Source organism: Gigantopelta aegis, chromosome 1 (assembly GCF_016097555.1).
Source record: "Gigantopelta aegis isolate Gae_Host chromosome 1, Gae_host_genome, whole genome shotgun sequence".
NCBI classification, from domain to species: Eukaryota; Metazoa; Mollusca; class Gastropoda; order Neomphalida; family Peltospiridae; genus Gigantopelta; species Gigantopelta aegis.
Window position 1 is genome coordinate 26,531,698 of NC_054699.1, and position 288,358 is coordinate 26,820,055.

General features: G+C 38.0%; 10 protein-coding genes across 17 annotated transcripts in view; 5 read left to right on the plus strand and 5 right to left on the minus strand.

Annotated features, from left to right (window-relative positions):
* The window catches only part of LOC121372422 (putative ankyrin repeat protein RF_0381), a 19,342-nt gene extending 16,649 nt beyond the window's left edge, over positions 1 to 2,693 (plus strand). The window contains exons 3-4 of the mRNA XM_041498762.1: positions 237 to 1,271; positions 1,345 to 2,693. Of these exons, the coding sequence (XP_041354696.1) occupies positions 237 to 1,271; positions 1,345 to 2,693 (2,384 nt within the window). The remainder of the gene's footprint in view (positions 1 to 236; positions 1,272 to 1,344) is intronic.
* Positions 2,694 to 2,742: 49 nt separating this feature from the next.
* Positions 2,743 to 3,642, plus strand: LOC121372501 (putative ankyrin repeat protein RF_0381). Its single transcript, XM_041498892.1, has one exon. It carries the CDS (start codon positions 2,743 to 2,745, stop codon positions 3,640 to 3,642), a length of 900 nt encoding a protein of 299 aa, XP_041354826.1.
* Positions 3,643 to 3,696: 54 nt separating this feature from the next.
* LOC121372571 (myotrophin-like) lies at positions 3,697 to 4,146 on the plus strand. The gene has a single exon (XM_041499009.1). It carries the CDS (start codon positions 3,697 to 3,699, stop codon positions 4,144 to 4,146), a length of 450 nt encoding a protein of 149 aa, XP_041354943.1.
* A 16,176-nt stretch (positions 4,147 to 20,322) lies between these two features.
* Positions 20,323 to 32,539, minus strand: LOC121367520. Its single transcript, XM_041491750.1, has 6 exons — positions 32,340 to 32,539; positions 31,877 to 31,925; positions 30,469 to 30,650; positions 23,777 to 23,937; positions 21,300 to 21,492; positions 20,323 to 20,492 (listed from the first exon to the last, which is right to left on the minus strand). The coding sequence occupies exons 1-6, from the start codon at positions 32,524 to 32,526 to the stop codon at positions 20,383 to 20,385; spliced, it is 882 nt and encodes a 293-aa protein (XP_041347684.1). The 5' UTR covers positions 32,527 to 32,539; the 3' UTR covers positions 20,323 to 20,382.
* A 9,471-nt stretch (positions 32,540 to 42,010) lies between these two features.
* On the minus strand, positions 42,011 to 60,523 carry LOC121367530. The gene is made up of 15 exons (XM_041491762.1): positions 60,054 to 60,523; positions 59,142 to 59,181; positions 58,397 to 58,548; positions 56,754 to 56,805; positions 55,980 to 56,131; positions 54,628 to 54,679; positions 54,207 to 54,358; positions 51,110 to 51,161; positions 48,273 to 48,424; positions 46,747 to 46,798; positions 45,594 to 45,736; positions 45,247 to 45,283; positions 44,722 to 44,900; positions 42,841 to 42,992; positions 42,011 to 42,127 (listed from the first exon to the last, which is right to left on the minus strand). Exons 1-15 carry the CDS (start codon positions 60,241 to 60,243, stop codon positions 42,062 to 42,064), a joined length of 1,623 nt encoding a protein of 540 aa, XP_041347696.1. The 5' UTR covers positions 60,244 to 60,523; the 3' UTR covers positions 42,011 to 42,061.
* A 3,134-nt stretch (positions 60,524 to 63,657) lies between these two features.
* LOC121367538 lies at positions 63,658 to 71,881 on the minus strand. 2 transcript variants are annotated; one of them, XM_041491774.1, is made up of 5 exons: positions 71,831 to 71,881; positions 69,049 to 69,268; positions 66,278 to 66,326; positions 65,172 to 65,272; positions 63,658 to 63,789 (listed from the first exon to the last, which is right to left on the minus strand). In XM_041491774.1, exons 2-5 carry the CDS (start codon positions 69,254 to 69,256, stop codon positions 63,695 to 63,697), a joined length of 453 nt encoding a protein of 150 aa, XP_041347708.1. In that variant the 5' UTR covers positions 69,257 to 69,268; positions 71,831 to 71,881; the 3' UTR covers positions 63,658 to 63,694. The 2 variants fall into 2 exon arrangements, with proteins under 2 accessions (XP_041347708.1, XP_041347718.1); XM_041491784.1 differs by lacking the exon at positions 71,831 to 71,881 and adding an exon at positions 70,633 to 70,737.
* A 17,601-nt stretch (positions 71,882 to 89,482) lies between these two features.
* On the minus strand, positions 89,483 to 105,089 carry LOC121373045 (pleckstrin homology domain-containing family B member 2-like). 3 transcript variants are annotated; one of them, XM_041499498.1, is made up of 7 exons: positions 105,014 to 105,089; positions 103,461 to 103,622; positions 100,478 to 100,555; positions 98,898 to 99,043; positions 97,799 to 97,905; positions 92,984 to 93,153; positions 89,483 to 89,735 (listed from the first exon to the last, which is right to left on the minus strand). In XM_041499498.1, the coding sequence occupies exons 3-7, from the start codon at positions 100,521 to 100,523 to the stop codon at positions 89,608 to 89,610; spliced, it is 597 nt and encodes a 198-aa protein (XP_041355432.1). In that variant the 5' UTR covers positions 100,524 to 100,555; positions 103,461 to 103,622; positions 105,014 to 105,089; the 3' UTR covers positions 89,483 to 89,607. The 3 variants fall into 3 exon arrangements, with proteins under 3 accessions (XP_041355432.1, XP_041355424.1, XP_041355439.1); XM_041499490.1 differs by lacking the exon at positions 103,461 to 103,622 and having other exon boundaries at positions 105,014 to 105,081; XM_041499505.1 differs by lacking the exon at positions 105,014 to 105,089 and having other exon boundaries at positions 103,341 to 103,465.
* Positions 105,090 to 106,373: 1,284 nt separating this feature from the next.
* LOC121367545 (extensin-3-like) lies at positions 106,374 to 114,000 on the plus strand. The gene is made up of 4 exons (XM_041491798.1): positions 106,374 to 106,496; positions 110,091 to 110,314; positions 111,929 to 112,099; positions 113,221 to 114,000. Exons 1-4 carry the CDS (start codon positions 106,481 to 106,483, stop codon positions 113,266 to 113,268), a joined length of 459 nt encoding a protein of 152 aa, XP_041347732.1. The 5' UTR covers positions 106,374 to 106,480; the 3' UTR covers positions 113,269 to 114,000.
* Positions 114,001 to 117,739: 3,739 nt separating this feature from the next.
* Positions 117,740 to 220,499, plus strand: LOC121373069 (rho guanine nucleotide exchange factor 7-like). 5 transcript variants are annotated; one of them, XM_041499530.1, is made up of 19 exons: positions 117,740 to 117,868; positions 134,094 to 134,776; positions 150,826 to 150,949; positions 152,547 to 152,623; positions 153,289 to 153,383; positions 155,610 to 155,705; positions 157,974 to 158,096; positions 162,798 to 162,936; positions 164,197 to 164,256; positions 165,240 to 165,320; positions 166,399 to 166,548; positions 167,061 to 167,139; positions 168,369 to 168,496; positions 169,968 to 170,199; positions 175,638 to 175,730; positions 184,033 to 184,068; positions 210,450 to 210,522; positions 212,808 to 212,862; positions 216,580 to 220,499. In XM_041499530.1, the coding sequence occupies exons 2-19, from the start codon at positions 134,711 to 134,713 to the stop codon at positions 216,703 to 216,705; spliced, it is 1,833 nt and encodes a 610-aa protein (XP_041355464.1). In that variant the 5' UTR covers positions 117,740 to 117,868; positions 134,094 to 134,710; the 3' UTR covers positions 216,706 to 220,499. The 5 variants fall into 5 exon arrangements, 4 of the variants coding, with proteins under 4 accessions (XP_041355464.1, XP_041355470.1, XP_041355450.1 ...); XM_041499536.1 differs by lacking the exon at positions 117,740 to 117,868 and adding an exon at positions 117,894 to 118,027; XR_005958028.1 differs by lacking the exons at positions 117,740 to 117,868; positions 216,580 to 220,499 and adding an exon at positions 117,914 to 118,027 and having other exon boundaries at positions 184,033 to 184,143; positions 212,808 to 212,860.
* A 19,469-nt stretch (positions 220,500 to 239,968) lies between these two features.
* Positions 239,969 to 241,494, minus strand: LOC121372648 (FMRFamide receptor-like). Its single transcript, XM_041499128.1, has 2 exons — positions 240,473 to 241,494; positions 239,969 to 240,032 (listed from the first exon to the last, which is right to left on the minus strand). Exons 1-2 carry the CDS (start codon positions 241,492 to 241,494, stop codon positions 239,969 to 239,971), a joined length of 1,086 nt encoding a protein of 361 aa, XP_041355062.1.
* Positions 241,495 to 288,358: the final 46,864 nt, after the last annotated feature.

Below are 288,358 nucleotides of genomic sequence, written 5' to 3' on the forward strand. Positions count from 1 at the left end.
ATCTGATATATTGATTGTGTTTTCTAGGTAACCAAAATTGGCCGAAGTTTACTAAATGCCCTCTTGGATTCGTCTCGAGAGAGAGAGAGAAGGTGGCACACGTTGACAATATACGTTAAATAGTTGAATGTAGCTTAATTGATCGTGTGGTCACTATTTTATTTGTGACAATAAATTAATTCCACAAACATCAGTATTAGTCAGGTGTATTGGTAAACTATGTATTTTTCATACAGATCTGTCGTCTCTTAGATTGAATTCCTTCAAAGCCAAAGACTTTGTCCAGATTGAAGGATATCAGGAAATAGAGAAAAAGCTGAGTGAGGTTGGTGTTATATCTTTGATCGGAAGTCCAGGATCAGGAAAAACAACTCTCGGGTGGATTCTCATGAAGAACATCTGTGAAAAGGAGAAACGACAGCCGTTAATGTTAACAAAGCCTTCAGAGATTGACCATATTCCAGTTCCTGAAGATTGGGGGAACAAAAATATCAAAGACACTTATGTAGTAATGATTGATGACATGTTTGGAAAGGCAAATCTTGATAAGAGTGAGAAAGAATCATGGGAAAAACAATTTCCAAAAATTAGGTCACTAGTGACTTATGGAATAGTCAAAGTACTAATTACACTGAGAACCCAGATACATTCACAATGTGAAAAAAGCTCCACAATGAAAGAATATCGGGCTTTTCTAAATTTTATGCATTTGTCCTTAACTAAATCTGACAAACTAAATATTCTTGAACACCATCTTAAGACAAACAAGAAAATAATCATGGATGAAAATGATAAGATTATGGCTGTAAAACAGACATTTGAAGAGTTGGGCTTTGCTCAGTGTTGTGTGTTTTGGGTAGCATCTACAGATGCTCAGAAGCGAGGAGCAGAATTTTTCAAAAAGCCAATTGAATACCTGAAGGCACTGAATATTTTATTATATCACGGGTTAGACATCAACGCTGTCAATTCAAACAAGCAGACTGCACTCCATTTTGCAGCTATATGCGTTCAGTGTGATATATTTAGAAGATTAGTTGATAAAGGAGCTGTATTAGATCTTACAGATGACAAACTAAATACTCCACTTCACTATGCTACAGAATACAAGTCATGGGAAATGGTAACTTACCTTGTTGACAAAGGGGCACAGGTAAATATACAAAATGAAAGTGGGGACACTGCTCTTCACTATGCTGCAGAACACCAGTCACTGGAATTGGTAACTTACCTTGTTGAACAAGGAGCACAGGTAAATATACAAAATGAAAGTGGGGACACTCCTCTTCACTATGCTGCAACACACCATGTCACTGGAAATGGTAACTTACCTTGTTGAACAAGGAGCACAGGTAAATATACAAAATAAAAGTGGGGACACACCTCTTCACTATGCTGCAAAACTCAAGTCACCGAGAATGGTAACTTACCTCGTTGAACAAGGAGCACAGGTAAATATACAAAATAAAAGTGGGGACACACCTCTTCACTATGCTGCAAAACACGGGTCACTGGAATTGGTAACTTACCTTGTTGAAAAAGGAGCAAAGGTAAATATACAAAATAAAAGTGTGGACACTCCTCTCCAATCTGCTGCAAAACACAACTCACTGGAAGTGGTATCTTACCTTGTTGAGAAAGGAGCACAGGTAAATATAGAAAATAAAAGTGGGGACACTCCTCTTAACTCTGCTGCAAACAAACGGTCACTGAAAGTGGTATCTTACCTCCTTGAACAAGGAGCACAGGTAAATATACAAAATAAAAGTGGGGACACTCCTCTTCACTCTGCTGCAAAACACGGGTCACTGGAAATGGTATCTTACCTTGTTGAAAAAGGAGAACAGGTAAATATACAAAATAAAAGTGAGAACACTCCTCTTCACTATGCTGCAAAACACATGTCACTGGAATTGGTAACTTACCTTGTTGAAAAAGGAGCACAGGTAAATATACAAAATAAAAGTGGGGACACTCCTCTTCACTCTGCTGCAAAATACCACTCACTGGAAGTGGTATCTTACCTTGTTGAGAAAGGAGCTCAGGTAAATATACAAAATAAAAGTGGGGACACTCCTCTTCACTCTGCTGCAGAACAACAGTCACTGGAAGTGGTATCTTACCTTGTTGAAAAAGGAGCACAGGTAAATATACAAAATAAAAGTGGGGACACTCCTCTTCACTATGCTGCAAAATACCAGTCACTGGAAGTGGTAACTTACCTTGTTGAAAAAGGAGCACAGGTAAATATACAAAATAAAAGTGGGAACACTCCTCTTCACTGTGCTGCAAAACACTGGTCACTGAGTATGGTAACTTACCTCGTTGAAAAAGGAGCACAGGTAAATATACAAAATAAAAGTGGGGACACTCCTCTTCACTATGCTGCAAAACTTATAACATTTCCTAAAAAACACTGGTCACTGGAAGTGGTAACTTACCTTGTTGAACAAGGAGCACAGGTAAATATACAAAATAAAAGTGGGGACACTCCTCTTCACTATGCTGCAAAACACCAGTCACTGGAAGTGGTAACTTACCTTGTTGAAAAAGGAGCACAGGTAAATATACAAAATAAAAGTGGGGACACTCCTCTTCACTATGCTGCAAAACACCTTGTCAACAAGGAAATGGTAACTTACACTCCTCTTCACTTGAAAACAAGGAGCACAGGTAAATATAGCACAAAATAAAAGTGGGGACACTCCTCTTCACTATGCTGCAAAACACCGGTCACTGGAAATGGTAACTTACCTTGTTGAAAAAGGAGCACAGGTAAATATACAAAATAAAAGTGGGGACACTCCTCTTCACTATGCTGCAGAACACCAGTCACTGGAAGTGGTAACTTACCTTGTTGAAAAAGGAGCACAGGTAAATATACAAACTAAAAGTGGGGACACTCCTCTTCACTATGCTGCAAAACTTATAATATTTCCTGAAAAACACCGGTCACTGGAAGTGGTAACTTACCTTGTTGAACAAGGAGCACAGGTAAATATACAAAATGAAAGTGGGGACACTCCTCTTCACTCTGCTGCAAAACACCAGTCACTGGAAGTGGTAACTTACCTTGTTGAAAAAGGAGCACAGGTAAATATACAAAATGAAAGTGGGGACACTCCTCTTCACTATGCTGCACAACATACGGGTTACTGGAAATTGGTAACTTACCTTGTTGAAAAAGGAGCACAGGTAAATATACAAAATAAAAGTGGGGACACTCCTCTTCACTATGCTGCAAAACACAAGTCACTGGAAGTGGTAACTTACCTTGTTGAAAAAGGAGCACAGGTAAATATACAAAATAAAAGTGGGGACACTCCTCTTCACCATGCTGCAGTTCTCTGTTCAATGAGAATATTAAATTACATGGTTGAAAATGGAGCGGTAGTTGATTGTGAAAACAATAAAAAGTGCACACCATTGATTTTAGCATGCGCGTGTACAAAGACTGATAATGTGATTTGTTTACTGGAAAAAGGTGCAGACCCTAATCTTGGAAATATCACAGCAATGCACGCAGCGGCAGCATCTCACTCGACAGATGTCCTACAGGTTCTTCTTGACATAGGTTCAGATGTGAATATTCTTACTGAGTCTGGCAATAGTCCACTCCATATGCAGTGCGATGGGGTTTGAAAGATGTAATTAACAAATATTTTGTTAAATAGTTATAAAACATACATTAATTATATGTTGTGTGATAACCTGTGTGACAAGTCAGATAAGCGAGATCTTCTAAAGAGTATAGATGGAGATGAAGATATAAGAAAGGTATATGGTTTCCATGCAGGAGACTGGTTACTTGACCACGGCTGCTGTATTGATGCTAGAAACCAGGCAGGACAAACAGCATTACATGTTTGTGTTCAGTGTGATGAGCTTAAAAACCTCAAGTTTCTGTTGAACAGAGGTGCTGATATGTCATGTGTAGACAATGAAGGTAACTCTGTGCTGCATTATGCTGTGGAGAGGTTTCAGGCTGAGGCTGTGGACACATTGTTAGAGTCGGGTGCTGTGGATAGTAAAAATAATGATGGAATCACTGCTTTTGATCTGGCTTTCAGTAAAATGAATCTTTATCTTGATGAAGACAATATGAGCAAATGTTGCGAGATAATTAATCTTTTGTCTGATCATTGAAAGTCAGTATGTAGAAGATTGAAGTTAACCTGTGTGACAAACAGAACTGTCCTTATCAACTCTTTCTGATGTGTATGTACAGGGGTAGCAACCGATAACTGGCATACTGCAGTGTGCCTGGGCATAATAGCAATCTAGCAGACATTTCCTATAGCTGGGGCAGGATTTAGCTCAGTCGATTGAGTGCTCGCTTAAGGTGCTTGCATCGCAGGATCGAACCACTTCAGTGGATCCATTAAACTGATTGGGCTTTTTTTTTTGTTCTAACCAGTGCACCACACTTGTACTAAGGCCAGGTATGTGCACCACAATTGGTCAAAAAAAGATCCCTTGTTGCATTAGGAAAAATGTAGTGGGTTTCGTCTGTTGACTACGTCAGAATTCCCAAATGTTTGAAATCCAATAGCTGATGATTAATTAATCAATGTGATCTAGTGATGTCGTTAAACAAAACAAACTTTCTGTAGCTGGAAATTTTATTGTATGTTTTGACATGGTTAAACAAAACAAACTTTCTGTAGCTGGAAATTTTCCAAACGTATAGCAGGCATTCCCGTGTATACTCTGCCCAATCTGATTAAAATTAGCTCCACTGGTTAATTACTATTACCAGTAGAGCTAATTTTAATCAGATTGTACTCTGCCATGACAAAATGTTTTTAGTACATGGATTTATATTCATAATGAAATTATAACAAAACCCAATTATGTGACATTGCATACAATGTATCTGTATACTGTTCTATGTTTTGTGATTATATAATGTAATCTGTAGAAAGTAAAGGTTTGGCGTTTGGGTGGGGGAGGTATGTACATGTAAATAGTTGTGTAATATATGTGTAGCTAGTGCACTGTGATGGAGGTATGTACATGTAAATAGTTGTGTAATATATGTGTAGCTAGTGCACTGTGATGGAGGTATGTACATGTAAATAGTTGTGTAATATATGTGTAGCTAGTGCACTGTGATGGAGGTATGTACATGTAAATAGTTGTGTAATATATGTGTAGCTAGGGCACTGTGAGGGAGGTGTGTACATGTAAATAGTTGTGTAATATATGTGTAGCTAGTACACTGTGCATCTCTCTGAGTTCGTTCACAGTTTTATGAAATTCCTGTTGTAAGTACTAGAAGATGTGTACAACAGCATTCTTTCACAAGATGCACAACTCTAGAAGATGTGTATAACTAGTTATTTGACAACTTTTACTAGTATTAAATTTGCCTGTAAGTACTAGATGTGTATTAACAACATGTATCTAATTTAGTGAATGTATTATTTTAATGGCTAATATAATTTGTAAAGCCTGCATGAGTAGCAAATTTTAGCTTTGACCCTTTTGTTATATGCATTTAGCATAACATTTGCACATAATATTTTATTCTACTTTTTCGTAATTTGTCTATGTATGTGTGTGTGTAAATATTGTATATTTTTAATAACATTTATCGTCTGTGTCTTTGCTTTACTGAAAATATTGTTTCATAATTCTTATTTGTGCAAAAATTGGGCAATCTGTACTAATGAACTACTGCAAAACATTGATGGAACCAGTTGTTTGAGAATGGCGTCATTTGAGTTTACGAATGAAGTATTTAATGACGTGTCTCTTAGTGAACTCAAGTTATTACTATCTGGCTTCAACACTGATTTGTTGGAAACAATGTTATTTTGGACACTTATTGATTAATTGATTGATTGACTTATGTTAATAACAGTGTACTTTGTACAAGACATTGCCTGTCACTCAAAGTCCAGGAAATTCATGTTTTTACGTAATTAAGCCACAATTAATTCCCTATTAATTCTCGAATATATATACAGACCTGTCTGTTACTGTGGGTACTGAAACTTATCTATTAATACTGGAACATAGCACTGTGAACCCAGAGACAACATTGTGACAATTCTAGAAGTCATAACAATTGCATAATTATATATTATATAATTGTTCTAAATAGTGAAACAAATAATATACATAGTAAAACAGGTTTGTGACAATACATAGTTGTGTCGAGTCTGAAATATATTACTGTATATAATGAATTAAATTTGTGATGTACTGTACGTCGTGAAATACAATTCCGAAAATTCTCGAATGTAGTGCTGTATTTGGTGAAAGAAATTTATGACTCTTTATATACTGTAGTATTGTACATGTGCATAGTGAAAACAATGTTTGAAATCTGGAATATAATATTGTACATATTTATAAACATTTATATAACAATTGTGGAATATAGAATTGTAAATCATGAAAACAAATATTGCATTTTATTATTGTACATATTGAAAACAATTATTTGTTACCAATCTGGAATAGTTTACCTTATGCTGAGAAACAGAAATAGAACAATTCTATAAAATATTCTTGTACAGTGAAACTAATTACTGTGGCATTTTATAAATTGGTAATGAATAGTGACCTGTATTTATTACTGTGCATTTTATAAATATGGTAATGAATAATGATGTGTATTTATTACTGTGCATTTCATAGATATGGATGATAATGAATAGTGACCTGTATGTATTACTGTGTATTTCATGAATATGGTAATGAATAATGACGTGTATTTATTGCTGTGCATTTCATGAATATGGTAATGAATAGTGACATGTATTTATTACTGTGCATTTCATGAATATGGTAATGAATAATGACATGTATTTATTGCTGTGCATTTCATGAATATGGTAATGAATAGTGACATGTATTTGTGATGATTCTAGAACACATTACTGTGCATAATGAAAGTACCCAGTAATCGACTTCAAGTTTAGAATACTGGTATATATTACTTAATTATTAATAATTGACATGGCTTTGTATTTGACATATGTCTTATAATATCTGTTACATGTATTATGATGTGTTGTGAATATAATGTACCATCGTGTTGTTATCTGTGTGAATTTATAACTGATTATGTGCTAATATTTTAAAACAATTTGCACAGTATTTGTTTCTAACTGTTACAGTATAACTGTGTGACTATTGTGTGTTTTTAAAGTTACATTGAGATAGACATGCGACTACAGTATTTGTTTCTAACTGTTAGAGATAACTGTGTGACTATTGTGTGTTTTTAAAGTTACATTGAGATAGACATGCGACTACAGTATTTGTTTCTAACTGTTACAGATAACTGTGACTATTGTAGGTTTAGAAAGATACATTCAAACAGACGTAATGTGTTTCTCTTACAAAACATTTAGTAAAACAAATATGTATCTTCAAAAATATTTGGTTGAAATTCGTCTTAATTAATGTATTATAACAAATATCTTTTTAAAATTAAAATACAGGAAATGAACTCATACCGTAAATGCTTTAATAGAAGCCTGCCTTACATAAAGGCCACCTCCTGCTGTTGTAGCTATGTGAGGTTATTGAGCACGTTACACTCGCCACTTCTGTAGCATGACGTCAAAAGTGTAGGACTGTAACCACATGGTGAGAACAATAGAAAACGATGAGTGTTCATTTCACTGTGAGTTAAAATGATTCCACTTGTAAATACAATTTTGGACGCTACATTGGACGATGAACTTACGTCAAGGCCATGTTAGAAAAGATTGCATGCAAAAAAAATAAAATAGAAGCCTGCCTTGAAGAGAGTCCGGGTCTCAGAGCGTCACTAAATTAATAGATCTTAGGCTTCTATTCAAGGATTTACGGTATGCACAATATTATATATTCAACACAGTTACTCTAAACAGAGAAATTCACATATGTATTGATGTATGAATATTTATATATTGTATGTATGCATATATGTATACAGTAAAATGCATGTATGTATGTATTATTATACGTACATAAATTATACAAACATACATTCATTCTTTCATTCAGGATTGTACTTAATGGGGGCAGGGGACCGAATCGTAATTTAAAATGCAAATTTTTCCACTTGAAGGCTACTGTATAATAATTTTTAGGATTACTACTTTACCCACATTCCTATGTACCCCCCCCCCCACCCCGCCCCACACACACACACACCACCACCACACGTTAATTAGCCCTGAACATAGGTTATAACAATGTGTACTTTTTAAAGAAAACAACATGTACATGTATTTACATTTATTTCATTTTAATAATGACAAAATTAATTGTAATTATATTTATATATATATATATATATATATATATATATATATATATGTGCGTGTGTATGTATGTGTGTGTCTATGTGTGTCTGTGTGTGTGTGTGTGTGTGTGTGTGTGTGTGTGTGTGTGTGTGTGTGTGTGCATTTGTATGTGCATGTGTATGTATATGTATGTATGTGTGTGTGTGTGTATATATATATATATATATATATATATATATATATATATATATATATATATCTTTATATTGCATTTTAAATATAAATAATGAATAACATTCCTATTTGAATTGTATTTTAAATAAACGTGAAAACGGGCCATTCAACAATTACGAGATGCAAAATATTAACATTTTTATCCCCTCCCTCATAATGTATTTTGTTGTGTTTTTTAACGAAGACCACACCCACTCTAAATGACGCAATAGTCTTGTCAACACCTTTTACTAGTACCATGACGTCATTTGACCAACAGTATTTCGTTTTTATTTGTATTATTTCTTTGGTATTATTAACTACATAAAAATAACAAAAATTAAAATAAACATGCATAGAAAAAACTAATAATAATAATAATAATTAAAAAAAACATCTAATAAATATTTTAGGCATAATTTATTTAATTTATTAATAAAAATGACAGTAAGCCTTGACAAAGCCCTCATCCTCTCCCACATAACGGGCTTAACACGTCCAATGCAGCCCTCGCCCCCTGGAACATAACACAATGGCTGAACGGTTCTGTACAATATTTTAAATGTTATACTTGACTATTATATTTACAAATGACAAAGAAAACCAAAGGTATAAATGGTTTGTTTAGGACTTTGCATGCATATTACATGGAAATGCTGTCTTGTAATATCAGCACAATACAATACAAAATGCTTTATTGCCGTGCTTACATATGATGTATACATATAATTATTATATACATATAAACACAGTCTGGTGACCCAGCAATAATAAAGCTAATGATAAGAATAATGAATGACTAAATATATACATTAAACAATCATATATATATATGAAAAGAAAGAGACAGAGCTCGAAGCCTTTTCTAGGATTCGAACGAACGAACTACCATGCATTAACCAATATATTAGTTAAACCAAAAATATAGCGCTAACACAAGTTCGCCTCAGAATGTGAAATATATCTATCATTATTCTGTATTTTGAGCTGTCTGGAAGGGGAAACGACTCTCATGCATATAGCCAACATACACAGTGATCTGACGTTATGCTGACAGAAACCGGCCTTCATGGTTTCGTGGATAAGCCATCCGACATAAGGCTGTTCAGGTATTGGGTTTGCCTCCCGTTACCGGCTCCCTCTCAGAGCGAGTTTAGAAATGGATGGTCTATGATTTGTTGCAAATAATCTACTTATTTAGAATATTCTGATATATAGCTTAGAATGGTCATTGCTACCATCCCAATGAAACTACTATACTGTAGTCAAGGTTGTAATCAGGTTTCTAAACGTGTTTAAACCTCGTCTTCTAAAGCACGTTAAAACGTGCACCCTACGGAGTACATTGCAGATAGGTAGGGAGAACGCGTAGGGTACTAAGCTGAGTGCATTTTGAATATATATTCTCTCCCAACACAAACACATATGACATCTGCTTGATTTATTTCAGTTAAAAGGTAACTTTATAATAACTTGACGTTAAAGGCAGACTCAAAATTGTTTTATCAAGTTAGGAGTCAAATATCAGATGACATTATGTATGTTTTAATTTCCAGTAAAAGCTATTTCAGTTTGACAAATAAATATAGTAAAATCATGCATTAAAACTGCTTCTTAGGTAAACGAAGAAAGTGCCCGGAGTTAACTGTTGTGAACAGTATTAGTGATATAGCTCGTATGATTTTCTCTTAAAATAACGTGGACCTAGCAACATTCTGAATGGTGTATTGGCGGACGTTCTTCCATGGGCACGTAAAACGACTTCCTCTCCTTATACAGCGGATTAATAACTACATTGACAAATTACAAACATAATAATAATAATACATATATATATACATTACATTACATATACATATATTTATATATTTACATAATATACACCCCAACAAGTCATAGACAGTTCGATGATGATCTGCAATGAACAATTCACGAAGGGGGGGGGGGGGGGCTGAGGGGGGGGGGGGGGGGGGGACACAAAAGTGGAGAAGAATGATAAAGCGGAGGCATGAATAGAACAATTGTGTCGAACTTTGGCTGGCGTGGTCACCCTCGGTCGGTTTGACCTTGACCTGTCACGAGTGAATCATGTGTTCAATATGAACGACAAAATTGTTATTCACGATCAAAACTGTATCCCTGCACAATGCAGAGTCGAATGGGTATTTGGCAAAACAGGGGTCGATTCCACGAATCTCTATCTAGTGCCTCATCTATAAGAGGACAGTCACTCCCGATATCCTCTACAGCACACTACATCCTTCCTGCACCACCAAAGAGAGGACTGCCACTCCCAGACCAGTTTACTAAATCGAAACTAACACAGGACAGAGCTCACTCGAATATATATATATATATATATATATATATATATATATATATATATATATAGCTGTGATGACCTGCACTCATGAACAACCATCAAAACAGTCATGATATCAGGTCTGCCTCAGCAAATCCTTATATGTTGTGCAACAACACTCGGTTTCGCATTTGCTTCCCATACGTTTTACAACAGCCGATGATTAATAAATCAATTTGCTCTAGTGATGTCGTTAAACAAAACAAACAAAGGTGTCCACTAGCGTTATGACGTTGTTCGTATGCACGTGTGGACACTGTGACGTCAACGGCAGTGGAAAACAATGTCAGTCTTAGGCACGTGTGGACACTGTAACGTCAAACACAGTGGAAAACACTGTCAGTCTTAGGCACGTGTGGACACTGTAATGTCAAACACAGTGGGAAACACTGTCAGTCTTAGGCACATGTGGACACTGTAACGTCAAACACAGAGTTAATCACTGTCAGTCTTAGGCACGTGTGGAGACGGTAACGTCAAACACAGTGGAAAACAATGTCTGTCTGAAGCATGTGTGGACGCAGTAACGTCAAACACAGTGGACAACACTGATGCCGATGCTGTCCTTCATGTCCCTATGTAATGACGTCACAGCGTGCAAATTGTGACAGCATTTGGCTGCACATGCGACTTACAATTTGCCGGTTTCACGATAAAGATTGAGGGCTGCTTTTTAGCATTAGTAGGGATTAGTAGGGATTTCAAAGCAGGACATTGGGTTTTCTATGTGTTGACTGAAATATGTTCCTATTTGTCATACATATATTCAAGTAGCTGGTGGTGCCACATAATGTGTGTGTGTGTGTGTGTGGGGGGGGGGGGGGGTTGTCCAATGGAACAATCTATGATGTCCAAACAAAGTCAGTATTATAAAGGTCGAGTATGTCTAGGTCACATTGACATAAAAAAAATAAAAACCTTTAATTATTGTAGGCCCTTAAAAGTTGCTAGTTAATCATTCTTGCTTAGGTGTCAATACTCCACGATTGCGGAGTTGAAAACATTAACATTTAAAAATATCACATTACCAAAAGTGTGATATCACATGCTATTCCCGTCGACCCTTCATATATATATATATATATATATATATATATATATATATATATATATATATATATATATATATATATATATATACATACAAGTACAGAACACATGTACTAATTTCCACTGATATTTATCAAAATAGTGAACAATAATAGTGCATATACGCCCATCTCCAACTCTAACCACAATCGTTATTGCGATGTACTCTACGCTGTACTTGGATGCACTGTACTTGTTTCATCTCCTGTCACCATAGCTACCTTTTGTCCAGAATCGAAAACATATTTCTCTTGAGTTCTCTGTATTTTTGAGATGCTGCGCATGTGTCTGAATGGAACGATCATGAACATACTGCTGAGACACAGACTTAACCCGCCGACAAGAAATGTCCAGACATAGGTACGGGTCTGGTCGTACATCAGACCTGAAACAGAAGATATACGGTAATCTGGACGGTTATCTAGACGTAGGTACGGATCTGGTCGCACATCAGACCTGAAAGAGAAGATATACGGTAATCTGGACGGTTATCTAGACGTAGGTACAGGTTTGGACGGTTATCTAGACGTAGGTACAGGTCTGGTCGCACATCAGACCTGAAACAGAAGATATGCGGTAATCTGGACGGTTATCTAGAGGTAGGTACGGGTCTGGTCGCACATCAGACCTGACACAGAAGATATACGGTAATCTGGACGGTTATCTAGAGGTAGGTACGGGTCTGGTCGTACATCAGACCTGAAACAGAAGATAAACGGTAATGTGGATGGTTATCTAGATGTAGGTACGGGTCTGATTATATATTGGACCTGAAATAGAAGGTATACGGTAATCTAGACAGTAATCTAAACGTAGGTGTGGGTCTTTCATATATCAGACCTGAAATAGAAGAAATACAGCAATCTAGACGTAGATATGGGTCTCGTCGTATATAAGACCTTAAATAGAAGATATACGACAATCTGGACGTAGGTATGGGTCTGGTCGTATATCAGACCTGAAATAGAAGATATACGGTAATTTAGACGTAGGTATGGGTCTGGTTGTATATCAGACCTGAAATAGAAGGTATACGGTACTATAGGTTTGTTCGTATATGAGACTTCATAAACTAGATATACAGTAATTTAGACGAGACGATAATCTAGACGTAGGTCTGTTCGTATATCAGACCTGCTACACAATATATACGGTAATAGACAGCGCGTAGATTTACCAGACGTATACTTCTGCCAGTCTTGTCGTATTTATAAGAAGTAGATATACGGTAATCTAGAAATAGGCGTGCATCGAGTCGTATATGAGGTCTGAAAAACAAGGCATACAGTACCGGCCTCGGTGGTGTCATAGTCAGATATGAAACAGAACATATACGGTATTCTACAACGTAGTGTTAACTGACGAAATGTAGGGAAATTTACCGTCCGTTATTAACAGATGTTAAGAATTTCAGGACGAACTACCAACTCTTACCCCTGTAGTTCTGGCCCTGTTAATTTATTTTTATGGCCTATATTACGGTTGAAGCACGCTATTCTGTGACCATCCCTCAACTAACATGGTCGGGATGTTTGTTGAGGACCAGGTTAATCATCAGTGGTTATTGGAGTGGTTACCGGCCTTGGTGGTGTCATCAGACATAAGGCTGGTAGGTACTGGGTTGGCAGCCCGGTACCGGTTCCCACCCAGAGCGAGTTTACACTGTGGTTTTACATAATTATATATAAATCATTATTTCATATATTTACCATGTGTGACACCGATGTGAATTTTTGTGCTGGGGTGTCAAAAATTCATTCATTCATTCATTCATTAACTGGGTAGGTGTAAGACCACTACACCCTCTTCTTTCTCACTAACCACTAACAATTAACCCACTGTCCTGGACAGACAGCCCGCATAGCTGAGGTGTGTGCCCAGGATAGCGTACTTGAAACTAAATTGGATATAAGCAAAAAAATAAGTTGAAATGAAAATGAAGTCTGGGTAGCGGGAATACGCCTTCTTCTGCAGTAGTTAAAGCGCTCGCAGTAGGATCGATCCCCGTCAGTGGACCCTCTCGTTCCAGCCAGTGTACCACGACTGGTATATCAAAGACTGTGGTATGTGCTATCTTGTCTGTGGGATAGTGCATATAAAAGATCCCTTGCTACTAATGGAAAAATTGAGCGGGTTTTCTCTGTAAGACTATATGTCTGAATTACCAAATGTTTGACATCCAATAACCGATGATTAATACATCGATGTGCTCTAGTGGTGTCGTTAAACAAAACAAACAATCAAATCTTCTCCACGGAGTTATATATGCGCATACAGGCAGTGTTCTAGCTAGCAATAAATAGAAGAGCGCTGCGCCCTGCCCCCGTTTTGTGCCGCCTGCCGTTTTTGTTTCTGCACTGCCTCTGATTATCGCCATCCTGCCCTAATTCGTTGTCAAACAATTCATTGTATAATGCATGTATTTGAACTTTTTCTGACAAAAGCTTTTAGAAATTCTTATGTAGAAATAGGAATACTTAAATGATGACCATGATGACTGAGTGATAAACTGCATGTGACCTGTTGTCAATCGTATTACTTGGAAAATGTTTTGGGCAGTTTACTGTGACCAAACAAGCATCATTGCAAGGTCCTTTTGGGAAAATGTATCTACTTATGTAAACCGTGGACAGGCAGGTAGTATGTTGGAGTGCAAGCCAGGCAGTTAATAGTAACACCTTGGACTAAATATTACATAACTGTGAATTTCCAGGTGTCATCAGCTCGTTTGTGCCAATTCCAAATGTAAATAATAGAAAGACAACTCATCAGCTCCAGTATAAATAACTACAACTGAAAATCAATCACTCCAACTGCAAATGTACTTTCATTTTTCCAGTACAAACTATTGTTAACAAAATACTTGTTTATATGAAATTTACCTGATTAGTTTGATTGCAGTTCTCCAAAACCTCAAGGAAAGATATGTATAAAGAAACATTTCTGACCTTAAAACATGCATAATTAATGTATTTTGTAGTCATATGTCTCAAAAATATGCCTAATTACAAAACAAATCATAAATATGCAACAATTATTATTGTACGTAAGGTAGTAAGATTGGGTTGCCATCATGTTTTGACAGCAATTTTTATTCATTTATTGAAATAATATTCCTTTTTTTTCTCTAAAGATTTACTCATTTGCCATTTTGACAGTTGCTGATTCATTTAAATACCAGACTTTATGCATAGAAAGAGAATTAGCCATATTTTACAGTTTCAGGGTTCATTTTTATAAATGACGGTCATCTTGGACGCCATCTCGAATTGTGGAGTTATGCAAGGTTAGCCAAGGTGGCAAACACAGGATTTTAAAACTACAGATCACGACGAACATTTTAGTAAATAATAATTAATGTTATACTACGTAGACCACCCCATTGAAAGATAGCACCAGATACTTGCTCCACTATTAGAAGAAATCAAAGATTCAATAGCATTCAAATTTATTATTTTTACTGGCTCACTTTCGTGTCTTCAATCTTTACATAATATGAAGCTGGAACATCCGTTAATTGGGATGGTGATACGAAAGTGTGTCTTTTTATCCATTGCCAATAAAGATGTTGTATTTTGTTGGGTGCCCAGCCATATTGGTATCAGGGGTAATGAAAAGGCAGATTCTGCTGTCAAGTCTGCTTTGGATTTGCCTCATGTCAGGGTTGGTGTACCGCATACTGATTTTAAATATATTATTAACAAATTTATCTTTTCGACTTAGCAACATGATTGGGACGGAGTGGTAGCGAACAAGCTTCATTCTATCAAGCCGGTCTTGGGAGATTGGCAGTCCTCCTATAGACAGTGCAGGTAGGATTAAATAGTCTTGTGCCGTGCTCGCATCGGTCATACATATTTGACCCATTCATTTATCTTAAAGAAAGATCCTCCACCTCAGTGTGAGCACTGTCGGTGTACTCTGACAGTACGCCACATTTTGGTGGAGTGTACGCATTTGTCAGCAACTCGAAAAGATTTATTTGGACAAAGAAATGTGATGGAATCATTTCGATTCCATCCAGAACTTTTATTGCAGTTTTTACGTGATACGGATTTTTATTCTAAATTTTAATTTTATATATCTGTGATATTTGTATTTTTTGCACAGTTCTTTACACTGTGTTTTTATTTGACTCTTGAATTTTTATATTCATGTTGATCAACAAATTTGTTTTGAATTACCAGTTTGACACCCAATAGCCGATGTATTTTCCGTGCTGGGGTGTCGTTAAACATTAATTAATTGATTCATTTTTTGTTTAATGCGTTATACATTTGGGCTATTACACGCCCATAGGAACAATATCTGGAGTGGGGGAGGGTGCAAAATCTCTATTATTAGGAACAGTCTTTGGAGGAGGGGAGAAGCCATATTTATATAGAGTAGAAGAAAACAACATATATTTTCGTACTGCAGGCTGCTACAGACATATTTGCAAAAAAAAAAAAATAATAATAATAATAATTAAAGTTTAAACAAGAACTTATAGTAATAATATTATAATTATTATATATGTGTGTGTAATTTAACGGTATATACTTTTATTTTTAAAATTTTAAAAATAAATAAATAAGATGTAGTAGCAGACGTATGGCAAAATAAATTATTATTTTTATTTCATTGTCAGGGTTGACCACCCTGTTACAAGAAGAGTAGCGCAGACATCAACACATACATATGAAATATGAAGATCAATCACAATATCTATGCATACTAACCAAATGACTTCAATTAACTATTACAAAATACTTCCCGAATTCTAAATGCTTCACAAATAAATTTACTTAAATTCCACTTCTGTGTATGACATTCTGTATTTAATAAAATTATAATTTTTAATCTACTGGGATAACACCTGTATTTTGGAGACAGATATTTTATTCTTAAATCCCTATATAATGGACATATAAAAAAAAATGGAATCCATCTTCCAATATGTCATCACAATAGTGACACTCTTTGAGCAAGTCATGTCTGTATCTATTTCTATGAGAGTTAATAATTGTATAGCCTAATCTAAATCGTGTGAGTGCATTTTTAAAATGATGTATATTCCAATCCAAATGTTTTTCTAAAAGTATAGTTGATTTAAAAGATCTATATATTTCATATCTATCACTACTATTTATATCTGTTAACAATACTTGTAAATATACGTCTGTTAGTCTGAGTTTTGAACGGGGTCGATCGTCAACATTTTGGGTACCTGTTCCATAGTCTGCTAATCACCGACTTCGAAACATTGAAAGTGTTGGCCACTTCACGCTGACTTCTGCCCGTTTGCAGCATGCCAATAGCCCGTAGACGCTCATCGCGTTGCAGAAATTGACAGAAATAATGTTCCACAGTGATTAAACAACCTTCCTGGAAAATGCCAAATCGAGAATGACACCCCTCGCAGGTGTACGTGGCAACTGCGTGATGCACGTGCAAACTATGGAATGTGTTTCGGTTTGTTGATAAACAGACCTGAACGTTCTTTACTAGGATGCCTGCGGTCAAAACGTATGTTCGGTCTAATAGTTGATATTAACATTAATATTGCAGGTTACCCTACTTTTTCTGAAGAATATATAATGGAAATATATAATATTGTTTGCATAATTAGTTAGATAAAAGTTGAGCACAGAATTATAGTCATTTCGTACCATGCTGCCTATAGTCATTTCATACCCAAATTCAAATCATTTATTTTATATATGGATCATATAAAATAGCATGGCATACATTGGACAACATAATAAGAACATATAATGGTTAAATCAGATATATAGTAATAGTAATGATAGCAATGATTATATGCATGTCTATTAAGTATACAATATGCACACGTATATCTGAGTAACTAGTGTGTATATGTGTTAATTCTTGTTGGTCTTGTAGTAGAGGGTCTGGTAAGTTCATATTGTCTATGTCCGAACATTTCAAAACAGAATTGGTCAACAATTGGAGTTACTTGTTCAGGGCTGTCAAGAAGGAAAACACATTTCTCCAGTTCAGACAGAAATGTGAACTCAGAACATATTTGTCCGATGTCACTTTATAATATAGTATTTTTCTTAAATGTATATTTATTGGACATTTAGTTAAAAAATGAATCTCATCTTCTGGTTCTTGTTGGCATAGTTTAGTAAGCGCTTGTCTAAAATGGGTATTTTTAATATATTTCAAGTAATTTGCCAGTTCATATTTGTTTTAATATGTTTAAATATTTGCAACTTTTCAGAATTCTGTAGCTTAATTTTAAAGTGTTCGTAATATCTGTCATCAAGGAATTTGCTTACATGTGTAGTTAGAGTTTGGTTTTGAATGAAATTTAGCGTTAGTTAATAGAAATTGGTCAATGTTGTTACTATCAAGCATATCTTGTAAATAATCATGCCAGCCTATTTTGTGTTGTGTTTGTAGCTCTTTGCTGCAGGATACTGCATCATACAATATAGATCTTGATTCTTCTACATTTTCGAGGTACATGAAGTATTTACACATATTTGTATGTATGTTAATTATAAGTGGGTAGCGCCCCAGTTCTGCCGGCAATGTTAACACTGTTTCGTGAGACTTGAAGATTAAGTTTACAGAATTTTATATGTAATTTTTCAATTTGTATTGGTTGTGTTTCTTCAGTTTGCCATGCAGTTCCGTGCCCCATACTTCCGAGTTATAAAGTAAATAGGTTTAATTGGTGTATCTGGTTATACGAAAAATGAGCAATGAAAGGAACCATTTTCTGCAGTTAATACTTTGAGGTAGGGGATGTAGTACTGATATTTATAGGTCATAATTTGGTCGATATATTGCATGTAGTGTTTTAAAACACAAACGTTAACATGGTCGCCTATGAGATTTTGATTGGTATAGTCCATCCAACATGACCGCGGTTATATTATCCACGTATGTTATCTTCATCACCATTGGTCAGTTTTGAACTCTGAGATCTGTTAGCAGTGTAAATGTGCGTATTTGTTTGAACTACAGTGGCGTACGCCGGTCGATGCTCCCTCACCTAATCGGTCAGCCAAACAAGTGACCTTGGCAAATTCCAATAAGGCAGCACCAGTAAAACACAATCTAATTAAAATTAGCTCCACTGGTTAATAACTATTACCCTGTGGATCTAACAGCACCCCGTTGGAGCTTATGTCCAGTTGATCTTTCATTCGACCAATCAAAACCTAATTCTTTAGATTTATAGTCATCCAATTATGGCAAACATCTCAAACTTCAAAATGGCAGCCATATGTGTAGTGCCCTGAATTGTAATAAAAACTGCCCTGAATTGTAATATATGCCTTGAATTGTAATAAAAACTGCCCTGAATTGTAATACTGACTTGAATTGTAAGAAAACTGCTCTGAATTGTAATAAACTAGCTGACTTGAATTGTAACAAAGAATTGCCCTGATTTGTAATAACCAGTGCTGCCCTGAATTGTATTAAGACACTGACTTGAATTGTAATAACACAAAAATGGAAAGGAACGTGTGCTTGAACGACACCGCACCGCATATATTCAATTTGAGGCTGTTGAGTTTATTGTATTTACGACAATCATTACTGCCACATAGGCTTCTCCTTTCGACTATCAGCAAATGGGTTTGTTACTCGCACTCACAAATAGCGTGTATAACATTTGATATACCAGCTGTGGAACAAAATAGCGGAATGGACCACTTGAGAATTAACCTCAGCTGTTTTATGGGTTATATCTAGCCTAATCGAGGTTCTTTTGGGTCATGTGATCGAGCCTCCTCGGTGGACTCATTAGGTTTTTCTCGTCCCAACCAGTAACCATGCTTGTTATATGTTAAATACCATGCTAGTTGATATTATGTCTGTGCATATAAAGATTATTTACTCTTTTCCGGTAGAAATATCTAATGTAGTGGGAGCAGATTTCTTCCTTCACTATCTAGATCAAGTGTCACAACCATTGTAGACGCCAAACAGCCGTAATTTAAAATGTGCCCAGGTGTTGTAAAAAAATACAATTCCAGAATATTTTATTTAACGACGCACTCATCACATTTTATTTACGGTTATATGGTGTCGGACGTATGGATAAGGACACACAGATATTGAGAGAGGAAACTCGATGTCGCCACTTCAAGAGTTACTCTTTTCGATTAGCAGCATGGGATCTTTTATATGCACCATTCCAGAGACAGGATAGCACATGCCACGGCCTTTGATGTACCAGTTGTGTTGCACTGGCTGAAGCGAGAAATAGCCCAATGGGCCCATCGACAGGGATCGATCCCAAACCGACTGCGCATCAAGCGAGCGCTTTACCACTGGGCTACGTTCCGCCCGAACAGGAGGAGAACTGGGCGAGTGGACGGTGAAGAGTAAATCTAGCTGTAACTGGCTTCTCCAAGACTGGATACAAATTACAGACAGGTGTTGTTATTTTCTGAGTGATTTATTGGTACATATTATATCTACACTACACGCGTGGTTCGCTGTCTATTTGCCGGAGACGGCCTGGGCGACGTGTTGCAAGATGGTGCCGCCAGCACTTGCCAGGGTTTCCTTGGCCGTCTGGATCGGCTCCTTCATGTTGGCAACAGTTTGTTCTGGAATAACAAAGAGATGATGATGATTCAGTCATTATTATTGTTTACGTTATTTCCAGTATATATCGGATCAGTTTTCAATAAATGAATGAATGTTTAATGACACCTCAATACGAAAATATTAATACACATTTGGGCGTCAGACAAGGTAAGTGTATTATATATGTGAATATGATTGTATTAAGCATGTGTGAACACAATTCGGATGTTGATCGTGGATGCATGTGCAGGTCAAAAGTTAGTGGATGAGATATGAATTAACTGATGGATGGATGGACGGACGGACAGAAAAATGGATGTGTGGCTGGGTGGGTTGATGGATGGATGGGTGGGGTGTTTTTTTGGTGTGGCTGTTTTTATTTTAGGATGGATGAATGGGTGGGTGGGTGAGTGGGTGGATGATGGATGGATGTACAGATAGATGAATAGGTGGGTTGATGGACTGACGGACGGGCGGACGGATGGATATGTAGTAAAGTTGATATAGTACTCCTACTGGCAGTAGCTTATGAGGGCTTCCCTAGATTAGCTGAGTTGCAAAAGTGCTTGTGCTTCACACTCGGAAAGATCCGTGGTTCAAATCCCCTCGGTGGAAGTTGATTTGTATGTTACAAACGCCTAGCGATACCCGCAACACGACAAAGGCGTCAACTACCGGCCTTGTTGGTGTAGAGGTTGAGCCGTCGGAGACGTAAGGCTGGGTTTGAATCCCGGTAAGAACTCGCACCCTGATCTGATTTTAACGACGCGGATGGGTGGGGAGCACATACTCTGACAAGTTTTTCATGCCTATGTCTATATACTTACGCAGAATGTCGGTGGAGGCGGCCTTAAGAGCGGACAGGGCGTTGACTCCGTGCTGTAGGAGCTGGCTGCCGACCCCCTTCAGGGTGTTGAGATGTTCGGACAGTTTGCCGGCCAGCTGCGTGAAGGATTCCTTTCCGGCGGCTAGGATGCCCGTAGCGGCGTTCTTGATCAGGGATCCAGCGGTGGTGGCAAGCTGGGGGCGAAACAAAGGGGTTTTGTCATCAAGGCCCGTGCTTATAAAAACGTTTATAGAGTCCAGACTCAATCTTTAATGACGTCACACGCATACAATTTGTATGGCGTTGCCATGACATTTACTGTCTCAGGCCTTAACAGAGTCTTGAATCTAGACTATACAAAGTGCTGTAGGCCTAAGCAGCAGGCTTGAACATAATACACTGTACAAAAATATAAAAATGGGAAAACATTAAAAATATAGTTTTTATATATTTCCGTTACAATCAGCTGAAGTTATTTTAATCAAATGTTCGTGACTAGTTGGATTGTTTTTTTACCCTGACGATTCACTAGGATCTGGTTCTAGAAGGTAAATTTAAAAAAAAAAAAAAAAAGTAAATTTGTTTTTCTTTAACGGCCACTAGAGCACATTGATTTTTAATCTTATAATCGGCTTTGTGTAAACATTTAAAAGAGAAAACCCGCTGTCGCCACATAGGCTACTTTTTTACGACAGGCAGCAGGGATCTTTTATTTGTTTTGTTAGCACAGGGACATTCCTGAGTTTGCTGCACTTTTTAAGATGTTATCGACTAACAGAGACTTTTTAACGATTGTAATTACATATCAAATATATATTTCTGCATAACATATTAGTGGCTATATATTAAACGTGTTTCTGATCGTTCTAACATTTGTACTAGCTTAAATTTCATCTTATTTCCTAACATATTGTTTTTTCGTACGTACAAAATTATTTGAAGACAAATATTAAGATGACCAGAAACACATTGAATATACAGACACTGATATTCTAAACAAGAAAATATATTTAATATGTAAGTTTAATCGTAGAAATATTTTATTAGTCAGAAACATCTTACAATGCAGTAAACTCAGGAATGTCCCTTTAAAGGTGGAGTTTTAAATGTAATTTGTTTTTGTGTTGTTGTAGTTGTTGTTGTTTTGATTTAGAATATTAGGAGCCTTTAAGATTCTATGGAAACCAGGATAACCAATAGCGCGCTGGGGGTTTCATAATGTGTTTTAGTCAACTAAGAAAGAACCTTTAAGATTCTATAGACATTAGAACCACCAAACAACATATCCTAAGTACAGAAATAAATATTCTACGCAAGATATTGTTTAAGTTTCAAACAACGGTGCCATACAGTGTTTGTAGAGATAGTGTTCCTTTAAATTACAAGATGTCACTCACGTTCTTGACGGTGTTTGTAGAAGATAGTGTGTCTTTAAATTACAAGATGTCGCTTACGTTCTTGACGGTGTTTGTAGAGGATAGTGAGCCTTTAAATTAAAAGATTTCACTTACGTCCTTGACGGTGTTTGTAGAAGATAGTGTGTCTTTTAATTACAAGATGTCACTTACGTTCTTGACGGTGTTTGTAGAGGATAGTGAGCCTTTAAATTAAAATATTTCACTTACGTCCTTGACGGTGTTTGTAGAAGATAGTGTGCCTTTAAATTACAAGATGTCGCTTACGTACTTGACGGTGTTTGTAGAAGATAGTGTGTCTTTAAATTACAAGATGTCGCTTACGTACTTGACGGTGTTTGTAGAAGATAGTATGCCTTTAAATTACAAGATGTCGCTTACGTTCTAAACGGTGTTTGTAGAAGATAGTGTGCCTTTAAATTACAAGATGTCGCTTACGTTCTTAACGGTGTTTGTAGAGGATAGTGTGTCTTTAAATTACAAGATGTCGCTTACGTTCTTGGCAGTGTTTGTAGAGGATAGTGTGCCTTAAATTACAAGATGTCACTCACGTTCGTGACAGTGTTTGTAGAGGATAGTGTGCCTTTATATTATAAGACGTCGCTTACCTTCTTGACAGTGTTTGTAGAAGATAGTTTGTCTTTTAATTACAAGATGTCACTTACGTTCTTGGCGGTGTTTGTAGAGGATAGTGAGCCTTTAAATTAAAAGATTTCACTTACGTCCCTGGCGGTGTTTGTAGAAGTTAGTATGCCTTTAAATTACAAGATGTCGCTTACGTTCTTACGGTGTTTGTAGAAGATAGTGTGCCTTTAAATTACAAGATGTCGCTTACATTCTTGACGGCGTTTGTAGACGATAGTGTGCCTTTAAATTACAAGATGTCGCTTACGTTCTTGACGGCGTTTGTAGACGATAGTGTGTCTTTAAATTACAAGATGTCGCTTACGTCCTTGACGGTGTTTGTAGAAGATAGTGTGTCTTTAAATTACAAGATGTCGCTTACGTTCTTGACGGCGTTTGTAGACGATAGTGTGTCTTTAAATTACAAGATGTCGCTTACGTTCTTGATGGCATCAATGTGAGGCTGGAAGAAGTTCTTGATGGAGGTAGCGAAGCCGCCGAGTATGTCGGTGAAGGCGTTTCTCTTGTGCGAGGACAGCGCTCCCTCGATGGAACTCACTACGTGCCCAAGGATTCCATCGACAAGAAGGTTGTGGGACCCTGTTGAAAGACACAAGAAAGAACACCACACATTAAAAGACGAAAGAAAGAACATCACACATTAAAAGACGAAAGAAAGAACATCACAAATTAAAGGCCGAAAGAAAGAATATCACATATTAAGATAAAAACAAATATATTACCAATTAGGAGACGAAAGAAAGAATATAATAAATTAAAAGACGAAAGAAAGAACATCACAAATTAAAAGTCGAAAGAAAGAATATCACAAATTAAAGGTCGAAAGAAAGAATATAACTCTTTTTTTTCTTTTTCTTTTTTTTCTTTTTTTTTTTTACAAGTTTTATTGCTAGCCCTTTGTTTACAATTAGAACAACACATGCCAAGGGTAAAACATGGGTTGTGTACATAAAAATAATAAAACAACATAATATAATACTTTAGGGTACTGGCTTTCAAAACCCACCTCACCCCACCCACACTCCCTCTCCATCCCCGCCTCCCTCTCCATCCCCGCCTCTCTCTCTCTCTCTCTCTCTCTCTCTCTCTCTCTCTCTCTCTCTCTCTCTCTCTCTCTCTCTCTCTCTCTCTACATATCTAATCAATGTAGCTATCCATTTATCTTTCTCTCACCACACTTTCATCCTTTTTCATTCCATGAACGACGTACATAAATATTTAAAATACGCACATAATATATATATATATTATATATATATATATATATTATGTGCGTATATATATATATATATATATATATATATATATATATATATATATATTATGTGCGTATTTTAAATATTTATGTACGTCGTTCATAGAATATTTATATTTAGCAGTTATTTAGTTCCTTTCTGAAGATAAGTAAAGATTGAAACATGTAAAAGGATAATTATTTCTTTAAATTGTTTTTAAAATACATATATACTGTACACTTGTTTTCTTTGTATCATTTATATATATATATATATATATATATATATATATATATATATATATATATATATATATATATATATATATATACACACATATACATATACACACATACACACACATACATATACGTATGTATGTATCTACATTATTAATGCGTGGACCGCTGGGAACAAGACGATGTACAAGGAAAGTTACAAACATTAGGTCTGTTCAAAGAGAGAATAATACACTGGCCACTTGGTGAAGAATTTATTAAGATTGTTCTTGCTAAGATAAATACATTTTTCTACTTTATATCTTTGTTTAGCTTCGTTTTGGAAGTGTATAATATTTAATTGGACCCTTTGCACTTTACATTTATATATAAAATATTTAGCTAATAATAGTAGCAGGTCAAAAACATTATCTGTTTTAATATTATCTTTACATCTAAATATCACTAGCTCAAGAGAAACCTTTAAAATACATACATGCTTACATGAGTTTGATAACCAATTTAAATAATCATTCCAAAAGTTCTGAACAATTTTACATTCCCAAAATAAATGCACTATAGATTATTTTCCTTCATGACAAAACGTACACGTTTCACTGTGTATTAATTTTAATTTATATGCGAAACTATTAGTAGTTAATATTCTATGAAGTATTCTATATTGGAACCATCTAAGTTTTATTTCTTGCGTGGTTACAAATGGTTTTAAATAAATAGTGTGCCAATTAAGCTCTGAAATAAAATAGTTTTGCCATTTTGATATTGCAGAATTTGGCTTTTCAGAAGTTACAAGTGTGTAATAATATAGTTTCGAGCCATTTCTGATAGAACAAAGTTTTCTTTGAACAGGAATATTTGTTTTTATTATATTCAGTTTCGTCTTCCTAAGGTAAGCCTTAAGTGAGTTAATAACTCCTTGATACTCTAAAAAAGATGCATTTAATTTGTATAAATTATTAAATGCGGTTAAAGTTAAAAAGTTGCCGTACTCATCAACAAGATCACAGATTTGAGATACACTTTTCCCAAGCCATTTCGTTTTTAAAAAAGATTTACTGTTAATTTTTATATTGGAATTATAAAAAATTGGCTCTGATAAAAAGTCTTCAAAAGATGAAACATTAATTAATAACGAGAAGTCACGGAATACGATACAGTCTTTCCAAAATAGATTTTTACATGTTTTAAGTACAATTGGGGGAAATCATTACCAAATAGAGATATGTTACGGAGTTGTGGAAAACATGCAAAAAGAATAGGTTTCCATTTTGGATCTTTGGTTTCCAATTTTCGTAGCCATGTAATTTTCAAAGCTTTAGCATAGTTAAATATATCTATCATTCCGAGACCTCCCTCATTAACAGGTTTACACAAAGTTATTCTTTTTATCCTGTCTGGCTTTTTATTCCATATAAATTTAAATAACATCGTGTGCAATTCTTTCTGAAATGTTTCCGATGGATTTGGTAATGTTAGAAGTAGATAACTAAGCTTAGATATTAACAGAGATTTTATTATAGCTATTCTTCTAAGTGGTGTTAATAGCCTTCTCATTCATGTATTTATAAAAAAAAAAATTTCAAATAGTTTAGAATTATAATTAAGTTTGGTCTTTTCATTCAAGTCGGTACTAAAAATAATTCCAAGTGCTTTAAATGAAGGAGGATTCCATTTTAGATTAAGATTTTGTAAATATCGTATTGGACTATTCCTAAGAGAGCCATTACAGATTATCTCTGATTTATCATAATGAATATTGAGTCCTGATAATTCGGAAAAAATATTCAAGGTATTTATTGCTTCTTCAAAGGACGTTCTACTACCATCAAGTATAAAATCAGTATCATCGGCATACTGTGAAATTAGGTATTCTTTATTGTTTATTGAGATGCCTTTAATTTTCTTATTTTTACGTATAAGTCCTGCAAGAATTTCTACACAGAGAAGAAATGTATAAGAAGATAATGGATCACCTTGCCTACAGCCTCTATATATATTAAATGATGAAGACACATTTCCATTAAATATAACACTTGATTTTATATTTTGGTAAAAAACAGAAATCCAGCGTTTAATATCTGTTCCAAATCCGAAAAAGTCAAGGGTTTTGTGTATATATGACCATGAAATGGAGTCGAATGCTTTTTCGAAATCTACTCGTAGAAATATTCCTGGAATATTATGCGATTCAGTATAATACAAAATATCATACAATATCCTTATATTGTCACCAATATAACGACCCGGCATGAAACCAGTTTGGTCTTCGTTAATAAGAAAATGAAGTACTTCTTTAATTCGTTCGGATATACACGCAGATGCTAATTTATAGACAACATTTAAAAGTGATATCGGTCGCCAGTTGCTAAGAAAACGTTTCGGTTTATCACTTTTAGGTATACAAGTTATTATTCCCAGTTTCTGAGTAACAGATAATTTACCACTGATAAAAGCATAATTAAGGGATCTGAGAACAAAATAGCCTATGTCTTTCCAAAAACATTTGAAGAATTCTGCAGAAAAGCCGTCTGATCCTGGACTTTTGTTATTTTTTGTGCACTTAAATGCATTTGATAATTCCTCATAGGTTAATAAACCTTCTACAGAATCAGCCTGTTCTTTACTTAATTTGTTTAAATCTTGATCTGAAAGTAAATAATTTAGATTGGCGTCACTTATACTTTCTTTAGGAGAATAAAGCTTTTGATAAAATTATTTTGTTTCGTTCATAATTTCTTTTTTATCTGTAATAATAGAACCATCGTTTTTTTCAATAACTGTTATGGATTTACTAATAAAATTTCTATTTTCTAAGTTACAAAAGTAATTAGTAATGCGTTCACCCTCTTCAATCCATCTAGCTCTCGATCTGATGTATACACCTTCCATTGTTTTTTGACGCAAATTTTCTAAATCTTTTCGTTTTGAATTAATGTTTTCAAAGTCTAAATGATCGCTTTTTTCTAAGGATTCTATTTCTTCAATTAATTTTTCTTCCCGTTTATTATTTTCTTTTTTAAAATAAGATGAGTAGGAAATCGTCTTGCCTCGTATCTCCATAAGTAAAACTTCTAAAAATAATTGATCATTAATTTGAAAATCAATTTCCGTTAGGGGAATATTATCGATTGCTTCCAGATTGTAGACTAGTACAGCATACTGTCTTTTAACACTAGCAATTATGTTTTTTTATTATTGTTAAGTAATATTTATTTTTTAAAAGTGAGTTATTAAATTTCCAATAGGTATTATGGTTTATATTTTCAGTTAATTCGAACTTAAGACTTAGCATAGAATGATCGGTTCTATATCCATAATGTATACTAGAGTTTATTACAGAAGAATATAGTGAATTTGATATTAAGAAAAAATCTAATCGGGCCTGTTTCAATGGTGTGTTCCTCCTCCATGTATATTTACGAAGTTCGGGGTTATAGTCTCTCCAGATATCAACAATATCTAGCTCACTAATCATCTCTAATACTGCTTCACGTGCATTTGGGTTATTAATATTTACGTAGTTGAGTGTATCTATGTGTGGGTTTAAAACCAGATTCCAGTCACTCCCGAGTAGATAATATGTATTATTAAGCAATTTCACTTGTAAAATTTGCTTGTAAAAATCCTATCTGTATTTGCACCATATAGGTTTACCAAAGTTAAACGTAGATTGCAAATTGTTATATCTACAATGAGTAAATTTCCATTGTCATCTCTAAATATTGAATGTATTTTATATTCAAAATTATTATTTAACAATATTGCAACTCCGCGAGATTGGCTATTATTACAATTACAAATGCATTCAAACCCCGACTCTGCACGAATAAACAGTTCTTTTTCTTTTGTAAAATGGGTGTCTTGAAGAAAGTAAACTGAGAACCGTTTTGACCGTAAATAATTAAAGACATCTTTTCTCTTTTTAACTCCCGCAAGTCCCCAGCAGTTAATTGAACAAACTGTAAACGATCTATCCATACTTAAGTATGCACACAGAATATAATAAAATACATAGCTTATATATGACAGTATACATCATTCTGCGTACATCACAATACAGTTGATCATTCCAACACAAGTACGTCAAACACAAACGGATTATAAATACATGTACATACTTCAAAAGAACAAACATCCTTAAAACGGCATTTACACAAAAACGTTCACTCTCAAAACCTAATATATAGAGGTGCGAGATTCTGACCCCAAGCCACCGGAGTTACATAATTATTTCTAGTACAGGTTCGATCAAGATCCAAACGTAACATATTAAGACAAAACAAATATATTACCAATTAGGAGACGAAAGAAAGAATATCATAAATTAAAAGACTAAAGAAAGAACATCACAAATTAGAAGACGAAAGAAAGAATATTACAAATTGGAAGATGGAAGAAAGAATATTACAAATTACAAGACGAAAGAAAATTTAAAGGAGAAAAAAAGAATATCACAAATTAAAAGACGAAAGAAAAATATCACAAATTAGAAGATAAAAGAAAGAATATTACAAATTAAAAGACAAACGAAAGAATATTACAAATTAAAAGACGAAAGAAAGAATATATCACAAATTACTGTACACATCACAGACACACAAATACAGGTAGGCCGACCATGGACAGATCGGGGATTTTATAAAGAGGGAAACACAACATTCTAAAAAAATCACAGTTTGAGTTCAAGTTGCAGAATGTAAATAAGCCGAGTTCCTAAAGGGATCAAGATATTTCGGGAGTATCCCGGGGCATACCAGTGGCGGATCCAGAAAATTCATTGGGGGAGTGGGGGGGGGGGCAATGACATGAGGCGGAATGCCAATGGCACTTTGGGGGAGGTTTGGATGGGATTGTAAAAAAATGAAAATTAATATATAATAAAATTATAACTGTCACAAAATTGGAGGGGGGGGGGGGGGGGTGAGTGGGCAGTCCCCTCTGCATACTTCGCAGAACATTTTGAAATAAACACGCTCAGATATGTGTTTTCAAGGTAATTTTCTCTTTTAAAAAGGATCATTCAAATGGGCAGGTAAGGAGGAGATCACGAGACCCAGGTGACTCCCCTCTAGATCCGCCAAATGCAAACAGAAAGCTAGTTATGTTGCGTCCACGATGGTAACCATCTACAACGATCGTAAAGTTCTAGATCACTTCAAAAGACATGAGTAGAATGCACAGTTTCTATTTTAGTTTTAGGCTCTGGACCTGACTTCTAACTTGGTATTCCAAATTTCGCCCACCTCAAACTTCACCGAACCCCCCGAACCCAGGACTCAGGGTGGACGGTGCCTGAAACTCTAGTGGTATATGGGCATGTTAGTAGAGTTCCACCTCACTCAAAAGAAACGTCCAGACGTCTTACCTCACCGTGGTGCAGGGGTGTAACATTTTCTTTGAGAATGGCCAATACAGCACAAATTGAAATTTTGAGTAAAAGTCAGTATCTATCTGTGACATTTGTATTTTTGCACAGTTCATTACACTGTTTTTATTTAAATCTTGAATTTGTATATTGATGTTGATCATCACCTTATTTGTTTGCATTACCATAGTTTGACACCCAATAGCCGATGTATTTTTCGTGCTGGGGTGTCGTTAAACATTCATCCATTCATTCATTCATTCATTCTTACCAACAAGCTGGTCGATCTTCTCCACTACTGCTTCCGGTGAGATGTCGAAGTGGCTGACCTTGTCGATGACGTTTGTCAGGCCAGTGGTCAGCTTGTTCAAGATGCTAGAGAAGAGTGAGTGACCACGGTCCAGGATACCATGCACGGTGGACTCAACAGCCGGGATCATGTGGAAGAGGGCGCTGAAAAACAAAGATAATGTTTTTAGTATATCAGATATTGATTTCGTCTGTACCTAGTAAACATTTTGAGATTATAGACCTGATCAGTTCTTTGGAGTGGGGCGGCACGTAGCTCAGTGGTACAGCGCTCACTTGATACGCGGTCGATCTGGGATCGATTCCCGTTGGTGGGCCCATTGGGCTATTTCTCGTTCCTGCCAGTGCACCACGACTGGTATATCAAAGGCCGTGGTACGTACTACCCTGTCTGTGGGATAGTGCATATAAAAGATCTCTTGCTGTTAATCGAAAACAGTAGCCCATGAAGTGGTGACCGCGGGTTTCCTCTCTCAATATATGTGTGGTCCTTAACCATATTTTCCTACGCCATATAACCGTAAACAAAATGTGTTGAATGCGTCGTTAAATAAAACATTTTCTTATTTCGTTTCTTTTCCTTTCATTTCCAGTTCTTTGGAGCCTAAGTTTTTCTTATAACGTTTCATTTAATTCCCATTCTCTTCATGTTTTCTTGAAAACATGAAAACACACTCAAACCATTTTCAAATATAATTAATCTAATCAAAAGCACGAAGTTTGGTTATTTTAATGTTAAATAAATTTCTGTATGTTTTAAATGGAAGTCGTTTCTACTGTCAATTCTTAAAAACATAACAAATGAATGAATGAATGAATGAATGAATGTTTAACGACACCCCAGCACAAAAATACATATCGGCTATTGGGTGTCACAAATGGTAAGTATATGGAAATATAAAAAAAAAAAAAAAAAAAAAAAAAAAAAAAAAAAAAAAAAAAAAAACCACAACAACAACAACAACATAAGAAAAGCATCACTTTATAGCGTGTATCAAAACAATGTTCATTTTTCTCCACAGACGTAAATTATATAATTTCTAAAAAAATAGAATTCCGTGCCTAAAACGTGAAAGGATACAGACACGTAAATACAGTTTAAGTAAGCGCAGCAGTCCTATATGTGGCAAACTGCACATAAACGAACCCTTGCTGTTTATCGTAGTAGTGTAACAGCCAACAGCAAGATTTGTCCTCCAATTCTATAAATCGTAACACAATTAATATATACTTAGTACAATCTCCTGGAGGTCCTTTAAATAAAACATTTTTCCTTTCTTCTGTTCCATGGATTTACATAATACAGTTGGCATTAGTTGATTAATTAATGCGTCATTATACAAATATTTGTTTCATTTAATTGATCTAACCTGAGATCTCTCTGCTTCTGGACCGCACTTCCTACGTTCAGTAGAAGAGCTGAAAGGAAAAATTCAAATATGAATTAACTTATTATTATTTATTTTATATTTTAATTATTATTATTATTATTTATTTTAATTATTATTATTTTTAATTTGGATTTATTATATATATATATATATATATATATATATATATATATATATATATATATATATATATGAATATTAACGCGTTATTTATTTATTTATTTATTTATTTATTTTATCAAATGTTCAAGCACGCTTGTTGTGGATACAATGTCTGACTCAGGCCAGGCATTCTACCTAAAGCAAGATATGGGGTGGGGTAATTGCAAATTACAATACAAAAAATAATTAGAAGTAAAAAAAAAAATAATAGAATTCTGGAAATTTTAAATAATGCCAAATATATAATTTATAAGCGTCAAGCCAAAACATTTAAAGAAACCTTGTAACGTCTGTCCCAGCAGGTTCTTGCCAGTGTTGACGGCGTTCTTCAAAACGGAAGCGACGGTGGTGTCAAGGATGCCTACAATTGGTTTAAGAGCGTTGCCAATCGAGTGGAGGAAGTCCCCGAAACTGGCGTTAGCTCCGCCCATCAGGGCCACACACAGAAGAATTACGGCGAGCTTCATGATGCTGCGATGACTGGAAGAATATGATCACAGTATATTAGATTAGATTGTGAAATTTGGGTGGAGCAAGCTTTAGCTTTCAAGGGCAAAATATATAAATTTCGTATGATTAAAGCTGCTGTTAGCCTAGCCCGAGTACTCGTGATGGTAAGAGAGCTAGACGGACACTTGGACAGTTGTTAAAACTCTGTAAGAGAGTGTTAAAGGGACAGACCCTAGTTTTTAAACACTAAGGCATATTTTTCACATAGATTCTAGTTTCAACCCGTAGAAATGGACACTAAGTTTGGTTAATTTACAAACCTGTAACAAATTTGGATACAACAGAGTGAAACAAGAGTCTGTGACGTTGAAATACCATTAAAAATAGAAAAAATGCGACTTCATAATCGTTACTTCTCAGACGCACGTGCGTTTTTTTAAATATGAAAATATGCATTTTGTGGTATTAGAAACACCAAGATGACCAGAACCACTTCGGTTGTACGAAAATGGATACTCTAAACAATAAAATACCAGTAAAGTTTGATTTCAGTGTTTAAAATCTAGGGTATGTCCCTTTAATAATTCGATTCTCGTCATACTCCTACGACCGATTAGCTTTTAATCTGAGATCACCCATCGTGGAGGAATTTTACAACGCTACTGGCGAGCTGGCCAACTCAGTCGTGGCATTTGACTGTCTTAGCCTAGCAAATGAAATTACATGAAACTCCGAAACCGTTAATCATGTTCAAACATGTGATTGCTCTCCCCATTTTCGCTTATTTTAAGAAGTGTGATTTACCAAAATGCATTAAGATTCTATCCCACAATCCACACACACACACACACACACACACACACACACACACACACACACACACAATCCCTCTCTTGAGCAGTTTAAGGTGTACGGTGTTTCGCTGTCACAACAACGGAAACACACAAATAGTAAGAGCAAATACTGTTTGCAAACAAACAAAAAATCGTCATCCATAATATCAGGAAGCTAACCATGTTATTGACCTTCAACCTCAAAGGCTGTCTGTTGAGGACAGTGGGTTAGTTGTTAGTTGGTTAGTGGTTAGTGAGCTCTTACACCTACCCATTTAGCCCTTAAGAACTCGCTCTGGGTTGGAGCCGGTACCGGGCTGCGAACCCTGTACCTACCAGCCTGTAGTCCGATAGCTTAACCACTGCGCCACTGAGGCCTGTTCTTTAACATATTCCAACTGACTACTTACCTTCAGTAAGCTGAGTAAAGGATGAGCCAAGAACTGGAAGTTTTATATAGCAGCACCAGAACTTTATCTGGAGGTCCGTATCACGCAATGGTTGAGAAAAAACACGTGCTTATCAGCCAACAAACTTACTCTTGCAGGAGTGTCCTTTTTAGAAAAGCCTAGGTTAGCATCATGCTTTTCACACTAAACATCACACATATTGAATGCCTACTTTTGATTCGTTTTGAGCAATATTTGTTTTTCTTACAGAGCCCGGTGTGGTTAGATCAGATTCTGAATTTGGGTTTTGGTTTACCGTAGTTTTGTACGTTACTTTTTAATAATAAAAATATTTTTTTGAAATGTATTTTATTAAATTAATTTGGAAAAATAGTTAGATATTCAATGTCTCATTTAAAAACAAAATCCCAGTGCTTAAAGGAACATTCCTGAGTTTGCTGCAATGTTTAAGATGTTATCGACTAACAGAGACTTTTTAACGGTTGTAATTACATATCAAATATATTTTCCTGTATAAAATATTAGAAATATCGTAGAAATATTTTTATTTTTCGGGAAAATCTTACAATGCAGTAAACTCGGGAATGTCCCTTTAAGACTAATAAACCATTGTGATAATCGATTATGAAGTCCATAATCGATTATCGTGATAAATGTTCACTGTTATTATTCCTTCAGTTTCATTGATGACGCTGATGTAAAAATCCCTTCAGGGTTTTGGTAGTTTTGCATATCGAAAACATATACTGAATTGATATTAAAGGGACGTTCCTGAGTTTACTGCACTGTAAGATGTTTCCGACTAATAAAATATTTCTACGATTAAACTTGCATATTACATATATTTTAGAATATCAGTGTCTGTATATTCAATATGCTTCTGGTCGTCTTAATATTTTTAAGAAGCCCAAATTGGATTTTGTCTTCAAATAATTTCGTATGCACGAAAAAAATATTAGTTTAGGAAATAAAATGAAATTTAACCTAGTACTAATATTAGAACGATCAGAAACACGTTTAACATACAGCCACTAATATTTTATGCAGAAAATATATTTGATATGTAATTGCAATCGTTAAAAAGTCTCTCTTAGTCGACAACATCTTAAAAATTGCAGCAAACTCAGGAATGTCCCTTTAAGAAGGTGAAAGTATCAAAATGTGTTTGCCTATCCCACTGGACACAACATTTGGTGCACAGTCCTGCTAATTTAAGACCTTGGGTTCATTTATATTCCATCCGATTTTCATACCAAACCCGCTACATTGTTCTAAGCGATTTTTTATATCCACTTTCCCATAGAGAGGACAGCACATAAAAAAACATGACCTTTAATATGTCAGTCGTGGGGCAGTGGGTGGAACGGGAAGAAAAACTAATGGGTCCGCCGAGGAGGTTCGATGCTGCGGCCCAAGCACCTCAGGCGAGGTAAATCCCGCATTTTTGTAGAATTAAAAGTTGATTTATTGGCTCAAACCGATTACAATACAACTGATAAAAATTACTTGACAAGACTTAGTTTCATAAAGTGTTGTTCTATGAGCCAGTGCACCACAACTGGTATATCAAAGGCCGTGGTATGTACTACGCTGTCTATGGGATGGTGCATATAAAAGATCCCTTGCTGCTAATCGAAAATAGTAGCCCATGAAGTGGCGACAGCGGGTTTCCTCTCTCCTTATCTGTGTGGTCCATAACCATATGTTTGACGCCATATAACCGTAAATAAAATGTGTTGAGTGCGTCGTTAAATAAAACATTTCTTTCTTTCTTTGTTGTTCTATGTGGCTAGTACATTTCTACAATTTGATACGAATGAGTAAGTACGAGTACTAGTTGTACCAGGAACTTGGAGCATGTGCGGTATGTCACTAAAATAACTACGTATGGGGAGCCGATGGTGCTTCTTTAAAATGGCAAGTTGGAAAGCAAAGGTACACCTCGGGACATATTTCGAAAGAGAGAGACAGTATACACACATACACACATACACACATACACACACACACACACACACACACACAGAGAGAGAGAGAGAGAGAGAGAGAGAGAGAGAGAGAGAGAGAGAGAGAGAGAGAGAGAGAGAGAGAGAGAGAGAGAGAGAGAGAGAGAGAGGAGAGAGAGAGAGAGAGAGAGAGAGAGAGACAGAGAGAGAGAGAGAGACAGAGACAGAGAGAGACCGAGACAGAGAGAGAGAGAGACGAGACAGACAGAGACAGACAGAGAAAAGAGAGAGACAGAGACAAAAACAGACAGAAAGATAGAGAGAGACAGAGAGAAAGTACTCTAAGGTTTATTTTGTATGCACCCCCCCCCCCCTCCCCCATACAACTGCCTGTGATGTACCAGTGGTAGCACACTGGTTGGGATGGGGAAAACCTAAGGCCTATAGCATCCCGGGCAGACGAGCGCTCTACAACCGAACTACATTCCCTCCCGCTGTTAAACTATTAACTTAGCTTACATATGGTCTTCTTTAAAAATAATTTTCTATGGTCTTTAAATTTATTAACAAAGTTTTGATATCTTTTCAATCATTATTACACTCAACAGTATAGCATAACATGCATGCGTTTGTCGATTTTATTGATATAAACTATAGTTTTCAAAGATATAAAAAAAATGTTTTCTCTATCTAAGTGGAACGTGAGTTTTTCTAGGTGAGAAAGCGCGAACATCACGATCTAATTATAGCACAAAGGTCATTAAGTACTTACCATTATTTTACCTATAAATGTTGACAAGCATGATTCAATGGGTTATTCACACATACAAACACGTACACACGCACGCATACAAACGCGTTTTATTTTATTTATTTATTTATTTATTTATTTATTTATTTTTATTTATTTATTTATTTTATTTTTTCATTTCATTTATTTTTTATCTGCAATTAATATGATTAAAAGCATTAAATTAATTAATTAATTAATTCATTAATATATGGATGGATGGATGGTTGGATAGATAGATAGATAGATAGATAGATAGATAGATAGATAGATGGGTGAATGGATGGATGGATGGATGGATGGATCGATGGATAGCTGTGCATCATTCCAGACAGGAGAGCACATACGAGGGTCTTTGATATACCAATTGAGTGCATTGGCTAGAACGAGAAATATACCAATGGGCCCACTGATGGGGATCGATCCTAAACCGACCACACATCAGGCGAGCGCTGTACCACTGGGTTACGTCCCGCCCACTTTGTAGGTTTAAAAAAGAGCCATGCTGATCTTACTGAGCTATTAATCATCGGCTATTCCGACACAGAGGAAACCCACTACATTTTTCCATTAGCGGCAGGGGTGTAAAAATATATACGCACTTTCCCACAAACAAGACAGCACATACCACGGCATTTGATATACCAGTCGTGGGGCACTGGCTGGGACGGGGGAAATCCAGTAAGACAATAAGGGGATTCGATTGGATTCAAGCACCTCAGCGAGCGCTCTATCGACTGATGTAGACCCCCCCCCCCCTCCCCCGGACACACACACACACACACACACACACACACACACCGCCGCCGCCAATACTCCCACAGGACAAAATATGTATATTGTTCTTTTTTCGTTGTTGGGTTTTTTTCAGAGAGAGAGAGAGAGAGAGAGAGAGAGAGAGAGAGAGAGAGAGAGAGAGAGAGAGAGAGAGGGGGAGGGGGCAGACAGAGAGAGAGAGGAGAGACAGACAGACAGACAAACAGAGAGATAGAGACACACACAGACAGACAGAGAGAGAGAGAGAGAGAGAGAGAGAGAGAGAGAGAGAGAGAGAGAGAGAGAGAGAGAGAGAGAGAGAGAGATTAATATAGGTTTGTCAGCATCTCCACGAAATTATTTGAAGACAAAATCCAGTTGGGGCTTCTTACAAATATTAAGACGACCAGAAACACATTGAATACACAGACACTGATATTCTAAACAAGAAAATATATTTAATATGTCAGTTTAATCGTAGAAATATTTTATTAGTTGGAAACATCTTACAATGCAACAAACTCAGGAATGTCCCTTTAAAATGAGCTAGTCACCTACGATATTGAGAAGTAGCCATCAATGTTACTAATAAATAAATAAATAAATAAATAAATACTCACTAATAAAGAAATCAAAGTGCATTATTGTTTATCTGCTAAACGCAGAACATTTTCAGGGAACTTGAATTTTGGACTGGACGCGCACGTCCAACACCCTCGAGGGCAGTTCGTAGAATTAAAATTAATGCTATAAACTGACTTGAACTGAATTAACGTCACGATCATTAAAATGTCTTGTGCAGTCTTACTGATTGATAAGCATTAGTGTAGCCATGGGAAAGCATGGGGATCATGGTTCTGTCTAGTCACATCTCCACCCTCCCCCAGTGAGTGTGGCCCTTCAATACAATACCCTGACTACGCACCCCACCTCTGACATCATCGGTATTGATAAACAAACATGTATGCATGTGTGTGTGTGTGTGTGTGTGTGTGTGTGTGTGTGTGTGTGTGTGTGTATATATATATATATATATTACATTTAAAACAAATATGCTTATAAATGTCAAACGGCGATCTGTTGGTACATTTCTGATTTTAAATTATATTCTGAAGAATGTACGTACTATCGCTTTGCCATCAATAATAATATTAAAACGTTAAAGCATTGTTGACGTCACGTTTTTATGGTAACGTTTCCGGCCATTTTCTTAAATGCCGAAATACCATTTAAATGCGCACCTCCACCCCACCCCCGTTCTATCCGCGCCGGAAAGGGAATATAGGTAGCAGTAATAATCCATTGTCAGTCAGGAAGGATGATGTAAAATACACAAGGAGCATACAAAATATTTAGGCATTAAAGGGACATTCCTGAGTTTGCTACGCTTTTCAAGATGTTATCGACTAACAGACGTTTTAACGACTGTAATTACATATCAAATATATTTTTCTGCATAAAGTATTAGTGGCTATATATTAAATGTGTTTGTGATCGTCTAATATTTGTACTAGGTTAAATTTCATTTTATTTTCTAAAATATTATTTTTCGTACGTACGAAATTATTTGAAGACAAAATCCAGTTTGGGCTTCCAACAAATATTAAGACGACCAGAAACACGTTGAATATACAGACACTGATATTCTAAACAAGAAAATATATTCAATATGTAAGTTTAAGCGTAGAAATATTTTATTAGTCGGAAACATCAAACTCAGGAATGTCCCTTTAAAATACCAGCAATGTTTTTCAAATGATTGTTTTGGGTGGTCAAATTCATAATGTAGTTTCAGATATTAAAGGGACACACCCTAGTTACGTTTATTTGTTAACCATTACGGCGTTGTTTTTCGCTATTAAACCCCATTTTTCACAAATAAAATTGCACTTTCCTTACATTTTATTATTTAGAATACACATTTCCATTCACCTGAAGTGCTTTTTGGTAATCCTGATGTTTGTAAAACCACGAAATGAATTTTTTGCATTTTTTCACAAAACGTGTTGTCGAGAAAAAACCGTTAAGCAAGCGAGGTCCAATCTATTTTTAGAGGGGATATTTCATTTCATGTCACAGACGTTTGGTATGTCACGTGACCGTTATCATTTTGGTTTCGTTTTTGTTTTCTCGTGCACGGTTCGCGCAAATAAACATCCGATTTGTTGTTGTTCATTTGTGCGATTATTCTTCACAGTTCATGAACATTTTCAGTAACAATAAAGTTAGACACAAGTAAGTGTCTCAATACAAAACGTTACAAACCCTTAAACAAATAATTTTGCTAAGTCTTACGATATCTGGAGAGGGATATAGAGGCACTGATTTGGAGGTCCGTTTCAGATTTGTTTCCCTATTCCGTTTCATAATGTTACAAATTCCGTTTTTTTTTTCCGTTTCAGTATTAAACAAATTCTGTTTTTGTTTCAACACACCCACAACACACACACACACACCACACACGCACACACACAACACACACACACACACCACACACACACAACACACACACACCACACACACACACACACACCCGCGCAATTAATTGCTGGTGTAAAATAAATATGCAAATAAACAGAAGTAAAAAACATGTCACTAGTTTGTATTTTAGAAAATTTTTGGGGTTTAAATTTAAACACGAATACGCCACGACACAGACTTCGGACATTTTCGGTTTTCTTTATCGGGAAAATAATTACAAACGATCACACTATAAACCACTTCCCTTGTATAATTTATTTTTTGAACAAAGCCTGGCATACAATATGCAATTACTGCATTCCTTTGTGAGATCGGAAATATGGCAATGCCGCAAATGTTAAAAATTAATAAGCAAACATAACATATCTTTCACTTGAGTAAATATCGGACAATTTTAGCTCACAATGTTCGTTTTTTCCCGGTAAATCGCCGGGAATAAGCGAAGAAAACACGACTTGTAAAACGTCTAGATACTCTACATTTGGCGTAACATACAAAGGTACTAGTGTCGTAGCGTAGCACAGGCAGATGTCGGTGTCCATAGTTTCTAGTTCGAAAAATAATTTTTAATTAATCAAATGCGCTATTTAAAGTTAAATAATGTTTTGGAAAAAAATCGGGAATTCCGTTTCAGATAGGTATTTCCGCGATTCCGTCCGCGATTCCGGAAAATCAGTGCCTCTAGGGATAAGACCAGGACAGAACAGTTGGAACATGTCCAGGAGACGTGAAACGAACTCACCCCAAAGTCTGTGAAATTTGTCGTGACGTAGGCATTGTTGTGCTTCAAGCGACATCTACCGGTGACATCAGAATACTAACTTTCAAAATTATTTCAAGCAATTGGGACATGGGGATTCCCATGGTATTTATCGATATAAAATCTGCTTTTTCACTCCATTTGATAAAAACATGATCTAAGTGTGTTACAGGTTTGTAGATTAACCAAATAATAATTTATTTTCGCTGGATGGAACTAGGGTGTGCGGCTTTAACCTGTATTTCACCGCAGTAGAAGAGATACCTATGTTATATTTATCGTCTTTTCACATTGTGGAATATGTCTTTTGAGAGTTCATGACCTCAAATCAGGTGATTGACTGTTACATAACGTTACATATGGAGATGAGGTATTTAAAAAATGCCATACTTTGCGAAGGTTGCGTTACGTAACTGTTAAAGGGCCCCTTATTCCGATATTTGGTATAGAGTGTGAGAGAGAGGAAAATCCATTGTTGTCAATTAGTTTTCACCCGACCCAACCAGTGGCCCACAATTGATCAATCATAAGTAGTGGAGTGTATTGTTCTAACTTTATGAAGGCACACACACACACACACACACACACACCACACACACACACACACACCACACACACACACACACACACACACACACAGACACACACACACACACACACACACACACTAGTCTCTGTTATTTAGTATAAGCGAATTCATGGGCGTATGGGGACTCTTTGATTTAGGGGGGCTGGAGGGGTTGATTTGTCCGATATTTTACCCGGATTAAAACTGCCCGAATTTTCCCCACTGTTTTCCCACTGTTTTGCCCGAATTGGGGGGGCAGGGGGGGGGGGGGGGGCGATTAAACTGACATATTAAATATATTTTCTTGTTTAGAATATCAGTGTCTGTGTATTCAATGTGTTTCTGGTCGTCTTAATATTTGTAAGAAGCCCCAACTGGATTTTGTCTTCAAATAATTTCGTGGAGATGCTGACAAACCTATATTAATCAATCTCTCTCTCTCTCTCTCTCTCTCTCTCTCTCTCTCTCTCTCTCTCTCTCTCTCTCTCTCTCTCTCTCTCTCTGTCTCTCTCTCTCTCTCTGTCTGTGTGTGTCTCTATCTCTCTGTTTGTCTCTCTGTGTGTCTCTGTCTCTGCCTGCGTGTCTTTCTGTGTGTCTCTTTTTTCCCTCTCTCTCTCTCGCTCTCTGTCTCTCTTTCTCTGTCTGTCTGTGTGTCTCTCTCTCTCTCTCTCTCTGTAATCTCTCTCTGTCTGTATGTTTCTCTCTGTGTCTCTGCCTCTCTCTCTCCTCTCTCTCTGCCTCTCTCTCTCTCTCTCTCTCTCTCTCTCTCTCTCTCTCTCTCTCTCTCTCTCTCTTTCTGTTCCTCTTTCATCCTCTGTCTGTTTCTATTTTTGTCTGTCTGTCTGTCTTTCTCACCTTCACTCACTCTCGCTCTGTCTTTGTTCTTTGCGTCAGCCATAACAGTTGCTCCAGTGTGTATATTTCAGAGAACGAAACACAAAACAAGAACTACTGTTATATTTTCTAACATGTTTATTATTTATGGCGCATATTAAAAACAAGGGTACGTCATGTTTGGTGTTGGATTCGTGCCAGGAATCTAGTTTTTATCGACTGTCCTTCGTCTGTTACCATCTGCAATTATAACAATAGTTTAATTACCCACAGTGCTAATCGAAATTATACCCAACTATTTTTAGCTTCATACGAATAATTAAAATCTGTTAGCAATTTAACAATCTATTACAATGAAAAAACAGCAAACATTATAAATGTCAAAATAGTTTATTAAGATAACCAAATCCAAACACATAAAATTTGTTACAGACTTTTAAAACACTCATTACATCAGATTACATTTATTTTAAAAAAAAAAAAAAAAAAAATTAAACCCATTTGATCACAGTAGCCAGATGTATGTGAATATTTGAAATCTATATTTGATTATTTCGATATCTAGGAGAGATTGAGAGAGAGGGGGAGACAGTAACAGATAGAAAGACAGACAGACAGACAGACAGAGGAGAGACATACAGACAGACAGACAGTGAGAGAGACAGAGCGAGAGAGAGGTCAGAAATTGTGTGTGTGTGAGAGAGAGAGAGAGAGAGAGAGAGAGAGAGAGAGAGAGAGAGAGGGGGGGGGGCAGAGAGACAGCGTGAGACAGAAACAGACAGACAGACAGAGAGAGAGGGAGGGAGGGAGGGAGGGAGGGAGGGAGAGAGACAAACAGAGATCACATTGTTGTCATATACCACTGAAAAAGCAGCAAACTATTTAGTCTGTTTTGGTACACATGTCATTACATACCACAGCCTTTGGTGTACCTGCCATTGAGGAATACGAACCTTTTGTAAACGGTCGAAAACGTTTCCAAATTGTATTCCAACTTTGTGAAGTACTTCGACAAATAGGTCGGGCGTCTTGCCTGGAGTCAGAAGTTCCCTCAAGTCTTTCTTCAAGTATTTCACCACGAGGTCACCAGTTATGTGATGCTGAGCTGTCAACAAAAAACAACAACAAATACAATGTTTGTTTAGTTTAACAACACCTATAGAGCACTTAGATTAAAGGAACATTCCTGAGTTTGCTGCATTGTAAGATGTTTCCGACAAATAAAATATTTCTACGATTAAACTTACATAGTAAATATATGTTCTTGTTTAGAATATCAATGTCTGTATATTCAATGTGTTTCTGGTCGTCTTAATATTTGTAACACGCCCAATCTGGATTTTGTCTTCAATAATTTCGTATGTACGAAAAAAAAATGTTTTAGGAAATAAAATGAAATTCAACCTAATACAAATATTAGAATGATCAGAAACATGTTTAATATACAGACACTAATATTTTATGCAGAAAAATATATTTAACAAAGTCTCTGTTAGTCGATAACATCTTAAAAATAGCAGCAAACACAGGAATGTCTCTTTAAGTAATCATCGCCTATTGTATGTCAAACATTTGGTAATTCGGACACATAGCTTTCAAAGGAAAAACCATTAAAGGCAAGACATCTTTTCCAATAGAGAGGACAGTACATATAGCACTATCTATGATATACCAGTCGTGTGGCACTGGTTTAGACGAAAACAAACAACGATAAGGTACGCCGATGAGGTTTGATTCTACGAACCCAAACACTTCAGGCTTAGCCCTATGTCCGATGCCAGATAACCGTAATCAAAATATGTTGAGTGCGTCTGTGTGTGTGCGTATGTATGCGCGCGCATGTGTGTGTGTGTGTGCGTGCGTGTGTGTGTGTGCGTGCGTTTGTGTCTGTGTGTGTGTGTGTGTATGTGTGTGTGTCTCTATGTGTGTGGTTTGACATCCAATAACCGATGTATTTTTCGTGCTGGGGTGTCGTTAAACATTCATGTGTCTGTGTGCGTGTACATGTGCGTGTGCGTGCGTGCGCGTGCGTGAGTGTGTGTGTGTGTGTGTGTGTGTGTGGTGTGTGTGTGTGTGTGTGTGTGTGTGATAACTGGTTCCTGTCTTAAGATATCGGCTTTATCCTGCGACTGTCAGAATGGCGAAGGACACTTTGAGCCTATCCCGAGTGGCATTCGCCGTTCGACCTGAGCAAGATAAAGCCGACATTAAGGCAGTAACCAGTCATTTGTATTTATTCTGCAATCCACAGTAGTATGTCCACACGTGTTGAATGCCTTGCCGCCTACGATATCCATACACCAAAACAAAATATTTCTTAAATAACAACAATTTATTTCTTATTTTTAAATTGTCTGCAAAAGTTTTAAGAAACTAAAATAATCAACTGACAATAATATAATAAGTCACTTTGAACAATATAACATCTTTTAATGATTATAACTAATAAAAGTAGTTCCGTCCTAAAAAGGTATATTTTTCGTCAGTGACCGAAAATATGGAAATTTATCTAGTCATCCTTGACAATACATATAGTGACTACAGGATAAACTGTATATATAATAATTCGTTTCGAACACTCTCCGAAGTGGTCAAACTAAGCCCACTGCTAAAAGCTGATGAGGAAATGGCGGGTGTGTGGCACGGATAGCCACAAGAGACAAGCACTTGTCAGGGTTGGAGAGACAAGGACTGGGATATGGAGGTGGACAGCGAAATAATTTGAAAGACAGGAGGAGATGCCAGATCGGAAAAAAGTGAGATGAAAGTCAAACGAGAGAAAGGAAAGGGTGAAGTGGGATTTTTTTTAAAGTGTTTAAATGTGTCATACTTACCAACGACAGCATCAACGTTGTGTACGGCGATCTCTGGGTGAATAATCCTCCTGGATACTTTGATGGACAAGCGCTGCAGTTCCTTGAAGCCTTGGTCGAAGATCTCAAGGAGCTGGTTAATCCGCGTATCCAGGACGCTGTTCAGTTTGGCGGCAAACTCCCCAATCTTTTCAACCGTACTTGAAACAGCAAAAGAAAACATTATTATGACCCCATTTATCCTACCTGTTGGATGGTGTATTTAATAGATTCGTTTGTACCAATGGAAAAAAATGTAGCGGGTTTCTTCTCTAAGACTATATGACAACCCACACTGCTTACTTACCAATCCACTTCAATTCACTTCACATTCCACTTCAACTCATCACTTCGCCATCCATCCATCTCACACCCAGCTCACTTTGGTTCATGTTATTTAAGTTTAACATGGACACTTTAGCAAGCGATATAATTGATCTATCTCATGTAATCGTAGAGCGTAATGACAGCATTCGGGATTATAATTTTAACATGGGATTAACTTACCCTTCATCTATATGTTCCATGACACTCTTAACCAAATCTACAAAAAACAAAACATTTAATGAACAACGAATACTCTGACTCTCTCTGTTTCTCCCTCTGTCTCTCCATCTCTCTCTCTCTCTCTCTCTCTCTCTCTCTCTCTCTCTCTCTCTCTCTCTCTCTCTCTCTCTCTCTCTCCTCTCTCTCTCCTGTCTGTCTGTCTTCATCTTTATATACTTGTTGCATCATGCATGTGCGTTTGTGAATGTGCGTATGTGTGGTGATGATCATTATTATATAACTACCACTATTATTATTAAAACTATCTGTTCGTAATTCTCGTTTCAGGTTGCATATAAAGAACTCACCGGATATGATCTGTTTTACAGAACTTTGCACTTCCTTCTCTGTCTGGCCAGCAAGACTGTGTTCCACTTGAGGTACATAGGGCCTGAGTTGCGACACGGTCTTCTCGAAACCATCTTTTACAGCTTGAACAAGTCCTTCACGTCTGAATATCACAAACACACAATTCCATACAAGTGGTGTAGCGAGGAGGCAATGCCCCCCCCCCCCAACATCAAACTTTTTTGTTACTGTATTAAATTTTATAAAATCATACATACATACATACATGCATATATAGAGGATATTCCACTCGTGTCTTGTGATATCATAATTTATCAGCACGAGTTGATAAAAGTATGAAATTTTATACTTTTATCAACGAGTGCTGATAAATTATGATATCACAACACACGAGAGGGGTATTCTTTTTATCAACCATTATCATTCATTTCATCTGCGACAATTGTAAACAATGTTAGTAATGTGGGTTGAATGTCACTATGTTTGGCAGCAGTAGACTCGTTAACTAGCAGCCCCAATTTAAATACAAAAAGGTAACTTTTTAGTTTGTGTTTGTTTGCTTGTTCTGACCCTGATGTCGCTTGTTGATGCTAAACATCAACATTTAAATAAACACAATGTCATGTATTTACCTCCACCACAATCCCCACCCAACATCAAACTCATAACATAAGGCATCCCTGATTTCTAAATGTGAATTAAGCAAAACAAAGAATAGGTACAGTGTGTATGTGTGTGTGTTTGTGCGCCCATGTGTGTGTGTGTGTGTGTGTGTGTGTGTGTGTGTGTGTGTGTGTATTTTAGGTATAGGTGTGTGCATGTGTTTGTCTGTTTATGTTTGTGTGTATGTGTGTGTATATGTGTGTTTGTGTATGTGTGTATGTGTATGTGTGTGTATGTGTGTGTATGTGTGCGTGTATATGTTTGTATAGGTGTGTGTGTGTGTGTGTCTGTGTGTGTGTGTGTGTGTGTGTGTGTGTGTATGTGTGTGTGTGTATGTGTGTGTGTAGGGGTGTCTATGTACACATGCATATTTTATATGTGTACATAAGTATATATATAAAAATACAAAAGTAAAAATTTATAAAAAATAAAAACTTAATGTTTGTCAAGTAAATTGTAGGAAATATTATATAATGATTATAAACATACTCAATGTTACGACGGCCATGGAACAGTTTTGAAAAAGCATTCGACAAAACAGCTGAAAATTAAAAAAAAAAAAAAAAATTATTTCATTAGATAATTATTTGAGAATGTAGATTAGACTTAGTCTAAAAGTTCAAATTCAAGTCTTTGCTGGTACCTTATCTTAGATGTTATCTTTTGGGAAAATTAAAAAGAAAGATCGTTTTCTGCTATTCAAATTTATTTATTTATTTATTTATTGAAGTATTATTTATTTATTTAGTTTATTTATTTGGTTATTTCTTTATTTTGTGTATTTATAAATTAATTGTTTTCTGTGTTTCTTTTCCATTAAAAAGGATGACACTGAATAGTAATTTGGGTATTACTTTTTGTAATGTTAGCCGTAATAAAATTAAGTACAGTTTACTTGAATTATTATCTATCTGTTTTCTGTTTCTTTTTGTTAGTAAAATGAAAACAAATTAAGAAGACCATTTATGAACCAGTGAATGAATGGACAAAATAAACCAATCAATCAATCAATAAGAAAAAAAATACTAATAATAAAAAAAAAAAAATAATTTTATAAATAATTTAATAAATAATTTAATAAATTAATAAACATAACAAATAAATACATTTAATTAATAAGTTAATTAAATAAGTAAATAAATTTAATAAGTCAACAATATAAAATAAATAGATAAATTTAATTATAAAAATAATAATAATAAATAAATAAAATAAATGAACAAATTAATTAAGTAAGTAAGCAAGTAAGTAAGTAAGTAAGTAAGTAAAAATCATTTAGTGTATATCTATTTATAGTCTTTGTCACACTGACCCGTGAGACTCTGTGAGAAAGCCGACGCCCACAATGTCTTCGTCTGGTTCTGTCTATCTATCTATTTATATATTTATTATTCTTTCATTCCCCACTATCTGTGTGACACTGACCCGTGAGACTCTGTGAGAAAGCCGACGCCCACAATGTCTTCGTCTGGTTCTGTCTATCTATCTATTTATCTATTTATTATTCTTTCATTCCCCACTATATGTGTAACACTGACCCGTGAGACTCTGTGAGAGAGCTGACGCCCCCAGTGTCTTCGTCTGGTTCTGTCTATCTATCTATTTATATATTTATTATTCTTTCATTCCCCACTATCTGTGTGACACTGACCCGTGAGACTTTGTGAGAGAGCCGACGCCCCCAATGTCTTCGTCTGGTTCTGTCTATCTATCTATTTATATATTTATTATTCTTTCATTCCCCACTATCTGTGTAACACTGACCCGTGAGACTCTGTGAGAGAGCCGACGCCCCCAATGTCTTCGTCTGGTTCTGTCTATCTATCTATTTATATATTTATTATTCTTTCATTCCCCACTATCTGTGTGACACTGACCCGTGAGACTCTATGAGAGAGCTGACGCCCCCAGTGTCTTCGTCTGGTTCTGTCTATCTATCTGTTTATATATTTATCTATCTATCTGGGTTTATATTTTATTATTCGTTCATTCCCCACTATCTGTGAGACACTGACCCGTGAGACTCTGTGAGAGAGCTGACGCCCCCAGTGTCTTCGTCTGGTTCAGCAGGTTGTGACCGATTTGATGCAGATACGGTTTCAGTTGCTCTTTGGTCTTCTGGAAACCAGCTTTCAGGGGAGCAAGCAGATCGTCGAAGAAATTCCGTCTGATAAAAATAACAACAAACTATGTGAACTAGATGATGTATTTCCCATTGCTATTACTGTTTTAATTTGAGACTGAATCATTAGATGATGTATTTCCCATTGCTATTACTGTTTTAATTTGAGACTGAATCATTAGATGATGTATTTCCCATTGCTATTACTGTTTTAATTTGAGACTGAATCATTAGATGATGTATTTCCCATTGCTATTACTGTTTTAATTTGAGACTGAATCATTAGATGATGGGTCGGGACGTAGCCCAGTGGCAAAGCGCCCGTTTGATGCGCGGTCGATCTGGGATCGATCCCCGTCAGTGAGCCCATTGGGCTATTTCTCGCTCCAGCCAGTGCACGACGACTGGTACATCAAAGGCCGTGGTATGTGCTATCCTGTATATGGGATGGTGCATATAAAAGATCCCTTGCTGCCAATCGAAAAGAGTAGCCCATGAAGTGGCGACAGCGGGTTTCCTCTCTCAATATATGTGTGGTCCTTAACCATATGTTTGACGCCATATAACCGTAAATAAAATGTGATGAGTGCGTCGTTAAATAAAACATTTCTTTCTTTCTTTCATTAGGTGATGAACAGTTATATATTATATTATAAATAAACTTCTTCTTTTTCTTTCATTCAGTTAACAAAATGTTAAAGTTGTATGTCATTTCCTCATTGTTTAACTAGTTGCAGTACCTTTTATTTTCCAATGCATTGCCAAATAGGAACACGATATATAATCTGAACGACAAAACCGTATCTCAATATTAAAATCGTATCTCTACAAAAGGCAGAGGCAAAAGGATATTACGCAAATTCGTGATTGCTTCCATGATGCACTATCAAATATTGACAAGTTATTTATCGTTGTTTGGCAGGACTTTTGTGATTTATTGTGAAAAAGGTAACAATCAAAGAATATATAAAGATGTTTAGATTCAAATTGTCTGTTGTATAGAAAATATTTTAAAATGTATATTTAAATGAAAATTTAATAGATATATTTATTAGTCCTTACAGTCATTACGACTGTTTTGTAAATAATATAATTTGATGTTTGAATCAAAATAACAGGCCGAACTTATATTTTGAGGTTGTTAAAACAAAAATATTGTTTTGAACATGATTTGTCGGGTGTATAGGGGTCTAGTGGCATTATTTGTGGGGTGGGGGGGGGGGGGGGGGGGGGGGGGGGGGTTGGTATGTTTTCTGTGTATCATTTGTATGTAATTGTGACAGAACATGCTCTTATCTTTTCGCCTGTGGCGATGTTAATTGTTTTAGAGGGCCGTGTGCAGCTTGGTTACGTAATACCCCCGCGCGACGGTGGTAGAGCTGCGTCCCAATACACACCATGTGGCCAGTAGTTACGTAATAACTCCGGTAGTGCGGTTTATGACCGGGGTATTGCTGGCGAACTGGCGACAGTAAGTCTGGCCATCTAAGAAAATATACCGACTCTGGCAGTTGTGGAAATATCACATGATAGGTGAGGTACCGCGTTGTGCCCCCAGGCGATATTCGCTGTCTCTGATATTTTTGAATAAATAGATAGGATTTTAGATATATCGGGGAGAAAGATTGGAAGGCTCCCGGGGAACGTAGTCCGACTGGACTGGTAAATATATTTTTCTGCTCTGTTGTATAACCTTGATGTGATTGATGTGACTTTAAATATTTTAATACTGTATTATACCAATATTATTTTGACAATGTCTCCGGTAATCTGACGAAGTAAATTGTAGGCTTCACTGTTCTAAAATATTAAAGCTTAGCCAGTCATCCTAGAGGACCTAGGTAAACTGTAGGTTATTGTCTTTATTGTGATAGGTACCAGTATTAATTCTGTATTATAAGGTTACTGAATGAGTAGTTAAGGGTTAATTAAAAATTAACCAGTTAGGAATAGAGTTGTAATTCCCTTATTAATTAAGTTCCCCTGGCAGCGTTTCTCAATTACCACACGTGTGTGCGTTGTATCACGGTGAAGTGATTAGAATATTGTGTAAACTAGACACCTAGTGATTAACTAATTAAGTGATTAGCTCTGGGTTGTTATTATATTGTTGTTGTTAATTAACTACTGCGGCAAGTACATTTGTCAGCGTAGTGTTAATACAGATTTCAAAGTGTATTGTGTTTTGTTGTGTTTTCTAGTGAACTAAACGTGCTATATTATATATATTTATATAAGATCTTATCTCTGATTATACCTAGAGCCGAGCCACTCGGGTATTAGACTGCCCGATACACAGAGATCTCATAGATATACAGTTAGGAGAGATATTTGGATAATCGTGTTTCATTCAGTTACGGGTATTATAGGATCCCCGTGACAGTAATTGATTTGTTTATTAAGGTAATAAACCTGAACTATAAGACAGTATCCATGATCAAAACCGTATCTGTAATAAAGGCTCGACAGTTTACAACCAAATAATAATGTCAAATGAATAATTAATTTTCTATTTACGTTTTCAATATACTCTTATTATAAATTATTTATAGAGAATTTTGGATCAAAGAAACCAACATCATCATTGTATTGAGAGAAAACATTTGTAAACTGTAAATAAATATTGTATATTAGAAACAGAATTCAAAACATAAAACATAAACATATTAATGGATTGTTATATAGAATTACACAAAAATATATTTTTTTTTTAATTATTTTAAAACTTACTTAATGTTACGACGACCATGGAACAGATTGGAGAAAGCTTTAGACAACACAGCTGGAAAAAAAGAATAAAAAACATTTTATATCTAAACGATTTATTAGTAGTATTTATTTCATGATGTAGACATTGTCTAAGGGAATGTTTGAAAGTAAAACAAAAACCACCTGATAATTATTACATCAAATTTCATACTTTAAAGGGACATCCCTGAGTTTGCTGCATTGTAAGATGTTTCCGACCAATACAATATTTCTACGATTAAACTTATATATTAAATATATTTTCTTGTTTAGAATATCAGTGTCTGTATATTCACAGACCTTCGTTTTTGAAAAACCCAGGAGTACTAAAAATCGCACTCCTCAAAATGCTTACAAGGGGGGTGGAAATCACACTCCTCAAAATGCAGAGGAGGGAAAAATCGCGCCCCTCAAAATAATCAGAATTAGAGGCAAGAGACCGAGAGGAATTGCACCCATGAACATGATTAAGTTTGAGGAGTAATGATTTCTAAATTAAATATCTTAAGAGTTAATGTTTTGTGTTTTCAAAATAAATATCCTAATTTAACTAATATCAGTGTTCGAGATTAACAGTATCCCGATATCCCGGGGATACCAGAATTTAATTTTGGATACCAGACTTCAAGAACCCAGTATCCCACCGGGATGCCATATAATACTAAATTCTCAGGTGGGATACCAGATTTTGAAATGTTAGTATCCAACTGGGATACTGGCCAAAAGTTTTAATCTCGAACACTGAATATGATGGCTGTTTTCAAAGATGAAGGAATGGGCCATTGAAATCTTACACAAGAAAAAGAAACACCATGAACACATTTGTCGATTTCTTGTGTATTATATGCATACAATAATTTTATTCTTCATCGAAGAATGATATAATTTCTCCATGGACACAAACCTGTGAAGTGAATGTGAATTGACATTGTAACAACTATGGTATTGCTATTAAGAATTCTAACTGTAAAATGTCTAATAAAACTCTCACAAAAAATAATGTCAGTAGGCCTATTTGTAAATCATTTAAACTAAACAGAAATTCAAAGTGTAACAATCACATGGCACAGGGTTATCACATTGATCATGATATCATAATATACATGTTATGTACCTGCAAATTCTCTATTTAAAAATAAATAATGTCATAACAGAGAAAATGTCAACATCTATTGTTTTGTACCCAAATATATCTTACTACAATTTTTATAAATATATATTTTTACAAACAGGATTAAATTTCATTATCGGTGTACTGTAGTTAACACGTCATTTATTATACTACTAACTCAAATCATAGCAACCCATAAAAAACAAAAAACAAAAACAACAACAACAACACAAAAAAACAAAAACAAAAACCAACAAAACCACCCTAATGTAAATTTAATTTTTAAAAATACATGCTTTACACTTGGTAAATTCGAATTACTGAGTTGAAATTAAATCGGTGTATGTTTGTTTCAGGTGCCTGTCAACCGATCACATGTACCAAAAATCCGACTCTACCAAGGTCAATGTCCTTGGCTTTAAATCATGTGGGCGTATCGTAAAACAGAAAGTAGAAATGTCTGCGAGTACGTCGCTATGCTATTAACGAAAACAAAACCTGCTTTACTAAATTAGTTTTTTGTTGGTGTACGCGTTTACTGTGATATCAACATGTATAAACATTGTACACATAGAATTATTGGACTACGCACCTAATTTTGTTTTCTGTACGTGACCAAAACGACGACAGTGTAAAATAAATGTCGCGATCATTACCTGCATTGTACGAAATTAAACAAAACAAAACCGACGAGATCTTAATAATAAGTGAACTCCTAGCTGATTGGCTCAATGTAAAGATAAACAACCAATCGTGTTTCAATTTATAAAAAGTATTCTAGGAAGTTCATTGTGAACAGAATGGAAAGGTTTGTGGCGTTGTGGATTGGATTCAATAAACAATTAAAATGGCAGAGTTAAAACAAAATACAAGTGTGATTTGTTCAATTTAGGGGCGCGTTATTTCACGCTCGTCAGATTGAGTTGACGGGGGGTTTACGGGCGAGATAGCGCCCGCGCCCGTCAAAAACGAAGGTCTGAATTATTCAATGTGTTTCTGATCGTCTTAATATTTGTAAAAAGCCCAAACTGGATTTTGTCTTCAAAAATAATTTCGTACGTACGAACAAATATATTTTAGGAAATAAAATTAAATTTAACCTAGTACAAATATTAGAACGATCAGAGACATGTTTAATATACAGCCACTAATATTTTATGCAGAAAAATATATTTGATATGTAATTACAATCGTTAAAAAAAGTCTCTGTTAGTCGATAACATCTTTAAAATGGCAGCAAATTCAGGAATGTCCCTTTAATGTTGTTCCTTCTTGCTTTGCTTTTTTTTTTTTTTTTTTTTTTTTTTTTTTTTTTTTTTTTTTTTGTTTCTTGTTTGTTTGTTTTTTGTGGGGGGTTTTCAGTTTGTATTGTTTTGTTTTGTTTATTTTTTGTTTGGTTTGGGTTGCTGGTTTTGTTTGGGGGGGGGGTTTTTTTCTTGTTGTTTTTTTTAGTTGTTGTTGGGGATTTGGGGTGTTTGCTTTTGTTTGTGTTGTTGTTTGTTGTTGTTGTTGCTGATGGTTTTTGGGGGTTGATTTGGGGGGAGGGTGTATTTTTTTGGAGGTTTCGTTCTCGTTTACTTAATTAATCAATCAATGTCTGTTTATCAATTTATCAATCTATCTATGTATCAATCCATCTTTCCTTCCATTCATTTATCTACCCATCTATCCATCCAGTCGTTTTTCTGTCTGTCTGTCTGTCTGTCTGTCTGACTGTCTGTCTATCTATCTATCTGTCTGTCTGTCTATCTGTCTGTCTAGCTATCTATCTATCTGTTGTACTTCGTTTGGTTACTCTTTCATTCCCCACTGTTTATGTGACACTGACCCGTGAGACTCTGTGAGAGAGCCGACGCCCCCAATGTCTTCGTCTGGTTCTGTCTATCTATCTATTTATATATTTATCTATCTATCTGGGTTTATATTTTTTATTATTCGTTCATTCCCCACTATATGTGTGACACTGACCCGTGAGACTCTGTGAGAGAGCTGACGCCCCCAATGTCTTCGTCTGGTTCAGCAGGTTGTGACCGATTTGATGCAGATACGGTTTCAGTTGCTCTTTGGTCTTCTGGAAACCAGCTTTCAGGGGAGCAAGCAGATCGTCGAAGAAATTCCGTCTGTTAAAAATAACAACAAACTATGTGAACTAAATAATGTATTTTTCTTTGCTATTATTGTTTTAATGTGTGACTGAATTATTAGAAGATGGATGGATGGACGGACGGACGGGCGGACGGACGGACGGGTGGATAATCAGTCGATTAGTATATCCATCGTATGTTTGCAAAATATATACGGATTGTATCTCTTATACAGTGTATAAAACATAATAATTAGTTTGTCAAGTAAAATTACAGAAATATTTTAAACAAATTCTAAAATATACTTAATGCTTCGACGACCATGGAACAGATTCGAGAAAGCTTTCGACAACACGGCTGAAAATAGAGAAAGATAAAAAGAAGTTTGTTTTGATTAACGACACCACTAGAGCACATTAATTTAATGGATGTCAAATATTTGGTAAGTTTGGCATATAGTGTTAGAGAGGAAACCCGCTATTTTTTTCATTAGTAGAAAGGGATCTTTTATATGCACCATCCCACAGACAGGATAGCACATACCACGGTCTTTGACATACCAGTCCTGGTGTAGTGGTTGGATAGCCATAATAGCCATAAAGAGAAAATAATAACCATATTATAAACACAATAAAGTTTTATTATTAGTCCACTAACAAAGGAAATAAAGGAAATGGTTTATTTAACGACGCACTCAACACATTTTATTTACGGTTATATGGCGTCGGACATATGGTTAAGGACCACACAGATATTGAGGGAAGAAACCCGCTGTCGCCACTTCATGGACTACTCTTTTCGATTAGCAGCAAGGGATCTTTTATATGCACCATCCCATAGACAGGATAGCACATACCACGGCCTTTGATTAACCAGTCGTTGTGCACTGGCTGTAGCGAGAAATAGCCCAATGCGGCCCACTGACGGGGATCGATCCCAAACCGACCGCGCATCAAGCGGGCGCTTTTCCACTTGGCTACGTCTCGCCCCCATGTCCACTAACGGTCCCGGTCCAACCGGAGGTGACTATATGTGTTGTCTTTGTTTTTCTGTTCATATAGTTTTCAGGACGTTTTTTGCCCCACAATGCCTCACTATATTGATTTAAATTTTGTATAGCTTTGTCAGGTACTATTAAAAAAACACTATTTACGACCTATTTCAGACGTTTACCCAATTTTTAGATCATAGATAGATGCCGTTTTCTTCAAAAACCAGGTTTTACGTGAATGTTAAACGTCCTTTTCAACTGAAAAATATTTACGACGTTTACACAATTTATAGGTTATAGTTGGAAATTGTGTTTCAGTGGACTGTTTGACTTTGATGTCTAGATCATAATCATAGAACAGATAACTAGATGTCTTTAAATCGATTTTTAAAGTATACTGGATATTGCCGAGATATACCACAGTTCTCTCAAATAGGACTGCAAGATAGGTGTTGTTTTTTGGTGGATTTGTGGTGTCTTCGTCTGGTTCTGTCCATCCATCAATTTATATATTTATTATTCTTTCATTCCCCACTATCTGTGTCACACTGACCCGTGAGACTCTGTGAGAAAGCCGACGCCCCCAATGTCTTCGTCTGGTTCTGTCTATCTATCTATTTATATATTTATTATTCTTTCATTCCCCACTAGCTGTGTAACACTGACCCGTGAGACTCTGTGAGAGAGCCGACGCCCCCAGTGTCTTCGTCTGGTTCAGCAGGTTGTGACCGACTTGGTGCAGATACGGTTTCAGTTGCTCTTTGGTCTTCTGGAAACCAGCTTTCAGGGGAGCAAGCAGATCGTCGAAGAAATTCCGTCTGATTAAATAAACAGCACATTGTTATTTATAATATACCTTTTTATGTCAGCAATAACATAGAAATAGGTAGACAGGCAGAGAGACAGACACAGAAATATACTCAGAAAGACACGAACGGACGGACAAGTGCATGAGATGGATGGGTGGGTGGATGGATGGATGGATGGATGGATGGATGCTCGGATGGATGGATGTATAGATAGATAGAGAGATAGATAGATAGATAGATAGATAGATACACAGATGATGGATGGATGGAGGGAGAGAATGAGGGAGAGAGGTAGTGATGGGCGATGAACGAATGAATTAATTAATGGACGGGTGGATGATGGATGGAGGAAGGGAGAGAGCGAGAGGGGAGTAGGGATGGACGATGGATAAATGAATGAATGAATTGTTCATTCATTCGTTCATTATCGATTGATTGGTCAATCGATCAATCAATAGATCGATTAATCTATCGATAATCAACTGATCGATCGATCGATGGTCAATCGATTTGTCTATCCATCGTATGTTTGCAAAATATATATGCATAGCATCTCTTAAATAGTACAACAAATATAATTAGTTGATCAAGTAAAATTACTGAAATATTTTAAACAAATTCTAAAACATACTTAATGCTTCGACGACCATGGAACAGATTCGAGAAAGCTTTCGACAAAACAGCTGAAAATACGGAGAGAAAACACAAACTATTAACGCAATGAATGAATTATTTAAAATGTTAACAAAATCTACTCATTGATTCCCACATTCTGTCTAACATCTTTATAATCATAATATCTGTTTTGCGTTTTCAATGTGTGTCAGTATATAATCATAATAGTATAGATATAATACTGAATTCACCATGTACAACATACATTTGTCAAATTTGCGGATAGGACATATAGACAGGAAATATGAATCCTCATGGGCACCAGCCATGCTCCATTACTCGCCGATTTGTTTCGCCATGCATATGAATCAGAATTTCATTATTTGCAATAAAAATGTCATATTTTGTTTGGTACACAGCCTATGTTGGCATTACGAGCAATGAAAAGGCAGATTCAGCTGACAAGTGTATACTGTCAGTGTGCCACATTTTGTTGCAGAGTAATCACCTGAAGATGACGAGAAAAGATAGAAACACAGCTCAGTTTGGAGAAACATCTGAAGGTATCGAATCAGTTTCCTACCTCGATCTATGCATAGAGGTTCAAAGTGACACTGATCTCCAAACTAAGTTGTTTAATAAAAGTGATGTCTTCAACTTTTTAATAGTCAGTTTTCCCTTTATGTCGAGCAATATACCTTCTGCTCCAGCTTCTGATGTCTACATATCACAAGATGCGTTAGGGCTTGTTCATTGTATGCAAATTTCAAACAAGGGCATATCATTCTGGCATAGAAGTTGTTACATCAGGGTTATGATGTCCCAGGTCTCCTGAGGGCATTTAAAACGCGTTATTGTAGACATTTGGAGGCTATATCTATTAAATACGATGCATCACTGAACAAAAATGATGGCTGATACTATTCCATATTTTGAACTTGTGTATTCGTGTTCATCTCTTTTGCTAAACTCTACACATTTTCATCGTTTTAGATAGAGTGACGGACTTGACAGCTGTGGTGACAGTAATCATGACCGGTGCCACCGGTAGGGCAGGATATATTCACTTTTCGCGAACACCTGATATCATCACTGTTTTGACCGTGATTCATGAGTACATGGCATCACATATATAGTTAATGCAATGAGCTCTACTCTGTGCTAGTTTTGATTTAGTAAACTAGTTTGGCAGTGGCAGTCCTCTTTTAGCCGTACAGTATGGGTGCATTGTCCCGCAAAGAATCTCCTTGGGAGTGGCTGTCATCCTGTAGATGAAGCACTAGACAGAGATTCACAGAATCAAACACTACTCTGCCAAATGACCATTCGGCTCTGCATTGAGCGGAGATACGAATTTGACCATGGATAACGATTTTGTCATACATTTCTTTTCAACCTAAACATAATATTATTTACGACGTTTGTAAAATTTATATGTTATAAGTAGAAAATTTAAATCGTTTTCGTTAGTGTTACTTTCAGTGGCTGTGATGTTTAGGGTGAATAACTTCCAGTGATACCACAGCCTACACGGTGTTCTCTCAAATGGAAATGTAAGAATTGTTGGGGGGGGGTTTATTAATTAATTAATTTATTTATTTATTATTTATTTTCACTTTCACTTTCACTTTCACTCCCCACTATCTGTGAGACACTGACCCGTGAGACTCTGTGAGAGAGCTGACGCGCCCAGTGTCTTCGTCTGGTTCAGCAGGTTGTGACCGATTTGGTGTAGATACGGTTTCAGCTGCTCTTTGGTCTTCTGGAAACCAGCTTTCAGAGGAGCAAGCAGATCGTCGAAGAAATTCCGTCTGATTAAACAAAAACGAATCAAACTGATAATTAATGTATTTTGCTTTTCTACTTTTGCAGAATAGCATAATGCTTCAAACAATTTAGAAAGGTTTCTGCTGGGTTTTTTCATATTTTTTTAACTAGATCCATTCTTTTTGTTATTCTAGAATTTTTTTTTAGACATGTTTAAATACTGTTTTTATCAAAATACTTTTATTTAATATTATTATTGTTGTTGTTATGATTATGTACAGATGTATGTATGTGTGCGTGCGTGTGCGTGTGAGTATGCGCGCGCGCTCGCTCGCGCGTTTGTGAGAGAGAGAAAGACAGACAGACAGACAGACAGACAGACCGACAAACAGACCGAGACAAAGTGTGTGTGTGTGTGTGTGTGTGTGTGTGTGTGTGTTGTGTGTGTGTGTGTGTGTGTGTGCGTGTGTGTGTGTGTATTTATGTGTGTATATAATTTACCGTAAAATTAACTTTATTATATCTTGTAAACAAAAAATGTTTTAAATGTCTTAAAAATAAAAATTCAAGATGAACTGATTGGCAGTGAAGAATCCATTTAAAACATTTGTCGTTTATTACGTCGGTTTTTACATACTTTTTGTTATGAAGCAGACTTGTCAAGTCACTCAAAGCGGCTGAAAAGGGAAAGGAATGACTTTGGCATTAAAGGCGCAGACCCTAGTTTCAGCCCGTTAAAATGGACACCAAGCTTAGGTAATCTACACACGTGCAACACACATTTGCATATGGTTATAACAGAGATAAGCTAAAGTCTGTGATGTTTAAACGGACAAAAACCATCAAAAATAACTTGAGTTTGTCTCATTAACCATTACTTCTTAGACGAACGTGCGTTTTTTAAAACTACATGTCGGGTAGGTCGCTTTAATATTTCATAGCAGAATAGCATTTTACGACACATTATTAATATTACTACAGCCACTCCCCAAACCCAAAGTATTAAGAGAAACAAAGTGGAGCCTGTCATAAATATTTTTTTATATAACCGAATTTTCTTCTTTTTTTTTTCTTTTTTTTTTTTGCAACACCGCTAGCTCAGCACAAAATTGCGGTATTTTGTTTTACAGGTACCCCAAACATGTTTCAAACACAATGGTACTTGACATACATTGTGCATACATTTATTTAAAACTTTTGTTTTACCACAAACACTATCACATTTATCACCAATGGCAGGGCTGGTAGTATTTACAGCGTTATCAAAAGCTGAGAGAGCACCTCGAACTTTAACCCAACCGAATGTTATATAGGCTGCGTTCAGTTAGACCGAGCGAAATAAAAACGTCCGGCTGACTGATTTGTGCGCTTCACGGTAAACCAAATGGCCATGTTGGGAACCAATCAAATAGTTCTGAAACGTTAGCGAAACGTTTGCTGGCTGAACTTGGGGCAGGTATACCACGGCCTACATGTGTGTATATATATACATTGCAGTATTGAACTGCGCATGTCTGTGTTGTAGCAATGCAATCGTGAGTTTACTCACCCTGTGACGCTGCGCTGGTTGCAGTTTCCTTGACTTCGTCCACCAGTCCGTGTATGACCGGCTTTAGTTCCTGCTCTATCTCATGGAGCAGGTCTTTGAATGGTTCCAGGAACTCATGAAGAGGAGCATGTCTGGCAGGGGCGGCGTACACCACAGACAAACACAGGCATGTGATTATGAGACTCTTCATGGTACTGAAATCATATTAGTAATCTTTATTCAAACCTATTGGAACATGGATCGTGGGAGGCGGGAGGGGGGGGGGGGGGGCTGTGTCCTCGCCTCCTATCCCTACTTGAGGCACAAAACATTTACTTTTTTATCCTAAATAAAATAATGGGTTTTTCGTTGGGTTTTTTTTTTTTTTTTGTTAGTTAGTTAGTTTATTTTTGTTTTTGTTCGTGGGTTATTGGGGTTTTTTTTTTATTCATCATAATGTTTTTACTACCAAGTTATAGTTGAAATTTTTACAGGTTTTTTTTCCATTTTGTTTCTTTTATTATTACCAAAAAAAAAAGACAGAAAAAGATAAATAATAACTTAGTATTATGTTGTAATAACAATCATTTACATAAATTATTGTTTCGCTTTATCTGTCTTTTTTATCAGTAATTTTTAGAATAGCGATGGAAGAAAATAAATAACCAATTTGAGTGAGTCAGTGAATAAGTGAATCAGTAAAGAAAAAAAAAGAAAGAAAGAAAGAAAAGAAAAGAAATTTAATGCGGTAAATAAATAAATAAATTTAGTAATAAAGAAAGAAAGAAAGAAAGAATGAAAGAAAGACATATAATAAGTAAATTTAATAAAATAAGAACAGATTTAATAAGTAAATTTAATAAATAAATAAATAAATAAATAAAATAAATAAATAAATAAATAAATAAATAAATAAAATCTAGCTTACCTGTGTACGTCGACGAAATCTGGTTTCCACCCAGGTGAAAAACAGAACGAATCTTCATAAAGATAAACTCGTGACGCACCTATTCCATGAGAACTAGCAGGCTTGCCAACTTCTGTTTCTGACAGTTATATTCTTGTTTTCATTTGAAATCCTAAATATAACAGAAAGGCTGTATTTGGTGGGTTGACATGGAAGTCTTGTTTTTTATTTTACTGAATTCGCTGTTCTTTCTTTAAGGCAGTCGCTTTGAAACCCGGCCTCTAATCAAAAAGAAAGAAATGTTTTATTTAACGACGCACTCAACACATTTTATTTACGGTTATATGGCGCCAGACATATGGTTAAAGACCACACAGATTTTTTTTAGAGGAAACCCGCTGTCGCCACATAGGCTACTCTTTTACGACAGGCAGCAAGGGATCTTTTATTTGCGCTTCCCACAGGCAGGATAGCACAAACCATGGCCTTTGTTGAACCAGTTATGGATCACTGGTTGGTGCAAGTGGTTTACACCTACCCATTGAGCCTTGCGGAGCACTCACTCAGGGTTTGGAGTCGGTATCTCGATTAAAAAGCCTGTAGACCGATGGCCTGCCACGACGCCACCGAGGCCGGTGACATATGGTTAAGGACCACACAGATAATGAGAGAGAAAACTCGTTGTCGCCACTTCATGGGCTACTCTTTTCGATTAGCAGCAAGGGATCTTTTATATGCACCATCCCACAGACATGGTAGTACATACCACGGCCTTTGATATACCAGTCGTGGTGCACTGGCTGGAACGAGAAATAGTCCAATGGGCTCACCGACGGGGATCGTTCCCAGACCGACCGTGCTACGTCCCGCCCCCGGTCTCTAATCAAGGCAGGCCTCAATTGAATGGTTTATGGTAGTCTAAAACTTGCTCTATACATAAAGCTGAGATGGGTTTTGGGGGAGGGTCGAACCTCCCCGCTCTTCAAGCAAATTTTCTTCCTTTTTATATACATTTTGGGGGGAGTATATCTCGACCCACTCCCCTCTATAAAACTCGCTTGTCGGTGTCTAGACCCCTCCCTCGCTAAAATTCCTGCACAAATTTACTGTATACTAATTATTTTGACTGGATCCCGTCCACTAGTTACTTTATGGCATCAGCATTGCAGTTTATCTGAGGAGTAAAAAAAATCTAATTAACCAAGCATCATGGGAGCAGATATGATCTTGCAGACCTTCCCTTTGATTATTTTGTGCAGAGATACGAATTGGTATACGGAAATCTATGTTCCACTCCACCCTACACTCACGCACCCACCCCTGTTTTTACATAAAATTGGATCTCTGGGGTTTTTTAATGTTTCTTTATGAGTGTCTTAAGCCTAGGGGAGGTGTTACTGTTATATGTGTCATAGAATTAAACACACTGATTTTAATAATTAGGCAGTGTAGAATATTTTCAGCTATTACTTTCTCTCTGCTCTCTTTCTTTCTTTCCTTTTTTCTTTCTTTCTGTCTATCTCTTTCTCTCTATCTGTCTCTGTTTCTGTCTTTGTCTGTCTGTCTCTTATACCCCCCTCTCTCTCTCTCTCTCTCTCTCTCTCTCTCTCTCTCTCTCTCTCTCTCTCTCTCTCTCTCTCTCTCTCTCTCTCAGCACACCCATCTCTCTCTCTCTCTAATCACTCTCTCTCACTCTCTCTCTCTCTCTCTCTCTCTCTCTCTCTCTAGGAGGACTAAGAGAGATCGTTTTGTGGAATCGGACCCTGGGCTAAGATCGTTTTGTGGAATCGGACCCTGGACATACAGCCCAAATAGCTGAGGTGTCTGCCCAGGACAGAGTGCTTGAACCTTAATTGGATATAAGCACAGACATAAGTTCATTGGGATATTTTTTCCTTCCAGCCAGTGCACCACGACTGGTATATCAAAGACCGTGGTGTGTGCTATCCAATCTGTGGGATGGTGCATATAAAATATCCCTTGCTACAATTGGAAAAATGTAGCCGATGGTTAATAAATCAATGTGCTCTAGTGGTGTCTGTTGTTAAGAACAAAACAAGTTATCTGCTCTCCAAGGTCAAGGTCAGACTATCGGTTGTACTCACTCCCACTTGTAAAGTTGCTCTCATCGTTTTTTTTTCTTTCAGGGTATTCTTTTATCAGGTACGTTTTGTTTAACGACACCACTAGAGCACACTGATTAATTCGTCATCGGCTATTGGTTTTCAAACATTTGGTAATGTTGACACATCGTTATCAGAGAAAACCCGCTACATTGTTTTATTAGCAGCAAGGTATCTTTTATATGCAACATCCTACATATAAGACAGCACATGCCACGGCCTTTGATACAGTAATTTGAACTGTACACTGTACACCACAGACAAACACAGGCATGTGATTAAAAGACACTTCATGGCATTAAAATCATATTGGCCCCCGCCCCCCCCCCCTCCCCCCCCCTCCCACGACCCACGTTTCAATAGGCTCGAGTAAAGATTACCAATATGATTTGACAGTGCACTGATTTGAACAAGAAAGAGCCCAATCAGCCCACAGACGAGGATCGATCCTAGACTGACCGTGCATCAGGTGAACGCTTTACCATTGGGCTACATCACGACGCTAATGAGGATGTCTGAACCGCATTATGGATATAGACACGTAAATACAGTTTCGCAGTTAGAAACAAAAATTAACAAGGACAAATGAACACCATAGTTTAAGATGTTTTAATATTAAGAGTTTTCATATTTCACAAATGTAGAATATGTTTGATCTCTGTCTGCACCGCCCCGTGCACTTTGCCGAGAAGATCATCCAGTCTTTGAACGGCAGACCCGACGTGTCCTGCAACGGAAAAGGGGTTATACTTTGTTTAACGACGCCCCCAGCACATTGATTATTGATCAGCTAAGTTGATATTGTTGTTTGGTTTGTTTTGTTTTCTTTGTTTTTGGTGGTGGTGGCGGCGGCAGCGGTGGTGGTGGGTTGTTGTTGTTGTTTTTTTGTTTTTTCTGTCTCTGTGTTGTTGTTTTTTCTTGTTATTGTTGGGTTTTTTAGGGGGTGTGTCTTCTCTCTCTCTCTCGCTCTCTCTCTCTCTCTCTCTCTCTCTCTCTCTCTCTCTCTCTCTCTCTCTCTCTCTCTCTCTCTCTCTCTCTCTCTCTTATATATATTATATATTCTTCTTTCTTTCTCATTTTTTTTTTTGGGGGGGGGGGGTGGGGGTGGGGGGTATTCTCTCTTTTCGGGGAGTCGGGGCACGTCTTCTTCATTTAAAATTCAAAATAATCTAACAGACTTTTATTCATTTATTTTACTTTTTGTTTAACTATCATTCATTTCATTTCAACATATTTTCGTGCTTATGTCCAGTAATGTATTAAGGTTCAAGCACGCCGTCCTGGACACAACTATATGTTGTGCTTCAAGTAGGGATAGGAGGGGAGAACACAGCCCTCGCCCCCCTCCCACGACCCACGTTCCAATAGGCTTGAGTAAAGATTACCAATATGATTTTAATGCCATGAAGTGTCTTCTAATCACATGCCTGTGTTTGTCTGTGGTGTACACCGCCCCCTTTTCAGGACAGTTGTTAATTGTTAGAAGTTAGTGAGAGAGAAGATGGTGTAGTGGTCTTACATCTACCCCCTGAGTCGTTAAAACTAGCTCTGGGTGGGAGCAGGTACCGGGCTGCGAACCCTGTACCCACCAGCCAGTAGTCCGATGGCTAAACCATGACACCACTGAGACCGGTGTTTAACTATCAAACCAATTTCATTCATAACCCCTTCTGGTGATGGTCATGACAACGACGACGACGACGACGGCGATGTTAATTATGACGATGTTGATGGGGATGACAGCGATGATGTTAATGATGATTGTGATAACGATGATGATGAAGATGATGATGATAATAAATTGACTATGATTATGATAACGACGACGATGATGATGATTATAGTGATGATGATGATGATGATGATGATGGTGGTGGCGATGATGATGATGATGATGTTGCTGCTGCTGCTGCTGATGATGATTATTATTATTATGGTGGTGATGATGATGATGATGGTGACGACGACGACGATGATGATGATGATGGTGACGATGATGATAATAATGATGATGATGATGATGATGGTGGTGGTGATGATGATGATGATGATGATGATGTGATTGTGATGATAGTCGTGGTGGTCACGGTTATAATGTTGTTTTTTTACCTCCAGCTGCTACGTTGTTGAACTCGTGTTCTAGCAGTTCTTCAAACTGATGGATCTTGCTGGTGATGTGTTCCACGTTGGACATCAAGGTATGAAGAAGACTGCAATTTAATTACAGCAAGACTATAACCTAGTGAAAATACCTGGTCCTCTAAAATTGACCATCGTATGGTACTTCTGATTAAAACTTGTAGTTTCGTTCTTAGAATGCTCATCTCTGTAGTAAGCCTACTGTCCATAGATATTCATATATGGTTGAGGACCACAGAGGTAATTAGAGAGGAAACCCGCTGCCGCTAGCCTTTTGCCATTAGCAGCAAGAGATATTTTTAATGGACTATTCCAAAGAGAGAATAGCACATACCACGGCCTTTTTACATCAGTTGTAGAGCACTGGCTAGAACGAGAAATAGCTCAATAATTATTGGCCCATCGACGGGAATCGTTCCTAGACCGACCGCGCATCAGACTACGACCCGCTCCTATACGTGGGTTACGCAAAGTGCTTATTAGATTCTATTAGGTTTGTTACGATGTGTGGAATTCAGAACTCTACTAGCAATAAAAATTAGTATTTTCTCATTTCCAGAAAAACCAACTGTGGAGAAATGATATATGGATCATTTTAGAATTATAGAGATTGGGGTAGTACAAGCTAGAGTCGCCCTCATCTCCATCGATCCCAGTTGGTGGACCCATTGGGATATTTCTCGTTCCAGCCAGTGCTCCACAACTGGTGTAACAAAGGCCGTGGTATGTACTATTCTGTCTGTAGGATGGTGTATATAAAAGATCCCTTGCTGCTAATCGAAAAAGGTAGCTCATGAAGTGGTCTGTCCTGGACCAAGCCACTTGCTATCCAGAGACTTGGCCCGCGACAGACATGCCTGAAACCTTAGTGGTATATGGGCATGTTAAAAATACTCGCACACACACACATGAAGTGGCGACAGCGGGTTTCCTCTCTCAATATCTGTGTTGTCTGACGCTATATAACCGTAAATAAAATGGGTTGAGTGAGTCGTTAAATAAAACATTTCCTTCCTTCCCTCATCATCATCAATACTAATAAATAAACTAGGATAGTAAATTGTAGCGATTCTTACCTGAGATCCCGCTTTCCGAAAAGGAGCTTAACTGGTGCTGAAACCAGCGCTGAAAATAAATTAAAACAATGAATCGGAATCCAAACACTACTGTCGGTGTTTACTGTATAACTAATTCTATAGCATAATACGTAAGACGATTTTAGCAATTTCTCATTGTTCTAACCGCTCCTCATCTTTTTATTTGTACTGCCGACTTCTTTCTTGGCACTTACCTGATGCCGCATTTTGTAAGGATCTTTTTGCGCTCAATTTATTTCAAGTTATGTTTATTCTTATATCCAATTAAGGTTCAAGCACTCTGTCTTGGGCAGACACCTCAGCATTCTGGACTGTCTGTCCAGGACAGTGGGTTAGTTGTTAGTGGTTAGTGAAAACTCACTCTGGGTGGGAGCCAATACCGGGCTGCGAACCCTGTACCTACCAGCCGTATGTCCGATGGCTTGACCACGACACCACCGACGCCCGTATCGGAATCCAAACACTGTTGTCGGCGTTTACTATATAACTAATCTATAATACACTACGTAAGACGATTTTAACAGTTTCTCATCGTTCTGACCACTTCTCATCTTTTTATTTATACTGCCGACTTCCTTCTCTGTACTTATCTGATGCTGCATTTCGTAAAGATTTTTTTTTTCTTTCTTTTCTTTTACGCTCAAGTCACGGCGGCCGTGTATATAGCCTCGGCTAATGAGGACCGGTTATCATATAATACATGCCGGTCATAGTTTGGGGAAAAGCCCAGTGTAAGTTATCCACACCCACATCTAAACGTTTCCGTGTGTAGCACACGTTAAACCTAGTAATATATATTACATGTTCAGTGCAATCAAAGTATGTGATGTTTTTCAGATCACATACTTTAAGAATTTAATAACTTTGCAAATTAGATGTAAATTAATCGAGGTCACGGCACTAGGTTTATTGACATTTAAGCAAAAGTACTAGGGTGACACTCCATAATTGACGTATGCATTCATAGTCATCAAATAAAAACATTTCAATAGCAATGTTACACTGAAAACTGTAATTTCAATCCAACAAGACATAGCGCCTAAAAACACTTTCTATATTGTGTAACTTAGTTATGCATACTTTCAGACCCTCTGGCTGAATTTCTGTGTGTTTTGGTACTTATGTATGTTATTGTACTTTCACAGTTTTATCACAATGTATTAATTGTTCCATGTAAACATGTCCTCATATGCCGTAGACTACGACCTGAGTGTAAATAAAGTTCAGTTCAGACAGCCACATATTCTTACATCATTTGAATATTTAGTAATGGCGGACTGGAATTAAAGTTGACATAAAGAGAGAGACACACACGCGCGTGCGTGTGTATGTGTGTGTGTGTGTGTGTGTGTGTGTGTGTGTGTGTGTGTGTGTGTGTGTGAATCAGATACTCAAGATGGGATGGTGTGTAAAATGTTTTTTTAGTAAGTCTACCACACTTCACTGTATTTTTTTGTTATTCATTTAACAGCTAAAAATCACCAATAGCTATTCCAAACACGATACCGATGTTGCTAAGCGTGGCTGGACTTTTTGCCGACAGATTGTCAAGTTTAGGGTTAAGCTATGGGTCAAGGATTAGGGTTAGATTTAGGATCAGCGTTAACTTAGAGCCATGGTTAGTGTCAGGATTATGTTTAGCGCAAGGGTTACAGATAAGGCTAAGGTTAAGGCTTATGGTCAGAATTAGAGTTAGGGTTAGGCTTAGTGTTAGGGTTAGGTTAGGTTAGGTTAGAGTTAGGCTTAGCGTTAGATTTAGGATTGGATTTAGGATCAGAGTTAAGGTTAGTGTCGGGGATAGACTTAGTTAAGATCTAAGGTCAGGGCTAGGATTATTTAGGGTGAGTGTTAAGGTTACAGTTAGTGTTGTGGCCAGGATTAGAGTTAGCGTTGAGGTCAGAGTGGTTAGTGTTAGTGTTACGGTTAAGGTTTGTTTATGGTTAGGATTAGGGTTATGTTTGCGGATAGTTGTAGTTTCGTTCTTAGAATGCTCATCTCTGTAGTAAGCCTACTGTCCGTAGATATTCATATATGGTTAATAACCACAGATGTCATTAGAGAGGAAACCTGCTGTCGCCAGTTCATGGAAAGGAAGGAAGGAAATGTTTTATTTAACGATGCACTCAACACATTTTATTTACGGTTGTATGGCGTCGTACTGATGGTTAAGCCTCACATATATTGAGAGAGGAAACCCGCTGTCGCCACTTCATGGGCTACTCTTTTCGATTAGCAGCAAGGGATGTTTTATATGCACATACCACGGCCTTTGATATACCAGTCGTGGTGCACTGGCTAGAGAAACAGTTCGGATGTAAAAAATACCAAACTTATTTCATCAAACTTCATTCTGGTCTGTTATTAAAAAGTTTGTTTTTGTTCAACGACATTACTAGAACACATTGCTTTATTAAACAATTGGCTATTGGATGTCAGCCATTTGGTAATATTGAAATATAAAGTCTTAGAGAGGAAACCCGCTTCATTTTTCCATTGGTAGCAAGGGATTTTTTATATGCGCCATCCCACAGACAGGAAGGCACATACCACGGCCTTTGATATACCAGTCGTGGTACAACTGGCTGGAATGAAAATAGTCCAATGGGCCCACTGACGGGGATCGATCCCAGACCGACCGTGCATTAGGCGAGAGTTTTACCACTGGGCTACGTCCGGCCCCCGCCCCCAATTCCCACCGCCACCACCACCCCACCCCCTCCACCCGCATTCTGGTCAGTGACATGACTTACCAGTGATCTCCTGACCTACGCCCTTGAGGACGGTGGACGTGGTGTCTTTAAGAAGCTGTTTGCCGAGCATCAGACTGTAAGGTAGCACCTGTGTAACGGTCTGCAACACTCCTTTGTTGAACGCCGTTATCGGGGACAGTAGGTCATGTAGAAGGCCGGCGTGGGCGCTCACGATGAGACACGCTGCTACTATAATGGCAGTCTTCATTCTTCTTTATACCTGATGACAAAACAGTTAAGTTTGTTTTGTTTAACGACACCACTAGAGCACATTGATGTATTAATAATTGGCTATTGGCTGTCAAATATATAGTAATTTCAACAGTCACTGAGAGGAAAACCCGCTACATTTGGTTTCCATTAGTAGCAATGGATCTTTTTATATGAACCATCCCTCAGCCAGGACAGCACATAACACGGCCTTTGATTGATATACCAGTCGTGGAGCACTGGCTGAAACGAGAAATAGCCCAATAGGCACCTTTAAAACGTCGACCCGGGCCCTGTTCCATGAAGCTATCGTAGTTCTAAGATCACCTTAAGTGCACAACTACCTAATGCACATAAGGTGATCTTAGAGCTAAGATCGCTTCGTGCAACGTGGCCCAAGACCGTACTTAGCGGTGGGGGAAGGTCGGCAGGGCAGTTATCCCTCTCCCGAGAAGTTTGTAAAGTACCTTTTTATTTTAGAAATTTCCTTTTTGTCTCTCCAAGAGAAGACCTATATAATATATTAATATGCCATGGGGTGGCTTTTGTTTGCTCGTTTTAGGGGGTTTGTTTTTTCTTCTTAATGTTCCTCCGGGTATTTCTAGGATATGTATGCCATTTTCAGTAACCAATATTAGTCTTGAAAGCTAGTCACCCCCTTTCGTCATTGGAAATTTACTAACACAAAACACAACTACTGTATTAAGAAACTTGACTTTTTTCTCTATCAACGAATATTTTCATCTACAAGTATCTTGATGTAACAACCAGTGCATCACGACTAGTATATCAAAGGTCAATATATGTGCTGTCCTGTTTGTTGGAAAGTGCGTATAAATGATTCCTTGCTACTAATGGATAAGTGTAGCGGCTGGGTTTTTTCCTAAGACGATGTTTCAAAAATTACCAAATGTTTGACTTCCAATAGCCGATGATTAATAAATCAATGTGTTCCAGTGGTCTTTAAAGGGACAATCCTGAGTTTGCTGCAATTTTTAAGACGTCATCGACTAACAGAGACTTTTTAACGATTGTAATTACATATCAAATATATTTGTCTGCATAAAATATTAGTGGCTGTATATTAAACGTGTTTCTGGTCGTTCTAATATTTGTACTAGGTTAAATTTAATTTAATTTCCTAAATGTTTTGTTTTATTTGTTTGTACGTACGGAATTATTTGAAGACAAAATCCAGTTTGGGCTTTATACAAATATTAAGACGACCAGCAACATATTAAATATACAGACACTGATATTCTAAACAAGAAAATGTATTTAATATGTAAGTTTAATCGTAGAAATATTTTATTAGTCGGAAACATCTTACAATGCAGCAAACTCAGGAATGTCCCTTTAAGAGAAACATCTTACAATGCAGCAAACTCAGGAATGTCCCTTTAAACAAAGCAAACTTTATCTTGCTGTAACATAAATCCTAATTAGTGTGGCTCCAGCTACTGCTTCATAACAGATGTAGGCCTATCAAAGACCGCGTAAAATTCCTGTTTGTGGAATGAAGCATATATAAAAAATGGTTTGCTGCTAATCGAAAACGAGCAGGTGTCAACTCTCATTATCAGTGTGGCCGTAACCGTATGTCAGAAACCATAATTGTTTTAAAATAATAAAATAAAATACAACGAATCCTACATTATCAACTTGATACTTGATACTTTTAATTCACAATATTGTATGAAAGTATTAAAAGCCCTAAAGAATAGTCTTATCTGCATCTTTTAATTCATACCGGCCTCGGTGGCGTCGTGGTTAGGCCATCGGTCTACAGGCTGGTAGGTACTGGGTTCGGATCCCAGTCGAGGCATGGGATTTTTAATCCAGATAGCGTCTCCAAACCCTGGGTGAGTGCTCCGCAAGGCTCAATGGGTAGGTGTAAACCACTTGCACCAACCAGTGATTCATAACTGGTTCAACAAAGGCCATGGTTTGTGCTATCCTGCCTGCCTGCAAGATCCCTTGCCGCAAATTGGAAAGAGTAGCTCATGTAGTGGCAACAGCGGGTTTCCTATTAAAAATCTGTGTGGTCCTTAACCATATGTCTGACGCCATATAACCGTAAATAAAATGTGTTGAGTGCGTCGTTAAATAAAATATTTCTTTCTTTCTTTTAATTCATAATCTAGTGGTAAAGCGCTCGCTTGATGCGGGGTCGGTTTGGGATCGATCCCCGTCAGTGGGCTCATTTGGGCTATTTGTCGCTCCAGCCAGTGCACCACGACTGGTACATTAAAGGCGGTGGTATGTGCTATTCTGTCTATGGGATAGTGCATATAAAAGATCCCTTGCTGCTAATCGACAAGAGTAGCCCATGAAGTGGCGACAGCAGGACGGTCTCCTCCCTCAATATCTGTGTGGTCCTTAACCATATGTCCGACGCCATATAAGCGTAAATAAAATGCGTTGAATGCGTCGATAAATAAAACATTTCCTCCCTTCCTTCATAATCTAATTATTTCACGAAGATACTAAAAGATCCGTGATATTTGTTTTCATTATCTAATTATTGCATGAAAGTCATGAAGACCCTAGAATTACGTTACCAGTACCTTACCTTGCAGGAATCTCCTATTTGCCAGGACAAACTGAGTTCTTAGTAGGTCACAAGTATTATGTAACCTTAACAGATATGTTAATCGTGTAGCCATGCAGGTGTTAATCTAACATACTCGTGTGTATCAGGATCTACCTTAGTCTGTTAAGCGTTAGTAGGAGGTGCTTGGGTTGAAGGATCAAATCCCCACAGTGGACCCATTAGTTATCTAATTGACTTTTTTCCCAACCCGTGTCCCACGACTGGTATATCAAAGGCCGCAAATATGTTTCCCTGTCTGTAGGAAAGTACATGCAAAATATCCTTTGCTACTAATGGGAAAATCCCTGAAGATCACGTATCACAACTGGCAACTGTTTGACATCCCATAGCCGATAACTAATTAATTAATTAATTAACGTGCTATGCCGATATAGTGGTTTGGTTTAACAAAACAAACAAACTTGTTTCCATATTTGGTAGGTTGGCGTTTTCTTGATAAAAAAAAACAATATTTTGCACGAATCGTAGAAAATAATAAAAAATCAACTTTGCGATATCGCAGTTCAACACAAAAATACTTTTAAGAAGAAAGCGATGTTTTTTTAATAGAGCTTAAGCGAGATTTGGAAATTCGGCCCCAGTGTTGATATCGCGAGCCTAATTCACAAAGCTGTCATAAGCAGCATCGCATTGTTCTTGCAAGTATTTTTGTACTGCAATTCGAGATAGTAAAACTGCATACGTTTAGTGAATTATGCCCCTTGGCCTTCAAAGTTGCATATGTTTAGTGAATTATGCCCCTTGGCCTTGGGGTAGATGTTTGTCCAGGTGTAGACTGTATGGAACTACTTGAATAGAGGGTTGTAACAAACCCTAGCTGCTCAAGAGTAATTTATTGGGGGGGGGGAGGTAAAATGTGTTTTGTTTGATAATACCACTAGAGCACATTCATTAATTTATCATCAGCTATTGGATGTAAAACATTTGGCAATTTTAACAATTAGTGATCAGAGGAAACCCGCAAGGGATCTTTCATATGCATTTCCCACAGAGGGGACAGCACATGCCATGGTATTTGATATACCATTCGTGGAGCACTGGTTGGGACTGGCATAAACCTAGTCACAGAATGGGTTCTCCGAGAGATTCATGAGTGCATGTCATCACAGCAGTTACTGTCTAAATATCCACCGGGTTGTGTCTTTTGCAGGTTGAAATATATATCACTGATTGCGTTTGATTCTGTATTTTGTGAATGTGTGTATATACATGTTTGATTGTGTTTGATTCTGTGTTTTGTGAATGTTTGTATATACATGCTTGATTGTGTTTGATTCTGTTTTGTGAATGTGTGTATATACAGGCTTCTTTGTGTTTGATTCTGTTTTCGTGAATGTGTGTATATACATGCTTCTTTGTGTTTGATTCTGTTTGTGTGAATGTGTGTATATACAGGCTTTTTTGTGTTTGATGCTGTGTTTTGTGAATGTGAGTATATACAAGCTTCTTTGTGTTTGATGCTGTGTTTTGTGAATGTGTGTATATACAGGCTTCTTTGTGTTTGATGCTGTGTTTTGTGAATGTGTGTATATTCAGACTTCTTTGTGTTTGATGCTGTGTTTTGTGAATGTGTGTATATACATGTTTCTTTTTTTTCTTTGATTCTGTGTTTTGTGAATGTGTGAATATATATGCTTGATTGTGTTTGATTCTGTGTTTTTGTCAATGTGTGTATATACATGCCTCTTTGTGTTTGATTCTGTTTTTGTGAATGTGTGTATATACAGGCTTTTTTGTGTTTGATGCTGTGTTTTGTGAATGTGTGTATATACATGCTTCTTTGTGTTTGATGCTGTGTTTTGTGAATGTATGTATATACAGGCTTCTTTGTGTTTGATTTAGTTTTTGTGAATGTGTGTATATACATGTTTCTTTGTGTTTGATTCTGTTTTTGTGAATGTGTGTATATACAGGCTTTTTTGTGTTTGATGCTGTGTTTTGTGAATGTGTGTATATACATGCTTCTTTGTGTTTGATGCTGTGTTTTGTGAATGTATGTATATACAGGCTTCTTTGTGTTTGATTCTGTTTTTGTGAATGTGTGTATATACATGCTTCTTTGTGTTTGATTCTGTTTTTGTGAATGTGTGTATATACAGGCTTTTTTGTGTTTGATGCTGTGTTTTGTGAATGTGTGTATATACATGCTTCTTTGTGTTTGATGCTGTGTTTTGTGAATGTGTGTATATACAGGCTTCTTTGTGTTTGATGCTGTGTTTTGTGAATGTGTGTATATACAGGCTTCTTTGTGTTTGATGCTGTGTTTTGTGAATGTATGTATATACAGGCTTCTTTGTGTTTGATGCTGTGTTTTGTGAATGTATGTATATACAGACTTCTTTGTGTTTGATGCTGTGTTTTGTGAATGTGTGTATATACATGTTTCTTTTCTTTTTCTTTGATTCTGTGTTTTGTGAATGTGTGAATATATATGCTTGATTGTGTTTGATTCTGTGTTTTTGTGAATGTGTGTATATACATGCCTCTTTGTGTTTGATTCTGTTTTGTGAATGTATGTATATACATGTTTCTTTCTTTTTTTTGATTTTGTGTTTTGTGAATGTGTGAATATATATGCTTGATTGTGTTTGATTCTGTGTTTTTGTGAATGTGTGCATATACATGTTTCTTTGTGTTGATTCTGTTTTTGTGTTTTGTGAATGTGTGTATATACATGTTTGATTGTGTCTGATTGTGTCTTTTGTGAATATGTGTATATACATGTTTGATTTTGTTTGATTCTGTTTTGTGAATGTGTGTATATATACATGTTTGATTGTGTTTGATTCTGTTTTGTGAATGTATGTGTATATACATGTTTGATTGTGTTTGATTCTGTGTTTTGTGAATGTATGTGTAAACATGCTTCTTTGTGTTTGATTCTGTTTTGTGAATATGTGTATATATACATGCTTGATTGTGTTTGATTCTGTTTTGCGAATGTGTGCATGTATACATGCTTGATTGTGCTTGATTCTGTGTTTTGTGAATGTGTGTATATACATGCTTGATTGTGTTTGATTCTGTTTTGTGAATGTGTATATATACATGCTTGATTGTGCTTGATTCTGTTTTGTGAATGTGTGTAAATACATGCTTGATTCTGTTTGATTCTGTGTTTTGTGAATGTGTATATATACATGCTTCTTTGTGTTTGATTCCTGGGATTTTGCGCGCGTATTATTATGTTTCATGCGGTTGGTGTGTATACACTAAATCGGAATGACAAAACCGTAATACATCACCAGGACCGTATATCTGTACAATGCAGAGATGCATAGGTATTTGGCAAAATAGTGGTCAGTTCAATGAAACGCTATCTAGTGCCTCGTCTGCAGGAGGACAGCCACTCCCCAGGAAATCCTTTACTGCAGATTTCACCCCTCTTGCCTCGCCACAAAGAAGACTGCCACACCCAGACTAGTTTTTCTAAATCAAAACTGGCACCAGACAAAGCTCATTAGAATAAGTACAACTGTGATTACACGCACTCATGAATTACTGTCAAACCAGTGATGGTATCAGGTGTTCGCGAAAAGCACTGGTGCCACCTATCATGAGTGCTGCCACCTATCCTGAGTTCTGCCACCTATCCTGAGTTCTGCCACCTAAAAAGGTGTTCGCGAAAAGCACTGGTGCCACCTATCATGAGTGCTGCCACCTATCCTGAGTTCTGCCACCTAAAAACAAACAAAAAACTCGCCATAAATGGCACACCAGATTTAAACTTGTTTTATTACCACAGTTCACAACTTCAGAACCTGCACTAGTGTCTACACTAAGATCTACACCAGTGTCTGCACTAAAATCTACAAGAGGAGGAAACCAGACTAGAGAATGCGCTCAATCTCCTTCCCCACCGCCTGGTACACCTTGTCTAGCAGAGCGTCCAGTCTCTGAACGGCTGACTCTACACGTCCTGCAAAAAGGAAAGGAATGTTTATTTTACTACACACAGAACATGTTTCGTTTATCAGTAACTAATATTAGGTCTTTGATATGAAAGTAAAGTTTGTTTTATTTAACGACGCCACTAGAGCACATTGATTTTTGTATCTTATCATCAGCTATTGGACGTCAAACATATGGTCATTCTGACACTGGGTTTTTTTTTTAAAGAGGAAACCCGCTGTCACCACATAGGCTACTCTTTTACAACAGGTAGCAAGGGATCTTTTATTTGCGCTTCCCACAGACAGGATAGCACAAACCATGGCGTTTGTTGAACCAGTTATGGATCACTGGTCGGTGCAAGTGGTTTATATCTACCCACTGAGCCTTGATGAGCACTCACTCAGGGTTTGGAGTCGCTATCTGGATTAAAAATCCAATGCCTCGACTGGGATCCGAACCCAGTACTTACCAGCCTGAAGACCGATGGCCTAACCACGACCCCACCGAGGCCGGTTGTCCTTGATATGATAGATATAAGATTTGTGAACTAATATTTAAAGGTTTTATTGTCTAAAACAACGATACTATAAACCCTAGGACGACCAGAGAGATATTAGATTTGCCAAAATGCAATCTGATACAAATTAGCTCTACTGGTAATTAACCAGTGGAGCTAATTTTAATTAGATTGGCCAAAATGGATCATCTAAGCCAGATGTTTGAAGTAATATAATATGTAATTTATGGGTAAAACACTGCCTGATAATTACACTAATATAGTCTGTCAGTATATCTCTTTGTCTGTCTATCTGTCTGTCTGTGCTTCTGTCTGTCTATCTCCGTCTCTGTCTCTCTCTCTCTCTCTCTCTCTCTCTCTCTCTCTCTCTCTCTCTCTCTCTCTCTCTCTCTCTCTCTCTCTCTCTCTCTCTCTCTCTCTCTCTCTCTCTCTCTCTCTTCTTTATTCTGGTTGTTGTGCATAATGACTTGCTCAGACCTAGCTTTCAAAGGGGAAATCGATGATGATGAAGATGATGATGATGATGATGACGATGACGATGATGATGATGATGGTTATAATCGTGGTGGTGACCGTGATAATGATGATGATGCTTATGACGACAATGACGACGAAGATGATAATCATGGTTATGGTTATGACGACGACGACATCGATGATGATGATGATGGTGATAGTGATGATAATGGTTATAATGATGGTGATGATGATGATGATGGTGATGGTGATTGTGGTGGTGGTGGTGGTGGTGGTAGTGGTGATGGTGATCGTGATGATGGTGATCGTGATGGTGGTGATGATGATAATCGTGATGGTCATGATGATGATGGTGATTGTGGTGGTGGTGATTGTGGTGGTGGTGGTGGTGGTGGTGATGGTGATCGTGATGGTGGTGATGATGATGATCGTGATAATGATGATGATGATGGTGGTGATGATCGTGATGATGATGATGATGATGATGATGATGATGATGTGTTACCTCCAGCTCCTACGCTGTTGAACTCGTGTTCTAGAAGTTCTTCAAACTGGTGGATCTTGCTGGTCACGTGTCCTGCCTCGGACATCAATTTATGAAAAACACTGCGAAAAGTATAATTAGACTATACAACCACACAAATATTATAGGAGGCAGGTGATGAGAGTGGGAGGGAAGAATAAAGAAGGAAAGAGAGTAGGGGAAATTTGAGAAGCAGAGATGCACGGAAGGGAGGGGATAAAAGGAATAAATCAGCGTATGTGACTTACTTAAACCTAATTCGGGAATATTGCGCCCAATAGATATGCATAAAGTAGATTAGGTATGTTCAAAACCAGTCTCGGTGATGCACTGATTAAGCCAGGAGAGTTAAGGCTGGTAGGTACTGGGTTCAGATCCTGGTACCTGTCCCACCCAGAGATAGCTTTAACTATTCATAGGGATGGGGGAGGCGAGGGACGCAGGTATAAGACAAGTACTCTGACTTCTCTCTCGTGCATTACTAAATATCCATTAATGTATTGTCCTTAGTTGGGGGGGGGGGTGAGGTGCGTAGGTCAGCGCATTTTGAATTTAATAGGATAAAATCATGGAAGTCGAGTTAAAATGAAAATATGTTTAGGTATACTTACTTCAGATCCCGTTTTCCAAACAGCTTCGAAAACTGTTGTGCAAGCAGATCTGAAGATAACAATACAATAAATGTTACTAGTTTGTGACGACAACCCCTGAGAATAATTACACTGAGTTTTAAAACTATGAAATGAAATGTGTAGGAGAAGATACATTTTTAAATTTTCAATGTTACATTTTCATTTTAAAATGTTTTAGCTTAACAAAAATTTACAAATTAAAAATGTTCACAATACTGTAACTATCTATTAATATGCGGCAACGGCGCACAGAATCATAGTGCTACGTTTCATGACTACCCAATCAAAACTCTAGAAGATAAACTTTCAAATTTTCAGTTTAAAAATGTAATACATGTAATTATAATAAAAATTTAAAAATTCTAATTTTTGGAAATATATCTCTATTAGTTTGTGAAAAGTCTAGAAGATGGCCTTCAAAGGAAAAGTTGACGGACGGGCGGAAGTTGAGTCTGATCGTCTGGGTCTGGGTTTGAGTCTAGTGACTATGGTATACAAAATAGAATTACAAAAACAATTAATCCCACTGCCCCCTTTCCTTTCTCTCCTTTGAATTCCGTCTCATTTCTTCCCGATCTGACAACTCCTCCTATCTTTCAACTTCTTTCGCTGTCCACCTCCCCATCCCAGTCCTTGTCTCTCCAACCGCGACAGGTGCTTGTATCTATCTTTGCCACACACCTACCATTCCCCATCAGCTTACAAAATAGATTTATAGCGAATGTACTATTAACATCTGCTTCCAGATTTGTACTTCGCGCCAGTACAGGGGCGGTGTGTTTTGTAATACTGGAGTTCCTTTTTTTTTCTTTTTTTTTTGACTGGTAGTGGTACCATACTTGACAAACCCAGATTTAGACCCAGACTCAACTCCGGTGTGTTTTAGGCCTATGGTATTGCATCAAACATGATATTCAGGGACGGATCCAGGATTTTGTAAAGAGGTAAATTTGAGTTTGTCGAAAAAAACAAAAGAGTAACAGGTTCGGAGCCATGTTCCCAGGAAACTTTTGAAATAAAGATCCTCTGACACGCCTGGATTATTATTTTAAAAGAACAAACCAAGTCATCAAAAAGAGGCATGTCAAACGGGCACGAGGGGGTGGGGTGGGGGCAGGACTCCTGTGACCCCTCTCTCAGTCCAACAATGATTTTAGTCTCAGAAATGCCTTACTAGTGAGGCCTTTGCTTAATCCAGTGAGAGCGGTGGTGGCGGTGTCTTTCAGAAGCTGTTTGCCCACTTGCTGTGAGTAGGGCAACACCTGTTTGAGGGTTGTGGACAATCCTTGTCCCAGCGCCTTTAGTGGCGCGAATAAGTCGTCAAGGAAACTAGCACTGGTGCCAGCGATGAGGCATACTGTTAGAATACCTCAAAAGAAAATTCAAAAAAATTGTCCGTTATACACACACACAAAACAAACACACATTATAAAAAATATAAAAAAAAAAGAAAAAAGTATACATAGGACACACCACTCTCAAGACCACACAACGAATAATATATACAAGTAAGGTTTATATATATACGAATAGAAAATCCTATATGTTGCTGGCACCTATATCTAAAGTAGCAAGGGGGTAGATAAAGATTTTAAAAAGAAAAAGTCAGAAGTCTCCTTTAAAAGTCATATATCCCTCTTTAATTCAAATTTTCGCCTCTTCAGGCTTCATCAGGGAAAGCGTTAACTCTGTTTTTGCTAGTGGTTTTATGTGCGTATTTTTATTTTTGTCGACAGATTTCCCTGATGAAGCCTGAACAGGCGAAAATTTGAATTAAAGAGGGATATATGACTTTTAAAGGAGGCTTCTGACTTTTTCTTTATATAAAATATATTATCTCAAACCCCCTTGCTACTTTAGAGGAGAGGTGCCAGCAACATAGAAGGATTTTCTATTCGTATATATATAAACCTTCACTTATGCCTGCAATAAAAATGTATTATTCGTTGTACCTGGACCTCTTCGAGAGTGGCTGTCCTCCTATAAACAAGACACTGGATAGTTTGTTTTGTAGCGCATTGATTAATTAATCATCGGCTATTGGATGTCAGACATTTGGTAATTTTTACTCGTAGTAATCAGAGGAAACTCGTTACATTGTTCCTAATGCAGCAAGGTATCTTTTATATGCACTTTTCCACAGACAGGAAACTAGGCCTACATACCACGTTGTGGTGCACTGGTTGCAACGAGAAAAAAAAATCAGCTGAATGGATCCACCGAGACACTGGATAGAGATTCATGGAATCAACCACTATTTTACTAAAGGATATCGTCGGGAGCAATCTTATTAAAATTAGCTCTACTGGTCTACCAGTAAATCTCTACAGCGTTGTGTGGACTCCCATGTCCAGGTGACATTTCATCTATAAATAACAATTTAAATATCGACCAGGTCAGGTCAGGTCATAGAATTTAACATGCACATTCAGAACAAGCTGTTGTAGCGCACGCCTGTCGTGGGCGCAAGTGCTTGCGTAGCAAGCTCTTCCGTCCAAGACAGGAAGGAGGGGGGGGGGGGGGGGGGGGGGGTTCTCTTCTCGCTTACGACTTGGCACATGGAGCACCGAAGACCGGCTGTGGCTGCCCGAGGTAGAGGCGGAAGAGGTGTCGGTAATAATTTAAGCCAAAAAGTTGAAGTAATTTGTTACGTTAAGTCCGAAATATTGCTGGTGATTGAACGCTAATTTAGACGGTTCGGCCGAAAATTTAAAGGATGTCGGATTGTTTACATTTAATCCTAAACCTACCGACTTATACGAACCTAGGTTGTTGAGGTAGCCCTGAAAAGGGCTGTCAGGGTAGCGGTTTGGCGTCGAAGTTTGGAAACGTTTTGAAGACGATGCCGTATAGCTCGAGGACGCTCAGGTAGTGGCTGTCGAAGACCCTGCACAATGCCTTGTGGACAATCCGGTTGGGTGCTTTCGGTTGATGAACACTTGTCTGAATTGTCCGTTGTGAAGTGTGGTGACCATATGGCGAAAGTCACCATGCTCTCCGTTCTTGAACCCGCGGATGTCGCATGTATCCCTTTCCTCGTCGTATGGCAGCCCGAAAGGCGGGTCAGTGAGGGCCGTACCTGGTAACTGGTCGTATTGGATGTGGTTTGCGAACATCAGGTACTTATCGGTCGAGGTGCTGTCTGGCGGGGCTGTGGAACTGTCGATTTTAGCTGGTCTCCTCTTCTCCATGGGGGAGAGTGTGGCCGGCTGTTTCGGAGTGACCGCGGGTTCAAACCCAGACAACGGTGCCGTAAGATTGGCCCTTAAAAGGGCCGGCGGGTGGGGGTTTTGAACCTCTGTCTCGAGAGTGTCAGGGCTGGCCGGCGGGTCCACTTCAATGCGATGCGGGCTGGCTGGTCTGCGTTGGGGTGGGGACGGCATCGTCGACGTCGGCGGCGGCGAAGGGACCGCTACCGGTGGAGTAGCTACCGGTGGAGTAGCCACCGGCTTTGCCCCCCCCCCCCCCCCCCCCCCCCCCCCCGTGCCGTTTCTGTCGTTCCTGTCGTCCTCCTCCTCTGTCTTCTCTTCGTCCGGGTCGGTTGTTGTGCGTGGCCAACGTAAACTAGTGTTATGTAGGCCCTCCCTCCCTTCTGTGACAGTTTGTATTCTGTCAGCACGCCCAAACTCTGGATCATCGACCCCAGCAGTGAGGGGAGATCGACAGAGCAGGGCGCGACTTCGAGCTGTTTAGCGGCAAAGGTCATCTTCGGCTGAGAGCTGGAGCGGGAATGATTGTAAATATCGACCATGTCATGTCATGTCATAGGGTTTTACGTGCACATTCAGAACAAGCTGTTGTAGCGCACGCCTGTCGTGGGCACAAGAGCCGGCCTTGGCCGGCTCCTCCGTCCATGACAGGAAAGGTGGGGGGAGGGGAGAGGAGGGACCGCCTGCCCTGGCAGGTGCAAAGGAGCACCAGCAGCCCGATTAAATCGGTAGCAGGCGGGTGGGGGTAGTGGTGGTGCTATGGAATTTGAATGGAGTAGTTAAATGCCAAAGAGAAAAGGGTGCGCAATTTTGATCGAGGGAATTTGGCGCAACTTTGAACGGTCGTTTGAAAGGTAAATGGCCGAGCTAATATAGGTTTTGATATTAGTGAATCGAGAGTAGCTCGTTAATTTTAGACCTCTACGATGCTGTGGTGTCTCCCTAGGTTGCCCATAGGGCCCTTATAAAGGGCCTGACCGCTTCTGGTCGAGGCATCACCAAGTACCAAGTTATTACCAGCAGCAAGTATTGGGGGTTTGGGTGGGGGAGGCCGATATCGACCAATTACACTTCGCCTTTTATAGCGTTATTCGGGAGCCTTTAAATTCTAAAAATATCGGGCGAGACTATTTATGCAACAGGCGAACTTGTTGGTCTATTTCAACATTAAAAAACAGGGGGGAAAAGAGCAGTAATAAATTCTGGATTGTATACTAGTATAATCAGATTTTATGGCTATACCATCACTGGTGTTGTTTTTTTAGTGGGTTTTTTTTTTGTCGTCTTAAAAACAATTTTATATAAAATTTTATATTGAAATTAGTTTCCGGCATATTTCGTAATTCACCCGAATCATTTCGTATACCCTCGGCATAATCCCGAATGTTTTCAAATTCTTTTCAAATCACTGGCATGATTTTGCAAGTAAGGTTTTGATTGGTCGAATGAACGGTCAACTGGACATAAGCTCCAACGGGGTGCTGTTTGATCCACAGGTAATTTTAATTTGATTGCGTCGGCAGTGTCTGTCCTCCTACAGACGAGGCACAAGATAGAGATCCATAGAATCAACCACTATTTTGCCAAATACCCATTCGACTCTGCAATGTGCAGAGGTATGACCCTGATCATGTATTACGGTTTTGTCGTTCAGAGTAGTATAGTTATCAGTTTTTGTGAAAGATTATGTTCGTCTATTACAATTCTGTTCACCGTTAATGTCGCAGACCTTAGTTTCAACCCGTGAAAATGGACACGAAATTTTGTTATTCTACATATTTGAATAACATTTGGACAAAGCTGCAATAGAGGTAAACAAGAATGTGACGTTGAAACGGGAAAATACCTTCTAAACAGACTAAATCTTGGTTCTTTATTCGTTACTTCTCAGAGGTACATGTTTTTTTAGAATAATTTTTTTAATGTATTTCGGGATATTACAAACACCAGCATGTACGAAAATTAATATTCTAAACAATAAAATGCAAATAACGTCCAATTTAAACGACCAAAAATGACTCTGATGGTAAAAATACGTACTAGTGTTTAAAAAATCGTCTGAAAATGTTCTTTCTACGTCCGAATATTGTTACATACCCTGTATAGGTATATCAAAGGCCGTGGTATGTGTTATTCTGTCTGTGGGATGGTGCATATAAAAGATACCGAAATAGTGCAACAAATGGCCACACAAACCAAAAATGTATAACCTACCGTACTAACTAAATCCAGTTTGAAGTACTTGCATCATTATTAACAAAATAAATCTTCCAACGACAACATAGAGCATTTGCCCGCCATTTTAAATATGTTACATAGAGGACTTAATAGCATGGACTTAATGTGCACCCTGCACTAATTACTCGTGAGTTCTTTGTTTTGGCAAATCCAGTGTCTTTTTGGTCGTCCTAATGTTTTTAGTATATCTCAATGAGCATGTTATATCAAACAGAAAAAGGTATGCACTTTGTAAATAAGAATTAGGGTCTTTACAGTGATTTAAAGGTGGCGTGTAACCTAAACCTTTCTTCAGATAACTTACCTCGCGGTGATATCTGGTTTTGTCTCTACAAACTGAAAGCCTGGAAACAGGGAGTACGAGTCAGTGATATAAAAGAAGGAAAAAGGTGTGTAAATCGTGTATTATACACAGGTGTTAATCTTCAGACAGGCGTGCCGCAACAGCAGGCCTAAGTTCATTAGCGTACCGGACTAAAATCTGGGGGGTGGCGATGGGAGTGGTCGAGGTTCGCCTCCACAGTTTCTTAATATTTCCGGGAAATGGGTGGGTATTCTAACTGCGAGGTCTAGACACTGGCGACCGAGGTTTTTAGGGGAGGGGAGGGGGTGGCGATTCATGCTGTCCAGGAAAATATACCGACGGAAAAAACAAACGCAAGTTTTTTTTTCGGAGGTAAATATTTCAAATGTTTTATTGATGATTATTTCATTATTTGGATTTTTAGGTTATGTTTTTGTTACTGAATAAATGTTGACAAGGTTTTTTTTGTGTTATTGCATTTCCTGATCCAAATCAATAGCGTGCGTGCCCATCTCGGGCTGCAGTCGCTGCTCTAACTCGCCCTAACATTGACCAAATCAAGTTTTTTTTATGATCTTTTGTGGGATGTTAATCAACTCATGAAGAAGGGCCTGCGTGAGCTGAACGAGGTTGTTCCTAACCCTCCTGTCCAGCTCGTCCCACAAATGCTCGATCGGGTTTAAATCTGGACTGTAGGGTGGCCCATCGAGCACTGGGACATTATTTTGGTTGAGAAAGTTAAGACAAACCCTCGCAACGTGCAGCCTCGCATTATCCTGCTGCAACGTAAGGTTACGCGCATGGATAAGTGGTAGACGCGAGGCCTGATGACCTGATTCCGATATCTTACGGCTGTCAGATTGCTCTGGATGACCACGAGGTGTTTTCACGCCATGAGAAATTGCCCCCATCCCCAAAACCATAACAGAACCTCGCCCAAATCTGTCCTTTTCCATTACACACGCGTCTGAATATCGCTCACCTCGACGTCGATAAACACGTTGTCGTCAATCTGACATGTAAAGTGAATAACACACGTCTCCAATGGGCCAAGTGAAACCGATTTGGTGCAAGTGCACGCAGTCATTGCAATTGATGTTGACTCGCCAGCTTTTAAGTCGCGGACCAACGTAGGGACACCGTGGCCGTAAAGTGAAGTCCCGCAACCGATTCCTAACCGTTCGTGGACACCATGGGCGCTTATGACCGGCGTCGTGGTTAGGCCACCGGTCTACAGGCTGGTAGGTACTGGGTTCGGATCCCAGTCGAGGCATGGAATTTTCAATCCAGATACCGACTCCAAACCCTGAGTGAGTGCTCCGCAAGGCTCAATGGGTAGGTGTAAATCACTTGCACCGACCAGTGATCCATAACTGGTTCAACAAAGGTCATGGTTTGTGCTATCCTGCCTGTGGGAAGCGCAAATAAAATATCCATTGCTGTCTGTCGTAAAAGAGTAGCCTATGTGGCGACAGCGGGTTTCCTCTAAAAAAAAAAAAAAACAGTGTCAGAATGACCATATGTTTGACGTCCAATAGCCGATGATAAGATAAAAAAAATCAATGTGCTCTAGTGGCGTCGTTAAATAAAACAAACTTTACTTTACCATGGGTGCTTATAACCTGACTGGCCGTCGCTGTAGCCGTCTGAAATCGGTTACGGAGGTGTGTAAGACGTATGCCTCTGTAATTTTCCTGTGGCACTGAGACGCCCAACTAAACGGTGGGCGGGACGTAGCTCAATGGTAAAGCGTTCGCTTGATGCGCGGTCGGACCAGGATCGATCCCCATCGGTGGACCCATTGGGCCATTTCTCGTTTCAACCAGTGCTTCACAGCTGGTATAACAAAGGCTGTAGTATATACTCTCCTGTCTGTGGGATAGTGCATAAAAAAGATCCCTTGCTGCTAATCGAAGAGAGTAGCCCATGAAGAGGCGACAGCGGGTTATCTCTCTCAATATCTGTGTAGTCCTTAACCATGTCTGACGCCATATAACCGTAAATAAAATGTGTTGAGTGCGTAGTTAAATAAAACATTTCCTTCCTTCTCAACTAAACGAGCTATCGTAAACTCATGTACCCTAAATTGCTAGCGTGTTGAAATGAAATATTGTGCACTCGATGTGTACCTTTCGAAACTCCGATTCGGTATGGTGTTCAAGTCCATAGCATGTGGCCGTCGCCTGGATGCACGCGTTCTTGACAAATCGGTATTGCATACCCGCCTGTAATCACGTCCAGTTTTAGGATTGTTCCACTGTTAAACTAATCACAAGTGGAGGAGGGCAGATTCTATTGCTTACAATGTTATATTGTCTTGGTGTATCGCTGGCAAGTAGGCATACGAATATCTTCGTTAAAAAGATCTTCTCTTCTCTCTTCAAGAATTTTCATATACTTACCATCTGTGACACCCAATAGCCGATGTGTATTTTTGTGCTTGGGTGTCGTTAAACATTCATTCATTCATTCATTCATTCTCTTCAAGAGCCAAATCAGTGGCGGATCCAGAAAATCCATTTGGGGAAGGGGGGGGGGAGTGAAATGAGGTGGAATGCCAAGGGAACTTTGGGGGAGGTTTGGAGGGGTGTCGTAAAAAAAAAGAAAATTAATATATAATAAAATTATAACTATGGCAAAATTTAGGGGAGGGGAGGGGCGGGCCCCTGCCCCCTCTCCTAGATCCGCCTCTGCAAATACTTTTAAGACTGAACAATATTCATGTCGCTCTAGTGACAAGGATCATGACTGTGTAATGTCAATGTTAAGAATTAAAACAGATTTCCTCCAGTGCCTGATGAGACCCGTAGGAACTGGTGAGGCCGGAAGACTTGTGACCACCACCCCCCACCCCCACCCCCACGTAAGGACGAAAATGTATGGGGGGGTCCTACTCCTAATAAAAATTTGGCTTGTGTCCTCCTCTACTAGAGACTGCTCTCCCCGATTATTGTTTGCCAGAAAATTTATTAATATTCCATTGGTGTCAGGTTTCTTCTCCGATGCTTAAAGCAGTGCTTGAAATACTGCCGTCCTGACAGGTTTTCACCGCGGGCCAGGAGATCGTTATTTTGGCAGTTATTTTGCTTTTATACTTTATGATCAGGTTTGGCTCAGATCATGTCCCTGATTTGTTCTCCCCCCTAACGCCACTGGCGGAATACACATTTGGTAAATTGATGCCACCTGAAACAAAAGGGAATATGCATACACAGTTAGATGTGGTGTAACAGAACAACAGAACTATGTAGTTGAGTTTTGTAATAATATCTATTAGACGTAACTCAGTTTTTACCTTATTGTCAGTTATAACTCTGATATTCACAACCCACAATTTTTATAAGTCTATATAAATCATATCAATTTGAAAAAACAAATAACAAAAAGAAAGAATAAAATAAAATAAAAGTGTTATAACTAATATATAACAAAAAGTGATAACAATTTTTATAACTAAATTTAATTACAGCAAACACATTTGTTTAAAGGGTGGAACAGCATAAACAATCAAATACTCCTGGCAAATTATACTCAACAAAATTAATTAAGGACCAATAAATTGTGGTTTATTACGGTAGCAAATTTTGATCTCATGTTTTTCTAAAAAAAAATGTCCAAAATATCTATCAGCCATTAGTTAAATTTAGTGAGAATATATAACAAATGGAAATTGGTTTTGAAACAGAAAACAAAAGCGAACAAATGACTAGTACAATAGTAGCAGATCTAGCCAAGACTGACAACCAGCTTCCATGGTGTAGTGGTTAAGCCATCAGACACAAAGCTGGTAGGTACTGGGTTCACATCATGGTACCAGCTCCCACCCTCAGCGAGTTTAATGACTCAATAGGTAGGTGTAAAGACACTACATCGACTTTTGAGTTCTCTGTCACGCAACCCTCTGTTCTGGACAGACAGCCCAGACAGATGAGGTGTGTGCCCAAAACAATGTACTTGAACCTTAATTGGTTAGAAGCATGAAAATAAGTATAAATGAATGAATGAATGAAACTGAAAACTGAGGCCTGCCCAGAGCAGGATTTAAGGGATCATAGGGGTGGGTGGGCAGGCCTTGATCGTAATTGTTTTCAGTGGTAGCCCAACGGTCTACCAACTTATAAAATTGGGTAGCCCTCAGTAAAAATTGGTAACCCCATAATTTTAATAATTTTAAATTTAAAAAACATAATAATAAAAAATCTAAATTAAACATGTTTAAGGTGGGGGTTTTACGTGTTTAAACGTCTTGTTGATTGTGGAGTAACTGGATGCACAAAACAATTAACCCCCTGTTGTCGTGGACAGAGAGTTCAAATAAGCTGAGGTGTGTGACCAGGATAGCATGCTTGAACCTCAACCTTAACCGAAAATAAAATGAAATTCCAACATTAATCATGTGATTAAAAACCCCAAAGAAACTAGTCGAATCCGCTTAATCGCATAGCCCCGCAACTAATCTTTGTGCCTATATGTCTCAATGGTGTATAAATGAACTAATATTAATCCCTGGGTATCATAAATTTAATTTAATTTTTATAATAATAATCACTGGCATAGGAAGAGACACAAACTAATGAATTCAAAGTGAAAATGTATTAATAATTTGTTTTAAAAGTAAATTAATATTCATGATTCTTATGTTGTCCAGTATACACGTAGTAGTTACTGTAGTTCAAACATAACAATGACAAGACAAAAGTAAATAGACAAATTTCACAAAGATCATTATATATATATATATATATATATATATATATATATATATATATATATATATATATCAAATAATTTTATAAATTTAATTGTTTGGGAAACATACAACAGTGAATATACAAAAAATGTAATTATTCCCAATAGTTTCATTGATCGTTCAACATAAACCTACATACACATAGTCAATTTAAAATTCAAACACATAATAGTCTACTTTAAATCACAAATTACATTTCGAGTATTCAGTTAAAAAAAAAACATAAAAAATTAGCAATGACAACAATAACAATCATAAAAAAGGGAGGAAAGAACCACAGAAGAAAAAAAGAGAAGCATCTGAAACCAAATTCTGCATCTAGTGACTCGTTTACATAACGATCTTAGCGTTAAGATCACCTTAAGGGTACAAGGTAGTTATGCACTTAAGGTAATCTTAGCACTAAGATCCCTTGGTAAAATGGGGGCCTGGGTGGAAAAAGCTTCAACTTCAGTTCAATAATCATAAGCATTATCACGACTCGCAGGGTTTCTGCCAGAGTAAAATGGCTATGACACCATACCCAAATTGTTTTGCAGATTTTTTTGTTGTAAATTAACCTTTTCACAAAATGAATTGCTCTTATCATTACTGTATGATTTATTTAACCTGGGGGAGGTCCCCCATACACCACTGTTGACTGTGGTTGCATTCAATTCCATAGCACCATAATTAAAAATATCTTTCTGGCATAAACAATGAGGAGCCATTCACAACGTAGCTAAGAAATGAAATCTGGGATTTGTTCCCTCCTCCCTCCCTTAAGTACACCTTTTGTACATGTGGTGACTATCTCCCCCTCCCCACCATGGGTGTTGTTTTACACTATAAAGTACATCAGATACAATTAACAATTTGGCATAGGTATTCTGATCCCATGACTAGTGGATTTTATACAAATTCTAGAAGCCCTGCTTTATGGATGGCCCTCATCATCATCGTCATCATCAATCATCAATCATCATCATCATCATCATCAATCATTATCATCATTATCATCATCATCCCTATTAACTGGTGCATTGCTGTAATGGTTCTTGCAATACAATGAATAGTATATATCATAATCCATTTATTTATTTATTTATTTATCCTCTCTTGATTTTTTAAAAAGACAGCCTGATTAACAATTACAAAGACAATAACATTAATGTATCACAAGTTGTGAAGACTTGGCCCTGAAGACTGTGTCTACCACATAAACATGTATGGCCACATCATCGCTGTGCCGATGGCGGCTCCAGCCACAAAGCCTGTCCCCATCCCATATCTCGGTCGGTCATTCACGTACACAACGTTCGGGTTTCCTCCGTTCACCACTGAAAAACAGTAAAGTTTGTTTTATTTAACGACTGGTATATCAAAAGGTTGTTGTATGTGCTATCCTGTCTGTGGGATGGTCCATATAAAAGATGACAGAACCCTTCCTGCATTAGAAAAAAGGTAGCAGGCTTCCGCTGATGACTAGGCATCAAAATTACCAAATGTTTGACATCCAAATAGCTGCTGATTCATTAATCAATGTGCCCTAGTGGTGTCGTTAAACAAAACAAATATTTTTTTAACTGTAAGACTATTTCTTGGTTAAGTATGTAATACATAAATCAGCCTCCACTGAGAAGATTCGAACCATGGACCGACCAACAGTGTAAGAGACTCACAGACTTGCAGTTTAAAGTAGAACCCAGGAGCATGTGTACAGGACGGGCAATCAGGCAATCCACCCATGCCCGGACCCACTGTTCAGTGTACTAGGATAACTACCGCACCCCTGTTCAGTGTACTAGGATAACTACCTCACCCCTGTTCAGTGTACTAGGATAACTGCTGCACCCCTGTTCAGTGTACTAGGATAACTACCGCACCCACTGTTCAGTGTACTAGGATAACTACCGCACCCACTGTTAGTGTACTAGGATAACTACTGCACCCCTGTTCAGTGTACTAGGATAACTACCGCACCCACTGTTAGTGTACTAGGATAACTACCACACCCACTGTTCAGTGTACTAGGATAACTACCACACCCACTGTTCAGTGTACTAGGATAACTACCACACCCACTGTTAGTGTACTAGGATAACTACCGCACCCCTGTTCAGTGTACTAGGATAACTACCGCACCCACTGTTCAGTGTACTAGGATAACTACCGCACCCCTGTTCAGTGTACTAGGATAACTACCGGACCCACTGTTCAGTGTACTAGGATAACTACCGCACCCCTGTTCAGTGTACTAGGATAACTACCGCACCCCTGTTCAGTGTACTAGGATAACTACCGCACCCACTGTTCAGTGTACTAGGATAACTACCGCACCCACTGTTCAGTGTACTAGGATAACTACCGCACCCCTGTTCAATGTACTAGGATAACTACCGCACTCCTGTTCAGTGTACTAGGATAACTACCGCACCCACTGTTCAGTGTACTAGGATATCTACCGCACCCCTGTTCAGTGTACTAGGATAACTACCGCACCCCTGTTCAGTGTACTAGGATAACTACCACACACCCTGTTCAGTGTACTAGGATAACTACCGCACCCCTGTTCAGTGTACTAGGATAACTACCGCACCCCTGTTCAATGTACTAGGATAACTACCGCACCCACTGTTCAGTGTACTAGGATAACTACCGCACCCCTGTTCAGTGTACTAGGATAACTACCACACACCCTGTTCAGTGTACTAGGATAACTACCGCACCCCTGTTCAGTGTACTAGGATAACTACCGCACCCACTGTTCAGTGTACTAGGATAACTACCGCACCCCTGTTCAATGTACTAGGATAACTACCGCACTCCTGTTCAGTGTACTAGGATAACTACCGCACCCACTGTTCAGTGTACTAGGATAACTACCGCACCCCTGTTCAGTGTACTAGGATAACTACCGCACCCCTGTTCAGTGTACTAGGATAACTACCACACACCCTGTTCAGTGTACTAGGATAACTACCGCACCCCTGTTCAGTGTACTAGGATAACTACCGCACCCCTGTTCAGTGTACTAGGATAACTACCGCACCCACTGTTCAGTGTACTAGGATAACTACCACACCCACTGTTAGTGTACTAGGATAACTACCGCGTCCCTGTTCAGTGTACTAGGATAACTACCGCACCCACTGTTAGTGTACTAGGATAACTACCGCACCCACTGTTCAGTGTACTAGGATAACTACCGCACCCACTGTTCAGTGTACTAGGATAACTACCGCACCCACTGTTCAGTGTACTAGGATAACTACCGCACCCACTGTTAGTGTACTAGGATAACTACCGCACCCCTGTTCAGTGTACTAGGATAACTACCGCCACCCACTGTTCAGTGTACTAGGATAACTACCACACCCACTGTTAGTGTACTAGGATAACTACCGCGTCCCTGTTCAGTGTACTAGGATAACTACCGCACCCCTGTTCAGTGTACTAGGATAACTACCGCACCCACTGTTCAGTGTACTAGGATAACTACCGCACCCACTGTTCAGTGTACTAGGATAACTACCGCACCCACTGTTAGTGTACTAGGATAACTACCACACCCACTGTTAGTGTACTAGGATAACTACCGCACCCACTGTTCAGTGTACTAGGATAATTACCGCACCCCTGTTCAGTGTACTAGGATAACTACCGCACAAACTGTTCAGTGTACTAGGATAACTACCGCACCCCTGTTCAGTGTACTAGGATAACTACCACACACCCTGTTCAGTGTACTAGGATAACTACCGCACCCCTGTTCAGTGTACTAGGATAACTACCGCACCCACTGTTCAGTGTACTAGGATAACTACCGCACCCACTGTTCAGTGTACTAGGATAACTACTGCACCCCTGTTCAGTGTACTAGGATAACTACCACACCCACTGTTAGTGTACTAGGATAACTACCGCACCCACTGTTAGTGTACTAGGATAACTACTGCACCCCTGTTCAGTGTACTAGGATAACTACCGCACCCACTGTTAGTGTACTAGGATAACTACCGCACCACTGTTCAGTGTACTAGGATAACTACTGCACCCCTGTTTAGTGTACTAGGATAACTCAGGACACTCGGAATGTCCAGAGGTTTGTTTTACACCACTAGAGCACACTGATTCATTAACATCGGATACTGGATGTCAAACATTTGGTAATTTTTTACACAAAGTCTTAGAAGAAATTTGCTACTTTTTTCCATTAGTAGCAAGGGATGTTTTATATGCATTTTCCCCACACAGACAGAACAGCACATACCACATTTGACACTGGCTGGAAAAAGGGCAGGAAAACCCCAATCAGAGAATGGGTCCATTGACGTGGTTCGATCCTACAAGACAAGCACCTCAGGCCGACTGAGCTGGATCCCACCACACCCACTCCTTTAAGCAAGAAAATCTAATTTAAAACAAATTATAAATTAAAAAAAGTACTTTAAAAGAGGGAGCCTTTAAAAAAACATTTAACCCCTTCAATCCTATGAACATCTTTTTTTGCAAGACAACTTCAACATACAGGTTTAATGGAAGAACATTAGGGGTGAATGGGTTAACGTTGTTTGTCTTCACTCACCATATGGTGGATACCCTGTGTTTGTGTAAATAACCTGCTGTCCAGGATATGACATCACCTGACCCGGATAACCATACGGACCTGTGTACACAGTCTGTACATTACGCACCACCGGTTGTTGCGGGCCGGTGGCCATCACTCTTGCTTCCTCTAGAGCAATCTGCCACGCCCTGTAACACAATACAGTAGAATATACACAATATACAATACAATACAATATAATATACTATACAATATACAATATAATATACAACACAATATATAATACAATATACTACACAATATACAACACACTACCAAGGAACATTTTATTTTCAAAATCTAGATTAGTGATATATCTAGCACTGGCGTAGGAAGCGGGGGGGGGGGGGGGGGGGTGCAAGGGGGTCATGTGCCCCCCCACTTTTCAGATATTTTGCTTTATATTTGCTTTATAATAGTGTAAAAGTGTGTAAATATAAAAGTGCCCCCCCCCCCCGCCCCCACACACACACACTTTTTGGCACCTTCCTATGCCACTGTCTAGTCAGCTGGAAATTGATTAGCAGTTACTGTTTAATGTTTTCAAATTGTGTAGCAATCCCTGAAAATTACAATAAACAATGCAATACACACAGATTTATTTGTTTACTTATTTTCACCTAATTATTACCTAGTAAAACGAGTTTGGGGATATGTGATTAAGGTCTCACTATACAGATCACTTCAGGGTGAGAGTTTATTGATCACAGTCCAATATAGTTCCTAATTGTGACACAAGTTATGGTTCACATATTCACTTCTAGGAAATGGTGAAGAATTAAAACAATGTGTATGTTTAATGGTAAGTCATCTGGCTGTATTTTGTCCATGTAATTTTGTAATATTGTGCATTGACCTTTTGGGACATGGGAGTATAGCGTAAGAGACAGCCAGAGTGGATTGGTTAATGAACCACCTGTTCGGACCAGTACTACAGCCAGATGCAGTCATATAGCAAAAAAATGAAAAGTGAAAATAAATGCTTATATAATGTATGTTCGCAATGGTGTATGTTGTTAGTGCCAATGAGAACCCATTCTATTGACAATCTTCGTTTGAAGTTGGGCAATTTAACATGTATTTCAATGGCAGATGACATCTGTGTAGTGAGACCTAAGACAATCGGGCATTAAAATAAGTCACGAACAGTTGTTCAGGATTCCAGGCGGTTACCACATGTCAAGAACAATTCTGAATGGTACTCTGTTCTCCATAAGGGCAGGGTTTATAGCTCAGTCAGTTAAGTGCTCGCTTGAGGTGCTTGCGTCGCAGGATCAAACCACCTCGGTGGATTCATTCAGCTGTTTGGGGTTTTTCCTGTCCCAACCTGTGCACCACAAATGAATAAAGGCTGTGGTATGTGCTTTCCTGTCTGTGCAGAGGTGCATATAAAAGACTAACTAAGCTAAATTCCACCGAACGTGAGAAAATTAATATATGGGTGATATTTTATGGGTTATGTGGGGGGTAAATATAATGAATATGATGAATATCTTACTAAGACAATTTAGGCCTTTAAGAGTTACTGCTGCTTTAGTATTACTCCTGTCTCAAGTTGGGACCCTGATCATATCAGGAAGGAAGGAAATGTTTTATTTAACAATGCACTCAACACATTTTATTTACGGTTATATGGCATCGGGGAAATGGTTAAGGATCACACAGATACTGAGGGAGAAAACCCGCTGTTGCCACTTTATGGGCTACTCTTTTTGATTAGCAGCAAGGGTTCTTTTATATGCACCATCCCACAGACAGGATAGTACATACCATGGCCTTTGTTACACCAGTTGTGGAGCACTGGCTGGTAACGAGAAATAGTGATCATATCGGAGACCGGACTCAGGATAGGCATGTTCGAAACCCTAGTGGTATATGAGCACATAAAAACAGTTACTTCAGTATTACCTTCAAGAAATGTGTTGATCGTTGAGTTTATAGTTGCTACATGTACTGTATTTCCTACACACACTATACATACTTCATGTCATCTGGGTCCATGCTTACAAAACATTTATTTAGAGTCAAGACTCAATCTCTTATGACATGACATGAAAGCAATTTGTATGGCGTTGCCATGACGTTAAAAGTCTCAAGCTTTATCAGGGTCTTCAAGAAATCAACAATGTGTTGCACTAACTTAAAGGTAGAGTAAACTCAAACAAGAGATTTATGTGTTGGAAAGATGCATACCCGGACCACCAACACATACTGACACTTTAACAAATGAAAAACGCCTAATTTTAGAGTTACTTAAAAAACATGATTATTCCTGCTAACTGGGGGCAGCCATTTTGTTTCGTTTTTGTGACGTTCAGTGGTATAGCTTGGGGCGAAGTGACGTCAGCTCCGTCCATCTGCTCTATGCACAGTGTAAACAAACGCTCTAATTTACGACAAGGTGCTTCGCTTTCATCAACCTGACTTGTAAAACAACATAAATGACTTGATAGTATAATAAACTATATCACTAAATATATTTCAATTTGCATCAATAGAACGAAATGGAGTTATAGTATTTTTTTATTTTTTTTTAAATCCAAAGAAAAAAAAAGCATATTATTAAGCCTATTGGTATGCTACGTTCGAGCAAAAACGACCACTCACGATACCCAAGTGATAATTTTCTTTTCTTTGTGACTACGTAATTGGTCAGTTTTGTGATTTTAGATGGGAAAGTCTACTTAATCAAGGGTTTTACTGAATTACTTACAATAATAAAGCGAGACGGCTGATCGATTATGATTAGAGGGGTGTCTGTGTGGTTAACACACAATACCCTGTGATCTTAATAAAAGAGGCACGTCTTTTTAGTGTGTCTAGACACAGTGTCTGGGAGCCGTCTAAATATACACCTGCCAATCAGGAACTACAGGTACAGGCCACGGAAAGAAACATCCAATTAACTAAGAAAACACTCTGATTATTATTTCAGAACGTGGGTTAATTTATGTACAAACCATAATACAGTTATTTCAACACTTTGACAATGGGAGTTTATTTTGTATTAAATATAATATATAATTTTTGCTGGCTTACTGGGATGACTATTATTACAGAATATTGCGATGCATCCGCAAAAATCAGGTATGTTTTGTTTCTTCAGTTCAAAGACTAATTCCTGACATGACACGTTAGGTATTACGTGACCACCAGCTCGCCAGAGGGCGTATTCACTGGGATGGTACAAAATGGCTGCATCCGCTATATATAATAGCCATCACGTTTAACCGTTTTATTAATTAACTATACGATTATACTTGTTGATATTAAGCAATAATGTGCATTATATATCGTTGAATACGCATACCAGGTCAAATGCCTTGATTGTCCCCTCCTTTAACAAATACTGATCTTTGTGCACATATATTTCATGAGTTCAGTTTTAATAATATGCGTTGCTGGTTGTGTTTATAGCTGCTACATGTTCTGTATTTCCTAGACACACTGTACATACTTCATGAGTTCGTGGTCCATATTTACAAAACTATTAGAGTCTTGAGTTTTATAATTACTGGACCAACTTTGTATTATTAGAAACTTCAAGAAACCAACAATATGTTGCTGACTGATTTAAGTTGCTATAAATACTGTATTTCCTTCATATATATTTCACGAGTTCAGCTTTAATATTACTTGAAGAAACCAACTATGTGTTGCTGGTTGAGTTTATAGTTGCTACATGCTATAAAATACCTTATTTTCGAGGGGTGTAATTTTCGCGCTAAAGAAAAATTTATATGTTCGTGGATTTTTTTTTGATTTTTTTTTTACACCACTATTATTTATTAATAATCCGGTTTCCACAGTCAATGCATAAGTAATATTAACCCTCTATACCTTGTCATATGGGCTTAATTAGTCCTGAATAGTTCATCAACTAAGACTTGGTCGAAGCGGCTGAGGATGAACACAGAGTTCATAGTGTGAATGTTGACATCAAAATGAGCATTGTTAAAAATCCATTCATGCCCAGTGCGTTATCGAAGTGTGTGAGATTGTCTCCAAGAAGAAGGATCCAATTCAAAGTGGTTTTCACAAAGCGGGCATTCTCAAAGATTAACAATGACAATATATTCAATGTTTATTCCATGTACGTATATCGTTCATCAATTATTGTAATACGTACATTGTTTTGTGTTTTTGTAATAAATTTAAATATTTAAATTGATTTCTTTTCATCCGTGTTCATTTGCATGTTGTTGAATACTAGCAGTTGCAAGTTGTCATTATCGAGTCATCTACAACAATTAATTGGTCACAATCTGTTGGCTTTAATTTTTCACGGGATCCTAAAATTTGCGCTAAATGTCTTTGCGCGAAAATTAAATTCCCACAAAAATAAAGTATATTACAGTATATGTATTTCCTAGACACACACCGGCCTCAGTGGCGTCATGGTTAAGCCATCGGTCTACAGGCTGGTAGGTACTGGGTTCGGATCCCAGTCGAGGCACGGGATTTTTAATCCAGATACCGACTCCAAACCCTGATTGAGTGCTCCGCAAGGCTCAATTGGTAGGTGTAAACCACTTGCACCGACCAGTGATCCATAACTGGTTCAACAAAGGCCATGGTTTGTGCTATCCTGCCTGTGGGAAGCGCAAATAAAAGATCCCTTGCTGCCTGTCATAAAGAAGAGTAGCCTATGTGGCGACAGCGGGTTTCCTCTAAAAACAGTGTCAGAATGACCATATGTTTGACGTCCAATAGCCGATGATAAGATTAAAAATCACTGTGCTCTAGTGGCGTCGTTAAATAAAACAAACTTTTTCCTAGACACACTGTACATACTTCATATCATCTGGGTTCTCTGCACCCAGAAAAACAGTCTCGCCTTCCCTCATATCCAGACCCAGGAGACAGCCCTTCGTGAGGCCTTCTGGGGGATTCACGTCACACTGAAAATACACACCAAGTCACAGTTTATAATCAATGTGTTATCTCATATTGAGGCCTTCTGGGGCATTCACGTCACACTGAAAATACACACCAAGTCACAGTTTATAATCAATGTGTTATCTCATATTGAGGTCTTCTGGGGGATTCACGTCACACTGAAAATACACACCAAGTCACAGTTTATAATCATTGTGTTATCTCATATTGAGGCCTTCTGGGGGATTCACGTCACACTGAAAATACACACCAAGTCACAGTTTATAATCAATGTGTTATCTCATATTGAGGTCTTCTGGGGGATTCATGTCACACTGAAAATACACATCAAGTCACAATTTATAATCAATGTGTTATCTCATATTGGGTTCCAGCCAGTGCACCACATCTAGCATATCAAAAGTCATGGTATGTGCTATACTGATTGTGGGATGATGCATATGAAAGATCTCCTACTACTAATGGAAAAATTCAGCATGTTTGACATCAAGTACATGTAGCTGATGATTAATGAACCAATGTGCTCTATTCATGTCATTAAACAAAACAAACTTTAAACTTTTCTTCACATAGGTGGCTGCTTCATGCAGATGGCCATTACAGCAGGTTAGACGTTCAGGGATGTGAGAGGGGCTGGAACAAAAAAGCTTACTGCGGCCAGGGTCCAGGGGCCGTTCAAGGGCCCCTGAAGGAAAATTATTGTTTGCAACCCCTGGAACTGCCAAAAATTGCATTCACTGCTAACAAATCTAAACTGGTTATAATTTACAATATAAGGCACACATCATAAACTTGAAACCATGAAAACATGCAAACCGTGTGTGGTCAACAGTAACGAACATTGTTTTTGTTATTTTAGATGAAATGGAAAAGCACATTTATGCATAGCTCTCACATCCCTGGACTTTATCTTAGTTTTGTTTAGTGTGTAGAATTGTATTTATATGCTGGAGGAGGATGATGATTAAACAGAAATATAAACATCTTAGCATACCTCACTTGCAGGTTTGATCCTCGCTACCTGCGCCCTGACGACGATTCTGCCTTCAGCACGTGGCACATCCTGGCTCTCAAAATACAGCAGATCTCCGTCGGCGCGGAGAACAAACCAGAACTTCTTCCAGCGGTGTAAAACCGTACCTGTAATCAGAACACAAATACCTTAATTGTTAATTTCATGGAATATTTGTCAGCATTGTTAATTTCATGGAACGTCTACATCTGCCTGCATTGTTAATTTCATGACCAAATATTGTTAATTTCAACATCTATCTATAGTGTTAATTTCATTATCTATCTGTATTGTTAATTTCAACATCTACCTGTATGGTTCATTTCAACATCTACCTGTATGGTTCATTTAAACATTTACATGTATTGTTAATTTCAACATTTACCTGTATTGTTACTTTTAACATCTACCTGTATTGTTAATTTCAAATATATCTGTATTGTTAATATCAACATCTACCTGTATGGTTAATTTCAAAATCTACCTGTATGGTTAATTTCAACATCTACCTGTATTGTTAATTTCAATATATATCTGTATTGTTAATTTCAACATCTACCTGTATGGTTAATTTCAAAATCTACCTGTATTGTCAATTTCAACATGTATATGTACTGTTAATTTCAACATCTACCTGTATTGTTAATTTCAACATTTACCTGTATTGTTAATTTCAACATTTACCTGTATTGTTAATTTCAACATCTGCATGTACCTGCAATCTCAAGTATCTGCATTAATACATTCAACCTACCTTTAGGTGGACAGTGCTCAGTAGAAATTAGAAGATCAGGAAGAAATGAAAAGGGGGCAGTGGGAATTAACATTTTTGTTTTTTTAACTGTGTGGAAAGTTATATTACTTCAATTATCACTTTTTAAAGACTGTCAAAATACATGTACATGCAGGCCTAAAGTCTCCTGAAATGGTGCTAGGCGAGAAGTCACATGAAGTTACAAATAAAATGTATCACAACTTTGATTGCCAAGCAATCAATTTGCTGCACTCCTAAAACTTTCCAGGTGAGTATGTATGGTAGCAGGAATGATCATTCACCTTACCTGGTGAAGGAAGGAAGTATTTTATTTAACGACGCACTCAACACATTTTATTTATGGTTATATGGTGTCAGACATATGGTTAAGGACCACACAGATACTGAGAAAGGAAACCTGTTGTCGCCACTTCATGGGCTACTCTTTTTGATTAGCAGCAAAGGATCTTTTATATATACACCATCCCACAGACAGAGTAGTACATACCACAGCCTTTGATATACCAGTCGTGGTGCACTGGCTGAAACGAGAAATAGCCCAATGGGCCAACCGACAGGAATCGATCCCAGACCGACCTCACGTCGAGTGGGTGCTTTACCACTGGGCTCTTCCCTGGTGAAGACTGTTGTGTGTCATGTTTGACTATTAAATCACTAATAAAAACAATGATTAAAGGGTCACATAAACTGATTTCAAATGTAGTAAACTCCCCTTGACCATACACTCACTAACAGATCTGTGTGTTCAGCTCTATAATACCCGGTATATTACGATTTATAAACTTACTCCGTCTGTGCAGCCAACCAGCTTTAGCTATATGTTGTGTTTCCATTGATGACAGCTAGACAAGATCTGGCACGGTGTCTAAAATATACAATATTTAAGATGCATGTGTACACATGTATGAAAGGAATGTAGGACAGGGCTTAACGAAGGCACCGACGGCAACTGCTGTCATTGAGATATAAAATTGCCATAGGTCGGGAGCATCACCGACGGCACAAAAGTGCCGTGGGTAAAGCTCCTCAATCATAGCAAAATGTTTACACCTGGTGTACATTACCTGCCAGTATATAAAATTAGTACATTTAAAATATTTCTACACAGGGGCCTACACCAAAATAACCTTTCAAGCGTATTTATTTGCTGCAAAAGTCTTCTTTTTTTCAAATGCCGTGGGCAGGCTTTAAATTGCCATCGGTGGGCCATTTCAATCACAGCAATTTTATTTTTAAATTGCCGTGGGAGACAAATTCTTAAGTTCAAGGCCATGTAGGACATACAGCTGTAGATGTTTATTCCAAATATATTGACAGCTATTTAGGGAAGATACTTCTGCTTAAAAAATCAACAACAAAAAGACACCATCCTATTTTCATTTTAAATTTTTAAAAGTTTATTTATTAAATTAAAAACGTCGAAAATATATTTCTATAGTCAAAATATTTTATATTCTATAGCCACAACGTTATAGTTAACAGCTCTTAGGAATTGAGGGCTGTCTTGTTTTCAGATGTGTAATCACAAAAGTTGTGAAGCTGATCTTACAACTCTTGGTAGACCCATTAGAGCAGATTCCATGTTCATTTTATATAAATCTATAACCAATATTCAAGGGTGGATACAAGGGGGACAGGGTTCCATCCCCTAAAAATTTAAAGTGCCTCTTTTTTCAACAATTAAAATTGAAATGCCCTTTTCAAGAAATTGGTCCATATGTGCCACTTACCTAGTGATTTGATCTTTTAAAATATACTTTTTAATTTTATAATGCTCTAAAATACATCTGAGAGGTCTTACATCTTTTTACACTATCCCAAACCCTCCCTTCACTGGTCTTAATTCCAGCAGGGTTGTTTTTTTATTTATTAATTTTTTATTATTATTATTATTCTAAGCAGGACATATTTCTTTCAACTGTTACTTTGGTGTACGTCGAACCTCGAACTGACACAGAAGAGAGGAAGACGGAGGAAGAGGAAATGTGTGCCAAGGATGACACAGGGGGTGCCCCCCAACCCAGCCTGAGATGCGGAAGAAGGAAAAAGGGAAAGTCCCCAACTTTCACCAACCTGCTGACTGATTTATATGTACTTAATGCACTTTTATTTTATTATTAGGTGCCGCAATCATGTAGGTGACAACCAGCATTATGCTTCTGTAAAGACCCGACCCACGGTAGGTAGGTAAACTATTTGTAGACAGGCTATGGTGTATTTAGCTTTGTATCTATGAAATAATTATGTTATGTGATTTTTTTTAGTATTGATCAAGTATAGAACATTCAATGTATTAAAGATTGTGCTATATGAATAATCACTGATTTGTGATCAGTGAGTTGTAAGTTATTTTATGATTTCTTAAATTCAATGATATATTGAATTTAATATATGGATATGTGGTTGGATAAGATATTCTCTATAACACAGGTTAATTCTGAATGTGAAGTATATACATGTAATTAATGTTAAGACTTATTATAACTGAGATTTCTATATATATATGATTTTAAGTATTCCCTTTTTGTTATTTCAGGATCTTTGTGTGTGTGTGTATACATGTCTGTTTGTTATAGAGATATCAGAGTTTGACAAATCCTCTAGCCCAATGCCCGTGGCTAGTGGTTTTTAAGTTCGGGCTAGTTGGTTTTTTCCCCTCTCCCCTTATCGCTCGATCGTGGTTTTTTCTTCTTCTTTTCTCTCGGCTGAAATTTTGTTTAATAAATTTGATTCTTTTAATAGTGGGTTTTGATACCAACCATGAGTTTGCTCCATTATTTTTCCTGGGGGGGGGGGGGGGCAAAAGCGAAAACGGGACAATGACAATGGATCACACTTGACAAAAGATCAAACGTACAACACAACAAAAAACGAAAGTTACAACATGATTTAAGTGTTTGTTTTATTTTACTGTTATACTCGTAAATGTGTAATGTTACAAAAATTATATAAAAATCCAGTTATAATTGATCAGGAATTTGGGCTCGTGCTTTATCTTGGTGGGCTAGTGGTTTTCACAACTTCACTAGCCCTGTGGCTAGTCACTTTTCAAAATATTTGTCATACTCTGAAGATATCTGGAACCAGGGATCTTCATATCCCACCCAATTGATGATCCAGAATAAACCCTAAACCCCTGTCCAGTTGTTCGTGTTCTCTTATACAACACTTCAGCAACATGTCGCCCACCATTGAGACATTTAAACTGCTACAGTCAGGCATTACTGTTTGCCGCAATGGACAACATCTCGATTCATCGGCTCATGAAGAAGGTCTTCGGCGGACAGTGCCCTAACATGACCAGGTCGTTAGCGAAGCCACAAGTCCACCCGCTGGTGCCCCACCTTGACTCGAAGGTCTTCCTGTCATCGCCGTAGCACCCCCCACCCCCACCCACACCCACCCCCTTGTGAACTTTCACCTCCGTGAGTATGGACTTAGTCAGACTTTAAATCCTTTTGGCTGTCATTTCTTAAACTTTGTTTATTTATTTTTGGTAAGTAGTCTGTCATCCTTTATTTTTGGCAGTCTGTCTAAATTGCTCAAATCACCATCACATTTTGGGCAAAGCACTCAAATTTTTTGTTTGGCCTCTAAATTTTCTCAACTTGAACTAATTTGATTCCAAATTCCACCCACCTCAAACTTACCCACTCAACTCCTGTTCCGGAATTAGTCCCTGTCCGGGATGGGCGTCACTAAATCTTTGTTGGATTATGGTAGGTATGTGGGAATCGGCCCCAGGCATCGCCTATGCTTAGGTCAAATACCTGGTTTCTGGGTTGATTGCAGTGCAGCGGGCAGTGGAAATGCTGTACTTTCAAGTGCGTTTTTGGGGTCGTGGGTGCAGAGTTGAAAATCTACACTTATACTGATGACGTAGTTTACATTTTCAGCAGTTGCCTCGTCTTCTATTTATTTCCATAGGATTCCTAGAAGTTTCACAAATCGTCTGTTAAAATTTCGGTATACATAACCAATAAAAAATGCCTCCAATTTACCGAAAGGCGAGTAAAGACTCTTTTCAAACTTATATAGACCTGTAGTATGTGTTCTTTTCTACCTTTATGTGGATTTTGAAGACAATCCTACATACTGCCACTGATTTATACCAGCAGCAGTATCGGGTGTCCAAGCCGTTGATGGGCTGTTTTGTCAACAAACCTTCGATAATCAACCTCAAAATAATGATGGTTAATCTCATTGGAATTCTTCAAATTGTAATCAGAATAGTTTATTAACAAGCAAAGATGACTTTGATATGCATTTCATTGAAATTTGGGATTTAATAATGTAGATGGTTGATGATTTTGTCTGGCATGTTTTGTTCTAAAAGTGTGCACGCAACTGGAAAGTAGGTCACGTGACCCTAATGCTGCCACCTGATTGGTCCAGACTGTTGTTTACATTGAACTTAGCCATGTGCTCAGTGTTTATTTTCTACATATGGTTTATTTTCATCAGTTTTGATGTTCGTTTTAATATGTTTTGAATGTGATTATTCAAGTGAGAATCTGATAGAACTTTTTGATAGCTGTCTGCTGGTGCAGGTTTTGTTGAAATATTCCAAATATTAAGGAAGTTATGGGCATTTTTCAGAATGGGACTACCGCTAATTACCGGGTAATTAGGTAGGTAATTAATTGATTATTGGTCAATTAAGATGATTTTAAGAGGCAATAACCCATCTCTTAGTGGTGGGAGTCTTTCTTACCAATGATACAGATGAAGGGTTGTGTGGCATTTTGAAGCACATTTTTAAAGAAAATGGTCACAGTGTTTCTTTTGTTTTAAATGTAAATCCATTGACGAAAACCACCCTAAATTAGGCGACTTCAAAATACTACAGCACCCTCAATATTTATCCTATCATCACAATTCAAAGACCATTTTAAATGTCTTTTCTAGCTCTTTCCAATGATACCAATTGCACTGCAATCACCTGAATATGAATTTTTTTCTCACATACCTAATTATGAAATTAAATAGGCCTAATTATGGGCGCATAAAAAGAGTTCCCAGTTCCCATATTTTACTTCCTATTTCGAGCCCCTCTAAAATCACTGACTTTTAACTATTACATGTAGATGGATATATTCAATAATATATAACTAGGGGTGGGGTGGGAGCATAGTTTGAACTGTTGTCATTTAAACTATTACGTCACGTGACCACATTATCTTGAAATCTGTGACAAACCAGTTATAATTTACCAATACCTGGAGTGACAATGCATTGCAGCATTGATTAAATGACATACAATACATATTTACAATATATTAAACAAATTAAGATGTATTCGCGAATTTTAAAAGATGTTTACCTCGTAAAATTTGTTTACAAATCAATTTTACTTCCTCCTTCCGCCTAGACTGGTCCCAAAATATTGCGCAATTAATTTACAAAATTTCTGTTTTTAAATTCCGCCATGTATTGAAGACCCATTTCTTTATGTTAGTATGTTAGTATTATGGTAGGCACGGCCCACGATTATCGTTAAAAAAAAGAAGAAGAAAGTTTGTTTTGTTTAACGACACTACAAGAACACAATAATATATAAATCATACTCGCCCCCCCCCCACCCTCTAAACTTAGCGCACCACAGTCTTGACACCCCCCCCCCCCACCCCCCGGCTAAAATCTCCACACACGCGCTTGGTTTCTCTCTCTCTCTCTCTCTCTCTCTCTCTCTCTCTCTCTCTCTCTCTCTCTCTCTCTCTCTCTCTCTCTCTCTCTCTCTCTCTCTCTCGCTCTCTCTGTCTCTGTCTCTATTAGGAAAAACTCCTCAGTCTCAACCGTGTTATTAGTGTGCATAAATTAAGATCTTTCATCAAAATCAAGCATTTTATTTAATTTATTTTTGGTCTAGAAACAATCGATTTGTACAGCTGCGGTTACGATGACTGAGACTGAAAAAATATTTCTCTTCAATATTGTTTTACTTTGAAAACGATGAAAATTAATACAAGCGTAAAGAAGAAATTATAAATAGCGTCTAATCTTAAGTTTACAGTTCTAAAAGCAAATGTTTTTTTCTCACTTATTATCTCTGATGTTGCCAAAAAGTAAACAACTTGGTAATCGACGGTATGGCACATCCGATGTAAAACAAAAAATAAAACTAATCTAAAGAGCTCCATTCACCTACAGTGAACCTATACCTACCTATCCAGTCAGAGGCACGGGTTTCTATTTTTCTAGGCAGCAGGCCATAGGCGTACGGGCTTCCGTTTTTGTAGGGTGGCAAGCTGGCTTTTGTCCGTACTCTTTATGGGGCAGGCTGATTTTTGCCCGAATTAAAAAAAAAAATCCCGAATCTGGATTACAACACAGGAGTGTAGAATACTTTTAATAGAGGTGTGTGTGTGTGGGGGGGGGGGGGGGGGGGGGGGGTCGGGGGATTCAGAAAAACCCTTTCCCTGCTGAAATTAAAATAGTTTTACAGTGCAATATTAGGCATAGGTGTTCAGGGAAAATGTACAGAAAAAAAGGGTTTGCAAGACTCGTTTTCGACACACACACACACACACACACACACACACCCTCCCCGATTCAGATAATAATACGCCCCTAGCCTATCTAATCTATGATTATTCATAGACTTGATGTAATTCTATTTTTATCGACAGATGTCATGTGATAAGGATATCGCCAGCACGTGATGCAGACTAACAAATAAACATATATACTCGTACGTACTAACTTCAGGTAGTAGAGAATATAATATATATATATATATATATAGTTAGTGGACAACTTCTCGGATTCATTTGACAAACTCAATCCGGACATGAGTCAATATCCAGGTATTTTATTACACAGTTAAATTTATTATAATGTTTACATAGCCTAGCAGGCCCGTACGCAGGATTTTTAATGGGTGTGTGCGAATTGCTCGTGATGGGATCAATCAGCATAAAAATAACCCCTCAAAACAACAACGATTACGTAACGTTATTTAATTTAATAGAGAAAAGTGGACCTTTAGTAAGTTGGGGGGGAGGTGCGTACACACCCGTCGCCCCCCCCCCCCCCCCTCCCCTGCGTACGGGCCTGCCTAGATCATCCTAATCATTATTTCTTTCAAGGAGAGGGGCGTAGCCCAGTGGTAAAGCGCTCGCCTGAGATGCGCGGGCAGTATAGAATCAATCCTGGTCGTTAGGCCCATTGGGTTATTTCTCGTTCCAACCGGTGCACCACAACTTGTATAGCAAAGGCCATGATATTATGTATTATCCTGTTTGTGGGATGGTGCATATGAAAGATCCCTTGCTGTAAATGGAAAATGTAGCGGGTTTCCTCTCTAATACTATATGTTAATACCAAATGTTTGACATCCAATAGCCGATGATTAATAAATAAATGTGCTCTAGTAGTGTTGCTAAACAAAACAAACTTTAAACTGAGGTTCAACAAGCAAGTTTTTGTCTGTTTGTTTTTTCTTTTACGAACTAGCCTGATTTTATCGCCAATTAAACTGAATACATCAAAGTTCAGCATAAAATTGTCATTTACGAGTCACGAACATAATTGAATGTGGTACTATGGCTATCTGAATGTGCCAACAATTTTTGAGTATTTTCTGTATACAACAATATAACTGCAGTCGCCTCAAAGGCATATTTCACTACATGACATAAATACTTGAACAGTAATTGATGACGTAGGGTATCAGTTTTATCCTGTGGAGACAGTTTCTTTTCAATCAGAACAGGATAAATTCGGTATTCTACATTCTCAACTGGTTGTGACCTTTATCCTGTAATGCATCTAAAACTAAAAGAAAATAATATTTTATTATCTGCTTAACTGAAGTGATTTATACGATTAAGCAAAGTACATTAACTATTGATGCACGGGGTGTACGTCATGTGATTTAGTGCAAGTGTATCACCCTGCTTTAATGTGTTATCACAATGTGTCAGTGCAAACAATGACAGGACAAAATACAGTAAACTATATTTTCATTTCATTTTAAATTATTTTCGTGATTATATCCAATTAAGGTTCAAGCACGTTGTTCTGGACACACACCTCAGCTGTATGTGCTGTCTGTTCAGGCCAGTGGGTTAGTTCTTAATGGTTAGTGAGAGAGAAGAGGGTGTAGTGGTCTTACGCCTACCCACCGAGTCGTTAAAACTCGCTCTGGGTTGGAGCCGATACCGGGCTGCGAACCCTGTACCTACCAGCCTTATGATCGATGGGTTAACCACGACACTACCAAGGCCGGTCAATAAACGATAATACTGGTTGTTACCGCATTATGATACCATATCTAAAGAATTTTAAATTTAAAAAATAGCAGTGCTTGAAAAAGAAACATCGAGACTACCTTTAAATAAAATAATAGAAAACAGTATTGGAATTATTTTAAACTAAAAGTACTAGAGACTTGCTCTGTAAAAGAACTATATATTGTTTACTTATTAGGAAAACTGAGGGGAAAAAACATATTAATGACCAGTCATATAATTTTTTTATAACACTGATATTTTCGTTTAAACGTTTACAAATTTAATAAACATTTAGATGGCCTAAACGATACTTTTTAAAAGTGTAAACGTGACATCCCTAATCTTCAGGTAATGATGATGACGACGACAATGATGATGATGATGATAGTGATGATGCACTCATTTTATATTGGAGAGAGGAAACCCGCTGTCGCCACTTCATGGGCTTACTCTTTTCGATTAGCAGCAAGGGATCTTTTATATGCACTATCCCAAAGAGAGGATAACACATACCACGGCCTTTAATATACCAGTCGTGGTACACTGGCTGGAGCGAGAAATAGTCCCAATGGGCCCACTGACGGGGATCGATCCCAAACCGACCGCGCATCAAGCGAGTGCTTTACCACTGGGCTATGTCTCGCCCAGGACGTAAAATGAAAACTGACTTCTACAGACATTAGCACAGAACCGCAAACACACTGGATACACAGACACTGGTAATCTAAACAGGAATATATATTAGAGATGGGATAATCTAATCAGTGTGTGTGTGTGTGTGTGTGTGTTTGTGTGTGTGTGTGTGTGTGTGTGTTTGTGTGTGTGCGTGTGTGCGTGTGTGCATGTGTGACATTTAATTTTAGTCTCCAAAAAGGCTCTGAACATTAACCATATCAGAAACATCTTACAAAATGGCTGACAACTTGAGACAGTCCCTTTAAAAGCTGATGGTAAAAAGCTTCCATGTTCAGTATATTTCTTATTATTTAATCATCTACAATAGATCATTCACAGTAGTTTCCGTACCGTTACACACTATTTTTCGATATCTGTTGGTCATACTGGCTATTGTTGCTCACTGGACTGAATTAGCCAGCTCATGCACGGGACTAAATAAATAAATCTGTCTGACCCTACAACAAAATCTGTCTGACCCTATTGCTAAACGATTTCTAAATACGCCTGAGTCATAATTCATGTTTTTTTTCAGAATTCTGATTTCACACACACACACACACACACAAAAAAAAAAAAAACCTTATTGATTCTTGGATTTGGAATTGCATAACTGAGATAGATTACATTAATCCATATCACATAAAATAAAAAAATATATATCATTATTTTCCGTTTTAACACCTAGAAGCGGCCCGCTACCCCCCCCCCCCCCCCCCAATTCCCCATCCCTCATCCCTCGCCAGTGCTGTTAACCTGAGGCCTTTTTACCATGTACGGAGCAGGACGTAAACCATTGGTAAAGCGTTTGCTTGATGCGCGGTCGGTCTGGGATCGATCCCCGTCGGTGGGCAAATTGGGCTATTTCTCGCTCCAGTCAGTGTACCACGACTGGTATATCAAAGTCCGTGGTATGTGTTATCCTCTCTTTGGGATAGTGCATATAAAAGATCCCTTGCTGCTAATCGAAAAGAGTTGCCCATGAAGTGGCGACAGCGGGTTTCCTCTCTCAATATCTGTGTGGTCCTTAACCATATGTCCGACGCCATATAACCATAAATAAAATGTGTTGAGTGTGTGGAGTGTGTGTTTCCTTCCTTCTATTACCATGTATTTCCATCATTCTACTCTCAAAATTAGTTGAAATCCATGTAAAAATGCGTTGTGATTCGTTTGCATCCTTATATAGCTGTTTGGCAGTAATACTATATGAAGAACAAAATAATTGTTATTCAGATTCGGGATTTTTTGTTTAATTCGGGCCAGCCTGCTCCCTACAAAAATGGGAGCCCGTACGCCCATGGAGTTTATTACACCTATAGTCAGTAGTTGTGTTTTTATTTTATATTAGTAAATGTTATAATATGCTGAAGTGTAATTGTGTGTTTATTAAAACTGTACTTGGGTTTGTATTTTGCATTTCTAAATGATGTTATGTAATAGCAGGGTGAATCATAGCTATATATTATTTCTTCAATTATTATATTACAGGATATCCAGGCTACCAGCCACCACCCGCGCCAGCCGGGTACTACCCTCAAGGATCTATACCCCCTCCACAGCCAGGAGGGTCCTATCCACCCCCTACAGCTGGATACGCCCCGCCTCCTACAGCGGGATACGCTCCACCCCCGCCTGCCGGTTACCCATATCCCCAGCCGCCACCCCCAGTGACTACCACATATGTGACTGGTCCGCGACATCAACACGACAGGGTAAGGAGAAAAATAAAAGGAATGCTCAATGTAGTACACTATATACGGAATGGTACATTGGCCTGTTAAGGCCCAAAACACACTGGGTCAAAGGGCGGATCCAAGGGAGGGTACATGGGTGGCCTGTCCCTCCCTCTAAAAGTTTAAAGTGCCCCTTTTTGAAGAATTTATTTACAATTTTCATTGAGGTGCCCTTTTCAGGGAGTTGCTCCGTGTGCCCTTTTGCCCTTCGTCCACTCCCTAAAATGTTTCCTGGGTTTGCCCTTAGGATCCGGGTCTGGCGAGTATGGGACCAGCCGAAAATGAAATGCATTGAATCGAGTGTGACAAAACACACCGGCTCTGTTTTAGTGTGAATTACAGATCTGACAACAGACGTCATTGAACATACACCGGCCTCGGTGGCGTCGTGGTTAGGTCATCGGTCTACAGGCTGGTAGGTACTGGGTTCGAATCCCAGTCGAGGCATGGGATTTTTAATCCAGATACCGACTCCAAACCCTGAGTGAGTGCTCCGCAAGGCTCAATGGGTAGGTGTAAACCACTTGCACCGACCAGTGATCCATAACTGGTTCAACAAAGGCCATGGTTTGTGCAATTCTGCCTATGGGAAGCGCAAATAAAAGATCCCTTGCTGCTAATCAGAAAGAGTAGCCCATGTAGTGGCGACAGCGGGTTTCCTCACAAAATCTGTGTGGTCCTTAACCATATGTCTGACACCATATAACCGTAAATAAAATGTGTTGAGTGCGTCGTTAAATAAAACATTTCTTTCTTTCATTGAACATACACTATATATTTTCACACTGCCAAACTGGCAGCTGCTCTATGTTCGAGCCTTATTCATTTTCATGAAGCGCTTCTGGTCATCCAGATTTTTGTAATACCCCAAAATGCATTTTTCATAATTCTAAAAACGTACGTTCGTCTGAGAAGTAACGGTTATTGAAACAATCTTTAGTTATTTTTAGACGCTTATGCCCCCATTTAAACATCACAGACTTTAGCTTCTGTCTGTTATAACCGTATCCAAATGTTTGCAGATTTGTTGATTAACTAAACTTAATGTCAATTTACACTGGCTGAAACTAGGGTATGCGCTTTTAAACAAAAGAAAGTTTAACTTTAAGTAAGTAGTCAGCATATTTACAACACATAGCGGAGTAAGTGTCTTTAAGATGTCAGCATATTTTCAGCAGGTAGCGGTGCAAGTGTCTTTAAGATGTCAGCATATTTTCAGCACGTAGCGGTGCAAGTGTCTTTAAGATGTCAGCATATTTTCAGCACATAGCGGTGCAAGTGTCTTTAAGATGTCAGCATATTTTTAGCACATAGTGGTGTGTCTTTAAGATGTTAGCATATTTTCAGAACATAGCGGTGTAAATGTCTTTAAGATGTCAGCGTATTTTCAGCACATAGTGGTGTGTCTTTAAGATGTCAGCATATTTTCAGCACATAGCGGACTAAGTGTCTTTAAAATGTTAGCATATTTTCAGCACGTAGCGGTGCAAGTGTCTTTAAGATGTCAGCATATTTTCAGCACATAGTGGTGTGTCTTTAAGATGTCAGCATATTTTCAGCACACAGCGGACTGTCTTTAACTGATATTTACAGTTTGTGTTTGGAGATGGGTTCGGCGACACGATGGTGTTCAGGGAGGGTGGTTTTCCAAACCACCACCACCACAACCACCACCCTAACAGGATGGTGTTCCATGACGGACACGGTGACAAGGTCGTTGTTACGGAAGATCGGTTTGGAAACGAGAAAATAGTTGTTAAAGAGGTAAATAATTTTAAAAAATTAAAATAAAACTAAATTATTTATTTCATGAATGGTCGCATCTACAGATCGCTTTATATATCCATGTGGCGTGGCTATACATATATTAATAATAATAATAATATACTTCTACTACTACTATTACTGCTCTACTACTACTACTACTACTACTACTACTACTACTACTACTACTACTACTACTACTAATACTACTACTACTAATAATAATAATAATATTTATTATTATTATTATTATTGTTATTATTATTATTATTATTATTATTATTATAATACATATAAAAACAAAGACATATTCATGCATATGCATAAACATTATGTGACATATATTTATCACATGTAAATAATATTATTGTTAGAATAGGGCATATTTTCAGTATTCCAAAGTCCACTAACATTGCAATTTAAAAGTTGGGTGAATACTTCATATCAGTTTCTTTTTTCCAACTGTTCAGAATTGCAGTAACTGATCACTAATTGTATTTGCCTGCACAATATAATTTCCTAGGTTATTCAAAACCACGATATTATCATCTCTCCCGATTAAAATGAATAAATATGAACATATTTGCTCCACATTTGTTAAATACCTGGTGTTCTTGGACCAAATGTTTGACATTCAATAGCTGGTGATTAATTAAATCAATGTGCTCTAGTGGTGTCGTTAAACAAAACTACGGTAACTTTAATTTGGGTGGCGGGACGACATTGTAGCTCAGTTGCAAAGCGCTCGCCCGATGATGTGTCGGTTTAGGATCGATCCCCGTCGGTGGGCCCATCGGGTTATTTCTCGTTCCAGTCAACACACCAGTGACCACGACTGGTATATCAAGGCCATGGTATGTGCTCTCCTGTATGTGGAATGGTTCGTATAAAAGATCCCTTGCTACCAATGATTAAAAATGTAGCGGGTTACAATATGTGTAACTCAATGCACTCTAGTGGTGTCATTGAACAAACCAACTTTAACTTTAATATTCGTTAAACACTGTTGTTGTGGGTTCTTGGACCAACTGTTTGACATATAGCGATAACTGACAAATAAATCAATGTGCTCTAGTGGTGTTGTTAAACAAAACTAACTTTAACTTTTTGTAACTTTCTAGGAACACGGTCACGGTCACCATCACAATCACCATCACCACGGCTGGTAAAGAGAACACGACTTGCAGAATCACAACACTGATCCGGACAGATGAAATGAGAATCAAGAACATTAACTGTTAATCAGACAGCCCACTGAGGAGATTCAAACCCGACGATTTGTTTTAGCCGTCTGCAGTCACTCAAGTCTTCAAAACGTATCTGAAACAGCCACGGCGGAGCAGGGGGTGGGGGTGGCAGCTCTAGCCCTCTCCCTCCCAATAATTCTGAATCAAAAATATTATTGGAAGAAAATCTTAAGACATAGATTAATTTTACTTGTAGAATGCAAGAAATTACATATCAGGACATCTAGTTTTAAAATGTTTACGGAGGAGCATATTCCCAAACCCCCTAGAAACTTTTCTTTGCACCCTCGATCTCAGTCAGCAGCACCACCCCTCCCAAACCCAACCTCCCCACCCCCACCCCACCCCTCCCAACCCCGACCTCCCCACCCCACCCACACCAACCTCCACCTCCCATTGTCTACTTGCTTCCACCGTGCCTGTGAAAGCATAAGTATGCGAGACAGGGGAGACATGTATAGTGATGGAGCAAATCCTTGTTTTCAGGCAAAAATGACAGAGATATTCAAGCAAAAGGACTCGTCATGAAACCTTTACACCATGTATTTCGATAATTCTACTCATAATATTAGTTGTAATCATGTAAAAATGTGTAGTGATTCGTTTGTAGCTGTTTGGCAGTAATGCTAATATGAATAAATGTTGTTATCCAGATTCGCGCATTTTCGTTTAATTCGGGCAGAAATCAGCCTGCCTCCGAACAAAAATGGGAGCCCGTATAGTACACCTGTGCGGAAAAGCTCGCACATCTGTCTTGGGCAGGACTTTCTTAAAGGGAAATTCCTGAGTTTTGCTGTATTGTAAGATGTTTCCGACTAATAAAATATTTGTACGATTAAACTTATATATTAAATATATCTTCTTGTTTAGAATATCAGTGTCTGTATATTCAATATGTTTCTGGTCGTCTTAATATTTGTGAGAAGCCCAAATTGGATTTTGTCATCAAATAACTTCGTACGTACGAAATAAAGTATGTTAGGAAATAAAATGAAATGAAATTTAACCTAGTAAAAATATTATAACGATCAGAAACACATTTAATATACAGCCACTGACATTTTATGCAGAAAATATATTTGATATGTAATTACAATCGCTAAAAAGTCTCTGTTGGTCGATAACATCTTAAAAATTGCAGCAAACTCAGGAATGTCCCTTTAAGGCGAGCGCACACGGTACGAGTGCGTTGTATACGACAATAGTCGACAGAATCGCAACCAATGAAATTGTAATGTTTGTCCTGACACAATCAGGTACTATCGTACGAGGCAATCGTGTCGTGTGGCGTCGCCTTTACACACCCGTTGATGAGGACACCATTCGTTGTGGGGAGGGACGTAGCCTTGTGGTAAAGCGTTCGCTTGATGCTCGGTCTGTCTAGGATAGATCCCGGTCGTTTGGCCCATTGGGCTATTTCTCGCTCCAGTCAGTGCACAACGACTGGTGTAACAGGCCGTTTTATGTACTATCCTGTCTGTGGGATGGTGCATATAAAAGATCCCTTGCTGCTAATCGAAAAGAATGGCCCATGAAATGTCGACAGCAGGTTTCCTCTCAAAATCTGTGTGATCCTTAACCATATGTCCGACACCATATAACCGTAAATGAAATGTGTTAAGTGCGTCGTTAAATAAAACATTTCCTTCCACACCAATAACACACGTTTGTGTTTTATCAATTCTAAGAAATATGACTGGCTACTCCTAGGTGATGACCCGGTCCTACAGCCATACCAACCAATAAAAAGCACGGTCACAATCTATAGCTCTGTGACGTAGGCCTATAAGTTAACCTGAAACTGATTACTAAATGACGCAACGAATGTAAATAGGTTTTTGGAAAAGACGTTTAAATTTATTTTTATCCTGGTTTATCCTGTAAGGATGAGAATAAACGAATCCTCCATAGGCCTATGTGTCCATGTGGGACAGGGTTATTCCACCCGAGGGTACATAATTTGTTGTCAGGGACGAGGCTATGGATACATAATGGAGGATTATTTTACTCCCATCCAGTAGATGAAAAACAAGCATTTTGGGAAAACGTTAAAAACCTACATTTTTTTTTTTTATCTTAAAATAAAATAATCATAATCATTGAAAAGATCGAAAAGTTTTTATGAAATATAAAAAGCTATTCTTGCGTTATTTTGCCGTTTACGTGACGTCACCCTTATAGGATATTAAACGAGCTTTCATTTCGTATCACGTTTATGTCCCGAGTGAAATAATTTTCAATTAGCACGAGCTTTATTTAACGACTCACTCAACACATCTTTATTTACGGTTATATGGCGTCGGGCATATGGTTAAGGACCACACAGATATTAAGGGAGGAAACCCGCTGTCGCTACTTCATGGGCTACTCTTTTTCGATTAGCAGCAAAGGATCGTTTATATGCACCATCCCATAGACAGGATAGCACATACCACAGCCTTTGATGTACCAGTCGTGGTGCACTGGCTGGAGCGAGAAATAGCCCAATGGGTCCACTGACGGGGATCGATCACAAACCAACCGTGCATCAAGCGAGCGCTTTACCACTGGGCTCGTGTATGGAATTATGCCACCTATTTTTAATTAGATTACCATGCATCGCATTGCACTGTATAATAAAACAGTGGTACTAGTGGCATCCATACTAATTCCAACAGCAGTGAAACCCCTCTAAACCGGACACCCTCGCACCAAGTAAAATGTCAGGTTTTAAGAGGTATCCGGTTTAGAGAGGTTAGGTTCTGTACTGATTTTTTTAAAAGAGATGACCGTGAAAAATGTCCGGTTTCGGGGGAATTCCGGTTTACTGAGGGTCCTGTTTTGAGAGTTTTCACTGTACATATCCACTGAAAGGTCTTGATTCGCGATTTATCGCTCGAAACCTCAGCACATTTTGAACTACAGTTAGTGTGAGCATTTAGCTTGTTGATTGTGACACGTGGTCTTGACAGTGGAAAAAAAGAAACCCGTTGTACCCACATTGGCTATTTTTTAGAATAGTAGCAAGGGATGATTAATATGAACATATTCTCACAGACGGGATAACCGATAATATGACCTTTGATATAGTAGCTGTGGAGTACTAACTTGAATGAAAACATATAAGTATCCAATATGTACAATGATGTACAATGTATGTCCATGTAGGAAGATCGATCTTCCTATCCATCATACGTGAAGCGTATGCTGCTCCTTTACCTGTGTAAAGAGAGAGAGAGAGAGAGAGAGAGAGAGAGAGAGAGAGAGAGAGAGAGAGAGAGAGAGAGAGAGAGAGAGAGAGAGAGAGAGAGAGAGAGAACTAGAAGACATTGATTTATTAATCATCGATTATTGGATGCCAAACATTTGGTAATTTGGACATATTGACTTAGAGAAGAAACCCGCTAATTTTTTCCATTAGTAGCTGCAAGTGTGTACCCTGTCCCGAGTCAGACTCCCGATCCTATCGGAGGCCGGACTCGGAATAGGCGTGTTCGAAACCCTAGTGGTATATGGACACGTTAAACAAGTTACTAAGCTAAGCAAGTGTGTATTGTCTTGTCAGGTAGGTGTGTGTGTGTGTGTGTGTGTGTGTGTGTGTGTGTGTGTGTGTGTGTGTGTGTGTGTGTGTGTGTGTGTGTGTGGTTTGGACTTTGTTATAATCATTACGTTCATCATTTGATAAGTCTTGTAAACAAGTCAACAACTTTATAAATCCTCACTCAGGTACGTGCGACCTTTATCTCTTTGTCATTGTTTAGAGCAAAGACATTCAAGATAGATAGGGGGGTATTTTGTTATATTTTCCCCTCCCTCATTATTTGTTGCACAAATGCAGGAATAGTCTTTGTTCAAAGATACCTTGTTATACTAATGGAACAATGCAGCGGATTTCCTCCATAAGATTATATATCAAAATTATCAAATGTTTGACATCCTATATAGCCGATGATTAATAAATCAATGTTTTCTAGTGGTGTCGTTTAACAAAATTAAAAAAACTAACTTTTTCAAGTGCTCTTGGTCTTACTGGCAGCAACTAGTGGACATTTCCTCTCAGCTCAGTTGGCAGAGCACTGGTCTTTCAAACTGAGGGTCCGTAGTTCAAATCCCCTCAGTGGAGGTTGATTTTTCTGTTATGTTCCAGCGGTGTCGTTAAAGTCGCAGACCCTAGTTTCCACCAGTAAAAATAGACACTAAGTTTAGTTAATCTACAAATCTGTAGCACATTTTAGTGCGTGCGTATGTGGTATTTTACTAGACGAATGGGCAGCCCGAGTACTCTGACGGTAAGAGAAAGAGGCTAGACGGACATTTGGACAGTTATCAACGCTGTGTTGCTGACCCATGGACGGAAGCTACAGAGCCTCAAGCAATGTTAGCTTTTTCTTCTCTCCGCAGAGTGACTCCCCTTACACTATTCTTTATGGCTGTGTGAATGACGTCATCGGCATCCATTTGTGGAATCTTTATTGTTGTTTATATTGAATGCAATTGTTGCTGTATTTGTGAACACACATAGCAGTGTCTGTTTCTAAATGTGGTGAGTTGTTTCAGAAGTATTTTATTTTATAACAGCACGAAAACTGTGGCCTGCTGCAAAAAATAAACCATTGCCGTGCTCGCAAGGAGCGTTCACTTTGCAGGTGCGCCGTGCCGTGGTTGTCGCCAAACCACGGACATTCAGAAAAGGAAATATTTGGTAATGGACGTTTTTGACTATTTTATACAAATAATCATGGTCATCTAAAGATAGGGGGCAAAACGTGTGTATGGGATAACCATTTATAATGCAAAACCGGCTATAGTAAGGGGAGGGGAGGGGCCAAATGTCCCCACTGACACTTGCCGAACTGCCAATGTTTGACCATGCTTTTAACTTGTTGATGTTTACATGTTGGATATGCCTCCTCTGAGCCCATTTAATATAGCAGTTTTGTTGTTATTATTATTTCTTAAAGGGCTAAATTGTAAGTTGTAATACATTAAATTAATACACTCAGGTATGCATGTGTGTGCCCTTAGGAATGAAGGATGAATAGTCTCTAGTTGAAGGAAGCACATTCACTCAGAACGGTGACAGTCTCTAGTTGAAGGAGACACAGTCTCTAGTTGAAGGAGGCACAGTCTCTAGTTGAAGGAGGCATTGTCTCTATACTATAGTACTAGTTGGGGGTGGGGGGCTTAGTGGTAAAGCGCTCGCTCGATTCACGGTCGGTCTGGGATCGATCCCTGTCAGTGGACCTATTGGGCTATTTCTCGTTCCAGCCAGTGCACTACGACTGGTATATCAAAGGGCGTGGTATGTACTACCCTGTCTATGGGATGGTGCATATAAAAGATCCCTTGCTACTAATCGAAAAGAGTAGCCCATGAAGTGGCGACAGCGGGTTTCCTCTCTCAATATCTGTGTGGGCCTTAACCATATGTCTGAGGCCTTATAACCATAAATAAAATGTGTTGAGTGCATCGTTAAATGAAACATTTCTTTCTTTCTATAGTACTAGTTGGGGGCACAAGCCTGATTTTTATCTTTATAAAAGTAGGACAAAAAGAAGTAATATTCATCTCATGTGGGAGACACCACCCCCACATTCCAGTGGGCCTTTTTCATTTTGCATAAAACAGTTTGATCTAAGTGCAAATGTCAGGAAGACCAAGGATTTATGAAACCGGCCTCGGTCACGCCATCGGACATAAGGCTGGTAGGTACTGGGTTCGCAGGCCGGTACCGGCTTCCACCCAGAGTGAGTTTAAACGACTCAATGGGTAGGTGTAACTTGCTTCTAGAATTTTTATACAATCCACTAGCTATGGGATCAGTGATTTAACAAAATTACTAGCCATGATTAAAAATTCACTAGCCCGACATTACTTTAAATTAATACAATTTTACTAAATAATACTAATAATCAGATATAGCTTAAAAACACTAACATTGAGGGTTGAGGTGGGGTCAGGATATTCATATTTACAAAATAGAGACATAACTGCAACTTTTGACCCTCCCCCAAAAAAATTCACTAGCCATCGGGCATAACAATAGTAGTTATTTACTAACCTGACATTGAATATCACTAGTTAGCCATGGAAGTGGGGCTACCATAATGTAGAAGCCCTGGTGTAAGACCACTACACCCTCTTCTCTCTTACTATAACAACTAACCCACTGAACAGACAGTCCAGATAACTGAGGTGTGTGTCCAGGACAACATGCTTGAACCTTAATTGGATATAATCACAAAAATAAGTTAAAAGCAAAGCAAAGGATTTATGAAAATTAATAACATTAATAATATTGATTATTTATAAATTATGTAATGCTTGCAACAATCTGTACACCATAGAAGTACAGTATTCGAAAGAAGCACTTTTCCGTTTGTCCTGAAAAGTGAAAATCTGCTCGGACAAACAAAATGTACCTTAGTGGTTGTCTATTGGACAAGTAAAAATGTTCAATGAAGTTCAATTTTGAGCAATGAAAAACATTGTCCTTGTACTAGCTTGTCAATCCCCCAAGCCAATCAAAAGTTTAAGTAAATCTTCATATCTTCAAAGAGTTGAGCTTTATCTTGGTTAATTCGAAAGTGGTTAAATACTGGTTGTCTGGTCAATTATTGCATACTGTTCATTGCGACACTCAAATCATGCTCTAACCAGGGTATAATGCATAAAAAAAAATTGGATCTATTTCTATGTTTCTTAAGTGGTCAAATACTGCCATTCATTATTTTATAATATTATGTAAAAGTGTGGCGCATGGATGAAGAGATTTGACTAGTAAATATATGTCATTCACTAGCCAGCAGCAAGTGAAGTAAACCTTCTCCACTGAGCACTGTATGTTAAAATGTTTGACATCCAATAGCCATGCAGTGATTAATAAATCAATGTGCTCTATTGGTGTCATTAAGCAAAACAAAACTTTTATGTTTATCATCTGCTATATAGCACTTTTGAAAGAAAAATTGTTTACCCTAGCTACTGCGAATGTTCAAAATACTTTGAGAAAATCTATGTACTCTATGTCCTGAGTATGGAAATACACTGATTGCAGTGGCATAAAATTTAGATTTTTCGGACAACCAATAATTATGTCATTATAGTGTGGTTTATTGTTTACACAAACAATTTTCTTCAATGGTTAGATACAAATGAAAAGGTTAATGGGCAACGATAAACAAACAAAGTCTGAGATGAGCGATGTTCGTAGCTTTTCTCCATCAAAATTTTATGTTCTATCATAAATACAAAAATATACTTCTTGTGTACTAGAACTTCTAAAAGCTGCCAGGCAAAAATAAAAATTAAGTTTGTTTGTCCTAACCTGACCGACCCATGAAAATCGACCTGTGTCAAAATCTTTCTTAACTTCTTGTGGACGATTTTAAAATTAAAACAGAAATATTTATTCAATTTTAGCGCTTTGTGCCAAATTTTATGCCATGTGATTGAATACTGATGCTGTTGCTCTATTATTTATGTATGATATCAATATTATCATATTACATGCTCAGGTGAAGAAAAAAGTGTTTAAAAATAAATGCATAGATCTGTAACGAATTTAGAAGATTTAATTAGCTGGAGTTTGGTGAAGTAATATAGTCCTGAAGTAAACATGATTTGTTTTACAATCCTGTTTAATAACTGATAATTTCATAGGCATATTCAACTTGTTTATGTTGTACTAGGTCCAATATTATTATTTTGTACTCACCAGTTGGCTACTACTTTTTATGAACAAAAGTTACTTGCACATTTATGCATAACATATACCATGGCCTTTGATATACCAGTCATGGTACACTGGCTGAAATGAAAAATAGTCTGATGGGTCCAGCAACAGGGGTCGATCCCAGACCGACCGTGCATCAGGCAAGTACTTTACCACTGGGCTACCCCTGACAGTTTGTTAAGACAAAAAGTCTAGAGAGCCTGAGCCTATACATGTACATGTATATACCACTGTATGCACCACAACTGGACAAAGGCCGTGGTATGCGCTTTCCTATCTGTGGGAAAGTCCATATAAAAGATCCCCTTGCTGCATTAGGAAATATGTAGTGGGTTTTCCTCTGATGACTACATGTCAGAATTACCAAGTGTTTGACATCCAGTAGCTGATGATTGATTAATCAATGTGCTCTAGTGGTGTCATTAAACAAAACAAACTTTAATTTTGTATACATATCTACCTATGTAATATATATATCCATTTAATTATGGACAATAAAACCCAAATCCATTGAGGTTGATAGATCATGTAACCCATAGCAACTCTGGCAAGCTAGGGTCAGTCACTCTGTCCTTGGCACACAATTCACATGTCTGTCCAGGACAGTAGGTTAGTCATTAGTGGCTAGTGAAAGAAAAGTCTTACCCCTACCTATTGAGACATTGGTGGGGACCGGTACCATGATGCGAACCCATCACCTTCCAGCTTTAAGTCTGATCCATTGCTTAACCACAACATAGCCCAATGGTATTTAAAGCACTTGCCTGATGTGCGATCGTTCTAGGATCGATTCCCCGTCAGTGGGCCCATTGGGCTATTTCTCGTTCCAGTCAATGCTCCACGACTGGTGTAACAAAGGCCATGGTACCTACAGGTGTGCAGTGTTCGACAAATGTTTGAGAAAGTCACTAGCCCTCACAGAAGCTTTGGCTAGTGCCATATAATAGATGTTATATAGCAATACAGTTGATAATTTTCTACTAGCCCAGACCACAAATTCTCTAGCTGGAACTGAGGGCTATTGGATTTGTCGAACCCTGCTGTATTTACTGTCTTGTCTGTGGAATACTGCTTTTAAGAAATCCCTTGTTGCTGGCTATTTCTCGTTCCAGCCAGTGCTCCACAACTGGTGTAACAAAAGCTGTGGTATGTGCTGTCCTGTGTGGGATGGTGCATATAAAAGATCTCTTGTTGCTGATCGAAAAAGAGTAGTCCATGAAGTGGTGACAGCGGGTTTCCCCTCTCTATATCTGTGTGGCCCTTAACCATATGTCTGATGCCATATAACCGTAAATAAAATGTGTTGAGTGCGTCATTAAATAAAACATTTCCTTCCCTTGTTGCTAATCGGAAAGAGGTTTCCTTTCTCGGTGTCGTTATCTCTGATTAACCTTATGTCTGATGCCATATAGCTAATTAAAATGTGTTAAGTGTGTGTCATTAAATAAAATATTTCTGTCTACTTAACCATTGCACCACTGAGATATAGGCAAGCAGTCTGCCACTGAGCTGTTTATCTCTCGTAGCATAACACTGAGGTTGGTGTATTTGATAATTTAATTATTGAAATGCTGCTCACAGCTGGATTTTATTGCTATGTCTGGGGTTTTGGGGTGTTTTTTTTTCTCAAAGCCTCACTGAAACCTGTAGCATTTGCCAAATTGTAATTGGCCATTTGTTGGTTGCAGTAACACCCATGTGCATGATATACATGTACACAGCTACCTCACTGTTTGAATATGACACAGTCACAGTGCAACCGGCCTCGGTGGCGTCGTGGTAGGCCATCGGTCTACAGGCTGGTAGGTACTGCATGGGTTAGGATCCCAGTCAAGGCATGGGATTTTTAATCCAGATACCGAGTCCAAACCCTGAGTGAGTGCTCCGCAAGGCTCAATGGGTAGGTGTAAACCACTTGCACCGACCAGTGATCCATAACTGGTTCAACAAAGGCCATGGTTTGTGCTATCCTGCCTGTGGGAAGCGCAGATAAAAGATCCCTTGCTGCTAATCGGAAGAGTAGCCCATGTAGTGGTGACAGCGGGTTTCCGCTTAAAATCTGTGTGGTCCTTAAACATACGTCTGACGCCATATAACCATAAATAAAATGTGTTGAGTGCGTCGTTAAATAAAACATTTCTTTCTTTCTTTCTGGTTCTCTTAGGAAACATGACAAACTTGGAGTGTAGCCATTTCATTTTTCTGTATACCATATAAAGGTAGACAAAATACTTTTAGAACGAAGAAATTTGAGGAACATCAGAGTTTTTAAAATAAAACTTGAAAGTATCAATCTTTCTAAAAAATATATATACATGTATATATTATTCTACATAATTTTGTTGATTGTGTTCTCTTGGGAATCAGTACAAACTTGAAAAGTTGAAAGGGTTTCCTCTCTCAATATGTGCGTGGTCCTGAACCATGTTTGACGCCATATAACTGTAAATAAAATGTGTTGAGTGCATCATTAAATAAAACATTTCTTTCTTTTTTTCTTTCTAAGATTTGACCAGTGGTGGGACATACATATAGCTCAGTGGTAAAACATTCGTTTGATACATGATTCCCGTTGGTATAGGCCCAATGGGCCCACCCAGTGAACCACACCTGGCATATCAAAGGCCATGGTATGTACTATCCTGTCTGTGGGATGGTGCCTATAAAAGATCCCTTGCTGCTGATGGAAAAATGTAACAGGTTTTCTCCGAAAGACTATATATGTCATAATTATCAAATGTTTGACATCCAGTAGCTGATGGTTAATAAATCAATGTGCTCTAGTGGTGTCATTAAACAAAACAAATGTTTTTTGGACATATATATATATATGGTTAAGGAACATACAGATAATGAGAGAGGAAATCTGTTGCCATGATATAATGGGCTACTCTTTTCTATGAATAGCTCAGTATTAATATGCATTATCCTACAGACAGTACATAACACAGCCTTTGTTACACTAGGGTCCAGGATTCAGCTCAGTCGGTTGAGCTCTCACCTAAGGTGCTTGCATCGCAGGATCGAACCAACTCTGTGGATCCATTCAACTGATTCCCGTTCCAACCAGTGCACCACAACTGTTCAATGGCCATGGTATGCGCTTTCCAGTCTGTGGGAAAGTGCATATAAAAGATCCATTGCTGCTAATTGAAAAATGTGGCGGGTTTCCTCTGATGACTGTGTGTCAGAATTACCAAATGTTTTACATCCAATACCCGGGGATGGGACGTAGCCCTGTTGTAAAGTGTGTGCTTGATGCACAGTTGATTAAGGATCAATTCCCATCGGTGGCTCCATTGGGCTATTTCTTGTTCCAGCCAATGCTCCAGCCAATGCTCCACAACTGGTGTAACAAAGTCAATGGTATGTACTATCCTGTCTGTGAGATGGTGCATATAAAAGATCCCTTGCTGCCTATGAAGTGGTGACAGCGGGTTTCCTCTATATCTGTGTGGTCCTTAGCCATATATCTGACGGCATATAACTGCAAATAAAATGTGTTGAGTGTGTCATTAAATAAAGCATTTCCTTCCATCCTTCCTTCCTTCCTTCCTTCCAATAGCCAATGATTAATAAATTAATGTGCACTGGTGGTGTCGTTAAACAAAACAAACTTTAATCCATTATCCCACAGATGGTTCATACCACAGCCTTTGTTACATCAGTTGTGGAGCACTGGCTGGAACGAGAAGGCCCGAGAAAAGAGCCAACATGTGTACGTGTAACTCTAGCTCAAAGATAGATTGAGAATTTGTTGTTATTTATTGATATTTTTGTTCTTATATCCAGTTACGGAGCAAGCATGCTGTCCTGGGCCAACACCTCAGCTATCTGGGCTGTCTGTCCGGGATAGTGAGTTAGTTGTTAGTGAGAGAGAAGTTCTTATATCCAGTTACGGAGCAAGCATGCTGTCCTGGGCCAACACCTCAGCTATCTGGGCTGTCTGTCTGGGATAGTGAGTTAGTTGTTAGTGAGAGAGAAGTTCTTATATCCAGTTACGGAGCAAGCATGCTGTCCTGGGCCAACACCTCAGCTATCTGGGCTGTCTGTCCGGGATAGTGAGTTAGTTGTTAGTGAGAGAGAAGTTCTTATATCCAGTTACGGAGCAAGCATGCTGTCCTGGGCCAACACCTCAGCTATCTGGGCTGTCTGTCCGGGATAGTGAGTTAGTTGTTAGTGAGAGAGAAGTTCTTATATCCAGTTACGGAGCAAGCATGCTGTCCTGGGCCAACACCTCAGCTATCTGGGCTGTCTGTCCGGGATAGTGTCCTTATACACAGGTCTTCCCATTAAGGAGTCATTAAACTTGCTTTTGGACGGAGCCAGTACCGGGATGCAAACCCAATAGAATGAAATGTTTTTATTTAACAATGCTCTCAACACAGCAGTAAGGGATCTTTTATATACACCATCCCACAGACAGGATAGCACATACCACAACCTTTGATATACCAGTCGTGGTGCACTGGTAGGGATGAGAAATAGCCCAATGGGCCCACTGACGGGGATCGATCCCAAACCGACAGTGCATCAAGCGAGCACCTTACCACTGGGCTACGTCCCACCTTGCCAGTCAGTGGCTTAACTATTAAAGGCCAGTATTTGTCTTAGGATGAATTGCCCTGAAGACTGACCTTTTCTTTCCCCCCCATGCCCAATGACTTATACATGTTCATCAAAGGTCATGATGCTGGTATGTACTGTTGTGTCTATCGGACAGTCATAGGCAATATATACCATTAATATAGTCCAGTTTAGGAAATAGTTCCTCATAAAAAAAAACCCTACAAAATCTGATATACTGTTAGAAATCTTTCTTTGATCATTACACGTAGGTTGACCTCTCTAGTATTTAAATAACCCATTGGTTCAAAGTAACTTGTTATATGTAGTACTAACTGATAACGACTGTGCAAGTGGTATGGTGCCACTTGCATAACAGCAACATGAGGCGGTGGTCAGGCATAGGGGCCATATATTGAAAAATTTTGTTGTCGGCCTATGTTGATGTTTTTTACACGGTACATGTTAGTTGGGAGAATTCCCTAAAATTAGTAGTCACATGACCCTCTCGACAGTGTTGTATTTTACACAGAATATATTCTGACATAGAAATTGTATTGAACTGCATGGAGTAATTAATGGTGATGTGCAATCTTAATACTAATTAAAAGATAGCCCTTCATCCTATTCTTTAGAAGAAATTAACCATTAGAATTTTGTTTTAAAGTTTATTATAAAAGATTACACATGTATGTATGTGTGTATGTATGTGTGTATGTATGTATGTATGTGTGTCTGTGTGTGTGTGTGTGTCTGTGTGTGTCTGTCTGTGTGTGTGTGTGTGTGTGTGTGTGAGCGAGTGTGTGTGTGAACGAGTGTGTGTGTGAGAGAGTGAGTGTGAGAGTGTTTTTGTGGCTGTGTGTGTGTGTGTGAGTGAGTGAGTGTGAGAGTGTGTTTTTGTGGCTGTTTGTGTGTGTGTATGTATGTGTGTGTGTGTTTGTGAGCAAGTGTGTGTGTGTGTGAGCGAGTGTGTGTGTGAGAGAGTGAGTGTGAGTGTGTTTTTGTGGCTGTGTGTGTGTGTGTGTGTATGTGAGAGAGAGAGTGTGAGAGTGTTTTTGTGGCTATGTGTGTTTGTGTGTGTGTGTGTGTGTGTGTGTGTGTGTGTGTGTACGTACATGTAAGTTGTAACTGGATTTGGTAACTTTCGAGGGGGCGGGATGTAGCCCAGTGATAAAGCGGTCCGTGTTTGGGATCGATCCCCGTCGGTGGGCCCATTGGACTATTTATTTCTCATTTCAGCCAGTGCACCACAACTGGTATATCAAAGGCCGTGGTATGTACTATCCTGTCTGGGATAGTGCATATAAAAGATCCCTTGCTACTAATGGAAAAAATGTAGTGGGTTTCCTCTTTATGGCTATGTCAAAATTACGAAAGACTATACATGTATATGTCAAAATTAACAAATGTTTGACATCCAAAAGCTGATGATTAATAAATCAGTGTGCTCTAGTGGTGTCGTTAAACAAAGTTCTTCTGGTAACTTGCGAATTGCTTTGCATTGGTCTGGCCTAATGGACATTATGCTTTTGTTGGTTGTGATGATAATAAAATACACACATGATGATGATGATGGTGGTGATGATGATGATGTTGATTGTGATGGTATTGGTGGTGGTGGTGATGGTGATGGCGATGATGATGATGGTTATGAAGTTCATTATGTACACATACTTATACAACATCTGTCTAACTTGATTATTTCCATGTTGCTGGTGTTTTTTCTGTCGGAAGTACAAGTAAAGGTTCCATCATGCAGCATTGGCTGTGTGCCCAGGGAGGCAATTACTGATTGATGGGTTAACGTAAGAAACTCAGTCACCACTGTTAAGGGCTGCTTTTAAAACTGTTACTGGTTATTGTGAACACACATACACACACACACACACACGCGTGCGCGTGCGCACACACACGTACACATGCATGCACACACATAAGCACACATGTATATATGTACACACATGCACGTACACACATGCATACACACACAGACACACACATTCACACATACATACATATATGAAATGTGTAATTATGAAATAATTGTGTTGCCATAATTACATATATATATTTGCCCGACACATACTACTGTCATTGATATACAGACATGGAGCCTTGACTGGAATGGGAATTAACACAATAACATACCAACTTTTAACTTGGGACAGATTATACATGTAGCTAATCAAGTGTTGCTAACAGAGTATATCCTCTTAAAAAAAAAAAAAAAAGAGGTTATTATTGTGAAATGGAAAACAGATGTTGCCTCCCACCACAGAGAAGCAATACCCCTCCCCTGAAAAAAAAAAAACTTCTATGGCCAAGGCATTCTAATATTTCATCCCTTCTCTGTCTTCATTTGAGATGAAAAACAGATGTTGCTACACACTCCAGAGAAATTATGTTGCGTTTACCCCTATCCCTACCCCTTCCTTAGGGGCGAGACGTAGCCCAGTAGTAAAGCACTCACCTGATGCACGATCGATCCGTGAACGATTCCCATAGGTGGGCCCATTGATTTGCCTATTTCTTGTTCCAGCCAGTGCTCCACAACTGGTACATCAAAGGCCGTGGTATATGCTATCCTGTCTATAGGATAGTACATATAAAAGATCCCTTGCTGCTAAACGAAAAGAGTACCCCATGAAGTGGCGACAGCAGGTTTCCTCTCAATATCTGTGTGGTGCTTAACCATATGTCTGACGTCGTATAACTGTAAATAGAATGTGTTGAGTGCGTCGTTAAATAAAACATTTCATTCATTCTTCTCTCAATATCTGTGTGGTCCTGAACCATATGTCTGACGCCATATAACCGTAAATAAAATGTGTTGAGTGTGTTGTTAAATAAAACATTTCCTTCCTTCCTAATGAGTGAATTGCATTCTGGCTCCCCTCTCTTGTTGGACGCTATGAGATGGAAAACAGATGGTGTGTTCGTTAATGGAGTGTGTTGGCTAAATTCTTCATCATCCCCGGCTGTCTAAAGTCAAGTGTTCCTGTGTGTCTAACTCATCACAAGGGTTCGACAGAACCTGGTAGCTAACTTACATACAAGTATGTACAGTGTGTACAGACAGGTAGGGTTGCCAGTAGCGGAGACAACACCCCTCTCACATGAGATAACCCCCCTCTCACATGAGATAACCCCCCCTCTCACATGTCCAGAAAGCCAGCAGACCTTGTCATTATAAAATGGTCGCCTCCAGGAATTATGGTTGCCGTACACCAGATTAATTCTCATTAGTGTTGGTGTTTACCGCGCTTCTCCGTTTTATTACAAAAGTGATTTTAAATTATGTAGCCGTATCACTGGTTGGGTGGGTTTGATGTTTGGTGCAGTTCATTGCCATGATTAGTGGTAAAATGTATTGGTGTATCATACAAACAGAACCTATCTGTATCACTTTATAAAATTCATGATCATGAAGCCTGTGATTAAAGGGACTGTTCTGAGTTTGCAGCCATTGTGACTACTAGAGCTTAGTTGGTTGAGTGCTCGCTTGAGGTGCTTGCATAGCAGTATCAGATCACCTTTGTGGATCCATTCATTAGATTGGGGGTTTTCTCGTTCCAACCAGTGCACCACAACTGGTCAAAGGCCGTGGTATGTGCTTTTCTGTCCGTCTGAAAGTGCATATTAGAAAAAGATCCCTTGCTGCATTAGGAAAAATGTAGCAGGTTTCCCCTGTGTCGGAATTACCAAATGATTAATTAAACAATGTGCTCTTGTGGTGTCGTAAAACAAAACTAACACACTGTATATCCAATATATTTACAACTGGGCTATTGTTTGTAGCAGTCATGTTTCATTTTGCTTTATAATATTTATTTTTTCATGTGCAATCCTGCCTTTGGGATGGTGCATATTAAAGAACCCTTGCTACTAATGGAAAAATGTAGCAGGTTTCCTTTCTAAGACTATATGTCAAAATTACCAAATGTGTGACATTTAACAGCCGATGCTTAATAATTCAATGTGCTCTAGTGGTGTGGTTAAAGAAAACTGGCTTTAATTTTAAATTGTAGTCTCCCTACTTCATGTTACATGCATGTATGTCATATTTACAAAAGGATACTAATGCAAAATACAAACATAGCTAAAGTTTTAATAAGTTGTTATCACTAATATAATACATGAACCATGTGATTTCCTGTATTGAAGTATGCGTAAAAGAACCCTTAAGGCTAATCGGCAGGTACGTACATGTAAGGGAGGGATGTAGCTCAGTGGTAAAGCGCTCGCTTGATGTGCGGTCGGTTTGGGATCGTTCCCCGTCGGTTAGCCCCATTGGGCTATTTCTCGTTCCAACCAGTGCACCATGACTGGTTTATCAAAGGCCGAGGTATGTGCTATCCTCTCTGTGGGATGGAGCATATAAAAGAACTCTTGCTACTAATGGAAAAATGTAGCGGGTTTCCTCTCTAAGACTACATGTCAGAATTACCAAATGTTTGACATCCAATTGCCGATGATTAACAAATCAATGTGCTCTAGTGGTGTCGTTAAACAAAACAAACTTTGTACATGTAACAGGTTTTCGTAGGTTTCTTCTAAATATCTTGACCAAAATTTACTTGCTTTAATTGGCAACAACATAATATACATGCTGTTTAATTGCTTGTAATGGAAGGAATGTTTTATTTAAGAAAGCACTCAACACATTATAATTACCGTTATATATGTCATTGGACGTATGGTTAATGGGCTGCTCTTTCTGATTAGCAGCAAGGGATCTTTTTATGCAGTATACTACACTGGCTACTGACAGGATAGTACATACCATGGTCTTTGTTTTGTTTAACGACAACCATGGTCTTTGTTACACTATTTGTGGACCACTGGATGGAACGAGAAATAGCCCAATGTGCATGTAATAGACACAACATTAAATTACATTACTTTAATTGTTATTTTTTAAAGTTTATTGATGTATAAAAGATTAAATTGAAAATTATGTGTTATGTATTAATTGCAATTAAGAAAATATCTACTCAAAGGAATATGCTGTTGGAAAATAAATAAATATAAAGTTTGTTTTGTTTAATGACACCACTAGAGCACATTGATTAATTGTATGTTAAACATTTGGTAATTCTGACATATATAGTCTTAGAGAGAAAACACGCTACATTTTTCCATTAGTAGCAAGGGATCTTTTATTTTCACAGTGCCACGCAGCCTTTAATATACCAGTCATGGTGCACTCGCTGGAACAAGAAATAGCCCAGTATAGGCACACCGATGGAGATCGATCCTAGACCGACTATGCATCAAGCGAGCACTTTACCACTGGGCTACCCCTCAAATAAATATGCAGGTAGTCCCGAGGCAAAAAAGTGCTGTGAAGAATTAAAAACTTTCATGTCAGTCTCCATGGCCTTGCAAATTGCAGGGGTTGATATATTATACAGTAAAGTTTGTTTTATTTAACGACACCACTAGAGCACATTGATTTTGTATCTTATCATCGGCTATTGGACGTCAAACATATGGTCATTCTGACACCTTTTTTATTTTTTAGAGGAAACCCGCTTTCGCCACATAGGCTACTCTTTTATGACAGGCAGCAAGGGATCTTTTATTTGCACTTCCCACAGGCAGGATAGCACAAACCATGGCCTTTGTTGAACCAGTTATGGATCACTGGTCGGTGCAAGTGGTTTACACCTACCCATTGAGCCTTGCGGAACACTCACTCAGGGATTGGAGTTGGTATCTGTATTAAAAATCCCATGCCTCGACTGGGATCTGAACCCAGTACCTACCAGCCTGTAGACCGATGGCCTAACCGATACACCACTGAGACCGGTCCAATATATATTATACAGATGCATCATAATAATGATACATATATCCAAACATACACTGACATCCCAACCAATTTTCGCCGGTCGACATCACCTAGGGATGGGAGATCTTATTTCCTGCTGTCACGTCAGACCGCCAATTATTGTGCATTTACATTTTGTTTCGGTCCAGTGGAATTTGTAGCCAATTTCGTCCCCCGATACATAAATACAGGTACATAATAGTTGTAAGAAAAACAAAGTATGACTCACTAGTGAAAAAGTGAATCAGATTTTACTGTTAGCATATGTTACAAAAATATATTCCTTTTTTTTTTTTTTTTTTTTTTTTTTTTTTTTTTTTTTTTTTTTTTTTTTTGCATTTCAAGTTAATTAACCACACCTGTACATGTAAATCTTGGTTAATACTCCTGGTAATTAAAATACTCAAACATTTAAACAGATGTGACAACACATTAACTATCAGGTCAGAATTTTACTCTCTTTTTTTTTTTTTTTTTCCTTCTTTCTTCTTTTTCTGTAACACATGATGGAGTGCCAAGCCAGGGATAGGTTCACATTGCACATATAGGTCCTGAAACTCTGGCATCTTCATGCTGTTCTATTAATAGCACTTCCTTCACTTCCCCCTCCCGTGTCTCAGAGACCAATCACTTCAATGTTTGAACCTGCAGGAGATACAGTCACACACACATACACATACATATATATACATGTACACACATACTACTATATACATGTTCCATCCAGTTTGATAAACCTATAGGACTTCTTCACACAGATTTCATATCGGGTGGTGATGGTGGTTGTGGGGTTTTTTTCTGGCTGTACCTGGCAGACGTGTTCTTGGAGATTTTTTTTTTCTGTGTGTGGGAATAGATAAATGATTATTTCTGAAGACTGTTTGCCACCGGTTTATCTGAGGTTTCAGAGATGGTTTTACGGTATCAAGGCCTGAAACTAGCTGTCAGTTTGTGAATGGCAGAACATCTTGGCACAGGATTCTTAGGGAATCAACCAGTGTTGTGTTTAACTTCAAGAATTTCCCTCTGGATATATATTTATATATTGTTTTTCGACTCTGGATATAATTTATAAATTCTTAATGCTGTGCTGGTACAGATGCATGTACATGCTCCTGTAGCTGAATTGAAGAATTCCTATGTGGATATATTTTTCCTTTGACTTCATGCGTTTTTATGTTGTTAAATTGGAAAGAATTTCCTTAACGCTTTCAAGCTTGTGAACTACTTTTGGATATTCTTAATAGAATGAATAGTACGTTGAAGGAACACAGTGGTTAAATCTGCCATATTAGGATTACAGGGATGAAAAATACAGATTTATTTTTTAGAATTCTTGATTTTTAGTGCCATGGAAAATTGTTCCTGCTCCATTTCTTTAATAGGAAGCTTACAGTAATACCTCAACTTTCAAGATCGTGAAACATTTTTATCAGTTTTGCTCTATAGTTTTTTCTACTCCAATATTGTTTGTGAGTTTTTTTGTGCTCTCTATGGAAATATGAATTCTTTTTGTTGCGGTACAATTGGCAGGAATTCTTCCTTGGATGTATAGCTGAATTGAAATTGTTTACCTTGTGAATTTTGTTTTCAAGCTACAGATGTAATATTCTTAAAACAGTAGTCAAATTAAAACTAATTTCCTTGTGGTTATAATTAGAATTGGATGCATTTCTTTATGGAAGGAATTAACATATTCTTTATCTTCACTGATTATCATAGATTAAAAGCTCCAAGTTTTTTAAAATTTATTTAAATGTTTCTTTGTGAAATAGTCAACTGAGCTAGAGATTCTTGACAGAATATTCTTCTGTTGGAAAACATCCTCTAAACAGTTTGGAATTGAAAAGTGGTATTGGTATTGAAAACACAGAATTATATGTACATTTTATCTGTACATATGTTGTAGGACACGTATACAGATACCGGTATGCGTTACAGCCAATAGCACATGTATGTTAATGGAATTACTCTAAGACTTGTGAATGACTGTGTATTGCTGTAACGTAATAAGCAACCAACAGTCCTGTAATCTTGCTGAAGTATTAACACATTGCTTTTTTTATTTATTACACTAGTAACCTCTTTTCAAGATCTGCAAAGAAACACTTAAAATTCAAGAATGTTTCTGTGCACTTTGCTCAATAACTTCTTTTTATGATTAAAACAGTGATAATTACAGAAATAATTTCCGACTTTGGATATTTGTTGATGGATATCTCAAACAGCTGTGACAATACATTACCAATTTGTGACATACACAGGCATCAAGATTTCTGTTGTTTGCTAAAAGCATTTTATAATTGAAACGGAGGTATTGATGTGAAATATTTTATCTCGAGGGATCACGGTTTCGCCTGTTTTCGGTGTTCTTTACTTTTCAACATTTTGTAATTAAAACAGACATACAGATGTGAAATGGTTTCAGACTCTGGATTTTGAGTGATGTGTACACAGACATGTACCTGTATATATTGTTTTTATGTTCGTTAACATACTGAAACACACACACACACACGTACAAAATGAATACGGCCGGCGTTGGCAGCAGTAGTACTGAGTTTGGTGACGATTATATCGAGATTGTTAATGAAATAAATGACTTTATTGCTTCTCTTGCTACTTCGTCCACAGACTCAACCACCCCCCACCACAGCCGGTCCAGTGGCAGTCCCGTAGAGTACCCCCCTGTCTACCCGTCTGTCTACCCTGGCGACAGACCCAACCACGCAGAGACAGCACACAGCTGCTTCGATGAACGTGACGAAAACCTGCCGAGTGATGTTCCGAAATATCCTGACATTCCGACCTACGATTTTGTGAATCACGTCGACAGCGGGAGGAACTGTGTAGACCGGAGGACGTATCTACTAGACCAGCCGGAAATTCCGAACTATCGGCGAGAGTACCCTAGCGACCATAGTGAGTATCCTAGCGACCGGAGCGATTATCCCAGCTCATCGTTTCCTAGCGATCGCAGTGACTATCTGAACTCGTTTCCTAGCGATCGCAGTGACTATCTGAACTCGTTTCCTAGCGATCGCAGCGATTGTCCAAACTCGTTTCCGAGCGATCGCAGTGACTACCCTAGCGATAGAAGCGACTACCGCAAAGAGAAACGGGGTGAAGAGTTCCAGGATGACGACAGCTCCGAGGATGACTACGAGCCGATAGAGTCTCTGCCTCCCCTACGAACTGTGACGCCGCTGGTGCCGCCGCCACTGCCGCCGTTACGACCCAAGTTCAGGAAGATGTCGGATGGGCCGCCCAAATACGTCAAGGCCCTGCACACGTTCAAGGGATCAAACAACGATGAGGTGAGATATAGGTTTTATTTCATGTATACATGTCTATTTCACTATGGATTGATGGGTGGGTGGGTGGATGGATGGGTTGAATATGTCGGAGGGGCTGCCCAAATACGTCAAGGCCCTGCACACGTTCAAGGGATCAAATAACGATGAGGTGAGATATAGGTTTTATATTGTGTGTATGTCACTGTGGGTGGTTGGATGGATGGGTGGTTGGATGGATGGGTGGATCGATGGAAGATGGATGGGTGGATGGGATGGGTGGATAGGTGGATGGATGGATGAACAAATAATGTTCAAGGGATTAAACAACGATGAGGTGAGATATTGGTTTTATATTGTGTGTATGTCACTGTGGGTTGGTGGATGGATGGACGGGTGGATGGATGGACGGATGGGTGGATAGACGGATGGGTGGATAGATGGACGGGTGGGTGGATGAACAAATAATGTTCAAGGGATTAAACAACGATGAGGTGAGATATTGGTTTTATATTGTGTGTATGTCACTGTGGGTGGTTGGATGCATGGGTGGATAGATGGGTGGATGGATGGATGGACGGATGGGTGGACAGATGGACGGGTGGGTGGATGGACAAATGATGTTCAAGGGATTAAACAACGATGAGGTGAGATATAGGTTTTATATTGTGTGTATGTCACTGTGGGTGGTTGGATGGGGGGGTGGATGGATGGATGGGTGGATGGATGGATGGGTGGATAGGTGGATGGATGCACGGGTGGATAGGTGGATGGATGGAGGGGTGGATAGATGGACAGGTGGATGGATGGAGGGGTGGATAGGTGGATGGATGGACGGGTGGATGGATGGACAGGTGGATGGATGGACAGGTGGATAGATGGACGGGTGGATGGATGGACGAATGATGTTCAAGGGATCAAACAACGATGCGGTGAGATATTGGTTTTATATTGTGTGTATGTCACTGTGGGTGGGTGGATAGATAGACGGATGGATGTATGGACGAATGACGTTCAATGGATCAAACAATGCTGAGGTGAGATATAGGCTTTATATTATGTGTATGTCACTATATTATGGATGAATGGACGGATGCATGGATGGATTGATGAATGGACGGAGAAAACCTGAAGGCCCTTCACACACATTCAAGGGATCAAATAACAATGAGGCAAGGTATATTTTTTATATTATAAATATGTATATGTCACTGTGTGTATTATGTTTGTGGATGGATGGATGGATGGACTGACAGACGGATGGACAGATAATATATGTAAAGGCCCTTCACACATTCAATGGATGAAATAACGATGAGGTGAGATATAGGTTTTATTTCATATATACGTGTTTATTTCACTATGGATTGGTGGGTGGGTTGATGGATGGATGGGTGGAACATGTCGGAGATGAAATAACGATGAGGTGAGACATAGGTTTTATATTATGTATATATGTATATCTCACTGTTTGTGGATGAATGGGTGGATGAATGGATGGATGGATGGACGGATGGACGGAATACATAAAGACCCTGCACACATTCAAGGGATCAAATAATGATGAGGTGAGATATAAGCTTTACAATCTAATTAAAATTAGCTCCACTGTTACATGTAGGTCTAACAGCAGCCCGTTGGAGCTCATGTCCAGTTGACCTTTCATTCGACCAATCAAAACCTTACTTGCAAAATCATGCCAGTGATTTGAAAAGAATTTGAAAACATTCGGCATTATGCCGAGGGTATACGAAATGATTCAGGTGAATTACGAAGTATGCCGGACACTAATTGCAATATAAAAATTTACATAAAATGTGTTTCAAGACAAAAAAAAACCGTGATAGTATAGCCATAAAATCTGTTTATACTAGTATACAATCCAGAGTTTATTACTGCACTTTTCCCCGTTTTCTCAATGTTGAAATAGACCAACAAGTTCGCCTATTGCATAAATAGTCTCCCCCGATATTTTTAGAATTTGTATGCTCCTGAATATTGCTATAAAAGGCTAAGTGTAATTGGTCGATATTTAAATTGTTATTTATAGATGAAATGTCACCTGGACATGGGAGACCACGCAAAGCTGTTAGATCTACTGGTAGACCCAGTAGAGCTAATTTTAATCAGATTGTAGGCTTTATATCATGTATATGTATGTATTACTAGATGGATGGATGGAAGGAAGGAAGGAAGGATGGATGGATGGATGGATGGAAGGAACTGTCACTTCCGCCTTATACTAGTTTTAACTAAAACAGTTTGCATTCATACTTACATTTAAACTGTTTTAGTTACACCATAACTAAACCAGATCCCGAAGTGTTTTAGCTATATACCAAAATAGTGAACAGATTGCGTTCACACTTAAAACTGGTTTACTTGTACCAGTTTACATGTAGTTAAACTAGTTTAAGATGTAAGTGTGAACGTAGCTTATGTGCATACAAACGTTCATACAAGTATTTGCAGAGGTATGTATGTGTATGTAAAAGGTGCGAGAACCAGGTGTTGTTTAAAGCTAGTCCAATCTGTAGGAAATGAATAATTAATTCTTTCTGTCCTGACTGGTTGGCTTAAAGAACATTCCGTTTGGTTAATGGATAACATGCGCTGTGTGGGTTGTTGGAGTACTTTCAGTCCATTTGCATTATCAGCTGTTTACAAAAGTGAAAGAAACAACAACACACACACACAACTGTTTAGTTCTGTTTGTGTGTTAGGCATGGTTAACATGTTTTATAAATTGTTGTCTGTTTGTTCGGATGTTTTTGTTGAAATCTTATATGTATTGCATTGACTGTTTTCTTCTTGTTCTTTAACTGTTCTTTTTGTTGTATTCTAATATGTTTTTGCAGTATAATACAGTCTTTGCTAGGCAAGTTTGGGGTTTTTTTGCTGCTGGATAAAAATTATTGTCGGTTGATGGGGATAATTTTTGCTTTTTAAGTTATGTTTGTTTGTTACTACTATAGGCTCTCGGTTACAAAATATTTTTCCAAATTATGTAAAAACATTTGCTGAAACCTACCATTATTTTAATGAAACTGTCAATCAATATATTTATATATATTATTTCGCCAAATTAAAATTAAATATGTCAGTTGTGCTTAAAATTTACAATTGGCGAATTTGGCGAATGGTAAAGCTGGCCCTGATCGATCCTTGTAGGTTTGCCCATTGGGCTTGCTACTTTTTCTTTAAGCCTGTGCTCTACAACTGATGTAACAAAAAACAAAACAGATTTTGTTTTGTTTAATGATACCACTAGAGCACATTGTTTTATTAATCATTGACTATTGGATGTCAAATAAAAAAGATATGGTGGGTTTCCTCTGATGACTGTCAGAATTACCAAATGTTTGACATCCAATAGCGGGGGGGTGGTGGGGGTGGTGTGGGGGGAGTAGACTGATCAGTGGTAAAGTGCTTGCTTGATATACGGTCGGTTTAGAATCAATCCTCGTCGGTGGGCCCATTGGGCTATTTCTCGTTCCAGCACCACGACTGGTATATTAAAGGCCATGGTATGTACTACCCTGTCTGTGGGATGGTGCATATAAGAGATCCATAATTGCTGCTGATCAAAAAGAGTAGCCCATGAAGTGGCGACAGCGGGTTTAATTTCCTCCCTCAATTTGTGTGGTCCTTTACCATATGTCTGACGCCATATAACTGTGAATAAAATGTATTGAGTACATCGTTAAATAAAACATTTACTTCCTTCCTCTTTTTTTTTGTATGGTCGCTAACCATATGTCTGATGCAATGTAACCATAAATTGAAATTATAATGTGTTGAGTGTGTCGTTAAATAAAACATTTCTTCCTACTTCTTTTCACTTGGTATCTTAAGATGACTCATAAAGTACTTGCTCCCCATCTGGGTTTTATTTTTTATTTTTATGTACATACTTGTGTACACGGGTCAGCCATTAGCGATTTGTATTGGTGCTACATTTCACGATGGCGAAGATAAACGTGAGACAAGATACACATGTGGAGGTAGCAAACCAGTAGCTCCGTGCAGAGGTCTAGATTCCCTATAGTTAACCCCAACACGCTGAGGATCCTCCAGTACTAGGTTGTGTACACAAACAACACTGCTGATTTTGGAAAACTTACAAAAGACAGAAATCTAGATCTCTATTTTTATGTTTTTCACCTACAATGTACACTAGCTAAATACAAGTAATTTGGGTGTATTTGTGTTATAAACATGTTAAGCATGTGCTTCAGAAAAAAGTGTCTACAAATACAGCAAATGTTTTGGTACTAAACAGAAGGAAGATATATGGACTGCAAATCGTTTTGTTATTTAAAGTACCTGTGTATGGAACAAGGAAGTGTTTTATTTAATGACACACTCAACACATTTTATTTTGGTTATATGGTGTCAAACATGGTTCAGGACCACGCACATATTGAGAGAGGAAACCCGCTGTTGCCACTTCATAGGCTACTCTTTTCGATCAGCAGCAAGGGATCTTTTATATATATGCACCATCCCACAGACAGGATAGTACATACCACAGCCTTTGTTAACCAGTTGTGAAGCACTGGCTGGAACGAGAAATAACCCAATGGGACCACCGACGGGGATCGATCCTAAAACGACCGCACATCAAGCGAGCGCTTCACCACTGGGCTACATCCCGCCCCTTACCTGCGTATGATGATTGATTATAAAAGTACATGATCGATTGCCACAGGAAACTGTTAACTGTTTAACTGTACCTCCAGTTTAGATGATGGAATTTGATGTAAATATGTTGAGATTGGTATTTGTTTTTTTTATTTTCAAACCAAGTGTTAAAATATATGTAACCGTATGTCAGACACCAAATAGTTTTACCTTAAATAGCAGGGAACATTTTGTTTTCAAAATCTTGATTAACAATATTTCTAGTCAGTTAAAAATTGATTAGCAATTACTGTTTAATGTTTTAAAATTGTGTAACAATCTCTGACACTTCCTTAGTGAATCACAACACGGTACTGAACACAATGTTCCCTGAATAGTGCTGCCATGTGGTGAAATAACCATTTTATGTTAGATATGAAATGTGCTGAGGTGCCATTAAACAAATATTCTCTTCTTTTCCTTTCAAAATAGCCATTGTTTAAAAAGTATTTAGGTGTTACTAAACAAAATGCCTGTTATGTAGTTTAAAATGTGCTGAGGTGTCTTTAAACAAAACAAATTTTCTTTCAAAATATCCAGTTTAAAATGTACTAAGATTTTATTAAACAAAGATTTTTTTCCCTTTCCAAATAACTGTATTTAAAATGTGCTGAGGTGATATCATTAAACAAACATTCTTTTCCTTTCAAAATAGCCGTAGTTTAAAATGTGTTAGTGTTGTTAAACAAACTTTCTTTTCCTTTCCAAATAGCCGTAGTTTAAAATGTGTTAGTGTAGTTAAACAAACATTCTTTTCCTTTCCTCTGTTTGACCTGAAGAAGCTGCTAGCAGTTTACCCTACACACACATACACCAGTTGCAGGCAGTGTTGTTGGTACAGCTGTTTTGTACCTGTGGTGGGCAGGCAGGCCGCAGTGTGTTCACAACACCGGCCCATGTAATACAGACCAGGTACTGCCAGTCTCACACAGGACCTGCTAATTGTAGATGGTAACCCCCAGATAGTACACAGATCACCTTGCCGGGTTGTTGGGTGCTGTCAGGACACAACTCCTACCACATGCTCTCTCACTGCTTCCCTTGTTGAACTTCTACCTCGTGTTCCCTCACAGATAAATTATTGTTCAAAGTGTCTTCCCCAGCAGATTATTGTTTTGCTTTACTGTTTTTACTGATTTGTATAGGACTCTATTTGTGTTATTTTAAACACAAGTCTAACAACTCTTATGACCTAATGTACTGCGTAGGCAGGCTGGGTGTCCAGGATAGCATGCTTGAACCTGAATTGGATATAGGCACTGCAATTACTATAAAGAACATAAACACCTTTACATTTACATGTAAAGAAAGAAAGAAATGTTTTATTTAACGACGCACTCAACACGTTATTTACGGTTATATGGCGTCAGACATATGGTTACGGACCACACAGACTTTGAGAGGAAACCCGCTGTCACCACATAGGCTACTCTCTTATGACAGGCAGCAAGGGATCTTTTATTTGCGCTTCCCACAGGCAGGATAGCACAAACCATGGCCTTTGTTGAACCAGTTATGGATTACTGGTCGGTGCAAGTGGTTTACACCTACCCATTGAGCCTTGTGGAGCACTCACTCAGGATTTGGAGTCGGTATCTGGATTAAAAAACCCATGCCTCGACTGGGATCCGAACCCAGTACCTACCAGCCTGTAGACCGATGGTCTACCACGACGCCACCGAGGCCGGTTTACATGTCTAGATGCTATTTCATTGTTGTTTTTTCAAATACAAATTTTATGTCAACTTGTGATGTGTGAAAACCATATTTTTACTCATTGCTTCGCAATTCATGAAAATATGGTTATCACACATCACTCATTGACATAAAAATCATATTCGAAAAAAACACCATGAAATGGTCTATTTAATAATTATTATTTATTATGTACATCTTTCCTAATTTTTGACAATATCTGTCGCTTTTTTTTAATACCTTTCGCTTTTCCTATCGAAAACATGTAACGCCATGATATATTTCTTCACACAGAACTTTTACAGAAAATTTACTTGACCATAGATTCTTTTAAAGAAATTTAAATAAAAAATGATCTTTATTTAATTATTAAATTAACATTTATTTAATACTGCTGTGCTAACATACCTGACAACACGACCCTCCAAAACCCCCCACAAAAACAAAACAAATTGAACGCCATTGAAAGTTAACTTACACTCAATCGAGTCAGTGACAGAACATTGTATCATCATTATTTAGCTTCATATTCAATTTGTTTTGGCCATCGGTCTACAGGCTGGTAGGTACTGGGTTCGGATCCCAGTCGAGACATGGGATTTTTAATCCAGATACCGACTCCAAACCCTGAGTGAGTGCTCCACAAGGCACAATGGGTAGGTGTAAACCACTTGCACGGACCAGTGATCCATAACTGGTTCAACAAAGGCCATGGTTTGTGCTATCCTGCCTGTGGAAAGCACAAATAAAAGATTCCTTGCTGTTAATCGGAAGAGTAGCCCATGTAGTGGCGACAGCGGGTTTCCTCTCAAAATCTGTGTGGTCCTTAACCATATGTCTGACGCCATATAACCGTAAATAAAATGTGTTGAGTGCGTCATTAAATAAAACATTTCTTTCAATTTGTTTTAGATATTTTATTGTAATTGCACTTCATATCCCTTTTTTATAGGTGTTTAAATTTTAAAAAAAAAAAAAAAAAAAATCAAATACGATCAGATGCATTGGTAAGCATCAAACTTAAATACAAAGAAATGAGACAAAGGGAGATAATTTTAATCATGACTTTTTACAAAACAGTAAATACGATTTCTATATTTTCACTGCAACTAAAATACAGTGAAAATATGACTTTTCACTGGATATCACTTTTATGGTTTCTGTAGATCTATACATTTCATTGCTATGTATATAATAAACATATGTATGAAACACCTTGGCTGTAGTGAGGGATGGATGTACCTGTAGCTGAGTGGTAAATTGCCTGATGTATGGTCAGCCTAGGATCGATACCCATCAGTGGGCCCCATTTAGCTATTTCTCGTTCCTGCCAATGTTCCAAAATTGATGTAACAAAGGCTGTTCTAGGTACTATCCTGTACTGTGGTGCTGCTAAGCAAACATTCCTTTTACTGTGTCAGGCCTGTACTCAGCAGGTTGGGGGAGGGATGGGGGTGTCCAACCACACACGTCGTCGTCCTTTTTTGAGAGTTATACAACTGTCCCCTAATCTCCCCCATCCCTACCCCTCACCACCATCCAAAAATAAATCCTGTTTATGGGTGTGTGCTAGCTGTTGAGATGGTGATTGCTCCCCCTTTGTTGTAAATCCTGAAACATCCATTTTGATTTCTGGGATATGGTGTGTTGGTGACCAGACATTTGGTCAGGCCTGTACTCAGTGGGGGGGGGGGGGGGGGGAGTCTGGTGCACATCCAACCACACACAAACACAGACCTGTGATGTCCACTGTTTGAAAGAAATATTTACAACAGTGACGTCTTTTATATTTATTAACACTCACAAACTTCGTTTTTGTTTTAGAGTTATACAACTGACCCCTAATCTCCTCTACCCCCCACCACCACCGTCCAGAAATAAATCCTGTTTATGGGTGTGTGTGTATACAGACATATAGATGGCACAATCAGTACCATTGATACCCCATCTTCACACAGCACTGGCAATGTTTCCTACTGTAGGTTTCTGCCCAGTTGCTGGGCTGGTCCATATCAGTCAGATAGCACAGTCCGGTGTTATCATACTTATAACATGGCAAGTCATCACATTACACTGATGTTTCTCTTAGATTCCATCTCCAGGCTCTGATGGGTTTTCATGTATAGAGTATATAATGACACTAATGTACATGTAGATGTAGCCCTGTGGTAGAATGCTGCTGGTGCTGTAGGTTGTAGGATCAATCACCCTTAATCGACTTTTTTTTTCTTTTTCTTTTTTTACCCCTTTGTCTTTACCATACATGTATGTAGGTGAACTAAGTTTTAGTTACATTTAAAATCCAAATGGCTATAGTTTCAAATTTGCTGAGATGTTCTTTTAACAAATATTAGGCCCAAAACACTTCAGAGCTATGTCTACATGCACATATGTAGGTCTGTCGAGTATGGTACCAGTCGAAAAGGAAACACACTGAATCGAATGTAACAAAAGACACCACCATGTCTCTGCTAGACAACAATGAATATATGAGGTGTTCAGGCGCAAAACACGATATAAACCATTTTCTTTCTAGGTTTTAGTTAAAGCCATTATTGTCTGTCAGTAAGGGCTAATTGTAGGCCCGCTGATTTGCTGCAAAACATGATTGATCCTTATGAAATTGTATTGGGTAAATCCCGTTTTTTTAAATCTTAAAACGCGATATACGCCAATTAAAACCCGCATTTTTACTGAAAATGAAAAATGGATATATCGCGTTTTGCACCTGAACTCTTCATATGTGCTCTATTTTCATTCTGCCAGATGCAGTTAATATATCATTTGAAAACAGGGCTTGAAACGGCCAGTGGCCAGGTCGCCAAATGCAACCATTGTCTCGTTTGAGTGACTTAAATATTAAACAAATAATGGCATTAGTCGCCCAAATAATATTAGATTGGCGATCTTCTTTAGAGCTATAATGTATGAGCCACTATTAATATTTGTATTGCACATTAAAATCATGCTCGTGGTTCTCTTAACATAATTTGCCAACATCCATTATTATTTTTTGGGGCCACCATATTTTTTGGTGAGTTTCGAGCCCTGGAAAACATGTAACACTTACAGATCAAGATGTCAAACTATATTAGACATGCATGGTGTCTTTGCCACACTCACTAGACTGATCCTCAGTGTGTTTTGGGTTTTACATTCCTTTCCTTTTGTGGCTTATTTGGAAGGGAGATTGAAAAACCTAATTACTGAATCTGTATATATACTCCCAGCATGGATTATTTAACTTTATCACTAATGGATGTAACAGATTACAAATGATGTGTGTGATGGGTCTAACAGTTTGTGAGTAAAATCTATCCGTTTCAGTGTATACTACAGATTTGACGGCAGTACGTGTTTGAAGATACAAGAGCTGGACTGTTCATATGCCAGCTAAACCACTATTTTAGCACCCTCGAGCCCCACCCATCCAGTTAAGAAAAATAAACAAATTAATAAATTAATTTACAGTAATAACACATGTAATGATAATGATAATAATAGTGATAACAGTAGTAATATATATATATATATATATATATTTGTTTAAAACAGACCTTGGCATGATAAAAAAAAAAATGATGGGAATAATTAATTGCTTCTTAGATTATGAGGAGCTATTTACTATATTAATAAATATTTGATACCATATAAATTCATAATGATAAGGGGAGCTAGAAGTTACTCACCTTGAACTAGAGTCAGAAGAGTGATAGCTCAGTCCCTTAAATTGCGAGGTCCAAAACATTGCCATTATAACAGTGTTTTTTCTAAAGCCAATATGGCGTAGGGGGCCACTACGCCTTAGGTGTGTAAGTAAGCATTTTGACACCATGTAAGGGCCTTAAATCAATACAAGGTCCAAAACATTGCCATTATAACAGAGGTTGCCCTAAAGCCAATATGGCGTAGGGGACAAAGTAAGCATTTTGACACCATGTAAGGGCCTTAAATCAGTTGCCTCAACACTTTAATTGGCTATATGTGACAATCAACTGTTGGCTTAACAACTTTTAAAACTTTATAATACACAGGTATTCACACTTCTAACAGGTGAAACATGTCCTTCATACCTAATTAGGTGCAAGGCCGTCGACACCCTTTCGTTTAACAACAGTCAATTACTAATGTTCGTAGACAACAAAGCTGGCACTTGCATTTGCGTTAAACTGGTAGTGAAAATGTAAGAGCCTTAAAAGTATCCTGGGGAAATGTCTGTATAACCAGTGTTGTGTTGCTCGGATGTCAGTGAATAACTTTCAGACATCTAGAGGTGGATCATATGATATACGACTAGTTTTGGGGGAAGGGTGGTGATGGTGGTGGTGTGTGTTTGTGTGTGTTTGTGTGTGTGTGTGTGTGTGTGTGTGTGTGTGTGTGTGTGTGTGTGTGTGTGTGTGTGTGTGTGTGTGTGTGTGTGTGTGTGTGTGTGTGATGGTGGTATTAATAAGTTTAGATCTACATGTCGGGCATTGAATTTGGGGACATTTTTTTAAATTAGGAATCCCCCAGAATCATGGGCGGAATGTAGCCCAGTGGTGGTAAAGCGTTTGCTTGATGTGCGGTCGGTCTTGGATCGATCCCCGTCGGTGGACCCATTGAGCTATTTCTCTCTCCAGCCAGTGCATCACGACTAGTATATCAAAGGCTGTGGTATGTGTTAGCCTGTCTGTGGAATGGTGCATATAAAAGCTCCCTTGCTGCTAATCGAAAATAATTAATAGCCAATGAAGTGGCGACAGCAGGTTACCTCCCTCAATATCTGTGTGGTCCTTAAACCATATGTCCGATGCCATATGACTGTAAATAAAATGTGTTGAGTGTGTCATTAAATAAAACATTTCCTTCCTCCTTGTACCAGAATCATAAGCATGATTTAGTATACATGCTTTGGGATTCTGTCTCATAATTTTACTCTTGCTTCAGACCCAAAGTCTCGGGTTAGCAGAAGCATGAAATCATGCTAAATTCACTGCCTACAGGTAGTACTAAACCAAATAACTTCCAGCTGGGTCAAAGTTCGAGGTGCACCCAACTTTTGATAGTGAAGTGCCTGTCACAAGTCCTGTGATTGGTTATAACTGTGAGTGTGTTGGTTGCAAAAAATAATAATTTCATCTGGGTAAAAATTTTTTTAAAAAATGCAATTTTATTTCATCTTGTACCAATGTGTCAAGTAGCCGCATGGTTGATATCTAAACCCACTATCAAAATAATTAAATTTAAATGAGGGTACGACAGTGTGACACACGGTAATAGATGGTTCAGTGTATTCGGTAGTGGGTTATACATTTAGGGCCCTACTATTTGTGTCGCCAGGAACGGTGATGCCATTTGCTAAAATACAGGGCATTATCCCATGGCAGACCGATATCAAAAGACTATAACAGCGACATCTAATCCGTTGTTAATTGATGAACAAAAAAAGTATCATCTTGTATCGGCAGCTGTGACGCATTATCCAGACCGCCACATGTAATAGGCCAAGCAGAGTCATTGCATGTGCGGTTACCATTAAAGTAAATTGTTTTCCTGATTGCTGATAACCACATGTCAGCGAAGTGTTAAATTAGAAAACAATAGGTAAATAAAACAAACATTGAAATATAAAGCATGACTGGGGTTTACTTGATTGAGATTAACCTGTCATCGCGATTGGTGATTTCCAAGTTCTTAGCCTAAAACATGTGCAAGATTAACTACCACGTGACGTGTCCAACCAATCAAAACACGCATGTCATTAGACTTGAAAGGGAAAAGTAAACAATGCATGCTGTAACTGTGGCGATGTAGAGATAGCATGTTACCTGGTGGTCAAGTGGATTATTATTATATACTGATTGCGTTGTTGATATTATTCGATGACAAACGTCACAATCAAATTTATTAAACGAAATTTCAGCCCAGAGAAAAAGAAAAAAAACCCAAAATACGATCGAGCAATAAAGAGTGGGGTGGAAACCACTAGCCCTGTGGGCTAGTGGTTTTGCGTTTCTCACTAGCCCAAACTTAAAAACCACTAGCCACGGGCATCAGGCTAGCAGATTTGTCAAACTCTGGTACCTGTAAAAAAATGTACTAAAATTGTGTGCAGAACTAGGATAGTCATAGACGCTACCCGTTATCTCAGAAACGAGCAGCTTGACCCCCAATTTTTCTGATTCACTTTAAGTGTGAGGGGTGGTAGTATTTATATCCGTGGCATTTATGTGTTGATTGATACACTGCAGGTAGGAGGTTTAGCCATGTATATGTTACTATTGTCGTCTGTGGGATTTGATTTGGTAGTATACACCCTACCTGTACAATAAGTAACATGTATATTTTAGGGATCATTTTATTCAGTATCGCATCATAATTCGCTACACAAGTTTCAGAGATCACTACACAATTTTAAGACATTAAACAGTACAAATGAGTCTATGACCAGAAATGTCATGGATCACAGTTTTGAAAACAAAATGTTCCTTGTTTTTTTAATAAATATCTTCATGCACCAGTGTATGTCTACCTTTGGAAATGCTTGCAATAAATTTTGATCCTCCATATCATGTTTGAAATGCTTATCACTTCCTACATACATTAGCAGATGTCATTCCCCAGCTTCTGAGTGTGATTGAGTGATGTGATTTATGAGAATGTAGATAGTGTGTTTGATAAATACATGTAGTTATTTGACCCACTCTGGACCGTGCCATCACAAACAAGGACAGCTGCCTGTGTACAGCAGGGTTTTCAATCGCTATCAAGACCAGTCTTGCTTGGGGTGTCAGATTAAATACAAGATGAATGTAGCAGAATATTGAAGATGCAGATGGCTGGAATCTATAAAGTCATCAGTTTAATAAGGTTTGAGTTGGCAGACCTTCTAAATGGACATTTGTGTATAGCTGTGCATGAATCATGTAACAGAATTTTTATTTTTTTACAAATTTCACCTCACAATTCAAGTACATTGTCTTGCCCAACAAAGAAGATAGTCTTGCAATGCCTACCAGCCCTGGAAAAAGGGTAATGGATGAATGAATTGATTGATGGATTGGTTGGTGGGTGAGTGATAAAACATGGTTGATTGGTAGGTGGGTGGTGTAGGATGGTTGATTGGTAGGTGGGTGGTGTAGAATGGTTGATGGACAGATGGATCAGTTGATGGATGGGTTAGTGGGTATGTGGTATAGGATGGTTGATGAATGAATGAATGGGTTCATGGGTGTGTAGTATTGGATGGATGAATGGGTTAGTGGGTGGGTGGTGTAGGATTGTTGATAGACAGATTGATCAGTTAATGGATGGGTTGGTGGGTTCGTGGTATAGGATGGTTGATTGGTGGGTTTGTGGTGTAGGATGGTTGATTGGTGGGTTTGTGGTGTAGGATGGTGGATGGATGAATGGATTGAATGATAGATGAGTTGGTGGGTGCTGCACATAGTATAGGATGGATGGATGGATGGGTTGGTGGAGGTGGGGTGTAGTGGTGGAGGTGGGGTGTAGGAAGGTTGATGGATGAAGGAATGGAAAAAAGGGGTAGGTGAAAAGATGTGAGAATGAGTGGATCGATTCATGCATCATGAATGAACAGAGTGGGTATGGTGACATGTTTAGAAAGATGAACCAAGTTAAAATTGTTATAGTTGTGTAGAATGCATGCAGTTAATGGTAAAGTATTTCTGTAGCCTGCTAGCAATTCACAGCTCTCATTGGAAAATGTTTTGTTTTAGGCAATTTTCAGATATACTAGCCGGCATTAATAACGCAATTTCCTTTTGTCAAAATAATATACGTTCCGGTTGGACTTCGTTGACGCTATTCGTCAATGTACATGGTACAGTGGTACACATTATTTCAGCAGCATGTAAAGGTCGACTTCCGGCCTGTTCCCAACATAAGGGGAACAACGCTAAAAACGCATTATCCGGTAAATCGCGCACACGCAACCACTTGGCGAAATAACACTTTTCACGTGCATTTCCTGATACCGGGCACACTCAGAACACGCGGGTGGCAATGAGTATCTCACTCCTACACGATGACTCGGTTGAACAACGCCGATCGGAATCAAGCCATTGGCTTGTTGAATGCCGGAAACTCGCAATTGCGGGTAGCACAATGGTTCCACGTGCACCCGTCAACCATTAATCGGCTCCTCAACCGATATCAGACGACAGGGACCGTCAATGACCGCCGTCGTTCGGGCACACCACGCGTAACGACCAATAGACAGGACCGGAACATACGGTTGCGGCACCTGCGCAATCGGTTTTTGACAGCCGCAAGCACTGCCAGGACTGAAGTGGGAACCAGGGGACGACTCATCAGTGCCCGAACTGTCCGGAGACGTCTTGCCGCAGCACGACTGCATTGCCACCGACCCTACCATGGCCTTATCCTCCTGCACAGACATCGTCAAGCAAGACTCTTATGGGCCAGGAATGGTGTGCATTTGCGACCCAGGAGATGGCGAGATGTCATCTTCTCGGATGAATTGAGATTTAACGTGAGTGTCACGGACAGACGTCGTTGCATTTACCGCCGTTGTGGAGAACGTGTCGCGCAGGCCTGTGTTCTGGAGAGGGACCGCTACGGGGGCGGCGGAGTCATGGTTTGGGGCGCCATCAATGCTGACTTCCGGTCCGAACTCGTGGTGGTACAGGGAAACCTTAATGCGCAACACTACGTCGACAACATCCTGCGGCCGGTCCTCCTCCCATTGATGAGACGGCATGGCGGAAACAGGCTCATCTTCCAGCAAGACAACGCTCGGCCACACACTGCCAGGCGTACACAGGCGTTTCTTCGTGCCCACCATGTCACTGTGTTGGACTGGCCAGCAGTTTCCCCGGACATGAACCCAATAGAGCACATGTGGGACGAGCTGGGACGTCGTGTTCAAAACCAACCGAATCCACCACAGAACTTCGCTGAGCTGCAGCAGGCATTGCAGCATCACTGGGCAGCCATCCCACGACGTGTGGTGAGGCGCCTGTGCATGTCCATGCCTAGGAGGCTGCAGGCGTGCATCGCAGCACATGGAGGTCACACGAAATACTGACCCCCATGACGTTGACATCGCCAGAGACGTTATGCGCGATTCACTGTTGGCGGCTGACAGTGCCAGTCAGATGGGCCAGTGGTTGGTCTCACTGGTGGTATCAGTTTCATTTTTGTGGGATCTCGCATAATAAAATAAACCATGATCATTTCCGAGATTGCGTTTTTATTGCCGCCTAGTATACATGTATTTCCTTGAAAACTATTGAAAATTGCTTAATTTTAAGGACAATTTTATTAACCAAAGACTAAACGTAAACATTAGCAATCAGCTAATTAGGCAGTGGACATGTTGAGCCCTAATAATAAGACCTATTTCTCATTCCAGCCAGTGCACCACGACTGGTATATCAAAGGCTGTGGTATGTGCTATCCTGTCTGTGTGATAGTGCATATAAAAGATCCCTTGCTGCTAATGGAAAAATGAAGCGGGTGTCGTTTCTAAGACTATATGTCAAAATTACCACATGTCTGACATCCAATAGCCGATGATTAATAATCAATGTGCTCTAGTGTTGTTGTTAAAGAAAACAAACTTTATTTGATAATAAGGCATGCATTTGCTGTATTTCAGCTGTGTTTCTCTATGAATGGTAAAGTATTTCTGTAGGCTGTTAGTAACGTGTCCTGTATTTGCTGTATTTCAGCTGTGTTTCTCAAAAGGAGATATCATCACAGTGACACAGGCACTGGATGAGGGATGGTGGGAAGGCACCCTCAACGGAAAAACAGGATGGTTTCCTAGCAACTACGTCAAAGAGGTCAAAGGTGGTAAGTGTGTTCTATTTAAATTGCCACGTGTGTGAGTGTGTGTGTGTGTGTGTGTGTGTATGTATATATACATACATGTATATATATGTGTGTATATATATATATATATATATATATATATATATATATGTATATATATATATATATATATATATATATATATATATATATATATATATACACACACACCTGTATTTCACATGGTGGACATAGCCCAGTGGTAACAGTACTCGCCTGATGCACGGTCGGTCTAGGATCGATCCTCTTCAGTGGGACATTGAGCTATTTCTTGTTCCAACCAGTGCATCATGACTTGTATATATCAATGGTCATGATATCTGCTATCCTGTTTATGGGATGGTGCATAAAAAAATCCCCTGCCACTAATAGAAAAATATAGAGACTTTTCTCTCTAAGGCTATCTGTTTGAATTACCAGATGTTTGACATCCAATAGCCGATGATTAATAAATCAGTGTGCTCTAGTGGTGTTGTTAAAAAAATAAGTTTTTTTGTTTGTTTACTGTAATACTAACCAGTTCTGGCATGTGTAACAGAAGATTATCTGTTTTCGCAAAATATTTTTTATCAAACAGGTTACACAATGCTTTTAAATTTACATTACATTCAGTACCACATAACTTCATCCCATTGGTCCAGTTGTAGCAACAAGAGTTTGTTCAATTCTTGATGAATGTAGAGATTAAGTCATCAGGGATCGTCATCCCTGATGACATCGTTTTATATTGGTAATTTGTCTTACTGAGCGTTATTGTTTTAACTAAAATAATAATTCAAAATAAAATATGAACTTTTTATTAGTATGTATGTTTCAAGTTTAATTATCAGTATTGTCTGTTATTTCTTTTATGTTTACATGTATCTGTGTATGAACAAAAACAAATCATCCATAAACTTATGTGAGAACGGCTTCGCCGATTCACAGTTTGGAGATGATTTTTTTTTTCATACCCAGTTGAACGTAAAAGAAGTAAACAGACAATCCTTCAGTAGGCTATATACCGATAGAAAGAAATAAGGGAACATACAAGTAGTAACAGCAAATATTGACTACAACCAAAACCCTCGTCTAACAGTATCAAGAAGCTATAGCTGTGTTACTCACAATCAACTCCATATTAGTGACATTCAGTGCCTTTGTTTCTTTCCATTAGAATATATGTTCCTGATAGAGAATATTTAATAATCAAAATATTTTATTCTTTTAACTGTTTTAGATAAAAAAAAAAAAATTTTAAAATGGAATGTAATGGATTTTTTTTTGTTTTTTTTTTGTCTGCATTGTTTATTTAGATATTTCAAATTGAATATCACCAATAAAATTTCATCTTCACTTTTCCTTTACATATTAAGTTTTCAAGTGTAATTGGGATTACGCTTTTCATACAGATATATTTCCTTTCTTCTTTCACATGAATGTATTATCATAATAGAAAATGCAATAAGAATAATATATGTATTTCATGTACATATATTTCTTTATTTCTTTCACCTATTATTTCAGTAATTGTATAATACATTGTAATTCATGTGTTAATCATGTAATATTAATATTTCATGTGCACTTTTATTTCCAGATCTTAGTAGCAAGGCTAACAGAGCTTCGGATGTTATTTCGTACAAGAGAGAAAGCATGCAGCTCTACCACAACGTGGTAAGTACACAACCGTAAAACCAAGTAGCAACCCATTCATTTGTAGATGGTTTCTTAAAGTCAGTATTTTAAAATTATTTGTTTATCCCTCCATACCACCTTTCTTTTCCTATCCTTTGAATTCCTTCTTAGTTCTTCCTGGTCTGGCATCTTTTGTATCTTTTAACTTCTTTTGCTGTCCAACTACATGTAGACATCCTAGTCTGTTTCCAGCCGTAATATATTCTTGTCTCTGGTCGGCCATCCGTGCCACACACCTGCTAATTCCCATCAGCTTTAGCCACATTGGACAGGGTACATGTATTACTAAAGAGTTAACCAAACCAACCTCCCTTTAAACAAAATTGAGGGGCGTGATTAATTGCGCCTCTAACTTAGATTATTGGCAGCAATTTAACATATTACTATATTATTTAACCTTTTTGCAGTACTATTTCTTGTTACAGGGAGCTGATAATTACTCTTTGAAGTATTCTCAGGGGAGCTATGGGAGGGGGGTGAGGGTAGCCAGGTTGATGCATGTAGCTACACTTAAATGGCAGTGTCTGTAAAAAATAAAACAATTTTTAATCAGATTGAGATTCCACTATGGTAAACGTTCTATAAACTTTCTGCTTTTTTTTTTTTTTCAACTATTGTACTGGTAGTGTTCTTTGCTTTTCCAGGTATTGAAAAATATCATAGAAACGGAGAAGTCTCACGTGGAAGGAATGAACAAGGTGTTACAGACGTACATAAAACCACTGCAGAACGCTGGAGTGTAAGACGTGCTTAATATTTGTGTTTTTAACTTGTCAGGGTGGGATTTAGCTCAGTTTAGTGGGATGTATCACTTTGATATACCGGCGTCGTGGTTAGGCCATCGGTCTACAGGCTGGTAGGTACTGGGTTCGGATCTCAGTCGAGGCATGGGATTTTTAATCCAGATACCGACTCCAAATCCTGAGTGAGTGCTCTGTGTAAACCACTTGCACCGAGCAGTGATCCATGACTGGTTCAACAAAGGCCATGTTTTGTGCTATCCTGCCTGTGGGAAGTGCAAATAAAAGATCCCTTGCTGCTAATCGGAAAGAGTAGCCCATGTAGTGGTGACAGCGGGTTTCCTCTCAAAATCTGTGTGGTCCTTAACCATATGTCTGACGCCATATAACCGTAAATAAAATGTGTTGAGTGCTTCGTTAAATAAAACATTTCTTTCTTTTACTTTAATATGTATTAATATTTTCAACCATGCATATGGGTAATATTTTTTTTTCTTCACACTTTGGGTTTTTGCAATGCCTCAAGATATTGAGCTGACATTTTGTGTATAGCTTTATCATGTCCTGTTACAGATCAAGTTTAACATTCATGGCGATTTACCCATTTTTCACAGAGTTGTATCCCTTGAACTTAGGAGGTATTGAAAATTAGTTTTCTGGACTTTTTTCTTTTTTTTGCAGTGCCTGAAAATATTGAGAATAAAGTGTGTATATAGTGTTATCATGTACTGTTACAGACCAGGTTTAACTTTCATGGCAATTTACCCGGTTTTTTTACTGAGTAATGGCCCTTGAATGTAGGAGATACCAAAATTTGTTTTCTGGACTTTTTTTTTTTTAATGCCTAAAGATATTGAGGTTACATTTTGTACATAGCTGTATCATGTACTGATAGAGATCAAGTATAACTTTCATTGGCAATTTACCCATTTTTCACAGAGTTATGGCCCTTGAATTTAGGAGATAAGAAAATATGTTTGGCCCAGTAGGGGACATGTATGAATTGCTTTAAAGGAAGGAAGAAAATGTTTTATTTAACAATGCACTCAACACATTTTATTTACGATTATATGGCGTCAAACATACATGTATAGTTAACCTTTAGACTACTGGATTAATTTTTAACAAAAAGCACGTTGAGTGGGTACAAGTTTATAATTTTTACTCACATATATTCACTTAAATGTTTTATAAATACATGAAATAAAGTTCATATATGAATCGGTAAGTATTATTTTTGTGTCTTTTTTTTTTAATTTTTATTATTTTAGATCGGCTAATGGTGATTAAAATTAGGCAAAAAATCGAAAAAGTTGCGTTTACTTACGGACATTTGTGGCCAGCTGTCCAGTATTTATGTCCATTATTCCCGATAACAGTGGTTTTCTGACCAGAATTTTTTGTTAAACCCGAACTACAATTCGTATTGCAATATTTGGTAATTTTCGTTGTTGGTAAAACGATCAAATTTATTATCAAATTAGCTGTCACAATCAGCTATCGATCCTTGAAAATGACTGCGACGTGCCGCCATTGTTGTCAAGCGAAAATAGTTGCCGAAAACCATTTTTTGAACTCAAAATTTCAAGGTATTTTCAATTGAAAAAATCAAAACAAACGCCACCATTTTGAAAAAAAATCTTTTTTCTTTAATTATATTTCCGTTTCCGGTGAGTGTCGTGTGCAAAATGGCGGGAAATATGAATTGGGGAATGCACTGTATACAGTGTACAGTATATCGACTGACGTAATGTCGGGCGAGATATCTCGCCTGCAGTACTCAGAAGGTTAAGGGTATTGCTTTAAAGGAACAGACCCTAGTTTTTAAACACTACGACATATTTTTCACTATTAAAGCTGATTTTAATAATTTAAATGAAAAGTATTTACATTTTATTATTTAGAATATTCATTTTCATACACCTGAAGTGGTTCTGGTCATCAAGGTGTTTGTAATCATCCATAATGCATTTTTTTAAAGTCTTAAAATGCACATTCGCCTGAGAAGTAATGGTTATCGAGCGAGGCTCTAGTCTATTTTTAGATGATATTTTCAGGTTTAAACATCACAAACTTCACCGTATCATTGTTATAACCGTATCCAAATATTTTGCAGGTTTGTAGATTAACTAAACTTAGTGTCCATTTTCACAGGCTAAAACTAAGGTATGTATGTGCCTTTAACAGTAATACTTGTTAAAACCTGTCATACATTGTGATTTCAGATTGTCGCCAGCGGAGTACTCTCAGTTAGTGGGCAACATAGAGCAGATTGATGCATTCCAGCACATGTTTCTAGCCTCCCTGGAGGAGTGTGAAAAGTAAGTGATGTCAGCTTATTCATCAGGTTTAGCTCCACTGGTTAATTACTATTACATGTACCTGTGGATCTAACAGCACCCCATTGGAGCTCACGTCCAGTTTACCTTTCATTTGACCAATGAAAACCTTGTTTGCAAAATCATGCCAATGATTTGAAAAGAATTTGAAAACATTCGGGATTATGCCGAGGGTATACGAAATGATTTGTGTGAATTACGAAGTATGCCGGAAACTAATTTCAATATAAAATTTTATATAAATTTTACGAAAAAACCCCAACGTGATGCACTGATGGTATAGCCATAAATCTGTTTATACCAGTATACAATCTAGAGTTTATTACTGCACTTTTCCCCCTGTTTTTTTAATGTTGAAATAGACCAACAAGTTCACCTATTATATATATATAGTCTCGCCTGGTATTTTTAGAATTTGTATGCTCCCGAATAACACTATAAAACGTGAAGTATAATTGGTCAGTATTTAAATTGTTATTTATAGATGAAATGTCACCTGGACATGGGAGTCCATACAATGCTATTAGATCTGGTAGACCAGTAGAACTAATTTAATCAGATTGTGCAGTGGTAAAGCGTTCGTCTGATGCGCGGTCGGTCTGGGGTCGATTCCTGTCGGTAGGCCCATTGGGCCAGTGCACCGCGACTGGTATATCAAAGGCCATGGTATGTGCTATCCTGTCTGGGATTGTGCATCTAAAAGATCCCTTGCTACTAATGGAAAAAATGTAGCGGGTTAAGATTATACGTCAAAATTACCAAATGTTTGACATCCAATAGCTGATGATTAATAAATCAATGTGCTCTAGTGGTGTTGTTAAACAAAAAAAACTCTCTCATCAGATTTACGTATCAATACATGTATACATATTCATTAAGAATATACATGTAAGTACACTTTTCTGACAGTCTAGTTATCCATTTCAAAATGGTTTTAAAGTTGAAGGTTGTTGAGTGATAAATAGTAGAGTGAAACATCTCAAAACCGGACCCTCTGTAAACCGGAATTCCCGTAAAACAGGACTTTTGCAGACCCTTTTTAAATATCTGAACACAAAAGAACCTCTTTAAACTGGATACCTCTTAAAACCGGACATTTTACTTGGTCCCGAGGGTGTCCGATTTAGATTAAAATGTTAAATAGTAGTTGCTAATAAATTTTCAAATTAATCATCAAGTGTAGATACTAGTAATAAATTTTTTTATTAAAAATGTTTCTGGGCCCTGTTCCACAAAGCAATCTAAGCATTTCTGTCATCATAAATACCTACATGTACCATTGCGACCATTTCTATGATTGCTAGCTCGTTCCACGACACGGCATAGCTTAGGGTCATAAATTATGGTGAAAATTTACAGTTCGTATGAGGCAGTTTTAAGCGACTAACGTAAATGTCAAATGGCAGTTAAATACTGATTTGATGATTTTCTATGAAGGATACAAACTCTTTATGTAAAAAGTTATCTAATATACAAATAATACCTTTTATGAAAGTGCATTCGATGAAAAAACTCCGCAAGGCTCAATGGGTAGGTGTAAACCACTTGCACCGACCAGTGATCCATAACTGGTTCAACAAAGGCCATGGTTTGTGCTATCCTGCCTGTGGGAAGCGCAAATAAAAGATCCCTTGCTGCCAATCGGAAGGGTAGCCCATGTAGTGGCGACAGCAGGTTTCCTCTCAAAATCTGTGTGGTCCTTAACCATATGTCTGACGCCATATAACCGTAAATAAAATGTGTTGAGTGCGTCGTTAAATAAAACACTTCTTTCTTCTTTCTTTCGATGAAAAACATCTAGGCAATATGACCTTCACATGAAAATACAGGGGATAACTCATGCCTTAGGCATTCGGCAAAAATTGCCTAGCAAACAAACTGACAAAGTTACTCTATGGATGTCCAGTACCATTGAATACATATCAGATGTTCCAAATAGTCAGAAACAAATGTATTATTTAACTAATTCGCACTTCTTCGTAAAGAAGATTTTAATCGTTAAAGGGGCACTTAAGACTAGCGTAAGGTTGCTTTGTGGAACGGCTGTAAAGTTTACATGTGCCAGCTGTAAAACTGACCTTAAGTCACTACAATTATCTTTAGCTATGATTCTTTTATGGAATGGGGCCCAGGTGTTTATCTGCACAGATATATAAACTTTTCCGCATACTAGATTCTAAATAATGTGCATTTAAATATATTTTATTTACATGTTTCGGAATTTTATTTCTTTTGGTTGTGTTGTTACAGGTTACCCCCAATGAAAAGACGAATTGGAGGTGTGTTTATGGAGCATGCTCCCGAGTTGAAGACCCTGTACATGGATTACTGTGGAAACCACCCCAAGGCTGTCTCCATCCTGCAGTGCAGAAGGTGAGCACTGTAAACATCATTCATATTGCAAACCAGCCTCAGTGGTGTAGTTGGTAAGCCATCGGACTACAGGCTGGTAGGTACAGGGTTCGCAATCTGGTACCGGCTCCAACCCAGAGCGAGTTCTTAAGGGTTCAATGGGTAGGTGTAAGACCACTACCGTATATCTTCGCCTGTAAGTCGATCTCGGCTATAAGTCGAGTCCCTAATTTCAAGCCATGAAAACATATATTTTTATTGACTCGTTTATAAGTCGACCCATGAAAAACAACTTATAAATATTGAAGTATTTCTTACTTTCAGCACATGAGAACAATAATGTACAATATTTGAACAAAAGAAAATTATTTTACAAACTTCGGTTTTCACGTTTTGTACATCGCAATATTCCAATCCAATCCAATATTTATTTACATGCTCATATACCACGAAGGTTTCAAGCATGTCTGTCCTGGGCATAATCTCTGGCCTTTGCCAGTGACTAAGTCCAGGACAGAAAAGGGTGGGGGATAAGTTTGAAGTGGGCAGATTTTGGAATAAGAATTTAGTTGTGTCCAGCGACTGCGCGGACCGACTAGTAGACACCGAAAATGGGCCGTGTTCTGACTGGCTGAATTTCGATTCCTTCGGGTCTAACTATGCTAAAGTCTACGGAGAATTGCACCTAACATCATGTCCGGACTAAAAATTTAAACCCAAAAATAAGTTTGACTGCTCGGCCAAAAAGGTTTTAAGGTGATTTGAGCAATTGAACGGGCGCCAAAGTAAATTGCGTTGGACTATTTATAAAAAATAAACATAAAGATTTTGAAAAGCTCGATCGAAAAATTTTAAAGTCCAACTAAGCCCAAAAAAGGAGGATACCTGTCCTAGGTAAGGTTGTACTACTTCGGGGAGCTTGGAGTGTCTCGGAGCGACGGCAGCTTATCCCTGATCTGCTGTAGATGTTGGACCACCTTGGAATAGTCGGGGCCGCAGACCGCTTGTAGCATCCTGTGGATCGATGTTGTCGAGTTCAGCAAACAGGATGCACTGTCTGTAGGTCTGGTTTTCGGTGCGAACGACTATTCCCTTGGTTCCATTGATCTTGGAATGAAGCTCGTAACTGCTGCCGTCCTCCATGGTCTTCCAGTGGTGGTTCGAATATCCTCCCCGAAGTAGTTGTGGTTTCTGCGTGTCCCCCTGTATGTACTGGTGGAGATGACGGCGAAGTCCACTGATGGCAATTCCATTCGTCGTCAACAGGGGGAGCGGATTCCGGCGGCGGCTTGGTCTTGGCGCTGGGTGGTCGGTGATGTTGCCTTCCTTTTCGTCGCCGGAACAACAAGTCCATGTGGCGACGGGACGGGAGCGGTCGTTGTTGACCGCTGCACCGGAGTCGTCGTCTTTGGGGTGGAGGTTGAAGTCGGTGGTGGCACACTCGTCCGTTTGAATCTCACGATTTCCTGGGTGGTGTACGGCCGTTCCGGGGATGCAGGCTCCACAAGTGGTTGCGTCCTCTCCGGAGGACTCGGTGGGGGCGGTATCACAGGAGGGAGCGCCACTGGCGGTTGAGCCACCAGCTTTGTCCCCCCCTGGGCCTTCCCTAGCACCGGTTTCTTCCTTCTTCTTCCTCTTCCAGTCCCCCCTTTCCGTTTCTGTGGAGGCGGGTCACCATACACCAAAGTCACGGTCGCCCGTGACCCGGTATACGTGACCCGGAACTCCAACATCGGGCCGAAGCTGGCAATCAGTCCCCCCAGGTGGGGGGGCATCTCGAGAGCGCACGTTGACACGTCCACCTTCATCGAAGGACAGCTGGAGAAAGCGCAATATTCCAATCAAACTACATAGCATCAAAACGAAATATTCCCTTAGTAGATAATGAAAGCTGTTTGACTGTTACCGTATGGCACTGTACAGCATGGTTTTGTGCACTGACAACAACTTTATTTATAAACACTGACAACAGATCACTACGATAAAACTGAAAGTACATGTATCATCGGTTAATCACATGTTTTGCCGCCATATTAATACATGTAAGGAGAATAACTCTGGAAAGTACACTGGTTTTTGTACCAAATGATGTGTGTCCCTATTGGTCTAGTGAACTGCAGAGATCAGTCTTAAGTTATTTTAAGGGAAGGCTCAGTAATATTCATGACGTTAATCACCGACAAGACATTGTTTGAACAACCATTAATGACAGTGAGCAGATTTCAAAATAAACTCAGGCAACAGGTAGTTAGTATTGTTTACATTTTAGCTATTAGTGATGACTGTTATTTTAACTAAGTGGACTGTTGTCTTGGCATGTGAGCGACATCGCACGCCTTTTCGCATAACCAAAACCGTTCTAATGCCAAAAAAAACAAATGGTTATTAAAAATAAATGTGTCAAATTAACACATTTGAGTATAAATACAGGGCATGCTTCAACAATAAAACTTGTAAAATAATCCCCAAAAGGGTAATATTTTTGGGTGAATTTTTTTTATCCTCTTTATAAGTCGACCCCCCAAGTTATAAACTAATTTTTGGGTGAAAAAAAATCGACTTATAGGCGAAGATGTATGGTACACCCTCTTCTTTCTCACTATCAGACAGACAGCCCAGATAGCTGAGGTGTGTGCCCAGGAAAATGTGCTTGAACCTTAATTGGATATAAGCACGAAAATAAGTTGAAATCAATCAATCATATTGCAACGCATTTCCCCCACCCCTGCAGATACACACCATAGTGCATGTTTGCGATGTGTTCATTTTTAAAACAACCGACATCACCTAAAGCTCACTCTAATCTGAAAAATAATTATGTAACCCAGTGTGGTGTGTTTACAACTGGAAGTAACTATACTCTTAAAAAAAAGTAGGGGTACCTGAAATATTAATGTTATACGTTTTGACCACAGACATTCTGGTAAAGAACGTTAGGTCTGTTTATCAACACACCGAAACACATTCCATAGTTTGCACGTGCATCACCCGTAAACATGCGTGACAATTTCCAGGAAGGTCAATTAATCACTGTGGAATATTATTTCTGTCAATATTTTTCATTCTGTTGATCATACAGTTGTTATTGTTTTGTTTTTGGTCATTTTAATTCTTTGAATTTGCAATTTAATGATAAAAAAACGTCAACTTTCAAATTTCACTTTTTGGTGGTCATAAAAACTACTGAACTACTGGTTGTAGTGTTTGCCCAGTTAATTCACTATTATCATATAACCATTCCCCACTGCTAATATACCCTACAATTTTGGCAATTGTAAATTCTTATTAGAGTTTCCCTACTTTTTTTGAAGAGTATATGTTGAAAGTGCACTGATGCCCAACAAAATGCATTGAGTTTTTAAATTTCAAAAGAATAATACATTATAAGGAATGCTATTTACTGGCATGCAAATTCGCTGTGCTCGCACAGTTTACCGCATTTTAGGAGCCATTCCTGCAATTTGTGCAGATCCGAGATCTCAAAATGCCATTATGGCATGTTCTAAGGCGGTTAAGGTTTGGGCTACTACTAACCACCCTGGTTAGTTGTTCTTCCATTTTGCTTGCACCAAGCGAAGCAGTAGTCTCATGGTTTATATAGTGGTTTATTTAGCGGCTTCTACTATATCCAGAGGGGAGTGACCACAATCTCTTACCCTTCCCCCTGCTTGGTTGCTGTACGCTTCTTTGCAGTTACCCTCTCTTTTGGTTCTGACCTGTACCATGACTGCATTTAAGTGTGAAATGATTGAATAGATCTGTATTGTGCAATTTAATAATAAGATAATTGTTTGTTATATACAGTGGACTCTGTCTAAACCGGACTCACTTCGTACCGTCGAAATAGTCCGGTTTACATAGAGGACCGGTTTAGACAGAGTTCATCCAGAGTTATGGTTCTTGAATAATCAACAACTTGCGATCAACAATGACATTTAAACCCATGGATGGTTGGGAGACACAGTCAAACAAGCCAGACTTGCAATCGATTATTTCACAGACATAAAAAAAAAATACCTAAAGGGACATTCCTGAGTTTGCTGCAATGTTTAAGATGTTATCGACTAACAGATACTTTTTAATCATTGTAATTACATATCAAATATATTTTTCTGCATAAAATATTAGTGGCTACATAGCTAGCGTGTTTCTGGTCTTTCTAATATTTGTACTAGGTTAAATTTCATTTTATTTCCTAAAACATTATTTATTCGTACGTACTAAATTATTTGAATACAAAATCCAGATCTAACGGCCTACGACAATAAGAGTAAATTTTTCACGAGTGTGATTACATCTTGTATTTGATCTTGCGACGGCGTCCTGATTACCCGGCAAGTGACGATCATTGTTCAACTAATTAAGCAGCCCGTCGTTCAGTCAAATCCCAATCTGGTGTAGACAGAGGTAATTAATGCATGAACGGTTCTTTCATTCTTGATTTTTGATCCGGAGTCTGGAGTCCGGAGTAGACGGAGTACGGATTAGGCAGAGATTTATACCTAAGAGATAAATGGTAGCTGGACGGGACTTTAGAAATGGACTGGTTTACGCAGAGATCCAGATTACACAGAATCCGGTTTAGACAGAGTCCACTGTAATTGTAACCAAAAGTATTCATTGTGACATTCCAAAGTATTTCATCTCTATGAATATTAGTGCAATATTTATTTCACTAACAATGTCACTTTTTTATTTCTTTTCTTCTTCTTTTTACCCCAGAGAGGACCTGAATCGTTTTATGGAGAGTGCGGGAGCTACCCCTCCTGGATACATGACACTGACAACAAATTTATCAAAACCATTCACTAGGCTTGATAAATACCCAAGTTTACTGAAGGAACTGGAAAGACATATAGAGGTAATTGAATAAAAAAGAAAAGAAAAGATGGTCGTTATTATTCAGAATCATAAGATAAGTTAGTTAAAGTTTACAAATGTCGTATTGTGAAACATGTTTATATTACACACCCATCTATAAAGAATATGTTTGGTGTGTGTTGAGTGAATATGTTTGGTGTGTGTTGAGTGAATATGTTTGGTGTGTGTTGAGTGAATATGTTGGTGTGTGTTGAGTGAATATGTTTGGTGTGTTTTGAGTGAATATGTGAGGTGTGTTGAGAGTGAATATGTGAGGTGTGTGTTGAGTGAATATGTGAGGTGTGTGTTGAGTGAATATGTTAGGTGTGTGTTGCGGGAATATGTTTGCTGTATGTTGCGGGAACATGTTTGGTATGTGTTGCAGGAATATGTTTGGTGTGTGTATTGTGGAAATATGTTTAATGTGTGTTCGAAAAATATGTTCTTTGTGTGTTGCAGGATTATGTTTGGTGTGTGTGTGTTGTGGGAATATGTCTGATGGGTGTTACAGGAATATTACTGATGTGTGTTACAGGAATATGTCTGATGGGTGTTGCAGGAATATGTCTGATGTGTGTTACAGGAATATGCCTGATGGGTGTTGGGGGGGGGGGGGGGGATATGTCTGCTGGGTGTTACAGGAATATTACTGATGGATGTTACAGGAATATGTCTGATGGGTGGGTGGGGGGGATATGTCTGATGTGTGTTACAGGAATATGTCTGATGTGTGATACAGGAATATGTCTGATGGGTGTTGCATGAATATGTCTGATGGGTGTTGCATGAATATGTCTGATTGGTGTTGCATGAATATGTCTGATGTGTATTATAGAAATATGTCTGATGGGTGTTCCATGAATATTACTGATGAGTGTTGCATGAATATGTCTGATGGGTGTTGCATGAATATGTCTGATGTGTCTTCCAGGAATATTTCTGATGGGTGTTGCATGAATATGTCTGATGGGTGTTGCATGAATATGTCTGATGTGTGTTATAGAAATATGTCTGATGGGTGTTACACGAATATGTCTGATGGGTGTTGCAGGAATATGTCTGATGTGTGTTATAGAAATAAGTCTGATGGGTGTTACAGGAATATGTCTGATGGGTGTTGCAGGAATATGTCTGGTGTGTTCCATGAATATTACTGATGGGTGTTGCATGAATATGTCTGGTGGGTGTTACGGGAATATGTCTGATGGGTGTTACAGGAATATGTCTGATGGGTGTTGCAGGAATATGTCTGTCATTTCAGGAAAGTCACCCAGACAGAGGAGACACGCAGAGAGCTATAGCTGTATATAGAGAAATAGCTGTGAGTATTGTTACAGTTATTATACTAACATAGAAACACTGTATCTCATAGCTATATCTGTATATAGAGAAATAGCTGTGAGTATTGTTACTTATTATACTATAGCTGTATATAGAGAAATATAGAAACACTGTTTATCTCATAGCTATAGCTGTACTGTGAGTAGTTATTATACTAACATAGAAACACTGTAGCTATATATATAGAGAAATAGCTGTGAGTATTGTTACAGTTATTATACTAACATAGAAACACTGTATCTCATAGCTATAGCTGTATATAGAGAAATAGCTGTGAGTATTGTTACAGTTATTATACTAACATAGAAACACTGTTTCTCATAGCTATAGCTGTATATAGAGAAATAGCTGTGAGTATTGTTACAGTTATTATACTAACATAGAAACACTGTATCTCATAGCTATAGCTGTATATAGAGAAATAGCTGTGAGTATTGTTACAGTTATTATTATACTAACATAGAAACACTGTTTCTCATAGCTATAGCTGTATATAGAGAAATAGCTGTGAGTATTGTTACAGTTATTATACTAACATAGAAACACTGTTTCTCATAGCTACATATATTGTTGTATATAGAGAAATAGCTGTGAGTATTGTTACAGTTATTATATTATATCTGCATTAGTCCCACATCAAAACTGTTTCTCATAGCTATAACTGTATATAGAGATTTTTTGTTTGTTTGTTAAACAATATTTATTCATTAAATGAAGGGGACTGACAAGACAGCGGTAGGCCTATATACATATAAATGCCTCTTCATGAAAATTGCTGTGAGCATAGTTACAGTTACTATACCAAATCTGCATCAGTCCTACAGAGAAACTCTTGTTTATCGTTGATGTCAGAGATAAACAGTTTTAAGTTCATCTAGTACCTGGGAACACCATCTGTATGTAGAGAAATTGCTGTGAGTATTTCCAATTTAACTTTAATGGGTGTTTTTTCTTTTTTTCTAGAATTCCTGTTTAGAAATCCGGAGACTAAAGGAGATGGAACATGAGATAATCACAAGTACTATCAAAGGCTGGGAGGGGGAGGTCAGTACAATGTATTTCTGTGTGTATAGCTAGCTCTCTTTATCTCTGTCTGTCTGTCTGTCTGTCTGTCTGTCTCTCTCTCTCTCTCTCTCTCTCTCTCTCTCTCTCTCTCTCTCTCTCTCTCTCTCTCTCTCTCTCTCTCTCTCTCTCTCTCTCTCTCTCTCTCTCTCTCTCTCTCTCTCTCTCTCTCTCTCTCTCTCTCTCTCTCTCCACACCACAACTGGTATATCAAAGGCCGTGTCGGTGGCCCATTGGGCTATATCCTGTTCCAGCCAGTGCCCCACAACTGCAGTAACAAAGGCTGTGTTGTGTATTATCCTATATGTGGGATGATGGATATAAAAGATCAGTACAATGTCTTTCTAAGTGTCCATAGCTAGCTCTCTCCGTCATCTATCTGTCTCTCTCTTCTCTCTCTTCTCTCTCTCATCTCTCTCTCATCTCTCTCGGGCTCGTCTCTCGGTCTCTCTCTTCTCATCTCTCTCACTCTCTCGCTCTCTCTCTCTCTCTCTCTCTCTCTCTCTCTCTCTCTCTCTCTCTCTCTCTCTCTCTCTCTCTCTCTCTCTCTCTCTCTCTCTCTCTCTCTCTCTCTACCGGCCTCGGTGGCGTCGTGGCAGGCCATCGGTCTACAGGCTGGTAGGTACTGGGTTCTCTCCCAGTCGAGGCATGGGATTTTTCTCTCTGAGTGAGTGCTCTGCAAGGCTCAATGGGTAGGTGTCCACTTGCTCCGACCAGTGATCCATCTCTGGTTCAACTCTCTCTTTGTGCTATCCTCTCTCTGGGAAGCGCAAATAAAAGATCCCTCTCCTCTCGTCTCTAGCTCTCTGGCTCTCTCGGGTCTTCCTCTAAAAACAGTCTCTTAATCTCCATATCTTTGACGTCTCTAGCCTAATAAGTCTCTGTCTGCTCTAGCTCGTAGTCAATAAAACTCTTCTCTCTACTCTCTCTCTCTATCTCTCTCTCTCTCTCTCTCTCTCTCTCTCTATCTCTATCTCTATCTCTATCTATCTATCTATCTATCTAAACCAGTATCTTGCTTATACTAAATCTTATTTTGCTTTCTGTTTGTTTGTTTCAGGAGATTAGTATTCTCGGTGATGTGGTTCACCTCTCACAGGTGCAGGTCCACAAACAGACGGGGGAGAAATACGACCGGATATTTGTTTTATTTCCGGGAGTCCTCGTCATGCTGTCGATGAGTCCCAGACTTAGTGGTTATCAATATGAGGTATGTTTTCACTTTTGTTTAAAACCTTATTCTTTATATGGGGGTGGGTGGGAGGGTTTTTTACTTGGATTTAGTGGGATGTAGGTTAGTGGTAGTGTGCTTGTTTATAAGAATCTTTCCTGTTCAAATCGATATTTCAATTATTAGGGGAACACTATTACTAGAACATTTAGTTTTTTTGTATATAGCAGAAGCTGAAGACTATTAAGATTAAAAGAAAATTAAATAAATAAAAAGCAAAAAAACCCAAACAAGTGTAAATAGTTGTTATAATATGTTTTTAGTATTTTAGCATTTATGAAATGTGTTAGACCAGGAACCCACAGAACATTGTTAAATAGTTTTGCCGACGCCATATAACCGTAAATAAAATGTGTTGAGTTCATCGTTAAATGAAACATTTCCACACATTTTGTCATGGTTTTGTTGCTTTCAGAAGTGAAAAAGTGTTGTTACTTTCTGTCAGTGATACATGTATTAGTTAATTCACTTTTATATGTTTTTCCTTTCAGGGTAAACTTCCTCTGAGTGGTATGACAGTAAATCGTTGTGAAGATTCTGAAACATATCCTAATGGTTTTGAAATATCAGGTATCTATCGGTGAAGAGTACTTGAGGAAACAAATGGAAAAAATTACATGAGTGACCATTGCATAGCTTTTATCTTGAAACAAGGTGTTTTTTTTAAATGTATCTAATAAGCAAAAGGAGTTTGATACATTTTTAAATAAGTTCTAAGATAAATATATAGTATTCTATTCCTTACATATCATCAAAAACAATGTTTAAAATAAATTTAAATGTCTTTTTTTCAACTAAAACTTATTTAATGCACTCAAGTGGTAATTAATTTATGCGTCACATAGTCATCAGTTACACATCACTAAACAATCAATTTCGCTCGTCCTTATTTTTATAGATGATATGGCTTTGGTGACCAAGATATCACCTTTGAGCAACAGATCACAACTTTTAAAATAGATCTCCAACATGTTGAAGAGAATATTTATTCACAAAGGGTCACCTCTTACACCGATGTATAAGAAATACTAGTAAACTAAACATCAGTTAAAAACTGACTTAAAATGTAGAAAGTTAATTAATAAAGCAACGAGTAGACATTGTCTCTCAGTCATTAGAGTAAGTCTACTAATACTTTATTCATTCATTTTTATCACTCTTCCGGGGCTCGAATTTAACGAATCTACCGACGGCAGTTGCCATTGTTCAGATATAAATTGCATGACTTTTGTGCCTCCTCAACCATGGCAAAATAGATACACTTGGTGTACGTTATCTGCCAATATTTGACATTTGCACATTTCACATACACAAAAATTGCCATACATGTAGGCAGGCTTATAATTGCTGTTGGTGGGCTGTGTCACCCAAGGCATTTCTTTTAAAAATACCTGTGGGAGACCAATTCTTAAGTTCGAGCCGTGTCTTCTCATTATATACTGATTCTTGTACATGGAACTTTATACCAATCTGAAAAGGGAAGTAACTCTTATTAAACACGTATATAGGCAACACACTAATTAATCTTGCTTTCAGTTCTGATGATATAATGAACCCTGTTTTTACACAGTTGTTTTGGGAGTCCCCTCCTCCCCCATTCCTCTGTCAAGACATTTTGTTAAAAAAAAAATTAAACTGCTTCCATCTTAAAATAACACATTAAAAAAAACAAAAAGTGTTAAAAATCAAACCGAATTGCCATAAGAAAGTACAATGGTTTTAATTTTGTTGCTAGGAATAGAAATTTAATATGATATGTTTACATAACAACTAAACGCTCTATTTCTGTTTATTTCCAGGGAACATGATAGAGAAAATGGTTGTGACGTGTGGAACGAAGATCGAAGTGCACCCGTGGGTAGAAATTCTCCGACAACAAATCAACCAGTCATATCATTCCGCATCCAGCAAACCCCAGAGTCTTAAGGTTTTTATTGTTGCCAACCAACATATTTTGATTTAACTCGTATGTGTAAAAATGGGAGAGCTTATTACAGAGTTTGAAATAGTGTCCTGCGAAAAGTGAATTGCAGTCCTTTTTTTTAGACTTGGCAGATGAAATAGAAATTCACCTACTAAAACTATCCAAAAACATTGCAGGCCAGGCCTGGTGCTTGTAAAAGTTTTCGAGTCTAGACTCGAGACACTAATGTTATGATAAAGCCATACAAGTTGTATGTGTGTGATGTCATTAGAGATTGAGTTTGGACTCTAAAAGTTTTATAAGCACGGGCTCTGGTGCTTATAACAATTTTAGAGTCTAGGCTCGAGACACTAATGTTATGATAAAGTCATACAAGTTGTATGTGTGTGATGTCATTAGAGATTGAGTTTGGACTCTAAAAGTTTTCGAGTCTAGACTCGAGACACTAATGTTATGATAAAGCCATACAAGTTGTATGTGTGTGATGTCATTAGAGATTGAGTTTGGACTCTAAAAGTTTTCGAGTCTAGACTCGATACACTAATGTTATGATAAAGCCATACAAGTTGTATGTGTGTGATGTCATTAGAGATTGAGTTTGGACTCTAAAAGTTTTAGAGTCTAAACTCGAGACACTAATGTTATGATAAAGCCATACAAGTTGTATGTGTGTGATGTCATTAGAGATTGAATTTGGACTCTAAAAGTTTTATAAGCACAGGCTCTGGTGCTTATAACAATTTTAGAGTCTAGACTCGAGACTAATAGAGTCTGAGACACTGATGTCATGACAATGCCATACAAATTGTATGTGTGTGACGTCATTAGAGATTGAGTCTGGACTCCATTTTATAAGTACAGGCCTTGTCATTTTGCAAGAGACAGATGTATGTATGATTTTCTCATCTGTTATTTAGCTTGTGATTAAGTTATATTTTATTTCCCATACTGCTCTATAATACAACTCTGATCACCTAATTTTTTCAAACACAGTATCTAAAACCCTCCCTGCACCTCATGCTATCTTATTTTCAGCAGGCAGTATTTTATTTTTAGCTGGGTATATTTCTTTTCGCTTGCTATTTAATAAATAGGTAATAACACAGGCACTGTGTGTGTTTGGAGGGGAGGGGGGGGGGGGGGGGGTGTCAGGTGTTTCAACTCCCCTGCTCAAACAAATTTGTTTTTTTCAAATGTGTTTTTTTTAATGTTGAAGCTTGACTTAACCCCTATAGTCTAGACCCCCCCCTCCCCCTGCATAAAATCCTGCATACGTACCTATAACATCTGGCCATATTTTACTTCCTACTTCAAGCCCTGTTAAAAGTCAACCAAACCCTAACCGAGATACTAATTCTTTATTCCTGCCTTTCATTTAACACCCAATAGCTGATGTATGTTTTGTGCTCTGGTGTCATTAAACATTCATTCATTCATTCATTCATTCATTCATTCTTTCCTTTCTTTCCTGCAGGTCTCCACCTCTCAACCGAGCATCAGCACACTAACTCAGGCGAAGACGGCCAAAGTGATGCACTCTCAGGTCCAGGTCGTCCACTCCCCCGTACAAAACAAAGTCCACAAGACGTGGAGCATGTCGTGTCTTCGACCGTCGCCCCCACTCCGGCCGTCGCTGATGTGTCGCGATGAAGTACTGAAGAGTCCACGGGCTAACAGGAAATCTGCAACGGCAAAGAGAAAACCAGGTACGAATTTGGAAACGATGAGTCCGTGAAGATATAAAAAGAGTTTTCATGTCTGTCCATTTAAAGATTGTCTGTTACTTCTTTTACGTTCATCAGTGTATGAACAAAACAAAAAAATCATCCACAAACAGTGTGAATTGGCAAAGCTAAAAAAAAGGTTTGTTTTATTTGACGACGCCACTAGAGCACATGGATTTTTTTATCTTATCATCGGCTATTGGACGTCAAACATAAGGTCATTCTGACACTGTTTTTAGAGGAAACCCGCTGTCGCCACATAGGCTACTCTTTTACGACAGGCAGCAAGGGATCTTTTATTTGCGCTTCCCACAGGCAGGATAGCACAAACCATGGCCTTTGTTGAACCTGTTATTGATCACTGGTCGGTGCAAGTGGTTTACACCGACCCATTGAGCCTTGCGGAGCACTCACTCAGGGTTTGGAGTCGGTATCTGGATTAAAAATCCCATGTCTCGACTGGGATCCGAACCTAGTACCTACCAGCCTGTAGACCGATGGCCTAACCACGATACCACTGAGGCCGGTGAATTGGCAAAGCTGTTCTGACATAAGTTTGTGGATGATTTTTTTTTATTCATACCCAGATTAACATAAAAGAAATAACAGACAATCCTTATTATTAAATTTAAAACATACTTACTAATAATAACACTAAAAGTGCATTTTTTTTTTTAAACTCTTTTTAGTTCTAAAATAATAACACTCCTTAAGATAAAATACCAATATAAAGTGTCATCAGATAACATGTTCTCTGACGACGTAATTGTTTATGTTCTTCTAGATAATGAACAAAATCACTTTGCTAAAGCTGGATTGATGAGATGATGCTATATTATAATGAATATAATTGAAATTTCATTATATAATGGTGATAGAAATTTATCAAAGGCCATGATATGTACTTGTCCTGTCTGTGCATATATAGATCCCTTGCTGCTTGTGGGTTTCCTCTTAAGAACGTATCAGAATTGACATTCAGTAGCCGATGATTAATTAATCAGTGTGTTCGTAGAAAGTGCAACCTCAAACAAGTGTAAAAGCTGTTGGATCAATCAACTATCAACCTGTTTTCTTTCCCCAGGTCTTTTTTTGTTTAATAGCAAATTAATTTTGGCCTGTCTATCATAAATTGTCTTTTTTTTTTTTTCCATAATGCAAGTTTATAGTCATGTATTAATAAACTTTTTTTTTTTATCTCATAATTCTAAGCTCATAATCATGTGTTATGAACAGTTTTTGCTCCATAATTTCCAGTGGCGAGACGTAGCCCAGTGGTAAAATGCTCGTTTGATATGTGGTCGGTTTGGGATCGATCCCCGTCAGTGGGCCCATTGGGCTATTTCTCGCTCCAGTCATTGCACCACAACTCATGGGCGGATCCAGGAAATATTTTTAGGGGGGGACCGAAAAAGAAGGGCACATTGACTCGTCAAAAGGGCACCTTACTACAAGTTTTGATATTTACAATTAATATGAATTCCTACAGTTCTACGTCATAATATACTAGCAATAATGAAGTAAATTGGCGTCACTCGCGTTAGAACCTCAATGGGGCCCCATTGAGACTCGATAACACAGACACATATCTGCAAGCTTGCGCATGTACACGAAAATCTTGATTTCATTTATCTACAATATAATTATTGTTTACTTAAAAAAAAAAAAATTCTACAAACAAAAAGGGCACTTGGACATTTTGAGGGCACTTGAACAATTTTTGGGGGGGACGCGTCCCCCTGGTCCCCCCCCTTGGATCCGCCCATGCAACTGGTACATCAAAGGCTGTGGTATGTGCTAACCTGTCTATGGGATGATGCATATAAAAGATCCCTTGCTGCCAATGGAAAAGAGTAGCCCATGAAGTGGCGACAGCGGGTTTCCTCCTTCAATATCTGTGTGGACCTTAACCATATGTCTGACGCCATATAACCGTAAATAAAATGTGTTGAGTGCATCGTTAAATAAAACATTTCTTTCCATAATTTCCATAAGTTACAATCTTGTAATCATTGTTTTTCTAATTTTGTGTTCTTTCATGATGTAACAATTATGGTCATATATTATAAATACTTTCTTTTTCTTTATGATACAAAGTTGATAGTCATGTGTTGAAACCTGTGTTTTTATAATAATGCAAAATTCAGTTATGGTACTGCACAACAAAAGAAAAGAAATAGTTTTAATATGTATATTTTCTTTCACGATAAAATTAATTCACAAAATAGACTGACAAAATGAGACATTGATAATTGTAATATGAACACAACACCTAATGGAATTCAAACTGAATAATCTAAAATGAATTGAAGAAAACTAAATTAATTTTTGTATTTCTTTTTGTGGTTCATACCTTTTTTTTGGACACCCAATAGCCGATGTGTATTTTTGTGCTGGGGTGTTGTTAAACATTCATTCATTCATTCATTCATTCATTCATTCTTTTTGTGGTTCATACCTTTTTTTGACACACAATAGCCGATGTGTATTTTTTTGCTGGGTTGTCGTTAAACATTCATTCATTCATTCATTCATTCATTCATTCTTTTTGTGGTTCGGTATATATTATAAAGCCTATTTTTCTCTTCATAATGCAAAGTTCGGACTTACTCGAGTGACGATTACGATTATGCTTGGCAGTCTAGCAAATGTAAGGTCACCATAAATCTCTGTCTGTTGTCACTTGTTTCCAGTAAACATACTTCCTTCATTTGTTTATTAGTCATAAATTATATATTTATTTTCCTCACGGTCCAGTATATGTGGTACTGCATGTTTTTGTGATTCATATGTTTTTGTTTTAAGTCCCCTACCGGTCCAACCGGAGGGGACTATAAGTTTCATCTCAGTCATTCTGTCCGTCTGTCTGCCTGCCTGTTTGTCCATCTGTCAGTCCCACATATAATTTTCCAGACATGTTTTTCATAATGCCTCAAGATATTGAGGTGAATTTTTTTTTATAGCTTTATCAAGTACTGTTAAAGATTAAATGTGACTTTACCCATTCTTGACAGAGTTAGGGACTTTGAACTTAGGAGATGCGGAAAAAAAAATTCCTCACATTTTGTTTCGGAATGCCTCAAGTTATTGACCTGATTTTTTTTTTTATAGCTTTATCAAGTACTGTTACAGATCAAGTATGACTTTAATGGTGATTTACCCATTTTTGACAGAGTTAGGGACTTTGAACTTTAAGAGATACAGAAATTTGTTGGGCCCAGCAGGGGACATGTATTGCTTTAGCAGTATTCTCATAATGCTTGTTTTTGGTGGTTATTATTTTGTTAAAAAGAAGAAAATAGATCAGTGCTCTAAATCTGAGCTATCAATTATGGTAAAGTTAAGCTGTGTGGTACTTGAGTTAAAATGCAAATAAAACTTGCTGCTAATCATTTTTAATTGATAATATATCTATGATACTAAATCAATGATGTTTTGATTGGGGTGGATGGGTTTTTGTTGGGGGGGGGGTGTATCTGACTTGAATTTTCACCAGAAAATCTGGATTTTATCTGAAATAACTGAAAGTGACATTTGTTTATGTTTGAGTAGAGTTTTCGGCTTTTAAAATATCCTTTCAGCCGTTATACTTTAAAATCAGTGTCACGTCCCTAAGCACGCAGTGTCTGGTTTTAGCACTATTATTACACAGGCGATGTCTTTAAGTTCATTGCTTTTAAATTAGCACAAAATTCACTAAATTATGGTTTTGTTTGTTTTTATTTATTTAGTTATTTTCTGTACAGAATATTTATTGTTTAAAATACAGGCAATTTTAAAATGTTGCGTTTTGTCATGTCTTAGAAATTGTTCACATTTCAGTTGTGCTGTATTTCAAAGAAAATAAATGGCTATAAATATGTAAAGATTATTTCATTTCACTTACATATTTAGCATTGAGCCTTGGTAATAAATATTAATTACATGTACTGGCCTCGGTGGCACAGTCATTAAGCTATCGGACTAGAGGCTGGTAGGAACAGGGTTCGCAGCCCGGTAGCTGCTCCAACCCAGAGCGAGTTCTTAAGGGCTCAGTGGGTAGGTGTAAGGCCACTACACTCGCTTCTCTCTCACTAGCCACTAACCCACTGTCCTGGACAGACAGCCCAGATACCTGAGGTATGTGCCCAGGACAGTGTGCTTGAACCTTAATTGGATATAAGCATGAAAATAAGATGAAATGAAATGAAATAAGTACATGTACATGTAGGTTTCAATTGTTGTTGCATTTTGGGGTAGGGTTGGGTTTTTTTGGTTTTTTGGGTTTTTTTTACCTACAGTATTTCAGCTCCATGTTTTTTACATGTAGCATAAGGTTTTTTAGTTCAGTTTTTTATTCAGCACAGGTGTAAAGTAATTCATTTATGTAACACTGATTTCAGTTTTGTTTCTGTTTTATGGTTGGTTGTTGAATATTGTGAATTGGTTACCTGTCAATTTCAGTATTTAAGATGGTTCCTTGGTTACTGTAAATAGGTTGATGTTATTGTAAATGATTATTTCCATATTTATATAATGTCTGAAGTTAATATTGTAAAGAGTGAAAAAAATCATTGCATTATTTTGGAGAATTTTGGATGTTAATTGTCATTGGTTTATATGTATTTTATGTTGGTATTTCGTATAGCTTCTTGAATCAAAGTACATGTTCATACATATATGTAGAAAATAGTAGGATAGGTTTCTATATATAATACTTGTTAATAATCATTATATTTGATTATATATCTCTGTGTGTTGTTGTTTTTGTGTGTGAGTGTGTGTTGTTTCATTTGCATATTTGTGTGATAGAAAGAATTGGGTACGAAGAGAGAGAGACAGCAAGAGAGAGAGAGGGAGGGAGAGAGATACAGAGAGAGAGACTGGGAGGGAGGGAGAGAGAGAGAGAGAGGGAGGCAGAGAGATACAAATGGAGAGAGGGAGGGAGAGAGATTGAGGAAGGGAAAGAGTGAAGGAGAGAGCGAGATGGAGATGGAGAGAGGGAGACAGAGAGAGAGGGAAGGGAGGGAGGGAAAGAGCGAGAGAGAGAGAGACAGAGAGGGAGAGAGAGAGAGGGGGAGGAAAGAGAGCGAGGAAGAAAGTGAGAGAGAGCACTTCACAACTGTTCTTTCTTAGAGTGTTATTTATTAACATCTTGTATAATTATGTACTTACACACTGTATCAGTTTTACATTTTGTAGATCCTTTTATGCATATGTACCACAGTCAGACGATCAGTAAACAACATTTTAAATAAATAAAACCAGTTTGTTTATAAAGTATCCCTTCTACAAAACAACATGTATTGTACCTGTATCAAGGCCACCAGTTTAGTGATGAAGTACATATTTTGTTGATACACAGTAAGGTGGCTGTTATACACAGGTTCCACTGTATGTGTATTAACCAGTAATTAAAATACGACCTATTCTTGTTACAGATGACCCCAAAGTTTACTACGAAGATGCATTTATCCTGCAAGTGATAGAATCCTACTGTAATAGTGCTAAAACAAGACACACGGTCAACTCCTGTAAGTATTTTAATTAGCAATTTGCATAAATAGTTTAATTAGCAATTATATAATTAGCTATTTTATTTTAATTAGCAGTTGTATGAGTATTTTAATTAGCAGTGTTATGTAAGTATTTTAATTAGCAATTTGAGTAAGTATTTCAATTAGCAGTTTGTATAAGTATTTTAATTAGCCATTATTGTAAGTATTTTAATTAGCCATTTTTACAAGTAGTTTAATTTATTTAGTAGTTTATGAAAGTATTTTAATTGTCAATTTTATATCATTATTATAGTTGGCAATAGTTATATATTTATAATATGACTTTAAAATGTTTGTATGTCAGCAATACAAGATCATTCAAGTCTTTTGATTGTGTTCGCCAAGCTCTGTGCTTATAAAACTTTAAAGTCTAAGCTCAAGGCTTTTTAATTAAGTCTTGCCCATACAAACAGTATGTAGTTAAAAGTCTAGAGAATTTACTAAAATCTTCGCTTTAGATGTTAAAGTTTTATATGCACTGGTAACTTTGGAGACAAGTTTACTTGACCTCAAAATTCTATTTACAAGATTTTTTTTTTTTTTTTCATTGAAACACATTATAAAATATTAATATTGGCTAAATTAATACATGATCGTGGGTCCAACATTTATATGTGAACGTCTTGGAACCTGTGTGAAAACTTTACTTTGATTTTTAAGAAAGTGAAATTATTTAAGAAATAAAATTAAAATCATTCTTAAAGAAATATGTATTTTGTGTGCTCTGGTTATTTCTTAAGAATGATCATCGCGTTCATGCAAAAAGTGTTTTGTATGTGATAAAGCTTTACCTATTGTACGAATACCTGGCAGATGTAATTGTGGCTTTGTTTTTTAGCTCTTCCTACACATGTATAAATCTGAATGACAAAACTGTAAATTTCCTGGTCAAAATAGTATCATTGCACAAGGCAGAATCAAAAGGACATTAGGCAATGTCTTGATTTTTTTCCCCCATGATCCACTATGTATCAGCTATTGTCCTGCTCCTAATAAAATGACATATTGATGGCAATTAAAAAAAAAAATTTTTTTAATTGAATGAACTTGTACAAATTCCACCTTGTGGAATGCACACCTTTCTTTGACCTACAATGTACATGCAGTGTTGTTAGAAATTTAATTCACCTTCGTCAATTTACTGTAATAGTTTGCATCCATCTTTCAAAAAACTCCTGTAAAATTTCATCCCACAGCCCCCCTCTCCCCCTACACACACCTCATTACATTCCTGTTCTCACCCTTAAACAGCCTTGATGATGCAGCAGTTAAGCCTTATTATAAGGCTTTAAGACTGCTAGGTGCAGAGTTCCCATCTCCATTTGTTGTCCATTCTTCAGCCATGATTCACAGTTCAAACTGAGTTTTGCATTTCTCTTTGCCAGTCAGATTTTTGCCTCAATTTAAAAAATCAAACTGAGACTCTAGACACACTGGAGCTGGCAAGCAGGGCTTGTAGATTATGGTAGCTCCACTCCCGTGGCTAGTGATATTCCATGTTGGGCTAGAAAAAAAGTTATCAAATGCTGCATTTAAGTCTATGTTGTAAATATGAATATCCTGCCCCTACCCCCCCCCCCCCCCCCCCCCCCCATCTTAATGTTTTTAAGCTCTATGTCCCTCTTTAGGTGACATATCCGATTACTACTATTAGTAAATTGTATATAAACTTAAAGTAATGTAAGGCAAGTGGATTTTTAATTGTGGTTAGTAAATTTGTTTAATTACTGATCTCATGGCTAGTGGATTTTACACAAATTGTAGAAGCCCTGGGCAAGTATGATACCTGTCAAAAAAAAATGCACTGAATTGAATCTGACAGAAGTACAGAACTGGCAGCAGGTGACAAAGGGGCGAAATGTAGCCCAGTGGTAAAGCACTTTCTTGATGCGCGGTCGGTTTGGGATCGATCCCCATTCAGTGGGCCCATTGGGCTATTTCTCAATCCATCCAGTGCACCACAACTGGTATATCAAAGGCTGTGGTATGTGCTATCCTGTCTATTGGATGGTGCATATAAAAGATCCCTTGCTGCTAATCGAAAAAGAGTAGCCCATATGAAGTGGCGACAGTGGGTTTCCTCCCTCAATATCTGTGTCGTCCTTAACCATATGTCCAAAGCCATATAACCGTAAATAAAATGTGTTGAGTGCATCGTTAACATTTCCTTGAGATGACCAAGAACAGACTCACCAGACTCAGACTCGGCTTGAGTGTGTTTTCAGCCCAAGCTTAATATTCTTAATCTTGGTGGTTCAAGCTTTTTATCCGAAGGGGTAAACTAGGTGCCAACCACGGGTGACCAACCACAACGGCCCCCAATTCTGGCATGGTTCCAGTATGAGCTACTATTCGGCAAACTAAATCAAAATTCCAAGTTCCAAATTATGCGCCAAAATTACATCGTGAATACTGCACAATCTTTATAATATTTTGGACTTTATCCTTCTTAATCTTGGTGTTTTCAAGCTTTTTTATCCGTTTTATTTTGGAGGTAGGATGTTGCTCATTGCAATCTGCAATTGGACTAATATTGTTTAATATTCTGAATATTTATGATTCAAGAAAATAATTTGAGAGTACATAATAAAAACAAAATGGGCTATAACTGCCTCTACTAGGTTGATCTGAGTTTAAAATATTTTGAAACGGGATGCTACATTTCACACAGGCTGTATATCCATTCATTGCCAACATTTCAGATTACACTGTCACACAAGGTTGTATATCCATTCATTGCCAACACTTCAGATTACACTGTCACACAGGCTGTATATCCATTCATTGCCAACATTTCAGATTACACTGTCACACAAGGTTGTATATCCATTCATTGCCACCATTTCAGATTACACTGTCACACAGGCTGTATATCCATTCATTGTCAACACTTCAGATTACACTGTCACACAGGTTGTATATCCATTCATTGCCAACACTTCAGATTACACTGTCACACAGGTTGTATATCCATCCATTGCCAACACTTCAGATTATACTGTCACACAGGCTGTATATCCATCAATTGCCAACACTTCATATTACACTGTCACACAGGCTGTATATCCATTCATTGCTAACATTTCAGATTACACTGTCACACAGGCTGTATATCCATTCATTGCCAACACTTCAGATTACACTGTCACACAGGCTGTATATCCATTCATTGCCAACACTTCAGATTACTCTGTCACACAGGTTGTATATCCATTCATTGTCAACAGTTCAAATTACACTGTCACACAGGCTCTATACCCATTAATTTCTAACATTTCAGATTACACTGTCACACAGGTTGTATATCCATTCATTGCCAACACTTCAGATTACACTGTCACACAGGTTGTATATCTATTCATTGTCAACATTTCAGATTACACTGTCACACAGGCTGTATATCCATCCATTGCCAACATTTCAGATTACACTGTCACACAGGCTGTATATCCATCCATTGTCAACACTTCAGATTACACTGTCACACAGGTTGTATATCCATTCATTGCCAACACTTCAGATTACACTGTCACACAGGCTGTATATCCATTCATTGCCAACACTTCAGATTACACTGTCACACAGGCTGTATATCCATTCATTGCCAACACTTCAGATTACACTGTCACACAGGTTGTATATCCATTCATTGTCAACACTTCAGATTACACTGTCACACAGGTTGTATATCTATTCATTGCCAACACTTCAGATTACACTGTCACACAGGTTGTATATCCATTCATTGTCAACACTTCAGATTACACTGTCACACAGGCTGTATATCCATCCATTGCCAACACTTCAGATTACACTGTCACACAGGCTGTATATCCATCCATTGCCAACACTTCAGATTACACTGTCACACAGGCTGTATATCCATCCATTGCCAACACTTCAGATTACACTGTCACACAGGCTGTATATCCATCCATTGCCAACACTTCAGATTACACTGTCACACAGGTTGTATATCCATCCATTGCCAACATTTCAGATTACACTGTCACACAGGTTGTATATCCATCCATTGCCAACACTTCAGATTACACTGTCACACAGGTTGTATATCCATCCATTGCCAACACTTCAGATTACACTGTCACACAGGTTGTATATCCATCCATTGCCAACATTTCAGATTACACTGTCACACAGGTTGTATATCCATTCATTGTCAACACTTCAGATTACACTGTCACACAGGTTGTATATCCATTCATTGTCAACATTTCAGATTACACTGTCACACAGGTTGTATATCCACTCATTGCAAACATTTCAGATTACACTGTCACACAGGTTATATATCTATTCATTGTCAACACTTCAGATTACACTGTCACACAGGCTGTATATATATTCATTGTCAACACTTCAGATTACACTGTCACACAGGCTGTATATCCATCCATTGCCAACACTTCAGATTACACTGTCACACAGGCTGTATATCCATCCATTGCCAACACTTCAGATTACACTGTCACACAGGCTGTATATCCATCCATTGCCAACACTTCAGATTACACTGTCACACAGGTTGTATATCCATCCATTGCCAACACTTCAGATTACACTGTCACACAGGCTGTATATCCATTCATTGCCAACACTTCAGATTACACTGTCACACAGGTTGTATATCCATCCATTGTCAACATTTCAGATTACACTGTCACACAGGTTATATATCTATTCATTGTCAACACTTCAGATTACACTTACTTCAAATTATACCCATTAATTTCTAACAGTTCAGATTACACTGTCACACAGGCTGTATATCCATCCATTGCCAACATTGTAGAGTATGTAATATTACCCTCTAGCAAAAACCCTGTCTAAGAGTTGTTGGGCAACAACTATTGAACCAATGTGTTAAGTCTTAAGTCTGAAGTCTTTTTCAAAACCAACAAAAGGTGGCTAGTTGGCTTTCCTGTTGTGTCGTGTGCTGTAAACATTTCTTGTGTTGTTGTTGTCTTAACCACAGTGAGCACTAGTCTGTCACTGGGAGCACATACAAATGTATACCCTTCGTATTACACCTTTGTTGTGGGGTTTTATTGTGGTGGTTCTTGTTCTGTATCACCTGTAGAAAAATCATACATTCCTACCCTTCAAGTTACAGCTTTATTGTCGTGGTTAGTGTTTCTGCCAGAAAGACATTTTTTTCGTATGGTACCATAGAATTAAATGCAACCACAGTCAACAAGGGGGTATTTGGGGGAGGGGGGGGGGGGACCAGAAAGAAAATGGGTTAAGTTTAGGGTTAGGGTTAAGAAAATCATACAGTAATGATAAGAGTAATAAATTTTGTCAAAAAGTTAACTTTGAAAAACAAAATCTGCAAAAATATTTGGGTATGATGCCATACACGTTTTACCATCTGGCAGAGACTCTGGTGGTTCATGTTCTGTAATACCTGTAGAAATCATACACATGTACATTCATATCTTTCAAATGACACCTTTATTGTGGGTGTTTTTTTTATTGTGGTAGTTCTTTATCTGTAACACCTGAGGAATCAATACAGGTCAAGCATATTCACCACGCTTTGTTGTTAGACCACACAACACTTTGATCCATGCACTTATCTTTGGTTTTGTAAGTAGTTGCTCTGTAAGGTTGCCATCCATAAAGTTTAAATAGTATAGTATAAATGCAACTAAAGTATACAGCTATATGAAGATTTTTTTATTTTTTTTTAATTAATGATGAAACTGAGTTTCTGACTTATCCCAAGTATAAGATTGACTAGATTGCATCTGTTAAAAATGGGGCAAGATATTAGATCAATATTAAAGCCTTTGCCTAATGTGTAGTCAGCGTAGAATCGGTACCCATCTGTAGGCGTATTCAGCTATGTCTTGTTCCAGCAAGTGCTCCACAACTGGTGTAGAGGTGGGATGTAGCCCAGTGGTAAAGTGCTCGCTTGATGCACGGTCGGTTTGGGACCATTGGACTATTTCTCGTCGCAGCCAGTGTCCCACGACTGGTATATCAAAGGCCGTGGTATGTGCTATCCTGTCTGTGGGATGGTGCATATAAAAGATCCCTTGCTGCTAATCGGAAAGAGTAGCCCATGAAGTGGCGACAGCGGGTTTCCTCTCTCAATAGCTGTGTGGTCCTTAACCATATGTCTGACGCCATATAACTGTAATTAAAATGTGTTGAGTGCGTCGTTAAATAAAACATTTCTTTTTTTCCAATAGTCGATGATTAATAAATCAATGTGCTCTAGTGGTGTCGTTAAATAAAACAAACTTTATTTTACTTTTGTAAACTAGGTGACTATTATTAAAATATTTAATTATGGTCTGGTATATGCACTTTTACAATTTCAAACACAGACTCTGACTGATATTTATTTATCTGTTAAAGTGCTAGCTTTTCTAATATAGATGTTTTTGTACTTCACATTTCCAAACAAACTGATTTAGCTGCTAAAGTACATATGTGAAGTATTCACTTATATGTTTGTACTTGTTCAGACAGACAGGTTATTAAAGTATGGAGTATTAAATAGACAGATATTTATTATATATTAAAGAAATTGCTATTAAATATAAATGGGGACTTCAAAGAACTTTCACTTTCTTGGTTATTACATATAAATACAGTGTACTCTTTCAATGACTAGTCTTACATTGGCTGTTGAATAGTCTACACAGACAGCTATTTTTATGGTGATTGCTTATAAATGGGTGTTCAAAGATCGAGGTACAAAAAGGTACATTAAATTCAGTTATACAAAAAGCCACATAAGGCTGAGTCTATTAATACTCCTTGTAAGCTTGGTTTGATTCATCGATGCATTAGGTTATCATTGTGTGAAGTTTGGGGTGGGATGAGGCAGAAGCACATATTTTTGGATTATATACATATACATATACATATCTGGGGTTTGGGATGAGGCAGAAGCACATATCTTTGGATTATATACATATACATATACATATACATACGTACATGTCCAGGGGTCGAGACGTAGCCCAGTGGTAAAGCGCTCGCTTGATCCACAGTCAGTTTGGGATCGATCCCCGTCAGTGGGCCCATTGGGCTATTTCTTGTTCTAGCCAGTGCACCATGACTGCTACATCAAAGGCCATGGTATGTGCTATCTTGTCTATGGAAAGGTAGTGGTCTTACACCTACCCATTGAATCGTTAAAACTCTCTCTTGGTGGGAGCCAGTACCAAGCTGTGAACCCTGTACCTATCTGCCTTATGTCTGATGGCTTAACCACAATACCACCGAGGCTGGTAGAGGGTGTAGTACCCATTGAGTTGTTAAAACTTGCTCTGGGTGGGAGCCGGTACCGAGCTGCAAACCTACCTACCAGCCTTACTTCCGATGGCTTAACCACGAGACCAACGATTCTGAAGGACAGATTTTTTATTACTGACATGTATACTACGTGTACGTATTCAATATTTTACACATTACCAGTACCAGTAGTTGTTTTTGAAAGTATTAATTACAAGTCCTTTTTTTTCTGATTTTAACCATTTTATTTTCCTTATGTGCTATATAAGTAAACAAATAATTATAGAGTCAAGAAATGTTTGAGGTAGAGGTTCGTAGAACATCATAACAATTGATGTAAACTGTGATGGTTTTTTAAATAAAACTTGAGTATTAATCTTGTTTTAATTGTTGTTTGTCATGACCTTCCGATTTCATACCTGTGAGAATCATTTTAAACTTGAATGCTAGAAGTATGACCATTTTATTTTCCTATATACCATATATGTAGACAAATAATTTCAGAGAAGACCTTTGAACTGTAGCCTAAAGGTTCAAGGAACATCATAATCTTTCTTTTTCCTTAATTTGTGGATTTTCTTCCCTCAGGAAACATGACAAACTTGAAGTGTAGCCATTTCATTTTCTTGTACATGTATACTATATACACGTGTAGCTAGACCAATCATTTCAGAGAAAAGAACTTTGAATGGCAGGAGTGTAAAGAACATCCTGATTTTTTTAAATAAAACTTTGAAATATCAATCTTTCTTGTCTTCTTCATTTGTTGATTTTGTTCCCTTGAGAATCCATACAAACTTGAAGTGTAACCATTTGATTTTCCTGTACATCATATAGCTAGACAAATACTTTCTGAAAGAAGAAATATGAGTGGTAGGGTTTCAAGGAACATCATAGTAACTTTGAAATATCAATCTTTCTTTTTTTCTTCATTTGTTGATTTTGTTCCCTTTGGAATTCTTACAAACTTGAAGTGTAACCATTTGATTTTCCTGTATACCTGTAGGTAGACAAATAATTTCGGAGAGAAGAAATCTTAAAGGTAGGGGTGCTAAGAAGTTCTTCTGACATTGTGCACCGCATCCTGCTGTTTGGCCAGTTCGATTTGATCTAATAGGTTAGACTACTTTACTTGACGCTTGTTCGCATGCCATCGACCGACGTACGTCCTCTAACCAAACAACAATTAACATACTATACTAGATGGGCATTCTGTCATATATATCGGACGCATTTTTGATCAGTAGTATAAAATAGAGGAATGATTGGTTGGTTGGTTGGTTGATTGTTGTTGTTCATTGTAACTGTTGTATGGAAAATGTGTGATGTAATTTAGGATTTATATATAATATATAATATATTATCAGAGTTTGTCACATTATTTTTAGTTAGTGATAAAGTGTTAAGTTATTGTGAATCTTAAGTAAGGTTTTCTTTGAGTTTCTTGTACTGTTGAAAATTGGTGTATATCTAGGGGTTTTCCTGAGGGGTTTTCCCATCTTTTTAAAAAAAATAGATGGAGTTTTGGGGATGGGACAGTATTCTTATTCATTTCATACTACAATATAGAAACCAGTTTTTACTTCTACTTTTTTCCTTTTTGTGGGCTGTTGGGATTATTATTATTATTATTTATTTTTATTTTATTTTTATTTTTTTAAAGAATTTTTAATGTTGATTTTTTTTTTTGAGGGGAGAGAGGACATTTGAATGCAGGGTCACTGCATTATCAAGCTGTATTACTTTTAAACATTTTTAAAAAAGAATTGGCTAAGATTGTGATTGCTAAATTAGATGCTTCTCAGAATTTTAGAATTTCCAAAATCTGGTTAAAACTATCATTATATGGTTATGTAATGTTTTCTAAAATATTAAAAGTATTTTAATTTCTGTGCAATGTTAATATTGGCAGATGTGTCTCTCTACTTCTGTTTTAGGACTACATTGTACCTCCATATTTTTAGTTTTCACAAGTTTGAATTAGTGCTTAGGGGTTGTTTGTTTTAGTAATAAGACAACATTGGTGTTTTAAATGTGATAATGCATGCACTTGTAACACAGATTAATTTTACTTACGATGAGAAATAATAGATATTTATGGATGGTTTGTATGAAATCTTTTAAACTACAATATGAAAGTTACTACATATAATAGGACATTAAAAAACATACCAACATTGTGTGTAAATGTGAAGTACAGGTAGTTTAAATAATTATTATATTTTACTTAATTATTTTTTGAATAATTGTTTTTTTTGTTTTTTTTATTATTATTATTTTTATGTGGCTAACACAGCAGCGGATTTGTTTAAGTAACAGTTAGTACATGTATTTAGGTAAAATAATTTACGTGATTTAATTTCCACCTGCATGTTGATGTATAGTCGTCGTTGGTGTTTAGTTTCTAGTATCTCAGTATACCCAGTAGTGGAATGTTATTAGAGTCATGTTCAGGAGGCAGAGTAATTGCAACCACTCACTATAGACTGGTTTTTGCACCTAACATTAGATGAATGTGATGTGATAGAAGACGATGGTACCAGTCAAATTGTTTGCAAACACTCAGCCTCCTGATCATGCCGCAGCTTTCGGTATTGTAAATATAACCTTGTTTGATTGGTATACCTCAGTAACTGGAGTAACACGTGTGTGTTTTAAGTTAAATTGTACGGTATCCTGATTGATTGTCTCCATACATATACATACATACATACATACATACATACAGATTCGTTTATGTGGCTTAAATGTTAAAATTTGTTTCAGACAACTTACAGATACATAGGTAGTTTTACATTGTATAATGAATGGATAAAAGGCTGAAGTCCTAATGACAGCACTTTGTTGAGTTTTCAGTTCACACAACTTGCATAAGTTACAAATATTGAATCTAGTAGTAATAATTTAAAAAATAGATATAAAGAAATATTATATAATAATTTAGTATTGTTTTCAATAAAGGGGCGGGACATAGCCCAGTGGTAAAGCGTTCGTTTGATGCACGGTCGGTCTAGGATCGATCCCCGTTGGTGGACCCATTGGGCTATTTCTCGTTCCAGCCAGTGCTCCACAACTGATGTAACAAAGGCCGTGGTATGTACTATCCTGTCTGTGGGATGGTGCATATAAAAGATCCCTTGCTGCAAATCGAAAAGAGTAGCCCATGAAGTGGCGACAGCGGGTTTCCTCCCTCAATATCTGTGTGGTCCTTAAGTTAACCATATGTCCGACGCCATATAACAATAAATAATACATGTGGAGATTACATGTACTTGATTTTAATTTGTTAAATATTAAATAACTTTATTAATACATGATTAAAGCTTCTCTTATGACCTGATGCTGATTGAAAACTGAATGGCTATGTGTTGGATTTGGGTTTCAGTATAGTATTTATAGATATAGATATATATTGGACTTCCTTGTACACAAACAGAAAATTGTCTGTTTATTAAACTTTGGTTTCAGGTATTTTTAACAAAACAGAAGCAGATCTCTGTGAAGTTCTTTTGGGTTTTGTTTGTAAATCATATAACGTACACCCTTTGCATGTAATTTGTCAATTACAGTTTATGCAGAAAACCATTTCTTGGAATGGCGGGCATAGCCTAGTATTAAGCGCTCACCTGGTGTGTAGTCAGTCTAGGATCGATCCCCATCGGCAGGTTTATTGGAGTATTTCTTGTTCGAGTCGGTACACCATGACTGATATATGAAATCCTGTGGTATGTGCTCTCCTGTCTGTGGGATGGTGCTAATAAAAGATTTCCAGCTACTAATGGGAGAACATTTTTTTAGCTGGTTTTGTCTCTAATTCTATATGTAAAAATTATCAAATGTGTGATATCCGTTAGCCGAAGATTAATAAAACAATGTGCTCTAGTGGTGTTGTTAAGTAAAATATACTTTTATGTAAGGTAGGGTAGGGTACTCTGTCTGCATGCTGTTATCCAGTTAATGTTCAGGCATATCCATCTTGGATATAAGTTAGGCATGTGAGAAAAACAAAATTGACTATAATCATTATGTTAACGGGTTTTTTTTTTCTAGACAAGAAACGTTTTGTCTTATCTGGTAATCAGCATCCTTGATTATAAAACTTACGGGTCTGCATAGATACATGTACAGTGTCTGCGCTTAACTTTTTTTTTGAGTTGCCGTCCGGGCAAGTGGTGACAGCACTTTCACTTGCCTGGATCTATTTTCACTTGCCCGAATAATATTTTCTAAAAAAACAACAATATTGCAACAGATTATAAGAGAAAACACGATTTTTTTTTTTTTTTTAAATCAGTCGCCAGGCGGGCAACCTACTGTGGGTTCTCAGTCGCCCGTCGTCGTTTTCAGTTGCCAAGGGTGATCGGGCAACCATTAAGTTCGAACCCTGCATGTATGTATTCCAGTCTTAAGAGTCCACACCTGACATAGCAATGCCATTCTGTTGATCTCGTATCATGTCACAATTAATGGGGTTTAGCCTTGAGTTTAGATTTCAAACTGTTGAGGTCAGTTGACAGACTCCTTCCTGCAGCGGAAAAACACATTTTGTGATTTTCACCGATTTAAACCAATACTGGCCAGGGTATAAAGCTGAGACCAGGTGAAAGGAAACTACCACACACATTAATTGTTTTATTATTCCCCTATCAGTCCAACCAGATGGGACCATAGGTTTCGTCTTTCTGTCTGTCTGTCCTGTTCTGTCTGTCCTGGTCTGTCTGTCCTGTCTGTCCTGTTCTGTCTATATGTCTGTCTTGTATGTCTGTCTTGTCTGTCTGTCCTGTCTGTCTGTCTTTGTCTATATGTCTGTCTTGTATGTCTGTGTCTGTTTGTCTGTCTGTCTGTATGTCTTGTCTTGTATGTCTGTCTGTGTCTTTCTGTCTATCTGTCTGTCTTATATATCTGTCTGTCTGTCTCAGTTTGTCTGTCTTGTCTGTCTGTCTGTCTGTCTTTGTCCTGTCTGTCTTTCTGTCTTGTCTGTCTGTCTGTCTGTCTGTCTGTCTGTCTGTCTGTCTGTCTGTCTTGTTTGTCTTGTCTTGTCTGTCTGCCTGCCCCACATACATATAGTTTTGTTTTCTTAATATGTCAAGATATTAAACTGATTTATATGTATATAGCTTTATCATATAGATTTATGCAGATCAGGCTTAACTTTCATGAGGATCAGCCGATTTTTAACAGAGTTATCACCCTTGAACTTAGGAGATATGAAAATGTGTTGGGCTTGGTAGGGGACTGTATTGCTTTATGAGCTAGCTGTACTGTCAGAATGCTTGTTTCTCAAGGGCTTGCTTGGAAGACTCCAGGGATTGCATGAAAACACCTAACAAGGTTCTCTCTACGTGTCTAAGCTTTGTTTTTTTGTTTTACTTCTGTTTAATACATTGCCCTCTTCTCTCACCATGCTGCTAACACCTACCAAACAGTGGATTTAGCCAAGATGAGGCTCAGCGATGGATCAGGATCGGGCTCGGGATCGGGCTCGGGATCCCGGTCCAACTCGAGTGCCGACGCTTACTCGGAACCGCTTATCTCCCCTGATCTAGACGACTATAATTTCCTGCGGGGCCACAATATGATGCAGGGATTCTGCTGTGCCACGTTCCCGCTGGCACGAGGCCTGGCCAAGACAATGAAACGGTTGTGAGCGTGAACGAATGAATGATTGAGCGACATGATGATGGTTTTTGTGGATAATCCAACATTTTGGAAAATACATATTATTTTTTAAACTTTTTTTTTCGTTCTTTCTTTCATTTCTTTCTTTCTTTCTTTTCTTTCATGTTTTTTTTTTTTGATAATGTATCGTGTAACATAAATTGACAAGATATTTGTTAACATTAAAAAAAAATTGAAGAATAGAAAATATTCTTTACTATTGCTTTGGATAAATATTATTTTTCGTTCTTTCTTTCCTTTCTTTTTTTCTTTTATCTGTTACTTTTTTTTTTTCTTCTTTTTTTTTCTTCTTTTTTTTTATATAATATATTGTGTAACGTAAATTGACAAGATATTTGTTAACATTATTTTTTTGTTTCTGAATAGGCAATATAAAGTTGGACAACTTTTTTTGTTTAGTTTTTTTTGTTACAAAACATTCTCTCTCTCTCTCTCTCTCTCTCGCTCTCTCTCTCACTCTCACTCTCACTCTCACTCTCACTCTCACTCTCACTCTCACTCTCTCTGTATTAAATCTGATAAATGATTAACATACTTCTGGAATTCTAATCAATGCTGTTGTTTTGCAGTCTATTAAGACTCGCGAGAACGTTTGTTTTGCTATATTTATACTTGAGATATTTTGTTCTTTGTCGTTGCAAAATTTGATGTGTTCATGCCAAGAAACATTGCTAACTATTAAACATTCATGACTTATGGTTGTAAGCACAGTTAAAATTATAATTTTTATTTGTGGGACTTGTTAAAGTTATTATTTATTTTTATAAATGTCTTTGTTGTGAGTACCAATTTATTGCTTTTTAGGGGTGGGGTGGGGGTGGGGAGGGGAAATGGATAGGGCACAGCTGTCTATCCGTCCATCCATCCTTGCATAGATGCACCAGTGTTTGTGTCTAAAATTGTTTATGCCACTAACAAACATGGTTGTAACCTCTGATTAAAGCTCTTATAACTTACATATAGATGGGTAGGTGAATAAAATAATGTTAATTATAGTACTGATGGTAGTGGGGTGACAAGATTTAGGGGTGACAAGATTTAGGGGTGACATTATTTAGGGGTGACAAGATTTAGCTCAGTCGGTTGAGTGCTTGCTTGAGGTGCTTGCATTGCAGGATCGAACCACCTCAGTGGATTTGTTCAACTGACTGGTCAAAGGCCGTGGTATGTGCTATCCTGTCTGTGAGAAAGTGCATATAAAAGATCCTTTGCTGCATTAAGAAAAATGTAGTGGGTTTCCTTTGCTGACTAAGAGTCAGAATGTCCAAATCTTTGACATCCAACAGCCGATGATTAATTGATCAATGTGCTCTAGTGGTGTCGTTAAAGAAAACAAACTTTTATGGTAGTGGATGGGTGGGTGAATAAATTAAGGTTGATTAAATAATACTTATGGATACTGGGAGGATGAAGGAATAAAATTAAAATAAGGTTGATTATAGCACATGTATTTATGGATGGATAGTGCATGGGTGGGTGAATGAAAAAAAGGTTTGATATATAGTACTTTTATGGTTAGTGACTGGGTGGATGTATGGGTAGTGGGTAGGTTGGAGAATAAAATAAGGTTGATTATAGTACTTATGGGTAGTGGGTGGGTGAATAAAATAAGGTTGATTATAGTACTTATGGGTGGGTATATAAAATAAGATTGATGATAGTACTTATGGGTAGTGGATCAGTGGGTGGGTGAATAAAATAAGGTTGATGATAGTACTTATGGGTAGTGGGTCTGGGTGGGTGAATAAAATAAGGTTGATGATAGTACTTATGGGTAGTGGGTCAGTGAGTGGGTGAATAAAATAAGGTTGATTATAGTACATACATGTACTTACGGGTAGTGGGCTGGAAAATAAAATAGTGTTGACTATAGTACAAGTATTTATGGGTAGTGGGTCAGTGGGTGGGTGAATAAAATAGGGTTGATTATAGTACTTATGGGTAGTGGGTCGGAGGGTGGGTGAATAAAATAAGGTTGATTATAGTACTTATGGGTAGTGGGTGAATAAAATAAGGTTGATTATAGTACATACATGTATTTATGGGTAGTGGGTGGAGAATCAAATAGTGTTGACTATAGTACAAATACTTATGGGTAGTGGATGGATGTATGAATACAACAAGGTTGATTATAATGCAAGTACTTATGGGTGGTCGGTGGGTGGGTGGGTGGGTGAATAAAATAAGGTATAGATTCTGAAGTAATTAATTTATTAGCTTTTTGTCAGGGGCATCATGGTTATGCCAGAGTTGTTAATTATTAAGAAAGCCCAAAGCAGGTGATTCTAAACAGCAGATAAATTTTTAAAAATCAATATCAACTAGTCACAGAAACCAGGGCAGCATTTTATGAAGTGATCTTAGTGCTAATGTCACCTTTAGTACATAAGGTACCTATGTACTTACGGAGATTTTAGCGCTATTACAAATCGTTTTTGTAAAAGCCCAGGGCCCCGTTCCACGCAGCGATCTTAGTGCTAAGGTCACTTGAGTGCATATTTTTTAAGGTAGCTACATGTATGTACTTATACCGAGATTTTAGGATTAAGATCACTTCTTCGTGTCACGGGGCCCAGGGGTCAATTTCACAAAACATTGTAAGTTTATGTCTGCGACCAGCAGCTATACCGGGCGTGCATTTACAAGTGTTTGGCATCTATTTCACGTAGAAAATTACATCATTAAGAAAAATGGAGCATTTTTAAGGATTGATAAACGAAAATGAAATATGTGTATGTCTAATTATATTTGTTGTGCTATAAATAGTAATAGGAATTGTAGTTTAGTCGTAGAGTTATGTTTACGTGCAAAACTAGGCTTATGATGTTTTGTGAAATTGGGCCTTGGTAGATAAAACTGAAAACTGATGATAAAAGCTGCTAAAAACAAGAATCCTGTTATTACCGTATGTGGACAGAAGAGCTGTGTTGTTTGTTTATGATCAAACATCTCCAGTAATTAAGGCACAGGAGTTTCTAGGTTTTATTAAGACATAAAATCATAGGATTCTTAGCGAGGACAAAAGGGTCAGGTGTTATTACAACTTAAGCTTTTAGCGATGTTGTACTGGAAAGTATGGAACTGCAAGGCTCTTATCAAGGACAAAAGGGTCAGATGTTATTACATAATAAGCTTTTAGCCGTGTTGTACTGAAAAGTATGGAACAGCAGGGCTCAGACTTAATGAAAGAAAGAAATGTTTTATTTAACGACGCACTCAACACATTTTATTTACGGTTATATGGCGTCAGACATATGGTTACGGACCACACAGATTTTGAGAGGAAACCCGCTGTCGCCACTACATGGGCTACTCTTTCCGATTAGCAGCAAGGGATCTTTTATTTGCACTTCCCACAGGCAGGATAGCACAAACCATGGCCTTTGTTGAACCAGTTATGGATCACTGGTCGGTGCAAGTGGTTTACACCTACCCATTGAGCCTTGCGGAGCACTCACTCAGGGTTTGGAGTCGGTATCTGGATTAAAAATCCCATGCCTCGACTGGGATCCGAACCCAGTACCTACCAGCCTGTAGACCGATGGCCTAACCACGACGCCACCGAGGCCGGTAGAGACTTAATGATGGCACAGATGGCAATTGCCGTCATTGAGATATAAATTTACATGGGTTGGGAGCATCACCAATGATACCTTTGTGCCGCTGGATAAAAATGGCTTTTTTTTAAAATTATTATTTGACTTTTTAGTTTTTTTTACAATTCATAATTAAACGGTTAATACAATAAATTTACATAACAGATCCAATGTTTATAAATAAATATATAAGTGTGAAATGTATACAAAAAATACTAATAATATTAATACTGGTCCTGGCCTTAAAGGCATACTGTCACAGATTTAACAACCTTATTTCTCTAAAAATGGATAATAAGTGAAAGTTACATTAATATTTGGAAACAAAATCTAGCTATCACATCACCTTAACTGAACCACAATGGAGTGAAATCCATGTCAACCCTGTTAACGAATTTAGTTTTTTAATTATAGACCATTGCCATAATTCAATTATTTTTTTACGAAATATCATCAATACATGTAAGTTGAGTATATGGTGGCTACGTAGATGGTTGAATAAAGTACATTTAGGGATAAATCTAAGTTATATATTTTTAAGTAATACTTTGTTAGGCTATTTAATAGGTCAGTGGTTTGTGACAATATGCCTTTAAACAAAATCATAAAAGAAGTGTTCAAAATACAGAAAGAAAATCCACCCCCACAATATATGGACATTATAAATAAAAAAATATATACAGTCAAACCTCGTTATCTCGATCTCTGTTAACTGCCATCTGTAAAACTCCTCAACAATATCTAAATTAATATATCTGGTGTACAGTATCTGCTAATATTTAACATTTGTACATTTGAAATAGTCTACATGCAACAAATAACCTTCCAGTCATATTTATTTGCTGTAAAAATCACCTTAAACTTTTGTTTAATTTTCCATAGGCAGGCTCAAAATTCTTTTCACCCACGGCAATTTTTTTTAAAATGCTGTGGCTGACAAATTCTTAAGTTCGAGCCCTGGAACGTTATTTCATACGTGTGTAGTTTATTTATTTTACTTCTCCGTGCAATATATTAAATAGTCATACTTTATGCCGATAATAAAATTAATGTATTTACTGTATTTTATACACATATTAATGTTTATTTTCAATATTTGAACCTAAAGCTTTTTTACACCAGTTATTTGTTGTTTATTCTATGTAGTTCTACATCATTTTACATCATTAATATGTATACATTCAGACGTATTATAATTCTGTCAAAATAAATGTAATATTCTTTAGACAGTTGCTTTCAGGTGTTTTTTTCTGTAAGTAATATTATGTCAGTAATTGTATATACCGTATTTCCTCTAATAAGCACCAGGCCTCAAATAAGCCCTGGGATGGTGCATATAAAAGATCCCTTTTTTACAGTTAAAAGTTTGAAAATAAATAAAATTGTAAGTTTGTAGTTTTTAGCTTTAATTTGTTTTAATTTGTTTGAAAAAATAAAGTTTTTCCAATAAGCACCGGGTCTTCGACCAGTTTGAAATGAATAATCGCCCGGGTGCTTATTAGAGGAAATTGGTACATTGAATATGTACACGTATATATATATATATATATATATATGTACATGGCTGTTATTTTTTATATATACAATGTAGCAGGCCAAAAAAATACATGTTCTGCTAAGAAAAAATATGTCCAGCTTGAAGTAAAAAAACGTTTGGGGCAGTGTATGGAACATTAGGACCTCTGAGATATATTTTAGAGCATTATGGATGAAAAATATAACAGAATCACAAACTAAACAGAAGATGAGATAATTGTACAAATATCTGTCTCTTGAAAAATGAATTAATTTTTTGGGGGTATTTTTAGCAGAAGAATTTTCATTTTGCCTAATCGGTATAAAAATTGACTGATTTTTGCTTTTCACAGACTGCTATTTCAAGCCCTGATATTAAAAAACTGGATCCCGTACTTTTAAATCTTTAAAGTGGAATCTTAAGACTTTAACAGTTTTGAGACATTAATTTTATTTGTATATAGCCAATTAAGACTTCATTACAGTCTTGGGTATAGACTAAAGTTTTCTAAGCATGGGGTCAGAAAACACTGAAACTAGAGATATGAAGATGCCAAATCTCTGTCAAAACTTTCTTGTAAAGGGACAGACCATACTTTTTAAACACTAATGCATTTTTTTTTTCACCATTAGAGCCGTTTGTGATCACTGAAATCAAACATTACTTAGATTTTATGGTTTAGTTCATCCATTTCCATACAAAGTATTTCGGGTTATCCTGGGTTTTTTTAATACCAAAAAAAAAAGTGTTTTATATTTTGAAAAAATGCACATGCATGCATCTGAGAAGTAACAGTTATGAATTCGAGTTATATAGTCTATATTTAAGTGTGTTTCAGTGTTTCAGCGTCACATACTCATGTTTCACTCTGTTGTAGCATTATCCAGATGTGTTACAGGTTTGTAAATTAACCAAACTTAGTTTCCATTTGTACGGGTTGAAACTTGGGTCTGCGCCTTTGAAACTGATGTCTACATCATATGCTGCAAATTGTGAGTGCCTCCGTTTTAACGGCATCATCATTATACTGACTGTGCTTGTATACCCGGTACTTTTGTGGACAGTGTTTTTAATTAACATAATAACTCACTTACAACTAGCATGCATGTGGCTAACTATTACAGATTGTATTTTCAGCAGTTGATTATATATATATTTGATTGCTAGTCAATGTTTTTGTCAAGTCATGGAAATGATGAGAATGAATGGCTATAAATATTACAAACTGAATTTGAGTTGTTGTTTTTTATTGTTTACAGTTTCGTATTAATGCAAACAGTGCTATATTTGTATGACTGGGTTTTACTCTATGCAGATTTCAATTGGGTTTTTTCTGCATGTACCTGTAGATGCTATCAAAAACTAAAAATAATTTTAAATTAGTACGTATAATTGTATCATTTTATTTTGCTAACCTCATGTGTTTTCTTGTAACCCAACTACATTTTCATCTTTTAACCATATGGACAGCTCATGTTTACGTTCACTGATAATTCAATCATTTATGTCTTGTGCTCAGACTGACCTCACAGAAACAGAATGTTTAAAACGGGGGGGGGGGGGGGGGGGGGGGGGGTACACGGGGAAGCAGATAAAGTCTGGAATAATAAATTAGGAAACAAGTACTAATAGAGACCAGAATATTAATGTTTGATTTTTGTAACAATTTTGAACAGTTAAAACTATTGTATTTGGTCAGACATTTGGGGACCAGTAGATAATAGGCAATTAAGCAGTTGCCTTTATTTCATTTCATTTCAACTTATTTTCATGCTTGTATCCAATTAAGGTTCAAGCACGCTGTCGTGGGCACACACCTCGGCTATCTGCAATGTCTGTCCTGGACAGTGGGTTAGTTGTTAATTGTTAGTGGTTAGTGAGAGAGAAGAGGATGTAATGGCCTTACATGCACCTACCCATTGAGTCGTTAAAACTCACTCTGGGTGGGAGCCGGTACCGGGTTGTGAACCCTGTACCTACCAGCCTTTAGAGAATTACATGTAGACTAAAGGTAGTCACACCTGTCAGTTGGTATATGTATTGAATGGCATGCTGTATTGTTGATAACATTATTATGTTGTTTAAATATGACAACATTACTGTATGCAAGACATTTGGATCAAGAATAATCAAAACGGATTAGCATAGAAAATTTGCTGGTCTCCATGGATGGAAATTGGTACCAGACTGGTAAAAACCTAAATTTTTGAATCCCTGATATATACACACCTACCAGTGGCGGATCCAGAAAATCCATTTGGGGGGGGGGGGGGGGGGGGGGGCAGTGACATGAGACAGAATGCCAAGGGAACTTTGCAGGAGGTTTGGAGGGGAATTGTAAAAAAATTTAATATATAATAAAGTTATATAAGTGTCTTAAAATTTAGGGGGTGACTGGCCCCTGGGGCCCCCTAGATCTGCCTCTGCCTACATGTATGCATCTGTGTGATATAAATTACATAGTTAAACATGTAAAGAAACCTGTCAGTATAAAGGCCACACTATGGTTGTTATATAGTTTTGTGTTGTTTATGGGTTTCATATGCTGTTTGCATTTATGGTGCGTTGTATATTTATTATTATATGTACGTGAATGGTTTATATATACTATACTCAGGGCTATACTCAGGGCTATGTATACTCTGCATGAACACAAAGTTTTGCCAAATTATTTATTAAACTTGAAAAATGCTAGAAAACCAGTTATTTTATATTGTAAACTTACTAGGGTGTGTTCTGTATTTCGATTGGTTAATTACATTCTTTTTCCGGGATCAAATAGACAATAACACCCGGAAAGCTAATGACGTCATTAGAAAGTGACGTCATTAGCAATTGGAACAGGCGAAGTTGACGATTCAAGGGTCTAGAGTTAAATTGTAGCCAGGTATTTTTTTCAAGAAATGCCAAATATACAGTTAGTTCTGTAGAAAAACGATTCAGTTTACAATGCACATAACCATTAGGCTATCGCCTTCGGTCAAAAATGACATTTGCAGGATCAAATAGACAATAACACCCGCAAATCTAAAAATTCCATATGGTTATCTCCTAAATAAAATTTAGTAAAATTATTTCGCTGACTCAAAATAAAAATCAGCAGTTGTTTTCAAAATTCGCAGTTGATGAATTTGGTGACTGCCAGAGCTAGCCCATATGCTGATTAACAAAAGAAATGCGAATATTGATGAACTTTAATTAAGTTTTTCAGTTTGAATCACAATAGTTTTTGTGTATTAAAATTATCAATGTCTTGCAAACAGTTCAGACCATTTTGAAAGTCTTTTTACAGAAAAAAAAAGTTTTAATAAAGTTTAAATATTATGAGAAAAAAATATATACATGTATATATATACAGTGAAACCTCCTGAAACTGGACCCTCTGTAAACAGGAATTCTCTCAAAACCAGACGTTTTTCATGGTCTTTTTTAAAAATAATAATACAAAACAGAACCTCACTAAACCAGAAACCTCTTAAAACAAGATTTTTTACTTGCTCCTGTAGGTGTCCTCTTTAGAGGGTTTCACTGTACATATTAAAATATTAATGTTTCTTTTCTTGTGGAGTATATTATTAGATTGATGTTGTTGATATCTGCATACATTTGTATTGAAGAGCATTTGTTTGAGGAATATACAATAACTTGAATAATGTAAAAGCAAGATCACAAACAGATATTACTATTTGATTTTCCAATAATTTCTATTACAGTGCAAAAGTTAAAAACTTCCTGTGGCATGGGCCTAATTTAACTTCTTAACCCACCTCCATTTCCAATCTAGAGCTAAAATAAAAAAAGTAATTGTTAAATTAATTTTTTTATTTAGGTTGCCCGCTCTAAATTGCGCCAAAAATATTAAAGAGAATTTGTATATATATTAATTATATTTATGTTTTGGATGTGCATACAAGTTAAATACACTCCACCTTCCTTTTGGTGTTAATATTCTAATATGTCCCCTTAATTTATTCTGTCCCGGTTCGGGCCCCTGGCTATCCAGAGATGGGACCCGGGACAGACATGCTCGAAACATTCGTGGTATATGAGCATGACAAAATACATCCGCTCCGCTCCGCAAAAGTTAATTGAATTCATTGAAATCTTATTTTTGTGTCTTCATAATATTTGTTTGTCTTTTGTTTTGGTCTCAACCGGCCTCGGTGGCATCGTGGCAGGCCATCGGTCTACAGGCTGGTAGGTACTGGGTTCGGATCCCAGTCGAGGCATGGGATTTTTAATTCAGATACAGACTCCAAACCCTGAGTGAGTGCTCCGCAAGGCTCAATGGGTAGGTGTAAACCACTTGCACCGACCAGTGATCCATAACTGGTTCAACAAAGGCCATGGTTTGTGCTATCCTGCCTGTGGGAAGCGCAAATAAAAGATCCCTTGCTGCCTGTCGTAAAAGAGTAGCCTATGTGGCGACAGCGGGTTTCCTCTCCAAATCTGTGTGGTCCTTAACCATATGTCTGACGCCATATAACCGTAAATAAAATGTGTTGAGTGTGTCATTAAATAAAACATTTCTTTCTTTCTTTGTTTTGGTCTCGTACATGAAAAGAAAGTATTCTTGAATGTGCCATATGTCACGATGTACATGTACTACCGGTGCATATACCTATTACACTGAAGGAAAGAAATAAGGGAACACATGGAATTGTAGACCAAATTGAATTCACAACTAGCGTAGTAATGTCTGTATTTCATACCAAGTTGTAACGTGGTATTGAATGTCTGTAGTGTTGAATGTGCTGCCTATATGTTCCCAGTCAACTTCTGACAATATCAATTGATTTTTGATGCAGTCTTTATTTCTTGTTGCTATCTGTGTGACCCTTTATTTGTTTCCATCAGTATATATAGTTTGTCTACAAAAGGAAAAATTTCATTTTGTGGACAAGTTTGGATTTTCCCATTCCAGATCGTGTTTCACAACTAGAATGGATCAAACCCTCTCAGTATATAGACCCATTCCCATCTATTTTTGTCCACAATAAAATAATAAAACCCACTACCCACCACCCCCAACTCCCACCCCCATCTAAACCAGTGCCCCTTGACTGGTTTTTCTCTCAGACTATATGGTAATAGACTATATGTCAGGATTACCAAATATATACATGTAATTAATAAATCAGTGTGCTCTAGTTGTGTCGTTAAACAAAACACACTTTTAACTTTAGTTTGTTTAGTGGTCTTGTTAAACAAATTTTAGTTTCTCTTTCCATTTTGTAAAAAGACATCAATCTATAAAATATGTATCATTATATGTGCTGAAAAGGGGGGGGGGGGGGGTAAATTTTAGAAATGATATCTGCAAATTATACACTGCATGCAATATAGTCTTTGAAAAAAATGATGATGTCAAAGCAGTTTAGATGTATAAACTGAAGACAGTGTAGGTCAGCGAAACTAGTCGAACTGTCTGAGTAATCCATTAAATGAGTAAACGTAAACGAGCATTTTGCATGTTTATGTGTCTGGAGATAGCAAAATGAGTTACAGATCTCATCAGGGGAATGATAAAAATGAGAAAGATTTTTTGTTTTTGAATTTCTTTTTATACAACTATTTTTTCACACGAAAGCTTTATGATATGAATTGATCATATTTTTTGTCTGTGTGTGTGTGTGTCCATGTGTGTACATGTGTGCACGTTTGTGTGTAACGAACCAGTTTTCTAAGCACAGTTCTGCTGTTACACCAAATCATTTCTCATTGCTGATAGTGTTAACGTTTTGTAATAAAACTGATATAAGCAGTGTTCATACAATGTTTTAAAAAGTATAGCACATTTAATCCACCTGCAGAAAAATGGGGTGTAATTTAACGTAGCATTTAATTATTATTATTATTATTATTATTTTACTATTACTGTTATTATTATTACTACTATTATTACTATTATTATTATTATTATTATTATTACTATTATTATTACTATTATTACTATTACTACTATTATTACTATTATTATTATTATTATTACTATTATTATTACCATTATTTTTACCATTACTATTATTATTACTATTATTATTATTACTATTATTATTATTATTATTATTACTATTATTATTACCATTATTTTTACCATTACTATTATTATTACTATTATTATTATTACTATTATTATTATTATTATTATTATTATTACTATTATTATTACCATTATTTTTACCATTACTATTATTATTACTATTATTATTATTACTATTATTATTACCATTATTACTATTATTATTACTATTATTATTATTACTATTATTATTACTATTATTATTATTACTATTACTACTATTATTATTATTATTACTATTACTATTATTATTACCATTATTACTATTATTATTATTACTATTACTATTACTATTACTATTAGTATTATTAGTATTATTATTATTATTATTATTACTATTATTATTATTATTATTAAAATTCCTCACTTCTGTAGAAAATTGCATTTCTTATTATACACAGAAACAGATTACCTTTATGTCCAGGATAGCGTGCTTGAACCTTACTTCTGGATGTGAGCATTAAACATATATTACATTGTCATTAAAAAGAGATACAGATATACCTTGACATTGCGGTCCCCATTAAGATACCTGTGATTATTTCAAGGTAATTGCTACATTGTATATAATGGTTTGCTTTCCTGAGAAAATATATTTCATGCCAATTTAAAGTCAAGGTTTACTACTCTGTTGATTATGTTCCTGCATGTAAGGAGCACATTAGTGTTGCCTGAGTTCATGAATATGTATGCTGAACAGCAAAAGAAAATTCAAATATTTTATTATATATTTTGTTTTTCTTGATAAATTTAATTCCGTAAAAACAAAAGAAAATCCCATGGCTAGTGGATGTTAACCCACTACATTTGTTTTTTCATTAGTAGCAAGGGATCTTTTATATGCACCATCCCACAGACAGGATAGTATATACCACAGGTTACCACAAAATATAGCCTGGTAACCTACCTGTACATGCATATGTTACCACAACTATATGAAAGTTAGAATTGAATTCCTGTTACTACATGTTTACTACTTTTAACACCCTTACATGTGTGCCAGATGATCATTGTTGTATACATGTATTTAAGATTCATTCTTTATCTTGTCACTGTTCTTAATGTATTACATGTAAAACGTGGACATCTTGAAATTGTATTGGTGCGCGCAAACATCGGTACGAGAAACAAAATCTGGAAGTAAATTTATCTAGTGGGTGCTGCTTAAACACGAATTGCCGAAATTGCTTGCAATTGCACGAGTGCGCACAAACATCGGTGCAATTTCATACAAGAAAACGAAATGCGGATATGACTTCATCTTGTGAATGATGCTTAAACGCGGAATGGCTATAATTGCTTGAAATTGCGCAAGTTTGAATGAACATCGATGCAATTCCTTACGAGAAAATGAAACTCAGAAGTCCGGAATGCATTGCCTGGTTTACATTCAGAAACGAAACTAGTCGAAATCTTTGTCGAGAACGAAATTCCATTCTCGACTTTTCTTACATGTAGTAACCTCCCGATAACCTGAACGACTGTTCTCGACTTTTCTTACATGTGGTAACCTCCCGATAACCTGAACGACCGTTCTCGACTTTTCTTACATGTGGTAACCTCCCGATAACCTGAACAATCGTTCTCGACTTTCCTTACATTTGGTAACCTCCCGATAACCTGAACGACCGTTCTCGACTTTTCTTACATGTGGTAACCTCCCGATAACCTGAACGACCGTTCTCGACTTTTCTTACATATAGTAACCTGAACGACCGGTCTTGACTTTTCTTACATGTGGTAACCTCCCGATAACCTGAACGACCGGTCTCGACTTTTCTTACATGTGGTAACCTCCCGATAACCTGAATGACCGGTCTCGACTTTTCTTACATGTGGTAACCTCCCGATAACCTGAACGACCGGTCTCGACTTTTCTTACATGTGGTAACTCTCGGTAACCTGAATGACCGGTCTCGACTTTTCTTACATGTGGTAACCTCCCGATAACCTGAATGACCATTTTCGACTTTTCTTACATATAGTAACCTGAACGACCGGTCTTGACTTTTCTTACATGTGGTAACTCTCGATAACCTGAACGACCGGTCTTGACTTTTCTTACATATAGTAACCTGAACGACCGGTCTTGACTTTTCTTACATGTGGTAACCTCCCGATAACCTGAACGACCGTTCTCGACTTTTCTTACATATAGTAACCTGAACGACCGGTCTTGACTTTTCTTACATGTGGTAACCTCCCGATAACCTGAACGACCGGTCTCGACTTTTCTTACATGTGGTAACCTCCCGATAACCTGAACGACCGTTCTCGACTTTTCTTACATGTGGTAACCTCCCGATAACCTGAACAATCGTTCTCGACTTTCCTTACATTTGGTAACCTCCCGATAACCTGAACGACCGTTCTCGACTTTTCTTACATGTGGTAACCTCCCGATAACCTGAACGACCGTTCTCGACTTTTCTTACATATAGTAACCTGAACGACCGGTCTTGACTTTTCTTACATGTGGTAACCTCCCGATAACCTGAACGACCGGTCTCGACTTTTCTTACATGTGGTAACCTCCCGATAACCTGAACGACCGGTCTCGACTTTTCTTACATGTGGTAACCTCCCGATAACCTGAATGACCATTTTCGACTTTTCTTACATATAGTAACCTGAACGACCGGTCTTGACTTTTCTTACATGTGGTAACTCTCGATAACCTGAACGACCGGTCTTGACTTTTCTTACATGTGGTAACTCTCGATAACCTGAACGACCGGTCTCGACTTTTCTTACATGTGGTAACTCTCGATAACCTGAACGACCGGTCTTGACTTTTCTTACATGTGGTAACCTCCCGATAACCTGAATGACCATTTTCGACTTTTCTTACATGTGGTAACCTCCCGATAACCTGAACGACCGGTCTTGACTTTTCTTACATGTGGTAACTCTCGATAACCTGAACGACCGGTCTTGACTTTTCTTACATGTGGTAACTCTCGATAACCTGAACGACCGGTCTTGACTTTTCTTACATGTGGTAACTCTCGATAACCTGAACGACCGGTCTTGACTTTTCTTACATGTGGTAACTCTCGATAACCTGAACGACCGGTCTTGACTTTTCTTACATGTGGTAACTCTCGATAACCTGAACGACCGGTCTCGACTTTTCTTACATTTGGTAACCTCCCGATAACCTGAACGACCGGTCTCGACTTTTCTTACATTTGGTAACCTCCCGATAACCTGAACGACCGGTCTCGACTTTTCTTACATTTGGTAACCTCCCGATAACCTGAACGACCGGTCTCGACTTTTCTTACATTTGGTAACCTCCCGATAACCTGAACGACCGGTCTCGACTTTTCTTACATTTGGTAACCTCCCGATAACCTGAACGACCGTTCTCGACTTTTCTTACATGTGGTAACCTCCCGATAACCTGAATGACCATTTTCGACTTTTCTTACATGTGGTAACCTCCCGATAACCTGAACGACCGGTCTTGACTTTTCTTACATGTGGTAACTCTCGATAACCTGAACGACCGGTCTTGACTTTTCTTACATGTGGTAACTCTCGATAACCTGAACGACCGGTCTTGACTTTTCTTACATGTGGTAACTCTCGATAACCTGAACGACCGGTCTTGACTTTTCTTACATGTGGTAACTCTCGATAACCTGAACGACCGGTCTTGACTTTTCTTACATGTGGTAACTCTCGATAACCTGAACGACCGTTCTCGACTTTTCTTACATGTGGTAACCTCCCGATAACCTGAACGACCGTTCTCGACTTTCCTTACATTTGGTAACCTCCCGATAACCTGAACGACCGTTCTCGACTTTTCTTACATGTGGTAACCTCCCGATAACCTGAATGACCATTTTCGACTTTTCTTACATGTGGTAACCTCCCGATAACCTGAACGACCGGTCTTGACTTTTCTTACATGTGGTAACTCTCGATAACCTGAACGACCGGTCTTGACTTTTCTTACATGTGGTAACTCTCGATAACCCGAACGACCGGTCTTGACTTTTCTTACATGTGGTAACTCTCGATAACCTGAACGACCGTTCTCGACTTTTCTTACATGTGGTAACCTCCCGATAACCTGAACGACCGTTCTCGACTTTCCTTACATTTGGTAACCTCCCGATAACCTGAACGACCGTTCTCGACTTTTCTTACATGTGGTAACCTCCCGATAACCTGAATGACCATTTTCGACTTTTCTTACATGTGGTAACCTCCCGATAACCTGAACGACCGGTCTTGACTTTTCTTACATGTGGTAACTCTCGATAACCTGAACGACCGGTCTTGACTTTTCTTACATGTGGTAACTCTCGATAACCTGAACGACCGGTCTTGACTTTTCTTACATGTGGTAACTCTCGATAACCTGAACGACCGGTCTCGACTTTTCTTACATGTGGTAACCTCCCGATAACCTGAACGACCGGTCTTGACTTTTCTTACATTTGGTAACCTCCCGATAACCTGAACGACCGTTCTCGACTTTTCTTACATGTGGTAACCTCCCGATAACCTGAACGACCGTTCTCGACTTTTCTTACATATAGTAACCTGAACGACCGGTCTCGACTTTTCTTACATGTGGTAACCTCCCGGTAACCTGAACGACCGGTCTCGACTTATTTCGATGCCTGCTTTTTTGTTTCTTTTCTTGTTCCGTATACATGTATATGTCATTAAAGGGACATTCCCGACTTTGCAGCAATTTTTAAGATGTTATCGACTAACAGATACTTTTTAACGATTGTAATTACATATCAAACATATTTTTGTGCATAAATATTAGTGGCTGTATATTAAACGTGTTTCTGATCATTCTAATATTTGTACTATGTTAAATGTCATCTTATTTCCTAAAATATTGTTTTTTCGTACGTATAAAATTATTTGAAGACAAAATCCAGTTTGGGCTTCTTACACATACTGAGATGACAAGAAACACATTGAATATACAGACACTGATATTCTAAACAAGAAAATATATTTAATATGTAAGTTTAATCGTAGAACTATTTTATTAGTCGGAAACATCTTATAATGCAGCAAACTCAGGAATGTCCCTTTAATTAATTTTAATATGCATGTAGATTACAACATGTACTCTCCAGGGAATGGTAATCTACCTGCATATGAAAAGTAATCAACAATATATAGCGTGTGTACTAAAAAGGTTATGATATAACCAACAGTAAATTATGAATTTTCATTATACTCAAAGCCCATCGACATTGGTTAAAAAATATTAACAACCATGTGTAACCAACCATGGTGTTCTCACCAACCAATTAATTAATGCATGATTATATAATATTGTTGTGTAATTTTTATTTTCTGTTGATCATCCATATTGTTTTGCTTGAAAAGTGACTGAAATTGACACCAAACAGCCAGTGACCATGTCTATTTCATGTCTGGGTGGTGTTAAATCTTTTTTGTTTTACTTGTATGCTTTTCACGCATTCGTTTTTTTGCTTAGTACTAGTATATTAGTAAGTGTTGTTTGTTTTTCGTTAGTTGTATTTTTTGCGTACATGTCGTACGTGCATCAGAATGCGATTTTATAAAGCCGAGATAATGAAGAAAGGCTGATTTTCTTTATCAGTTGTTAATACGTTGAATTTGTTTTGTCTTAATTACGACCTTCTGGCTCTCACGGGATGATGTATACTCTGAGTTTGTTAATGTTTTGTACAACTTAATAGTTAGACAGATGCCATTACTCATCATAGTGCTTGAGTTTCTAAAGGATACTAAAAACACAAAACAGACATAAAATGCAACAACAAATGAATGAGAGTGAGTAGTGGATGAGTGAGTGAGTGAGTGAAAGAAAGGAATATTTGTTTATCAATATCCCCAGCATGTTGTTAATTAATCTATAGATAATCTAAAGTAATAATTGTTTTACTTATTCTAGAGAATGTTGCAAGAAACTGTGACTATAGTATGTCACATCCATTATATCATTTTATTGACCAGCATTAGGTTGTAGCCATATTTAGGATGGATTTCATTAAACAAATACAGTCGAATCCACTTTATTGCACATCAGTTTATAGCATAAATCATTTATTTGCATATTATTTGGCTGCACAGGACCTTTTAGCATTAAACCAATACAAATTATATCGCATACATGTGTATGAATAGCTTAAATAAAGACAAATATGCAGCTCTTGGTATTTAAATACAAATGATGTATATTACTCACATTACCCTGAACTGTGTAAACCAGGTGCATGTTGTCTGATGGAAGATAATACTCCATTAAAGAGGTTTAATTACAAATATGCAGCTCTTGGTATTTAAATACAGATGATGTATATTACTCACATTACCCTGAACTGTGTAAACCAGGTGCATGTTGTCTGATGGAAGATAATACTCCATTAAAGAGGTTTAATTACAAATATGCAGCTCTTGGTATTTAAATACAGATGATGTATATTACTCACATTACCCTGAACTGTGTAAACCAGGTGCATGTTGTCTGATGGAAGATAATACTCCATTAAAGAGGTTTAATTACAAATATGCAGCTCTTGGTATTTAAATACAGATGATGTATATTACTCACATTACCCTGAACTGTGTAAACCAGGTGCATGTTGTCTGATGGAAGATAATACTCCATTAAAGAGGTTTAATTACAAATATGCAGCTCTTGGTATTTAAATACAGATGATGTATATTACTCACATTACCCTGAACTGTGTAAACCAGGTGCATGTTGTCTGATGGAAGATAATACTCCATTAAAGAGGTTTAATTACAAATATGCAGCTCTTGGTATTTAAATACAGATGATGTATATTACTCACATTACCCTGAACTGTGTAAACCAGGTGCATGTTGTCTGATGGAAGATAATACTCCATTAAAGAGGTTTAATTTCTACAAGTCATGTATCAATATAAAATAGTTGGAATTTAAAATAAGTTGCTTAATTTGGACAATTTTCTAAGTCAGCTGCTGGTTTGAACGCTGTACAACATGTGTGGTAGTCGTGCAGTCTTATATATAAAGGACACCCAAAGGATTTAAAAATAAATTAACACTTTCTTTATTTGAAGTGCAGTTGTTGGGTGTTTTGGGGTATTTTTTTTATGGGGGTGGGGCTATATTTGGGCTATATTTGGGCTATATTTGTTGTCTTGTTTATTTGTTTTCTTACCCATCGGTGTTTTTTGCTTTTTTCACATATTATTTCAGTCAGTGTTGTACATTCAGTATTGTATTATGGGCCTCAATTTGCATTCATTCACTGTATAGGGGCAGCACATAGCCCAGTGGTAGAGCGCTCGCTTGATGGGCGGTCGGTCTGGGATCGATCCCCATCAGTGGGCCCATTGGGCTATTTTTCACTCAGCCAGTGCAGTACGACTGGTGTATCAAAGGCCATGATATGTGTTATCCTGTCTGTGGGATAGTGCATATAAAAGATCCCTTGTTGCTAATCGAAAAGAGTAGCCCATGAAGTGGTGACAGCGGGTTTCCTCTTTCAATATATATGTGGTCCTTTACTGTATGTCCGACATCATATAACCGTAAATAAAATGTGTTGAGTGCGTCATTAAATAAAACATTTCCTTCCTTGTTGGGTAACTAATGGTGTATAATGCTGTGTTCCGGTGGGCATATTTGTAATTACTTAAAAAACCCCAGACAGAAACAAAAAACTACATTGTATAAGTTGCTAGTTGAGTTGATTATTACCATAGTTTGACACCCAATAGCCGAAGTATTTATTTCGTGCTGGGGTGTCCTTGAACATCCATTCATTCATTTTGATTGTTACCTCACATCCATGCCAACACATGTAAAATTATTTGTAGCATGTTTTAGTCAGTAAATATTTTGAACCGTTTGTATTAGGAATGCTTTTTTGGCATGATACAGTCAAACCTGCCTAAATAGCAACCTGTTAAACATCCACCTGTCTAAAAATGTTGTATTAAAAGTGATGCATAAAGCAGCTTTCTGTGTATATATGTACATGTCTGTGGGTTTATTTTTTTATCTTTGTGGCTTATGGAATTAATGTTTTTAGAAATTTGTACATACAGCATTGCTAAACACATAGGTATATTAGAAAATTGTGCATTGTTTTTAGCCAGCATGGGTAACATTACTAGTCAAATAGCTGGTTACCTTTTTTAAAAGTTTGTTTAGTTATGCTACATATATTCACATATTTTTAGTTTGTCATACAGATATTAATATTAAAACATTATTTTAATAGTGTCAGTTACATGTATTATAATAATTATTATTGTTGTAATAATGATATAATCTATTGTTATATGTTATTAATTAGTACCTGTGATTAAAGGGACATTCCTGAGTTTTCTGCATTGTAAGATGTTTCCGACTAATAAAATATTTCTACGATTAAACTTGTATATTAAATATACATGTATTTTCTTATTTAGAACACCAGTGTCTATATATTCAATGTGTTTCTGGTCGTTTTAATATTTGTAAGAAGTCCAAACTGGATTTTGGAACTAAAATGAAAGTTAACCTAGTACAAATATTAAAACGATCAGAAACATGTTTACTATACAGCCACAAATATTTTATGCAGAAAAATACATTTGATATGTAATTACAATCGTTAAAAAGTCAGTTGATAACATCTTAAAAATAGCAGCAAACTCAGGAATGTCCCTTTAATTAGTACCTGTGATTAATATTAGTATGAGCTAACAAAAGATGTGACTGCTTCTCAGTTTGAATTCCCCCATCATTTAATCAGTACATTAAATTATAATGATAGTTTCACTTCAAAATAAATAATATGATTTTCTAACATCTTTTTCAAAGCTAGAGTTTCTGGTAAGATTATTTAAACATTTATTATATGGGGGAGGGATACTGCCCAGTGGTAAGTGCTAGCTTGATGTGCTGTCAGTCTAGGATCGATCCCCATCGGTGGGCCCATATTGGGCTATTTCTCATTTCAGCCATTGCACCACGACTGGTATATCAAAGGCTGTGGTATGTGCTGTCCTGTCTGTGGGATGGTATATATAAAAGATCCCTTGCTACTAATGGAAAAATGTAGCGGGTTTCGTTTTTAAGAATATAATATGTCAAAATTACCAAATGTTTGACATCCAATAGCCAATGATTAATAAATTAATTTATTAAAAATTATACGTAAATATTTGATACATAAATGATAAACTTCATTCTAATGTAAATAAATAGTTTTATCTATCAGAGCTTCAGATTGCAATAATGTCAAGATAATATGTACAGTCAAGTACTAATATAACAAACTGGAAGGGACCATGATAATTAGTTTGTTTTAGCAGTAGTTTGTTATACACATTTGAAGAATATATGGCGGGGGAACACAAGACTTCACAACCAGTTTGTTCTATGCAGTATTTTGTTCTAAGCATGTTCGTTGTAAGTGTACATTACTGTATACCCAAAATAATCATCCCCAATTTAAGTGCAAACATGCTGACCGTAAACTATTTTGCCTCAAAACCAGTGAAATGTTAAAGTCTATTAAGATTAAAATAACTTGAAATGCATTCATTAATATCCCATAACCATCCAGCAGCTGTTAATAACACTATTGCACAAAAAAATACCTTGCTGCACTCAGAATAAATCTGTTATGCCTAAACTTTTGAGATTTACAGCCCTGATGTTATACATGTATGTATGTATGTTTTAAATGTCCTGGTCAAAGGCTGTGGTGTGTGTTTTCCTGTCTGTTAGAAAGTGCATATAAAAGATCCCTTGTTGCATTAGGAAAAATGTAGCGGGTTTCCTCTGATGACTACTAGTCAGAATTACCAAATGTTTGACATCCAATAGCCGATGATTAATTGATCAATGTGCTCTAGTGGTGTCGTTAAACAAAACAAACTTTAACTCTGTATATGTAGAAGTCAGCAGCTGTTTATAACATTACCAAACTAAAAGACCTTTCTGTACTTAGAACTGACAATAAATATTTTATGTCCAAATTAGAATAGAATACAGTCGATGTTCAACAACACTCCAGACACCTCGATCAGCATGACAAATTACCTCGGCTAATGGGTGTCAAACTATGGTAAATGCAAACAGTAAGTGCTGAACATCATTAAGATAAAAATTAGTTAAATAACAACAGTGTGTAAAGATCTGTGTAAAAATACTAATATCACAGATAGATATGCCCAAATTAGTGAGATACATAAAGCTCTGTCATATTATAGGACTTGTGTTTTATATGTAGGTGTGTTGAATTTATATTATACAGTGAAACCCCACTAAACCGGACACCCTTTTAACCAAGTAAAATGTCCATTTCAAAGAGGTATCCAGTTTAGAAAGGTTAATTTTTTTTACTGAGTTTTAAAAAAGGACCGTGAAAAAAGTCTGGTTTTAGGGGAATTCCAGTTTACAGAGGGTCTGGTTTTGAGAGGTTTTACTGTATGTTTTTTTGTATTGCTTCAACCTTGTCACTGATATAAATTTATTTACTTCTAATGTGATGCTTTTTTTTTCTTTCTTTTTTCTTTTAAATTCTACAGCTGTGTTGAGTTCGCCTCACGTACTTATCGCTGACGAAGAGAAAATCATTGACGAATCGGATTTTCAAGAAAAGTAAGCCGTGCTAAAAACATTCTTTGCTATTTAGCCCCATTAAATCCACATGATGTTTCTTGAGCTACTGTACAGAATCGGTTTGTTAACTGTCATTCACCTTTCAGTGTAAGTTTCGTCAGAATCAATATCTATCCCAGTTAGTCCTTTTGGTGGGGTTAGAAGTAGTGTCGAAATAAAGAAATGTGTTAACTGATCTGAGTTTTTGAGAAATTAAAACCAGTTGACATTGATTTATTGACAAGCGTGAGGTTTATTTGTGAGTAATGAGTGCTGGTAGTAATTAAGGTCAATAGAGAATATGATTGCAATAATTGCAATGTCGTAGTACTAAACCAAATAACTTCTGGTTGGGTCAAAGTTCGAGGTGCACTGAACTTTTGATAGAGAAGTGAAAACCACAAGTCCTGTGAGTGTGTTGGTTGTAAAAAAAAATAGTTTCATCTTGGTAAAAAAAAATGCAATTTTATTTCATCTAGTACCACTGTGTCAAGTAGCCTTGTGCTTGAAACATGTATGGGGTACCTGTAAAAAAAAAGTACTCAAAATTTATGCAGAACTAGGGTAGTCGTAGACATGTTATCTCAGAAATGAGCAGCTTGACCCCCATTTTTTTCTGATTCACTTTAAGGGTGGTAGTATTTATATCCGTGGCGTTTATGTCCAGGGTTCGTACGCGCCTGGAAAACCCTTGAAAACCCTTAAAAATAAACTAATGTATTCCAGTGCTTGAATACCCTTGAAAATCATCTTGCGGTCTGGAAAACCCTTGAAAATGATAATTTGATGTCAAATAAAATATAAACGCCTAAAACAGAGGCTTTATTTACTTTATTTAACATGTAATTAAATTATTTGTTTCATTTCCGCGGCACAATCAAATGCCAATCGTCCAGCTAATCGATGTTTACCGGCTCAGTTGACGTGTGAATGTTTGTTGTTGTTTTTTTATCTTGCGATGCGAGGATCACGCGGCCACGAGATCCAAGCAACAGCATCGCCATATTGGAAAAGAAAGTTTGTCACTTTTTGCCGCTGGGTATTTAGCAAGTTCAGGGAGCGTGTCAAGTTAATGAATCTATTGTAAACCCACAAAGATGGTTGGCACTTGCGTGTTTAACGACCTGTGGAAACTCGGTAAGGTCCTGGAATTTTGGTAAAGTTGACCTGGAAAGTGCTTGAAAACCCCTGGAATTTTGACTTGCTTTAAGTGTATGAACCCTGTATGTCGATTGATACACTGCGGGTAGGAGTTTTAGCCACATATGTTACTGTTGTCGTCGTGGGATTTGATTTGGTAGTATACACCCATAAGCATTCTTCAAAATGGCCAGATGGTCGGTTCATGTGAGTTTTTCTTAGGTAGCCGATTGTTCGGTTATGTAAAATATAGTTCTAGTAACCGAGTGGAAGGTGTCAAGTACAGATGGCCAAAAGAGACAAATGCCTTTTCAGTTGGAGAGACAGTGTTTGGCATGTGGAGCTTAACGGCTAAAAAGGGTGAAAAGAAAAACGAAAATAGCCCCATAAAAAGCATTTTTTAGCCCAGTTTAAATATGTCATCTTGAGAATAATTTTAATATTTAAACATGCACACATAAATCATCAAACTGTTTCTCTTTCTCCTAATAATTACCCTTCAGATTTCTGTAGGTCTCATACAAATACAATTTTGGGGAAATTGACAACTACCATTTTTTTGTCACAGGAATTTCACTTTTGTGTTTCCTGTGTAAAATTGTATGGGGAAATTTTTTTTTTTTTTGGTTTAATTGGCTTTTTCTTTTCTTTTTCCACATTATATATAGGCAGTGTTAGAGTATAGAGAGATAATATTAATGCTTTAAATACTTTGGTCTCTGACACATCTACAGGAAAAGTGTTTGAATACCTTGTGCTTATACCTGCAAATTTGCACGTAAAATGTTAGAACAGTTATATTCAGTCTGTGCTAATTCTTGTCCAGCCTCATTCGGATTATTACATCCGGTATACTTTTGTAGTGTTTTCTTATGATCAGTTTATTTTTTAGACCAGAAATCATTCCTGTTCTAATTACAGTCTTCTTTGTGACTTGATTAATATTTTATAAAATTACACAGGTAGATAACGATGTGTATATACCATAAATCTTCACTCATCTTGGTTTTGTTTTACAAAGATATGTTTGTATTATAAATGTTTATTTGTGTTATTTTGGAAGGGGAATGATTTTAATCTGGTTGAGGGTGATCTTTGTATGGTATTTTCAAGTCTGATGATGTTCGTTTATTTTCTGTTGCCAGAACTTTAGTCGACACAGTCTATTCTCTGAAGGATAAGGTCAAAGAACTGGAGCAGGTTTGTTTTATTGTTTAACACCATTCATTCTCTCTCTCTCTCTCTCTCTCTCTCTCTCTCTCTCTCTCTCTCTCTCTCTCTCTCTCTCTCTCTCTCTCTCTCTCTCTCTCTCTCTCCTATCCCTCCTATCCCTTTCTCTCTCCCACTATTGCTATCCTACCTCCCCCCCCCGTCTATCGCTCTTCCTGTTTCTTTTTCATCTTCTCTCTTCCTGTCTCTTTTTTGTCTCTGTCTGTCTGTCTGTCTTGTCTGTGTGTCTCTCTCTCTCCACACACACACACACATGCCTGCATGTACACCCCATATATTTGTACCAGCCAATCTGTGTGTGTGTGTGCACGCATGCAGGTTTGTGTGCACATGTGTGTAAATAACCTCAGTTTGGATTAAGTGGAAAGAAAAAGGGAAACTGTTTTGGAAATACACATGTAGCTAAAAACTTAAATGCTCTATTTTTAGCTTTTTCTTTTTATATCAATTTAGCCAAACTGGAGTTATTGACAACAACAAAACCACTACAGATATTTGCTGGAATTGATATAATATTGTTACATTGACCTTTGATATCAGGATCACAGCTTCCAATAAAGCTATGTGCTCCCATGCAGTTAAATAAACATTGCTTGTCTTCACTATCTTTAGGCTTGAGGGAAATAATTAGTTTCTGCTGTGATTGGTAAATATGCTGAGTGTTGGAGCATGTCACGGCATTGCACTTGGGCAGCCGACTTTGTTTTCCTTCCTTCAGTAAATCTCACCTTGGAGATTGCGCCGTGTCAGGTCTATATACTGGTGTCACTCTCCAAGGATGAATTTGTCATCGTAAGATTGAATAAGGACAATGGATTTTAGTCTTAGTCCGACCAGTGGTACGGAGGTGCAATGCTTTTTCACACTCTGGCTATTAGTCTGTGTTATCGGATCCCAACATGCATTCCCGCAACATAATATTATAGTGTTAGTTTTAAAGGTTTTGTTTTAACAATACCACTAGAGTATATTGATTTATTAATCATTGGTCGCTATTGAATGTCAGGCATTTGGTCATTCTGACAAGCAGTCCTTAAATTAAGAGAAAGCTCACAACATTATTTTTTTATTTTTTTTCATTAGCAGCAAGGGATGTTTTTATATGCACTTTATCATAAGACAGAACAGCACATACCTCTTTCATACTAGTTGTGGTGCATGGGTTGGGATGGGGGAAAAAAACAATCACTGGGTCCACTGAGGGGGTTTGATCCTCAGACCCAAGCAGCTCAATCTTGCTGCATTAGGAAAAATGTGGCGGGTTTCATCTGATGACTACATTTCAGAAGAGGCAGGATTTAGCTCAGTCGGTTGAGTGCTCGCTTGAGGTGCTTGCATTGCAGTATCGAACCACCTTGGTGGATCCATTCAGCTGATTGGTTTTTTAGCTCATTCCAACCAGTGCACCACAACTGGACAAAGGCCGTGGTATGTGTTGTCCTGTCTGTGGGAAAGGGCATATAAAAGATTCCTTGCTGCAAAAATGTAGTGGGTTTCCTCTGATGACTACGATCGAGTCAGAATTACCAAATGTCTGACATCCAATAGCCTATAATTAATTAATCGATGTGCTCCAGTGGTGTCGTTAAACAAAACAAACTTTAAACTTCCAGCTCTTTTTAAACAATGCATAGTTGTTGTGTAAGGTGGTTATTTCAACACTGGTAGGGAGGGATGCATGGGAGGGGGGATAGAGATCATGTGCTAGTTTTTCAGTACAAACAATCTTATGTGGTAGCAACAGGTTTCCTCTCATTTTCTCTCTCACTCCTGTTTGTCCCCTCATTCTCCACTCTCCTCTCCTCTCCTGCCTCTCTCTCTCCTCTCTCTCCTCTCCTCTCTCTCTCCTCTCTCTCTCTCTCTCTCTCCCTCTGTGTGTTGTCAATCTCTGTTATGGTCTCTCGCACTCTTTGCCTCATCTCTCGATCCTCTCTCTCTCTCTCTCCTTCTGTCCCTCCTCTCTGTCTCTCTCTCTCTCCCTCTCTCCCTTCTCTGTGTGTCCTGTCCTGTGTACATGTATTGTGTGTGTTGTGTTATTTCTCTTTTCCACTCTCTCCTCTCTCTGTCTGTCTGTATCTCCATCTGTCTGTTTGTTGTCTCTCTGTCTGTGTAGTGTCCTCTCTCGCTCTTTGCTCTCTGTTCTCTGTACTGTCCTCTCCTGTGTGTGTATCCGCTCTCTCGCTCTCTCTCTCTACTCTCTCTCTCTCTCTCCTCTCTCTCTCTCTCCTCTCTCCTCCTCTCTCTCTTCTCTTGTCTCTCTTCTCTGTGTGTGTGTGGTGTGTCTCTCTTTCGCTCTCGTCTCGCTCGCTCTTTGTCTCTGTCTGTCTCCCTCTGTCTGTCTGTCTGTCTGTCTGTCTGTCCGTGTGTGTGTGTGTGTGTGTCTCTCTGTCTGTGTGTGTCTCTCTTGCTCTTTGCTCTGTCTCTGTCTGTCTGTGTGTGTGTCTCTCTCTCTTTCTCTTCTCTCTCTCTCTGTCTCTCTCTCTCTCTCTCTCTGCCTCTCTCTCTCTGCCTCTTAACAGATCAACTGATTGATCACAACCAAGATCATATGTTAAAACTCAAATAGCCATATTGAAGAATGTGTCCTCAAACCAATGTTTCTGTCCTTGCTGTCATTAAGAGTCACTTTGAAGCACCTACTTGCAGCCCGCTGTACATCTCCACTAATGACGGCCATTATCACAGCAAAAGATTTATTAGCGGCAGGAGAGCGAGGGCAGCGCTGAGTATACAGAGATGAAACCTATTCTCAGACGTTCAGAGTCTTTGTAAAACATCAATTATGACATCATTAGAAAGACGGGCAAAAAACTCCCTCTGAAAATGACCTTATTCCTGTGTAACACTACCTCTACAAGCTTGCTTGTAAGAAAAGCTTGTATTACTTGCAATATATATATATTATATATACAGTGAAACCCCACTAGACTGGATACCTACCGGACCAAGTAAAAAAATTGCAAGCAATTATAGTCATTCCACGTTTAAGCAGTATCCACTAGATGAATTTACTTCCGCGTTTCGTTTTCTCATACAAAATTGCACCAATGTTCATACGCACTTGTGCAATTGCAAAGCAATTTCAGCAATCCGTGTTTTCATTTACTTCCGGATTTCATTTCTCATACTATGTTTATGTGCACCAATAAAATTTCAGAACGTTCGCGTTAAAAGTAGTAGTAACAGGAATTCAATTCTAACTTTCATATAGTTGTGGTAACCTATAGGTTACCAGACTATATTTTGTGGTAACCTGTAAATGGGTTACCAGACACAATGCTTATTTCGATGCCTGAATAGGCCCATCCCAGATTGACTGATCATCAGTCAAACATTTTACCACTGGGCTACTTCCCAACCCTAAAAAGGGAACGTGAAAAACATCTGGTTTTGAGATAATTCTGGTTTAACAAGGTTCTGGTTTAGAGAGGTTTCCAGGGCTAGCACTGGCACTCGCCAAATGTAATAATTGATTTTTTTTTTTGGTGAGGAAATAACTAGAATTCTGCCATTTTTGAAGTGTAATAGATAATTTGGCGAAGTTTTCTTTTCATACAGATCTAGCCCTGGGGTTTACTAAGTATATAAATATAGATTTTTTTTTTTGATTTTTTTTTTAATATGATAGAAATAGATGTTTATTTTTATGGAGATATTAAAGTCATGTTGATTTGGTTTCTTAATCAGGAACAGAAGCGGATGAAGCGAGATATTGAAGATGAAAGAAAGGCGAGACGCAGGCTCGAGAACATGGTGCACAAACAGATGGGCAGACAACTCTTGGAGTCCGTGTGCAACGAGTCATCAACATGACGCTAGCATTTTTAGTTTCTCTCTGATAATTGGGTGGGGTGTGGGTTACATGTATACTGAACAGATGGACAGATAACTCCTGGAGTCGGTGACGCTAGAGTTTTTAGTTTCTCTCTGATAAGTGGGGAGATTGGTTGATGGTGGGGGGTTACATGTATATTGATCTCCATTGAAAATGTATCAGTGAGATTTTTAGTTCTAAAAATTCTATAACAAAAATATTACACCTGTAACTGGTTTAGGATAACTGGATAGATTCTGGTTATTCTCAGTTATTATTGGAGGTGTGAAAGTTGTGAGGAGGTGGGGAGTGGGTATGTTTCTAAGGAAGGGGTAAAGGGCAGGGATATAGGAGTTGTTTTGCATTTCATGTTATAGATTTTTGTCATTTAAGTTGTAGGTGTTTGGGGACCATTTCTGTCACTAACGTACAAGTATTTGTGCATATATGTACACGTAGGAGATTGTTTTAGCCATTTTTGTAGTCAGTGGCCATAATTTATATATTTAAAAAAAAGAAGTGTATTCTGTAAAGTGGATAACATTAATGATTTTGTTATTCTCTAAAATCATTTAATATAGGACAGATAGACCAATATTAAAGGCGCAGACCCTTGTTTCAGCCTGTGAAAATGGACGTTACGTTTATTTATTCTAAATCAGGAAATGTTAGCGAGCATAAAATGTTAGCGAATTTAGCGAGGTCACACAAGATGCTAATATTTCATGACGCTAAATTTAAAGACACATATGTAATGGACTGTTCCGAAAACACTTTTGTGTGACTGTTTTGTCTGTGATTAACTGAACTAGCAATAATGGTTACATGATTAAACCAAAAGGATAGCTAACAAAAGTGGGTCGTTAGCACGCACATTACTGCAATTTCTACTAAATTCAAGATGTCTGTAAGCTGCTTAGCATCACGATTCATCCAAAACATTATTTCAGCTGAGCCTACAACTTAAGCTTATTCTTTTTTTTTCTCAATTTCTGATATAACGACCTCGATAAAGTATGTTCTTAATATGTCACTTATTTGAATTTTGCTAAATTTTACGATCGCTAAGATTTGATCATTTCCAGTAATCTACAAACCTGGACCCATATTTTCGAAGCCATCTTAGCACTACGAAACCGTCGTAGGTTGTGACGTCACAACAGCACACGCCATAGTGACGTCATAGCTTACGATGATTTTACGATTTCGTAGGCTAAGATAGCTTCGAAAATATGGGCCCTGCAACACACACATGGATATGGTTATGACAGAGAGAAGCTGAAGTCTTTAAAGTTTAAAGAGGGAAATACCATCTAAAATAACTAGAGCTTAATTGTCTCATTAACCATTACTTCTTAGACGAATGAACATGCGTTTTTAAAAACTAGAGTAGGCCTATGTCACTTTAACAAGTCACATTGGTGTTTTCCAATGTTAGAGTTTCTAATATTTTCAAATACTTGACAATTTGACCTGTCTTAGGCAACCATTTTTTTAATATTCCCTCAAATGACCACTTAAAACGGTTTCAAATGCTTGTAAATAGAACCATTGAAATGCCCACCAGCTCTACATATTGTTACTTCCATGACATTGTACAAACTGACATTATATTGAGCAGATACCTGTCTTAATGTGTCATCTTTTGGTGCTGTCTTAAGTGACTGCTTTACACAGGTTTAACTGTGCATGTACATCAGGGCCCCGTTCCACAAAGCGATCTTAGCGCAAAGATCACCATTTTGGCATGATGTAGTTATGCACTTAAGGTGATCTTAGGGCTAAGATCACTGTGTTGGCATGATGTAGTTATGCACTTTAGGTGATCTTAGCGCTAAGATCACTGTGTTGGCATGATGTAGTTATGCACTTAAGGTGATCTTAGTGCTATGGTTGCTTCGTGGAACGGGCCCAGATTCATTAAAACACCCACCAAATTTACATATTTTTATTTCCATACACAAGTATATTCACAGGCCGATAGAAGTGTGCAGTGGTGTAGCGTGGATGGGGCCACTGGGGCGGTTGCCCCAGGCACAAAATTCTGGACTGATGGAAGGGACACAGGGAGTGCTAACGGTCCACTGGTTAGGGGGCGCAATACTTGCCTTGCCCTGGGTGCTGGCAACTGACGCTACGCCACAGGGAGTGTGTGATAAAATACACTTATAAACAGAACCATGATTAGAAAAGCATTCAACCTTATATATTGTTATTTACATACACATGTTCACAGGGTCATGTGGAGAGGGTGAGAATATATACATCCTAGGGCCTCCGCTAATGTTTCATACTGTTATTTTCATATTTGTTCTCAGACCTATAGGAGTGTATTAGAAAACGCATTTGTAAACAGAACCATTAGAAAAGCATCCATCATTACATATTGTTATGTATATATGTGTGTTAACAGGTCAATGGAGTGTGTGAAAATATATATACATGTCAATATAACCATTAGAAAATCAATCAATGTTACATATTGTTTCTTTGATACATACATGTATGTTTAAAGGCCACATGAGTGTGTGTGACTTCTTTTCTTTCTTTTTTCTATATAACTATTAGAAAATCCACCAGTGTTACATATTTATTTACAATGACATGTTCACGGGGCCATGGGGAAGGTGCGAAAACTATATATGTAAATATAACAATCGGAAAACCCACCAACTTTACATATTGTTAAATATTCTTTACATACACGTATGTATGTTCACACTGTCATGGGTATGTGTAAGGAGAATGTAAGAATTTCGTACGAGTTTTATAAACATTTGTGGGTCGAATTTACAAAGCTTGTTTTTTCTTAAACACAAGTGTTTTAGCATTGTAAATATATGTAGCTTCATGTGTGAAAGTCAAACACAAGCCTTGTATATCCGGCCCTCTGTGTATACTGAATATTCTCTTTATAACGACAATGTGTTTCCTTTTACATTTACTTTTGTTGGAAATGGTAGTTTTCGCTGACAATGAAAATCCATTAACAGCAATGGTTTCCATTTTTGTATGACTAAAGATTTTGTCTACTAAAATATTTTTTGTAGGAGATATAAATATTGATGATTACTAACTTGGAATATTAATAATTTGTCTTGGAATATTAATAATTTGTACATAGAAGATGTCTTTCTGATTGTACATAAAGATAAGGTCAGAAAATGTCTGAGATATTGGTGGGGGAAGAAAGGAATATTAAACAGAATTTGATATTAAACATTAATAAATAATAGAAACTTTATTTGGGGTTTGAAACAAAAGACCTGTTTTAGTGAAATTAAGATACTGGGATTTGAACCCTGTAGCTTCCAGCGTTCAGGCTGTTGGCTCAGAGATATGTGACTTGCTGTTTCCTACTAAAAAAAAAAAAAAAATATAAGTGTTTTTATATTTGCCAGACTTTCAGGTTTATGCTCTGTAAAAAGAAAAAAGTGTTAAAGAATTTTTACAAAAGGTATGTCTGTACTTAATTTTGTTATGATAAAATACATTGCTTTGTAAAAACAATTGCAAAAAAGAAAAAACATTGGTATTTATGTGTTTGTTAATCAAAACAAACCCCAAAATATTTAGTATTTATATGTGTTATAATTGTTAAAAGAAAACAAACCCCTAAAGGTGTTTTTTTTTTTTATTTATTGGTATTTGTTAAAACTCTTTGTGTTTCAAGACTTAATTTCAATTGTCATTTGTGTGCTCGTGTACATTAACTTGTTTACGTTTGTGTCTCTTTGCCAAAAATATACATTTATATATTTATAAAGCTGGGAATAAAAGAAGATTGAATGACCAAATGCTTTGTGATTTGTATGCAATCTCATTATACAGGTATATGCTGTAAGGCTTGAACTTAAGAATTTGTCTCCCTTAGGCTCTTGCTAGACAACAAAGCATCCTCTTTGCAAGACTCTTAGCATTGCACTGTGATATTGCAAAGTTGCGAGAGTTTAGAGACCTTTGTGAATTAGGCCCCAGGTGTATATATTTTGCCATTGTTGAGGAGCATCACCGATGGCACAAAAGTGTCATCGGTGATGCACTCTACCTGCGGCAATTTGCCATCGTTAAGTTCAAGCCCCGTGCTGTCTTATCTGTGGAAAATGCTTATTAATGAGCCATTGCTGCAGAAATGGACAAATGTAGTGGTTTCCTGTAAAACTATGTGTCGGTGTTGTGAAATATTTGGTAACCATTGGCCAATGATTGATAGGTGTGCTATAGTTTATTATTAACCAAAATAAACTAACTTTTTAAACTTTCGTTTTCTGTGCTTACTACAAAAGAAGATGCAGGATGTTCATTTATTTTAAGTAAGAGAGTGTTTAACGACACTAATAGAGCACATTGATTAATCAATCATCGGCTATCGGAGATGGGGTGCAAATTTTAAAAAGGGCGTCTGCAGCATTCCAGAGAACACTGACATGTACTAAATATATATTCCCCAGTTTGTTAGTTTGTTTTGCTTAACAACACCACAACAGCACATTGATTTATTATTCATCGTCAGCTATTGGTAAACATTTTATAATTCTGATATATAGTCCTAAAGGAAACTCTATATGTTTCCATTAGTAGTGAGGAATCTTTTATATACACTTTCCCACAGACAGGACAGCACAAACCATGATATTGTAAAGGGGAATGTGACATATTAACTAGGGCGATGTAGAGTTTATTGAATGCAATTGAGTTAAGCTCACAAAGGGAGCAAGATCTATAGATATGTTCACGGGCATGGTCTCCAGAAAATTTTGAAATGAAGAACTTTGTTTTAGTTTAACGACACCACTAGACCACATTGATTTATTAATCGGCTATTGGATGTCAAACATTTGGTCATTTTTACCAAGTCTAAGAGAGGAAACCTGCTACAGTTTTCCATTAATAGCAAGGATCTTTTATATGCATCATCCCACAGACAGGATAGCACATACTGCGTATGTGATTTGAGGTTAGTGTTAAATAAATATAGTTGAATTGTAACCTTGTTGGGGATCTTTTGCCTTCACAGTTAGTAGTTATGGCCATTTACAAGGACACCCTCTAATCCAGGGTCGTCACAATACCACAGCCTTTGATGTACCAGTCGTGGTGAACTGGTTGGAACGAGAAATAGCCCATTGTGCCCACCGACGGGAATAGATCCTAGACCGATAGCGCATCAAGCGAACGCTGTACCACTGGGCAATGTCTCGACCCCTGGAAATAAAGATGTCCAGAGATGAATCTTCAGGGCAGTTTAGTGTTGTATAATGTGGATGATGACTACAGAAATAAATATTTGATTCATTAAACAGGGCACTTCAAACGGGCTTGGGGGTGGGCGGGGGGGGGGGGGGGGATTACCTGATCCCTGATATCCCGTTATGGATCTGCCAATGATGATCTTTAATATACCGGTTGAGGTGCGATACAAACAATCGGAAAATGAGTCCTCTAATATAAGTGGTTTCAATCTTGCGACCAAAGAAAAAAATGTTTTATTTAACGACGCACTCAACACATTTTATTTATGGTTATATGGCGTCAGACATATGGTTAAGGACCACACAAATAATGAGAGAGGAAACCCGCTGTCACCACTTAATGGGTTACTCTTTTTCGATTAGCAGCAAGGGATCTTTTTATATGCACCATCCCACAGACATGATAGTACATACCACGGCCTTTGATATACCAGTCGTGGTGCACTGGCTGGAACGAGAAATAGCCCAATGGGTCTTGCGACCAAGGCACATTAAGTGAGCTTTCTGCCAACTGAGCTAGACGTCTCTCCCACTAAAAAGAAACCCGGTTCATTATATTCCGTCATAAACACATTTTTTAAGGTGCTTTGAAGTTTTTCAAAAGGGATGAAGCAGCATGCCTCCAAAGACTGTCAGAATTGTTTGATATGTAACAGGCGATGATTAGTTAATCGATGTGCTTTAGTGGTCGTGTTTAACAAAACTTTAATCTCTTTCCTTCTCTTTCTCACGTGATTCACCGGGCGTCTTTTGGAATCAATTATCCACCCACCCACTCTCAAGACGACTGTTTTTGTTTTCTGAATGCAGACCGTCATCAAATTTTATAAAGCATGTGCCAAAAGAAAAACTTGTCCGTAGATTGTTAACGTTGATGCTCGAGTCTTGTATGTCATCATCAATGAGACATGGTCATCTGTAATTCTCTCCATCTCTCTATTTTAATTCAACCTTGTGCTCCTAACTCTGGCTTTTCTCTTGTCACAGAAGTCTCTCTCTTTGTTTTGTTTTGTTTTTATCTTTTTCCGTTTGTAATTTTGTGAAAAATATGTTTCTGGTTATCTGCTTGTTAACGTTGCTTGCATGTCGTTGTGACAGAAAAACAAAATGTATTTAATCATTTGGAAGCTACTTTAATCATGTGAATCAAGGCTTCTTTCTTGCGGTTATTATCGCGAGGTTACTAAGCCGGTTTTCGTTAAGACTACAGGTCAGAATTAGCAAATGTGAGACCCCCAATTACCAGTGATGAGTTAATGTGCCCCAGTGGTGTCGTTAAACTAAGCAAACTAGATTGTTAACGTTGATGCTCGAGTCTTGTATGTCACCATCAATGAGACAAGGTCATCTGTAATTCTCTCCATCTCTCTGTTTTAATTCAACCTTGTGCTCCTATCTCTGGCTTATCTCTTGTCATAGAAATCTTTTCTTCTTTTTTTCCGTTTGTAATTTTGTGAAAAATATTGCTGGTTAACTGCTTGCTAACGTTGCTTGCATTTCCTCGTCACGGGAAAATGTTTGTAATCATTTGGAAGCTACATTTACACCTTGGAATCAAGGCTTCTTTCTTGCGGTTATTATCACGTTACTAAGCAGGTTTTCTTTAAGACTACATGTCAGAATGACCAAATGTGAGACCCCTAATAACCAGTGAGGAATTAATGTGGTGTCGTTAAACTATACAAACTAGATTAATAAATTTCAAACTATATTAATCAATGTACTCTTCCTCTTTATCTCTCTCTCTCTCTCTCTCTCTCTCTCTCTCTCTCTCTCTCTCTCTCTCTCTCTCTCTCTCTCTCTCTCTCTCTCTCTCTCTCTCTCTCTCTCTCTCTCTCTCCTCTCTCTCTCTCTCTCATTTTTTAAAATTATTAACTAGTAATGTTTAATGGAAAAGATAAATTGCACCTTTAAAGTTGTGTTAGATGACAAATTTCAATAACTTCGATAACTCCCCCCCCCCCCTCTCTCTCTCTCTCTCCTCTATCTCTCTCTCTCTCTCTCTCTCTCTCTCTCTCTCTCTCTCTCTCTCTCTCTCTCTCTCTCTCTCTCTCTCTCTCTCTCTCTCTCCTTCTCTCACACTTCTTTTTAAATTAGCAAATAATGTATGATGAAAAAGAAAAACTGCTCATTTAAAGTTGCGGTACTTGACAAATTTCAATCACTTGATTCACCGGGCGTCTTTTTAGAATCAATTATTTCCACCCACCCACTCTCAAGGCTACTGTTTTTAGAAAGCAGACGGTCAAATTTTATAAAACATTTGCCAAAAGAAAAACTTGTCCGTAGATTGTTAACGTTGATGCTCGAGTCTTGTATGTCACCATCAATGAGACATGGTCATCTGTAATTCTCTGCATCTCTCTATTTTAATTCAACCTTGTGCTCCTAACTCTGGCTTATCTCTTGTCAGAAAACTTCTTTTTTTCTTTTTTCCGTTTGTAATTTTGTGAAAAATATTTTTCTTGTTAACGTTGCTTGCATGTCTTCGTCACAGAAAAACAAAATGTATGTAATCATTTGGAAGCTACTTCAATCACGTGAATCATGGCATCCAAGTTCGTGCTGGCGGTTATTATCGCCAGGTTACTAAAAGAGAGAGAGAGAAAAAAGTGATTCTGAAATCATTTTACTGTCCATCCTCTAAGTAGATTTGATGAGACCCTGCGCCAATTTGTGTCCATGTGGCCTTTTGTAGAAGATCATCAAGGTCGTTTCTGGTCTTAAATAATTGGAAGTAGAAAAGTACAGGCAGATTCGAGACATAGTAATATATAGGGCTTCCTTAGTTGAACAAAAGTGCACTTTTCAATCGAATCCCTTATGTTAAGGCCTCTGGGGTTTTCTTTCGCATACTCTCGACCAAGCGTCGAAATAAGAAATTTACAAACATAGTGGTAATTTAAATGCACCAAGGTTAAACATGTATTTTTTTTCTTCAAATAAATTGAAAGGACATAAGTCTGTTTCCATCTGGACTATGTTTTCAGCAGTGGTTAATTATTGTGTTGGTTATAAACCACATGTCTTGTTACAAGGTTTCCATCATCATTATCACCCAACGGCTTGTACACCGCTAGATCTCATCGCGTGATGTCCAGAAGAACGGGTGCTAAAAACGGCATGCTTGTGCGTGCGTGTGTGTGTGTGTCTCTTTCTCTCTCTCTCTCTCTCTCTCTCTCTCTCTCTCTCTCTCTCTCTCTCTCTCTCTCTCTCTCTCTCTCTCTCTCTCTCTCTCTGTGTGTGTGTGTGTGTGTGTGTGTGTGTGTTAGTTTGCGTGTGTTTGTTCGTGTGTGTATGTTTTTTGTTTGTTTGTGTGTGTGTGCGTATGTTTGTTTGTATGTGTGTATGTATGTGTCTTTTGTTTGTATGTGTGTATCACCGTGTGTGTGTTACTTTGTGTGTCACTGTGTGAGTGTTATTGTGTGTGTGTGTTTGTGTGTATATGATTGTGTTTGTCACTGTGTATGAGTCTCTCTCTGTTTGGCATCTAGTGGTGTCGTTAAACAAAACAAACTTTAACTCTCTGTGTTTCTTTCTGTCTTTGTATGTCTGTCTTTCTCCGTCTATTTGTCTGTCTGTCTGTCTGTCTCTCTGTCTGTCTGTCTGTCTGTCTGTCTCTGTCTGTCTGTCTGTCTGTCTGTCTGTCTGTCTGTCTCTCTCTCTCTCTCTCTCTCTCTCTCTCTCTCTCTCTCTCTCTCTCTCTCTCTCTCTCTCTCTCTCTCTCTCTCTCTCTCTCTCTCTCTCTCTCTCTCTCTCTCTCTCTCTCTCTCTCTAATTCCTTTACGATACGAGGCTCGTAAAAAGTCCCCGATTGCGCAGATTGGCCAGGTGTCATTACTTAAACGGTTTTTTTTTAATTTGGTCTCGCTAATATAATTCAAGCGGAGTTAATTAGATTTCGTCTCTAACAGATCCTCTTTGGTAGTTTTTTGATGAGAAAACATCACAATTCACCAAATGAAGTTATTAAAAAGAATCTAAGAACCTTCGTTTAAGCAATAAATGCATTAAAAATGGACTATTTGTAAACGTTCTTCATCCCCAAGGCTTGGCGGTTTAGGTTATCAAGCCAAGCGGAGTTGTAAATTGAATAATTTAGTTCCATAGCTTGTGGAAAAACGGTTCTTGCGTGTATCCTAGAAAAAAAGCTAATTGTCAACTGTTTTTTCTAATTTCCAGTTTATTGCTGGAAGGGCACCACAAAAGCGACGTAAAGCAGTGCAGCTTATGATTCTCGCATAACAAATTTTCTTTTCGTTTTTCATAAAATATTTAAAGTTCTCAAAAAGCCATTCATTGAGATCAATTGCCTGTTTCAAACAAACGCTCCATACAAATGTAATATTCAAAAGCCGTCTCCTATAATTTGACAGTTGAGAGTGTATGAGAGAGAGAGAGAGAGAGAGAGAGAGAGAGAGAGAGAGAGAGAGAGAGAGAGAGAGAGAGAGAGAGAGAGAGAGAGAGAGAGAGAGAGAGAGAGAGAGAGAGAGAGAGAGAGAGAGAGAGAGAGAGAGAAACAGCAGACAGACAGAGTGAGAGAGAGAGAGCGAAAGCGTGAGTAGGCGAGAGAGCGAGAGTAGGAGAGAGAGAGAAAAAAAGAGGGCATAGACAGAAGTCGGTGAATGAGTCAAATTTGTTTTGCTTAACGACACCACTAGAGCACATTGATTTATTAATCATCTATTGAATGTCAAACATATGGTCATTTTGACACAGACATAGAGAGGAAACCCGCTACATTTTTCCATTAGTAGCAAGGGATATTTTATATACACCATCTCACAGACAGGATAGCACATACCACGGTACATTCTCAAGAGTTTGGTCGCCTGATGGACGTTCAGGAGGGCGAGCGTTCGCGGTTGCTGCTAGACTGGTTTTCGCGCTGAACATTAGGTGGATGTAAAATCATAGAACACGACTGTACCAGTCAAACCTTCAGTGCACACTCGTCTTTCTGAAAAAAAGCCACTTATCACAAAATGACTTCGGTGTACGTTCACAGTGAACTGCCAGATGCGACTTGTATTGGACAGAATAAGATACCAGTCGTGGATCAATAGTTTGGGAATAAACAATGAGATAACTGATGGGATCCGTCCAATTTGGAACGAGTTGATTCTCTGGAATGTTTGGCATCTCTACCAATTTCGGGCCGGGATCCTACACCGTCGGTAGCCCGAGTACTCTGACTGTAAGAGACCGGCCTCGGTGGCGTCGTGGTTATCCTATCGGTGTACAGGCTGGTAGGTACTGGGTTCGGATCCCAGTCGAGGCATGGGATTTTTAATCCAGATACCGACTCCAAACCCCGAGTGAGTGCTTCACAAGGCTCAATGGGTAGGTGTAAACCACTTGCACCGACCAGTGATCCATAACTGGTTCAACAACGGCCGTGGTTTGTGCTATCCTGCCTGTAGGAAGCGCAAATAAAAGATACCTTGCTCCCTGTCGTAAAAGAGTAGTCTATGTGGTGACAGCGGGTTTCCTCTAAAAAACAGTGTCAGAATGACCATATGTTTGACGTCCAATAGCCGATGATAAGATACAAAATAAATGTGCTCTAGTGGCGTCGTTAAATAAAACAAACTTTACTTTTTTTCTGACTGTAAGAGAGCTAGACGAACATTTGGATGGCTATGACGCTCTTACTATGAACGTCGTAGCCAGCTCGGACATTTGGATGGCTATGACGCTCTTACTATGAACCTATGACGCTCTTACTATGAACGTCATAGCCAGCCAAATGTCCGTCTAGCTCTCTTAAGCCTAGATCACATTATACGACGCGACTCAACTAGACGGTCGCGTCGCGTCGTGGGCCACGATCGTTGACCAATCGGTCGTGTCTGAAATCCGTTCACACTATACGACGCCACTCAAATCAACTGAAAAAAAAAGTCTTGTTAATTACCCCTCTTTTAAAAATCTAAGATGAGTCCAACAAGACACTGAAGAGCTCGGACTGCCGTAGTTGACATGATGATGTTAAAACGACATCGTCTAAAGTGACATGGTACTTGTGAATGGTGTTTTGTTATACATTATTGATGCCTGTCCCCAGCGACAATTCATTCACACACGTACCTGTATCTGTTTCAAATCGAAATAATGTACAATTTACATTGTGTGCGAGAGACAATCTAATTAAAATTAGCTCCACTATTACATGTGGATCTAAAGACAGCCAGTTGGAGCTCATGTCCACCAATCAAAACCTTACTTGCAGAATCCTGCCAGTGATTTTAAAATAATTTGAAAACATTCCGAATTATCCTGAGGGTATACGACATGTTTCGTGTGAATTACGAATGCCTTAAAACATGTTTTATTTTATAAAATAAATAATTTGTAATGTAAAACTGAAGACTGATTTAGGTTTGTTTTAATTTTATAAATAAATAAATAATTTTTAATGTAAAATTGAAGACTGATAACCCACCCCGTACGTATTGGTATGGTTCGCTGTACTGCGGCCACTAAAATAGACTCGCCCGATATTTTTAGAATTTGTATGCTCCCAAATAACGTTATAAAAGACGAAGTGTGATTGGTCAATATTTAAATTATTATTTACAGACGAAATGTTACCTGGACATTGGGGACTACGCAGTGTTGTTAGTTTTAAATCACTGGCAGGATTCTGCAAGTAACGTTTTGATTGGTGGACATGAGCTCCAACTGGCTGTCTTTAGATCCACATGTAATAGTGGAGCTAATTTTAATTAGATTGTGCGAGAGAGAGAGAGAGAGAGAGAGAGAGAGAGAGAGAGAGAGAGAGAGAGAGAGAGAGAGAGAGAGAGAGAGAGAGAGAGAGAGAGAGAGAGAGAGAGAGAGAGAGAGAGAGAGAGAGAGAGAGACACGGAGAGAGGGGAGGGAGGGGGAGAGTCAGTCACAGGCGCCTTAAGTGAATGGCAGGAATCTGAAAATAATACGAGGGACAGTTAATACATTACTGGAACATCCAATTGTTGGCACCTTCCGACAGGACTAATTTTCTTCTGATCATGCTGACCAGTGAGGTATTTCATTCATGAGACAATACTTTCAAAATGCTTTAAATTCACCACTCGAGATCTATCCAAGTAATAAGAACCCCCAACTGTTCACTAGTAGGAAAAAGTATTTTAAAAGCTCCTTTTCAGACGACCTTCTCCCATAATCGTGTGACCTTCTGTAACGCATAGGCCACTACTCGAAAATTATTTAACATTAAATGCATAACCTCTCCCAAAAAACATATTGACTAATATTATAAGATTTTTTATTTATATCTGTTTGGTAATAATACCGCTGGATAGAAAATCATCAGTTAAAAAACACAACAGCAATGATTAGCTGCATTTTAATTTAAACACCTCCTCCATTCCCATGTTTCGTAACACCTCCATGAAATCCCTTCCCCTCCCCACTAGAATGTTACTTAGCCTAATTCATGAACGGACCCTTGTACGAGGGTCCATTTAATCTGAGAGATGAGTCTACGGAATTAGTAACGAGTTAGTATTTACCGGTAAGTATAACTGGGTGTTTGCCATATGCATACTTATCCACAAATAGGTTAACCCCCCCCCCCCCACACACACACACACACACACAACACACAAAATTCCAAACAGAAAAGTAGCAAAAAAGATAAGAAAAAGAAGGAAAGACAACAAAACAAAACACAAATTAAAAAAACAACAACCCCACCACACACACACTGTAAATTGTCTAGTAACATGACTTACGGTATGCTTTCTGTTCAGATGCTTTCTGTTTATTAGCAATGCTCTGGAATAAAAAGGTTCCACTCAGGGTCCGAGGGGAGTATTTGAAGGGGGAAGGGGCTATAGGGAATTTGAGGCATGCTCCCTCAACAAAAGTTTGACTTTCAGGCGTTCTAGCACAGCATTCTCAGCCAGAGAACAATAATAGGGGAAATGCGGGCAAGAGGCATGGGTCCCGCCCCCTCCCGCGTTCTGCACCTATCTTCTGCACACATCTTCTTTTCAAATGTGATGGTTTCGAAAAATGACGACAACATGATATTTATATTTATCAGAATTCCGTTATGGTTTCCATGGACGCTTAAAATAATGTTTTAATAATACTGATCAACACGGCGTAAATACCAGCTTCAATATGCCTAAAATGTTATATCTTTAGAAAATGTATAAAAAGCAGTACAGTTCACTCTATGACTCCTCTGGTGACCACAGTTAAAGACAGAACAAATGTTGCGAACCATTCTGAATTGTGTTCTTCATTTTAGAAGAAAAAAAATCTCACATACCATGTTAATCAATGGCAAAAATCGTTTGTTTACATCGCCTATCCTGTTTTCATAGTTATGCAGGTGGCGCTACGGTGGTGACTGCGAAGGGGTCTATTCCTCTGTCCAGAATAATTCCGCCATTGTAACTTTTATGTCACATGATGAAATATAGACATTCCATTGGATACCGGTAGACATCAGTTGTATAGCGTCGTATAAACCGTTCACACTACACGACGCGACAGTCGCGTCGCGTCGTAGACCCGTATACACTATACGACGGCCGTCGTCTGCGACTGAACATGTTCGGTCGTGTCAAATGCAGTCGGGCCGACTGAAAATCAGTCGCCGACGGCTGATTTTTCAATACACACTACACGACGCGACTCAACTGTTGAGATGAGTTGGGTCGCGTAGTATAATATGATATAGGCTTTACAGTCAGAGTGCTCGGGCTATGACGTTGGTAGAGAAGGTTTCCACGAATACTCGAGTACTCCAGCACGCGTCGTGTCTAACAAGACTCCGGGACTCGAATATGCGTGCAAGGAAAAGTACTCTTATTTAGTTATACTTTTTTTACGTGCTGCTGGCTACATTTTAGGGCTAGGAGACACGGAGGGAAAACAAAAGCCCAATGTGTGGAATGCAATATACCGGTAATAGGTTGATTTGGCATTTATATTCACCGCTGTTAATAAGATGCATAATGCCATTTGACTTTATTCCTCATTATCATTTAGTGTAAGTGTCGGATGCTCGGGTTCGGGTCGAGTTTCACCCTCGGGTACTCGAGTCCGATGGGTAGAGCACTCGCCTAGTGTGCTTTGGTCGAATTGTTTATCTCATTCCAATTAGTTCCTCACAACTGCTATAACAAAGGCCATGGTGGTTCAAATCCCGTCAAAGTTGGCTCACACATTCATTCATCTTTCTCATCTTTCACCCTCTGCCTACCATTCTCATTATCTTAATGTAAAAAAACTTTCCAATTTCTCCCACGATTTCAATCTGTTTCGACCCTTTCTGTCAGTTTTCTCCAACCCTTGTCTTCTGAGCTGTCCACACCATCGCCTACATGTCTCAACTTCCACCTCCACGGGTCTCTGTGTACTCCCCTGCACCCACCTGGCACCCTCGTTCTCTGCCGCTAACAAAGCTGGTCTGACCCACGGCACTAACTAACGACCGCCGGTAATAGGGGAGCATAGTGGGTAGTTACAAGTGTCTCTTAACAATGCCAGAAGTAACTACCGAACACTCTCCGAAGTGGTCAGACTAAAAGCTAAAAGCTGATGGGGAATGACAGGTGTGTGGCACGGATAACCACAAGAGACAAGCACCTGTCGCGGTTGGAGAGACCAGGACTGGGATGTGGAGGTGGACAGCGAAATGAAATGGAATTTAAAGAAGTCAAAGGAAACGGGCCAGTGGGATAAAATTTTATTTTTAAATCCGGCAATGGTGTGTAATTTTGACATAGTCTTAGAGAGGAAACCCGCTATATTTTTCCATTAGTAGTAAGGGATCTATTATATGCACTTTCCCACAAACAGGAAAGCCCATACCACGGCATTTGTCCAGTTGTGGTGCACAGGTTGGAACGAGAAAAAACCACTGAGCTGAATGGATCCACCGAGGTGATTCGATCCTGCGACGCAAGCACTTCAAGCGAGCATTCAAACGACTGAGCTAAATACCACCCTCTAGATGGATAAAGAAATCAATGTAGCTCAATGTTAGAGCGCTCGCAGGAACAATCTACAGAATCGGGGTCTTAATCAGTGATCCTGCAAATGCACAAGTAAAAAGGTTCCTTGCTAATAGGAATATCATACATGGGTGCAGCGGGTTTGATCTTTCTCTCTCCATATCACTCTTGCGCTCGCTCTCTCTCTCTCTCTCTCTCTCTCTCTCTCTCTCTCTCTCTCTCTCTCTCTCTCTCTCTCTCTCTCTCTCTCTCTCTCTCTCTCTCTCTCTCTCTCTCTCTCTCTCTCTCTCTCTCTGTCTGTCTCTCTCCGTATCGAAGTAACAATTTTAGACGTTGAGTTGATGTGTTGTTAAAAAAGACACCTAATTCTTAGTTACTAGCGGTTACAATACTCGTATTTGAGACGTCACACGCAATTATCTCTACTTTGTGCTAAAAGTCGTTAAGCAAATACTCATTTCCTGTGCTCTTCCAGCCATGCCCAAATGACTGATACCAACTGAACACTGGCTGCGACGGGGGATTGAAAGCATTAAAGGTCGATCAATATCACAGCATGGCAAGATGACCGGCCTCGCTGGTGTCGTGGTTAAGCCATCGGGCATACGGCTGGTAGGTATAGGGTTCATAGCCAGGTACCGGCTCCCACCCGAGAGCGAGTTTTAACGACTCAGTGGGTAGGCGTAAGGACACTACACCCTCTTCTCTCTCACTAACCAACTAACAACTAACCCTCTGTCCTGGACAGACAGCCCAGATAGCTGAGGTGTGTGTGCCCAGGAGAGCGTGCTTGAACCTTAATTGGATATAAGCACGAACATAAGTTGAAATGAAAAGGCAAGTAGACGCATAAGGCGATTAGTTGTAATCTATATACATACACAGGGCTTCTGGCCCGTAGGAAGCCCGAAATTATTGGTAAGTAAAAGCTGATTGTTTACTCCACCATACATGGACGATAATAATGGGGACGGGACGTAGCCTAGTGGTACAGCGCTCGCTCGATGCACGGTCGGCGTGGGATCGATCCCCGTCGGTGGGCCCATTGGTCTATTTCTCGTTCCAGCCAGTGCACCACGACTGGTATATTAACGGCCGTAGTATGTACTACCCTGTCTGTGGGATGGTGCATATAAAAGATCTCTTGCTGCTAATCGAAAAGAGTAGCCCGTGAAGTGGCGACAGCGGGTTTCCTCTCTCAATATCTTTGTGATACTTAACCATATGTCTGACGCCATATAACTGTAAATAAAATGTGTTGAGTGCGTTGTTAAATAAAACATTTCTTTCTGGGCGATAATACCCTCGCTTTAAAAAAAACAAAACAATCAAAAACAAACAAAAAACAACAACAACCTTTTTGCCACATTATGGAGCAATTTGAAGCAGACAATTTATAAGGTTCAGTGACAGTGATTGGCAATTTATTGGTTTTCTTTTAATTACAAACTGGGCCAAATGTGGATCAGGCTGAATTATCTGGCCGGCCTTATGGGGTTTGAACCTTCCGTCCAAAGCTTAAAGGGACATTCCTGAGTTTGCTGCATTGTAAGATGTTTCCGACAAATAAAATATTTCTACGATTAAACTTACATATTAAATATATTTTCTTATTTAGAATATTGGTGTCTATACATTCAGTGTGTTTCTGGTCGTCTTAATATTTGTAAGAAGCCCAAACTGGATTTTGTCTTCGAAAAAATATATTTTAGGAAATTAAATTAAATTTAACCTAGTACAAATATTAGAACGATCAGAAACACGTTTAATATACAGGCACTAATATTTTATGCAGAAAAATATATTTGATATGTAATTACAATTCTTAAAAAGTCTCTGTTAGTCGATGACATCTTACAAATTGCTGCAAACTCAGGAATGTCCCTTTAATTATAACATTCAGTAAATTGGTCAGTTAATCCTGTTGTTATCCTAGATCGCATAAGACATTGACATCGTAAGCCTAGTTTTGCATGTAAACGTAAATCCAGGTCCGTACCCTCCGTGGGGTAGGGGTGGGCAGGGAGGAGCAGTTGCCCCCTGAGAATCTCACCCTTTTTTTTTTACTCCAGAAAATAGCATACACATCTCAGGGTTTAATTTGTATAGTGTTTCATTTGTTTATAAAAAGTAGTGCCCCCTCCCCCCCCCCCCCCCCCCCAGTGCCCCTCCCCCCCCCCCCCCCCCCCCCCCCCCCCCCCCCCCCCCCCCCCCCCCCCCCCCACCCCCCCCCCCCCCCCCCCCCCAACCAGGATTTTGATCAGGGTACGGCCCTGAAATCTACGACTAAACCACAATTCTTATTACTATTACAGTACAATACATATAGTTACAAGAACATATAGGCCTATTTCATTTTCTTTTGTCTTTAAAATAAACCCAGCTTCCGTAATGGTGTAATTTTCTGCGTGAAATTGCATGATGTCAAACTCGTGTAAACGCACGACCGGTGTAACTGCTAGTAACAGACGTAAACTTACTGTTATGTGTTTAGTCAAAGGGGTCCCTGCGGTCTTTTGTTACGTCAGACCAAAATCGATGTCTGAACAATTAGTTTTTAAGGATTTCTGCACTCTACTCGTCTGGGGGACGGGACGTAGCCCAGTGGTAAAGCGCTCGCTCGATGTGCAGTCGGTCTGGGATCGATCCCCGCCGGGCTATTTCTCGTCCCAGCCAGTGCCCCACACTTGGTATATCAAAGGTCGTGGTATGTACTACTCTGTCTGTTGGATAGTGCATATAAAAGATCCCTTGCTGCTAAACAGAAAGAGTAGCCCATGAAGTGGCGACAGCGGGTTTTCTCTCTCAATATCTGTGTGGTCCTTAACCATATGTCCGACGCCATATAACCGTAAATAAAATGTGTTGAGTGCGTCGTTAAATAAAAAAATTCCTTCCTTTCTCTACTCGTCTGTTTCTACATGCATGATGTACATTTGTTTATATACACGATTCCTTCCACACGTTCTTCTTCCGTCGGCGGAGAGCTTGCTTGAGGTGCTAACGTTGAAGGATCGAACCACCTGAGTGGACCCATTCTAAATATTTTTTTTTTTTTTTTTTTTTTTTTTTTTTTTTTTTTTTTTTTACTCTCGTCCCAGCCAGTGCCCCACACTTGGTATATCAAAGGTCGTGGTATGTGTTGTCCTGTCAGTCAAAAAGTGCATATAGAGGATTCCTTGTTGCTAATAAAAAAAAATATAGTGGCTTTTCCATTAAAATTTAATAAATATTTGACATCCAATAGCTAATAATCAGCTCTAGTGGTGTCGTTCAACAAAAACTTTAACTAATTCATTTGACTAAATGACAAACAACTAGTTTAACATTCATGCCCCAATAATTACGGAAAATTAACACTGTAAAGCAAAAACAGCTTCTTTTGGAAGGTAAATGTAAAAGTTCGTTTTGTTTTAATACACCACTAGAGCAAATTTATTTGTTAATCATCGGCTGTTGGATGTGATATGCTGTCTGTGGTAGAGTGCATATAAAAGATCCCGTGCTGCAAATGAAAACATTATGAGATGTTTGGCATCCCATAGCCGATGATTAATAAATCAATGTGCTATTACTCGTTCCAGCCAGTGCTTCACGACCGAAGGCCGTGGTATATGCTATCCTGTCTGTGGGATGGTGCATATAAAAAGATTCCTTGCTACTAATGGAAAAATGTAGCGGGTTTCCTCTCTAAGACTCTATGACTCTATGTCCAAATTACCAAATGTTTGACATCCAATAGCCGACGATGAATAAATCAATGTGCTCTAGTGGTGTCGTTAAACAAAACAAACTTTTTGTTGTACCTTTATTTACTAAATAGTGTCTAGGATCGATCCCCGTCGGTGGCCCATTGGGCTATTTCTCTTTTCTGGCAGTGCCCTACAACTGTAGTAACAGATGTCATGGTGAGTATTATCCTGTCTCGGTGGGTATAAAAGATCCCTTGTCACTAATCGAGAAATACTTAATAAGGAGCCGGTCAAAAGAACACCGGCTCCAAGTATACAATTGTAAAGCTCCCAAAGGGAGTAGGACAAAATAATACTGACTCCCTCTACCAATGGCGTAGCCAGCATGAGGCAGACGAGGCGCTTGCTTTTCTGGAATTTCCCCAGATTTTTTTTTTTTTTCCCCATGACACTGATATTTATTTTACAGGTCTGCATTTTTCCTCGGCGTTTTTTCCTATCTGGCTACGCCCCAGTCTACCCAGCTCCAAACACTGCTAAAAACGAATCTCTCATGAGTTGCCCCTGTCAACAGGCCATGTCCTTTTAAGGACAGAACCGGAAAAACAAAAGAAATTGCGCTCTACTACCTTTTCGACAGAATCTTACGGGATATTCAAATTTCATTAAATTATATCGACCCCGCCCGTTACCGATTCCGGTCGGGCTGCTGGTGCTCCCTTGCACTTGCCAGCGTGGGCGGTTCCCTCTTTCATCCACCCCCAACCCTTTCCCTGTCCGAGGCCGGCACCTGCGCCCAGGATAGGCGTGTGCTACAAGAGCTTATTCTGAATGTGCACGTAAAAACACCATGACATGACTTAATCCAGAAAGTAGTGGGCCATGGCCCCATGGCGACAGTGGGTTTCTTCTCTCGCTATCTGTGCCTATCTTAACCACATCTCCGATGTCGTAAAACTGTGTATAAAATTGTGTTGAGTGCGACGTTAAATAAAACACTTTTTCTGTGATTTTTTCATTAAATATATTTTATTCACAAAATACTTTATACATTATACATGCACGTCAACTGTGAAATTCTCTTAAAGGCATGGTGACACGGTGTTAGATCTAAGTACTGAACGGTCCAGCAAACCAGTCCCTGTGGTTGGACTAAAACTACTCTGCTCAACTCTTTCGTTAGATATATTTGGAAAAACACAAGTCAACTAAAATAACTGCATCTGTTCATTTATTAGGGGCGGGACGTAGCCCAGTGGTAAAGCGCTCGCTTGATGCGCGGTCGGTCTAGGGTCGACCCCCGTTGGTGGGCCCAATGAGCTATTTCTCGTTCCAGCCAGTGCACCACGACTGGTATATCAAAGGCTGTGGTATGTGCTATCCTGTCTGTGGCATGGTGCATATAAAAGATCCTTTGCTGCATTAGGAAAAATGTAGCGTGTTTCCTCTGATTACTACATGTCAGAATTACCAAATGTTTGACATTCAATAGCCGATGATTAATTAATCAATGCGCTCTAGTGGTGTCGTTAAACAACACAAACTTCTTCTTCTGTTCGTGTATTGTGTCCGATGGATGACAAATTGTAATTGCAAATTGTAGTCATACTTTACCATTGTGAAAATGGGCGGGACGTAGCCCAGTGGTAAAGTGTCCGCCATTGATTAATTAATCATCGGCTATTGGATGTCAAACTTTTGATAATTCTGATTCGCAGTCATCAGAGGAAACTCGCTACATTTTTTTCTAATGCAGCAAGGGACCTTTTATATGCACTTTCCCACAGACAGGAAAAGCATATACCACGGCCTTTGACCAGTTTTGGTGCACTGGTTGGAAAGAAAAAAACACCCAGTCAATTGAATGGAACCACCGAGGTAGTTCTATCCTGCGACGCAGGCATCTCAAGCGAGCACTCAACCGACTAAGCTAAATCCCGTCCCTCTTTATGGTATGGTGCATATAAAAGATCCCTTGCGACTAATGAATTTTTTTTACCGGATTTCCTCTTTATGACTATAATAAGTCAAAATCATCATGATGATTAATAAATGAACGTGCTCTAGTGGTGTCGTAAAACAAAACAAACTTTAACTTTAACATTCTAAGGTCTTTGGAGGGGCGGAACGTAGCTCAGTGGTACAGCGCTCGCCTGATGCGCGATCGATCTAGGATCGATTCCCGTCGGTGGGCCCATTAGGCTATTTGTCGTTCCAGCCAGTGAGGCACATCTGGTGTAACAAAGGCCGTGGTATGTACTATTCTGTCTGTGAGATGGTGCATATAAAAGATCCCTTGCTGCTAATCGAAAAGAGCAGCCCTGAAGTGGCGACAGTGGGTTTCCTCTCTCAATATCTGTGTGGTCATTAACCATAAATCGGACGCCATATCACCGTAAATAAAATGTGTTGAGTGCGTCGTTAAATAAAACATTTCCTTTCTTCCAAACCGCATAGTCTCTTCGATCACATGTTAAACGAATTTAAGACGTGTACAAATAGAAATGGAAATTGTTTATTTAACGACGCACTCAACACATTTTATTTACGGATATATGACGTCGGACAAGGACCACACGGATATCGAGGGAGGAAACCCGCTGTCGCCACTTCATGGGCTACTCTTTTCGATTAGCAGCAAGGGATCTTTTATATGCACCATCCCACAGACAGGATAGCGCATACCACGGCCTTTGATGTACCAGTCGTGGTGCACTGGCTGGAACGAGAAATAGCCCAGTGGGCCTACTGACGGGGACCGATCCCAGACCGACCGCTTATCAAGTGAACGCTTTACCACTGGGCTGCGTCTTGCCTCCGTGTGCAAATAGTTTATCATGGCATATATTTAATTTATCACTAGCGAAAGTTTAGTAATGCATTTCTGCGTGGGCGAAAACATGCTCGCCTCGTCAAACGCCGATATCTCTAATTTAGTTACTCAAAAGTACTGCGGATGTGTCCACTGGGAGAAATTCCACTCCTACAGAATGCCACAAGAGCCGTTTCTTGCTCATCATCGATTTTCAAACCATTAACACTGAACAACCTATTGCTTGAAAATACATATAATTAACTGTTAACTCTTCCATGTCTGTCTGTCTTCAATATGTCAACAACCGTGACCTTGAAAGAAACACGTATAATAACCTTTAGTTCTATTAAACTTAAAAGTGTGTTTGTTTTTGTTTAACGACACCACTAGAGCACACTGATTAATTAATCATCGGCTATTGGATGTCAAAGATTTTTGTAATTCTGACACGTAGTCATCAGAGGAAACCCGCTACATTTGTTTCCTAATGCAGCAAGGGATCTTTTATATACACACCATCCCACAGACAGAATAGCACACACCATGATATAACATTCTTGATGAAGTGACTGGGACGAGAAATAGCCCAATGGGCCCATCGACGGGGATCGATTCCAAACCGACCACGCATCAAGCGAGCGCTTCACCACTGGGCTACGTTCCACCCTTTTCTGTTAAAGGGACATTTCTGAGTTTGATGCAATTTTTAAGATGTTATCGACTAACAGAGACTTTTTAACGATTGTAATTACATATCAACTATATTTTTCTAGATAAAATATTAGTGGCTGTATATTAAACATGTTTCTGGTCCTTCTAATATTTGTACTAGGATAAATTTCATTTTATTTCCTAAAATATTGTTTTTTCGTACGTACGAAATTATTTGAAGACAAAATTCAGTCTGGGCTTCTTACACATATTAAGACGACCAGAAACACGTTGAATATACAGACACTGATATTCTAAACAAAACAAAAATTTTAATATGTACCGGGTATGTTTAATCGTTGAAATATTTTATTAGTCGGAAACATCTTACAATGCAGCAAACTCAGGAATGTCCCTTTAAACTTAAAACGAAATATTAAAGTTGCAGGGGTTTTGTTGTTGTTGTTGTTTAAAACAAAGCTGATGAACCTAACTGGAAATAGGATCTAGACTTAATTAGTGTCACTGGCAGATGATCAAAACAAGACATGAAGATAAAATTAATATCTAGAGCAGTATATCAAATCCACACTGTTATAATGGTATCGTCACGGAGACGTTAGGATAACATTGAAAATGTTTTTAACATGAGTAAAAGTCCTCGTTATTTTAATGGCATTAGTCAATCATCAATAGGATGACGTTAAAAACGTACCAAAAAGCACAGTTGAATGTGTTTATAATGTAATGTAACAACAATGTTAGTCTTTTATAGAATTCGATATTAACTGAGGCATGGTATAGTTTTACTCGTTGCGGCTTCAAAGGCCGCCGTACATCAACTGTTTATTTAAAAAGAGTCCCTGTTTTGAAAGGCATCATTGTCTGGCTTTCTTCGTGAAGATTTCAGAATCAGCACAAGAGCTGCTGCAGTTCTGAACGCTGCAACAAGGAGAACTGTTAACCATCAACGATTTTAAAGAGTCACTATCAGATTCTCACAAGGGCATCGACAATTGACTGATTTGGTGGTTTCAGAATCCGCACAAGAACTGCTGAAGATCTGTAAGCGGCAACAAGGACAGCTGTTAACCATCAACGATTTTAAAGAGTCACTATCTAACAAGAGCATCGACATCTAACTGATTTGGTCGTTTCAGAATCCACACATCCACACATCCGCACAAGAACTGCTGTAGATCTGTAAGCGGCAACAAGGAGAGCTGTTAACCATCAGCGATTTTAGAGTCACTATCTCACAAGGGCATCGACATCTAACTGATTTGGTCGTTTCAGAAGCCGTACAATGCCTGTTGAAGATCTGGCAACAAGAAGAACTGTTATCCATCAATGAGTTTTAAAGGAGTCACTGTATATCTCACAAGGGCATCGACTGGCTTTTTCCTCTGCAGCGTTGAAAATACTGCTTCACGAAGACCTTCCTGAAGTTCCTGCCGAATATCAAATACACTACTAAACTGACACAGAAATCCAAATAGTATATGAGCTCGAAGATGCGCTGCATGATTTGGTCCTGATATGTGGGCATCTTGCTGTACGACATGTATATGATCATCTCCTTGATGCGGATGGCGTGGCTCGGGGTGTGCAGGACGAAAAACACGACGGAGACCGCGAACAGCATCCTGGTGACCTGGGCCTCGGGCGAGGCGGCGGCCTTCTTGTTCTTCTTCACCCGCTTCTGTCCCTGGACGAGCCTCTTCTTCCTCTTGAAGGCACTGAGGGCGCTGATAGCTACGAGAGGCACGAGTATCAGCATGATGATCAGCGGGAACACAAGCGTGAGGAACGTGTCCATGTACGTGAACGCTCTCTGGATGTGCTCCAGCTCCGTCGCCGACGCACACTGCCCGTTGACGATTCGCGTCGTCCAGAAGGGGAAGTTGTAGACGACGAGACCGACGACGACGTAGCCGACGATTACCCTCTTGGCCACTGCGGTCGTGCAGATGGTGGACACGAGCGCGGGCTGGGATATCCTGATGCAGTTCTCGAACGTGATGACCACCACGAGCCAGATGGAGAGGAACGGGCAGAAGTAGATGAGGAACACCGTGACCTGACAGACGCCCTGGTGGTTGAGGAGGGTGACGTGCACGCGCAGAAGGAAGAAGATGAAGAGGGACACGAGAAAGCCGATGTCGGACACGGACTTGGCGCCCAGGTACAGGCAGCAAGACGTCTTGCGCAGGGACTTGCTCAGGAACGATCCCACGGCCAGCGAGTTGCCGATGATGCCCACCACGATGATGATGGGGAGCAGGACGGTCTGCGTCCGTCTCACGATCACGTAGACGGGGTCCTCCGCGGCCCAGGGAAACCCCGTGAAGTTCACCGTGCTGTTCATGGTCTCAGATATGTTGTAGGTCGTAGTAGTCGTCATAGGTCTTGCTTTCTTATTTACTTACTTATTTACATACTTACTTCTTTATTTATTTACTTTGTTATATACTTACTTATTTACTTACTTACTTCTTTATTTATTTACTTTGTTATATACTTACTTATTTACATACTTATTTATATACTTACTTACTTATTTATTTACTTATTTATATACTTACTTACTTATGTATATACTTATTTATTTACATACTTATTTACTTACTTATTTATATACTTATTTACTTACTTATTAATATACTTACTTACTTTCTTATTTACTTACTTATTTATATACCTACTTTCTTATTTACTTACTTAGTTATATACTTACTTACTTATTTACTTACCTACGTACATATAAGTATTGTGACGTGTCTATATTCGAGGTTCAAGCACGAACCTTTAAATTTATTGGAAGTGTCCGTAGCTATACATACGTTTAATATTATAGTTTCGCGTTTATTGAAATTGTAATGTCTTGGTAGCTAATGTTTGTGTAAGCAGCACGTATGTTCAGATATGTGGATCAATAACTAGGTCTACACGAATGGAATATTGCAGGTTGGCATCTTACGAAACAATGTCTTGGTAGCAAACGTCTGTGTACGCATGGAACTTCGTGTATGCGTCGTGTACGTCCAAGGTTACGTATTGATAACTACGTACACCGGATATTGCAGTTTGTCATTTTACGAAATATTTTTTTTTTTTTTTTTTTTTTAGCTAAGCATGGTGTACGGACTACGTGAATTCAGATATATGCACTCGTCAGCAAGTGTATGCACTAAGTAATGCTGTTTGACATTTTTTTTGGTAAATAAGCAACAAGTCTTGGTAGCTAAAGCCGTAGTTTGCACCATGTGCGTTCAGTGTAAACGATGGTTTTCTATTGCGATAATGTCTCCAAGATACTCCGACGTCTGGGGTGTTAAATACCAACCAAGTTATACATTATACAAAGAATCATTCTTTCAGTCAGTATTTCAAATTCTGAAACATACGGTATCATACGATATCATAAATGTTAATCTGTTTCTTTGTATATATGACTAGTTTGCTGAAATGGTTGTGAGTTTAAAACTTCAAACACATTCTTCTCATCTCCTTTAACTCTCACAACACCCAATGCATATATTGGACTCTAACGAAGTATATGTGCGACTGTCATCAATATTCTTTCGAAATGATAAAACTGTAATGTTTATACATACTTTGGAATCAGTTGTATGCTAATTCAACTTTTCTCAGAAGATAGGTCGTATTTTTAAATTCAGAACACAATCCTGTCTTCTTTCGTTGTCTTAATTTTTTTCTTTTTCTTTTCTTTATTTTCTTGATATTTTTGTCAGGAAATATTTGACTTTCACTTTTTTGCTAGAATTCTGACTTTTGTAAGTGAACAATCCAGCACTAAGAAAACAGACCACTTGACTTGATTCCACATTCAATAAACACAACTCTTAGAATCAGGTCCACTACCAACAAAACTTCTTATCCTTATCTCCACAACAATAAAACCGATCTACGCCTTCCCTTAAACAGCGGGCGAAACTAACGTGAATTACCAGCTTTAGACATTTTATAGATTTCTAAGTGGCACTTAGATATATTCTTAATGACCATTGTCCAGCGCCGTTAGAGACCACTGCTAAGTATATCCGTCGCTGTGGCATTTGATGTCAGCGGTCAACAAAACATGTTTTGATTAGAAGACGGACGACATGCATTAGAAAGCGTATGGGTGTCTCTTTGTGTTCGGTCGGTACCTTGTGGTGTTGGTTCCGCCGCACTGTCCAGACTTCCAGACTACCTGCAAAGATAAAAATACTGACGTCAGAGAAACCAGCATGGTCGCGCAGTGTCCGATTCTCGAAATAATGGTCAATTTGAATAATGCTTCCGGAAATAGGAAGTTGACGGACCTCGGATAGGAAGTTGTCACGGAAAGTGATTTCGTTGAAACAGAACGTAATTCATGAAACAAACCTGCTACGTTTGTAAACCTCCATATGAAATCAATGAAAAAAAAAAAGCTGAAAAAAAAGCGTGCAGTCATATTTGTTGTTTTGCAGTCACCCAATCAAGGGCGGATCTAAAGAGAAAGACCAAAGGAACCTGTCCCCACTGAATAATAAAGGTCCCCTTTTTAATGATTTGTTTACTTTTTGTATTGTTGAAGTGTCCTTTTCATGAAGTGACTCATGTGCCCTTTTTGCCTTTCGTCCACTCCCTAGGGCCCAGTGGTTATGCGCTCGCTTGATGCGCGGTCGGTGTGGGATCGAACCCCCTCGGTGGGCCGATTAGGCTATTTCTCGTTCAAGCCATTGCACCACGACTGGTATATCAAAGGCCGTGGTAAGTGCTATCCTGTCTGTGGGATGGTGCATATAAAAGATCCCTTGCTGCTAATGGAAAAAAAAAATGTAGCGGGCTTCCTCTCTAAAACTATATGTCAATATTACCAAATGTTTAATCCAATAACCGAGATTAATAAATCAATGTGCTCTAGTGGTGTCGTTAAACAAAACAAACTTCTTCTTCTACTCCCTAAAATATTTTCTGGGCCCGCCCTTGCTAATTCAACCAAAAAAAAAAAAAGACAAGAGGAATATTTTCAAGCAATGTAGCCTTTCTGATTATTAAAACTCCAATGTACTTACGTGTCTTGCGTAAATATGAATATTGTCATTGCACGTCGTTGAACTAAGCTGTTTAGGACCAATATTGAATTGTTGTTTTCGATATATATATATATATATCTATCTATATATATATATATATATATATATATATATATATATATATATATATATATATATATATATATATATATATCTATATATATATATATATATATATATATATATATATATATATATATTGAGGCATTTTCGTTTAATTCGGGCAAAAGCCAGCCAGCCTGACCCCCACCCTCCTGCCCTCCCCACCCCCTTACAAAAAATGGGAGCCCGTACGCCTATACTGCCTATATCATTTCAAGGTTGCCTTCAGTTACTCACGTGGATGCTCATCTTTGTCCCAGACAGACCGCGCATCAAGCGAACGCTTTACCACTGCGCTACGCCTCGCCCCTTATTTGTAAGAGATATAAATGGTAAATCATTGTATTTGTCATCAAGTGGGACCACTTACCAGTCTAGACGTCAGCTTTGAGATCTGGTTCCTAGGGTGAAGACGAAGTCTTAAGGACATAATCACCGAACTTGATTACGCCGTCATAAAACAAATGATAGATTTTTATCCTATCTTTTTTTTTTCAAAATAGCTGCTGCGAGGGTCAGGTCATTGAACACACCGCAATGGGGCATAATAATTATGTTTAAAGGACAATTTTTTTTTTTTTTTTTTTTTTTTTTTTTTTTTTTTTAAATTGGGGGGGGGGGGGGGAAGGGGCAATAACAAAAAGTTGCAGCATTTGTCATCGAGGTTGGCATGGGCTAATTATATTATGGTCTCATCTACGGTATGTCTTAATACCAGTAATGAAGAGAGAAATTTGTTTTAAAGGGACATACCCTAGTTTTTAAACATTACGTACGTATTTTTCACTACTAAAGCCGGGTTTTTTTTTTAACAAATTAAATTAGAAGTACTTAAATTTTATTATTTAGAATATTAATTTTCATACGCCTGAAGTGGTTCTGGTCATCCAGGGTTTTTTTCCAATACCCGAAAATGCATTTTTCATAATTCTAAAAACGCACGTTCGTCTGAGAAGTAATGGTAATCTGGACAAGCTCTAGTCTATTTTAGACGGTATTTCCATTTTGACGGGCTGTAGCTAAAGTCTACGCCTTTGTAATCATCGACTACTGCATGTGAGACAACTGGTAATTTTAATCTTAAGTAACCGTCTATATTTTACCGGTAGCAGGGATGGTCAGGTCATAGATTTTTAACGTGCACATTCAGAGCAAGCTGTTGTTGCGCACGCCTGTCATGGACCCAGGTGTCTACTTACACCGGCGCCTCCGTCCAGGAGAGGAAAGGGTTTGGGTGGGTGTGAGAGGAGACCGCCCGCGCTTGGCACGTTCAAGAAAGAAAGAATGTTTTATTAACGACGCACTCAACACATTTTATTTACGGTTATATGGCGTCAGACATATGGTTAAGGACCACACAGATTTTGAGAGGAAACCCGCTGTCACCACTACATGGGCTATTCTTTCCGATTAGCAGCAAGGGATCTTTTGTTTGTGCTTCCCACAGGCAGGATAGCACAAACCATGGCCTTTGTTGATCCAGTTATGGATCACTGGTTGGTGCAAGTGGTTTATTGAGCCTTGCGGAGCACTCACTCAGGGTTTGGAGTAGGTATCTGGATTAAAAACTCCATGCCTCGACTGGGATCCGAACCAAGTACCTACCAGCCTGTAGACCGATGGCCTAACCACGACGCCACCGAGGCCGGTGGCACGTTCAAGAGAACACAAGCAGCCCGACCAGGGTTGGTAACTAGTGTGGTAGCCCTGTGGCAAAATTAACTGTGACCTAAAACAAATTGGTACACACGGGTTTTTTTTGCTGTAACACTATCACAAAGACGATCTCTACATATTGCAAAAGTTAGAAATGTGTGTGGCTCTGCATAATTGTTTAATATTGATTTGATGACGTCATTATGTAAGCGGGCGGGGGTATTTGTTACGCTATTGAATGTTGAATGTCCCATAGCAGATTAATTTAGCGTATGATGTGGGACGGTCCATTGACAGTCTAGGAGCTTTTTGAGTGATTTTGACTTAGTTGGCCCAATTATAGATCCTTTCGTTAACACCAAGGGAACCTTTATAAATTATGAACTTTCCCACAGGCATAAAGTACATCAAAATTAATATCACTGATATATACACTGTAGTAATATATTTTTAAAATATAAATAAGTTAGCACCAAGGGAACGTTTTCTATACGCTTCTCCACAGACATAAAGCACCAAATCTCGTACGGCCTTTGATATCTCACCGAGATAACGTTGCTCGGTTTGGTAAAAATTAATATCACTAATATATCGTACCGTCATACAATTTCGATCGACATACGTTTTCGATACTTTTTTTGTAACTGCATGTATCGCGAGATTATGCGAGATATTACGTCACTATCAGCCTGAACATAAACAACGAAGTGTCTTTTACCTCACAATATTAAAAATGCTTCAAGTCAAGCTGCCAACTTTATGTTTTAATTATAATACCATAAATAATGTTAATGTTATCAGTTTTTCGTAATGCAATATCTTGGTATTAATGAAATGCCTCACATAGCGAAATCCAGGTATCACAAATCCCTGCAAAGTTATCGTCTGCAACACTGACATCTGACCTGCCAAAGTTAGACGATATACCACGTGATCATTACACTGAACAATAAAATTTATGGAAGGCTGGTTGGGTTACCTCTTATGTCATTCACAATAGTTTGCTGCATTATAAAATGTTTCCGACTAATAAAATATTTCTACGATTAAACTTACATAGTAAATATATGTTCTTGTTTAGAATACCAGTGTCTGTATGTTCAATGTGTTTCTGGTCGTCTTAATATTCGTAAGAAGCCCAAACTGGATTTTGTCTTCAAATAATTTCGTACGTACAAACAATAAATAATTACGAAATAAAATTAAATTTACGCTAGTACAAATATATTTTATGCAGAAAAATATATTTGATATGTAATTACAATCGTTAAAAAGTCTCTGTTAGTCGATAACATCTCAAAATTACAGCAAACTCAGGAATGTCCCTTTAACGACGCACACTGAATACATTTACCCTTACGACTGTATGGCGTCGGACATATGACTAGATACATATGGCACAAGATCATTAGAGTGGACGCCCGCTAGCATAGTCCAGAGGATATATGCACAAAAATGAGCGAATCGTGCACTTTTTAACAAAAGCAAAAGCTTTTGCACACGCACACACACTAGACATCTTAGAGAATAGTTTAAAGATAGCAAAGAAATAAAAGAAATGTTTTATTTAACGACGCACTCAACACATTTTATTTACGGTTATATGGCGTCAGACATATGGTTAAGGACCACACAGATTTTGAGAGGAAACCCGTTGTCGCCACTACATGGGCTACTATTCCGATTAGCAGCAAGGGATCTTTTATTTGCGCTTCCCACAGGCAGGATAGCACAAACCATGGTCTTTGTTGAACCAGTTATGGATCACTGGTCGGTGCAAATGGTTTACACCTACCCATTGAGCCTTGCGGAGCACTCACTCAGGGTTTGGAGTCGGTATCTGGATTAAAAATCCGAACCCAGTACCTACCAGCCTGTAGACCGAATGCCTAACCACTACGCCACCGAGGCCGGTAGTTTAAAGATTGGATGCATTGTCAAGATGACCTGTGGTTACCATGGCGGCCATTTTTCAAGATGACCGCTGTGGATATTTCTTAATATTAGCAATATTATATTAATATAGTACAAATTAGCCCAAAATAGTATTTTGAGCCATTTTAATGTCACATATACCATCAAAATAAGGACACTAAAACTAATATATGGTGGCCCTTGTGATATTTAGGGGTAATTTTAGGTTCAAAACCATCACATTTTTACCTCAATAATAGCATTTAATCCATTGTCTTTTCAAGTGAATCATTATATGAACGATATATATCTTCAAAAACAATTTAGATATCATCAGGGGACCCTAACAATTGAAAAACAAAATGATTGTAAACTCCATGTACTAGGTATGTAAAGATATGTTAACGCTAAATGGCCACACCTCTTGTTTGCGTAACAACCAACGCACATGTCAGTACTTGTGTGATTTCCACTTAGTATGGATATATAAGTATGTGGTAAAATATTATTCTTTGTTATATATTTATTTTTGGTTACCATGTGCACAACAAAATGTAATATTGAGTCAACCATACAACACCCTACTTGGACCAGTGACGTCATAATCTAAAATGGCCGTCTTCAATTACATTTTAAATACATTATTTTTATGTGCATAATATTTTCTATTTAAACCATTTCAGTAGATTATGACTCATTTTAATTTTTAATACCTCATTAGGTCTTCGAATAAATCAGATCAGAGTAGAGTGGTAAAAGATCAATCATGATTTTGCGTCTTAGAAATCGATTTTGTGATCACATGCATAAGTATTCAATCAAAACTCTGCATCGATCATTTAAAACTGAAAGGAATTATTGGGTGAATTTTGACATTAAAGATCATGTGCCCTTTATGAGAGCTGAAAAAAATGTATATAAGTACACTAAACAACAAGTATCAATAAATTATCACGTGTGCCAACTTGAAATTTTGAAAAAGACTTGCTTTGTATATTTTGTTACGCACAGTGTTTCCTCCCCGAAATTGTTTATGTATTCATAATTTTAGTTCTTCAGCTAAAAGCTGATGGGGAATGGCAGGTGTGTGGTACAGATAGCCACAAGAGACAAGCACCTGTCGCGGTTGGAAAGACAAGGACTGGGATGTGGAGGTGGACAGCGAAAGAAGTTGAAAGATAGGAGGAGTTGTCAGATCGGGAAGAAATGAGACGGAATTCAAAGGAGAGAAAGGAAAGGGGGCAGTGGAATAATAAAAAATAAACAAAATAGTTCTTCGTTAGGACATTTCTTTTTAAGTGTGAAACTTGGGACACTAGTTGCTTAACAGCAATATAATAGATTAGTGAAACACAATGGTCACTGCAGATAATAGTCGTGTATGGCATCGGCGATCTTTCTCTGACACATCGAGCAGGGATAGATGCCACTACCGAAGTAGTTAAACATAAAATGACAATAAAATATTATTTCCGGTTACTTTTACCATTCATTTTACATAGCGAAAATTGGCCGCCATTGCCAACACAGTTCATATTGAGAATGTCTCCAATCTTAAATGGGGCAGTTCGTAGCCCAGTGCTAAAGCACTCGCTTGATACGCGGTCGTTTTAGGATCGATCCCCGTCGGTGGTCACATTGGGCTATGTCTTGTTCCAGCCAGTGCTCCACAACTGGTGTAACAAAGGCCGTGGTATGTACTATCCTGTATGTGGGATGGTGCACATGGTCTTAATATTTGTAAGAAGCCCAAACTGGATTTTGTCTTCAAATAATTTCGTACGTACGAAAAAAACTATTTTAGGAAATAAAATGAAATTTAACCTAGTACAAATGCTAGAACGATCAGAAACACATTTAACATACAGCCACTAATATTGAAATGCAGAATTTTTTTATTTATATGTAATAACAGTCGTTAAAAAGTCTCTGTTAGTCGATAACAACTTAAAAATTGTAGCAAACTCAGGACTGTCCCTTTAAACACCTACGTTTAAGAAAAGCCAGGCTTCGGAAATTCGGCCCGTAATTTCTGTACAACAAGATAAATTGGTCTAAAAACCTTTACCCACCCCCGCTAGTTTGGACCATGTATCTTAATTATTGTCTTTAATAAATAGGCTGGGAGCTTATATGACTTGGCCTTGTTTGACAGATCCATACGTTAACAATAGCTATATTACAAAATTAGCTTCAGTATATTATTCTCGATCAATTCTCTAGTCCAATGGTTGTAATGTAATTACTTCCCCTTTCAAACTGGTTCATTAATTTGTCACCCACCGAGTGTAATTAGCTTCACCAATGAACCAGCAGGACGTTAGAACGCCTCAAACACCCATCCCATATATTAATTATACGAAATATATTTCATAATACGACCGGCCTCGGTGGCGTCGTGGCAGGCCATCGGTCTACAGGCTGGTAGGTACTGGGTTCGGATCCCAGTCGAGGCATGGGATTTTTAATCCAGATACCGACTCCAAACCCTGAGTGAGTGCTCCGCAAGGCTCAATGGGTAGGTGTAAACCACTTGCACCGACCAGTGTTCCATAACTGGTTCAATAAAGGCCATGATTTGTGCTATCCTACGTGTGGGAAGCGCACATAAAAGATCCCTTGCTGCTAATCGGAAGAGTAGCCCATGTAGTGGCGACAGCGGGTTTCCTCTCAAAATCTGTGTGGTCCTTAACCATATGTCTGACGCCATATAACCGTAAATAAAATGTGTTGACTGCGTCGTTAAATAAAACATTTCTTTCTTTCTTTCCTAATACAAGCCTCGCTTACTGTTTTGTTCTAATGACGTAACGCCGCTAGACGTTTGGAATAAGTCTTTCAGCGGGTGGGACGTATGCTAATGGAACGAAATAAGGAGGACCGACCTCGGTGGTGTCGTGGTTAAGCCATCGGACATATATAAGGCTGGTAGGTACAGGGTTCGCAGCCCGGTACCGGCTCCCACCCAGAGCGAGTTTTAACGACTCAATGGGTAGGTGTAAGACCACTACACCCTATTCTCTCTCACTAACCACAAACAACTAATTCACTGTCCTGGACAGACCGCCCAGATAGCTGAGGTGTGTATGTGTGTGTGTGTGTGTGTGTGTGTGTGTGTGTGTGTGTGTGCCCAGGACAGCATGCTTGAACCTTAATTGGATATAAGCACGAACATAAGTTGAAATGAAATGAAATAAGGAATCACAGATAAAGTTAACGTTTGTTTTGTTTAACGACACCACTAGAGCACATTGATTTATTAATCGTCGGCTATTGGATGTCAAACATCTGGTAATTTTGACATATAGTCTTAGAGAAGCTACATTTTTCCATTAGTTGCAAGGGATCTTTTATATCCACCATCCCACGGACAGAATAGCACATACCACCGCGTTTGATATACCAGTCGATGTGCACTGGCTGGAATGAGAAATTGCCCAATAGGTCAACCGACGGAGAAAGATGTTAGACCGACCGCGCATCAGGCGAGCCATCTACTACTGAGCTACGTCCCGCCCCCAGGGTTAGATATATAATTTTTCTTACACACCCGTTGGTGAGAACACCATATGTTATTTTTGATAACACACAGTTGTTTACACACGTACGTGTGTTAACAATTTCAAGACATACGACTGCCTGCTCCTAGGTGATGTCCAGGTCACCAATGTCATACGTCCAATAAAAACCAAAAACCAGCACGGTGGAAATCGATTACACTGTGACGTATAGTTAAGCTGGCAATCATGTGTCTGTGACGCGTAAGGCAGCTACACGTGCAAAGATACCATCTATCTCACAACTCGTTGTTTAAAAACGTATCAAACTCGCTTTTGCCCACTTTGACATCTATAGTCCGTTTGTGTGAAAAAAAAGGAACCAATGAAATGACATGTATAAATAAATATACTGAATAATGACGTGTGACACCACGTTATCTCGGCGAATGCAACAAGATCGATCGATCCTTCAACTGACCTCACGTCCAGAGAGCGCTCTAACACAAAGGCCTAGATCCGGCAATCCAGCTTACATAATCCATATAGATTAGGTGCAGATGACCACTGGAAACATTGTCTGTACAATATTTTCTCGGTCGAAATCACATCACAGGTTGAACTTCCGATAGCGTGTAACTCGATTGTCAGGTACACGGAACACTCAATTAGCAATGGTTCACACAGTTCTGTGGCAATTTAAAAGGCAGCGTTTATGGTCTTTTAATTCTGCTCAGTGGCGGATCCAGAAAATCCTTTTATGGGGGCCCCAGTGACATGAGGTGGAATGCCAACGGAACTTTTGGGGGAGGTTTGGAGGGGGATCGTAAAAAAATAAAAATTAATATATGATAAAATTATAACCAACGCAAAATTTAGGGGGGTGGGGGGGGGGGGGGAGCGGGCCAATTGTCAATATAATGCGTTAATCGTTGGCGGATCTAGAGGATGGTCACAGGGTCCCCACCCGTTTGAAGTGCCCTTATTAAGTAATAATAATTTTTTTAAAAACATCATCCACAATATATAACATCTAAAGGTGCTATGTCAAAGTTGCAATAATGGCGGTTCCCATCAAAAATAGTTACTACTTTTTGCTTTGAAACCTAAAGTTTATACCTTCAGCTATATGACTATAAAAAAAAATCACAACCAAATAATTCCATTTACTAGTAGAACTTCTTTTAAAAAAACAAAAACAAAAAACCCCAGAGAGAAATCTTGAGTGTGTCACGCGCATTAATCAGTGACGTCACTGTTTTAAACAAAGATAGGGGCCATGCTCTTCCTGTCCAGTACAAGACTTTTTAAAATTAGTATTCTAAAGATTATACGTGGGATCGATTAATTGTGGTTATTCATTACAAATAAATGTGAAAATAACGAAATATAGTTTCAACTTTGACATGGTATGTGCTATCCTGTCTATGGGATAGTGCATGTCCGACGCCATATAACCGTAAATAAAATGTTTTGAGTGCGTCGTGAAATAAACCATTTCCTTCCTTTTCCCATACCCAGGATAGTACATAAAACTGCCTTTGTTACACCAGTTGTAGAACACTGGCTGGGACGAGAAATAGAGCAAAGGGCCCACCGGCAGCGCTTTACCACTATACTATGATTCACCCCATGATTGGTATATCAAAGGTTATGGTGTGCGCTGTCCTGTCAGCAGGAAGGAAGGAAATGTTTTATTTAACGACGCACTCAACACATTTTCTTTACAGTTATATGGCGTCGGACATATGGTTAAGGACCACACAGACATTGAGAGAGGAAACTCGCTGTCGCCACTTCATGGGCTACTCTTTTCGATTAGCACCATATGCACAATCCCACAGACAGGATAGTACATACCACGGCCTTTGTTACACCAGTTGTGGAGCATTTCGATTCATAGATCATGCTGGTAGTTCAGCCAATAAGCGAATATATATATAGATCTATTGAAAAGAAGGAAATGTTTTATTTAACGACTCACTCCACACATTTTATTTACAGTTATATGGCGTCAGACATATGGTTAAGGACCACACAGACATTGAGAGAGGAAACCCGCTTTCGCCACTTCATGGGCTACTCTTTTCGATTAGCACCATATACAGTACATACCACGGCCTTTGTTACACCAGTTATGGAGGACTGGCTGGAACGAGAAATAGCCAATGGGTCCACCGATGGGGATCGATCCTAGACGGACCGCACATCTGGCAGGCCCTTTACCACTGGGGCTACGTCCCGCCCCTGTCAATAGGCATGTGCGTAAAAAAGATCCCTTGCTGCTGATGGAACAAATGTAACAGGTATCCTAGACCCATTTTGGCTATTTCTCGTTACAGCCAGTGCACCACGACTGGTACACCAACGGCCGTGGTATGTGCTATCCTGTCTATGCGATGGTGCATGTAAAAGATCCCTTGCTTTTAATCGAAAAGAGTAGCCCATGAAGTGGTGACAGCGGGTTTCCTCCCTCAATATCTGTGTGGTCCTTAACCATATGTTCTACGCCATATAACCGTAAATAAAATGTGCCGAGTGCGTCGTTAAATAAAACATTTCCTTCCTTCCTGCTGACAGGACAGCGCATACCATAACCTTTGATATACCAATCATGGGGTGAATCATAGTATCAGTCTCAAATTTGGATAATGACCAAAAGCTGAAGTTTGTTTTGTTTAACGACACCACTAGAACACATTGATTTATTAATCATCGGCTATTGGATGTTAAACATTTGGTAATTCTGACATATAGTCTTGGAGAGGAAACTCGCTACATTTTTTTTTCATTAGTAGCAAGAGATTGTTTATATGCACCATCCTACAGACAGGATAGAACATACTACGGCCTTTGATATACCAGTCGTGGTGCACAGGCCAGAATGAGAAATAGCCCATAATAACCCAAAATATTTATTCATAATTATACTGTGCAAAGTATTTTCTGTATACATTTGTGTTGTTATTGTTTGTTTGTTTGTTTTATTTGTTTGTTTGTTTGTTGTTGTTTTTTTCAAGCATTCTTGAGGAAACCATAGTTTTTATATTCTTCAGTTAATTATGTAAAGGTTGTATGTGAGATCGGTTAATTTTAATTATTTATGTAAAGATAGCGACATATGATGTAATAAAAAAAATCAACCTCCACTGAAGTGATTCGAACCACGGCCTCTCTGTAAGAGAAAGAAAGAAATGTTTTATTTAACGACGCACTCAACACATTTTATTTACGGTTATATGGCGTCAGACATATGGTTAAAGACCACACAGATTTTGAGAGGAAACCCGCTGTCGCCACTATATGGGCTACTCTTCCGATTAGCAGCAAGGGATCTTTTATTTGCGCTTCCCACAGGCAGGATAGCACAAACCATGGCCTTTGTTGAACCAGTTATGGATCACTGGTCGGTGCAAGTGGTTTACACCTACCCATTGAGCCTTGCGGAGTACTCACTCAGGGTTTGGAGTCGGTATCTGGATTAAAAATCCCATGCCTCGACTGGGATCCGAACCCAGTACCTACCAGCCTGTAGACCAATGGCCTACCACGACGCCACCGAGGCCGGTCTCTGTAAGAGAGTCCGGCACTCTACCAAGTCAGCTAATTGAGGACATTCACACTAGCTACTGAGGTCAGGTCAGGTCATATGGTTTTACGTGAACATTCAGAACAAGTTGTTGTAGCGCACGCCTGTCATGGGCGCAGGTGCCGGCTACGGCGGGCTCCTCCGTCCAGGACAGGAAAATGGTGGGGTGGGGGTGGGGTGTGTGTGGGGGGTGGGAGATGGGAGAGAGGACCGCCCGCGCTGGCGAGTGCAAGAGAGCGCCAGAAGCGACCGAGATTGGTAGCGGGGAGGGGGGGGGGGGGGGGGGGGAGAGGGAGGGCAATTTTAGTGCTATTGGATTTTGAATGTCCCGTAGGATTAAGTCGAAAAAGAAATAAATTGAACAATTTCTTGAATAAATTTTGGAAAGGTTACTAGCTACTGTCAGTAGGGATACTTTATACCTTTATACCGTCATGACTACATACCCCACCCCCCACCCTCGCCCCATCCCTCCTCAAGTGAAGCGACGTCCCGGAGCTGTGGGCCAAGGACAGTTGAACTGTTACGAGTCCTGACTTGATTATAATTGTAGTCTTGTATTAAAAACACACCCATTCCCTACCTCGGCTCCAAATGAAACAGAAAAAAAATCAACCTCCACTGTGGGGATTCGAACCACAGACTTTGAGTACCCGTCTTTGTTTTTGTTGGTTTAATCTCCGAATGTATTGAGCGACATTTGATCTGACCGGAGTAACCGATAGAGGTCCATATCACTAATTAGGGAAGATTTTCGACCAGTAAATACAGATATATTGACATAATGTATGTGTATATTGGCCATATTTCGAGTAATATCAGGTTTTATTGACCCAAGAAATTGATACAGACCTTGGCCCTTGTCCTCGGTCGGTATCAATTTATTGGGTCCATAAATCACCGTTATTGTCCTCACTGATGGTCAATATCTGAGAAGAATGTAATCATTATAAAGTTATATGAGTTCCATGTGATATCTACCCTGATGAAATGTATCGAAATAAAATAGACGTTAGTATCATAGATAGACTCATGAGTGGCCGTTAGATACCATTTTTCTCACGACGAGTTGTTTTAAAATATCGACCGAACCCCCCTGAAATCGCTTTTTTTATAATTTAATATATCTGACATTGATATCTGACATTATTATATTTACTCAACATAGAAATATATGCCCAATATCTCTGCAATCTATTTTGGAACCCCCCTTTTCAAAACTCAACATAGAAATATATGCCCAATATCTCTGCAATCTATTTTGGAACCCCCCTTTTCAAAATCCTACGTACGCCCATGCTAACGAACGAAAGCGAGTTTGATACGTTGTTAAACAACGAGTGAGATAAATGGTATCTAACGGACACGGATGTATCATTCTATTTCTTACATATCTTCAAAAACCAGGTTTTAAGTATATTTAATTAACAGCTTACAAAGTGTAGAAATGTCGGTTCGTAAAGAAACAAAAAAAGAAACAAATTCAATATATCGTTTCGGAGTAGGAACTAATCTCAGCAGCGTTAAAATTTAAATTAGAGTTCGAGAGAGAAAAAGAAGATCGAAATTCAGCTAAACAAGACAGAGCATTAGTAGTTTTAATAGTAGGCCTACAGTGTTTTTAAACAATTAATTAGTGCTTTTCAATTACATTTATTTCCGAAGAAGGCGACATGTGGAAAGGTGATTTTTAGAAAACATTAGAGCACACATCCATTAATTAGCAGTACTGACGGTAAAACAAAAAGGGACCAAAAAAAAAAAAAAAAAGACTGTAAAAGTTGCACCTATACTCAGCGGCTACTTGTTTTAAGCGGACGTTTTTGTCTACTCCTTTGTATGACCGCTTACGATAGGTTTGACTGTATTTGGGTTAATATAACTTCTCTTTGCGTATTTCTTCTTCTTTTTTTTTTAGATTAAAATTTCAAGTCTCTCTCCTGTTAAAAACTTCGCCCTCTCTCAAGTTTAAGAGAGAAGTGACTTCGCTTTACAATGGTTTCTATGATGTACTTTTAAAACAATATATTTCCTGTCTGTAAAACAACTGGGGTCAATTTTACAAAACATTGTAAGTTTACGTCTGCGACTAGCATTTATACCGGGCATACATTTACAAGATTTACATTATAGAAGATGGAGCATTTTAAGGACGAAATGGAATGAAATATGTCTACTTTTAATTATATTTGTTGTACTATAACAGTATTAAGGATTACAGTTCAGTCGTAGATTTACGTTTACGTGCAAAACTAGACTTACGATGTTTAGTGAAATTCGGTCCTGACATCCAAAAGTCGCATCATTTGTTAAACAAAAAAGAAAAAAAGAAGACAATATTACTTGTAAATTTAAAGTTTGTGTTGTTTAAGACACCACTAGAGTACTTGGATTTATTATTCAACTTTTGGTTGTCAAACATTTGATAATTCTGACATTTAATCTTAGCGAGAAACCCCGCTATATTTTTCCATTAGTAGCAAGGAATATTTTATATGCACCATCCCACAAACGTAACAATACATGCCACGGACTTTGGTTGATTTAGCTGAAATGAGAAATAGCCTAATGGGTCCACCGACAGGGATCGATCCTAGATCGACCGCGGATCAGTCGGCGCTTTACCATAGGGCTATGTCCCGCCTCTTTTAAAGGAATGCTAAAGCAAGGCTTTTGGACTGATATGCATATTCAACGATATATAATGCACATTATTGCTTAATATCAACAAGTATAATCGTATAGTTAATTAATAAAACGGTTAAATGTGACGGCTATTATATATAACGGGAGCAGCCATTTTGTACCATCGCTGGTGGTTACGTGATACCTAACGTGTCACGTCAGGAATTAGTCTTCGAACTGAAGAAACAAAACATACCTGATTTTTGCGGATGCATCGCACTGTTCTGTAATAATAATCATCCCAGTAACACAGCAACGTGTATATGTGGTTTATTTTTCAATACAAAATAAACCACCATTGTCAAAGTGTTGAAATAACTGTATTATATTTTGTATATAAATTAACCCACATACTGAAATAATGGTAGGAGTGTTTTCTTGGTTAATTAGGAGATAAACATATGGAGTTTTTAGATTTGCGGGTGTTATTGTCTATTTGATCCCGCAAATGTAATTTTTGACCGAAGGCGTTAGCCTGAGGTCAAAAATGAAACATTTGCGGGCATCAAATAGACAATAACACCCGCAAATCTAAAAGCTCCATATGGTTATGTCCATTGTAAACTGATTCGTTTTTCTACAGAACTAACTGTATATTTGGCATTTCTTGAAAAAAAATACCTGGGTACAATCTAACTGTAGACCCTTGAATCGTCAACTTCGCCTGTTCCAATTGCTAATGACGTCACTTTCTAATGACGTCATTAACTTTCCGGGTGTTATTGTCTATTTGATCCCGGAAAAAGAATGTAATTAACCAATCACAATACAGAACACACGACAGTCAGTTTACAATTGGTCTTTTCTTTTCTTTCCGTGGCCTGTACCTGTGGTTCTTGATTGGCAGGTGTATATTTAGACGGACCCTAGACACTGTGTCTAGACACACTAAAAATACGTGCCTCTTTTATTAAGATCACAGGGTATTGTGTGATAACCTCAAATCATAATGGACTTTACCAGCTTTATTACTGTAAGTAATTCTGTAAAACCCTTGATTAAGTAGACTTTCCCATCTAAAATCACAAAACTGATTGCTCGAACGTATCCTACCAATAGGCCTAATAATATGCATTTTTTCTTTGGATTTTTTAAAAGAAAAAAATACTATAACTCCATTTCTTTATATTGATGCAAATTGAAGTATATTTAGTTAAATAGTTTATTTTACTATCAAGTCATTTATGTTGTTTTACAAGTCAGGTTGATGAAAGCGAAGCGCCTTGTCGTAAATTAGAGCATTTGTTTACACTGTGCATAATAGAGAAGTTGGATCTGAGCTGACGTCACTTCGCCCCGAGCTATACCACCGGACGTCACAAAAACGAAACAAAATGGCTGTCCCCAGTTAGCAGGAATAATCATGTTTTTTTTTTATTAATTCTAAAATTACGCGTTTTTCATTTGTTAAAGTGTTAGTATGTCTTGGTGGTCCGGGTATGCATCTTTCCAACACATAAGGCTCTTGTTGGAGTTTAGTCTACCTTTAAACGGTTATGCTATGTATTTCCTGTCTGTAAACTTGTAATACACTGATAAGATACTTGAAAAAATAATACACGGAGGACATCATACTACTAAAGTGTCTTTTTGTTTAACGATACCACTAGAGCACATTGATTAATTATGATATGATATTATTAGCTCAATTGAATGGATCCGCCGAGGTGGTTCGATCCTGCGACGCAAGCACCTCAAGCGAACACACAACCGACTGAGCTAGATCCCGCCCCCTCATACTAGTGATACGATCAGACTGTAATACTATTAGCCTACGTTCCTGCGCGCGCTACTGTTGCCGTGATAATATAAGGATTCCAAAAAATATTAAAAGGACAAAGAAACAGGTCTAAATAAATAAAAATATTTAAAAAATCAGAAAAAGCCCCAACAGAAACAAAGGCAATAAAAAGAGGAATAAAATGTGTAAAGATATTTTTTAATATTCTGTTAAAGTCGGTGTCTTTGTTGTGTGTGTTTTGTGTGTGTGTGTGTGTGTGTGTGTGTTAGTGTGTGTATGTGTTAGTGTGTTTGTGTATGTGTATGTGTGTGTATGTGTGTGTGTGTGTGTATGTTAGTGTTTGTTAGTGTGTGTGTGTGTTAGTGTGTGTGTGTGTTTGTGTGTGTGTGTGGGGGGGGGGGGGGGGTTCGGTTAAATTGTGTTTTGTTTAGTTTTAGTTTAGTTTAGTTTGTTTTGTTTTGTTTTGATTTTAGTTTTGTTTGTTTGTTTGTTTGTGTCTTTTCTGCCCCTCCCCCCCTGTCCCCCTCCGCCGCTAGGCTCGGCCTTGAATCGTGTTTGTTTTCCATTTTTCATTAGTAACGTGTTATATAAATAGCGACCCTGCAGCTTTAAACTATAGGCCTACGTCATATCCCTTCCGCCGATCTTCCTTTCCTTGTTTCCTAGACCAGAAATATTCTTTGACGTGTAACTTGACTTGTACGGCTGATTGCAGCTGGTAATTACCCCCCTTGGACATGTCTGTGATTCATGGCTCGGATCTATACATGGACAGGTTATTAATCACGAAAAGTTCGTGAAATAAGACCACCTCCCGTGTCCGACACTATATACCGTCTCCAGTCTCAGCTGAACTGTTGTCATTCCTCTCGGTTACGTAGTATAGTATACAACACTGCAATTGGCATAACGAATGGAATGGTTTATAATTATGGACGCGCTTTTTATATTGTATTTTGAATTGTTTTTTATTACTGTGTGCATAATGTGAGATGTACATAATGATTATCTGTCTATCTGACTATCAAATATTTTGTTTTTTATTTTACTGGGGGGGGGGGGGGGGGTTAACGAAAAAGAAGAAGAAAATTGAATACCGGTGAAATGTCACATCAGATCACACTTAATCAACTGAAAAGAAGAGCGAAGGAGTATTTGTTAAACGACACATTAGCAAATTATAAAGCAGTTGTTTGATATTTAACATAAGGTCATCTTGACTGGAACTTCGAAGGCCGTGGCATGTACTGTCTTGTCAGTGAAAAACTGCTTTTTCGGTGGGAATTATTCCTATTCAGTTTTGATCCCCCCCCCCCCATCTCTGTCTGTCTCTATCACCACCACCCCCCCCCATTCTCTCTCTCTGTCTGTCTGTCTGTCTCTCTGTCTCTGTCTGTCTGTCTCTCTCCATCTCTCCCTCTCTCTCTTGTTCTCTTTCTCTCTCTCTCTCTCTCTCTCTCTCTCTCTCTCTCTCTCTCTCTCTCTCTCTCTCTCTCTCTCTCTCTCTCAATAACCATTAACATTTGTGTATTTTTAACAAAACCAATAGAGCAAATTTTTGTATTAATAATCGGCTACTGGATGTCAAAGATAAATTTGTCCATTAGCAGCAAGGTATCTTTTATATTCGCTTTCCTACAGGCAGGACAGCACATACCACAGCCTTTGATTTACCAGTCGTGGGACACTGGTTGAGATGGGGAATAAACATTCAGAGAACCACAAAGATACCACAACCAATGCATTTCAGGCAAGCGCTCTACCAACTGATCTAGATCCCCTACACCCCAAAAAAACCCCTATCCCCCCAAAAAAAACCCAAAACATCCACCCCCACAACCCCCCCCCCCCCCCCACAAAAAACAAACACACAACCCCCTCCAAAAAACCACAAACAAAACAAACCCCATTATGTCCCAAATAGCCGTAATTTAAAATATGCTGGGTGTCATTAAAAAATAATTTCCTTTCTTTTCCTTTCCTAAACACGCCACGTTCGTACACTTGGCGTCTAGTTAAGATAGACAAATTGGCCAACTGGCGGCAGAACGGTTTACCAAGTTCACCCAAGCATTGTCCGTCTTCGTAAATATTCCCAGACTGGCAAGTCAAAGACACGATAATGAACCATTTCTGGAATAAAACTAACATCGCCCGGGCCGATCAATTAGTTTTAGTTCCTGGCTGCCCAAGATGAAGTAATAATAATAACGCGGGCCCACGATTTATGGTATAGGTTTGTTTTCAAATAGATATATTAGCATATAGATGATAGCTTATTGATTGCTTCATCTTACATTATATAGATAAAGCGAAACTGAATACTCAACAGAGACAAAAAGAAAATGTTTCTTAAATATGGAGATTAATGGCAAAGATAAGGGAAAGAATATAATATATGTTAACAAGATTTAAACATTTTAACATTGTCGTATATATCTGCGGCTATTTTAATGTATGGCCGTTTGGAGTGTATTATTGTCATTTTAACAACAGAGAGAGAGAGAGAGAGAGAGAGAGAGAGAGAGAGAGAGAGAGAGAGAGAGTGAGGGAGAGAGAGAGAGAGAGAGAGAGACGAGAGAGAGAGGCGAGAGAGAGAGAGAGAGAGAGAGGAAGAGAGAGAGAGGACAGAGGAGAGAGAGAGAGAGAGAGAGAGAGAGAGAGAGAGAGAGAGAGAGAGAGAGAGAGAGAGAGAGAGAGAGAGAGAGAGAGAGAGAGAGAGAGAGAGAGAGAGAGAGAGAGAGAGAGAGAGAGAGAGAGAGAGAGAGAGAGAGAGAGAGAGAGACAGAGAGAGAGAGAGAGAGAGAGAGAGAGAGAGAGAGAGAGACAGACAGACAGACAGACAGACAGGCACGGACAGAGACAGACAGACAGAGACAGAGAGCAAGTGATCTTTTATACGCATGATCCCATAGGCAGGGCAATACATATCATGGTCTTTGATATATACCATGATATACCAGTCGTGGATGACTGCCTGGCACGGAGACTTTCATGCAGTTTGGCAAAGACTAAACGGGCTATTCTGGGAGTGAGAGTTGGTAAACATTTAAATATAAATATGAAAATATAGGTAGCAGTAAGTCGCCAGCTAATTTATTGTTCAAACTATTTCTCAGTCTCGTCATAGAACAATTTATTATATAATAATTAGTTAAATATCTTAAAATATCAGTGAAATAAAAGTGTTATCAGTCATTCAGTGACGATAACACATTTTAGAGTGAACATTACACTATTTCACTCTAAAATGTGTTATCGTCACTGTAGAAAGTTTTATCTTCACTGTAAGAAAGCCGGAACTATTTTGCTGCTGGCATTTTAAAAATAAAGGTAAATTTCCAAATGTTATATAATAAATATAAAATGTCATGTTTTTTGTCAAATATGATTTGTATCTCATCTCGTGAAGTTTGCAAACATATCGCACTTGTCGCGCAAGCGCTACTCGTGAGATATCATTGCAAACATTACTCTATGAGATATAAATCATATTTGACCAAAAAACATGAAATATCCTCTATATATCACACTAGTCATTATTATGTCACAGTGAATAATCTTTAACCTACTCAAGATACGAGGGGCGTCAAAAGTTAAAAAGTACGTACCAAGTTTGGTTCACCATCATATGTTTGATGATGATGATAAAGTCTGAAAGTTACAAAAAAGCCAGGTGGTTGGGGGGCGGGACTGCCCCTCCCCCCCCCCCCCGGAACCTTTCCCGGTTTCGGCCACACCGAAGTCCCCAATACGATGGGTGTCCCTAAGGATGGGGGCACCGAGAATGGCGGGCACGACGGTTGGGTTGGCCGGGGGGGGGGGGGGGGGGTGGGGGGGGGGGGGGATACTCTACCGGAAGATGGTTAGGGCGGTAGGCGTAGGCGGTTTTGGCCGTAAGGGTTGTTAGGTTTGTCCGGGGGCCTGCCAGACCGAAGCCCCCAATACGATCGGTGCCCCTAAGTAAAACATATCCCCCTTTTAACAAAACCTCCTGTGGCTGAAACCTAACCTCCTAGTCACCTGCCACCCCTATTTTGAGGGCTAATTAATATATTTAAAAAAAAAATTAAAAATATATTTATATTTAGGACTGCCCGATCTAATTTGCGTTACAAATTGTTAGTTGTTTGCTGTATATTAAATATTGTTTGGGAAAATAACGCACAAAATTATTTATTGTAAAGTCCTTTTTCCCTGTTTGTTTAAATATCAAAATTGCCCTTGTAATTGTTCTGTCCCAGGTTGGATTACTGGCATCCGGTGGCCGAACCTGGGATAGACATGCTCGAAACCTTCGTGGTATAGGAGCATGTAAATATTTTATTGATTGATTGATTGGTGGGCCAGCCAGAGGATTTCTAATTGACCGGCCTCGGTGGCGTCGTGGCAGGCCATCGGTCTACAGGCTGGTAGGTACTGGGTTCGGATCCCAGTCGAGGCATGGGATTTTTAATCCAGATACTAACTCCAAACCCTGAGTGAGTGCTCTGCAAGGCTCAATGGGTAGGTGTAAACCATTTGCACCGACCAGTGATCCATAACTGGTTCAACAAAGGCCATGGTTTGTGCTATCTTGCCTGCGGGAAGCGAAAATAAAAGATCCCTTGCTGCTAATCGGAAAGAGTAGCCCATGTAGTGGCGATAGCGGGTTTCCTCTCAAAATCTGTGTGGTCCTTAACCATATGTCTGACGCCATATAACCGTAAATAAAATGTGCTGACTGCGTCGTTAAATAAAACATTTCTTTCTTTCTGAAGCTGAATATGTCGATAAATAAAACATTCCTTCCTTTGCTCGGTAGCCGGAAGGAAAATGTGGCCAAACGCATTAAAGGGACATTCCTGAGTTTGCTGCAATTTTTAAGATGTTATTGACTAACAGAGACTTTTTAACGATTGCAATTACATATCAAATATATTTTTCTGCATAATATATTAGTGGCTGTATATTAAATGTGTTTCTGATCGTTCTAATATTTGTACTAGGTTAAATTTCATTTTATTTCCAAAAGTATATTTTAGGACAAAATCCAGTTTGGGCTTTTTACAAATATTAAGACGACCAGAAACACATTAAATATACAGACACTGACATTCTAAACAAGAAAATATATTTAATATGTAAGTTTAATCGTAGAAATATTTTAATAGTCGGGAACATCTTACAATGCAGCAAACTCAGGAATGTCTCTTTAAGGTAAAGGATGATTATATATTTTTTTTAATTTGAAACATTTGGTGTGTCATCGCTTTCAGAACCTAGCTTAATCTGTCCCTCGTAAAGCGGTGTCTGAAATACTGTCAATGCTTTTAAGATTCTAGTTATATTCTTGAAAATATAAAACGCGATTTAATGACAATATTTTTTTAAAACTTTTTCTTATTCTGTAAATAGAAATCAATACACCATGATCTTTTAGTACAGAATTGATTCTAACAGATGCTGCAAACGAACTTCAAATTGTGGAGGGCAAAAAAATCCACCACGCTTTGATTTTGTATTACAGGATCGATTTTTCTGAAAAACATTAAAGGGACAGACCCTAGTTTCAGTCAATGAAAATGAACACTAAGTTTAGTTAATCTACAAACCTGTAACACATTTGGATACAGTTACAACTGAGTGAAACATGAGTCTGTGACTTTGAAATGGTGAAATACCCTCTAAAAATAGACTAAAACCCCGACTCCATAACTGTTACTTCTCAGACACACGTGCGTTTTTAAAAAATATGAGAAATGCACTTTTTGATATTAAAAACGCCAGGATGACCAAAAACACTTCGACTGTACGGAAATGGATAATCTATTAGCCCGGTCTCACCGGGCTTAAGTCGTGTTCACGATGGATTCCCGATGTCTTTTTTGGCTGTTTGGACGCAACGAGGATTAAGTAGGAATAGATCGGTGTACAATCCATTCTACGATTTTTTAACGCAAGCAGGATTTGCTGCTAGCTCGGTCTCACCGGGCTTAAGTCGTGTTCACGATGGGTTTCCGTTAAAAATACGCTGCGTTCAAGTTAAGATTTCGACAAAACATTACCCTATCACAGACTATTCTGCGTTAGGAAGCAATCACTCTGCGAACAGTCTGCAACCAATCGTGGAAAAAAATATAAAAATTGGGGGGAAATGAATTTTCTAGTCTGCGTCTTATCTGCTAACAGTCTGCGTCCTGTCGCCGAACACTCAGCGAACACCTGGAAGAACCTCCTTGCGACAAAAACATCGGATCGACCACATAGATAGGACGCAGGTTAATCTGAGATACACCGCCTACCGACCCCCTACCACTCGCAGAATAGTCTGCGTTAAATTGCCATTCGCAGACTAGTCTGCAGAAAGTCTCAGAACAGTCTGCGTTTGATCGGCGAATAAACAATATAATTTGAATTTTTTCCAGGTTCTTCCAGGTTTTCATTTTCCCCAAATTTTTATATTTTTTCCCCCGATCGGTTGCAGACTGTTCGCAGAGTGATTGCTTCCTAACGCAGAATAGTCTGCGATAGGGTAAGGTTTTGTCGAAATCTCAACTTGAACGCAGCGTATTTTTAACGGAAACCCATCGTGAACACGACTTAAGCCCGGTGAGACCGGGCTATAAGCAATAAAATCTAAATCAAGTATGATTTCAGTTATCAAAAATGGCCCTAATAGTGAAAACAAAATATGCCTTAGTGTTTAAAAACTAAGGTATGTCCCTTAAAGGGTTTTTTTTAAAAGTAATAACACACAGAGTGTTCTATCTGGCCTCAGATTACAGTTATCTTCCCATTTGGTTGTCCGGAAGTTTCACCGCGCAAGTAGTCTGCTGTTTGACTGTGATTATTTCATGGCAGACAGCTATGAAGTGGCAACTGTTTGACTGAAGTGACAGGGGATAGCATGTAGTTTGTAAACATGTGTAACTTGTTGACATTGAAGACTTGTTTGTGGTAATTCCGGCCCATGCAAAAGTAGTGCTTTTTGTGTAAAATGGGTGTACTCCGGCCTGGTTTAGAGGGTGTGTCTGTTTAAACCAATATGCTGGGAGAAAGAGCTGGACAACAGGGGTTGTCCTTTTCAGGGTATGTGTCCCCCATGCAGGCAAAGGTACATACAAAACTTCACGGGCCTGCTGATATTAATAAAAATGTTATAGCCACTAAGGCTATATAGAAACATATAGCGAAATTAATTGTGGTCTGAGGCCATCTGTAGCTCATCTGCTTCCATCAATACAACCTGCGCGCCATCATTCGCATTCAGCGCTAATTCGACCAAACTGCGGTGCCGTTCATGCTGGGGAAAGTGTTAACAGACATTCCGTGTCGTGGAAGGATCTTTCGACGATCTCTCGCTTAATATTACACCGTGGTGAAGTCGACCGATTATTGACCTTATCAGTGACAAGGTATTTAACACATCACTAGTAAGAAAGGGAAAACGTATGGGATGTTTTACGTGAAGCATATTAAGTTGAAGTTACAGATATGAGGAATTCACATAACTTTTACAGCGCGAATAATAAGACACTTGTTTTGACAAGTCTACCACTGCTGGCCACTTAATATAAACAGTACTGAAGCCAGTTCCCATCTGCAACGAAGTATATTTTGTTTAATGACACCACTAGAGCACATTTATTTATTAATCATCGGCTATTGGATGTCAAACATTTGTAATTTTTTACATATAGTCTCAGAGATGAAACCTGCTACATTTTTCTATTAGTAGCAAGTGATCTTTTATATGCACCATCCCATAGATAGGATAGCACATGCCACGGCCTTTGGTGTACCAGTCGTGGTGCACTGGCTGGAGCGAAAAATAGCCCATTGGGCCCACTGATCGGGATCGATCCCAAACCGACCGCGCATTAAGCGAGCGCTTTGTCACTGAGGCACGTCTTGCCCCCCCCCCCCCCTCTCAGTTATATGGCGTCAAACATATGGCTAAGGAAAACACAGATATTGAGAGAAGAAACCTGCTGTCGCCACTTCGTGGGCTACCTTTTTTTTATTAGCAGCAAGAGATCTTTTATATGCATCATACCACATATAGGGTAGTACATACCACGGCCTTTGACATATCAGTCGTGGTGCACTGGCTGGAGCGAAAAATAGCAATCGGTCCCAGTCCGACCGCGCATGTTGAGCGAGCGCTGTACCACTGACCTATGTCCCACTTCTCAGATATGAGGAATTCACATAACTTTTACACCGCGAATTCTTTGAGAGAAACGTTAAAGTTTGTTTTGTTTAACGACATCGCAGGTGGTCGTACGACGTCTTAAGGCCGGTGTGACCGTAGCTTTAGGTGAACGATAGAGTTGATACTGCTACTGAGACCCCGCAAGGGAATGACAGTAGCGCTGTCATTCTTGGGTCCCAGCTTGGGTCTCTCTGTATGCGCTCTTCTTACCGGTCTCTCTCTGGGTCTCTATCTGGGTATCTATTTTTATATGATCTAGCTCAAATGATTACGTCTTAATGTTCCTTGGGAATTTATTTCTTAGTCAACAGAGCTGCCCCAGACAACAAACATACCCAGACGAAGACCTCTTTGTGAATTGTGTCACATGATAAATTGTAATCGATAATTTCTGCTAATTCTGGCATAATAATAAATAGGTACAGTCGATAGCAAAGTGTGTATAAGATGCAGGCAACAATTAAATATCTGTAGTGTTACTGATGTTGTAATTTAGTTTCACTATAATTGGTCTGATTGCTAGCCCCTAAGTAACTAAATTACCTTTGAATATAGTTGTAAATTTTTCACTATGATAGTATTTATAACAGTGTATCACGTCTGCGAATATTAACTGTAAGTTGCATAACTTGTGCCTAATCCATTTGGGTTTTTTTCAAAAGCAATAAAATATGTTTCAATCAAAAAACTGTTCAATTTATCTAGTGTATCTTTTTTCACCGTCTCAAATTTTTTTTTAATTAGTTAATAAATTAAAACATGTTTTCTTTGTCGTATCGAATACTCGTTAGCGGTGCTACAATGGTAACGTCACTATGCCAGTCCATAATATATAGAATATCAGGTTACTACGTTTTGATATCGTGGTTATTTGGCGAGGTTTAGATAACGGTGTAACACTGTTATCGAACCGAGCCAAATAACCATGATATCAAAACGTAGAAACCTAATATTTTTGTGTTATCATGCAACCCCTTTCAAGTTATATTTTTGTAATATGTTTCGGTCAAAAGCGGTATTAGTTTTATCGTGTAGAAACTACTACCGAAAGTGATAAAAGCATCTTGGGAATGGCATAGCCAGTCTAAAAGTTATGTTTCAAAGTCTGTTGTGTCACATTACAATTTTTGTACCTTTTTATGTGTGACCTGGTTACTAGTCACTGTGATGTCAGACGCTGTTCCAATGTAAACATTCTTTGCAGGAAGCTACTGTCTTCTTTTTTTCTTCTTTTCAAAATGTTAATTAGAAACGCTGGCTAGTTCCGAATGGGAGCGAATAATGGAGAACTGAAAAATTAGAGGTAATTTGACGTTACGGGAAGTGTAAATGTTATATTTATTTATGCAGTTCAACAATTATTGCTGTAAATGAATGTTTGAAAAATGAGAAAACGACCTACCTAAAAATTGAGCAAATATCCGTCATGCGCACAACTCATTTCCTAATGACATGATAACTCTTCGAATTATCAGGTTGGGGATATCAGGTCAATAGGAAGCATGGTTCCATGATAAATGCGTTTAATTTGCTATCGACCAACGATCGTTATTAAAAGTTTTCAGTGATATTAATCCACGTAGTTCATCATACCGGGTATCGTCTTCACGCCAACTGATTTATTTCTCGACAAATTTTCTAGAAATCCATTTCGGCCTCCTCTTCCTCTTCTTGTGTAATCATCCTTCTTCAGTTTCTCAAACCGGAATCTTGCTAATCTATTTTGTTCACTGAGCTGTCACTCTACATTCTATCCATTTTTAGTTCTTCTATTTCAAGATATTTGTCCTTAGTTTGTTACAATTTAATATGTGTCCATCGAATAATGGCCTTTTAACGTCTACAAAATATATACTATAAAAAAACTATATTTCCTTATTCAGAACGTTAGTGACTGTATAACTGATGTTTTTGTTTTCTTCTGTTTGTTCTAATGTCAATAGTTTCATATATAATAAAAATATATATATTTATTATGAAATAAAACCAAAATTTGCTACAAATTTTAGGAAACACTATATAAATAAATAAATAAATACTGTATACACACACACACACACACACACATACATACACATATACACACATACACACACATACACACTCATACACACACACATACACACATACAGACACACACATACACACACACACACATACATACACACACATACAGGCACACACACACACACACACACACATACAAATACACACATATCCATACACACACATACAAACACACACACATACATAAACATACATACACACATACATACACACATACACACACACAGACACACACACACACACAGCACACTCACACAGACACACACACACACATACATACATACACACACACACATACATACATACACACACACATACATACACACACATACGCACACACACGCACGCACGCACACACACACACACACACACACACACACACACACACAAGAAAAAGGTTCCTGTGTATGTTTCTCACACACCGGTCTCGGTGGCGTCGAGGTTAGGCCATCGGTCTACAGGCTGGTAGGTACTGGGTTCGGATCCCAGTCGAGGCATGTAATTTTTAATCCTGATACCGACTCCAAACCCTGAGTGAGTGCTCCGCAAGGCTCAATGGGTAGGTGTAAACCACTTGCACCGACCAGTGATCCATAACTGGTTCAACAAAGGCCATGGTTTGTGCTATCCTGCCTGTGGGAAGCGCAAATAAAAGATCCCTTGCTGCCTGTCGTAAAAGAGTAGCCTGTGTGGCGACAGCGGGTTTCCTCCAAAAACAGTGTCAAAATGACCATATGTTTGACGTGCAATAGCCGATGATAAGATAAAAAATCGATGTGCTCTAGTGGCATCGTTAAATAAAAGCAAACTTTTACTTTATGTTTCTCACAATTTATAAAACTGTACTGAAGGGAAAATGTTATCATTTTCAAGAAATTATTTATTTGTCATGCATTAGCAACGGCAGTAAACTCTCTTTAAATCTCCTTTTTTTTTTTTGGTTGTTGTTTTTCTCCTATCAAATACTACATGGTTGATGGGTTGGTTTTTTGTGTGTCTGACTCTTGTTAAATTATATTCTTTTTTCCATGTCGCAGACACTAATTTTAGCTTTAACACTTTAATATTAATATTTCTCTAAAAAAAAATCTTTTTATCACATGTAATATTAAATTATCTCCAAGATTGCGCTTCCGTCTTGTTTCTGGAATAGTTCAATGATTATCTCTCACATTCGCGAAAATTGGTGTTAAGTGGTGAACAAAAAAATCCAAAATAATAAAATAATAAAATAATAATACTTTTAAAAAACAATCATCACACCTGATCACGTCCGAGTCATATCGACTATTGTTAGCAATGTCACAACGACGTGTGACCGGCCTCGATGGTGTGTTTGTGTGAATGTGTGGGTTTGTGATAAATGTGTGAGTGGTCCTATGTGAGAGTATGTGAGTGGATATGTATGAATCTTTTTATTATTTTTATTTTTAAATTTTATGTATATATGCAATATTGAGTTTCACGAATAAAAAGATTTAAAAAAAAAAGGCATTGGACTGGGTTCGCACCCTGGTACCGACGCATATCCAGAGCGAGTTTTAGCGGTTCAATGGGTAAGTCTAAGGCCACCACATTGACTTCTCTCTCACTAACTTTTAACAAGTAATTATTAAAGTTTGTTTTGTTTAACGACAACACTAGAGCACATTGATTTATCAAACAGTCATAGAGAGGAAACCCGCTACATTTTTCCATTAGTAGCAAAGGATCTTTTACATGCACCATCTCACAGACAGGATAGCACATACCACGGCCTTTGATATACCAGTCGTTGCCGAATGGTAAAGCACTAGCCTGATGCGCGATCGGTCTTGGATCGATCCTCGGTGTGCCCACTATGCTATTTCTCGTTCCAGCTAGTGCACCCCGAGTTCACTGGTATATCAAAGGTCGTGGTATGTGCTCTGTTGTCTGTGGGATGTTGCATACAAAAGATTCCTTTCTACTAATGGAAATGTAGCGGGCTTCCTCGCTAAGATGATATTGCAAAGTTACCAATGTCTGACATCCGATAGCCGATGATTAATAAATCAATATGCTCTAGTGGTGTCGTTAAACAAAACCAACTTTAAACCATTTATCACACACGGCTTCAGTGACGTCGTGGTTAAGCCATCGGACATAAGGCTGGTAGGTACAGGGTTCGCAGCCCGGTTCCGGCTCCCACCCAGAGCGAGTTTTAACGACTCATTGGGCAGGTGTAAGACCACTATATCCTCTTCTCTCTCACTAACCATTAACAATTAACAGCTAACCCACTGTCTTGGACAGACATTCCAGATAGCTATGGTGTGTGTGCCCAGGACAACGTACTTGAACCTTAATTGGATATAAGAACGAAAATAAGTTGGAGTGAAAATTAAACGCACGGTGACCTGTTTTCAACATCAAAGTCCGTGGTATGTGCTATCCTGTCTATGGGATGGTGCATATAAAAGATCCCTTGCTACTAATGGGAAAATGTAGCAGGTTTCCTCTTTATGCACTTGTCAAAACGACCATATGTTTGACATCCAACAGCTGATTATTAATAAATCAATGCGCTCTAGTCGTTAAACAAAACCCCCAAGAACTTTCGTAGCGTCCTGTGGTCGAAAAACCCTTTAAAAAATCACGCCATCCTCTTCATGTTCTTTCATTATCGTTGTTCATATTCTCCAACTAATTCGCGTTCATCCGTTTCTCTTTCTGTTGCTCTAACTTTTTCTGGTTTTTCATTTTAAAACTACTAATGTTCTATTTTGTTTAGCTAAATTTCGATCTTCTTTTTTTTTCTCTCTCTCTCTCCAACACTAATTTAAATTTTAACGCTGCTAAAGTTTGTTCGAGATTAGTTCCTACTCCGAAACCATATATTGAATTTGTTTCTTATTTCTTTCTTTACGAACCGACATTTCTACACTTTCTAAGCTGTTAATTAACTTGGGTTTTTATCAAATCTTGTTTATCCTTTAAACAAATAATTTAATAAATAAATAAAAAATAAAAAATAAGAAAGAAAAGAAAAGTCCAATATGTGTTTTCCAACAACCTTTTCTTATTTATCTCCGTTAAGATTACACACCACCATTAATTACTTCATACAGTTCAATACAATTTCTATATCAGAATATATTCTGTGAAAAAATACAACACTATCGAAAGGGTCACGTAACTACTAGTTTTAGGGAGTGCTTTCAACTGACAAGTACCGTGTAAAAAAAATCTCAAAATATGTGGCCCACGAAATATTTCAGTTATCAGCCCTCATGCCGGAGCACTGCCTCGTGTTGCTGTTATACAAGTGGCACTATGGTGTCGTCCCATTTGGCCGAATTCCCAACTGGTCGAAATGGCAATTAGTCGAAAAATAAGTACGCGTCTGCTATATAACCACTACCTGATTACCTGTGTATGTAATGAACATGGCCTCTTCGTGTTTATACAAGTTTTGATTATAGACGGACAATGGTTTATTTACCAATGTACATAAACGGGCTGCCGCACATAAACATATTTTCTCCAGTTTTTCATAGTTTCTTCATGTTGAAAAATGTTTTGCTTTTTGTGAAATAAACATTTTTAGATGGAGACCTTCTTTTTAAAATTATTTACGGACATTCACTACATTCAATACATGAATTATTTCGATATTTGTCACATTTGCATACTTTATGCGTTAAGCGATATCTATACCATCTATACAATAATAATCGGTTTCCAAATAATTTGGAACAGTTCATTATAATGACTGAGGTAACTGAACTGAACTTTATTTACAATCAGGCCGTATTCTGCGGCATATGAGGACATGTTTACATAGAACAATTAATACATTGTAACAACATGCATGTCAGTAAGACCGTTGAACCATATCTGTTGTTGTTTTAGCAGCTCGACCAATGGTCCAGATACCGAACCTCCCCCCCCCCCCCCCCACCCCGGGATTTTTGGAGACAATTATTTTTAGATACCTCATTATATATGAATTTAATATCTGCTTGTCTGCAGCAAAAATGTTGGTGGATTAAAAAAATATCGCCATTTGAATGAGGGTACCGTTGCACATTTTGTGTCCCAAAAACACTATATTGAAAAATTAAATATAGTGAAAAAGTTGTCATCCATATAAATGTTTAACAGATATAAGGCCAAAATTAATGATATTCATCCTATACTAGATGTTTATAGTAACAAACCAAATAACAATGCAATATGTGGTATGAATAATGATATACTCATCGGCAAAAGTTAAGCAATGCCTGAAATGCATTATTTTCTATATTTACACATATTTTGGGCTGCTTGAACCTTTTACTATTAAAAATTGCACTGTATTTAATATATTGAGGCAGCATTATTCAAATATGGTTCAGTATATCTGCCTATACTATACTCAACAAAATTAATTAAGGTCCAGTAGATATTTTAGCATTTTCCTTTAAATATGGGGGAAAATACAACTTCTTCTGTTGAAAGTTGTCAGCATTGTGGCATGTTCTTAAACTTAATGACTTATATAACAATTTTGAGGGAACACAATGACAAAAAACATTCTGAACAAATGTGTAACAAATACTTGCTTAATGCTCATTTCAATATTTTTAAGTATGTGAAATCCCAGTGTTTTTTGCGTGTATAACCAGTAAAAGTGTACTGAAACAACGTATAGAAGCCATATATATGACCAAAACATGTATATTATATTATAATATAAGACAGTTTACTAGTCCTTAATTAATTTCGTTGAGTATACATGTATATGCATCAATATTATAAATATGTCCCTCTTTACTAAACACCAGTGTTAAAAATTTAAAGCATCAGTTTTGTGTACCTATCATAATTTCTTTTGCATTGCATGTACAAGTCATCTATCTCACAGAAGTTCATCTTATACTAGTCTGTTTTTGTAATATTTTTAGATTTTCCTTTATATTTACATTGTGCTTAACGTATGTTCAGGTGTATATAATTAGTTTCTATACATCAAATATTGTCTAGGAAAGGTTTGACTTCCTTTCATATTCCTTTGCATTTTCATGCAATTAAAGTATGTCTGTCATGTTCACAATTTCTGGTATTCTCCTTCTCCAAGCTCTGCTCTGGTTCCCCCATCAGTATGTCCATCAGCTCTCATGGTATCATATCACTATTTCATCTCTAGTGTGCCTTCTAAAATTTCTCAGCCATGTGACCATTTGGTTGGGGAATAGCCAGGTATGCGTGGCATGACTGATACCAAATGACAACTTGGCAATGTGTTCTCTTTATGTGCATTCTCAGTGAATACACACAAGTAGAGTGGAGAAGGCTGATTTATACTCTACTGTAGTTCAATATTATCATCCTTGGTTTGGCAACAAACATTTCCAGATATTTCTCAAGTCATGATGTTTTTGTATGTTATTCGCACCTGCACTCCCATAGAGAAGGTATATGAAATGATCTGCTTCTTAAATATATGAACATTAATTTTTGCTGAACTTCCATGAGCTAACAACATTTCAAGGAAGTCTTGGTGTTGCTTGAGAATGTTCAAAACCTCCAGTTTTCCATTCTGCATAAAAGCACTGTTGGTATCATAGCCAGTAATGGCAAGCACAGCTGGAATTGCTAGTTGGTGTCTTCCCTGCATCCTTCATGATGCTGTGCACATCTATAAGATGCCTCTTGTTGCCAAATTGAGTGTATACAAATGTCCGTAGCTGGGATAGTGAACTGGCAGTAATGTACAGACATTGAAGTATAATCTTTGTTTCTGCATTTTCTTGTGCACTGTACTACACCCTTAGACATTGTTTACGTTTGAAACATGTACTTTGTCTCACAAATAGAACCCTCTTCCCAAGAAGTTGAGGGCAGAGTTTTCTTTTTTTCATTTAAATGGTCTTCTAGTCTCTTAAGACTTTTGTAGGGATTCCTTAGATCAAGTGTGGCTTGGAAGAACCCCTTTCACATGAGAAATTTAGTGCCAAACCACGAATGCTGTTATTATGCTACTGTGATTTGTTGCAAACCTTCCATCCAGTAGATATTCCCTGAAAATATGCTGTACCAATAGAGTAAATTGGAAGAGAGCAAATTGCCATGGTCTCATATGGTATTAGTCATATCACGAAGTCCAGGGTATTCCTCAACCACATAGAAATGGCTGAGAAATGTCCAAAGAAATACTGAAGCTGAATTGGATGGTTTGTGATCTGATAACAAGCGCTGTTGACATACTGAGGGAGGAACAAGAGCAAAGGCCCAGAGGACAAAATAAGAAATTACAGATATTGTGAACATAATAGACATTATATTTGAGTCAGATGATAAGACTGAAATAGGAAAGAAAGTCAAGTACTAGATATGCCTGATGACTATATCTGATGTCAATTATATAAACCTAAGCATAAATTAAACACAATTTAAATACAAATATGTTTTTAAAAATAGTACAAGCTTCTGTGAGATAGATGAATTGTAAATGTTTTAACACACCTGCCGAGGAAAGGTACTTATAATTGGTTGGTACTAAGAACAGAGGGACATCTTCATAAATTTGTGAACATAGTATATAAACTCCATATACTTAACCATATTTGAATAATGAAGCCTCAATATGCTATAGAAAAAAGCCTGTTCAATTTGTTTTTTTAATAATAAAAGCTTCAGGCAATCCTAAGTATGTGTATACATAGAAATTAATACATTTCTGGCATTGCTTACTAGTAACTTATTTTGAGAAGTATATAATTATTCATACATCATATTATATTGTTTTGTAATTGTTATTAACATCTACTTAATAGAATAAAAGGAAGGATGTAGAAATAGAAAATTGTAAACTTCACATATATCATATTTGGGTCACATAAAATGATTGAGAATTGGGAATGAAAGTTAGATTTTTATAGTGCTAGATATTTGCCTGATGACAATATATACACCAAAACATAAGTTAAGCATAATATAAATAAAACTGCAATTCTAAAATATTACAAAAAGCAACAAAAAACCTAGCTATTGTAAGATGAACTGTTGTGAAACAGATAAATTGTATATGTAATGCAGACTTGCCTAGAATGGTATGTAAATTCACTTTTTATGTTTGTAAGACTTGTGTGTAATATAAAAATATTCAAAATATCCATGTAAATGGTTTATACAGCATGTACTGCACTATATTTAAGTAATGCTGCCTTCAGATATTAAATACAATACAATAATAAAAGGATCAGAATGTTTTAGGTACGGTATGTATACATACACATGTACATAGAGAATTACGTATATCGGGAACTGTGTAACGTTTGCTGGTGAGTATACCCCCGGTACTATATCCATACCACATATATTGCATTGCTTTGTGGTTTGTTGTTATGAACATGTAATTTAGCATGAATAGCATTCATAATTTGGTCTTAAACCTGTTCAAAATATGTCTGGATGTTAACTTGAACATTGCCATGCAGTTTTTTCATATACCATGTTTGTAATACTCAGGACATTTCAAATTCATTGACTCACTATGCTCAGTCAGATGCCAAAAATTTATTATTTTTTGGTGGAATACATTCACCAGTAACCCAGCTTTAAAGTAAAAGCAGTGATATAGTCCAGAATTATTTTCAAATATTTTTGAAAATTATGTGGAACATTCACCTTGATAAGAAATTTGCCCTGTTAAAAATAAATAGGGTGCCTACACTCAAACGTGCCCTACAGGCACACCCACCAACGGATTGCCTGCAGACAAGCTGATTTGAATATGTTTATGGATAGGCTTCAAAGATATACTCATCTTGAAAAATCCCGGGTTGGTGGGGGCAGGGGGGGTTATAGTGGGCCCACGGTCTACTTGCACAGTTGTTATCAGTTAGTACTACATATAACAATTAACTTCAAACCAATGGGTTATTTCAAGGGACATTCCTGAGTTTGCTGCAATTTTTAAGATGTTATCGACTAACAGAGACTTTTTAACGATTGTAATTACATATCAAATATATTTTTCTACATAAAATATTAGTGGCTGTATATTGAACGTGTTTCTGATCGTTCTAATATATGTACTATAATTACCCATATGGTTAAAAATATATAGAACGCCAAGTGGGATATAACACTTCGTGACGTCATCAATTGGCGCGCTACAACCTTACAGGAACGTTAACCAAACGAGTTGGGTAATATAAAGCTCACGACAATTGAAAATTATTTCACTCGGGACATAAATATGATAGGAAATGGAATCTCGTTTAATATCCTATAAATAATAAATATGTAAATTTTAATGACGGGACCACAGATAACCATAGATGTAAGGTCAATGACGCTTCTTGAAGTTATGTCCTGAATTATGTTTATTTGAGTAAAGTCACTATGGTTTTGAATAAACTCTTGTGGCAATTTAATATAGTCTGGTTTAGGAAATAGTTCCTCATAAAAAAACAAATACTATAACATTCTGATATGCTTTTTGAAATCGTACTTTGATGAGTACCTGTAGGTTGACTTCTGTAGTATTTAAAGAGACATTCCTGAGTTTGCTGCATTGTAAGATGTTTCCGACTAATAAAATATTTCTACGATTAAATAACGTTTCTTGTTTAGAATATCAGTGTCTGTATATTCAATGTGTTTCTGGTCGTCTTAATATTTGTAAGAAGCCCAAACTGGATTTTGTCTTTTAGGAAATAAAATGAAATTTAACCTAGTACAGTGACAAACCGACAACAGTGGCTTTTCTTAGTCCATGACCTATGCTCCCAGCGAGCAAATAGGCATAAGTAAGTAAGTATTGACCACTTGAGTGTCCATTGTCCTCTGTACTAGTCTAATATCAGGAAGTGCACAAGTGTACTTAGAAGTAAGCACACGGCATCGTAGGAACATCATTTAGTTCAAACCAGACGAGACTTGATCTATGTTGGCGCCTTGGAGATTTATAATAAAAACCGTGATTAGTTCCCTTCTTGCACTGACTGTTGGGTAATAAAGTTCACATTCAACGTAGTCGTCGTCAAGTAGTGTAATCGACATTAGTACTGGAGATGAAAATATAAGAACTATATGTATTTCTTAAAGGGACATTCCCGAGTTTGCTGCAATTTTAAAGATGTTATCGACTAACAGAGACTTTTTAACGATTGTAATTACATATCAAATATATTTTTTTGGTATAAAATATTAGTGGCTGTATATCAAACATGTTTCTGATCGTTCTAATATTTGTACTAGGTTAAATTTCATTTTATTTCCTGAACTATTGTTTTTTTCGTACGAACGAAATTATTTGAACACAAAATCCAGTTTGAGCTTCTTAGAAATATTAAGACGACCAGGAACACATTGAGTATACAGACACTGATATTCTAAACAAGAAAATATATTTAATATGTAAGTTTAATCGTAGAAATATTTTATTAGTCGGAAACATCTTCGAATGGAGCAAACTCAGGAATGTCCCTTTAAAATGCCCTTGCGTATTATATTATTGATAACTATATATCACATAAAACAATTACTAAGTTAATATATAGGCTTCAGACGCGAGTTGGTTTTTTTTTTAGTTTTTAGTTTTGTTTTGTTTTTGTTTGTCTGGCGACTTAAATTAGGTGTTGCATTGTTTAAAAAAACACACCCAACAACAACAGACAGTTGTTTTTAGATACTGTCTGATGTGGAAATATAAAACGTAGAATTTTCTTAGTTCTCTCAGACTAAGGCGCTCATAATTCTCTTTCTATGAGGTTACGAAAGAAGCGGTTTCAAATTTGTAGACAGCAGCAAATACTGTTGTTGGAAATATAAGACGTAAAATGAATTTCTTCACTTCTGTTCTACATAATTCTGTTTCTGCATGGTCACAAAAAGAGAGAAAGGGTGGCTACAAATGTGTTGAAATTTTAAAATTTAGATACTGTTGTTGGAAATAGAAGAAGATGCATTCATTCCTTAGTCATTGGCTTCTGCCCCGGATTGGGTCCCTGGCCTCCCAGAGGCCGAACCCTGGGGCGGACATGCTCGAAACCTGCGTGGTATATGAGCATGCCAAAGTATAGCGCAACGCAGTCATTGGCTGATGGGGTTTTGTTTTACTGTTATTTCATTAGTACTAAGTACAAAAGAATCGGATTCACATTTGTTGATATCTTTAGATTCAGTGTTGGAAGAATAAAAAGTAGAATGAATTTCTTTTGTTCTCTTTGACCAATAACATTTTATTGGTCTGGTATTATATAGACCGGCCTCGGTGGCGTCGTGGTTAGGCCATCGGTCTACAGGCTGGTAGGTACTGGGTTCGGATCCTAGTCGAGGCATGGGATTTTTAATCCAGATACCGACTCCAAACCCCGAGTGAGTGCTCCGCAAAGCTCACTGGGTATGTGTAAACCACTTGCACCGACCAGTGATCCATAACTGGTTCAACAAAGGCCATGGTTTATGTTATCCTGCCTGTGGGAAGCGCAAATAAAAGATCCCTTGCTGCCTGTCGTAAAAGAGTAGCCTATGTGGCGACAGTGGGTTTCCTCTAAAAAAAAAAACAGTGTTAAAATGACCATATGTTTGACGTCCAATAGCCGATGATAAGATAAAAAATTTAATGTGCTCTAGTGGGGTCGTTAAATAAAGCAAACTTTACTCTTTTTTTGGTATTCTATAGTTACGAAAGAAGCGGCATGGAATGTGTAGATATATTTATATAGAATTGTTGGTAACATGAGAGAAAAAAAACCCTGAATTAATTTGAGTTCTATTTGACAGATGGCTTTGTAATTCTGTCCTTGCATGGCAACGAAAGACGCGGCACAAAATTTATAGACTTTTTTTTAGAGAACATAAGAAAGATATTAATTTGTCCTTTTCTTTTATCCCAGAGGATGCAGTTCAGTTATCGTCTGGTTTATTAATTTGCTGTCATTGAATATGGTAAATTGCGGCGTCAGATTCAAAGCCCCATTGTTGAGTTGTTTGTTGGAGTTTACTTCATCATTCTATCATCGTGTTGAATAAAATTGCCTTGACATATGAATTTTCCGTAAATACGATTACGCAAAGGTTTTGTGTCTGGTGCAACAAAGAGGCTCATCTTACTATTGTTAAAGACAATTTAAAAAAAAAGATCACTAAAAATGATGCTATGAGACAACAATACGCAAATGTCTTCTGATAAAATTAAAACTGCGTTATCGCTTTCTTAAAGCAAAATACACTCTGTATTTCAGCCAATATCGGGATTTGAACCGAGCATATCGCAGCTTTAATCACAGCAAAAGTTTAAAGTTTGTTTTGTTTAACGACATCACTAGAGCACATTGATTTATTAATCATTGGCTATTGGATGTCAAACATTTGGTAATCGAACATAATAGTCTTAGAAAGGAAACCCGCTACAGTGTTACATTAGTAGCAAGTATATTTTATATGCATCATCCCAAAGACAGGATAGCACATACCACGGCCTTTGATATACCAGTCGTGGTGCACTGGCTGGAAAGAGAAACAGCTCAATGGGCCACCGACGGAGATGGATCATAGATCGACCGTGCATCAGGTTAGCGTTTTACCATTGGACTTCGTTCCGCCGCTAACCACAGCAATATCTAAGCCAAAAATTGATCATCACTATAATTTAAATCATCCTCATCCTCATCCTTATCATACTCATCATCATCGTCATACTCATCCTCATCTTTATCACCCTCATCCTTCTCATCATCCTCATCCTTATCATCCTCATCCTTATCACCATCCTCATCCTTAACATCCTCATCCTTATCTTCATCATACCCATCATCATCGTCATACTCCTCATCATCATACTCATACTCATCACCACCACCAACACCACCACCATCATCATCGCCAATCGTCGTCATCATCATCTTCAACAACAACCTTAGTCAAAAGTAGGGTCTAAGAACGCCCCCTCCCAATCTGAGGTAAATAAGAAAGCCAACATAGAGACTGTACTATGTTAGGCACTATACCATACTAGCTGGATGGGGTGTAGTGGCCTTTCCCCAAAAAACCCCACGACATCCGTGTAGATAGCCAGCCCTCTGTAGCCGAGGCTGTATACACGGCCGCTATATAAATAGCCATTTTTGTGTTAAGTCATCATGTGTTCACAAAGATGGCCTCGTCCATGGAGACTTTCATTATGGAATTCATATTTAGCATATTTAAAACGATACTCATATTTAGCATATTTAGAACGATATTCATCTTTAGCATATTTAGAACGATATTAATATTTAGCGTATTTAGAACGATATTAATATTTAGCATATTTAGAACGATATTCATATTTAGCATATTTAGAACGATATTCATCTTTAGCATATTTAGAACGATATTAATATTTAGCATATTTAGAACGATATTCATCTTTAGCATATTTAGAACGATATTCATCTTTAGCGTATTTAGAACGATATTCATCTTTAGCATATTTAGAACGATATTAATATTTAGCGTATTTAGAACGATATTCATCTTTAGCGTATTTAGAACGATATTCATCTTCAGCGTATTTAGAACGATATTCATCTTTAGCATATTTAGAACGATATTCATCTTCAGCGTATTTAGAACGATATTCATCTTTAGCGTATTTAGAACGATATTAATATTTAGCGTATTTAGAACGATATTCATATTTAGCGTATTTAGAACGATATTCATATTTAGCATATTTAGAACGATATTCATATTTAGCGTATTTAGAACGATACTCATATTTAGCATATTTATAACGATATTAATATTTAGCATATTTAGAACGATATTAATATTTAGCGTATTTAGAACGATACTCATATTTAGCATATTTAGAACGATATTCATATTTAGCATATTTAGAACGATATTCATCTTTAGCATATTTAGAACGATATTCATCTTTAGCATATTTAGAACGATATTCATCATTAGAACGATTTGTGTACGGTTGTTAACTGGACATGAGCGCAAAGAGATCCTGGCTTTATGCGGCATCGAGTAAGTACAAAGATGGCGGTCGGCAATGCAGACGAAACGAGGAGAAGCAATCAAAAGGAACAAAAACTGTTAAAGGGACATTCCTGAGTTTGCTGCAGCTTTTAAGATGTTATCGACTAACAGAGACTTTTTATCGACTGTAATTACATATCAAATATATATTTCAGCATAAAATATTAGTGGCTGTATATTAAACGTGGTTCTGATTGTTCTAATATTTGTACTAGGTTAAATTTCATTTTATTTCCTAAAAACAATTTTTTCGCACGTACGAAATTATTTGAAAACAAAATCCAGTTTGGGCTTCTTATAAATATTAAGACGAACAGAAAAACATTGAATATACAGGCACTGCTATTCTAAACAAGAAAATATATTTAATATGTAAGGTTATCGTAGAAATATTTTATTAGTCGGAAACATCTTACAATGCAGCAAACTCAGGAATGTCCCTTTAAAATGTCCTTGCGTATTATATTATTGATAACTATATATCACATAAAACAATTACTAAGTTAATATATAGGCTTCAGACGCGAGTTGTTTCACAGGGACACTGCCAGGTGCATTAATCAATGCTTTATCAAACATATATCACAGCATCCTACCATTCGTTAAATAAATAAATCTGTCGATTAAGAACACCCACCCCACCCACTCTCCTGGATCCTTCACTGTCAGTATTGTCATCATCAACATCAGCAGCAGCAGCACCGTCGTCATCCAACATTGCCATCAGTAACAGGCGCGAAATCCATCACCGTCGCACGGCGTCGATAGCAGCCCGATAACAGGTCTTTGAACGCTACAGAACCGCGTGCGTTCCGAAGTGTCCGCTCACCGCTGAATAATTGACGACACCTTGATAGATGTCTCACTCTGTCGAGCTCACGGCCAGCTGCCCGCTTAGAGAGCAGTGCACCAGGCACAGTCGGACCGCTCCTAACAGGCCAGTGAGGTCAGGTTAGGTCATAGGGCTTTACGTGCACATTCAGAGCAAGCTGTTGTAGCGCACGCCTATCCTGGGCACAAGAGCTCTGTCCAGGACAGGAAAGGTGGGGATGGGAAGGAAGAGTGACCGCCTGCACTGGCAGGTGCAAGGGAGCACCAGCAGCCCGATCGGTAACAGGCGGGTAGGTGGTTAGTGGTGCTATGGAATTTTGAAGCAGCATAAAATGCCAAAGAGAAAAGGTGCGCCATTTTGATTAAGGAAATTTGGCGCAATTTTGAGCGGTCGGTCAAAAAAGAAAGATCAAGAGCTAACAAAGGTTTTGATTCTAGTGAGTCGAGAGTAGCTCGTTAATTAGACCTATTTGATGCTGGGGTGTCTCCCTAGGTTGCCCATAGGCCCTGACCGCTTCTGGTCGTGGCATGACAACCCAGGGGAGATAGGCCAGTGGTCACGTCATCGAATTTAAAACTCATAGGTGCCCGGGGGCGAGACGTAGCCCAATGGTAAAGCGCTTGCTTGATGCGCGGTCGGTCTGGGATCGATCTTCGTCGGTGGGCGCATTAGACTATTTCTCACTCCAGCCAGTGCACCACAACTGGTATATCAAAGGACGTGGTATGTACTACCCTGTCTGTAGGATGGTGCATATAAAAGAACCCTTGCTGCTAATCGAAAAGAGTAGCCCATGAAGTGGCGACAGCGGGTTTCCTCTCTCAATATCTGTGTGGTCCTTAACCATATGTCCGACGCCATATAACCGTTAATAAAATGTGTTGAATGTGTCGTTAAATAAAACATTTCTTTCTTTCATAGGTGTCGAGTTTGAGCTTAAGACTGGTTAGTTTAAGAATGGTAGGTGCTGACTTTAATACCGGTAGGTTTTAAGTTTGAGTTTAATACTCGTAGGTTCTGAGTTTCAGTTTAATGCTGGTAGGTTTTGAGTTTGAATTTAGACTCGTATGTGTTGAGTTAGTTTAAGAATGGTAGGTGCTGACTTTAATACTGGTAGGTGTCGAGTTTGAGTTAATACTAGTAGGTGTTTAGTTTGAGTTTAATACTGGTACGTGTTAAGTTTAAGTTTAATACTGGAAGGTACTTAGGTTAAGAATGGTAGGTGCTGGTTTGAGTTGAAATCTGGTAGGTGTTTGAGTTTGAATTTGAGTTTAAAACAGGAAAGTTCGGAGCTTGAGTTTAAAGGGATATGCCCATGCTAGGAAATGTTTTATTTTACGACACACTCATCACATTTTATTTAGGGTTATATGGCGTTAGACATATGGTTAAGGACCACACATATATTGAGAGAGGAAACCCGCTGTCGCCACTTCATGGGCTGCTCTTGTTCGATTAGCAGCAAGGGATCTTTTATATGCACCATCCCACAGACAGGATAGTACATACCACAACCTTTGTTACACCAGTAGTGGAGCACTGGTTGGAACGAGAAATAGCCCAATGAGGCTACCGTCGGGGATCGATCCTAAATCGACCGCGCATCAAGATCCCATGCTAGGTGTCACCGACTTTCGCGAACATCTCCCCCTGCGCGTGTTGTAACCTCACCGTGGTGCAGGGGTGTAACATTTTCTTTGCGAATGGCCAATACAGCACAAAATTGAGTAAAATTCAGTATCTATCTGTGATATTTGTGTTTTTGCACAGTTCTTTACACTGTTTTTGTTTAAATCTTGAATTTTTATATTGATGTTGATCATCACTTTATTTATTTGCATTACCATAGTTTGACACCCAAATAGCCGGTGTATTTTTTCGTGCTGGGGTGTCGTTAAACATCCATTCATTCATTCATTCATTCATTCGCGAACATCTGGTATGATCACTGTTTTGGCTGAAGGCTGTCACAAGTGTTTAAATGTCCAATGCGACCTGTTATGTGTTGTGCACGGTTAGATTCGTACAGCCAGCCTGGACGTGACAGCCGCACAGAAACAAGCAGGATGTATCATCCTAGAGTGGCAGTCCTCTATAGATGAAACACCTGACAGCCACTCTAGTGAGAAATCCCGTCATTGGCAAAACTTTCTTTGGCCTCTGTCTTATGCATATGCGTTATTTTCAGAACGGTAATTGTTTAGTTTCGCGCTCCAGTTTCTTGTTTGTTCTTTCTTAAAGGGACATTCCTGAGTTTGCTGCAATTTTTAAGATGTTATCGACTAACAGAGACTTTTTAATGATTGTAATTACATATCAAATATAATTTTATGCATAAAATATTAGTGGCTGAATATCAAACGTGTTTCTGATCGTTCTAATATTTGTACTAGGTTAAATTTCATTTTATTTCCTAAAATATTATTTTTTCGTACGTACGAAATTATTTGAAGACAAAATCCAGTTTGGGCTTCTTACAAATATTAAAACGACCAAAAACACATTGAATACACAGACACTGATATTCTAAACAAGAAAATATATTTAATGTGTAAGTTTAATCGTAGAAATATTTTATAAGTCGGAAACATCTTACAATGCAGCAAACTCGGGAAAATCCCTTTAACTGGATATAAACACGATAGTAAATAAAAATGAAATATGGTAACAAATGACCTCACAGCAGTACTATTCCAAACAGCACGCTAAGCAACTTCGATAGATCTAGTCGTGGCATGTACCAAACACTGCGTGTTGGAATTGTGTCTGAAAAAAAAAAAAAAAAAAAAAAAAAAAAAAAAAAAAAACGTCGAAAACTAATAAAGGTGAAATTGAATTGAAATTGCTATTTTCTTCGCATTCCATTAGCGGGGTCCACGTCAGTTTGAATTTACAAAACAGCTGAGAGGAGGCCATTGTAGAAACTTGACGTTGTCAATGAGAAACAACCGAGGTGCTGTATGTGTGTGTGCGGGGTGGGGGGGGGGGGGGGGGGGGGGGGGGGAGACGAGGAGTATGTGTGTGTAGGTGTGTTTGTGTAGAAGAAACAATGTATCCACGTGTGTATTATGTGTGTATAATCTGTGTGTGTGTGTGTGTGTGTGTGAGTGAGAGAGAGAGAGAGAGAGAGAGAGAGAGAGAGAGAGAGAGAGAGAGAGAGTGACTGTGTGTGTAATGTATGTGTAGGTGTTTAACAATGTATCGTATCCAAGTGTGCGCGCGTGTGTGTGTGTGTGTGTGTGTGTGCGCGTATGTGTGAGTGTATGTAACTGTGTCAATGTATGTGTCAAAGTGTATAACAGTGTTTGTCAGGATGTGGCTAGGATAGCATACTTAAGTATTAAAATATCAGTTAAAAGCAATGAATGAATAACTAGTGAATGAATAAATGAATGAATGAACGAACGAATAAACAAAGGAATCAATAATTCAGTGAGTAAATCAATTAATAATGAACGAACGAATAAATAAATAAATAAATAAATAAATGATTTATCGAATGAACGAACGAACGAACGATGGTCAAAAGAAACAACAAACAAATGGATGAAAGAAACCGACTCGCCCACTAGAAGTGCAGTACAATCAGACACCATCTATATAACGTGAACTAAGTGACATTCTACCAATGAAATATTAAATTAAGGCGGGTTAGTTCGGCGCCAGTAAAGGATGGGAAATGTGAGCAAGTCCACAGCAAACTCAGGTTGTCCTGTGTTAAATACAAGTTGTCGTGTTCTGAATGTCATTTTGAAATCAAATCTTACTGTTCACAGAACAGAACAGAACTTTATTACACTCAGGCCGTTCCACAACGGCGTTAGAGGAACATACATAATAAACAGTATAAACGTGACAAGATGGTTTACAGGAGGATGAAATAATAACATATGATAATACATAATACATGCATTTACTTGTATATGATATTAATTGATAATAACTGTAACAGTAGTAGTAGTAGTAGTAGTAGTAGTAGTAGTAGTAGTAGTAGTAGTAGTAGTAGTAGTACTACTACTAGTAGTAGTAGTAGTAGTAATAATAATGGTGGTAGCAGTAATGGTAGTCGTAGTAGTATAATAATAGTAGCAGTAGTAGTAATAGTAATGGTAGTACATGGTACAGTAATAATAATAATAATAATAATAATAATAATAATAATTGTAATATAGCTAGGAAACAGTTTTGATTGTGACATGAGTTATTCAATTACCAGGACGTGACTTGGTATACGTTAGGTAATCGTAAGCCAGCGTCAAATCGGTTGCTTGGCGACCTTTCGTATTAAACTGATAGTTACGTATGTCATTTTGAATTAAGATATCACTGTCAATCTGACGTCAGCCAGCGTCATGTCGGTTTACGTCGTGATATACGTCAAACGATCTGAAGTGTGCCAGCGTAATTTAGGTTTCAGTATTAAAATCACATTTCATTTTGATTCACGCTGTTACTCTCCAATTACGTCTAGGTATACTTTAGACGATCTGACGTAAGCCAGCTTCATTTCCGTTGGCTGGCTACATGTCGCGTTAAACAGTTATAATTATATATTAAAATTAAATGCAATTTTAAATTAAGATCTTACTGTCAATTACGTCGTCTTATACTTAAACAACCTGAAGTGTGCCAGTGTCATTTAGGTTTCGGTTGATTAGGGACATTTCGTATTGCCACTCTCAAAAATAATTTACTGGACGTTACACCCTTATTATCTCACCGTAGGAGGACTGCCACTCCCAATACAGGTTTAATAAATCTTCGAGAGTCATCCCAGATAGTTGGAGTTTGTGCCAAGGGACAGTATAGTTGAACATTAATTAGATCTTAACACACAAAAACCCCGACTTTTATATGAAATGGTTAACCCTTTTGGTTTTTGCCAAAGCCATAAATTGCGATCACTTAAGTAAG

Coding starts and splice junctions, on each gene's coding strand:
- LOC121372501 (XM_041498892.1), top strand. CDS start 2,743: ATGGTAACTTACCTTGTTGAAAAAGGAGCACAGGTAAATATACAAAAT.
- LOC121372571 (XM_041499009.1), top strand. CDS start 3,697: ATGTTGTGTGATAACCTGTGTGACAAGTCAGATAAGCGAGATCTTCTA.
- LOC121367520 (XM_041491750.1), bottom strand. CDS start 32,526: ATGAAGCTCGCCGTAATTCTTCTGTGTGTGGCCCTGATGGGCGGAGCT. Junction 31,926..32,339: donor GCTGGGACAGACGTTACAAG/GTTTCTTTAAAT, acceptor TTTTCCTTTCAG/CTCTTCTACTGAACGTAGGA. Junction 23,938..30,468: donor GAAGATCGACCAGCTTGTTG/GTAAGAATGAAT, acceptor GTCTTTCAACAG/GGTCCCACAACCTTCTTGTC.
- LOC121367530 (XM_041491762.1), bottom strand. CDS start 60,243: ATGAAGAGTCTCATAATCACATGCCTGTGTTTGTCTGTGGTGTACGCC. Junction 59,182..60,053: donor AACCAGCGCAGCGTCACAGG/GTGAGTAAACTC, acceptor TTCCCTTTTCAG/CCGCTTTGAGTGACTTGACA. Junction 56,806..58,396: donor TCTCTCACAGAGTCTCACGG/GTCAGTGTCTCA, acceptor CCGTATTTTCAG/CTGTTTTGTCGAAAGCTTTC.
- LOC121367538 (XM_041491774.1), bottom strand. CDS start 69,256: ATGAAGACTGCCATTATAGTAGCAGCGTGTCTCATCGTGAGCGCCCAC. Junction 66,327..69,048: donor CGTAGGTCAGGAGATCACTG/GTAAGTCATGTC, acceptor ATTTATTTTCAG/CGCTGGTTTCAGCACCAGTT. Junction 65,273..66,277: donor TTCGGAAAGCGGGATCTCAG/GTAAGAATCGCT, acceptor ATTAAATTGCAG/TCTTCTTCATACCTTGATGT.
- LOC121373045 (XM_041499498.1), bottom strand. CDS start 100,523: ATGGAAACACAACATATAGCTAAAGCTGGTTGGCTGCACAGACGGA. Junction 97,906..98,897: donor GGATCAAACCTGCAAGTGAG/GTATGCTAAGAT, acceptor GTGTATTTTCAG/TGTGACGTGAATCCCCCAGA. Junction 89,736..92,983: donor CACAGGGTATCCACCATATG/GTGAGTGAAGAC, acceptor ACTGTTTTTCAG/TGGTGAACGGAGGAAACCCG.
- LOC121367545 (XM_041491798.1), top strand. Junction 110,315..111,928: donor CGCGACATCAACACGACAGG/GTAAGGAGAAAA, acceptor TGATATTTACAG/TTTGTGTTTGGAGATGGGTT. Junction 112,100..113,220: donor AGAAAATAGTTGTTAAAGAG/GTAAATAATTTT, acceptor GTAACTTTCTAG/GAACACGGTCACGGTCACCA.
- LOC121373069 (XM_041499530.1), top strand. CDS start 134,711: ATGTCGGATGGGCCGCCCAAATACGTCAAGGCCCTGCACACGTTCAAG. Junction 134,777..150,825: donor AGGGATCAAACAACGATGAG/GTGAGATATAGG, acceptor GCTGTATTTCAG/CTGTGTTTCTCAAAAGGAGA. Junction 212,863..216,579: donor AGGTCAAAGAACTGGAGCAG/GTTTGTTTTATT, acceptor TTTCTTAATCAG/GAACAGAAGCGGATGAAGCG.
- LOC121372648 (XM_041499128.1), bottom strand. CDS start 241,494: ATGACGACTACTACGACCTACAACATATCTGAGACCATGAACAGCACG. Junction 240,033..240,472: donor AAAAGCCAGTCGATGCCCTT/GTGAGATATACA, acceptor TCCTTGTTGCAG/CGTTCAGAACTGCAGCAGCT.